General features: G+C 37.6%; 10 protein-coding genes and 1 long non-coding RNA gene across 36 annotated transcripts; 4 read left to right on the top strand and 7 right to left on the bottom strand.

Moving 5' to 3' along the window:
* Positions 1-18,850: 18,850 nt before the first annotated feature.
* sod2 (superoxide dismutase 2, mitochondrial) lies at positions 18,851-23,806 on the bottom strand. The gene is made up of 5 exons (XM_039693116.2): positions 23,660-23,806; positions 22,543-22,745; positions 21,801-21,917; positions 21,477-21,656; positions 18,851-19,231 (listed from the first exon to the last, which is right to left on the bottom strand). Exons 1-5 carry the CDS (start codon positions 23,686-23,688, stop codon positions 19,086-19,088), a joined length of 675 nt encoding a protein of 224 aa, XP_039549050.2. The 5' UTR covers positions 23,689-23,806; the 3' UTR covers positions 18,851-19,085.
* Positions 23,807-24,724: 918 nt separating this feature from the next.
* On the top strand, positions 24,725-31,731 carry wtap (WT1 associated protein). 2 transcript variants are annotated; one of them, XM_039693117.2, is made up of 8 exons: positions 24,725-24,913; positions 25,678-25,715; positions 25,814-25,869; positions 25,955-26,013; positions 26,179-26,306; positions 27,622-27,800; positions 30,267-30,421; positions 30,527-31,731. In XM_039693117.2, the coding sequence occupies exons 2-8, from the start codon at positions 25,686-25,688 to the stop codon at positions 31,180-31,182; spliced, it is 1,263 nt and encodes a 420-aa protein (XP_039549051.2). In that variant the 5' UTR covers positions 24,725-24,913; positions 25,678-25,685; the 3' UTR covers positions 31,183-31,731. The 2 variants fall into 2 exon arrangements, with proteins under 2 accessions (XP_039549051.2, XP_039549052.2); XM_039693118.2 differs by lacking the exon at positions 24,725-24,913 and adding an exon at positions 24,969-25,060.
* A 260-nt stretch (positions 31,732-31,991) lies between these two features.
* On the top strand, positions 31,992-38,271 carry acat2 (acetyl-CoA acetyltransferase 2). Its single transcript, XM_039693119.2, has 9 exons — positions 31,992-32,164; positions 32,788-32,922; positions 33,011-33,192; positions 33,303-33,420; positions 33,505-33,648; positions 34,198-34,320; positions 34,421-34,575; positions 35,109-35,219; positions 37,372-38,271. Exons 1-9 carry the CDS (start codon positions 32,116-32,118, stop codon positions 37,540-37,542), a joined length of 1,188 nt encoding a protein of 395 aa, XP_039549053.2. The 5' UTR covers positions 31,992-32,115; the 3' UTR covers positions 37,543-38,271.
* A 443-nt stretch (positions 38,272-38,714) lies between these two features.
* On the bottom strand, positions 38,715-48,747 carry LOC120494047 (uncharacterized). 2 transcript variants are annotated; one of them, XR_005625807.2, is made up of 3 exons: positions 48,623-48,747; positions 43,963-44,072; positions 38,715-38,804 (listed from the first exon to the last, which is right to left on the bottom strand). It is a non-coding gene; the product is annotated as an uncharacterized LOC120494047 (long non-coding RNA). The 2 variants fall into 2 exon arrangements; XR_016146042.1 differs by lacking the exon at positions 38,715-38,804 and adding an exon at positions 43,640-43,840.
* kif25 (kinesin family member 25) lies at positions 38,799-48,823 on the top strand. The gene is made up of 15 exons (XM_039693120.2): positions 38,799-39,155; positions 41,297-41,362; positions 42,278-42,403; positions 42,512-42,656; positions 43,638-43,741; positions 43,977-44,062; positions 44,277-44,316; positions 44,428-44,495; positions 44,589-44,663; positions 45,498-45,641; positions 45,763-45,939; positions 46,208-46,362; positions 47,443-47,691; positions 47,871-48,026; positions 48,656-48,823. Exons 1-15 carry the CDS (start codon positions 39,087-39,089, stop codon positions 48,805-48,807), a joined length of 1,812 nt encoding a protein of 603 aa, XP_039549054.2. The 5' UTR covers positions 38,799-39,086; the 3' UTR covers positions 48,808-48,823.
* Positions 48,824-50,032: 1,209 nt separating this feature from the next.
* hebp2 (heme binding protein 2) lies at positions 50,033-54,680 on the top strand. The gene is made up of 5 exons (XM_039693509.2): positions 50,033-50,176; positions 50,554-50,648; positions 50,854-50,989; positions 53,355-53,535; positions 53,951-54,680. Exons 2-5 carry the CDS (start codon positions 50,574-50,576, stop codon positions 54,138-54,140), a joined length of 582 nt encoding a protein of 193 aa, XP_039549443.1. The 5' UTR covers positions 50,033-50,176; positions 50,554-50,573; the 3' UTR covers positions 54,141-54,680.
* Positions 54,681-58,339: 3,659 nt separating this feature from the next.
* Positions 58,340-151,950, bottom strand: nhsl1b (NHS-like 1b). Of its 10 annotated transcripts, XM_039692374.2 has the most exons (10): positions 151,415-151,523; positions 99,853-100,442; positions 75,016-75,168; positions 73,350-73,477; positions 70,879-71,071; positions 69,241-69,372; positions 64,482-67,679; positions 62,834-62,960; positions 61,223-61,261; positions 58,340-60,350 (listed from the first exon to the last, which is right to left on the bottom strand). In XM_039692374.2, exons 2-10 carry the CDS (start codon positions 100,172-100,174, stop codon positions 59,726-59,728), a joined length of 4,917 nt encoding a protein of 1,638 aa, XP_039548308.2. In that variant the 5' UTR covers positions 100,175-100,442; positions 151,415-151,523; the 3' UTR covers positions 58,340-59,725. The 10 variants fall into 10 exon arrangements, with proteins under 10 accessions (XP_039548308.2, XP_039548307.2, XP_088974795.1 ...); XM_039692373.2 differs by lacking the exon at positions 99,853-100,442 and having other exon boundaries at positions 151,415-151,950; XM_089118669.1 differs by lacking the exon at positions 61,223-61,261 and having other exon boundaries at positions 151,415-151,521.
* A 1,694-nt stretch (positions 151,951-153,644) lies between these two features.
* acbd3 (acyl-Coenzyme A binding domain containing 3) lies at positions 153,645-162,239 on the bottom strand. 3 transcript variants are annotated; one of them, XM_039692753.2, is made up of 8 exons: positions 161,934-162,239; positions 160,817-160,958; positions 160,587-160,727; positions 160,159-160,317; positions 159,546-159,720; positions 157,777-157,963; positions 156,249-156,515; positions 153,645-155,636 (listed from the first exon to the last, which is right to left on the bottom strand). In XM_039692753.2, the coding sequence occupies exons 1-8, from the start codon at positions 162,187-162,189 to the stop codon at positions 155,422-155,424; spliced, it is 1,542 nt and encodes a 513-aa protein (XP_039548687.1). In that variant the 5' UTR covers positions 162,190-162,239; the 3' UTR covers positions 153,645-155,421. The 3 variants fall into 3 exon arrangements, with proteins under 3 accessions (XP_039548687.1, XP_039548686.1, XP_039548689.1); XM_039692752.2 differs by having other exon boundaries at positions 156,249-156,533; positions 161,934-162,238; XM_039692755.2 differs by having other exon boundaries at positions 156,249-156,512; positions 161,934-162,238.
* Positions 162,240-162,687: 448 nt separating this feature from the next.
* ccr6a (C-C motif chemokine receptor 6a) lies at positions 162,688-166,946 on the bottom strand. The gene is made up of 2 exons (XM_039692693.2): positions 166,616-166,946; positions 162,688-165,260 (listed from the first exon to the last, which is right to left on the bottom strand). Exon 2 carries the CDS (start codon positions 165,245-165,247, stop codon positions 164,114-164,116), a length of 1,134 nt encoding a protein of 377 aa, XP_039548627.2. The 5' UTR covers positions 165,248-165,260; positions 166,616-166,946; the 3' UTR covers positions 162,688-164,113.
* Positions 166,947-167,078: 132 nt separating this feature from the next.
* On the bottom strand, positions 167,079-179,592 carry cep43 (centrosomal protein 43). 7 transcript variants are annotated; one of them, XM_039692687.2, is made up of 21 exons: positions 179,462-179,592; positions 178,791-178,844; positions 178,621-178,675; positions 177,068-177,156; positions 176,789-176,926; positions 176,658-176,690; positions 175,983-176,039; positions 175,723-175,793; positions 174,778-174,839; positions 174,572-174,633; positions 174,413-174,493; positions 172,815-172,877; positions 171,574-171,779; positions 169,817-169,885; positions 169,554-169,628; positions 168,880-168,969; positions 168,641-168,759; positions 167,882-167,914; positions 167,755-167,788; positions 167,575-167,662; positions 167,079-167,230 (listed from the first exon to the last, which is right to left on the bottom strand). In XM_039692687.2, the coding sequence occupies exons 1-21, from the start codon at positions 179,543-179,545 to the stop codon at positions 167,156-167,158; spliced, it is 1,638 nt and encodes a 545-aa protein (XP_039548621.2). In that variant the 5' UTR covers positions 179,546-179,592; the 3' UTR covers positions 167,079-167,155. The 7 variants fall into 7 exon arrangements, with proteins under 7 accessions (XP_039548621.2, XP_039548623.2, XP_039548622.2 ...); XM_039692689.2 differs by lacking the exon at positions 169,554-169,628; XM_039692688.2 differs by lacking the exon at positions 172,815-172,877.
* A 734-nt stretch (positions 179,593-180,326) lies between these two features.
* Positions 180,327-241,795, bottom strand: myt1la (myelin transcription factor 1-like, a). Of its 7 annotated transcripts, XM_039693200.2 has the most exons (24): positions 241,145-241,398; positions 240,937-241,018; positions 221,013-221,132; positions 220,024-220,096; positions 219,733-219,763; positions 215,721-215,783; positions 205,341-205,801; positions 202,937-203,962; positions 199,611-199,742; positions 198,831-198,921; positions 196,883-196,990; positions 196,361-196,581; positions 193,510-193,787; positions 191,112-191,336; positions 189,520-189,638; positions 188,539-188,607; positions 188,372-188,434; positions 188,204-188,287; positions 187,797-188,018; positions 186,818-186,909; positions 186,609-186,712; positions 186,377-186,520; positions 183,727-183,789; positions 180,327-183,071 (listed from the first exon to the last, which is right to left on the bottom strand). In XM_039693200.2, exons 4-24 carry the CDS (start codon positions 220,094-220,096, stop codon positions 182,931-182,933), a joined length of 3,810 nt encoding a protein of 1,269 aa, XP_039549134.2. In that variant the 5' UTR covers positions 221,013-221,132; positions 240,937-241,018; positions 241,145-241,398; the 3' UTR covers positions 180,327-182,930. The 7 variants fall into 7 exon arrangements, with proteins under 7 accessions (XP_039549134.2, XP_088974793.1, XP_039549133.2 ...); XM_089118667.1 differs by lacking the exons at positions 240,937-241,018; positions 241,145-241,398 and adding an exon at positions 241,607-241,795; XM_039693199.2 differs by lacking the exon at positions 240,937-241,018 and having other exon boundaries at positions 220,024-220,147.
* Positions 241,796-259,150: the final 17,355 nt, after the last annotated feature.

Genomic DNA, 259,150 nt, shown 5'->3' with positions numbered 1-259,150 from the left:
ACACACGCAGTGTTCTCTTTTTTGTTTTAGCCAATTGATTTTGTAAACCCTAATGCCTGTAGGCAAAACCAAGGAAGTTGCCCAAGCAATTACGACTGCCTTGCAATGTGGTTCATTTCAGCTGCAGATTTACAATAGGTTTGTTAATACGTATTTTCTCCATTTCTCTTTATGGTTGTTGGATTATTGTGATAATCGCTCAGTAATTTTCATCAGATGAGACCCAGTCATTCATTAGATTTATGAGGTAAAATGACCTAAACATTTTTATAAAATTATAGTTATTCAAATTGAAGTAAAGCAGGATTTAAACTGTTTTCCACATGCTATTTGTGCATCTCTTTTCAAACTAGGTCATACGCTACTTGGGCTGGAAAATGTTACCACTCATACTAAAAGGATTAAATCATCGAAAGAAAGTCAGGACAGAGACAGAGAGAGAGAGAGAGAGAGAGAGAGAGAGATTAACCTGCTGAAGAAGTGCCAAAATGCTTATAATCCACCATGGCTACATGTTTATCATTTATTCTTTTTTTTTTTTTTGAGTCACTATAATTTTGCTGAGACACACAATTCAATTCTGGCAGTGCATTAATTAATGAATTCTCTCAAATAAATGTACTGTAATACAAAAATAAAATGTTAATGTGCAGTGAAGAGCATTTCCAAGTTATAAGACACAAAATTATGGTAGGATTCTCATACCAACATCAGATATCACTCTTGTTCATGGAAATAAATGCAATAAAAAAATACAAAGTTCTGTCATTAAACTCTAAATGGCACTGGTTGATATGTCCAAAACCCAATCTGCTTACAGTCACATAATTCTCCAAGACACAGCTGATTGGTTCCTGCTGTTTCAGTAGCCAATGAGCTCTCTGATCAACCTTCAAATATTTGGTCAGCATTTGCTGTAGCGGTGCAGTGTGCTTTCAGAAGCATCAGATATATTCCACTAAGACCAAACATACACTGTCATATCCATTAGCATGCCAAACATTCAGAGAGTTGTCATGACACTGACAGAACTGTATATTTTGCTGAGGTAAAGCTCTGTTTAATAAATTTGGCGTAATAATATATAATCCACATGTGTCCTGATAAATTTGTGCCTCTCTGCCTTGTCTTACTCACAGTAACTGTGCAAGATTACCAGCCTCAACCAGTGCCAGACTAAAGCAGACTGTGCTGAACGCCAGCTTGAATTTTATGTCCAAATTATACAATCCAGGACATGACAGAATGACTTTAGCAGTTCTTTACAGTGACAATCAATAAGGCTACTACATTATTGGGATCATGTCCTCATCATGAACTTATTGACTCGCACATAGGAAAGGGATTCTGGCGGCTTTCTGCAAGTCTCACAGTTTGACCAGGACAGATAGGCTAAGTCATTTATATCTAAACTCTGGTGTTTTTCTAGCGCCTGGAAGTTTAATATGTACCCTGTGTACTTTTAACATAGATTTACATAAACTGGGTTTCCCTGCCAAAAATGGCAGAGTTTAATGTTTTAAAACTACCACTATTCCCAGTTTGTGATTGATCATTTAAAATTAATCTCTATAACGCCATGTTTGGCACCCAATTTAGTCATGCGTAAAACCGCTGTGCTTTGTGAGCGGTACTGGCCCCTCTGTGGTGAAGGGCAAAAGGCCCACCGCTGTAAAATCGTTTAAAAGCAGTCAAAGGTTGTGCTGGTGCTTAAAGTGTATTTGTGCACTGTTGATACACAGGAGTGTGTGAGGCTGTAAATTAAAACATTGTTGACGACACAGTTGGGCATGAACAAAAGTCCATTACATCACAGGTCAGATGTGCTATAACATGTAGAAAACATATGACACCTTATGATTTATGATACAAAGCTTTAAGACTGATCCTTACAATATAGGAAAATAAAGGATGTCTATTGCGTGTCTCATGTCTATTTTTATATTTTTAGTTTTTAGTAATTTTGCTATTTTATTTGCTTTTTATCATTATTATTAATAGTATATATATATAGCTATATATATATATATATATATATATATATATATATATATAGCTTTAGTTGTTTTATTTCAGTTTTAGTAATTTTAGTATGGCAACTAAAAAGAGTATATTATATTTCTCAGTGAATTCCCAAGGCAGCATTATAATTCTCATGGTTTTTTTTTATTATTATTTTTATTTATTTTTTTGCTTAGGTTTATCATCTAATATTTATATTTTATTTCAGCATTTCAAACTTTTATGAAAATCGGGTTAACATAGGCCCTACATCAGAACACAACGTGCAATGTGCTTTTTATCATTATTATTAGTTATATATATATATATATATATATATATATATATATGCTAGCTTTAGTTATTTTATTTAAGTTTTAGTCATTTTATTATGTCAACTGAACTTGTAACTACTCGCTGGTTAACAGTCCACGCTCCCGATAGGCTACTGATGTCCATTTTAGAGACACCGTGAAAACTAGACACAAAAGAAAACCAAACCATAATTTTACACACAACATCACTACAAACACAAACCAACATAATATACAAAGTATTAGAACATTTACCGTATTCACCTGGTAGCCAACAGTAGATTAAGTCAGGACTCAGGAGCTCACAGTTGCCACTGTTGCCTTGCTTTTGGCTTGCTTAGTTGGGAACATTTAATGTTCAACAACATTATTGATCGGTGTTGTATTACTTTCATGTTATCACTGTGAAGCTGCTTTGATACAATCTGTATTGTAAAAAGCGCTATATAAATAAATGTGACTTGACTTGACATCTCATCATTTCATTGACGCTGACACGTCCAGCTGAATTAATCCGCACACGCAAGGTCACATGACACTCAACTTCAACAACAGAATAATATTAAAATACAAACGGCAACCAAATTATGAAATTCACAATACAGAAATACACATTTAAATTATGAAGTCCACAAATAAACTATAAAGTCAAAATAAACATTAACTGCTGAAATCACCAAAACCCTCAGCTGACCTTTCAGCGTCAGCTACAAAACTGAATACTTTATTTCAGTTAGGTGCCAACATAGATAGGCCTATCTATGGGTGACAAGGCAGCATTTTAAAATTTTTTTTAGTTTAGGTTTTTCATCTAATATTTTTAAATTGTATTTTATTTTACTTCAGCATTATTTAAAAATATACTTAACCAATAACCTTTTAAAATGGAATGCTATAGGCCTATATATGATAAAAAAAAAAAATTTCAGCCATAAATGGGAATGTGCTTAGAAAGGGATCCATTATGATGGACAATGTATGGTTATTGAACAGAGACAAAATACACCAAATTTGGAATGCATTAATGCAAGATACGTGGATTTATCTGTTAATCGGAGCTTGTAACAGATATCATCAGACGTTTATGTGATTTATATTCACATTGTTTCGCTCGACCTTGTTTTTCGCTACCTTTATCACAAACTCCAAAAATCAAAGGATAATTAGTCACAGGTTTTCATCTCCTGAAATACCTGAGACATGATGTAATATGTTTCTGGAGTTTTCTGGTGGTTACTCCCTCTTGCATTGCAGTTATTTCCCAAGTTTTTTTTTTTCTTTGTCTTCTTTTTTCATTCCAGCAAGGAAGAAACCTGCCAAAACACAGACTCACCTAACCTCCACATGGAAAACCTGTCATAACTCACCAGAAGAGATGTAAACATGCAGCAGAGAGAGCGAGGGCCCACAGCTCCCGCGTCCAGCCGGTGCTCCCAGCCAAGTACCCCTGCCATGGAGAGGCATTGCGTTCCTGGGACTCTGGAAATCAGATAAATGGTGTCATATTTCAATATGCATTTATATTTTGTATAATATTCATATAATGTGCTTTGGTATGAGCGCATCTTGTGCAATAACCAAACTGTCTGAAGATTTAGGTAATTACTCCATCGGTATGAGGACACTGATATTAAACAGTGTTACATAATCATCTCTCTGCATGTGCGCAATATGGCTGCTAGACATGAGACTCATGGGGACAAAAAATGCAGCACTCCACCCGTCTGACAGAGCACCATTTGTTATTGTGTTTGGGTGTAACCACGGACCACTCCACGTGACAGGACTGCTGTGTGTGCAAAAGTACTATAGATATTTTTGTTCATTTTTAATATATTCAGTATCTGGTTACACTCACATACAACATGATTCCACTTTTTCTTCTCCCAAGTTGAGGAAGTGACATCAATACAAATGACTATTGTCTGGTGTAAGTAAGATGAATGGTCTGAAAGGGCTTTTCCAGTGTGCTTGCTGAGGGATGAATGAAGATTAACACCTGCACTGTAAAAAAGCCCATGCCAGATGCTTTATTGTACCGTAAAACACTTTCATCGTGTGTACTATACCGGATGCGTGCGATGTGCCGCGACACGTCTAAACGCAAATAGAACCCATTACAATTAGTGATGCTATCAACAATATGAATTGCAGACACAGTGTGTAGATGCGTACCCCCAGTTCTATTTCTGAAGTTGCTAATTCATAATTTCATTTAATTTCAATACCATTAATTTCAATACCATTTTAGTATCATTTGAAATGTATACATTTGAAGTAGTCTGTGTTAGCTTTGCTAGCATTATTTTAATTTCTTCTTTTTTCTTCTTTTTTTGCCTCATTCATATTGTATTTCACCATATGCCACTATTGTAATTTCTCTTTATATTTTTCCCCTTTGGATTTGGCAGTGGATTGATGGATTAAATAACGAGATCTCACATCCAATTACACAACTTTTGAATATCTCTTGACTTCAATAGAGGGTTGTTCACTTACTTATGACATCAACCAAAACTTCTGCCAAAATAATCAGTTGTCTTTACCTCTGCATCTGAGTTTGCGTGTCAAGTGAACTGGTGGACATTTTCAGATCAAGTCGAGTTTATTATTTTTGGATGAAAAACAATTAGTCAGAAGGTCCCCAAAAAGCAAATCAACAGACTGAATATTGCTCTTACACTGTAACAAATAAGGCTCTAATATTTATGGGAACTTGACAAGCCTTCTTGAGTCAAGAGTGAGTCTGATCATAGTCTGTCATTTCTTCCTCCGTTTCCTTTTCAAAAGGACTGCGTTTCCATGGCAGCATCATCAAGAGGTAAACACTTGGAGAAAGATGAAGTCACACGTTTAAAGCCAAGTGAAAGCCGTGTGGTGGTAGCGCCTCCTGTTAATGTTTAAGAACCATCAGAGAACACTCAGAGTGCTTAAAAAATAAAAACATACATGCCCATGGTGCCTGTTCTTCATAAAGGAGGATACTTCTGTGGTAATGAATAACCTTTTCCCCTGAAACACATGTGTCTTTGTGCTGCAGAAATGGATAACTTGTCAATTCAGCAGAAATAATTAATTGATTTGTCTCAGAAGAAATGTGAGTAATATGGCAACGTGACTTTCTCATTCTTTTTTTGTGATTATTTTTAAGATTCTAATACTTAACGAAGTCAATGAAGTAAAATTCTTGAAGTATACCTAATGTTCCTCCCTTTTAATTGACAGGCAAAACACATACAATTCAGTTAAAAGCCTACCCTTCTGAAAGATCATTTGAATAAAAATAGGCTACAGGCCTGTATGCTATTGTGAAGTGTCTCTAAATAATTATTCATTAAAAATCGGACATCTCTATTGCATTCCTTGATTTTTATTGTATTCCTTGAAATTGGTCACACCTGACATGGATTCTAAAATCCATCTCAGGTGAGAAGTTTTACTGTTTGGAAGCCAAAACAGCTTAGCCCTATTTAACTCTAACATGTAAAAAAAAAAAAACTTAATCACTTAACTTTCTGAATCAACAGCTGATTAAAAGAAGTATGCTGCAATAACAAAACACTTTTCTTTTCTTTTTTTTTTAAATAGTCACCTCTCTGGCTTTAATCAGTTAGGTCAGATCAGTTTTTAATGCAGCTATTAAGTCTCAGTATAGTGGAACAACAGTTGTAGAATCCTCTGGTTCCTCAGATAGTGTTATGGAAAAATTCACAGGTCCCCCTGTACTCTTCTGTCTGAAAAATGAAACATATGAGGGGCTGATGGTGGGCCTGGCTGTGGCTCAAACGCACCGCAGGTGGAATATCTATGTTATTGTGGAAGAATTCATGCCACGCTCCAAAGTTGCTCTTCATTCCTGACCTGATGTTTGCAGTGGTGGAACTCTAGACTAGAGTGCAAAGAACAGTGTAACAATTAGTGCTCATATCACATTCCTTGCTGACGTGAACTCATTCAAACTGGTGTGAGGTGCTGAGTGAGAGGGCCTGTGATGTACGATGAAAGACAAAGAACTTAATTATATTTGATCTGAATTACTTATATGTATGTATATATATATATATATATATATATATATATATATATATATATATATATATATATATTGCATTGTTCAACTAATATATATATATATATATATATATATATATATTAGTTGAACAATGCAATTTTGTGTTATTGTTATGGTTCTGTATTTCAGTTGGAAACATTAAAAAAGGTCATAAAAAAGACAATCAATCTGTCAATACTTTCAACACCAACATATTTTTTATACCTGTCAGTATGACACCAAAAATATTAATTAGTTCAAAGTATCCATAATTAAATGAGTCATTCTAGGAGAACTGAGAGGGAATCGAACCGGATAACAGTGTGTTACTCCCTCACTCTTGCATCATCTGATGATAAAACCATTCTCCTCTCGAGATACAGTTCAATGATACTTCTAATACTGCTCAGATGGACAGCAGAAAAACAGATGCAGTGAAGGAGAAGGGGGAAAAAGACAGAAAAAACATCTGGACAGACAGACAATTGCGCAGCAGAGACATTCATCTTATCCACATCCTTGCATGGTCGTCAGACTTGAATTATATTTTAATGCTTTCCATTGGGATGTGTTCTTGTGCCAGAATCATAGACACAAGGAGACAAACATTGTGGCCAACTACATAGAGCAGCATTGCGAGTAAATGATCAATGATGGAAGGGGCGAGAGACGAGCAGGAAATGACATGTTAAAACTCTTAAAAGATAATTGGGCGAGACTGGGATTAGTAAACTCTGTAGGTACAATGGTATCATACGACACTGCTGACTCTGTAGGAAAGGTTTTTAAAAAAACATCTATAGCATTAATGATAATAGATCGAGAAGTGTGGCAAAGAAATCATGCACAATTTATCTGTATAATACAATAACCAAAAATATATACAGATGAATAGAAAATATTTTCCCCCCTCCCGTCTCTCTTGGCTGTGGTACAGTGTCATTAAATTTGCAAAATTCCATACAGAAATAACATCTTGAAAACTCATTAAGTGTCAGTCAAGTCAGCTACATGGAAAAATATAAAAGTTGCTCTCATTCACTTAGCCCCACGGCAACAGGATTTCCAAAGGAATATATAAAGCATAATGGCTTATTAATACCTTGCATTAAATAATATCCTGAACTGAATTAACAAAACACAGTGTGATGGAACAGGTCTCTCTCTCTGAACATGCCAACACCTCTCAAATTATGAGCTGAATAAAGAGAAAGCCAGGAGAGTTTCGGCTTTTCTTGCCTCTACCTAGACAGCAAACTGACATTGAATCAACGTGGAAACGACGTCTCTCATGACATTGAAACAACGTTGATTTTGCTCATCGAATTAACGTTGAACCAACGTCAGACGCGGCATTCTTCAAAGCTAAATGAAAATCGAAAATTGGTTTGCTTTCATAACGTTGAAACAACGCGTTGATTTCAAGTTGATTTTCCGTTAGTTTTGAAAGAATGACGCGTCTGACGTTGGTTCAACGTTAATTCGATGAGCAAAACAATGTCAGATCAACGTTGTTTCGATGTCATGTTTCCACGTTGATTCAATGTCAGTTTGCTATCCAACAGCCCTTCCCCACCTGCTCAGCTCAACAAAACCCCCTCAACAAAACATTTCATTCTCCATTTGTCATTGTGTTAATCTGTGCTAATAATTACTTTTAATTAAAGAGTAATCACAATAATTGTAAACATCCCAGTCACCACCCAAGATTTAAACAGCTGTTGAAAATTAAGTTTCACAATTTAAGCCCCATTGTGCCATAAACTAAGCATGTCCCAGAACATGTTTTTTTTTCTCTCTCTTCATTACATAATCATTGCAGCATGGATTTGAGCACTTTATCATTTTCAAGTGTTTATCACTTATCATTTTCAATATAGTAACAACATCATCAAGAAAGTTTAATTGCAAAGTCCCAGAGCAAGACTATGGGTGTGGGACCCCCAAACAGAACTGGAACAAATTACAAATATCATTTAGAATATCATTCAGCACGTTTTGTAATATCAGAAAGCAAAAATGTGGCAAACATAGTTAAATCGCACTATCATACACTCATAAAGACATTATATTAAATAACTTGTTTCGTTCAATATCGTCTCGGGTGAGAAGGGAACGAGACGCTGCGTCGAGAATTGACAAATTGCGGAATGCCTTCGCCATGAAGCGTCTGTATTCAATTATTCAGTTTCGATGTGATTAGGCATAGCCTGGCAAAAATGTGGCAAACATTGTTTAATAATCACACTATCATACACCATAAAGTTAATTAAGCAATTTGTGACACACTCATAAAGACATTATTAGACATTAGCCTATTTCATTATTAGAGGTAGAAATCATAACAAAACATGCCAATCTTCCCTTACTACTTCTGAATAGGATGCCTACTTAAGAAAATAAAAGCTAATTTTTTGAGATATCATCCTAAAATTTGAAACTCAACTTGTTCAGAGTTTTGGCTTTGATTTTCTTGCAGTTTTAGAGTCCACCAGGTTTTGAAAAAAATATATTTTATATAAAATATGAATAATTAAATTGTTACATTTTCATAGACTCAAAATTCTATAACTTTTTTTTCTGTTTCACTTTCTTAATTTATTTAAAAATCTGCCAAATGTCTTCTTTAAAAAAAAAAACACCAATCTTACATCTATATTCCAAAACATTCTTGAATTACAACCATTTAAGTTCAGATTGTGCATTTGCATGTTTATTCAAAAAAGGGGGATGGATTCTGATTGGCTATCAATGTTTTTACCCTTCATTAGCTTCAAAAAGGAGATTCCAAGGAAATCGTTCCTCTATGCTATTATCATTATAGTTGTGGTGGTGTGTGCTTTTCTTTTAAATTTAATTAAAAAATAAATAAATATTGTGTAAAAGCCCAAATGAAACTGTACTGGCTGCATGTTCTCAGCAAGATGTTCCTCATATATCAGAACGTCCGATCATGGCTGGTCCTGTGATGGATTGGCCACCTGTCCAGGGCGTCTCACTGCCTTTGGCTTGAAATATGCTGGGATAGGTTCCAACAATCCCCGGTGACCCTAAACAGAATAAGCGGGTATGTAGAAGATGGATGTTGAACGGACAGAAGTATTACTATGATCAAACCGTTTAGCCTCATCTGACGTATTTAGAGGGACTGCACAGTGCACAACATAAGTGAGTTATCAAGCCCACCCTCTGAATAACTTCAATAATTAATGGTCTGCTGTCGAGTCCATGTATGTATGACCTTTCAAAAGAAAGGAAACTCTTTCAGTTCCTGAAAGAATGAAGGAAATGGAAAATTACATCGATGCTCTAGATCCTTCATGAAGGTTTAATGACGTTTACCTCATTCTGGTGCTAAAGAATCATAACACAAGTGCTAAACATGAAAATGGGAACATCATTAAGGATCAGCAATTCCATAATAATGTTCCGCTTTTCCAGCTTGGTAAATGTTTGTGTTCCTCTAAGCAAAACTTAGCATTAGATCACAAAATCACTGAAATATATTTTTCCTCTTCATATTTTTCCATCACAAAGGTTTTGTGAGAGAACACAAAACAACTGAAATATAATTTCTCCTCTGATTTTCCCCCATTATCCTGTACACTAAGAGTCTCTGTAATTAATGGCACCACATCATTTGTATGAACACAAAAACTCTTAACAAATCAGAAACATTTTACCAAGTGGTTTGTTCAACTCTTGTTAGTTTAACATGATTTATATCAGCCCAGATTTATATAAATTCTGTTTCCAAAGTGTCTGTGCTAAATAAATTCATTATCACTATAGATCAGCACAGTTGGTAGCACTTTATTTTACTTGTTATCCATGTACATACTATTTATGTATTATTTGTATGTATGTTAACTCAGAAATAACTAACCTTAATCCATGTAGTTACCTAATATTAACTAGTACTTTCTTAGGTACACTGTAGTGCACATAATAAAATAAAGTCCAACCGCACAGTTTCACACCATCATTAACAGGTTATTGTAGGTTAAAGGCCTCGTTTGGCCTTATCCAATCGTAACTCATCTGGAAGTGTGAAATTGGGCTAAAGATGACTATCAGACCATATTACTGTTTTCCATAGCCCGTGGCTCCATTGCACACTGCTCTGTTTCCATATAGCTCAAAGCTTTTTGCTTGCCATTATGCATTTAGTACAAGTACTTTCCAGTCCTGCCATAAATTATAAATTCCAGCTTTTCAAATATCATGATGGAGTTTTTGTTCAGACTGAGAAGGTTTAGTCAATTATTTTCTGTTTTTTTAAGGTTTTCATACATGGCATTCATTCAGCATTGTTAAGAATGTTCCCTTTGATTTGTTTCATCATTTAGCTGTTTTTATAATCAGTGCCCAAACAACTCTTTGACCCATTTTGCACTAGTCGAACCGCTTTTAAAACAGATACTGCTAATTATAAAGCTGCATCTGTAACCTTTATTTAATATAGCAAACTTCTGTGTATGTATCCATTTATTGTTCAAATTTTTTTAATGAAGAGTGGACTGAATGAAAGAGAAGCAAATAAGCAAACAATAATACCAAAAGAGACATAAATATTTCTTTCTTGAAAGGTTAGTTGTACTTTCTCCTGGAGTCTATGGAGGTTTGAGCATCTGTTTCTGTCTAAAGATCTGCTAATGGAAAAACCCCTGGCAGGGAGAATCTTTTACAAACAAGCAAACACAAAAGTGAATGTGCAAACATATTCTGTCAAATGTACACACACAGCTAAAACAGAGGAGAGAAACAAAAGCTTTAATACTGAACTCTGAAATAGATTTTGATTGTCATTATGTGGCAGATATACAGCTTTTTGCACAATACTTCTGGCCCTAATTTTTGTCAGAACTTGCCTAAAGGGAGGTCAGGTGGTGTTAAGAGGTTAAAGTAATTCTAGTCTGCCCTTTGAGCCCATAAATCAAACCTGCTCTTTAACCTCTGATTCTCTGTCAGCTATTTTGAACTGAGCTTCATGCTCTTCAGACCTCAGGGCCAGGTCTGTATTTAGCAATTAACAACTATGATATGAGACACTAAGCACTGATAGACAATTGAGACTCATGTAAGAATGACTTAAAGAGCACATACATACATTTTTTAAATCACTTTAAGACACTTTTTTCATGCCAAAGGGCATAAAACCCCCATGAAACAAAATATACTGTATGTTCCCCTATTATTTTTGCCCTTTTATACAAATGCTCTAACATTAACACGCAACAGCAGACATAGATTAATATTAGATAAATTACAAAATATTGATAACTTTAATAGTGAACCACGTTGTTTATCTGGAAAAATACATTGATCATAAAACAAATGGTCAGTGAAAGCCAGTTCTGAAACTAAACTAAACTTTCAATAAACATGAGGCTTGTTTTTGCAACCATTTAACCAAAATAAATACAAATAAAACCAAATGATATTATCTTTTTGCACATTCAAAATATTTTATCTAATTTCTGAGCATCAATGATCAAGTCAAGACATATTTATTTATATAGTGTTTAATAGGGGTGTAACGAATATCGTGCTACAATATATCGCAATACAAAAATGCAACAATACGTATCGTAGATAGTGACAATATGTATCGTGGATGGTTCTCCCAAAATAAAAATTACTGTGTGAGAAACAAATTCAAGTTTTCAGAGTTTTAGTGTAAGTACTACATTAAACTACTATAATATTGATTATAATAATGCAATGGGGCATATTTGTGGGTCCTGATAATGCCAAATGTCTGATGTTACCAGTAAAAAGTGGCTGACATTATTGTAAATATAGCTAGTCGGTGAAAGAGTGCAAGCATATTCATCTACAATAAGTAATTTCAGCTTCAGAATCATGTCCATTGTCCTTAGGTTACAATCACAAAGTCGAAGCCTATTCATTTAAACCTATAATGTAATATCAAATCAACATCACATTTTTGTTAACCTTTTACCGCATGTCTTGGAGTATCGCAATAATATTGTATAGAGAGTTCAGAATCGTGATATGTATCGAATCGTGACATGAGGGTATTGTTACACCCAAAGTGTTTAAGATTGTTTCAAAGCAGCTAATTGAAAAAGCCAGCCATTGTAAAAATTCATCAATATGAATTAAATTTAAGCTGTAAAGCAGCTCTGCAGATAGTGTCAGTATTCAGCCCAATTTAGTTCAACACTGTTTCGATTCAGTTCAATAACTGTCAATATTGCAAAGCTCATCAATTTATGAAACGAGTTCAATTTAGCTAAGCAGAAGGCAATGGTGCCCTAATTAACACTATTTTACTGTATTTGTGGAAAGTAAACTCTTAAAACACATCTGACCTTAATGGAAGGGTTGTGCTGTTGTTATTAGAGGATAAAGCCATTAGTAGGCCTAACTGGGACAATAGGAAGGTGGGGGAAGAATTGTTTTCTAAGATATATCAACCTAAGCCATGACCTTTCTGTGGAAAAAAAGACAAGCGTTGATTAAGTGGCAAGCGTTCATGCTGACCTGGACGGCGAGTTCTTTCCATTTGTTGCCTTTCATTTGGTTCTTTTAAGCTCCTTGTGCAAACAGAGGGATATTTAGAACCGTCTGATGACAAGAATTAACAAGTGTGCTACGTCTGGGTATAGTACATCACGTCCTGAGTGGAGCTTTCTGTCAGACATGCAGAGTCTCCTCAGACAAATTCCAGAACCTCAGCGTCTTTCTGACAAAAGGCATTTTTAAATGCGTTGTAACCTTCAGTGATCATTTTTTTTTCCATAAAAAAGAAGAATCAGTACATCTGCCGAAAAATGGACACAGATTTCCCATGTACCTTGAAAAAAAATGGAATCATCATAGACAGCTAAATGTAGAAACAGATAATAATTCGTGAATGAATTAATACTGCATATATTATTTTTATTTTTAGTAATATAATACATTTTAAAAGTACTATTCCAGGAACAATGCCATCTGTAAACATCAAAATGTGTTTCAACAGGACCACAAGACATGTTTTAGCATGATTTAACACGCGTTAAGTTAAAAACTGTTTTTCGAAGTTCAGTTTTACAATTAGAAACTATTTCAGTCTATCTTCAAACGTTACTTACTGTTTCTATGTAATTACTTGTAAAATTTACTAGCAATTTCAGAGTGATTTTTTGTGTGAAAAGTTGCTTACCAACTGTTAAAACTGTCATTTAACACACTAAAAAATTCTGAAAAAATGTAAATAAAATTGGTACAAATTATTTAAATATATAATGCGTTTATATAATGCGTAATGCCATTCACTTGCCCCATTTGCTTCCATTGTGTGTCCCACTGTAACCTTTTTCTGTTTTTTTTTTTTATGAAGAAAACGAGGCACTTGTCAAAATGATTTTCTTTGGTAATCAAAATTATGCCACAAGTGCTGTCGATTTCAGTTTAATAGCTTCGATAACAGTTCAGCGGAATCGGGCCTATTCCGTTAACTGAAGCTGTTTGGTTAATACCTGATGTTTCTCAAACTCAAAGACCCTTTCAGATGGCAATTAAGAGTAATGATGGTCGTTTCTCTGTACCTATTTGTTTCTTTATGCATGGGCCAACTGATCTATCAGTCTGAAATGTGTTGCCTCATGATTTGGCACTGCAGATATGTGTTCATTTCAGCTGGCGCTGAGTTCTCGCAGGGGTTCCTCTACCTTTGTTCTTGAAAGTTGTATATCCAAACACTGGATTATAAAGCTGGCATTCGATAAGAATCTACCACCAGAAATGATGAAGGTCATCATATCGCAAAGTCTAGCGGGCTTCTTGGTACCTAACCCTTAAAAAACATGTAGGAAATGAAAGCCCAATTGCTCTTTAAACTCATGAGTCAATTTAAGCACGACAAGAGTTTTATGGTTGTGGTAGACTTGCTATGCTGAAAAATTTGAACCATCTGAAAAATCGGAAGATACTGGTGTTTTCCTTAATTATATAAGCATTTTTGAGAGCCAAAGCATTTTCACTGAAAACCAGATGTTACACATAAAATCACATTGACCTCTCATGAAAGCCTCTTTTGAACAATGTTGGACCGAGCCTCAAAGTAAAACAATTCAATTTTCCATCTAATTAGATGGAAAGTTTACCCACAGATCCATCTTCCTCAAAGTAGTGCTTTAACGTGAGTGGATGAAAGTTTGATCTTTTAGGCAGGTGTTTCTCTTTTAGATCACACCACGTTCACTTCTCTTTGGCAGGGTAAATCTCTTGAACATGTGTATGTTTTATGATGGAGGTCTCTGATGACGTGAGTGAGAGATAAAAGCTAAGCTGCGTCTCTTGCTTGCAAGGCTGTGCTCCTCAGGGATTGTTCAATGTTTATGAACTGAGCTTTTTTTACTGATAAGTAATTGTATATTTTTTTCAAGGGGGCAAACTGTAAAGCAGGTCTGACAAGAAATGTACATTTCTGTGGCGCGCATACACTTAAACATTGACTCACAGACTTTAACACAGCATTGTGTATTAAAGAGGAATATAGTCTTCACTAAAACCATCTTATTTGTTTTTCCTATTGAAAGTGATGCGATTGTAACATACCTCAGCTTGCCAGAAAACCTGAGCAACTAAATCGGAGTATGCAATTTTTGTTTTTGGAGGGATCTTCAACTTTGCACTTTTGACCTCTACAAACAGTATACAATATTGTATAGCCTACATCACAGTGGAATTCTGTAAATTTTCTAAAAACATCATGTACATGTACACTTGTATAGTCCTTTGGCTTTTTGATAAAGCTAAAGCTAATAAACAAAAACACAAATATATAGAATAAAATATATGCTATAGCTTGATTATACAAAAATGAATTTCTTCACTCAGAACGCATCATATTTAATCTTAAATATACGCTGACACTGCTCACAACGCTTCACACTTCCTAGTGAACAAGTACACAAACTTTAAAAGGAAAGTTTGGTGAAAATGACACTGCACCCATGTCACAATTTGTAGCCTATATACAGGAATAAGTATAAATACACGTGATATATGAGATTTTCACAAAATAACTATTAAAATGATATATTTTTATTTCACTCTATATAAATCATCATAAAAACACAATTTAAAACATTTAATTTTAATTTAATTTGAAAGTCTGTGATGAGTAAAAAAAACTATATATATATATATATATATAATAAAAGAATCAGTAAACACAATTTTATGTATTTTATTTTTTCTATAATTGTATCTGTCTTGTGTTTTTTCCATTTCCATTAGCACTTCAGAATCAAAATGCAAAATAGAAACTGTTCACATAATGGGTGTAAATACAATGTGATTAATTGCCATTTCCGGTTAGGTGCCAAGTGGAGGAAGAAGTTTTATGATAAGATATTAAAACAAAACCCCGGGGCCCGCAAAATAGGGACCTCAGATAACACCCAAATAAGCACTCATTCTCTCAGGTCAATGTTAATGAGCCAACTACAGTAACGGATGTGACAATGTGCAGAGTCAAGCAAAGATGCTTGTCAACCTAAACTACTAATCTAAACTCAGCTAAAGCACTGGTTATGATGAAAGCTTGATCAGGTGGAGAAATTAAGAATGACTCTTTATATTAGATGAAAAACTTAAACTAAAATTAGACATGTTATAGCAAATAAGCCCAAGTACTAAAATGACTAAAACCGAAATAAAAATAAAGTTGTACAGAACCAATAAAAAATAAACTAATAAAAAAGTTAGAAGCACATAACAAAATGACAAACTAAAATAAGACAAAATATATATAAAAATAAACGTGTTCACTCTTGATTGTTTTGGGTTGCCCATTGATGCCAATGTGAATTCTGGGTCCTGAAACAAAACCAGTTGGGAACCACTGTGCTAGAAGAAGAAGTGCTTTACATTTAGTATATTAATGGCTACAGAATGACAACAGTGCTGCCCTACGGACTGAGAAAATTTACAGTGAAGCATGATACTCGCATAATCTCTCACTGATGGTTCCTTTGGTCTTGGAACACATGAGGAACCATAACGTGTAGTCAAGCAACCCCATTATATATGAAAAATGTACTGAATTCCAGAATGAGAAACAACGATTTCTGGAGCTGTTTGGAAAGGCACAATTTATTCAATAGCGATCCCTGGTCTACCACGCAATTGAGCTTTCAGAAATAATAAATGATACACTATTTAACGCAAAGAAAACATGGTCCTGTTCCTAACCCAAACCTTCCATTATAAGCACCATATTGGTAACCGTGGTCGGGCAAAAGCGCCTTGTTCATCTATCAACAATAAAAATAAAGAAGAAACACGGCACATTGTGTGACATGGCTCAAAGAATCAATGGATCACGTGGAAAAACATTTCTTCTGTGCAGAACAGAGACAATAACATCAAGTTGATGGTCAAAAGATGAATTTTCTGCCTCCTCTGTTTTGAGAGCAGACTTCTTCCCATTTATACACAACAGTCCTTAATGAAAGGCTATTTTCAGACAGAGCATATTTCAGTCTGAGAGGAACACTTATCTTGCATAATCTATCAGTGTTGACGCAAACATACTCAAAAGTCTGTCAGTGATATGACAAGAGTGTGTCAATCATCAAGAGAAGAGAAGCAATATGCATCTCTGTAAGTTGGGAGTTTTAAATAAAGTTATCTTTGATCATGGACACACTTTCTTTCCTGACAAAGAGAGTGAAACTGAAGTTTTAAGAAATTAAGAGAGCAGGCGGAGGTTGTGTTACTGAGAAAAGACTGTTAGTTTTTGACTTTTTCGACAATCAATCTATTATGGAAAACACTAAAACGTTTAATTTATGTGGTGTGTAAATAAGGAGACCACAAGAAAGATAGGACCAATAGAAAAACAGAGCAGGAAAAAGAGTCACAACGATCTTGGAAAAAGAGCGGGTGGTGTTAGAAAATGAGCAGCAGACAGATAGGTTGGTAAAAGAGGGAGGAGTTGAGCTTGATGAATAGATGTTGGTATTTTCCTTCTTTCCTTCCAGAAGCTGAAGAAACTCTACTCTTGACTGCAAGCCTGTCTACTTTACGAGCCATGGTAGAAGGAAGCAAACTCTGGCACTCTGAATTTAAGAGGCAAAAAGTAGGCCACACCAAAACATGCCAGAAAGACTAGCATTAAAGGGTTTTTCCAATGAGCAGGCAGAATTTGAGAACAGAACGTTTGACATTTCTGCTCCACCTGACCTTTCATGGAAGCCACAACCTGAGCATCTTCTAAAGTGATCAAATGTGTGTCTCACGGTGAATTGATGATAAATGACATCAGGCTTTGGGCTTTAACAAAGCCTGGGGACATCTGGATCAATCTTACACTCCGTTTAATGACTCAGAACCTAATCGTCTTAAGTTACTAATAGCAAATTTCACGTTACATTAGAAGTGAATTTGATTTGCGCTGAACGCAAGAAACGTCTGTGAGAGAAATCGGACTCAAAACAAGTTGAGTTTTTGAGTGGGTGTGTGAAACTCAATTTGTGTTCATCCTCATGGGTCGTGTTTTCGGGCTCTAAGTTAATAAAAGTTTTAAACTGCACCAAAAACATGGACTCAAAGGGAGCCCTCTGGATCAAAACACTCAATCTGGCCAATAACAAAAGGAAAACTGTCTACTGCTTATGCTTAAACCTGCAGGAAAACAATAAAATCATTTTACTGGAGGAGACTCTAAAGCCATCATAATGTTTTCTCTTTATTTTCACTAACCGTTGAAATGCTTTTCAAGTCTCCTGACTTGGTCAGAACAATTTGATTAAGATATGAAACAAAAAAGAAACTGTTTTAAACTGTTTGACTTTGCCACCTTAAGAATTGCTGTCTCTTAAATTTCATCTCACAAACTAATGTATCTGTGTTCCCTAAACACCCCAAAAGCACCCCGAATTGCATGAAAACTGCAAAACAGTGTAAAAAATATATTTTAATACATACTGATCTGGTGTCCCTTAAAGTCTGTGTTAATTCTCAACTGAAAATAGTAATAAAGCACAATAATAAAGAAAAAAATTTATTACAAAAGCCACTTCTTAAAATCATGTGCCAGTGGGAAAGACAAAACAACTGACAGAAACAATCAACACTACAGTCATGTCACTTTCAGTTTGTGGAAGAATAGTTATGGGAGATTTTTTCAAAGCAAAATCCATTGAAGTCTGGTTATCAAGCCATTCTTTCAAAGCCCTACATATATTTTCAACCTGCTTGTATTTGGCACCCTCTGCTGTTGCTACAAGAAAACACTTCTTATAAACTCTTCTAAATGAAAGGTCAAACAATGTGAAAGCATCTGTTGTCAGTTTATCAAAAAGATATTTTAACAAATCCCAGTCACACTGCACTGAATGACATGGTCAACATTAAAATAATTAAGTTTGATATGATTTATATTAGTAATATAACTTGCATACATTCGTATTTTAAATGTTATTTAGGGTAAAAAATCATAAACAAAACAACACAAAACAACTTCAGTTCATCTTTTAATTTGCATGTATTGATAACAAATGTACATATTCTCGATTTCGACTCAACAAAAATGCAAGCTATCAGTTACAATGCACAATTCTGTGTGTAAAATGAGCTTGTCAAGAACCACAAAGCCTCTCTATTAAGTCTCAGTTAAGTTTGATGGTTGTAATGTGAACTGGTTATTTGTGCGCTTCGAAGGTATAAATGGACATTGTGTTGTTTTTTTCCCCAATTTATTTCTTTGCAGCTTGGAAACGCTCACTGACATTCTCCCAGCTCACAACATTCCAGAGGGCCTTAACGTAGTCCGGTCTAACGTTCTTGTACTGAAGATAGTACGCATGCTCCCAGACATCTATCCCAAGTAGTGGGACGAGACCTCAAATTAAAGAAGAAAACAGGGTATATTAAAGTTAAAAAAAACTTTTATAGTTTTAGACTTTCTCTACGGAGTCTACCAGAATATTGCTTTAACTTTATTGTACACGGTCACTTTTTTTGTTCAAAATCAATCAATTCAAGTGAAGTCAAGTATATTTATATAGTGCTTTTCACAATATATATTGCATCAAAGCAGCTTTACAGTATCATTCAAAACATAATAACAATGTTCGTTTCTTAGTAGAAAAACATCCATAAAGTATGAGTCAATAAGGGATGTGATTGTGCGAGTGAAAAAAGCAGGATTTTTTTTTAAGACCAAGTGTAAAGCACTATTTACTTTTTAAACACATGAATCAGACAATTACTTCATGAACTACCAGAACTGTGATGAGTGACACACATAGAAATATGTTTAACAGCTATAATTTATTTCTAGAAATACAAAACAGGACATCTTAACTTATCTTTGGGGAAAATGTAAGGGCGATAACTGTTTTGTAAAGAAAACAACTGTGTTTCCAATACCGATCAATCTCATTCAGTAAATAAAATTCCACTCAAACTTCTACAATAGGAATAGGCAACATAAAATGTTTTTGTGTTTAAACTGCACATCATATTCTGGCTACACAGATAAAACAAACTAAGAACCATTTATGAATTATATTAATGCTTTTTAGGCATTAGAAAATGAAGACTACACAATATTATCAGCATGATGAATAAATAAAATTAACTGGAATAAACTGTACACAGAAAGGGAGCAGAGAATAGGACAGATCGAGATTTTCGTGCTCTTTATATGCATAAATGACCTTTTACGTGCATCCAATAAGCAGTTTAGCGCCGTAGGCTACATATGATACACAGTTTTTTTGCCTACTAGATGCACGTATTATTTTGCGTATATAAGAGCAAGCCTAATAAAAGCACTCGTGCTATAGGCCTAAATATGCAGTGCCAGGACCGAACGGGAGGCTGTCCATAACTTGGTTCTAGAGCGAGTTTAAGCACACACAAAAAACTCCTGTAAAAAAAAAAAAAACCATCACAGAAACGTGCGACATGAATCTCTTACATCGAATCTGCACTTTGTTGTTTATGATTCAACGATGACTAATCTGAACGCCTCTGGTCATGACGCTCAAACTCAACGGAAACGTGCGCGATTGGTTAGAATGCTCAACGCTGTAAAACAAAATCTAGTTTGGTGGATCGAATTAACGTTAAGTATTGTAGTTTGTTTAACTAATATTATCACTTAAACATATTCTATTATATAAATATTTTTAAATAAATTACATGAACTTCCAAAGACCCCCGATTTTATTTTTATTACTGATCTGCATGATTCACTTGGGTCTTGATTTTAGGCTGAAATAACCAGAATTCCAGATTAATCTGGAAGAATCACATCCCTGGTCAATACATCAATCCTTCTTCCAAAACGTGTTTCTAAGAAAAGTTGACATGGAGAAACTAAATCTCGAGAACAGAGGGATTTGAAATGTTGTAAAAGCGACGCGGAGATGGTATTTTCATTACCCAACAGGTGAGTAAGGTATTTTCTTTAATAGATAAATTGCCATATGCAGCTCTCTAACAGAGTTCATTTTAACGCATTATCTATTGTGAAGGTTCATCTGCAGTCAAGCAGGGCCAAAGCACAATCAAAACAATGTTCTTCTGCAAAATGCAAACTTTTTTTTACCACTAGAGGGCCAATTATTACATGTACCTTTAAGTAACATATACAACTGTTATATATAGTGATTTCCAACTCATTTTTAATGTAGGAGCAGTCGCAGTCATTTGTAAATTGAATTTGTGTGGCTTCCTGTGTCACATGCTTCCAGTCATTTTTAGCTGTACAAAACAGTTTGTGCAGCTTTATACTGCAAAATGGAATTTCTTACCATTTTATTTTATTGTATTGTTGTAACAATAAAATACACTGGTTTGCAGTGCACATAGTTTTACCATTTACAGCACTTTGATATTCTTCTAGTTATTTACCAATAGCAGCTAATGAATCGGAAGTGTCACATATTCACAGAAAAAACAGCTTCGGAGTTGAAAAATAAGGCGGAGATGGTCAACAGTCGTGATAAATTTGGAGCACTTTATGTGTATATACTGAGGGTCTTGTTAGGAGTGTATGGAAAAAATAGTGTCAACTCTAGAGATTCATACATTACCAAAATAGATCTATTCTCTACCATTCCTTAAGGAATATTTACCTGTAGTGCCCTGCAAAGGGTCTTGGTTAGGACAAGCAGCAATTGCCAGTCTTCCACTGTCTTTATTTAAGCCCAGCCAGCCCCAGCCTGAACCCTGAACGGCCACTGTGGCAGCTGACATCCTCTCTTTCATCTTCTGAAATGAACCAAAGTCACGCTTAATGGCCTCCAACAGCTCACCTGTAATACGAAAGAAACAAAGGCTTTTCAAATACAACTTTACTTTAAAATAAATGACAATAGCAGTATAAATACAAGTTCATCATGTTTAACAACATGCACATTAAGACAGTTGTCCAGGGTAAGCTGATTGAAATCTCTCACCCTGTGGTTCTCCTCCACCATTCGGGGACAGATTTGTCCAGAATATGGTATGATTAATATGACCACCACCGTTAAATTTCAATGCAGGCTGAAGGGAGACTTGTGTCGTCACATCACCTGTAACAGCAAGAGCAAACATGAAGACTTGTTATATAAGATAAAGACAATTCAAAGTCATTTGAACATAATAAATGTAAACATTTTTACTGATATTGTTTTCCACTGAACCATATACATATACAATGTATCCGCCCCACTGATCGAACAAGCACTTTGGTCACTTGATTTCAAAAACAATACATTTCAGATTGCCTATATATAAATCTATACCTACAACATCCTCACATGCAATATAGCCTACCAGCCGAGACACCTTCTTTATGTGTACAGATGTGATGTAATGATGCAAAGACATGCTCAAATTTCTAATCAGTACAGCTGGAAATCCACCAGTACAGCTGGAATTAAAAACATCATACAAGCTTCAAGCCGCTTTGAATCAAGCTAAGGCAAGCAGAAGTTTTGAAGACTGGCTGGTGGTTATGTGCTTGCTCAAAAATTTTACCCAAAAAAGTTACAGACTGCAGCTTTAAAATTAATAATATCTTAGTTCAGGAATTTTATTTAGGATGGGCTTTTTTTTTTTCCTGATCATCTTTGAGTGACATTTCTTACAATGGCCAGCAACTGAAGAACCAATATCAGGCCCATTTATGATAAAAGCAATAGCATTTGTACTTACCCTTGGCCAGTGCCTCTTGATATTTCTCCTCAGTGACATTGAGGTTGTTAACATATGTTGCATGGTGCTTGCTGTGGTGCAGCTGCATGATCTCAGCACAGATGTGAGGCTCAAGTGCACCATAGTCATACGGGAGGTCAGGGAGAGTGTGCTTCTGTCTAGAGGACACAGCACCCAAAATAGGGTTCAAGGTGGCAGCGCACCTAGAATGAATCGTAATAAAGAAAAACTATTAGATATTTGTCTATGAGGAATGCAAGTATTGCAACAACTTGGCAGGGTAACAGTCAACAAGGTTGGATTACTGTGATGAGTTGAGTTCACACTGGATTGTTTCTTCATGCAAGCAGTCAAGTGACCAGAGCAGAGGTTTTTGAAATAGGGAACATAGATTTACAAAATGCGATTTTAGAGGGCTCAATTTTTTTTAGAAAATAAGTCTATATGATTCCAGGCTTAGTATTTCCCTCACAAGATACAAATGAGTCCTTACACACAAAAAAATATATATTTTATCGATCATTTATTTTATTATACCATCAAATGTGGAATAATTAAATAAATAAAAAACTCAGGTTCAGAGTACTTTTTGCCAAACCATGACTATATATTAGTTTGGCAAATTACTCTGAGGGTATTCATATAATAAAATACTGTGGTTTTATATTATCTATTTGAGTGCCTTCTGATAAAGTTCATTACTGACTGACAAAACAGTTTTGTATGGTTAGTTCAAATAAAATATAGCATTAGCTAATTATAATTAATGGAGAAATGAGAAATGTATTAGAATTAGAATGTATAACAATTATAACAATTAGAAATGTATAACAAGCTAAGCTGTTGTTTTGGCAGCCTATAATACTCATAAGTTACACAACTCTAAATCAACTAGTAGTATCAGGCTATGAAAATGTTCCACCACCATTATCACTGATTAAAACTGCACTCGTAATGTCAGTTACGCAAACTAATAACGTTAGTATGATGTTGTTAGCTTAGTCGCTCTACCAAACACATAAAAGTGCGCAGTTTATTGATACAGCTGATTTAACAACACCGAGTATTCAGTTAGCTGCACATACAATACGAGAGCTAATTCAGACTTAAACTTTACCTGCGGGCATATCCGAATCTGCACAGCATACTCTAGTCCGTCATATAACGCCACATGCAGTGAACACCAACTGTACAATCCTAAACTCGCTCCATTACAACCTGCCCTTGAAATTCAACTTGGACTAGAGCGTACCATTATATCAAAATAGGGGTCAGACGCAAAAGTGTTTATTTTTTCTTTGGTTATGGACTGAGACGTAAATATTTTTACACGTCAAATATTAGAAGAGGCTGTTTGAAAGAATAATTTCGTTCAGTTGAGATATATAGATTGTATTGTGGTAAGTTAAAGAGGATAGAAAAAACCATGCACCCCCTGTGCCAATAGGTATAATTCAGCCAGTCATTCTAGGCCTTAGCAGTGAGTTGCAGCATTCTTTGGTTGCAGTCAGTCAGTAAAATATAATGGTTTCATTTAAGAACATAATGCATGGTTTATGACGATTGTAAAAAATAATTATATCCCTCAATTAATCCAAGTAATTGAGCAATATGGATTAATATCGAAATAACAGTGCAAGAGCAAACCGACTGTGGATTAAAAATTACTCAAGCCTTTATGACGAAGGAATCTATTGTTTCCTCATTCATGTCATGAAAAAATATATTATGCACTGGCTCATACATGTATCTGGTTAGTAAACGTCAACGTAAAGTTAACATTAAAGTGGCAGTGTTGCCTGATCCTGCAAGATAAACACGTAAAATGGTCTGAAAAACAAATCTAAATGAGCGACCACTTTGGGGACGTACAAACACTGGACGAAAGGAAGGCGCAAACTACAAAAATTATTAATAATATCATGTCTTTACTTCATTTTGTTAAATAGCCTATGTGGTGGCCCGAACTTTATGTGTGTTACGGTGTCAATCACAGCTTTTTATTTTACCATGCACTAATATATATATATATATGTATATAATCAATGAAGTTTGTATTATAAACACGTTTGTGCATACTTGTCATATTTAACTAACTTAAATGATTTCTCACTGACTATAACTGCAACATGGCAACACCAACACTGTATAGTAACGTGCTCCTCCCCCTCGACGCTCGCGCGAACAACACACTGATGCTGTGCGGCTGAACAACATCGCGCACACGCTGGTCATGGCGGACGGGTTCAACTCCGTTTAAATAAAAATCGTAGCTGCCCCCTTCCGAAAAACATACAAGTCAACATAAGCGCTTAAGATCTCATATTGGAAAACAATACGTGTCATTCTGGTTGAAGTGAATTTGGGTCTGGTAAGTGTTAAGAGTTTTAATTTTGTTATTAGAGATAAAGTGCTGCTTCTCGGAGAGGGAGAGTCTCTTCCTTCTCCGCCATTTTGTGACAGCGAAAGAGCTACAAGAAGGCGCCGGCACATTTTTATTCCTCCGCGTCCTTTCACGGTAATTTAGTGACTTTATTTTAAAAGAAAAACATGCATTGGCAACTTAAGCATCAGATATCCCCCGACAGTAACGTGGATCGTGATACTGATCAGATTGGCGCGATTGTTTGGAACGTTTAGCGTATGTAACGTTATCACTCTTTAAACTGCCGAACTCCTTTTCCATGAACAAGGTTAACTTTGTTTTTTGACACAATGATAAGCTACGTTATATTCATTGTTGACCGATATTATCAATTTACTTTCCTGTTTCGCTTATAAAAAATAATAAGCGTGGAAAAGGTGCAAGAAATCCTTCAGCAGCAGTAAACCCAATTAATGGAGCAGTTTCGTTTTTCCAACCGTACAACCATTTTTTTTTTCATTTTCACTGCGTTTTTACGATCATTATTACGAATGATTGATTATAGGCATTTAATTATTGCAATTGTTGCATTCTATAAAAATGAGTAAATCGCTGGTTGTCGTGGCCTATATTTGTAGTTGAACATGTGTAGGCGTGTGAAATCCACGCAACTGCCTTTAGACCATTGCTGCATAGTGTTGCTCGAAAAAATTGTGTATCTTTGAGTTGTTTTACCGAATGCTTGATTTATGTGCTTCTTTGCTTCACAGGGATCAGAATGACCAATGAAGAACCTCTCCCGAAGAAGGTGAGCCCATTGTCGCAGTCTAATCTGATTATATGAATCTCTTACCGCCAACAAGATCCCTTTTATAAATCTTCATTATTTATTTATTGTCCTGGCAGGTTCGCCTTAGTGAATCTGACATGAAGACCCTGACCCGAGAGGAGCTCTGTACTAGGTGTGTAACCATTCTGGTGTGCAATAATCTCTGTATGTTGAAGCTTTCCTGATTGTAAAGCTGATTTGATTTGTTCCTGGTGTAGATGGAAGCAGCATGAAGCTTACGTCCAGATGCTTGAGGCGAAATATGCTGATTTAAACTGTAAGTTTGCACATCCCAGATGTTCTGAATTATTAATAGTCTTCAACGGTTTACTCGTTCTATGAGTGTTCCGTCTTTGTGTTTTCTAGATGTTATATATTTCTGTTGTGCAGAAAATAAAATGTTGATAACTAATGCACCTATTTAATGTTGAAATGTTTGCAGCCAATGATGTGACAGGCCTTAAAGAGTCTGAGGAGAAGTTGAAGCAGCAACAGCAGGAATCTGCACGCAGAGAGAACATTCTGGTCATGAGGCTTGCTACTAAAGAGCAGGAAATGCAAGATTGTACAGTAAGTGTGTTACTACATCTCCTAATTTACTTCTGCTTCATGGTCCGTTCTTATTGGAGGAAATAGGTTGATTTGCTCGAATGATAATGTGTTTCGGATGGACAGTAGTAGATGCTTCCATTTCCGAAGCATGTGGATATAGAAATGAAATGAATTTAAAGGTTCTCTAAGCGATGTGGGGCCAAAACATTTTTGTCACATACATCAAACGTCTCCTCACTATCGGCTAGCTGCCTGTCCCCTAAACACACTGTAAAAAAAACGCGGTCTCTGTAGACACCACAGGCTCCAAAAATGGCAACAAAAACAATCATGTCTCACCCGGACCACGAAACCTAACAAACAGTGTTCCAGCCAATCACTGGCAAGAAGTATTTGAGGGTGGGTCTGGGGGGTTAGTGTGCGTGCACATGAAGGGGGTGTGTGTGTGAAGGAGATAGAAGCATCAGAGGGAAGTTTGAAAAATGGCCGACACACGACCAAATAGACGTCGTTCTGAAGAACAAATTAAAAAGAAGAAGGAGTCGGATAAAGAACGTGCCAAGTTCCGAATTTACATCGGTAGCAAAGCTTTTGAACGATGGCGAGAACTCCGGCGGCAGAAGGGCTTACAGTCCGACATTCAGGTTTGCTCTGTTTTTGCTGGACAGGTGGGTAACGTTAAATTGTTTTTTTTTCTTCTAAATTGATGGTTTATGTTCGCCAAACCCACACAAGGATATAATTAGCTAGAAATGCACGTTCACAATTATTTCAGGAAGCACGGAAGGGAGGGGGAGGAGATGAGATGCGGCGGAGGGAGGGTCTAGCTATCCTCCGATTTGTTTGAAAATATTCCGAACGTCAACAACACCCAGGATCGCTCAGAGAACCTTTAAGTGTAAATAGTTCACACGCAGCATTTGCATTTGATCTTTCTACTGACTTGTTTGTGAAGCAACACTGTACATTTACCTAAGCAATAGCTGCTGTTGTGTTCTAGTCAAATGTGTTTCCAAATGTTAGTCATACAAATGCTCACTGTAATTAATCAAAGTTGTTGTATGGAAGCAGAAATGAGAATATTGTTTCCAGCATTTCAAAATGGGTAAATAGTTAGAGAAGCTGGCATAGAGCAATAAAAACTTGTGTTCCGGTAATTATTAACCAAATGTTGTGATTTGTTAAGGTTTGGTTTGGTGGTTTCAATCCTTGTATACTAGCTTCAGAGCTAAAGAGTCCCTTTTTTACAGACTGGGCATTGCATCACTTGTGTTCACTGGCGTTGATATGCTGAGATTCAAGATTCATTCTAATGGTCTCTTTTACTTTGCAGACCCAAATCCAGTACCTGAAGCAAGTCCAGCAACCCAGTGCAGCTCAGCTGAGATCGTCCATGGTGGACCCAGCCATCAACTTATTTTTCCTCAAAATGAAGGCTGAACTGGAACAGACTAAAGACAAACTGGAGCAAGCCCAAAATGAACTGAGTGCCTGGAAATTTACACCTGATAGGTAAACTAAAATAACTCCCCCCTCCAAACAAAAAGTCAAGACTTTCCTGATTCAACCCCCACCTTCTCCTCTGCAGGAGTGCAGATAATGGTGGGGGAAGACTGAAATGTTTTGCTCACAACGAGACTCAGACTTTAAAGCCAAAGCTCAGAACAAAAGACATTTTTCTTTCGTATTGCCCTGCTATTACACATACCGTAATGTAAAGTCAGAACAAAACACGACAGTTTTGGTCAGGTGACACTTTTGTTTCAGCTCTTTCTCCCCCTCACACCCCTCATGGTACAGAAGCCTGAAGGAATCGGGACTGTTCCTGAAGAGGTGGTCACGTCGGAAACGCCCCCCTTCCAGCCCCAACAGCCCATGTTAGAAAGCTTCCTGTAACAAAAAAAGGCGGCCTATGAAAGACTTGAGCAAAGCGTTGGCTCTGGAACTGATTGAACTGTAGTTTAAAGATCACTGATTGAACATTTAAAACATGACATGGCCCTACTAAATGTGTTGCAGAGGAATATGCCCCCATTTAAACTCCATCGTAGACACCTTGAGACTCTGGTTAAGAATCTAGAATGTAACAGGGAGGTGGGAATGTAGTGTGATCCAATGAAATGGGGGAGGAGTTAAGCAATCTTAAGACTTTGGGGGCAGAAGCCTTTATGATGTAAGACTTTGGGGAAGGAATCAGACTTTCTGATCTGCAGTCAAAGACTTTGATACATGTTCATCTCACAGGTGCGACATACGGTACAGTGTCTTAAACCTTCTACTTTTTTTGTGTTCTTAATATTATACTTTGTTTTGCTCTGGAAATGCACCTTGCATTTACAGCAGTGTGGTTCAAATGAATTGACCGAATTTAAATTGGCTCTCGCGCTGCTGCAGATGCAAACATAATTGTCCTTTTCAATGTGAATGCAAATGTCCAATGTGTGTTAGAGGAAACTATTCAAGCTGTTCAAATGTCTTGTGTATGATGATTTGTACTTTAACTTGTGCACCTTTCTAATCACTTTTTATTTACTTTGTTTATTTCTCTCGGGTCACGTTTAATTCCTTTGCAGGTATTTTGCTCGGTAGTTATTTTATGGCGAGATTACATTTTGACTTTATAGCTGCATTTTAAAATCTGTGATTCAAGAGTAGTTTTAGAGCTTCTACTTTGCAAATCTATGAAAACAACTTGGTCACGGTAATTTTCTTTGTTGCCAAGTCTCTTGAAATATTGTCTGCTCTAAAGGGGCATTAAATAATTCATCAGAAATTTCATTGGTGGTTAGCTGCAGTTTGTCCAGAAAAGATGTTGAACCAGTTTAAGGAAATAGTCCATTTTTACCTCACATTTTATTTGCGCTTAAATGTTAAATGCCAGCAATTGCTTTGATGAAATTATTCCAAGTCATTTATTTTGAGGACGGTAGTATTAATAACTACTGTATTTAACACGAAAACATCCTAGGTACCATTGCATTCAAGGTTGAATGGTACTGAATGCATCTCTGTACAGTATATCAATATATCAGTTCAGTCTCTGCTGAGTTTTCAGTAGAAAAGGGTTGCATTTACTTGCACCGAAATAGAAGAGTAAAAAATGCTATTGATTTAAATGACGTGCTCTTGCACATCCGGTTTTGCAGTTATTTTATCTCAATGATAATACAAGAAATTGCATTGCCTTCTGTTGGGAAAATGTCAAACATAACTTTTTGCCTGCTGTCATTTAGTAAATGACCAGTCACAATAGCATTAAGCCTCAGTTGATGCAATCAGTGTCCTGTTGCTCATAGCTGGTTTTAGATTAACAGGTAGGTACTAATTTTAACTGAATCTGTGAACATCTCTGCTTTTAGATTTTTTTTTTTTTTTTATGAATTTGGTCAATGGCCTATTGGAATGCTTCCATGCTAGATTTGTTCAGATGTTTGCACTTGGTTAAACTTGATTTGGTCTGATAACTGTTCATTCATCTCTTCCTAGAATTGTTTGAACTATTACTGGATTTTCTTGTTTGTCGTTGACCGTTTACATGCACACAAGGAAACTGCTTATCAGTCATAGCGCTTGCTTGCACTTTGTTTGCAGTGCGTTCTTAAAATGCTTATACATAGGGCATGATTGGTAATTGGCTTTCTCCAGTCTGTTGTTACTCTAGTTGTCTGATCTTTTTCATGTGCACTTTTCAAATAGATGGAAGAAACCCTACTTATGCGTTATCATGTCTAAATAAGACACATTCTCTGAGAGAAACCCAAGTGTGTTAAACCATGTTTTCTGCAGAACTAAGCCATTTTCTTAGGTGCATGTAAACTCTACTGGTCAACAATATTTACCAGTCTGGTCAATGGAGAATTTGTTGTAAACTCTTTCCCGGTTGGCTAATGTTACCACCCAGTTCATAAAAGCAGTGGCCACTTGTATTTACCCTGTGGCCATGTTCACGATGTGATGTTAGACTTGTTTCCCTTGCAGCCAGACTGGTAAGAAGCTGATGGCGAAATGTCGCATGCTGATCCAGGAGAATCAGGAGTTGGGCAGGCAGCTGTCTCAGGGGCGCATCGCCCAGCTGGAGGCCGAGCTCGCCTTGCAGAAGAAGTACAGTGAAGAGCTCAAGAGCAGCCAAGATGGTGAGCCAAAGCCTTTCTCTGGTCATCTACTCAATTCATGGTTAGTTTTAAACAGACATTGAATTCACTTACTTTATTTTTCCCTTTGCATTTTATGTGGTCCAGAGCTGAATGACTTCATTATTCAGCTGGATGAGGAGGTGGAAGGCATGCAAAGCACCATTCTGGTTCTTCAGCAGCAGTTGAGGGAGACCAGGCAGCAGATGACTCAGAATAACCAAACCCCAGGCACTTCAAGTGGAGCTGGTCCGAGCAGAACTTCCCCTTCAACGGCCTCCGAACCTTCCATTCAAAGTGAACCTATGAACACCTCAAGCTCAAATGTGGGGAAAGACTGCGGAAGGGTGTCCAATGGACCCGCCAACGGGAACTCATCTCAGAGGGCAGTGTCTGGTTCCAATCTGTATAGGGAAGCAAGCAGTGCAGATGAAGATTACCCACCATCACCCTCTGTCTCCAGCCCCACCCATGGTGGCATGTCAAAACTCTCCAACCACTCGGAAGATGCTGTGAGCCAGAGGGGCGGAGAAGGGTACATGACTCAGCTAAGTGCAGGCTATGAGAGCGTGGACTCACCTACGGGCAGTGAGACATCAGTGACCCAGCACTCGAATGACACAGACTCCAATGCTGACTCCCATGAGGCCGCTGCTGTCTCCAAAGGCAGCAGGACTGCGGGTATGCGGCACAGCACTCAGAATGGCCTGGACTCATCTGCAGCAACAGTTGCCACCAATGCCTCCACAGGGTCTGTTTTGTAACATTCTTAAAGATTTGTTCTTTTTTTTTTTCAGTAACTCATGACAAACAAGAAAGTCACACACTAGGCCAGTTAGTTCTTGTTTGAGAAATGGTCAACTGCATCACTTTTGTTTTCTACCTGACCTCCCATCATAACCTATTTCAGTGCATTTGCAAGATGCTCAAAGCTGATTACGTTTATAAAAAAAAGCAACATTGTGTTTGTATATTTGATTTTTTTTTTTTTAATGAATGACTTTTAAACCATTTTTCACTGTCAAAGTAATATGAACACTTGGTTATGTACTGTTCATTTGCTCTCTCGTTAGAACTCTGAAATCATTTAGCTACGTGTGATGTATCGTATCATAAAGCTCAATTAAGTCTTGAAGCTGCAAGTTCGGAGAGTCCTTAGTTTCCTGATGTTGAACTTTTTGTTCCTCTACATGACGAGAGAAAACATTTTTGTTTGACTTGTGTGTAGTTTTTTTTTTAGATGTATCTTGTTAAATTCTGATTTCAATCATTTTCATGTACTGACCAAATATCAATAAAGAATTTTAATATGACTCAAACCTTGCTTTGATTTTCTGTTTTGAATAAATTCTATCAAAATCATTCCATTAATTTATCAATGCATTATGTTAAGTGATGGCTTGATGTTTTTCCTGATGTAAATTAACGTTAATACTTAAATTATTGAAACATATGTTTTAAGTTCAGAGTACATATACGACGGTTTGCTGCACTTTTTGTGAACCGTCCACGCCATAAGATGGCGCTACACAAAAATAAAACCAACTTAGATTTCGATGATGCTTTCGTACTCTTACAAAATGAATGAGACAGCGTGAATAGGAGGCTCCTAGAAACAACCTGCATATAAATAGAGAACCAGCCCACCAAACATACGAGGAACCTGCGGGGTAAAACAGCGCAGCGCTACAGCAAAGATGAATACGGACGCGATTGTTATTATTTCCGCTGCCAGGACTCCTATAGGTAAACTTCATCTCATGTCTAGTATCATTATATTTTACACACGATACTAAGCAGCATCTCTTTGTATCTATTAACTGTTACGTTAGGTTATCCTGTTGCAGCTTGTTGACAGATTATACTAGAAAGTTTGCACTCCTATGTCACTACAAGTTAACCAAATGATCTGTACGATTAAGTTGATGAAAGAGTGTCGGTTAGCTGTAATTTTTAACCGTCAAAATATGCGTCTTATTAGCTTATTTTAATTAGCTAACGCTCTAGCTACACGGCAGTATTGAAGCGTCTCACTATGGTGCAGAAGAAACGTAGAGCTGCTGTGATTGGTTGCTGTGCGTTCTTCCCATTGTTCTCGAGTTCTGATTGGTCAATTTATTATATCGCCATGGCCAGGAGAAATTTTATGATTGGTGAGGGTCAGCCAAACCTCATAATCACAACATATACAGGAAATATACTTGTATATAATTAAAATTAGTTTGCACAAATCTGTCTATTTGCACATGGAGCGTTTGCTCTTTAAATATTAACCCTTCATGCATTCAATTATATTAATTAATTAAATGTATAATTAAATGTTCAGTTAAAACAACAGAACAAATATGATTAGCCTATTTTATTCACAGGGTCATTCAATGGAGCACTTAGCAGTGTACCCCTCCATGATCTGGGGGCATTAGTCATTAAAGATGTGCTGAAGAGAGCCAATGTAAAGCCAGAAGAAGTCTCAGAGGTCATTATGGGTCATGTCCTCACTGCAGGTAATAATATCATAGCACTACATGTTGTGTACTCTAGTTTGTGGATTGAGAGTCATCCCTTAGCTTTTCCTACTTTGACTCTATTAAGGTCATGGGCAGAACCCTGCCCGGCAGGCAAGTGCTGGTGCTGGTATACCTTACTCTGTGCCCGCATGGAGCTGTCAGATGATCTGTGGATCTGGCCTAAAGTCGGTGTGTCTTGGTGCCCAGTCCATCATGACGAAAGAATCCACTATAGTAGTAGCAGGAGGGATGGAGAGCATGAGTCGGGTAAGATATCTATGACACTAATCTTAAAGTAAAAAGAAGGCACATTTGAGTCTACATTAGTAAAAACATGTATCTTGATCTAATGATAACCATGCAACATCTTCTGTCAGACTCCTCATATAGTGCAGATGAGGTCAGGGGTGAAGATGGGAGATGCTACTTTGCAGGACTCTATATTGACTGATGGACTCACAGACGCCTTTTACAATTACCACATGGGATTCACGGGTAATTTCTTAAAACATATTGCCTATCTCTATTGTGCACGTTAATATTATAATTGATCTAGTTTTGTTTGTGTGCCTGTGATAGCGGAGAATGTGGCCAAGCAGTGGGGGGTGTCCCGTGAGGCTCAGGACCAGTTTGCTGTGACATCACAGAACAGAACTGAAGCAGCTCAGAAGGCTGGTTATTTTGACCAAGAGATTGTGCCAGTCACTGTTCCCTCAAGGAAAGGCAAGAGGCTCTTTTGTACCTTCAATAAAAAGGTTTTATATGCACTTCTGTTAAAAAGTTAATTAAAAAAAAAAAATGTAATATTGTGAAGTATTATTACAATGTAATGGCAAAATGTTCTGCAGCCATAACTCCAGACTTTAGTGTCACATGATCCATAAACATTGCTCAAGAAGATTTATTTATTATTGTCAATGTTGAATCTTTGCTGAATAAAACTATTAATTGCATTAAAAAACACACACTCACCTCAAACAAAACAGCAGTGAATTCATTCAAGTCAGCGTTGTACTGCAAAAAAAAAAAATATCATAGATATCATAATCATAGAAACACTTTAAGCATAAACATTCACAATTTTTTTTATATGCTTGGTACAAGAAACTTGCCTAAGAAAGCTAAAATTAATTAATTAGATTGTATTTTCTGAAAATGTCTCAATATCTTTTGTTTTCAGATACTTTTTCAAGTGGATTGTTTTGCCTACTTAAGCTTGAATTTATCTGTGACTGAATATAAATTCAAATGAAACCTTTGTTACCATATCAGGTCCAGTCGAGGTCAAAGCTGATGAGTTTCCTCGACATGGCAGTAATATTGATGCTATGTCCAAACTGAAGCCCTGTTTTGTGAAGGATGGTTCTGGTACAGTGACAGCTGGCAATGCATCTGGTAAACAGAGATGTCTTTGACACTCAATTATAACATCTTCATTGCATACTGATGAGACATTAATGTGCTTTTCTCCATTGTTATGACTTTTGTTTAACAGGCATAAATGATGGAGCTGCAGCTACTGTTCTCATGAGCCAATCAGAGGCTCGGAGGCGGGGTTTAAAACCAATGGCACGCATCATTTCCTGGGCTCAGGCAGGCCTTGATCCTTCAGTCATGGGCACAGGGCCAATTCCAGCCATTAGAAAAGCTGTGAGTTTCTGTTGAGTCATCACAGGTTTTAATTCAACCACATGAATGAAGAAAGAATGCTTGTAATCAGTGCTTGGTCCTGAAACGCACACTATGCTTACAGGCACTCAGAGGACCAGTATAAGCCATTAAAGACCCAGATTTAGAGTTTCAAATACATCTAAAACGTTGAGCAGAATTGTCCATTATTATAAGAATGAGAAATAATAGGATTTTATATACTATGATATGATATAATTATAATTGTGTGTGTGTTATGATTTATGCTGCTATATTGTTTGTTTGAGCTTACTTTAAGATACTTTTTAGAAATTATTTTGGGTGCTTTATAATGTAATATCACTAACATTTATGCATTTAGCAGACGCTTTTATCCAAAGTGACTTACAAGAGAGGAGAAAATGATAACATTAGCTAATTCAATCAAAATGTTTTGTGCTATAGCCCTCACCAATTTATTGTTAAAAGCCGATTTGTTTTGCACTTGCAGTTATAGTGTTTATTGACGTGAATTGTATCTACTTTCCAAACAGGTTGATAAAGCCGGATGGAAGCTAGACGAGGTGGACCTGTTCGAGGTAAATGAAGCGTTTGCTGCTCAGTCCATTGCAGTGGTACAGGAGCTCGGTCTAAACCCTGACAAGGTGTGTGATTTCCTCCACTATATACATGCATATATATCCACACACTAGGGTTGCCAACCGTTCCGTATAATACGGAATCGTCCTGTATTTGACACGTAAAAGTATTGTTTCGTATTGAACTGATATGGAGCACACTTTGTTCCGTATTTTTGAGAGTAAATTCAGTGCAAATCCACGACAGACGCATAGCTTCTAATAAATATGTCAGACAGACTATAGCCATGTTTCCATCCACTTGTCAATCGAATTATCTGAAATTCGGTTAAAAAACTCATGCGGATAAAGCTGGTGAAAGTGTGTTTCCATCCAACGGCTTTAAAGCAAATAAAAACCTGTACGTAATGACGTCACATGCTGTTTTGCGATCAAATTGGTATATCGAATTGATTTGAGACATTTTAAGGTGTTTCCATTTATTTTCGCACTGAATCGAACAACATTCAAGGAAACTTTTGCGAACAAAGTTTTGTTAGACAAAACGGATCGCGCCATCTACCAAAAATGATCAATATTTCACAAGTTAAAGGCTAATAATGCTTATGTGCCAGCTGATAATTTGCGACATATGAATGGGATAATGTATGCGAGGCGGTTGTTGGTTGTATTCGCTATAACAACCGCCTCGCTATATATTATCCTGCTTATTAGCCTACATATAAATCAACCAAATAAATAAATAAATCAATAATTTGACACAAAATATTGACTTAAAAACGAGTTTATTGATTTAAAAACGAGTATTGCTTCTGCTAAAGAAAATAGTCTGTTCCGTCTCTGAACTGCGTCCATGGCAACGGTGTGTTATACTAGAAGCGCCGCAGTCTGTTAACTAGAAATAACAGACCACATTCTACATTACAATTCAACCAAGCCACGTAAAAACAAGCAAAACTAACCTAAGAAAACAGCGACGCTATAAACATTGCTATGATGATGACGATGCATGTAAATGCCCGACGACAGCGGAGGTGACTGTGGTTTGGGAACGACAGCGCTCCATCAGTTCTGGGAGATCGTGGTTCACGGAAACCCTTTGGTTGAAGCATCTTTTTGCTTTGTCCACTTACATCTGTCTTTGTTGACATCCGCCATGTGTGCGCAAACAGACTGGCCGGAAATGAACTCGTCTTCTGACGTGTTGCAACCATAAAAGGGCATAAAACTTAATCGCAATTCATTATTTATTCGGCAAAGAACGTTTCCATCAGCTTTTATCGCATTAGCCGTATATCGATCAAGAGAAAATCCGATGAGACCGAACGTATTTCATTTGAGTCGATTTTCATGAAATTTCATCGAATTTTACTGTTTCCATAAGGCATTTTTCATTCGATATCACTTAATTCGGATAAAAACGTGTCGATGGAAACATGGCTTATGAATGAACAAAGACCTGCTATAATGGCAAATTATGGACTATCAGAGGCCACGCCCGCTTGGTGGGCTCTGTCGTGTAATTGGTCACGCGACAGAGGAACCCGCTCCATTGGATGTGCAGTTGCCGCAGTGCAGCCTATGAGCGAGCATACGCTCAATGTGCTAGCTGTGCAGCTGCAAATTGTCTATGCTGCAAATACGTTTTACACAGGCTTCAGTAAATAGAGGAAAAGGAGTTTCTGAAGACATTTGTAGGCTATAAGAAAAACTACTAAATTAAAAATATTATTTTTTTTTGCACTGGAAAGAACATTCTAGAAGTGTAATTCTATTGAATAAGGCTACAGAAAACGGTTGTGTTTTCCGAAAACTTGGACATTTCTTCAAATGCAGTCCAAGCCAATGAGTTTTGAATGTTATTGTATTAGTTAAAAATAAAACGTATTATAAATTAAACATATCCATGGTTCATTGTTGGCAAAATGATCATGATAGCCTTTATATATCTATGTGGTTCCGTCTTGCATTGATTCTGCCTACTTTGCTAATCTATAAACATTTATTAATATATAGGCCTAATAAGTTGTATTATGATATGCTATAATGTTTGATACAATATTCAAACATTACAATATTCACAAGGGGTTCACAAATATCATTTCAGGGGTTATTTTTTAAAAATGTTCTTTTAGACCCCCCCCCCCTCCCCACCCCACCCCCCACACACACACACCCATCCCATAATTTAACATTTCATTTGTCTCTTTCCCTTCAGGTTAATGTGTGTGGAGGTGCGATCTCTCTTGGACATCCTCTTGGGATGTCTGGCTGTAGAGTGTTGGTGACCCTGCTCCATGCGCTTCAAAGGACAGGGGGACGGAAAGGGGTCGCTTCACTGTGTATAGGTGGTGGAATGGGGATTGCTATGTGTATAGAGAGAGAATAAGGGCTGAATAATCCTGATATAAACAAATGACCACACTGTAATCGTGTGCTTTTAATCAGGCCTTGAAACCAGTTTCCATATTCAAAAGACATGTTTACAAATCTTTAACATGTCATGGTGACACTAAAGTACATAATAAGTTAGTAATGTAAACCTGTAGTATAATTTACACATGACCAGTTCTGTTTTTTGGTGTAAAATCATCTCTAATGTATCAGAGTGTATCTGATGTATTTTGCACTTAAGTCTAATGTATTCCCTTCAGTCTTTAGTGATTTGTGCAACATAAAGATGACTTATTGAAGTATACCAGCTTTAATGACATTCCTTTTTTTGTGTGTTAATCGTCTATGGTTGCTGAGTTACTCTTATAGTTGAACTTTTATTGGTGTTTAAACTGGGCCTGTCCATGTATTACACATGCATATCAATGATAACCTGATTGGATTATGAAAATCATGGTGTGGTTTCTGTGTAGTAATCGATCAGTTGAATGTAGTCAATTGGTTTGCAAATTTCGAACAGGACCTGTTTACACTGTACAATAGAAACCTGCCTTAGAGAATGTCAAATGTGCCAAAAAGGCTAAATTAGCCTCTTTCCTGTGCTTCCAATAGGCTGCTTTTAATAATCTTTCCCAATGTTAATTGTACCTCAGGGGAAAAGCTGTTTACATATTTAGCCTGCTGTACTCTAAATCTATTCACCTAATAAAGAATTCAATGGAGAGCAATGTGTCCTACAGTCAATACAGGGCCACTTTTTTGGGTTAATCGTCTAGAAATGTTCATGCACATTTTACAGATAGCTCTTTGTGATTTTATTTTAATCAGGCATTTTGCAATTTATATTCAAAATATACATCAAAACAACTGTTTAAGCCCAACATCACTATATTCAGGTAATATCAGTCAGTAAATCTATACACTGTAAACAAGAATGAGTTGTTTCCAAAATAAAATAATACAGTTAGTTAGCAAACATGATGCTATACTTTTAAATATTCAGTTGTTTTTATAGGAACATTAACCTTATGAAATGCTGCAATTAGCAACTATTCAATTTAAATATTTCAAGTATTGTGGCAAGTATTCCAATGAGTTAATCTGCCCCACATTACCTTACCTGACATCGACATCACCTCCGTGAGAGATGCCAGTGTGAACAAATAACCAGTAGGAGGCACTCAAATGGCGTTCTTCATCATTCATTGGCCTGTTGTTGAGTCTCAGATCAGTATGATGTGATTGCTGTCATGAAGTCTAAAGGGGTTTAAACAAATCAAAATTCACATATCAAGCCCACATTGCTAATACATGCACATACAGTTTCATACGTTGTTCTGTAAACATGGAAAAACGATATTCATCATGGTAAATAGATCAGAAGGCACTTAACAGGAGGACGCCAAATAGGCTAGTGTGCGCAGGCCAGGCAGGTAATCGGATTACACTTCCGACAAAACACATACGAGCTCGTTATACAGTTCACCACCACTGTACAATAAATGCTTCATTCACATTCTGTTTTTACTCTCTCTCACAATGCCGCTATTTATTAATAGAGACCAGATCTTTGCTCATCAAGTCCACCTCCTAGAGCACAAACTGCGGGTGAGTTTCCTCTTATATTACCTGAATGACAAAATTGATAGGCTTGTAAATAATGTTTGTCACTTTGACGTGCTTTTACTTTTGATTTACAGACATGTCTACTGTCGTTATGATCATTATGCTGTTATATTGAGTTCATTGCGAATAAAGTATAAATATAATATCATATAATATATTTATTTATAATATAGTATAATATTAGTCATTAGACCTCCATATTCTTATTGTTGTTGTGTGAAGCCACCCACAAAAAGCAGCTTGATATTATGCAATAATACGATAATATTTATTGACCATTAATATGGTTTCCATTTAAGGACACTAGAATACCATGGCATCGGAATATGGTAAACATTCAGTAGCCTATCATCTCGTTCTATATTCTCATACCCTCACGGTACAGCCAGCATACTTTTTGTATTTTGCATGCAGTGTTTGGGGAAAGTTACAATATTGCGTTACTCCATTAAGTAAGGAATAATTGACGACAGGACGTGGAATTATTAGAAAAATAATGCACACCCGAGGTGGTAACGTCACGACGCGAAGCGGAGTGGCTGTTACACCTCGGGTGTGCATTATTTTTCGGATAATTCAACGGCCTGAAGTCAATTATCCCGCTTATACTACAGTTACCACACCTCAAAACATTGTTCAGATGATTTATATCAAGAGATTTGTCAAGTTTTTGATATTAAAGCGCTCTTGCATGTAGGACTAATTTCTTACGCATCTCAATCCCATGGCTCCGTTGCGAGCATGGTTGCAAGTAATTTCAAAACGTCATTTTAGAGGTAATAAATAACGGAGGTTTAAGCCACTTATATCAGATTAATGTAATGATGGGGGACACACTTACAATTCGCTGAAATATTCGAAGACCGACTGTTTCCATCGACTGTTGCAGGTCTTACTAAACAACACCAACTGTGTGAACACACACAGACTGAACGCGGGCCCAGACCGGAAGTAGGGTAAACCTTTTTCCGGTAAAGTTGCAGTCGGTGGACAAATATGCGGAGACCATAGACTGTATAAAAGAGACTATGGGCGGTCCGTCCTGTTGCTTACCTTTTTATGATATTTATGTCAAAGAAGACAAAGAAGAAGAAGAAACAACCTAATTTATCACTTCACAGCTAATAATATAATATTAGTCATTATTAGACCTCCATATTCTAATATTCTCCATTTGTTGTTGTGTGAAGCCACCCACAAAGTAGCTTGATATTATGCAATTTATTAGACCTCCATATTCTTATTGTTGTTGTGTGAAGCCACCCACAGACAAAGTAGCTTGATATTATGCAACAATACTATAATATTAATTGACCATGCTAATATGGTTTCCATTTAAGGACATTAGAATACCTTGGCATAGGAATATGGTAATCATTTAGTATATCATCTCATTCTATATTCTCATACCATCAATGTACCATGGTACAGCCAGCATACTTTTTTGTATTTTGTATGCAGTGTTTGGGAAAAGTTACAATACTGCGTTACTCCATAAAAAGTAACTATATTATAGTATAATATAGTTACTTTTTATGGAGTAACGCAGTATTGTAACTTTTCCCAAATTAAAATGAATTAATTCTATATAGATCAGTTAGTATAATAATTATACTAACTGATCTATATAGAATTAATTCATTTTATAGATCAGTGTTTAGAGCGCACACAACGCCAATGCACCTTACTCACGATTTCAGTCAACATAGGGATGAGAGCTGTCGGTCAATACATGGGAAAACAAAGTAACTTGGGTTACCTGATTGAAAAAGTAACTCTGATATTTTCTTGTAAATTTAAAAGTAATGCGTTACTTTACTAGTTACTTAAACAAAAGTAATCTGATTACGTAACTCATGTTACTTGTAATGCGTTACTCCCTTCACTGTTTGTAAGTGATGGTTATATGTCTCAAAAGCTTGTAAGATGCTGAGGATACACAGCATTTTGGGCTTTATGCTAGGCAAAAAGGTGTCGTCTCGGTAGCCATGGCCACATATGTGTCGATTAAGTTTTGTTGATGACTGGTGAATATTGTCATTTATTTTATTTGACTTCTTTTTCTATTTAATCTGTATAGCTTACATGTAGTGATAAAGCTATCTACCTTTTTCTCTATTTAGAGTAAAGAGGAGCATATTTTGGAGTTGGAAACAGAGAATGCTCTCCTTCATTTGAGACTCGCTAAGGTATGGACTATGTTGCAAATTTAGTGTGAAATGCATTTAACTTCCCTAATGGTGGTCGACCCTCCGCTGCAGTTAAGAGTTTGACCTGGCAGATGGTTTCACTGCAAGATAAGTGGCTTGCAGAGAGCAGACAGATGACAGATGCACGCCAGTCTCACCTAATTTACTCACATACTTAATATGCGGGTATGCAATACAGACCAGAGACACAATACTGAAATACAAAAATATACCCAAAAGCACCAATCTTTTTTTTATTTTATTTTTTGATTTATTATGATAACATTATGGTTATATTTTAAGTAGCTTTGAGAACAATGCATATTGCATGGTATATAAATATGATTCTGTATCATGATATACACTACCATTCGAAATATGTTTTTTTCAATATCCATTTATTCAAGGATACACTAAAAGTGAGAGTAAACACATTTATTAAATAAGATTTCTATTTCAAATAAATGATGTTCTTTTGAATTTTCTATTTATCAAATCATCCTGAAAAAATGGATTACGGTTTCCACACAAATATTAAGCAACTGTTTTCAACATTAATAATAAGCAATGTTTCTTGAGGACCAAATCATCATGTTCTAATGATTTTTGAAGGACCATGTGACACTGAAAACTAAAGTAATGATGCAGAAAATCTCATTTTTGCCACCAATGGAATAAATTACATTTTAAAATTGAAAAGATTGGTTTAAAATTGTAATAATGTTTCATTATATTACTGTTTTATTGTATTTTTGATCAAATAATTGCAGCCCTGGTGAGCATCTGGACTCCAATTTAACACTTATCAAAATTCCATTGAATTAACATCTCCACAATGCTTTGTGAAAAGTTAAAAGCAATGTAAATGTACTGAACAGTTTGCATGTTTCCCATTCACTTTTCCTAAACGTCCAGTGTTTGGGTAAACTTCGCCATGAGAGGGAGGAGGACATTCATGTCCATAAAAAGAAACATCAGCAGCAGAGGAAAGTGCAGAAGTCCACAAATGCAACTCTCTCCAAACTCCTGTCTGAAGTTCAGGTGATGGCAAAAACACTGTTTTGAAACAAATCCTATGCTACAAATGCTGCCTTTGAAATGCAGTGCGTTGCAAATTCAGCATCATTGTGTGGTCTGTCTTGCTCTCAGATGCTGAAACAGGACTTGAAGGATGTTTTTACTATCTACGTGGGGTTTGCTAAAGAGCTGGAGGAGCAAAGCAAGCAGCTCTTTGAATGTGTTGGCACGGCCAGAAATACTCAAGCTCAGGATCTCCAAAGTGATGACCTTCAGAGTGAGTGTTCTTTACTGAGATGAACTCAGATACCAATATATAAGTTCAACTGCATTATCTGTGAATATTTGTACCTCCAGATACACTTAACCGGATCTCATTCACTTATTATTTACGTGCACGTACACGTATACGTGCGTACGGGCGGTCATAGGGCAAGGTTATAAAATGCCCTGGATTGGGAACCTTAACCCTCAACCTTCGTCTCCTCTTCTATTTAATCTTCTGCTCTCATTCCCTTCATTCTTTACCATCTGTCTCTTCCTTCATCCGTCTCTATCACAAAACCATCCGTGTTGTGACAGTAGGTATGTGGTGCAGTGTTCAGAGATAATCCACGGATCCCCTCCCCCAGCCTCTCCTCCAGGAAAAGCTGCTGTCAGCAGGGAGCAGGGACAACACGGTCATGTGTCCCGTGCGTCACCTGCACTCTATGGTGACAGGCCTCCCACAGGGCTTGTGGATCTCATCCCTTGTCATTTATATAGCTGTATTTGTAAAACGTCAAACCAAACCGCTCATCACTGTGTCTCAAAGTGAAAATGAAAAATATGTTCCTGACTAAAGGCTTTTAAGTGTACACTCAAAGATACAGTTTAGGGTGATGGTTGTTGGGAACTGTCCATTGTGATTATATAAGTTTGGCTTGTGATATTGTGTCAGTTGATACATATTGTTTTCAGTCGCGTGTTGTAAGTTTTGTTTAGTCCAATTTAAATTCATGTTATTTTTTGTATTAGAACTTTTCACATGCAGAGCTTTCAAAAATAAAAATACTACATTTATATTTAAAAAGCATTTAAACAATATTTATTAAACCAATCACATCAAAGTCTAATTTCATGAAAGTTGATGTGATTTTAAATATTCAAAAATAATAAGTACAATGATTTATTATTAACAAGCATATTTTGTTTGCTACTACTAAATGTCTATTAATAGATAGTTGAGAGACGTTTTTGTTGCATTTGTTTTCCGTAGAGCTCCGGGTTCAGGTGACTGCACTTGAGCACTCTTTACAGGAAGAGAAAGAGAAGTGTAGAGAGGAGCGAGTGAGGAGGAGGCTGCTCCACAACACCTTGGTTGTACGTACTCGGTTCTCTGCTTTGATTCACAGTTCTTAATGTATTCATTGGGTAACGTGTTGCCATTTATTTGTAGGGAGTACACTGTGATGCTATTACCTGCTTGACACATGAATATTTCAGAAATAAATATTTAAACTATTTCAGACCTATTTTTACCTTACTGTGTAAGCAGTTAAGATGATTTAGTTCCATTAAAAAATAGTTTAAGCAGCACACACCTTTCTCTCTGTAGGAGCTGAGGGGGAATATCAGGGTTCACTGCAGGGTGCGTCCAATTCTGCACTTTGACCACATCCCAGGATCCCCTACAACCAATGGGTATTGTAGTCTAAATATATAGTGAAAGAATAGCGGTAGATTAATACATATTAAGGATTCATTTAAAACATTCAAATTTAAATGAGTAAATTAATAGTAAAAATGGGCTGCAATTTAAATAAAAACATTGTGCAATTCATGCAAAAAACGCATGCTTAGGGAATGCTGTAGCCAGGCGTAATAAATCTCATTTAATCTCATTTTCCCTTTTAAGGTCTTCATTATGTGAAGCAGTGGTGCAGGCCATCAATGATGTGAGTCAGTTGATTATATGTAGTGTAGTTTATGGGGTCTATGAATCGAAATGGGCCAGTACTACACCCTACACCCTGGAATAATCATCTCTGACCATCCTTGTTTTGTAGGACTCTGTTTTTGTGAACTGCGCCAAAACATCAAGTCCTGTAATGAACAAAATATTTGAGTTTGAAAGGTATTTGCACACTGCATAAAATGTGAACATTTGAAACATGCGCTTTTGGTGGAGGGTGATCTAGAATGTGTCCATTATTCATTTGGTTTGTAGAGTACATGGTCCCGAAGACAGCCAAGAGACTGTGTTTGAGGAGGTGAAACCCCTTCTAACCTCTCTACTTGATGGGTGAGTATCCTATTTAATTCAAACAAGTTTAACTATTCGCTTAGGGAAGATGCTGGAATCAAATGATGCTTATAAAAATGATATATATAAATACATAAATTAACATTGAGTAAATTACATTTTACGCACATTAGTGGCAGTTACATTGACTTTTTGTTCCACTGTTGTGTTAAAATTGGTAATGTTGACTAGTCTGTGACTAGAGGTCACTGTCTATTAAATGTTTTAGCGAGAATGTGCCTGGTGCTCATGCACATTACCATAAATGTGGTTTGGAAGTATGACAGATTAATTTACTTGAATAAATAATCTTTTTAGATAAGCTGTCTGTGTGCTATTGCTTGCTTTATCATTATGACATGATTTTACTATTTTAATTGTAATTTATGCATGAAATACATTCATTAAATAGTCTAGTCTATTTGGTTGATATTATTAATTAGTAGGAGTATTATTTTGGACACTTTGAAATGGCAGTAAGTATCAAAGTAAAAATGATTCCTAATTTTACCACATGCTTCTTTTAAAAGAACTTGGTGAATATTAGAGAGTTTAAATTTATAGTGTTTTTTTTTTTTAGAAAAGTACATTCTTCCTAACGTGGCATTATACAAATCAATATAAAATAAAATAAAATAAACAAGAATAAATAAAATAATTTGTTAGCTGCAAAGAAAAACAATCTAAGACATTTGAGAATATGAGACAGAAAACTCTCGAACATGTAGAGAATGTCAAGATTTGTCACCAATTTTGCCCAAACACTGCCCAAAAAGTCAAAGGGAGTCTTTGTAAGGATTATAATAAGTATACTATAAATCTCTTTAATTTCAGGTATAATGTATGCATCATGGCATATGGTCAGACGGGCAGTGGGAAGACACACACAATGATTGGCTCCCAGTCTGAGGAGCTCACAGCTGCAGTGCAGGTCTCTCAACAGGGCATCATTCCAAAAGCAGCCAATGAGCTTTTTAAGTAAGCCTCAGTTCACATCCCTTTCACAGCAGAGTCACTGTAAAATCACTGTACATTTTACTCATATACAATATTGCATGCAGAATACCTGAGTGTCTGCCTGTATTGATATATGTCACAGGCTGATCTCTGAGAAGCCAGTGGACAGTCATACAGTTGAGATGTCTGTGGTGGAGGTCTATAATAATGAAGTTCTGGACCTGCTGGCCAGAGACGAAGATGGGGCGACAGTTGGGGTGAAGAGAGAGGTCATCACCACCAGCACAGGCACCAGTGAGGTGCCCTGCCTAACAAATGAGTGAGTCACAGTCACATACTTCTATGGGAATTACTAATTATTTGGATCCGTATTATAAAGTGAAGATAATGGGAGCTAACTAATGACTCAAGTGTTATTACATACTTCTAAAGAAATTTTCTAAAAGTATACTAAAGTTCACCAAAAATCCCAAACGCTTGAAATGACTTTAGTGTTTGGTTGCACAAGTCATGACTAGATCGTGTAGTAACACTTGGGTCATTACAGTCATGTGACTTTCACAGGTTTGCATGTGTTTGTGTGTCAGGTCGGTACGGAGCTCTGCAGAGGTGATGCAGCTGATTAATTCTGTGTTGAAACTAAGATCTCACAGTCCCACCCTGGTGCACATGGACTCCTCTAGATCTCATTTCATCGTCACTCTCACCGTCACCTCCAGAAGCCCAGATGCACTGGCTCTAGGTATGATATACAGTACAGTGTTTCTTCAAGTCCCCCAACTGTTCCACTGAAATGTTCCCTCAAGCCATACGCCGCTATCTGCAGCACACACGGTTATGGCTGTTAAGTGAGACCGAGCGTATTATCTAAAGACACACAAACAAACGCTCATTCTAACAACTCTATTTTCTCACACACCCACAGCATTGGTTATCTACACATACACACACTCAAGCACTTTCTCACTACTCTGGAAAAAGAGCTCTGTGCTCACTCCAAAGGTTTCTCACAGTAGCACTGAAAGACCTCATAAAAGTTACCATAAAGTGGATTTATGTCTGTATCATCAGAGACATATGGGCAGGAGACATATAATTACCGTATATAAAAATTAAGAGGACATGTATATTTTTTTAATTATAACTCTCAAAAAAACGGCTGTACATAGTTCCACTCTAAAGTTAAAAGAGCCAATCACTTTTTAATAGAGGCATCAGTTAGACCAGATTAGCCCGAAAAATTCTATTTATTTATTTGTAAAAGTATTTTGCTGGGTTTTTATAGTTGAAAATCTAAAATAAAACAGATTAATTATATATATACATATATAATTGCATACATACCGCAACAGCATAAATATATATATATATATATATATATATATATATATATATATATATATATATATCTGTATATGTTAATAAAGTATACAGAGACGCACACACATATAATATATAAAAATATAATAATATTATATGCACACATATATATTATGTAAACAAAAGCTTATGTTAGATGTGATTAACATTGATATATAGTAAATAATAATATATTAAAATCTATTTCTCACTGTCTGATTATATATATATATATATATATATATTAAATGTAGAATTGAAACAGTTTCTGGGATTGTGGGCTAGATGGTAGCTAAAAGCTATAGTTTTATGACTGAAAAGTAGCAGTCTGGTGTTATTACTGAGATGGCTGCTAAGTGAACTGACCTGCTCAAAAGGCACTTTGTTACTTTGTTAACACTTGGAAGAAATAGTTTTACTCCTACTTTTTGGACTCATACAGTGTGATCTCTGTGTTTTACAGCTCGTAGGCTGCAGAATGCTAGACAGGACGTCCAGCGAGTGTCTCAGAAGGAGTGGTGGAGCCCGCGCTGCCGCAGGGCCGCCTCTTCACGCTCATCTAGCCCCGCCTCCTCGCCATCCCACTCCCCCTGTCACTCACCATCCCCTTCTCCCCGTCACTCGCCATGCCCCTCTCCCCGACCCAGCATCACACAGACCCCCCTCAAGACCAAGCTGCAGTTAGTGGACCTGGCTGGGAGCGAGTGTGCGGGTAAGAGGTTGCGGTTTTGTGCTCCGTTGAGTAGTGAAAGCCATTTTACAATAAAACAAACATCATATTCATTAGATAAGGTTTATGGAGTGTTAAATCTTAGGTCAGATTTGATTCAAATGCGCCTAGTAAATGAAGATGTAAATAGTCTTTTAGCATGAATGTTTATCTGTGTTCAGGGATGTCAGGTGTGACCGGAGCTGCTCTTTGGGAAAGCTCCTGTATAAACCGCAGTCTCTCGGCTTTGTCTGATGTTTTGGGAGCTCTGGCCGAACGACGACCCCACGTCCCCTACCGCAACAGTAAACTAACACATCTGCTACAGGATGCCATCGGTGAGAGGACATTACCTGTGAAATACAAGTCACTTGAACCTGCACACTAGTCCATAAAACATTCATCCTCACTCACTCCTTCCTCCCTGACAATATGACTGAAGATGATCCTGAGCCAAACATTTGAACATACAAACACTGAGCAATCTGACCTGTTACCTTATTGAGAACTTTTCAATTTAGAATGACATTTTTACATTCATGTATTCTGGACATATAATGTAATTTGTCACAGTGCATCTTACTTAATATTATTGTTACTTGCAATGAATTTTCAAACAGATATATTTAGATATATTATTTATCAGGTAATGTCCTAATGTGCCTGCCTGTGGATGAACTGAATATGAAATTTAGCTCTGTAGTTAAATACATTAAATTAAATTAGCTATTCAATTAAAGGAAAAATCTTTGATCTTTAAGACACAGTGGAACTTGAAAGATTTTGTTGGACTTTTTCCTTGTATATTTTGCAAGTTTTCTTTGCTTTTAACTGCAGTTAAAACCAGTTCAACCAGTCAAGTTAGAACCCAACCCCAATAACTGACATAGACAAGGCCTGTCTACATTCTTCTTACTTATCTCCCAAACCTCACCTGACCATCCTTTTGACCTTCTTTCTGGCACAGGAGGGGATGCTAAGCTTCTGATAATGCTGTGTGTATCTCCTACTCAACGCTTCCTCACTGAATCTCTTCAGTCCTTGGGCTTCGGTGCCAGAGCCAGACAGGTCCAGAGAGAGCCACCACGCAGGAAGAACACAGCTCTGAAGATGAAGTGACAAACATCCATTTAATAGTAAAACAATGCTTGTGTATTTTTATTTGTATGCATTTTGATTGTAAGTTTATGGTGCTCAGGTTATGTTTAAATTTGCAATGCATTGTAAGACTCTGAGGTTGTATCATTGTTGCTTTTGCTTATACTTGTTAGTATTTTTTACGAAGTAATTCTAGCATTCTTTCAGTTTTGGATGGGTTACACTCTCTTTAGCTGATCATGCACTTTGGGGATATCCCTCTGAAAAATATGTTTACAGGTGTTTTGTGATTAGTGTGAGTGGAATACTTAAGATTGTGTCTGCAATTATCCATTAGTTTAGTTCGTGCTAAAATATTGATGTGATGATGAAAAATGTATGGCTTTGAAGTAATGGTGTTTTGTCTAGTTGACCTTATATTTTACTGCAATAAGGTAACTTGATGCCTTTCAAATGTATAACTATTTATTTATGTTTAAATAAATTGCTGTAGAATTAATAAAATTGAAAGTAGAAAGAAAAAAATTAATTTACTTCTGTCATTTGCTATGTTCGTCGTCTCCAAAGATAGAAGGAATTGACCCCTCATTCAGAGGAAGTCGATTTCTCGAAGTGCTTCACGCACACAAAAAAATGACTTTACCCACAGATGTGGGTACATTTCCTTTATAAATAAAACTCAACCAGGCACTTCAAAGAGGTTCTGATGCTGGGAGACGGTGTAATGAAGCGTGTGTAATCTCGTAACTTTTGCATCCTTGAGCCTGGACTACAAAATCAGAGTGAGAAATAAAAATGGCGGATTGCTCGAAGTGTTGGGCCCATGGTTGGGCCGGTAGTCAATGTCCTTATTTGGCAGTTCTGTTCAAAATACTGTGACGTATTGTTTAAAATATGTCATAAAGAACAATAGGAAAAATAGGAACAGGTTGCAAAATATGACCAAAACAGAATATAAAGATATAAACAAAGCACCTGAAGAGAATAATTTCAACTTTTCTGTACTTAAAGGCTATAAAAATGGATTTAGCATGATATGTCCCCTTTAATTTATTTTTGTTCTATTGTTTCAAGGGGTAGTGATGTAATGTTTCTTCCCCAGAGTAGTGTACATAGACAGTAGTGTAGCGTTGCTGGGGCGTGACTTTATTGACATATTCTTCACAACCAATCGGACCACCACATGCGAGTGATGTAACATGAAAACACGGAAGTGTGAGTGTTACTTAAGCCTAGGGTTGTGTGTTACATAGCACCATCTGTATAAAACAGCACCCGTAACTGTATCTTCTTTACACACCTGTATGAGACGGATGATAGGCCTATACTGCGCTCGATCTTTTCTGGATTTTCAGTAATTTTCTGCATTTTAACGCTCCACGGCGGACAGGTGAGTTTATAACAAAAGTAGGCGATATAATATAATATTGTAGTGACTTTAGCACAACTGACAACGTTTGGACAGTCATCTCATTGTAAAAACCTGGAATATTTTCCATTTCGGTTAAAATTGTGTATTTGGGATGACTGTTAACGGACATGCGCGAAATATGAAACTTTACAAACAATGTTTTAATTATTTCATATAATAACTCGCACATTCTTGTTGGCCCTATCATGTTATTATGGGCAGCGTTGGTACATTCCTCTTAACGTCCAAACCTTGGCCTATTGGACATGAAATATATTCAATATATGTAGTGTATATTTTATATCCAGACGTCGTAAATTGTCTGCAACTAATAATCCATTTTTAATTTTGCACAGCATTACAGTTCAAATTCAAAATGCTTAAAGCCATCGGTCAAACTTTATTTTCCTCTGGACTCCAGCACCCACCGGTCACTGCTCAACAGAGCAAGGTTAGTAGCCTTCTCAAAATGTAATTTTGCCAGTAAACCGTCCAGGCTTAACCTGTCAGACTTTAGATTTGTTAATATTTACTTAATGCTTGCAGAGATACGGCTTGCATTTTGTTTTTGATAGTCTGCTCATGCTTATATCGAAGCAGACCTTGTTTATTGTCATAATGTTACCGGTCATATCTGATGAAGTGATGTTTTTCAGGGTGAAGACTATGAGGTCCGCACTTACCACACAACAAACTGGGTGAGCACAGCTGTGACTGGCATGGAGCAGGACCCGGCCTTGAGCACAGGCTTCAGAAGACTCTTCAAATACATTCAGGGCAATAATGACAAAAGTAAGTCTTCATGGACCTGTAGACGACTAGAAACTCAGATTTTCACGTAGTAGACACTCAAGATCAGATGCATAATTATTTCCTTACGTCAGCCCCTGTGATTGTGACATTTTCTTACATCAGCCCCTGTGATTGTGACATTTTCATTACACAAGAGAAATACAATGCAAAATAGCAAGCACAAATGGATGAGAAATCTTCGGAGCCCCTAAAAAGATGTGGTCAAGAAAAAAAATTGGGGATGGGAGATTTATATTTATTTACTGTAGTGTCACCAAATTCAGTTTCCACATCAATGGTCTCCCACTTAGTTTAATAAAATGTGCTTTTTTTTATATTATGACAAATATTCCATAACTTTACTGTAGCATACCAAATTCAGTTCACACATCACTGCTCTAATGCTGGTCATACAACACTTAGTTTGGCAAGTAATTGCACATAAAAAATAAGTAGGCCTATTTCTTTACACAAATGATATTGGTACGCAGCTAGTCTCGCGTAGCCAGACCTTCAGACTGACGGCTGAAGGTCTGGAATTCATAGCAGCTTTCTTTGGCCAAGGCCCGCCCATAAGGCCGTTTGACCGACATGTCAAACAACCAATTAGAGTTCGTTTCATTCAGCGCCACGTTTCGGGGCGTGTAAATGTCCCCACAACAACAGACCGGCGTGCAACAAGTCAGTCAGCAGTCAGCAGCAGTTACCGGAGGCGCTCGTTAACAACGCTCCGCGTTGATCTTCAATAATAGATAGGAGGGGACATACAACTACGTTTAGCTGATCTTGTAACTCACATAGGTCACTCATATAAACACAACAGTTTTTTTTTTCCGCAATCACAAATCTGCGCTTTTTTCCCGGCGGACCGAAAATAAACGCGACACTGACGCCCCCGGAAATCCGATAAAATTCAACCAATCAGATGACGACTTCGACATTCCTGAAGTGTTTCCAGTTAAGTGTACCATATGCATCACGCTGCCTTCACACTGGCAGTTTAAATCAGCTCCGAATACGCAATACGTTCCCAACGGACGTCGTACTACACAGTGAAAAGCGTCGGACGCGGGTAGAACAAAAATGGCGGAGAGATTAAAGTTTGATTCTGTCAGTTCTGTATGATCTCTCTCTGATTAGGGTTATGCTGCGTGAGGAAAGTTGCTCAGGACGTTGACATGTCAGGTCGGCTAAAAAATGTGATATAGTGGTCAATAGTTCAATGTCTACCTTCTAATTGCCCTTATAAACGTTAGAAAGTCATGAAAATGAAAAATGACATGACAACTTATCGTTATAAAATCGTTATTTATTATATTAAAAATTAATAATTCAGGTTTGTTTATCAGTACCATAGCAACGCTCAACTTCCGCTGGAATTGTCGGATAGGAACCGTCCGTAGCTGTTCGCACGAGTTCAAATTTTTTAACGCGTCCGGATGACCAACGGACACGATTTTCTTCGCACCGCACTCGGTCGGACCTGTTTCGGACCCATTCGCATGCGGTCTGCGAATCTCCATAGGAAATGAATGACTTCCGGTCGTTTCGCAGCCGCATCGGAGCTGATTTCAACTGCCAGTGTGAAGGCGGCGTCAGACGTTTAGCCAACGTTCCGTGGGCGTGACGTCTGAGGCTGAGACTAGTACGCAGCTAACATAATAGTTACAACCATAGCTTTTGCATTACATTTGCTTACTGAATTTGATGGCATTCCACTGTATACCAGTGTGAAGTTGAATATTTTATTTCTAAAAACAGCAAAGTTATTAATGTTCTAAGTATTGTAGTATAACCAGCAGGAGAGCAGTGATGTGTGAACTGAATTTGGTGTCAGTGAAGCTGAATATGTTTCATAATATAATATGTTCAAAAGGGTTTTGAACTTTGCAGATGGCCCCTTATTCAGACTTGCCTCTCAACCGCCTACTTGGAGACAAAGTTATGTTATAAAATTGGGTTGTAGCTCGTTGTCTAAGTTATTGTGATTGTAAATAGGTGTCGTTTGTGTTTTAACAATGTTTAGCTCAGGAATATTGATCTGGGAAGTTCGATTCTGTGAATCGAACCCATTTTTTCCCACCATCTTGTCCCTAGGGGCTCCGTAGAAATCTCATGCATAAAGCCAAAAGTTTTACGAGGAAATGGTTTCCTGTGACTACAATAAATCACATCTCAAGAGGCTTTTATAATTATAAAAATCATGTGCCAGGTTGTTACTAAAGGTTGAAGTGTTAATGATTCACCAGGTGAAATTGTACCTGCAAAATAGCTTTGGCACATTGAGACCAGTGCATGTTTCTGCACCTTTTCAATAAAGAAAGACCTATGAATATCAGCTTTATCTGAGTGCTTGTCCTTTCAGAGTCTAAGGTGGAGATGACGGCACCAGTGAGCTGTTTGATTGACCCTGGGCCCGGACCCACTTGTGAAAGCACCTTCACTATCTCCTTCTTTATCCCTGAGGAACATCAGGCTGACCCACCCAAACCCACCGACGCAGATGTTTTCATAGAGAACCGGAAAGAGTGCACAATGTTTGTGAGGTATATGTTTGTGGTTTTTAAATTGGAGATTAAATGTAGCCTCTCTTCTGTTTAAAACTATGGGGTATCAATTTATTCTTTTATTCAGCAATAATGCGTTCAATTGATCAAAAGTTTCAGTCACATTGAAGACTGGAGTAATGATGCTGAAAATTCATCTTTGTCATCACAGGACTAAAATAAACTTTTATTTTATAAACTAAAAAGACCTTTAATTTTAAATTTAAACAGTAATATTCAGAAATATTATATAAGCAAATAAATGCAGCCTTGAAGAGCATAAGAGACTTCTTTCAGAAGCATTTAAAAATCTGACTGACCACACACTTTGTTAGAGAATGTTAGTTTAGTTGCCTGTTCAAACTGTTCTTTGGTTTTAAAAATGCTTATTTTTTTGCTTGGCTGTGTTTTGCAGGACATATGGAGGCTTTACCAACAGTGAGAGCAGCCGTGAGGAGCTTCTGAAACTGATCGAGAGCCTCAAGAGGGATGGGATGAAATTCAAAGAGGCTCCGTTCTACAGAGCCGGATATGACAGCCCCTTCAAACTGACCAACCGCAGGAACGAGGTGTGGCTGATCAAAGATGAGGAAGAAAAAGCCTAAGGATCAAACGGGCCTGCCTTGTGATCCAAATGAAGAGGAGGTCAACTGTTTGTTTGAACTTAACAATAGCTATGTAGGTGCTTCTGTTTACTATGTACATACATGCAAGTGCCTGAATGTTTTTGAGAATTTAACACTGTACTGATTTTATATCTGAAGAACAATATATTTTACAATGCAACATTAACACTTTAAATGTCTACAATTAACTATGAAATCATATGAATGTTGAAATAATTTTTGATTAATGGTTTTTGTCACTAATAATGTATCATTCAAAGAAAGTACTCATGTAATGGTTGTGTAAAGGTGCAAGTACCCGTTGAATAACCCGACTGAATCAATAATTTTTATTGTTTTGAAATATGAATAATCTTATCTGCATTTTGAGCTGTTTATATGGCACTAGATCTTGAATCTAAAAATTTAAGAGAACAATAACAGTGTATTAAATTGACACTTTTTGATCTACTGGTACACATCAAAATCTTTGGCCCTCTAGTGGTTGAAAAATAAAACTGCACATCTTGCGGAAGAACATTTTGTTTTGGTTGTGATTTGGCGCTGCACGAATGAATAGGGCAGGCCTATGGAGCGAAGTATGTGCCTAAACCTCACACACACACAAAACGTGTTTTACTCACCCAATGATTCACAAACAAACTCAGTGTGGTTTGTAAATACAAAACATCACTCACAAACTAATGCATATTGTTCTGCAAATAAACAGTACAATTCTGCAAGTACAAACTAAAATCTTTAAAAGTACAAAACAAAATTCTACAAGTACAAAACAAAATTCTACAAGTACGAAACTAAATTCTACAAGTACAAAGCAAAATTCTACTAGTACAAAACAAAATTCTACAAGTACAAAACAAAATTCTACAAGTACAAAGCAAAATTCTACAAGTACAAAACAAAATTCTACAAGTACAAAACAGAATTCTACAAGTATGAAAAACTGTCACGTGACTTTTGGCACTATTTTTCCGCGTCCAGGCAGAATCAGATTTTCTCACAAATACAGTTGAGCAACTTCCTCTTCTAGAACAGTAGATGGCGCTAAGATAAGGGATCAATTTGCTCGCCTTTGCCCATGGGAAAATGAGCGGTGAACAGGTGTGTTTCTGTCTAACATTATCTATAATTAACCTTATTGAGGTTTTGGAAAATGTTTATTATATAGACAGAAATCCACATTAGCACTTAGTAGTAACGTAGCCTACTCCACTCTAGGATAAGGGAATCTATAAGCTAAAAGCTCTGCCATCATGTTGCATTTACATTTTTGTAAAAATGTTTCATTTACTGAATGACTCTATTTCTTTCGTTCTCCGTAAATTAATGAGAACATTTCATTTAATTGAAAGGGTCCCACTTATTCATTAATTTAGTTGGAATTTAGTCAGCATAACTGTTAATGTAATAAAATAATGAATGAACAAATCAAACAATATACAGTTGTTTCTTCCCTGTGATGTATTGTCCAAATTATTATTTTGGACAGACAAATGAAACCCTCCTTTCAATTAAATTAAATGGTCTCATTAATGTATGGAGAACGAAAGTAGCTAATAGATTCGTTCAGTGAACATAATCACTAATTTCATTTCACACGCGTCTTATGTAGATTCCTATTAATATTATTTTTTTAAAGCAACAAATGATATAGATTTCAGTCTATTCCCCTATCCTAGAGAGAGTGAAGTGCTAATAGCGGTAATATGGATTTTTGTCAAGAAATAATTAACATTTTGCAAAAGAAAACCTCAAAGTAAAGTAAGACAGAAACACACCGTTCACCGCTCATTTTCCTCAGTAGGCAGTGTTGGGAAAACGTATTTCGTTACAGAATAAATGCCCAAAAAATGTCATTTGTAACGTATTCCATTACATTAGCTAATCAATCTGGGGGATTACATCCGCATTGAATTGCCTTTTATAAGTGTAAGAATTGTGGCCATCTAATTCTGTTTACTAAACTGGCCTATTCTGGTGGGTGCGGTGATGCGGTGGTGACGCGTGTAGGGTGGCACTGCCAATAAAGCACCTTAAAGCTGTCACAAAGAACCGGCAAAAGATAGGCTATGTAAAATATAGCAAGAAGATATTTTAATTGTTTATTAATAAACAAGTGTATCTTTGTCAGTGTGTCGGCTGAAAACATGAAGATGACAATGCTGACTCGCGATCTTCGCAGTGAACGCGCCAGGATTAATAATCTAGCCTATAAGACGCGTGTGAAATGACTAAAGTAGTGATTATGTATACACTGAACGAATCTATTACTTTCGTTTCGTTCTCAATAATGAAAACATTTAATTTAATTGAAAGGAGGGTTTCATTTGTCTGTCCAAAATAATAATTTGGACAATACATCACAGGGAAGAAACAACTGTATATTGTTTGATTTGTTCATTCATTATTTTATTACATTAACAGTTACGCTGACAGAATTCCAACTAAATTAATGAATAAGTGGGACCCTTTCAATTAAATGAAATGTTCTCATTAATTTATGGAGAAGGAAAGAAATAGAGTCATCCAGTAAATGAAACATTTTTACAAAAATGCAACATGATGGCAGAGCTTTTAGATTATAGATTCCCTTATCCTAGAGTGGAGTAGGCTACGTTACTACTAAGTGCTAATGTGGATTTCTGTCTATATAATAAACATTTTCCAAAACCTCAATAAGGTTAATTATAGATAATGTTAGACAGAAACACACCTGTTCACCGCTCATTTTCCCATGGGCAAAGGCGAGCAAATTGATCCCTTATCTTAGCGCCATCTACTGTTCTAGAAGAGGAAGTTGCTCAACTGTATTTGTGAGAAAATCTGATTCTGCCTGGACGCGGAAAAATAGTGCCAAAAGTCACGTGACAGTTTTTCATACTTGTAGAATTCTGTTTTGTACTTGTAGAATTTTGTTTTGTACTTGTAGAATTTTGCTTTGTACTTGTAGAATTTTGTTTTGTACTTGTAGAATTTTGTTTTGTACTTGTAGAATTTTGCTTTGTACTTGTAGAATTTTGTTTCGTACTTCGAATTTTGTTTTGTACTTGTAGAATTTTGTTTTGTACTTTTAAAGATTTTAGTTTGTACTTGCAGAATTGTACTGTTTATTTGCAGTACAATATGCATTAGTTTGTGAGTGATGTTTTGTATTTACAAACCACACTGAGTTTGTTTGTGAATCATTGGGTGTGAGTAAAACACGTTTTGTGTGTGTGTGAGGTTTAGGCACATACTTCGCTCCATACAGGCCAGGTCCACGATATAAGGACTCGTTTATTGAAACTTATTAATAAACGTATAAATTATCTTAAAAATGTCATGATGCTTATCAGCAGCGGTTGTTAAGGGTTATCGGTTGGCTAAATATATACATTTCCCCTAAATGATGAAAACAGAAAATCATTGTTGCAAATTAGCCTAATAAAACAAATATAGACTAACGCAAATAAACAACTGATAGTACATATTTAAAAATAAATACATTTACGGGGTATTCAAGGCAGGTTAGGTGACATTTTGGTTATGTATCTGTGCGTGCAAGTTACATGGTTTGAAGAAGGATTCGTTCGCACTCTCGAAAAAGTTATAGTGTGGCTGTAATTCAAATGAATTGTTTTATTTAGATTCAGTCTACACATTAATTCGGTGTATAAAGAGAAACGTCGTTAATTTACTTTTATTTTGGTCGCTTTAAATTACTAGAGCTATAGCAGAGGAAAAAATATTTTTGTACTTCATCTGACAAAGGACATAATCTGAGTCAGGTGTTAGCTAAAGAAACCATACAAGGCCAAACACACTGTCTGCATGGTCATCAGGTTTATTTTCGAGGTAACGGTTGCCTGCCCTGAATATCGTGTTCTTCAGCACAAAAACAAATGAAACAGGGTCAGGAACTTACCTCTATCTCCATGTTGCACTTGCAGCCAAATCATACACAATGATTCACGACCTCTTTCGTGATATTTTGCATAGATACATACGACGTTGGTCCAGGTCACGGTATCGAGCTTTAAATGATGGTCAGTAAGACGGAAGTAGGGGTTGATGGTCCTGCAAAGCCTTTGGAGTTGATGTACGGCTGTGGGTGTCATGGTGACGGTGCTAATGAGATTGTGGTTTGGGCTGGCGGCTGACAGGTGCAGTGAATCAAAGACAGGGACAAGACAGATGGGCCATTTTTAAATATCACCATGTTTTATTACAGAGACAAACTCCAGAGGGTTAGCAGCTTGCTTCCTCTTTGCCGTCGTTATTTATTCTGCTTTTATTTTCTGACCCGCTTTTCCATCAGTACGACGGTTGAAGGAACAGGATAAGAAGTTCTGTGACTGCTGAATCTGAACTTATTGTCTGTATGTCTCCTCTAATCACACTTCCCTCCCAAAACGCCCACCTCCAGCTACAGTATATCAAACCACATTCTGGCTATTCTAAAATAAATACTCTACAAAAGGAAGCCACTCCTAGCAAAGGTTTCTAAAATGTACAAATTCTTTGAAAATAAGTTCAGGTGTTACTTAACATTTCTTTAGGTATATACATAAAAAACATTATAAAACTGCACAAGAAAAAAAAAAGAAGAAGCTTGACGGGTAAACAGGAGGGTTAGTAATAAAGCGGTCACTTTCACTAGATGTTAACAGAACAGAACTCAGTCTGACTAATGCCCTCACATAGTTAGAGAGAATGTCCCGTTCGGCTCTTTGGTAACCAAATCAATTACAAGTAAAACCGGTCATTTGTTTCAAGTAAGATGTAAGAATTAAGTCTTTAAAATAACCAACACAGACACAATGTTTTTTTTTTTAAATGACAAATAAAAGGAGACAATGAACAGTGCAAACCTACACACCAAAAACCAAACAAACTCTTTTTGTTTCCACAAACAAGCCGTCATTACTCCAATCTCTTGGCCCACAATTCCTTTTCTATTCCAGACACTTCCGATGGTCCGAAAAGTAAAAGTCTCTTGTAGAAATTGGTCGGTGTGCTCTTTGAAGATATCTGACTGAAAGGCGCTGACAGAGCTGCCTCGTGAAGTTTGAGAAGTGACGCACCTCTTTGGACCACAGCGCTGACACAGTATCCATCAACTTGAACTACTACAGCCAAAACAAGCGAAGCAGTCACATAGTAATTCCTTCTATGCAACTTTCGTAAACAGCTTCACCAACCCCCCCCCCCCACACAAATCTGACTGTGAATGCTGAAGAGTGGAAATAAAAGGCTGAACAATATAACACAAGAAATTGTTGGGGTTTGAAAAGATGGGTCTAGTATTGCCACTGAAAGCAGAATTTCAGAGGTCAAATTTGATTAGATAGGTTAGTTTATTTGTGAAGAGCTATCGGTATAGCAGTGCACCGCCTACTGTTTGAGAGCTGACGGCTTGATCTACCTCGGGTCCGCATGTCTTAGCCCACACTACAATATCAGGCAGCGCTGCCTGGATTAGCGGGCAGCAAGACCTTCGAGAGTTCGATTCCTGGTCTTCTGCCCTCAGTCAATCTCTGGTGCCGAGAAGACGTTCTGCCTTTGCCAAGGAGCCATTTCTTCTCCTAACTGCTGCCCTGCTCACATAAAGTGCTGTTAGAGTCCTGAGAGATGGGAAGGGGCGCGTTTAAAGGTGAAACAGGGCATGGGTCTTCACAGTCGGTGAGTTCTCCATCCCTCTCGCAAATAACTGTCATGGGGCTGCTGAGGATCCGGCTGCGGGCGTTGTACTTGCTGCTGGCGGCAGAGGGCGGTGTGCGGGATCGGCCGTACTTCGGCCCGATTAATGACGGGGACGTTGAGAACATTCCCTCGTTGCGCGCCCAGTCCTCAGACGCCCTTTTGTTCCGGCCTGGAGAAGAGCAGGGGCTCTCGCCCGTCGGAGATGCTGGATCGAGCGAGGAGTCGAGAGAGCGAGTCCTCTGAAAGCGCGGGTCGGTGCTGCGCAGCATCTCGGCGGCAGACATGCGGAAGCTGGTCTCGGAGCGACTGCCTTTCTTCAGCAGGAGGGCCTTGAACGTGTCGCTGCTGGTCGGGGATTTACGGAGGCTACGCTGTATGGAGCCTGATTGCCGCGGCAGGGAGGAAGTCGAACCGGGGGCCATTCCTGTGGGGGTGACTGGTGGGGATAAAGGACCTCGTGAACGCTCCTCTTCAGATTCCTTACGCCCCAGGACCTTCCGCTTTGACCTGGAGACAAAAGTAAAATATCGTCAAATAAATTGTATTGTTCCAATTAAACCAAAGTAGAGAGGCACAATATATTAGTACCATATCTGTAAAAGAAATAAATAATAAGCTCAAGCTTAGATTAATTAGCAGTAGGCTGCAGAGAATCCGCTTATAAACAAAAATAAAACTTGTGTTTGATTTAAACTTACTTATAGAATAATATGTCAAGAGTTGCAAGCACAAATGTTTAACTAAAATGCTTTACTTCTATTAACAACTTATCTATAAACTCCTGAAGCTGAACGTCCTGAATAAGATTCAATTCAATTTTAGTGATTCATTTTTTCAGTCTTGATGAGTCTATCCCCTTCATTGATTTCTGTTCCACTTTCTCATTAAACTCCACTAGCCCCCAGCAAACCAAAACCTCACTGCAAAATTGGAAAAACAGGAATATCTTATGCAGTATATAAATAGCAGGAGTAGGGGGGTGTGGGGTGTTTGCTTAACACAAATCCAGTCCTTTAAAAGCCAAACCAAAGAGGAATACAGCAAGCAAAGCAACTTTATGGAAGTGCAGACATAATGGAAGCCTAATCAACAAAGCAAACTGGGCAAAATGCCCCACATCACTTTAACCAAGAGGGCTGTTCATTCATCCCACCAGTAGGGGGACCTTGGGTCAATGAAAGCTAGCGTTTGTGGCCAGGATCAAATCAAATTCATTAGCATGGCATAACTGCTGCAGATTAGGGAGCGTAGGATTATCTGCGGGATGGAGCAGAAATTCATCCCACGTCTGAGATGCGCTGGGAGATTATAGAGCTAATCCCACCCTAGCATCACCACGAGAGGAATACGCCAACAGCTAATTACTTGCCAGACCGCACCTCAAATGTTGGGGGGTGTTCATGTTCAACTGGTCCAGGCTGAACGAAAGAGAAGGAAAAGGAGGATGGGAGGGATCAGGAAAGGAAAAGGAGGATATGAGAAGAGAGTGGGAAAATGACAAAGGATGTGGAAGCAAGAATTGAAGTGTCAGAGATACAATAACTAAAACTAAAACAAAAAAATCCATTGAAAACCCCCACCGAAATATTTAAAAAAGCTAAAAATAAATCAAACGTTATATTTAAAATTTTAGTTTTAAGATTAAAATTAGACAATAGGATCCTAAATTATATGCTTTATTTCTGGGGTTTATGCATAAAACAGACAAAAAATCTATTTGCAGAGGTAAAATGGTAAACTTATTTTAAGATACAACAATTTGGGAGGGCCTTTTTTTTCTCCAGCATGAACAGGGTTCATGAAGAAATTATTAACCAAGTTTGGTGTGAATCTGAACCACGCTTAACATCTTTGAGATGAATTGGAACACAGACTGTGAGCCAGACCCCATCACCCAACCAGACAAGTTATTCCAGTTCGGACTGCGTAAACTACTTCATTATGGACTTTGCTTTGTGTGCCAGAGACATTGTCCTTCTGGAACAGAAAAAGACCCCCCAAAAGGATTGCAACAAAGGATTTTGGAATGTCACTGGCTTGTCTTCACTGGAATTAATGGAATATGCACATGGCTTCAACATACTGTTGATCCTTTCGTTCTATAACATGTCATTTTGTTCTTCAAGTAAATAATCTAGTTTTAAGCATGTTTATATATTTTTAACCAGAAAGCAAGAAAAATATAGATTGATGCAGTAAAGTCCTTCAAAACACAGTGGGTCAATTCCCGAGAGAAATGCTGTATGCATTGTGGTTGTAATCTAGTTTTTACTCCAGCTTTTCTATTTGATTCATTCATCTAAAGCTCAGTGTTATGAGAGTGACATCAGCCAAACCGCAAGATTTACTGAGCACATATAGCATCTGGTGCACTGTCACACTACATCTAAACTGGTCTTCCATTTCAAGGATATCCTTTACTCTAATATCTATGCGAGATTGCAGCAGACCAGAGCATAAGGAAGAGCAAAGCCGTGCGCGCACACACACAGTAGCAGAGGAAACCAAATCCTCTCGAATGAAATTGTGTGATGTGCTAAAGAACTTCAAAAACCTGCCCATTACACGTGACTATGGAAGAGGGAAGAGCTTGCATACGTAATACGTCTGTGTGAACAACATAATGAATTTTAAATAATGCCCCATACGACAAGCAACAGAGGGGCATTTTCATGTGACTGCAGTAAGGCTATGAGAGTTTTATGACTGAATTAGAAGAGAGTGCATGTTTCTTTAACACACACAAATGTACAAGAGCATCCAGTGGAGTAATACATCAGCCTGTGGCATTTCTCAATCTGACAGACAGAGACCACAGAAGCCCTACTCTTTACAGGCTGCTTTCCTTCTTTGATGAATGTATCTGCGATTGGATGGGACAGCCCACTTTGAAGTTATGAGTTGCGGTTTAAGGGAGGTGGGAAGGATGGAGTGGAAAGGTAGTAGATGAGACTGGAAAAGGGATACCAGCAAAGTATTTGGGAATTTACCTGTGAATGGCAGCAAAGAGGTCCTCTGTGGTGCGGGGCCGTGTGGGGGTCACCATGTCCCCACCGCTGTCGCCACTGATGCTGGGAGATTGAGCGACGTCTAACGTGCTGGACTCAAACACCTCACCTGGTAGGACATTCATATATTAAACTCATATAATAGAGGATGCATTCAATTTCTTGAAATAAATCAATATATAAAAATATATATAAATTGCATGTGATTATTATAAGCATTGCGCTTCCAACACCAAGGTCATGGGTTTGACTCCTTGAATGCATCTGACTTCAATTTATATAAAAGCGTCTGCCAGATGCATAAGTGCAATGATGATAATAAACTTCAAAGGCAGAGCTTAAATGACCGGAAAATAAATGAACACACTGCAAACAGGACCCAGCTGACAAACAGATACTGTCATTCTAGAACTCAATGTGTCAAAATGCATAGGCATGTTTGGACAAACTTGTCTAAAAAACATTCAAAAATATATTCAAAGGAGAGAGAGAAATCTATGTAGATAAACACTGGTAGAGCTTGAACGGTTTTATATAAAATATCAGAATTTAAAACAGTCAATTTAAAATCCTACATTTCATATAAGTATCAAGATTCTAGAGTCATCGATAAATTCAAGAACGCACGTATACTTCACACTCTTAAAAAAAAAAAAAAAAACACATGAAGACAGTAAAAAGCTTTATGTTTGATATTGTCTTACATTGTTATGGTCGTATCCACCTTCCCAGAGTTCAGTTGCTCTGCTCTGCTCTCCTCTCATCTCACATCTGCACTTGCCTGAGACACTGAGGATGATCTCACGTTACGCGCTCTCTTCCATACCCCTCCCTCACTTCTCTCTTCCTCTACCCACTGTCAGCTCCACCCCCCGCCCCATCCTGTTTAAACGGCTTTCCCTAAAGAATGCTGTCCCATTCTATCCAGAGCCTGACTAGAAGTGTGAGAGTCTGTGGACACTGTAACACTGGTGACGTTGAAAGAGATGCACATTTTCTCTTTTGCTCTAGACTGTAATAATTGTATTTTATTTATTTATTTATTACCTGCAACTTAATTTATCTGCTTATTTCCTTATTTACTTGATATTTCAGAAATTTCATAGAGTTGTTTAACATGCATTCAAAACTGGTCTGGAAATCTATAAATAAAACAATGAAAAACAAAAGGATAAGAGAGCATGGTAAAACACGAGAGAATGAGAAAAGGACGAGAGAATCAGAAGTCAAAGGGACAGATGGTGGAAGGGGAGTGGTTTCTGAACGAATACAGTGAACGAGACAGACAGAAGTAAAACTAAACAAGTACTAAATCCAAAGAACTGCTTGAGTGATGTCCAATTTTAAGCCCTGACACACTCATGGTAGAGGTGAGCAAAATCAGCCACTTTTTGCCTTAAATACCCTTTTTTTTTTCTTGACAATGCTGTTTTAATACAAGCTAAAGTGCTAATGTGCATCACCTTGTTCCAATTATTTCTCTTTATGTAATTTAAAGCTTGGAATCACATGTCACCCAATAGTGCCCCTGACTCTTTAAAAAGGTCTGCGTATTTAAAATTGTATGATTTCGTGTCATCCAGTTTTATAAATGATCTCCACTGAGTAAAATGAGAAAAATCTAACTCACCACTTTCATCATCTTTAGATCCAAAAGATTCTGTGCTGCTGGTTACATCTTCATCATCTCCCTTTTCTCCCTTCTTTCCTTCAATGGTACCCATGTCTGCATCAATAATGATGGTACCAGAAGTCTGGGAGAATTCCTGTGCTTCACAATTTGTGGAAGAAATGTCTCTTATCTCCTCAGGAGGTACTGAAATTTCAATGCTATCCTTCTCAGTTGTCTCTTCCTGTTCTGACACAGGTGTGCGGTCCAGACCTTCAGGCGTAGTTGTAGAGATGTTAACGTCATTTTGAGCACTCAGCAAATCACTGACATGATCCACTGATGAAAAGGTAAGAGAGAACACAGGCTTTTTGGAAACTGCAGGAGGCTTTTTCTTGGGTGTGGTGTTTTGTGGTGTTTCTGCAGGTGATGAGAGGGCAGGCTCCAAACCATCTACTTCAGTTGTGGCCTTAACCTCGTCAAGATCTATGGACCCATTTGTGAGGCAGGATGTTCTTCCAGGAATTGATTTTACATCACAGTCAGGTTGTGCTTCAACATGGCTATCCTGGCTATGCTGGATGGAGAGTTTTTTCTCTGGAGATGATGGCCTTAAATTAGGAGGTATTAAAGAAACCTGAGGAACTGTGGGATGCCGTAGTTTGAGAGGCTTCTCTGGTGTTTGGGGTCTGGCCAACTGATTAACTTCATTGTTTTTTGGCTGCTTTGCTGGGCGAAGTTGCACACTCTGCAGGGCAAGTGGGGTGATCAGAGGCATGCCAACCGTACTAGGCTGCTCAGAGAGAGGCGACACTGTCTTCACTGGTTTTAGGCTACCCTTAATTTCCTTCAAACAAGTAGAAGAAGGTGTAGGTGGTGTCATGCTGGATAGGAGTTGATCTTGGGGTCGAGAATAAGCAGGGATGGGGGAATAAGGAGGCAGTGGTGGTGGTGGAGGAGGTGGTGGAGGGCTGAAAGAACTATTGAGGCCCGACAAGGCAGGGTCTATCAACACTTCTGGAGGTGGAGGCGGTGGAAATTCAGGGGAAGAATTGATTGAATGAGGGCTCATGGATGCTTGTTGAGTGGGGGTGGTGGGTAAAGCAGGTGGTGGAGGAGGAAAAATCTGGTCTGCACTGCACACAGGGCTGGAAGGCGCAAGGGGAGGAGGAAAGGACGGAGCATTGAAAGGTATAAGAGCCACAGGGGCAGCTGGAAGAGGAGGTGGAGGAGGAATATTGTTCCTGTTGGAATCAGAGGTGTTAGAGGAAAGAGATGTAGAAGAAGAGGATATGGACACAGATGAGAGCAAGGATGACTTTCTTTCAGGCACTCTGGGTTTGGGCTTGCTGCCTGATGGGGACTTGCATCTCATAAAAGAGGGGATGGGAGTGCCAGCTGTTGGAGTGTTGGATTGACTTGAATATCCACTTGATGGAGAAGTCAACCGATGCACCCTGTCTGGCGATGAGGTGCCTGTTCTGGGCTTTACACTTCCTTCCTGAGCAGGAGGAAGAGTAGCTTGGTTACCATTGTGGAGGCTTCTTCCATTTACCATCTCAACCACTTGTCCAGCAGAAACTGAATTGGTGCATGGGGACTGTGTTTGATCTCCAGATGGGCGAGGATAATCCATGTAGTAGCCCCAAGAGTCTGCATATTCAGAACGAAGGCTACTATTGTCACTATGAGAAGGTGTGACATGACAAATGGAGTACACGTGGGCCATCCCTGCTGCTGATACACCACTGCTGCCTGCACTGATGCTGCTCTGGCTCCTGGGACGAAGCATCCAGGGGTCCTCATAGTCACTACAAGGACTGTGAGATGGTGAGGTGGAGGACCCTTTGCCTTTCAGCCCATTCTGAAGGGACAGTTGGAGTGTGGCAATTAGTGACTCATTGAGAAGAGAACCATTGCGAATATCTGAGCCTCCAATATTGGCAGTAGGGGAGCTGGTTTTCTTAGGTTTTCGTCGTAGGGAGTCTGTGCGTGCTGGTGGAAGAGGTGGTTTTTTAGGCTTGCGTAGAGAGATGGAGCGTGACAGTGAGTGGTCACTGTACAAGCTGGTTCTGTCTTCTTGCTGACCCAGGCACTCGTACATACTGTGTCTTGCTGCTCTTCCTCCTATACCATGACCATGGCCACTACCCTGGCTCCTTGACCTAAGACCTGAATCCAGATGCATGGAAGTGTAGTAGCCATCATTGTCCATTGAGTAGAGTGAACTAGAGTCTGTGCCTTTTGAGGAGCGTTCAAGGCTACTATAGAGATGATTTATAGGTGTTGAGCTGCTGGAAGTCAGTGTCCTTCTGGGCAATACATTCTCAGGAGTGTCGTAAACCCATTGCTCGTCTGAAGACAATGTTCCTGCAGCAATGGTGCTGTGGCTGTGCAAACTACTATCAGACTGGCCAGTCTCACTGCAGGTATCCTTCATGCCTGACTCTGGTGTGTGTGATCCTGTGCCTACACTACTAGTGCTCTCACTGTTAACAGCTGAGACCATGCTAAGAGGTCTACCTTTAGTGTATGGTGATGACCCGGCAAGTGGGCTCTGGCCAGGGCTTGATGTGGTATGAAGTGCAATAACCTCAGCAGAACATGACAGAGTAGCATTAGGTATAAGGGAGGTTGAGTAGGCTGCATGTGGAGAAACTACACAGGCTGGACCTGAGACAGATCCCCACTCCTTTTGAGTACCCCTCACCTCCTGAGATTTTGGCCGGGCTTGGTTACATACCCTGGGGGCATTCCTCATGTGCACCACAGTTTCATCTACTTGTAATTTTCCAATCTGCTGAGGTGCATTTGCAGTGGAGTCTTCTTGCCTGAAAGGGGTGCTACTGTAGAGGGGCTCTGCGTTTAGAGAGACCCGTGCACCTCGTGGCAAGCTGTGAAAACGTTGGATATCATTGCCAAACTGTGGTTCCATTACAACAATAGAACTTCCAGGGGAGCTCCCATCATACACAGAAGAGATGTTCATGGCAGAAGTGGAGATGCCGGCCATCTGAGCAGCAATTCCTTGGCCCTTCTGAGCTCGTATTCTTCTCACAGAGGGTGGGACAATTTTCACCTCCTCAGTTTGGCAGCCAGAATCTTTTGTTATAGATCGATGGAGAGTCGAATTCCTATTCATGGCTCGCCCAAGTGTTGAATACTGTCCAGGGATAAACATGGACTGTGGCCGAAGCTCTCCTCCGCGCCCTTTAGCTGCTACAGAGAAGAAAAAAAGAAAGGAGACAATTATGACGAGTACTAGCTGCTTGTTTTTCTGCTTCTCTCCCCTACATCTCTTTGTGACATTAGCTGCCAATCAGATTAACCCTCTCTATTGAGAGCTAATTAGGTTATCTTGAGCCACACGTGGCATGTTGATGACTTCTGGAAACTTTGATTAAGGTTGATAACTTAATGGTTGTTGAGTGTCACTGAGATGTTGCACTGATCAGTCAAAGTCAATGATCTTACTAAGCTGGTGCTCGAAGGAGGACGGGCAGATGGTCTAGCAGTACCACAACTCACTCTCTCACACAAACCACACATTTTTATGGGCTTATGCATGCAAACACATTTCTAGTGTTTAGTTGAAAACCACAGGCTGTTAATGTATTACGCCTCCTGTTACCATAATACACACACAGCAAAGTGCAACCTTGCATCTCCTTAATGTCACGCTCAATGTTAGAGAATAAATTACCATACAAGAGTAATCATGACATTCTAACTGCCAGACAGAAATGTGTATTAAAAGCATTTCTATCAGATCAGCTTAAGTTTTAGAGCCAGGGATAGGACACTGGTGCATGAAGTTAGCCCTCACCCCTGCATGTATAAACAACAGAATGGGACTTAATACAGATTTATTGTGCATTGCTATCAGCAAAACATCTTAAAAGAGCTTGACACTCTACAAGAACAGATGGGTGTGGGGGATAAATAAAGACCTCATTAAAAGCATATCTACAAATAGCAAACACAAAGACTGAAACAAAATGCCCTTTCCACAATCCCCATAATCTGGCATGAGCGCAAACAGATATGGAATTTTAACAGTATGCCAGTGTTATTGAAAATGATATGAAATTTGCATTTTATACTTCCACATCACAGGAAAAAAAAATTATGACGAGGAACATCCACACTATTTTTACTTATACTACATATATTTTAACTCTCCCTTCCCCCCTCCCCCTCCATTACTCTCCTGATAAAATATGAAGTGTTTTGCCAGAGGTATATGGATAGGGGATTATGCAGTGGCTTCAGTTGGCTGCAAAGCAAAATGTGGCATGCCATCTCCAACAATGGCTCCAAATATGAGCACTCACACAAACTAACAGGAAGCAAACTAAATAGAATCAGGGACCATGACCCAGGGGAGTGGTGAGAAATGGAATGCGGGATGCAGCTGTTGGATGCTGTGATTATATAACGGCGCGTTGAGAGTATGCATGCAAGAAATCCACATTTAGGGCATGAGAGATTCTGTAATGATTAGCAAATCAATAGATGATTTGAAAATAGACTTATAAGACAGTAATTGGAATTTATCTTGAATTGAGAAGTCAACAATCTCAGATTAGGATGATCCTAAGACTTCTAAAATCAATGCACAGAAAATGCATTGAGATGGGAAAGAGAGGCAGGGTCATGACAAACTATGCTATATAGTGATGGCAACTATATACTACATGAGGATGACTACACGGTCATCTAAATGGAAACCGTTGAGGCAGGAGCAGCAGCACAGAAAGCTGACAAAGCCATACCATACCTAGTTCCTCTTGGACGCTGTCAGGCACCCCTGAAATAGTCTTTCTTCGCTTAACCTTCTTGGGCCGGCGGACCAGTGTGTCAGTGTTTATTAGGGAGCGGCGAATGCTGGCCTGCCTGTCAAACGTCTCCCCTGGAGACCAGTTGACGAGGGCAGACAGGCAAAAGGGCCAGTTAGTAACATACATGCATCACACATGCAGAGCACACACACATACAGATACCATACCAGTAAACTTTCAAGCAGAGCCACACACATTCAGCATAAGCGAAACAGTGCGAAAAGTGAAAACCAGGCTAAAATTTGAAGAAAGACAAAAACAGAACTCCATTCATATCTATACTCATTCATGTTTTAAGTGTGTCTGTGTTTAAACGGTGAGTTCACCCAAAAATGAAAATTCTGTCAGTATTTACTCACCCTCATGTTGTTTCAAACCTCTATGAGTTTATTTATTCTGCTATACACAAAGGAAGACATTTGGAAGAATGTTTTAATCAAATAGATCTCATTCCCCATTGACTACCATAGTAGGAAACAATACATACTATGGTAGTCAATGGGGAATGAGATCTGTTTGATTAAAACATTCTTTCAAATATCTTCCTTTGTGTTCAGCAGAACAAATAAACACATAGAGGTTTGGAACAACATGAGGGTGAGTAAATACTGACAGAATTTTCATTTTTGGGTGAACTAACCCTTTAAGTGTGTCTGTGTCAAGAAAGCAAGTAGCTATTTGTTACAAAATACAGAAACTCCAGAAACAAACAGCCATTAAAACCACCCAACTTGTCAAATATTAAACCTTAATATTGGGTGCGACTACGACTGATTTAAGTAATTCAGTTGACAAAATATGCAAATACAGCGTTTGCTTTTGCCTGGCAGTATAGTGGTTACGACTCTGATCTGATCTCACTAAGGGGAATTCTATCAAATACAATGATCTTCCTCTATACGTAGTATATGAAGAGGAAACTCCTGGTTTGAAATATATCATTAGAAACAGTATTTTACATAAAAGCACTTTTGTGCTGCAAGATGTGCTGTAGCACTGCAAAAGCGAGGGAACCCCAGAGACTGGGCACTATTGACTAAGCCTCAGCACACTGGGATGCCTGACTAAGTCACGGAGCTGACAGACTGAATTAGTGTATTTGTGAGTCCTTTATAGTTTAATACAGCTTCTTCCTGAGTCATAGTGAAGTTCGGAATTATTTAAAGGGATTGGACATAGAGAGCTTGTTCTGTCTGAAGAAGACTAGTTGGAAAGACTGCTCTAGGTGTTCATAGTGATGCACCGATGAATTTATGCATAGGCAGGGAGACTGAATGCTCAAACAGATGACTCTCAAAGGTCAAAGAGATAGAAGGAAATGACAGAACTGTTAATATGAGAACTGTTAATACACTCAGACACATTCATGTTAGATCCATCCATGTGGTTATACATCCAAAACAGGCGGTATGTAGTGATCATGCATGTAGTGCTCAAATGTTAGGTGCAGACAAATCATTTAGGAATGATTATGTAACATAACACAGACCAACAATACGAATTCTAGACTGACAAACATAGGGAGCCATCCGAGACACAACATGTTTGACTGACAGTCGGTGGGATGTATTTCTTACCAGTCACATCGATGGGGACAATATCTGTGAGAACAGCCTTGGCCTGCTGCCTCATCTTCTCTTCTGGAGTGGGCAGGTGCGGGGCTTTGGACCGTGACATTTGTCCATCAACCTCAACCCCCTCCTCCTGTGTGGGACTTTGTGCTCTCATTTGGCAGGAGTCTTTCTCTTCCTCTCCTGAAGATGCTGTAGACTGAAAAGATGTAGCCAAATAAATACAGTGAGTTTCATGACTACAGTAGGCTTATAGAGATAAGTAAGCAGAACATTTTGTAGTAGTAAACTAGCAGGGTATTAATATTCAGACTCAGCAGCTTTAGTCAAGGGTTAAGGATTGTGTGCCCCAACTTCGGGATTATACAGAGTGGTTTCACGGGCAACTGACCAAACCACACACACATAAACACACTGAGAAACTAGAATAGAGACAATAAGAATAGAGAAAGCAGAGAAAGGGGGAAAACCAGTGAGGCGTTAAAACTCCGTTCACGCATTGTGATTCTGAAATAGGAATGCCGTTCGCAGAGTTACAAGTGGACCATCTGAAGTTTCAATCCAACACCTGGGCCTCCCTCAGCCTCCTAAACAAACCGAAAATTTCTAAACCACTACACCACATTTAATTATACATCCAGGTCACTACCAATAGTCAAAAACCTATTCACAACTGCCCGAGGTATTGTTTTTTGTTTCAACATGTTATTACCTGTCCTGCCTCTGTCAGAGTGGATTGACTTTCAGTGTAAAATAAAGAGTATGATGAATACATCACGTTTTACAAGTGACCAATTCTTATTATCAAATGTTTAAAAGACGGCTGACCTTGATTTGCACAAAAAAGGAAGACAACGAATAGTTTCTTTGTTCTGAAAATAAAACCCCAATTGTTCTTTAAAACTTTATAAATGGCCAATTAAACCATAAACAAACATATTCCAGTGTTATTCCTGCCTTAAATAAAACTAAAGAAATAATAAAACAAAAATAAAATCAATACTGAGATTCTTCTGAATATTTTCTTTAGTTTTTGTTTAGTGTCAAAACTTCGGTACAAAAGTCAGAACTGAATTTTTTTTTAAAAAAGTGACAATAACAACATTTCCCTCTAGCATTTCGAGTACTGTTGAACGGACTATTAGTAAACAACTTTAATTCGCACACGCTCAACATTATGTCTCTGATTGTATTTGACTAATTTTGATATATATTGTCAATTTAGCCTGCTCCAATAAAACAATTTAATGAATATTATTTATTTTTCAGCTACATTAAGGTAATTTGAAATGTTTATTATGGCATATTAATAATTTTAAGTGTCTTTTTTTTAGCTGTATCTAATCTGGATGAAGAGAAAAAGTTAACCAAGTTAAAAAAAAGAGTCAAAAATAAAACAAAGCAGCAAAAACTTTAAGCAGCAAACACTTTTTCTTCAGTCAGAATTATAAGGCCAGTCCAACCCTGTAACCTGAGTTAACCTCATCCCAGTGGGCTGGGAAAGCAGGTCTAGGGTGGTGAAGGAGGTTAAAAGGGCATGAGATCCTTTAGGGTGGGCTGGGGGCAGCAGGAGGACAAAAGGACCCCCGAATCTTTGCTTTTACTGTGTTTGACCTTTCCAGGGCCCCTGAACGCAGTGTGATGTCCAGAGCAAGAAAGAAAGGATGGCGAATGAGGGCAAGGGTATGGTGTGCTGTGCTATAAACAAAACCGCATGGTTTTAGAAAACCGCACGACTATTGAATCCGTTCACTAAAATCCCCTTACTTTCAAACCTGTCTTCAATGCGCAGCTTTCTAAATCGCAATATCTCAGTAAATAACTATTTTAACACATTGTGAATAATACTTTCATTAGAGTGTCATTCTCTTGAGGTTCAGCTCTCATAATGGGGCCACACATGGCTGACAACATTAATGAAGCCAGCAGAGATACCGAAGAACTGAGGCGGGAACTCCGCAGAGGAACATGTGGGAAGCTGTGATTCAGTACCCAGAAGCCCATCTGCAGGCAGACACTCTCTCCAGCAGAGGGCAGACAAATCCCACAGGGTGCAACACATTTAGATTTCTGATCTGATTTGATAACAGATCACTATTTCTATTAATTTATTATTTTTACAGCCAATAACAAATATGGTGTCAAATATTGAAAACCTCTACTAAAAAAATTATTTACACTACGTGAATTAATCTTACATTTAAAAAAAAAAAAAGATTAAAAAATAAAATTCAGGTCTCAGAAATGTTTTAGCAGCATGTTTAAAAAATGTGGCATAGGAAAAAGAGTATAGTGAAAAAAGTGCATAATGATAATAATCATTGTTTTATAATATGCAGATACATAATTATATGTTTATTATTACATATAATTCAATCTGTTTAAAATATCAAGTCAACACCAATAACCAGAACAACACACAAAAAATGCAAATATGGTCTACATATGGTCTCTGATATTTTGCTAAATAGGCCTACCTTTTTATCAGCGTCATCCCCTTCGATGTCCTCATCCTCATGTTGCGAGTTTGAGGAGCTTGAGAAGGTGGGTCCCTGTGAGTAGTACTGTGAGCTGCGGAAACCATCTTTCCTCAGTTTATCACATTCTGTGGGAACAGAGCAGAAAAAGCAGAAACATCAGGACCAGCCCAAAAGGAAGTTTTTAGAAACTTTCAAACATGATTTGAAGTATAGAAGCAGATTTAGCTCCCTCTAGTGGTTTGAGAGAGAAATAACCATTTGTAGGTCATCACGAATGATCCAACTAATAATAAGATAATTCAATTCAAGTTTATGTTACGCAGCACCTTTACGAAGATATTCCAGATGAGAGAGAACTAGAGATTAGGAAAGAGTAGAAGACTGAGATCTGTTCTGCTCTGTATGTATGTGTGTGTCTTTGTGTGACAGACTGCATCATGCTGACTTTCTAAGCTAACTGTTGCAGATGGCAGCTCTATCCCCTTGGCACACATCCCACAATCCCTTTAGTCATTCAGTCAAGTGAATCCAGCAGACAAAAAAAATAATGCTCATCTGCTTTCATTATTTCCTGATGTTTGTTTTATGACACTTCACTGCAGCTGTGCACTCCATTAAATAGCTGAAGTGTGCAATTTATGGTTTAACAAACCGAATTGCAAAAATATTGACTTGTTTTGCAAAGTTTTCACAAACTACTCCCTTATCCGCCAATGCTCAGAAAAAAAAAATCTCATAATCGCTTTGTCGGGTTGGCCGAGATGCTCAAACAGAGGCATCGTGTTTACACTTTTGGAGAAATCAGAGTGGCTTACTTATTGGCTGTCTTTGCATATTAAACTGAAATAGGAAAAATTGAATTCCTCCTCTTTAGAAAATGCCAAAGATGGGCAAAAAGAATCAAACAACATATTTACACAAGACCAATGCATATAGGAGATAAATCAAGAGTCTAAAATGTCTAAAACAGCCAGACTGTTAAAATGTCTTCCTCTAATTCTCCAAACCCACTATTCATTTTGTTTGCTAACCCTTTACGGTTTCCTTCAACACTTATCCATCAGCTAAGACTTCAAATAAAGACAAGCAGGTTTACAAACGCTTTTTAACCTGTCATTAAAAATTCAAGACACCAGTGAACTTCCTCTGATCTACATGTGCCTAGTGTTGTTTGTCTTGGCAAAATAAGCCAGTTTAAGCACTATGTCAAGAGTCCTTTTCCTAACCAAAGAGAGACTGCCAGGAAAGAAAAGACATAACAAGTGAGTGGGAAGTATAAACAGCATTGGGAAAAGTGTTTGATGGTACAGCTCTACCTGTCCTCATGTCTTCCTCTCTGCCATCTGAAGGCTTGAGGTCTCCAATAGAGTAATATGAGCTACACACCTGTGCCTGTATAATTAATCAGGCTTCACATAAGCCACCTGCACCGTTAGATCAGTCTTGAGAATCTGCTAATTGAACCTTGATCTGTACCGCTCTGAGCTGTACTGTTAAATCGACCCCCCGGACAACGCTTCAGGCCGTTTCACAGGTGTCCAGTGTGCACTTTAGAACAACGAGTGACATCATGGGCACGTTCACCTGTTTGTTCCCATAGCAATAGTGATCTCATGAGAACTGCAGCAGGTTTGAGGTTGATACTGGTGTGTACGGCTCATACCTCTGAGAGCTGTTTTCAAGTTAACTTTGGCCTGGCGGTGCAGGTCTTCCACGCAGGCCGGTCTGGAGCCAGGCAGAAAGACGTTCTCCTGCTGGTGCCATGGAGCCGTGTAGTGAACAGTCCACTTTTTCTCTTCATCCAGATTAGATACAGCTAAAAAAGAAAGACACTTAAAATCATTGATATGCCATAATAAACATTTCAAATGACCTAAAAGTAGCTGTTTATTCTAGCAAAACTCATTGAACTCAATGCAAAGGACACGCACGTTTTGCCAAATGAAAGTAATAACAGCCAAATGTGTCCATTTGTGAACTCACCGTGAGCCAAAACAGAGCCAAAAGGACTCTTTTTGTTTTAAACTCTGTTACACTAAAATGAGTCAGTGAACCCTAAAAAACTGGAACCAAAGAGTGACCCAAAGTGAACAGAAAGGCCAGTAAACTACCTAGCAGAGGTGCAAATGAGCCATGGGGAATGTTGAAGGAAAGACCCCTGGAGCTGGAACCCCCAGCTGTCCCGACAGCAAACAAACAAGAACAACAGGCTGGTCGTTATAACGTGAGAAGAAGGGAAAGTAGGAGCAGAGGAGGGGGTTCTCTCACAGGTGTGAGGAGCTCTGTCCACAGGTGGCACCGGGCCATTAGGCCGTGATGGCCCATCATGTGAGAGCCGCCAGACTGACAAGCGGAGCCCACAGGAGGCCTTTGTCTTCATTCATGAGGCATCAGGACTTTCAATATAGAAGTGATTTCTTACTCCCTCTTCAGAGAGACTAACACATGATGATGTGTGACAGCAAATTAATCTAACAAGGGCTTCTGTGCACAGCTCCAGGTATCACTCCGGCAAATGCCATTGCGAGAATTTCACAAAAAAAGAAAAAAGAAATAAAAAAAGCCCAACAATCAATAGAATAATAGAAACTATACCGTGAAAACCGTGTTTTAGGTCAGTTAAAATTCTTAATGTTTTTGAAAAGCTCCTCATGAACAAATAAAGCAGCATTTACTTGATCAAAAATATATATATTTTTTAATTAAAATCTCTTTTCTTTTTACAAATCTCTCTCTCTCTCTCTCTCTCTCTATATATATATATATTTAGACCATTTTGCAAGATGTAAACAACTCTGGTCCAGAAGCACTTCCTGTTTCAGTTTTTTAACACTACATAAAAGCTGGGATAAAATACAACCAACAGAACATATAAAACTGAATCAAAAAGTTAAACAAACATCTTTAAGATGTTTTCTTTACATGTGAAATAAAGAAAACAGTAACAAACTGAAACAGGAAGTGCTTCTGGACCAGTGTTGTTTACATCTTGCAAAATGGTCTATATATATATGAAGAGTTCAGATGCAAAAGCCTCTAAGTGCAATTTGAAATTTTCTTCTAAAATGATCATTTTTATCAAGCTTGTATATTTAAGTTCAGTAATTTCACTTAAATGGCAATGAAGATTACCTATTAATTGTCATTTAAGTGAAATTACTGAACTTAAATATACAAGCTTGATAAAAATGGTCATTTTAGAAGAAAATTTCAAATGGCATTTAGAGGCTTTTGCATCTGAACTCTTCATATATATATATATATATATATATATATATTGAAGAGACAGTGATGATGCTAACATACAGTGGTTTGGATCTAAAGTACAATTTGTAATCAAATTATGGACAGGGGGAGGGTGGTGGACTCGATCTCAGGGCAATCAAACCAAGTGTGAAAACATGTTCTTTTATTCCTTTTCCAGGTTTACCTCTGTTTATTAACCACAAGACTGGGTCTTTGAACTTATTGTTCAAATCAATGCTGGGCTTCAAAAGGACACTTTCTCCTCAAAGGCATCATCTGTGAACGTGCAGACATCAGGCGGGACAAAGCAGTCAAACACATGGGAGGATGCAGAGGGCATTAAGTACTGTAGAAAAAAGCTGTTTGTAAACTAAACGACACTGATCATCAAGTGCTGAATCTCTCCGTTTAGGACATACACGAACTGCTTAAAGTCTGTGAGAGCCACCAAACATCAAGCTTCCAAAGTGCAGAGGCATTTAGCTCTTAGCTGTGTATTATTCCGAACAAAAAAAACAAATCACAGACTTGTCCATAGAAAGTGTCCACAGTCGGAAATATTGATGTATTTATTGAGTTTTCATTAAATTTGTTCTTTTGCCTAGGGTTAGTACCAAAATATTATGTAATCATGGCTTCATAGGTATAGCAACAACAAAACAGGTCAATAATCTACCAACCAGCCAACAACTGCCACGTAATCAGACCAACACAGAGTCCGTGCAAACAGAAATTTGTACATTCTATCAAGAGGACCATTTGCAAGAGGACAAAACCAGATGCACAAACAGCATTAAACAACCTTCCTACTCTAAGTAAGAGAGATAAAAGTGAGCAAGCCCTTTGAAGTGCCTACAGTAAATATCAGATGATTCTAGAATGGGCAATACACACACACACACACACACACACACACACACACACACACATTTAGATAGCCCGGTCTACAACCCATTAAACCTGTCTGTGTGCTCTCGGGGAGTGAGGAGAGCGGCAGCAGGAACAAAAACCTGCATTGTGCCCAACATCAATCTCCACATCAGCCTGAGCTCAGCACTCAGAATCAGCCTATTGAAAACTCCCATAATCCCTCTGGTCCTGCTCGTACCCGCACAAAACACACACTTTGCAGTCGCCACCACGTGTAGCACTGAAATAAAATGAGCTCATCCACCAAATTTCAGCTCAAAAGATAAATGATCATAATTAAAAATTAATCACAATTTAATTTTATATCAACATATGTATAATATAATAATATATCATATTATAATCTGTTATAATCATAAAATAATCATATTATAATATAAAAAATCAAACAAAATATATTTATGAAAACGATTATTAACATTGGATTATGTTTTTTTTAAAGGCGTGCCTTTTAATTTAGCTTAAATTTTATGTCAATGAACTTAAGGTACATGGTAGATCAACCTGTTTCTGGTTCAAGTGCAAATTGTTTACAACCATTATTCAAAACAGCTGATAATACATTCTAATACATTCAGAAAAATAGAAAAGAATATTAAAAACTTTATGATATTAAATATATAAAGAAATACTGGTTTTAATTTAATTGATCGAGTTAAGACATAAAAATATATTAAAACCAGTATTTCTTTAAATATTTAATATCATAAAGTAATAATATTATTTTCTATTTTTCTTAATTTGTAATATTACATACTATTTCTATATTATATATTATTTATTAATAAAAAATAATATATATTTAAACATTTTAAGATCAGTTACGCCCTCTGCTATTCTCAATGTACATTCTGCCACTTGGTAATATTATAAGAAAATATGGAATTAATTTCAACTGTTGCTGATGACACTCAATTATATCTAACTCATCTAAACTGACGGAGTATCTTAAAGATATAAAATGCTGGATGACGTAATTTCCTGCTATTAAATTCAGATAAAACAGAGGTATTGCTTATTGGTCCAAAAAACTACCCACAAAACCTCTTACAATACAACTTTAATTTAGAAGGATGTCCAGTTACTTTATCCACTACAACCTGGGTGTTATACTAGACGGCAACTTGTCTTTCAAAAATCATATTTCATATGTTACAAGAACAGCCTTTTTCCACCTTAGAAACATTGCAAGGCTACGTAACATGATATCTGTTTCTGATGCAGAAAAGTTAGTTCATGCATTCATGACCTCGAGACTAGATTACTGTAATGCTTTATTAGCCAGTTGTCCTGCATCCTCAATAAACAAGCTACAGTTAGTGCAAAATGCAGCTGCTAGAGTTCTTACAAGGTCAAGAAAATATCAAATATCATATAACACCAATTTTATCATCTCTACACTGGTTACCTATTAAGTTCCATTTCAATTACAAAGTTTTACTACTGACCTATAAAGCCCTAAATGGTCTAGCACCCACCTGTGTATTTAATGGACATTCTATCGCCCTACAATCCATTGCGTTCTTTAAGATCACTAAATTCGAGGCTTCTGGTCATTCCTAGGATATCTAAGTCCACTAAAGGAAGGAGGCCGTTCTCACATTTAGCTCCTAAACTCTGGAATAGCCTTCCTGATATTGTTTGAGGCTCACACTCGCTGTCCCAGTTTAAAACTAGATTAAGGACGCATCTCTTTAGCCAAGCACTTCCAAAATGCTTACCTTTTATACTACTGTTGAATCAGATCGAAACAATATGCTTTGAAACAATATGTATTGTGAAAAGCGCTATACAAATAAACTTGAATTGAATCTGTTAACAAAATATAATTTTAATTTTAAAATGACATCAATTAACAATATCATTAAAATATTAGTGTTATTAAAGATGAACTAAGTGAAAACAAGATGTAAAAATAGGAGGGAATTGAAAATTTTGACCAATACAGAATATGTTTATTATTGCCTGATAACTGATAAAGAACTAATATGCTGCACATGTTTAATGTACATAAAAGATGCACGTACACACTATTGATAATACATGGTCATTGGTCATTCTCTGGTCATCATATGCAGCATCAAGGTGTTAACAGGTTTGTTTTAGGTTTTCTATCAAGTGTACAGGAAATGACTCATCTGTCGATGTTGAAATACAGATATACAGCTCTATATGGACTCTGAACTTACACACCTGACAACCAAAGACCTGGTACATTCAATGAAATCCCTTCAAAATGAAAGAAACCACAAGCTGATAGATTAACAAAACACATAGCTATTTAAACAAGTTGAGAAAACTAATCTCCATCTGATCTCCATCAGCACTGAACAAATATGGCCAAAGAGTTCTTACCCTTCCGTTTGAAGTACTTAATGACTGACTTAAGTGAAGTCCCGATGAACACCATTATTCCAGAGTGTGTGAGGCAGGTGGACCCCGTGTAGAATTATGACGGCCTCCCAGTTCACGGGAGTGCTGGACGACTAGCGTGTCGACAAGCCGGTGTCCTTTTGCCAACAAGTCAGTATGTGCCTCTCCCCATTTGATCAACGCTTATCGCCTCAACAATGAGCCCCTCCTACTCATACACACACACACACACACCCACCCTCAACCCAACCCTGGGAAACACCTCCTTCTCCCTTACACTTACACACACACACACACACACACTCTCCCTGGGGCTTGGAGGGAGGGGTGTAGTATATACCCCTCTGTTCATCTGTGCTTCGGTTACCAAGGAGCTCTCCTGTATGGTCAGCTCATCCAGGGCATCCGCCCTGCTTCTCCTCTAATACAAGCTCATAGGAAACAAAAATCACAAATGAGATTTCTCAACAGCGTCTCAAAATGTGCTCAGATTTGCCAAGATCCGAAAGTTTTTGTTACTACTCTAATACGCAAGCAAACAGGAAAGGAAAGAAAAATTACAAAATGAAATCCCTGTAGAATTTTAACTGTTTCTTCTAGAAGGCAATGAGATAAAACAGAGGCTTTTCCTCAGATTTTTCTCCTATTTCTCAATAAAAAGTGTCGAAGATTTCATATAAACTCTATAGGGGTCCGCTAATAGTATTTTATTTTCCAAAAATGTAAACATAACTCTTCATTGTCACTTTTGATCAATTTGATTTATCGTCACTGAATAAATCGAATAGCCGAATAAATTGAATAGCTGAAAAATATTGAATATTCGATATACAGATCAACAAATATGTTCGTTTTCATTTTTTTAAAGACATTTTTGCAGAATCATCTGATATTTTAAGAATAAATAAGAATTTAGTTAAGTCTCCTGAGTCCTGAGCTGTTAAAGAAGAACATCTGAGGAATGAAACTCTCACTTCGGACCATGATGCTTTATTTTCATCTGTTGTAACAAGGCATGTGTGTTCATTCTTTCATCATTCACAAATGTGCGCATCCGTCTCGGTCTTCGCTGGAGGACAGAAGGAACGGGCTCCCACTGATAAGCCGGCTTGCTGTGTTAGCACATATAGCCACTGAATCTAGACCACTGGAATATAGATCACAGACACACACAATCTGCCTCATTGTCTACATGCACATACACACACACAGACACACCATGACCCTGTTTCTTTTCAGTATGAGGGGGTGCAGAGGGATCTGAATGGAAGGGGGATGAAGGGTGGGTGAATTTGGACCTGAATGGAGTTGCAAATGATTACTGAACTAGAGGAGGTAATGCATTGAACACCCCTCCCCCCTGAAATATCCCAATCACACCCACAACAAGCCATACTCACACTTCAAGGCCATTCCTGATCTGTACTTGCTTATATTTTCTGGTTAAAATATTTTTGAAAGTGTAACAAGTGATTTTAAAAGAGGAAACAAGTGTGTGTTGCTCTCTTTTACTCACTGCCAAATTCACACAGTAAGGCTTTTCTCTTCCTCTTCCTCTCTTTGCACGTGCATTTGTGTGTATTCCAGACTCGCTGTTTCCATGCCGTCTGGCGCGTGTACAGTACCAGGATTATCTAGCTCACGCCGGCTGTAGTAATTAACACGGTATTGTTCTGGTCTCACTCCACACACGGCTCAACATCTCGGTCTGTCACTGCAGGATTACAGCCATTTCAGTCTGTCTATCTGTGTGTGTTTATGTATGCATATAGTGTGACATACCTCATGGCTATAGTCACTTTTAACAGAAATGACAAATGCATGACAATTGCACAAAAGTTTGTTTCTCGCATTCAGATGTGAGGCATGTTTGCTACGTGTCAGAAATCTATTCATGAGTACTCAAATGGACACATTTTTCCGTTCTTGGAACCCATTCCTAACACATTTTGAAAGGTTTAAATTACAGTAAACTGACTGTGTTCCTGTTTTAACAACTTTCCTGCTACCGTTCTGTTAAACATGATTGTAACAATTGGCAATTGCTGAATCTGAGCCCTGTTTGTTTGTCTGTCTAATTTGAAAATGTAGATAAAATATTTAAAAAAAAAGAAAAAGAAATCTATTCATGAGAAGTTGAACAGCCAATCAGAGTGCTTGAATCTATCACACTTTTCACACTTGGTCTGGGCTCTCTGCATCCGACAGACCCACATTATGTGTGTGTATGTGTAATGGAGCAGTTGTCATATCCCTCCCTCTTCACACGCACACACACACGTATGCTTTCTCAAACCATTTCCTGCAATTGTGAAAGGTGAAAATCATCATCACAGGAGAAAACTCAAAATGGACCATCATACAGAAAGGTAAAAAAGTGTGAGAGCAGACGGAAAATCCTTTATTTATTTATATATTTTAACCTCAACATAAACAAAAGTTTTAATATTTTGAAAGATGTAAAGAAAATTAATTATATAAAATAAATTAGCATTCAGGATTCAGCACTATAATAGACTACTAAATGAATACACCAATTTGTGACATATATATTAACTTTTCAATTCAACTCTGTATAATATCTTATTTAAACCTGGGCATAAAAGTTTTAAGATTTTGATCAATTTAAAACAAAAGTAATGTTACAAAACAAGAAGCAATCAGGATTCAATACTATTTTGAGTCATTAATCAAATATATGACTTGATTAATGACACTCATATTATTTCAAGATGACTTATCTCTAATAATTCTCATCTCCAGTGTTGGGGAAAGTTACTTTTAAAAGTAATGTGTTACAATACTGCGTTACTTCGTAAAAACTTAACTAAGTGTGTTATTTTTTTATTTTTATTTAAAGTAATGTTACATTACTTTTTCTCACCTGGGCTGGGCTTGCTTGTTTTTTAAATATATATACAGTATATATATATATATATATATATATATATATATACATACATACATACATATCCTTATTGGTATGGTTGAACTAGATTATAGAAGGTCAGCAGCAAAGACATTGGTTTATAAAGTGAGATTAAATACATAAAGTATATTAGTGTTATTAAACATATTCAATTATTGCAGGTTTGCATAATATCCTAATTTTGCATTTTGATTTTATTCATTTTGAGGAATACTGAATCTGTTTTCGTGCAAGTGAGATGAGTGAAGCTTTTTCACACTTATAGAACTACAAGAACCATCGTGTTCAACCCCACTGCAGCTTACTCGCATTTTCTCTAAACATGGGGATGGGAGAGTGAAAGTCAATAAACGGGAAAAAAGTAACTTGTGTTACTTGTTTGAAAAAGTAACTTTATTATTTTGATATTTTGTTGTAAACTTAAAAGCAATGCATTACTTTAGCTAGTTATTAAAAAAAAGTAATCGGATTACTTAACTTGCGTTACTTGTTAACTTGTGTTACTTGTTATGCATAACACTGTTCATCTCGCCCATTTCTCTGTCCTCTCAAAAACTTCTATCCTCCCCCATTTCTCATTCACTCTCCTGCCATTGCTTTTGGTGCTTATTAACGTAATCCCTATTGATTTTTCCTCTTCTTTCCCCTTAAATCCTGTCCCGTGGGCTTGTTGGTCTGATCTTAAAAGCATTTGTCTGATTCATTTTAGAAAAAGGGAAACAGAGAGTGCGGCAGGTACGAGGAGACCTCATGCCAGCACTGAACCTGTTCAGAGTGTTTGTTCAGTGGTTTACTGAGGTCAGCTCTCACATTCTGAACACAAACACAGCTGTCACTGATACTCTAACACAACTAATACAAATATTCTGCATTTTCAATCTGCAGTCAAGTAGTCTGGAGTAAAGAGAGAAAGTTGGGGTCTTCTGTTTTTGCAGGCTATGAAACCTTATTTGATCCACAAATAAGTGTTATGGCAAGATAACTAATCCTTTGAACTTTAAGCAGAATTAATGACACACTGCAGCATCAGGATTTCAGAGAAGTTTGAGATCAAGCAGAAGAGCACATGCACATAAATCCACATATAATTGCAGGTTAGCTAGAAAGATTGTTTTCTTCTCTTCAAAGTCAGTCTTAATGACACAGGGCCACATTCCCTCTGACACACAATCAAACAACTCTCAAAGACTAACAGTTATACACATTCATTTTTCTCATTTATAACTTTTGTCTACCTTGTTTTATTGAGTGACCTGCAACTTCAGCAAGAGAAAGAGCTAGAGAAACTACACACTGTGAGATGCACATGCTCATATCACGACACTGACGACCATATTTACTAGCAGTCTGTATATCTGCTCTCTAGAATAATTGTAATGTTCATTAAAGGGATTCTCATCCAAAAAAGATTCTGTAAAGCCTGATGTAAGCAGGTTGTGAGCATGCAAGAAGTGACGGTTGTTTGTGCAGTTGCGACAATATTCAAATGTGGATTATTTTTCCAAAATCTTTGTGTGTGTAAGTAAATACTTAGAGAATTATTTATTGTTATTTTTGTGTGGAGCATCCCTTTAATGCCATTTTGTATTTATTATTTTTATTATAATGCTATATATGTTTCATATGTGAATATATATACTATTTATTATACTAAGAAATAATATAATAAATCTAAATGAAAATGCAATTTAAAATTTAAATAATGATATATATATATATATATATATATATATATATATATATATATATATATATATATATATATTAATTATTATTACCATTCCTGGCACTTTTTCTGTATTTAATTTGTCCTGTTTTATTTTATAGCATGCTATATTATAAGGTTTACTATGCAACAATTTACTAATAGTATAATATTTTGGCAAAGAAAAATGAAAAATAATCACACTTATTAATAAGTTAAATCACACTTAGTCACACTTAATAATAAGTACTTTAAAATTGTTTTCATTTAAATATAGGGAGACCAAGACTATGAAGACTCAATAAATAAATAATAATAATGAAAATAAATAAAATTCAGTAGTCACAGTGGAAGCCTAGAGCTGATGAGGTCATCAACACGAGTAAATCTTTTGTTAATGCAAAACATCTGTGCGCACACACACACACACACACACTCTATGTAATTCTAATTTTGCTTCAGATCCCAAACACTGTGTATTTACCCATAACAAATCACTCAATCCCTCACCTTGAGACACAGTAGCAGTAAAACACTTATCAACCGTCTACTGCCACACATGAGAGACAAGAGAAATCTGCATAAACACAAACATCGCCAACTTGGTTCTGAAAGAAGGGCAATAAAAGGCTGTAGGGTTGGAAAGCGTTTGAAATCAGGTCTGGGCTTATTAGCATTTAGTTTGATTTGCAGATAAGGCTTGTTAACAGAGGACTGGTCTGCTAGGATGACAGAAACATCCAGACAGAGCACTCGAGTGTTTGACACTCCACCGATCCCATGTGAAGTTTCCTCAAGCCAGTTGTGTTCATGCAGGAGTAGAGATCTATTGTGTTGTGTCCTAAAAAGACTCAAGCCAATGTCGGGCCGTAGCGTGTCTGCAAGAGAGTGTGTGTATAAAAGGTCAAGCATTGTGATGAATAATAGGCTTGGGCCTCTCAGTGAAGGCATTCCCCGCTATTGTATCGTCAACGAGAACGAACGTCTAATGGTTAAAGCAAGGCCGAATAAAGCACACATAACGTACAAACTAACTGAGGGAGGGGAACCTTCAATAGACAGCAAACGCCATCCGAACTGATGAGATGAATAAAGTTCTGACAAAAAAGGAGGGAGAAAAACCAGAGATGCACAATGAAAAGAAAAATGATTCCCTTTGAAGTGGAGTCGTTCAGAAAGCCACACCTTGGTGAGAACACAGAAAAGCTGAGCATGAAAGAGAGATGCAATAAAACAAAATTCAAAGGGGGGGAAGGAAGATCAGAAAGGAGGGGAGAACATTAGGTGTTGCGAGTAATGAGGCGGCTTCTTTATGAATTAAAAATCACACAAAATGTATTCAGATCACTAGTCAGTGTGTGGGGAAACTCCTGAGAAACTCCTATAGGAATTAAGTAAATGTGCAATAGTCTCTCTGAGGAAAGACCTTAGATGAATGTTCAAATAAAATTATCAAAAAAGTTTTTAAAAAGTGTAAGAAGAAAAATTATACCCATTAACCAGATTAAATAAATATATGATTATATTTTACTACCTTATATTTGCCTATATTTTACTTATATCTGCATATAAAATTAAACTGGGATAGAGGAAATGATTTTTTCAGAAAAAATAAAATGATTCCAATGATTACTAAAAATAACCAAATGTAGTCCTACTATTGTGTGAGACTTATGTCCAATCTATGGAAGCTTGTTTCCGCCACTGAATAGAAAAAAAGAAAAAAACAATTGCGACTTTTTATCTCACAATTGCGTGTTATAAAATCAGAATTGCGTCATATAAAATCAGAAATGCGAGATAAAGTCAGAATTGCGAGATATAAAGTCAGAATTGTGTGATATAAAGTCAGAATTGCGAGATATAAAGTCAGAATTGCGAGATATAAAGTCAGAATTGCGAGATATAAAGTCAGAATTGCGAGATATAAAGTCAGAATTGTGAGATATAAAGTCAGAATTGCGAGATATAAAGTCAGAATTGCGAGATATAAAGTCAGAATTGCGAGATATAAAGTCAGAATTGCGAGATATAAAGTCAGAATTGCGAGATATAAAGTCAGAATTGTAAGATATAAAGTCAGAATTGCGAGATATAATGTCAGAATTGTGAGATATAAAGTCAGAATTGTGAGATATAAAGTCACAATTGTGAGATATAAAGTCACAATTGCGAGATATAAAGTCACAATTGCGAGATATAAAGTCAGAATTGCAAGATATAAAGTCCCAATTGTGAGATATAAAGTCAGAATTGCGAGATATAAAGTCAGAATTGGGTGATATAAAGTCGCAATTCTGAGAAAAAAAGACAGAAGTGCGACTTTTTATCTCGCAATTCTGACTTTATAACACATAATTCTGACTTTATATTGTGAGAAAAAAAGTCAGAATTGTGAGATAAAAAGTCGCAATTACCTTTCATATTTTTCATTCTATGGCGGAAACAAGCTTTCATACCAATCAGCTTCCTGCACCCCAGGAACAGTTATATTTGGCCTCTGTTTCTGTTTTCTTGTCTAAAAGAGAATTACCACCCTGGCTGGCTATAAATAAGGACGACAACAGTCCGTTTTCTAAACACAAACAGGCGTGCAATGGCCAGCAAGTTGCTTTTTTACAGGACAGCGGGCGGGTAGCTGTTAATGTGTCCCCCCTCACACAAAGTCTTTTCAGCGAGTTTCTCTCTGAGGAGTTAGATCCGTTAGAGACATTTGTTTGAACACTAAGGCAGTTTTGTTCAGACATGGAGAGAGCCGTAATTCTGTCTGTTTTGCAGGGAGATTTAAGGGCAGACTGAAATTTATTTGTGCCTTTCTGTTTCAATAATATTAAAAGGCAATAACCCATTTCTCTCCATTTAACATGATATACTCGTAAATAGTTTTGGGTCGGTAAGAAGTTTTAAAATGTTATTTATTGCAAAGCTGAATTTTCAGCATCATTACTCCAGTCTTCAGTGTCACATGATCCTTCAGAGATCATTCTAATATGCCGATTTGGTGCTCAAGAAAAATCGCGTATTATTACACGTTAAAAACTGTTGTGCCGCTTAATATTTTTGTGGAAACCATAATAGATTTTTTTTGATGATTATATTTGAAAATGAAATTGATTTTTCAATTTTCTTTGATTAAAGAACAGCATTGGTTTGAAATAGAGATCTTTTGTAACATTTTCAATGTATTTACTCCCACTTTTGATCAATTCATTGTTAAATAAAAGTATCAATTTCTTTAAAAACTAAAAAAAAAAAACTTACTGACTTCAAACTTTTGAGTAGTAGTTTATGTTTTGGTAGCCTGGTTAAAACCAGACCACTCTCAGTTGTAACTGAGTTATGGTCTGGCAAAGTGTCATAGACAAATCATTTCCAAAGTGGCGTCACCAACGAACGTCGCGGGTAGACTTTAAACCAATCAGAGCGATGAAGGAGATGACGTATGCAGAGCGGTGGCCGGCGGAGAAACATCTCCGGGTGTTGTTCTTTGCTGGTTTTTAACAAAAAGGAAACGTTCAAATCGCTTAAAACAGATGTGATAGCTGATTCGAACTAGTGATATTCAACGGCGGCATCCATCTTCGTAATGTAGGCTACAAAATCTGCTTCAAAATCCCAGCGCTGTCGTCATCATATAAAGCCCGCCCCAACGTTTCTGATTGGGGCTGAGATTTTGACGGATTGGAAATGGGTTCTTTGCCAGACTAAATTTCAGAGCAAATCTAAATTTGCCGGAAGTTGTCTGGGTTTTCCCAGGCTAATGTTTTGGGGTTCCTGGAGCTCAACTAGTAGAGCATAGGGTTAAATACCCAGGGACCACACATACTAATAAAAATTGGAATGCATGTTTAAAAACATTCTGTCAAATGCATAAACATGTTTAGCATTTGTGCACGTGCTTGTGGACCCCATGTACAGCAGCTGTCTGAGGGGAGCCATTACTGAAGAAAAGCTTCAGTTTGAGCACTAGTCTCATGGCACCTCATCAGCTGAAGATGTTCCATTGCGATGACCTGCCAAAGTACACAAAGCTCTCTGTTTCCCTAATGCACAGAGTACAGAGAATTAGATGAGGCAGAATGCATGGAAACAAGTGAACCTCACACACACTGGGGCGTCTCAGGACACATCAGACATGCACACACACCTCCGTCTAACTAAGTCTTCTGCGATATGGATTTGAGCGACAGGTCAAATAATTGGAAAGCAGTCTTTGTCTCAAGCCTTTTGTAAAGTAAATGCAATAGGTGGAGATGCTGGCTGTAAAAGGTCATGGGAACAGTATGTCAATTTGATGCTTCAAAGACTGTTTGCTTGTCTCATCACATGATCAACCTCTAATGCAGCTCATTGAATTCATCAGGGTGGACAAGTCGCGTGTTCTGTCTAGTCCTGATTAAATTAAAGATTGAGACAAAGACCGTCCTGCAAATGCACATGTGATATTTGCTTTGATATGTGGGACAAATTCAAAAACATATTACAGATCAAGACTATTCTTTGAAATAAAACTGTGTTTGAAAAAGATGTAATTACATTTTACAGTAGGATCATGAAATTAACCACAGTGTGCATTATAACTGATATACAATATACATAACATTTTCAAATGTTTCTGAAAGAAGTCTCTTAAGCTCACCAAGGCTATGTATGAAGAATACAGTAAAACTATTGTGAAATATTACAACTGAAAATATCTGTTTGTGACATTATCCTTCAAAACTCATTTGAATATACTGATTTAATATTTAAGAAATATTTCTTATAATTAGGGATGCACCGAAATGAAAATTCTGGGCCAAAACCGAAAATTCAGGACGCACTTGGCCGAAAACCGAAAATAATAAATTAAAAATCAATTAATCAATGAAACTTGATATAATATAATAATAATAATAATATAATAATAAGCACATATAGTTAAAACTGAGATGTAGTTTTGTTCATGCATCAACCGAATACAGCACAGACTAAAAGATTATAGATTCAAGAAAACACTTGTTTATGATGCTTAATGCTTTTTTTTGGAATATACTAAACATTTTTCAGATTTATTTTAATAATAGAAAGTTCAAAAGAACAGCATTTATTTGAAATAGAAATCTGTTGTAAGAATATAAATGTCTACTATCACCTTTGAACCATATAATGCACATAATGGTAGTGTATATTTAAAAATAAAAGGGCACCTTAAGTTTTCACTTTCAGGTTTGTCACTATTAGCTGCAGCATATTAATGGATCATCAGGAGTTGGTAAGGTGCTAGTCTGAGTTAATTTAATGGAAAAGGTGAATTTAACCTACAGTACTTCGCTCCACAATGGCCAATGCTCATCCAACCAAGCAAATGTTGCCCAGCCAATCAACACTGACCCAATAAGGGTGAGCCGAAATCGAAGAGCGTCAAAAGCAATGAGCTGCAGGATGGTGAGGCCTGATTAGGAGACAATAGTGGCGCTTTTCCACTGCATGGTACAGTACGGCACGGTTCAGTACGGCACGCTTTGGCGCTTTTCCACTGCATGGTACGGCTCGGCTCGGCTCTGTACGAGTCACGTGTGGTGCTTTTCCACTGCATGGTAAGGTACGGTATGGCTCGCTTTGGCTCGCTTTAAATGGTCCCACCTCTTTTGAGGTTCCAAGCATACACATTTTAGTATCGGTGCGGTACAACTCGGCTCGGTACGACTCACGTGTGGTGCTTTTCCACTGCATGGTAAGGTAGGGTATGGCTCGCTTCAGCTCGCTTTAAATGGTACCACCTCTTTTGAGGTTCCAAGCGTACCGTACCGATACTAAAATGTCGCGTGAACACACTGCATATCACTGATTGGTCAGAATCGTCACTACCGGCGTCATTGTATTTGCGAGACATCAAACACGCTAGATTTAAATAGCCAGTAACAGCCATCGCTGTAGCAGCTGTTTTAAAACTACTTGCTGGACTTGTTCGAAGAAAAACGAAAGAAAAAAACATCCAAAAAAGAAATGGCTGAATCATGGTCAGTGGACGACGTTCCTCTCGTTGGTTGCCGAGGAGCGGATAAACTATAACGGTCAGACTATAATCCCACCCACTTTGAAGCGGTACTAACTGCAGTGGAAAAGCAAACTGAGCTAAAGCGAACCAAGCCGTACCACGCAGTGGAAAAGCGAAGCGAGCCGAACCGTGCCGAACTGAACCGTACTGAGCCGTACCAGCAGTGGAAAAGCACCATAAGAAGCATGGAGCTAGATTTCCTTGTAAAAGAGCTCGTAATCATGATGAGGGAGGATCTCTGGGGATGGGGGTATATATGTACTGAAGCAAAATGACCCATATTTGTCACTATAGGCAGGAACCGGTAGTCGATGGAGAGAAATGGTGCATGATTAAGTCAGTCTGCATCCATTCCGGAGTTCAAACTTCATCGGATTCTGGACAAACCCCGGGATTTGATGAACAACAAAATTAATTTGCCAGGAGTAACAGAGCACTTTAAATTGATGAAACTTTGCAAAAACGAACAAGCAGGGAGAAAATGAGAAATATAACAGCCAATTAGTCAAATGCAACCATGTGAGGGATTAGCAACATTATTTTAGCTCAATTTCCACTGAGACTTCAGCCTCAGGGAGAAGATGGAGTCACTGTTGCTGTGGAAACAGGACGTGACGATGCCAGGATGCACCAACGGGACACCAACCTATCCCTTTTGTCATTAACATGAGAGATCGGCGATCCATAAATATGCTGCATTATTAACACACACTGACAGACACAAACACACACACATAGGTAGAGACAAATATAAAGAGGAAAATTGGGAGAGATAACAATTACGGATCAGTCCATAGAGACTCTTAATGGAAGCATGAGCATGGGGATGAGCAAATTAACAGGCTTTTAATAAGTAAGAGACATGTGACAGAAGCCATGATAGTGCTGCAGATTTTCACTCCACATTAAAACACATAGTGCTTAATTATCCATCGTTACCATTTATGCTCATTTACCAACAAGGCTGTCATTTAGCCATCTTGAAGCAGAGAAAATATTCAAATAGGCATTTTTTAAGGACCCCTGAATTTGAAAAGACTCATTCCGTTAAGTGGAAGTAGACCCTCAAGTGCAAGCTCAATGGTGAGGGGTTGTGTAAAGGGGGTTTGTATATCCAGTAATCCTATCCCACAAACCTGTCCTCCCTCTGAATTATGCAGGGAAAGATGAAAGAAGGGGCTCGAAATCACTCAAATCCTCCCCTCCTCCTCCTCTCCTGTGTCCTATCAATATGATGAAGCACCAGAGATGTTAAAACAGAGTTCATTTCATATAGATCCTACGACCACTTTTATAACCTGCCTCTCCCTCCGAGGACTCCCAAAGGAGTCTGGGTAATTCACTGATCAAATATTGAACTTTAAAACGCTTTCGGGATTACCTTTGAGATGGCGGGCCTCTTTAACAACAAACACAATTCTCTGTATCCAAATAGGTTTTTCATCTTTGCAACACCGAATGCAAATAGCAGTATGTTTTTTATTTTTTATGTGTTAGTTCGTAGGTTGATCTAATTTTAACAATTTCTTACTGAATTCAGTATATAGTCGAAGCATTAAAAGTACTAAACATAAATAAAATAAAAACTACAACTTTTAATTAAAGCTATATAAAAGATTTATATTTTTTTGTGCAAAAGTACATAAAATTACTAAATCTTCAATTAAAGATAATTCAAAATATTAATAAACAGTATTAGCATATAAATAAACAGTACTAAAAAACTGAATAATAAATGTTGGACAATGTCAATGACAAAGTAAATAATAAAGTTAATGTTACGTTTAAAATATTTGCAATGAGCCTTTCCAACAGCAGAGGTGTCATGAAACACTGTATAAGCAGCGCCATCTAGTGGTTACAATAGGTCTGAACAAAACTTTCAGTTGACTTTTACTCTCCTCTAAATGGCTCATTCTGTAAGTCAAGTTTCCAGCGCAGTCACTCTGTTCATTTCATGCTTGGCATATAAGAACAATACTTGAGAATTTGTCCAGACCAAGCAGCATTAAGAGAGCAACATTTAATAGGGCTCATGTATCCCATCTTTGACACTCTCACTGTAAATCCTTCTATTCTCGTTCTCTTCATTCAGCTTTTATTTCTTAAAAACTCTCTGAGGAGCCACAGAGTTCTGACTCTGGCCAGTGATAGAAAGTGGAAATCCCTCCTCCATATTCTCCATCATTATACAGGAACACAACTCTGTCAGCAGTTCAGAGCCAAACGAGGCTATTATGAACCGTATCATTTAGCCTAGACTTGCATTCAAAGATGATATTCACTATATGTAATTCCACAGTAAGATAAAAGGTCTTTTAAAAGGTATGGTTGGACTAAAGCTTGGACTAAAACACTAAGCTTATAGACCATGTCATGTTGCTCCGTGACAAATTAAAATCAGTTGACAGCAACTGATGTATCAGATATTGTCTATGTGCAGACCTGTGTGCAGTGTGAACAAAGCCTACGAGCTTTTATGTGGCCAGATGAATAAAATGGTGGTCAACAGGCAGACCTATTTATCAGAGTTAATGAGACTTAATTAAAGATTTAGCTCAAGCTAAATCAGCTGCTGTTGATTCACCTGTCGGCTTCAAAATCCTGTTACTGAGGTGTGTGTGTGTATGTGTCTTCAACACATGACATGTAAACTGGAGACTTTTACTGTAATACAACCTAACCTAGAGCTGAATGGAAAATGAAAAGTGAATAATGAAAGACTGAATCAGATACACTGACAAATCAGTGCAACAAAAAAGAACAGGTTTGTTTTCCATGGCCATGAGGACTGGCCTGGCATTCAGTTGTATAAATCATCCAAAATAATTCATTTCCATTATCTCTAATGGTGGGTGAAAGTAGCCTGTCCCAGCCTTTTAACCTCTGTTGACCTTTCGTCTAAAGTCATTTAGCACATTTAAGACATACGGCTTTGGGGAACCGATCAATTAATGTGGTGCCTGTCAGACCTCATGCTCTGAATCTGAGCCCTCTGCTTAGAGATGACCTGCAACCTAATTAAACCTGTGACACCTTGCTCACAGAAGAAACGTACTGTAGTGTGCTGTGAAACGACTAACAGACCTGAAACAAGAGACAGGTAGAGATGGATACAACAGTTTGGGTCAGTGTTTGTATCTGTGGAGAAAAAAAACCCACAACAAAACTGATCAAGGCTAAACAATAAGGAGTTTGGCTGCTGGCATGGGCACTGGCCCATATAATATACATATGCAGTGGTCTCTGATCTCTGGTCAGGTGTTCTTAACTTATCAGGCATTATAGGAGAAAACTCAGAGCTGTCATCTGGGCAAAAGGAGATTGCAAAAAGTATTTAATAAAAGGGTGCCAACAATTGTGGCCAACATGCTTTGGAGAAAAACATTTATTTCATAATGTGCTTTCAATTCTTTTTCTTCAATAAAAGATTAGATTTTTGGCAATTTTTTGAATAAAAGATCAAAAGGATAAACAATGCAGATTTATTTTTTTACAGCCAGTTTTGATCATATTTACCAGGGGTGCCATTAATTCTGTATATTTGCTGCATTTTTCCCAACCAGTACTAACAGATATTTTTAATATGAGCACAAATCAGTCTCACAAACAATGTTTTAAACAATGATTTTGAATTAACAACATTTAGGTTTGCAAGGCATAAAAAAAGTGATCAATAAACATCACTGGCCACACATTTTGATCAATGATTTTCCAATCACTTTTTGTGATTTTATTAATTCCCAAGATTTTTTCTATGCTTGGAAATCACTTTAACTTCAAATCCATCATTTGTTTCTTCTCCCTCTTTCTACTCCGCAAACACCTGATGTCCAGCACTAAATAAAACTAGTCTTAACCCTCAATCCCCTAAAGCGATTAATCAGCCAACCAAAACTTAATTACAGCTGCCATGATGGAGCAGCAGGCCCAATTAGTATCTAAACTAAACCAAACAAGGCCAAAGGACTCAGTTAGACCCAGTCTTATCATGATGGAGAGGCACTAATGTGATAGAAGTGTATGAGAGCAGGAGTGAGCCATTTTTGAATCTCTCTCTCACACACACACACAATTACATTCCAGTCTCAACATGACAGTAGTGACCTCCTGTCACCCTCAACCAACACACAATACAAAGAGCCATATGTAGATGCTCCCTAAAGTTAATTAATTTAGGACCCATTACAGATGCAGTGACTAAAGTGCCAAGCCTGTGATGAATAGACCACTCAAACATTTAGCTTTAAGATTCACATCTGATTCAAAACTGAAAGGGTTAGTTCACCCAAAAATATCCATTCCGGTGCCATTTCTTAAAAAAAAAAAAAAAAAAAACTAAAAGAAAATATGGATTTATATTGAGAACTATGAAATATAGTATTATAGTGACTTAAGGGCGGGCTTTTTTGACTTGGCCACCCTCTTCAAAAACCCTAGGAACATCCAGAAGACCCTAGCTACTGCATAGCAATGGCCCTACAACCACTCACATACACCTGTGTTTGCTTCAATGTCAGTTCACGGGATAGTTCACCCCAAAATTCTTTTATTAATTACTCACTCTCATTTTGTTGCAACCCTGTAAGTCTTTGGTTGTAGGGCCATTGTATGCAGTAGCCAGGGTCTTCTGGATGTTCCAAATGTAGGGTGGGGGGTCCCACCATTACATCGCTACAATTTATTAATTAACTATTGAAGTGATTCCCATAGATGTTTCTTAATTGTTAGTGGTGACCTGTCGTGTCATTTTGGCCTGTTTATTATCCAATGTACAAAAATCATAAGTATGATTGGTTAAAAATAATATCTCACCTTAAAAAGTCATACAATTTTAGGTATCATTCATGGCCATAGACAGTTAGACACAGTGTTTAATACTTGGGGTTAGAGTTTGTATGTAGAGTAAGTATGTAGTGCCATTAACATTAACAATTAAGAAACTCTTGTCATCTAAAAACAAAAGCAGCAGCCTTCCACAATGATTGACAGCTCTCAGTCCTCAAAAAACACAGGACACTGACCTCACACAGTGACACTTCTTTACAGTTGAGAGGGTCCACCCCTACTCTTAATGAGGGAGGGAAACATTATGTTGAAAGAGGTGGGGGTGGGAGAAAGACAGAAAGAGAGAAAGCAAGGCAATGGGACAGAAAGAGAGGGAGATGAAAAAAAGGAAAGGAGTAAGAGAATCCACCTGTCTTTAAGGAATGGTAACATAAGCAATGAGGTTTCTTTTGTCCCAGTTCTGCCATCAGCAGGGGTTATATGTGCATGCCTGAGGGGATTTGACGATTAACAAAGTGCTTTTGTCATGCTGCAGAACTGAACTGTAAGAGTTAGTTAGGCAGGGTAAAGACGAAGCCTTTTGTATTCATAATTCACAGCAAGGGGCTAAGGCTACCCACAATTCCTCACTGAGACTAAGGATACAAGGACCTCTGCAAACAATAGCAAGGGACCAAAATAACTTTGGCCTCCTTAAGCAGGGGTCTGATGGTCATCAGGGCAGTCAGTCATCCTTAATCTGCCCAGAGGTGGCCGCTGGGGCCAGGATGAGCACGCTAATGATGCCAATACATGCTCTTATATTGGAGTCCCAAATGATGCTAAACAGAGAAATGCTGGATAAATCCAGGGACTCATTCACAATCATAATCATCCTCTAGGAACTGGATGATGATTATAATAATAAATTGGTGGCCTAGATCCGTCGATATCAATAATTATCACGATAAATGTCAAATTTTTCTTCTAAGTTCAAAGGTAGATTTTTAATGCCGAGTGAAAGTTGTAGAAACTAGACGGTTAATTGTGGTTTAAACTACTCTTTATAGTCAGAACATCACAAACACAGGAGAACATCTCACAAATCTGAGGTAGAACATTCTTCGGCACAGTTTGCAGTGCAGGCTGCAATATTAATAATATTATGTCTCTTAGAAAAACACATTTGACAGTAGAATGAGTTAGCATGCAATGTTAACAAAAACATTAAAGGGATTCTTCAGGATTTAGCATTAAGCTTTGTATTAGTAGGAAACCTGTAGTATTTTCAAACCACCGTGATTTCCACCCTCATATCCCCCTGAGACGAGAGATTTATGTATTTTTTGTCTGTAAAAAAATCGTCCAATGGTGCAAAAATCGTCATTTTTTGGCCAGAGGCTAAAAAGACTTGCTTTCTACAGTCGCCATTCATTGTTTACATGCGCACCTTTTGTTTCATCAGTAATCACGCCACCGGCCTTGCGTCGTTCTCCCGCAGCCTTAGCCCCACCTGCTCGCCACAGTACACATAATGAATGGCGACTGAAGAACGCAAAAGCCGAATCCCAATGTTTCTCCTGTTTGTCAGTGCTGTTTTATCTGGTTTAAACTAGTTTTTGAATCACCGAGACAATGTTCTTCACAGAATTTAAGTGCTTCCCACTGGATCTCATTAGTGGTCTTGTGATGGAGACCGATCAGCGAGTAAACTCACACTGCGCTGGCGTCCGAGCCAAGCAGATAAATGGTCAGTGTGGCACGGTTCAAACAGTGCTGTTTCGTTCCGCTTTTATCATTTTAATCACACTTTTGTTACAACTGTATCGAAGAAAATTGTTGTTAGCGTTTAACAACCAACCCTACTCTGTAACACTTTATGGACAGTATTTTGCTTTGGCTATCTACTGTACACAAGTCTCGCAGATTCTCCATGGTATCCATCTTCTATGATTTTCTCATCGCTTCTGCCAACAATGCCTGTTGGCTCCGATTTCCAACTCCTTTGAGAAATGAATCTCTTTAAACATTATTCAGTGTCCGCTCCTGCCAGTTTCTGTCGGTCCCCTGAGAGGATATACAGAACAATTGACCAACCACTGGCCACACTGCTTGCGCTCGGCTTAGCAGAGATCAGTGAAACACCTGCTCAGCGTCTTATACTGTAACTCTACTTCATCCATGACAAGTGTCACAGAACAATACAAGACTCAGAGAAAGGAAGAAAAATAACTGCCAAAAGAGAAGCAAGAGAGGACAGAGAGACAGAGTGTGAGTTTACACGTCACGTATATACACTGCTGGGTTGTTTCAACCCAAATTTGGGTCAAATATGGACTAAAACCCAAAAGTTAATTTTGAAACAACTTCAACTTACACTTTCAACTGTAAATGTATTAATTACATTTTTAACACAACAACATTTGGGTTTGTCCATATTTTATGGACAAACCTATACGAAGACTGTTAATTCAGCAGGGCATGACAGTTGTATGCTAAACACAAAGCAGAGCTGATCTGCGGAGCATCTTGAGCTGTCACAATACATTAGCTCAGACCATCAGCTCTACAATTACACTAGAGCAACCCAGATCAACTTTAAAACTAAACTCTACAGACACTGAGCACCTTTCTTGATAAGAAACAATTAGACATCAACAGCCCATGCAGTAAATATTTAAATGTATATTTTTTAATACATTTGTTAAATCATTTATTAAAAAAACAGTCTAAAGTAAACATGAGTCGAGTACTATTGTCTGTGCAAAAGATATCAGCAGGGTGATGCTATGCAGCCTATCCAAATAAATGACTAGGGTCTTATGGGTGGGTACTAGGTGGATGCTTAATGGCCCAAGTCAAATGTCTCATCTTTACATACTAAGTGCATTAAAATAGAATTCAGCTAATTTCTATTTTCTAAATGCATGTTATAGACCTTATTGTGAGCAATTCAACCGTGCATGTTTAATTTTTAAAGAATATTTTGCCCTTAAGTTGTTATGTCTAATCAATGAAAGACTTCTCCCAGGTGATGTATGCAGGACTTCTCCAATCATTTAATCTGCTTAAACCCCCGCTTGCGTTCATCTGACTACACTTTTGAGTGCAATGCTCACATCTAAAAATCAACAACCGATACATAGAACCAAACCCTACATTTTTTTTCTTTTCAGTAATCTGTTACACTTGGATTTAAGTCACAAGAAAAGATTGCTACATCCATTTCATTGTGACTTTAATGTGAGATTTGATCATATTATCATTCACTATGCAGAAAACAGGCATAACGTAAGCTAATATTTATGGCTCAAAGCTTTTTTTCCCTAACAAATGTTCTTTTTCTGTAGTCACTGGCATGTCCATTTATCTCTATACAGCTTCAATCACACAGTATGTCTTAAACCTCCTTTAAAGTCTTTTTTGTCCTTTTTATAACCTGAATTATAAAGTATCTCCATCTTTCATATCACACTTTCAAACTGAAGCCCATTCACACTCATTCATTGTTCCCCTCTTCACCTCTCCGTCCCGTTTCCTCAGATAGTAATTGACTTGAGGTGATGGGGGACACTGTATCTGGGTCAGTTCTGTCCCCTCCATCAGAATCAGGATAGGTCAGTCAGCTGTTTCCTATTGTCACGGGTTCCCATGGGCATCTGTGTCAGATCTCTTCTGCTTCTTATCTTACTGTATCTGAGCATCTGATATGACTCATTATAGACAATCAATACATGATGCAAACACATGTTTAAAGAGCCTATCTAGACAACTAAACACTATGAATGATTAAAGGCTCTTCCAAATGGGCTTAAACAGCTACATCATAAATACATTTCTCTCACCTTTCGCACTTGACTTTTCCAGCACACTTCATACTATAACCTTTAGAATCGCTCAATTGATCGATCGGATAATCATGACTGGCCAACCTTCCATATGTGTGATGCTATGAAAGATCAATAAATGGCCTTCTGCGTGATACTGAGTGAATGAAGCTAACCTTATTAAGGACAGGAAGAGAAGGGGCCCCAAGGGGTCAAGCCAAAGATATTCAGTCACATCTCTAAAGGTCAAAGGTCACAAAGTCTTAACAGAACAATCTGTGCGTCGATTGGCTTATACGCCTCAGACAAAAGCAGTCACACCAAAGACGATGACAGCGGACGCGGTATGTTCTGACACAAGCAAGCACAGTCACTAAAGCAACGTAGAAGTTGTAAAACTTCAGAAAAAGTGCTGCCTAATCAGTTTTTGTATTCACATTTCTCAGAATATCTTCTTTATGTTCCACAAAAAAAGAAAGTCATACAAGATTGCTACATCATATGTGGGTGAGATCTCTTTAAATAACCTTTTTAACACATATTCAGTGCTGTCAAGTTGCCATTGGACTGTTATTTGGACTTTTCCATTCATATCAAACTAAACTAACCACTGAATTCTCTAGAATGACACTATCCAACCTATTTCAACATTCAAAACCATACAAATATTGCCTTTTACTCACAGGGAAAGCAAGATAAAGAGTTCCTCTTGCAACAGGACTGAGAGCGAGTGAGTGTGTCCCCTTGTGATCCTTTGCCCTCCACTCTTAGCATTGGTTTAGGGGTCCACAGTGATTCGGGTCTCTGATGGACCTTCGAGGCCAGTCTGCGTCTGATGCCGCACTCGCTCCTGCTGCTGGGGGTCTGGGTTGGATCCAGGGCCGAAGACTGGAGCGGTGAGGGTTGAGTGTTGCCCATCTTGCAGGTGAAAAGGTTGGCATCCCGCTCTTGGAAGCAGCAGTCCGCTACATGCACGACAGAGAGGTGTTGAGCATATGTCAGCATGCTGAAGGATCCTCGCGGCCCGGAGCTGTCCTGGGGGCGGTCCTAGATTTGACCCCCTCCCTCTCACCCAATTCCTTCATCCGCCAACTTCAGATCTGTCCCCTGCGCTCCTGTCTTCAGTCCCGGGAGGGGGAGGGGGGCAGTGGGCGGGGCACACGAGGGACTCTCAGTGGACAAACCCCTCTCCTCCTCTCCGCACTCTTTTCTTTTGGTCTGCTTGAATGAGGCTGCTTGAATTGAATTGATTTGCGCAAACAAAAGCCGCAATCTGCAGTGTCAGATTACACACAGAGGGTTTGCATATTTAAAACAAGCAAAAACATAAAAATAAATTCTCTGCTACTCTGTAATTTCATCAACATCAAGAACTTGCAATTTAGAAAGTTTAAAATGTTAGATGGTCATAATTGTATCAAAAACGTATCTTTTTTTGTTAAAAAAAAGACAAGGAAATTGATGTTTGTTTCATTCTAATACGTTTGGATATTGGAACTGCTAAATATTAAGGGAACACTTTCCAATGAAGTCCCATTAGTTAATGCATTTTTAGGTCATGTTTGCTCTGATCATTTCATAATATTAACTTATAAAACTTTGGTTTTACTGATGTATTAGTAAATTAACATTAAAATGAATAAATGAAGAGTTCAGATGCAAAAGCCTCTAAATGCCATTTGAAATTTTCTTCTTTAATGATGATTTTTGTCAAACTTGTATATTTAAGTTCAGTAATTTCACTTAAATAACAATTAATAGGTAATTATCGTTGCCATTTAAGTGAAATCACTGAACTTAAATATACAAGCTTGATAAAAAATGATAATTCTAAGAATGATAATTTCAAATGGCACTTAGAGGCTTTTGCATCTGAACTCTTCAAATGCTTTAGAAGTATTTTGTAATGTGGTTAACTAGTTAACAAATGGAACCTTACTGTAAAGTGTTAATTATCTTATAAATATTATATATTAAAACAAATATATAATACAATACAAAATAATAAAACAAGCAAAAACATTCTCTACTATAAAGGAACTACAAACTAGAAAACATCTTAAGCTGTTAACACGTGTTACTTGAAACTGTTTTTGGGGATCTGATATTAGGTTATGTGAGAGGCTGCAGTTCTCCACCTCTCCACCATTCTCTTTATCCCACCATCGTTTTGGTCCATGTTTGGCTCCTCTTGCTCGTCTCGGGTTAATCTCTTAACCCAGATTATCAGAAAGACACACACAGTCACACAGATGTCCTCATGTTATAGGTAATTAAGCCTGAATGCTAAAGCACAAGCACCTCGCCAGCACAGAATCAGGTCGATATCTATTGGCTTAAAGGTAAACGTCAAACAATGAGCTAGCCTTCCTCTGAATTACATATTATCTATACCAGATTTAGTCTAAATCGCACATTAACCACAAGATCCGCATTAAAACAGCTATCAAAGCAATATTCTTTCTTAAAACAGAGGCATAACTTCTAAAAAATCATTCCCTTAAAAAAAAGAAGAAAAAAGAGCAATTTCCTTAGTCAAATTACATTTCCAGCATGCGAAAACCTAGCCAAAGAAAAAACTCAGACTTCCTGTACTATCAACAGTGATTAAGTTCAGTGCTATACAGTCAGGTTGTTTAATATGAGCATTTAATCATGTGCGCTAATCTTAATACAATCTGATTAAAGTGAATTGTGTTGGGTGCTGCTGCTGAGATGGCCAATTGCGTAGCTCTGACAATCACAGCTTACTAGTGTGAACAGGATTGTTTACAAAGAGAGAAACAGCACCTTCTGTTGGTGGATGGGAAATTGAACAGCATTAAACTGCATTCAAGTATTAATATATACACCATTTTGTTATTCTAGTACAAACTGAAACTAACCCACATACCCTACCCTTATCCTCTTTCCTTTCAACAGTTACAGAAGTGTGAAGTGTCACAACAAAAGCTTAAAATCTACAGAAATTCTAAGAAAATATCAGACGTTCCTCAGAAACCATGTGATACTACAAAAGTAGTTGACTGTCATGTGGCGTCTGAAGTTGCATAGCACTTAGTATGCTGTAAAATGACCAGCAAGGAATGTGGCAGACAGTAAGCGTGAGAACTGCTTGTGGAGGTCAAAGTGTAGGCGATGTCAACCTTGGAGTCACAACCTCTCATATACCACAAGCACAGGTGTCTCTGTAGTATAACAGGATCGAGGAGGTCATGGAGGGTAACAACCAAAACAGAATCAAGATTAACAAGAAGTTGCTTAACAAAAGGGTGCAACTCAGTGCTTTATTAACGCAACCTTGTTAAATGTTCTTATATGCGAAGATCTAATTAATTCATATTATTAAAATAAATGTAAAAAAATATATTAAATAAGAACAGTAATTAATAAATAAAAAATATTAACTAAAATTTAATAGACAACTTTTTTGTTTGAAAACTATTTTAACAAAAAAAAAAGAAAAGAAAAAAAAAGACATGAATTACAAAAGCTAAATTGATCTGATACTATAAATGTCACTGTGAACAAAATTCTGAACGAAAACACAAAATTTCCAAATCCAAAGGTCAAAAGGTATATAACCACCCAATTAGACAAGAAGCCTGATGTCTGATTTACATACAACAAAGTTTTTCAACAGTTTTTCTGATCTTCTAAAGGTTCCCTGTCATCATAGGCAGATGGAACAATTTAGTCAATTAAAACCAAAATAAAAACAAAAGTTAAAACTAGTCATTTTCCAGAGATACAAAATAAACAAAACACTATTAATAAAAGAAAATTCATGAATAATTCAAACTAAATCGAACCAACTACCGGAGGTGGTGCATGTGACCGTGTCTCTAATGTTGTTTTGCTTCACATGGCTGCTATGATTGTCTTACATGTCTTAACACTAGTTTATATATAGGTTAACTCTGAACTTAGGGGTTATGTAGGTCTCCCATGCATAGCTACAGGGTCTCAGTTGTATATCTAAACAATGAACAACTTGCATACATGGCTAAAAGTTACACAAACAAACTCTACACACATATCCTCACTGACACATCATCAGTATGAACACTACCTCTGGTTTCACTGGGTTGAGTAAGTGCCAGTTAAATCTGAAATCTACATTTCCCAATCAAAAGTCTCTTGCTCCATTTCACAGTAAAAAAGAAAGCAAAACATCTATTTAGTAGATCAATCTGGCGAGACCATATTTTCAAACTTTAAACAAAGAAAAAAGAAAGAAATCCAGTACATTGGTATGGGCATCTTGGGTCAAATCAAAGGTTATGCAATAAACAAACCTCCGTCTTTCTCTAATGAGGTAGATTTACTGCTTGATCTGCTCTTCCATCTGAAAATTCATGCATCGTTAAAAGTCTACAGAACTAGGGAAACATTTAGGTAGATGAGTTCAGAAATCTATTTATCATTGAAAATTATATTGGTGTCTGCCAGGAAAAACAAACAAACATCAATAGCCAATAGTTGGTCAAATGTAAATAAGGTAAAAAATTATAAATAATGAGTTGCAGTGTATGATGTAGAAATATATTATTATCATTTTTTAATTAACAAGTACCCTGTACTAAATAATTACAAATATTTTGATATATGCTTAATCCTTGTAATCTAGTAGTCATGACTAACTGAACTCAAAGTGAACAAACAACAATAGAACTATGCAAACTAATTAAACTATGTTGAAAAATATGAATTTAATAACATACATTAATATTCCTCAATAGTTGTTTTTAGGTGACAGCAGATGCAATATACGGTACTGCAAAAGGGGAGTTTCCCATAAAAATGATCTACTCTAAAAAAAAATCTTTTACATCTGACTTAATAATGCTGAAAATATCATACAGAGGGAGAAAGAAAAACAAAGAGAGTGCGAGGGAAAAAGAATAAACCGTGAGTTATCTGGGCGAACACTTGTGATGTCCACAGCACACGGGTCAGAACTTGCCACGACACATGTCTGCCTTCAACAGCTGTACACAACATTTAAAACAACAAAACCACAAACAATATGTCACTGAATTACTACTATACTGCAATATATGTCAACATGAAAATGAAAAAAGGGCAAATTGTTATAGAAAAGGGAAAGGAAAAAGGGACAAACAAAGGAAACAGAAAGAGAGGAAATCCCAAAGCAAAAAGAGGTTTTACCAACCACAACGACTCTCCTTCCCCTTTAATATCAAGCAAAAGATTACCCTACTGTCAATCATTCTCTTAAACACACACACACACACACACACGTGGACACATACAGCAAAATACTGCAGGCATGCAGACACAGATACACATGTCCCACCTTCCAGGCATGACATGGCTCCGTGTCCATTAGAGATTCCTGGAGATATCAATCCCATACCCGCGAGCGAGCCCATATCCAGATACACACACGCAGGCCAGCTCACAGGGAACATACTGTGTGCAAACTCACTGACACTCCCTCTCTGTCATTCTCTCTCTCTCTGGCTCTCTCGTTCTCACACCACAAACACTCCCCCTTTCCCTTCATCTCTTCCTTGTTTATCTCACTCCCTTGTTTCTTGCTCAATCTTTCTGCATTTTCCACTTTCAAAAACATGCATGGACACGCAGGGCACATTGTTGTTTAAAAAAAAATAACCGTAACTCTTGCGCCACATCTGAAGACAAGCCCCGACGATAGTATGTCAAATGAATGCTATGTCTGCAAAATGCAGTATTTAGAGGAAGGTATGACAAATATCACAAATCAGTTGATTCTGATTCACAATCCAGATTTTTTGGATTTCATTTTTTCACTATTTCGTACTATTTACGATTTCTGAAGAATCATGTGACACTGAAGTCTGGAGTAATGGCAGATGAAAATTTAGCTTCAGATGAATATATTATGTTATTAAATATTATTATATTATGCTGCTACTCCCAATTTATTGTTGAAATGTTGAATGGTGGCTGTCATTAAAACTTATCATGACACATTTATTCAATCAAAAGACAACACTAACAGGTTACAAATATTATTATATTTACATATTTTTATATATTTACATAAATTATATGAATATATTTAATATATTTACATGATATATTTATTAAGCAATGCTCCTTACTATAGTTTTTAGCTAACTGACAAGCTATGCTCATTGAATGGCTTTCCTGAGGTAAATATAATGTTTGTTTCACTACACACTTGTTTACAAGCTGTTTTATTGACATTTTTTGACAAAGTTGAAACACTGACTGAGCGATTGAAACATGATACATTTCAGTAAATTGTTAAGCAAGTTTCTTTCAACATACCTTCTGAGGTTCAATCATATTTGTGTGTGTGTGTGTGTGAGAGAGTTATTATAACTAGTAAAGAGGAAGAGATGATCAGGTGTGCTTCATGCAGCCGCTTAAACTGACAGTGATCTGTCATGCTACATTAAAGACATTAAAATTATGACGTCACTTTGTAGGACAACTCAGAAGTTAGCGGCGCATGGGTTCCCATCGAAAAGCTATGCATTTCCCCATAGGCTTTTGGAAAATCGCAAAAATTAAGATCTGTGTTCAACAAAAAGTTGTGACCCTTACACATTTTGTCTATCAAGATAATCTTTACAAGTTAATCCAAATTTTATACACTTTGAAGCCTATATAAAGTAAAAAAAAAAAAACACACAAGCAGACACAATAAAGTTTAAAAAAAAAACACAAGCAGGTTATAACTGGTGTGTTTTATGTCATAGATCAAAACGTGAAAATATTTAGAGGCTTTGTTCACCACAGTCCTTATTTCAGGTGATTTAGCAAACACCCATTCAAAAATCCCACAGACTTTAGAGCGAGGGAACCGGGAGTGCTAAAATGCTAACTCACTTTCGCGTTTTGGCCTACAAAGTGACATCATAACTTCGGAATACGAAAGATAAGAAGCGTGATTATAATAGTGATTATTGTGTGGGAGATGTAATAATGTTTAGTGAAAGTTTATTCACACATCAACAGATTAATAGCAGCATAGACTAAAAGATCAATCAATTCAGAATTGATTTTAGATCATCAAAACGAGAAATACCGTCAACCCAGTCAACATTCATACAAACAGTATTAATAGTACCCTGATGACCTACTTTTAAAGCAAGTCTCCAATAGATATTTTACCATCCTCACCAAGTCATGAAAGAGAAAAAAAAATGTCTAAATATTTCTTGCATAATAATAAGGAATGTCCTGTTAAAAAGTAAATACAAACACTCAACAGCACAGTGTCAGTTACACACACACCAACAAAAGCACGTGTGTGTATTTGTTAATGTTTTCGGACAGTCAGCAGTTCCAGGACAGAGGAGGGCTCAGGCTTACCCCCTTTTTGAACTGTGCTCTGATAAACCACAATCACTTAATCCCTCGTAACACTGTGTTGCTGTTATCAAACCCAGTAACAGCTTAACAGCTGTCCTGGCTAGCCATTTCAGCATCAACCCCCTTCACAGACAGCCCTGCTTGTTTGTGATTGTGTGCCAAATACACGTGGTTTTATGGAGATCTTTCACTGCTCTAAGCTATGTGCTTACAAGCCAGCTGCATGTGCCACACTCAGCTTTACTGCACATTTATGGCTGAATGCAGCGTAGACTCCGGTCATTTACAGGAGCGGACACTATAAGGTAAAGGTTTGATCACTATCGTCATCATTAAGAAGAGTATAGGGGCCAAAAGGAAATGACATCAGGTGGACTCAAAGCAAATTATTGAGTACTTAAATGGTACCTATGGGTTCATTGATTTCCAATGGAAGAGTCAAATGACCTAGACACAGAACAGACAAAAAACAGGCAAAAAAAAAAAATGCTGACGTGGTTTGGGACAGAGACAACTGATGAGCTTAGAAAAAGGAGTCTCGTTTGGAGGACTTCAATTTATACATGAGGTTTAGCAGAAACTTCTCTCCAATGGTAAGAATTGACACTGACACAGCTAATGAGCTAAAGAGTGGCAAACAGTGATGTAAACCACTTGGAAGGTGACAACAACAGAGTTTGGCAAGAGGAAAAATCAATGCTCACTAAAAGCCCAAACACACCACAGACAGTTCGAATTAGTCCAACAGGCATGAATGAGAAAGGTTTGTATGTTTATCTGGAACTGTAGAGGCCTTGAATAAATATGTCATTTGTCACTGTGACTGTGATGATCTTGTTCATGCATGCGTGTTGTATTTTGGTTCGTTATTCAATTACATGCTCTATTAATAGTTTGTATTGATGTGTGCCAGTAGCATATATACACCCTAGTAAAAGACTGAGGCAACATTATCAATTGTAATACTATGTTATTGTAAACTAGTGTAGAAGAAATGTTCATACAAAGAAATTGTATGACAAAACCACAATTTCTGCACCCTATTAAAAGGTAATGGGTCAACCCAACTAAAATTTATGTATCAAAATCTCCAAAATACTGTGTGGTTCAATTATGTCAAAGAAACGAAAATGAGCACACTGAGCACAGTTATGATGTTTAGCTGGCTCTTAAACAAAAGACAAAAAAGCACATTAAAATGCACCACACCAATTCTGCCCTACAAAGCAAAAAGGCAGTAACTGCAGTTTTGGTAAAGCATTAATTATTACAATTTTCATGACATTCAAGGCATCCTTTGTTATGTGACAAAACATCTTATCTTAAATGCGTGTCGTTTTAGAGAAAAATAGTAGTCGTTTGTACAGTAACTGCAAAATGCCCTAGCAAAAGTAATTTTTCTCAGTTCTGCACTCTGCGTAGTTACTGCCTTTTTGCTTTGTAGGGCAGAATTGCTTTAGATAAAAGGATGAGCAAATGTTTAATACTGACATCTAGTGGCGTGCCATCACACCAACATAAACGTTTTCAGTTACCAATGCCATTGCAGAAGCTTATTTATTCTGTAGAAGAGTATTTATTCTGTGCGATTAAGAATTACTGTCATTTACTGAAGTACAGAGACTGAGGTTCACTTACCTGAGTGTCACAAAGAGCAGCCAATCACAAACGGCACATAGGAACAGAGAGAGAGGAAAAAAAAAAAGTTAGATTTAAATGCTGTAGTCCAATGCAGCCATTAAAGTCAGACAATACTTTGGAAGGAGCAAAACTAAGGAAACGAAGTAGTAAATAAGTGAACTTCTGACATTTTATGAGTGTGGTTGATACACCTGAAGAAATTCTCTCTAGTATCGTGGCGTATTCTATGGAGGTTATGTCAGTGTTTACTAATTCCTCCACTTCTAAATTTTCAGCTCTAAGGCAAAATAAATCATGTTTTAACAGAGAAGTACATGAGTTTGTTTGCACTCTAAACGAAAGTGAGAAGATATAAAGATAATATCTTCAAAATAATGTCAATAAACACGTGCGCACCAAACAGACAACGTGACCAATGAAATCCGATTCAATAAAACAGGTGTGTTCAACTTGAAGCAGCGCTGTGCAGACCGATCGGTGTTTGACGCCAAAGTACCGCGAGAGCCATTAGCGAGACGGCTTAGGATGCTTTCACATCATTCTCACGGTAATTGATGTCACACACCGATGTGTAGCGCCGCTTCAAGTCGAATACACATAATGACTCTTATGAGCTGGTTCTTTAATCGTTTAAAGCAGGGATAATCAACGTTGATCCTGAAGTGCCGCTGTCCTGCAGAGTTTAACTCCAACTTCACCTTCCTTTATCATTAGTAAGTAACCCTGAAGACATTAATTAGCTTACTCAGGTGTGTTTAAATTGGGTTGCGCTAAATTCTGCAGGACAGACAGCGGCACTCCAGGATCGACATTGCCTATCCTTGGTTTAAAGACTACTATCCCATCACATCGCTGTCGATCACAAAACAAGAACCGATCACACTGAGAGAATTATCTTAGAAATTATTATTACATAATATCTGGATTAACCATGCCTTTATATCAGTATACAGACAGATTGCATTACTGAGACATTGCCACATGAATCTACTAATAACAGCCTAATTAATATAGATCTCTTACCTAACTTACTCAATTCATCTTTTATTTTACTGTACAACAGAATTAAATAAATATATTATTTAATATTTAAATACGTTTTTATTGATAAGGTGACAGACTTTTTTAGATATTTATAATTCAAACAAAAAGCATGAGGTTTAATCAAGACAATGTGTATAAAAATCCCTTGGGAAACTGATGGGTAAATAGTTTTGCTCTGGTTTGTGAATTTATTGAAATGTACCAAACCTACACAACCTACACAATCACCCATTTCAACAAAACCAACTCATTAATTAATCCACAAGCAGCAAAAGCAAAGATTGTGTCTCAAGACTTCTTGGACTGAGACATTTATCTAGAGCAGACATAGAGCCCGTCCCAGGCAGAATCAGGACAGCCACACAAACAATCAGTCAATTCACTGCCATAGTAACCGACAAAAACATCCTGACACCGGGCAGCCCGCACTCTGAAATTATGGGTCAACTACAAGAGCCTGACAGCCCAAAATTATAGGATGCATTTAAATAAAGAGCACAGGAGCAGCAGTTAGGGCAGTTTAATTAGGCCTGCGTGTACCGGCAAAGGTGCCAAAAGAATAAATACATGTTTAAATTTAGAAGCTTGTACGCTTGTTAACATCAGGATTGTAATATAGACTTAAAATTTAGGGCCTTTTGGAGAAATTTCCTGTATTGTTTTCTGCTATGGAAAAAGAGTGTATTTCCTGCCTCAGGAATGTGTGTCTGTAGTACGCATATGTGCATGTCATGACTTTAAAGTCGCCATTACATCAGAATTGACAATTCTTATCTTTTATTGAATACTGCCGTATTTATTATAAATGATTTATGTGTGCAATTCATTGTTTTTTAAAATTCACAGGCCCTCGTAATCTTTAATCAAAATTGCTTCCCTAATTCTTGCAACAACACCTCTTTTCTGATGACGTGTTTACCGATGAGAGCGATGAGATCGCTATACTGTAAGTGGCAAACAAGACTACCAATCAATTCCTGATGGACAAAATCAAGTCCCGCTCTACATTTTTCTTGCTCAAGAAGCCATTTCACATGGATATAGGGATAGAGATCACAATAGAAATATTGTATTAGAAATTAGAAATAAACTTCTGTTTCATGCTCACTTTAAATGTAATATTGTACATGCATATAATAGAAAAAGACATGTTTTTTTTTTCCTCTTTTTGATTTGCTATTCATTTAATTAGAACAGTGTGACCAAAATATATTTAATGAATTAAAAATGGTTTAATTTTTCCAATTTAAAAATGTAGGCCTAGACTCTAGATTAATATGACTGACTTCATAAAAACTGCATGCATAATAAATATAAAATATTTAGGAAAATACTGCTTAAAAAGGCTTTGAATGGAGTAGAGAATGTCACAATCAATGCTTAATATATTATGCCAATTGCTGAAAAGGGAGTGTCATTTGATAGATAAAATCTGATTTATGACTTTACACAAAATGATTCAGAGCTCTGTAGAAATGAAGACTACTATAAATGCACCAGGTATTTGTAAACCCACATTGATAAAGCGTCACTATGCACATTCTGGAACAAAGATGAATAAGCAAATCTGTTCTACAATCATGTGATTGTCAAAAGTCATGTCAAATAGAGGAGCGTGGGAGTTAACTGAGTCAGCAGTGGCAGCGGAACGAAGACTCGTCACCCCTATACAGTAACTTTACTCTACCCTGATGGAATATCTCATTAGAACTAGTGTAGAGTTACAGCTCCGCTCCAAAACCACACACACACACTCAAACTGGTCAACCAATAAACATAAAGTCTACAGGGATATCAGGGTGGAGTTTCTGCTTTCATGAGGAGTGGCAGATTTGTCATTAGATTTACAAAGCAAAGTATGTGCCACTGGACATTTAGGCCAACACAAAGAGATTTGCATGAGATTGACGATCTTTTCATCAGCTTTTGAAAATCAGTTTCAACCTGGAAAGATTAACACCTGAAAGTTTTAATTGACTCACATTTGTTTTCATACAAACTTCATATTTTAACACATGAAGAAACCAATTATATTCACAATTCTCAGCTAAAAACACCAGTATCCAAGTAGTTTTGCTTCACTTACCTCAACTCACCTTTCATGCAGAAGTTACTTTAATTTAAAAGGTAATTACAAATAAATAAAATAATAAAAGGTAATTCAGTCCATTAATTTAAAGAGCATTATTAAGACATTCAGTATTAGGGCTGAACAGCTGTATCTAACAGAGCGACTACAACTTTCCCCTTGTTTCCGCGCACACACACAGTTGACATTGGCTCTTAAAACCAAATCGCCACCAGTCGGTGACATCACCCATTTACGCAGCCGTGTAAGTCGCTATATCCGTTTTTTTTAGCACTCTTTTCCCATTTCTGAACTCAAAGCCCTCCGTTCAACTGTCTCCAGTCCAGCCCTACAGCCCTCACTTAACCTGTCGATAAGGAAGACGTGTTAACGGCTCAAACAAAGACAAACCCGCAATAAAAAAGACAGTGACCTCAGTTCTCCCTCATTGTAAACAACTTACACTCTCACTTCCTGCAAGAACAATACATCCAAAGACAATAGATGAATCTTTTAACTATTAAGCCAGACATCCCATGGAGCAAATTGATCACTACTTTATTATATACAACAAGAAAAATATCTAAATGCACCCTTTAAGCTTCAAGTATGTTTCTATAAAGGACAGTACGTGTATACTGTGCTTATATAAATTTGAAAAATGTAATGAATATGTTTATTTTAATACATTTACTATAAATCTATTTAATTAATTGTTTTATTTAAATATACATAAACAAATAAATAAATGAACAATTTATTTCCCAACATCTCATCTCAACATTCTCAGTCACAGCCACAGAATAAACCAATTACAAAGAAACTGAAGTTCTCTAATGGATTAAAAAACATTTAAAACCTAAATATTTTATTATTATTATTCATGTAGACTTTACTGACATTAATATAGAGACTACTATTAAAACATTGAATAAAAAAGGTGATTAAAACAGCAAAAAGGGATCTAAAATAACACTGAGTATACCCCCAATTTATTTTTTACCTTATTCTACTAATTTTAGATGACATTAAAGAGGAGACCTCAGGAGCCTTTCAGATCTCAGGCCACAATATACACATAATCCCACGAATGCCATGAAACCGTGTATCCTCACCTGTGTTGTGCTGGGGTTCATACACCCAGTCATCACCATCTTCATCCACTCCATGTGGAGTTTGGGAGTGTCTGTGGAGGTTGTTCTGGCTGCGGAACAGTTTACGGGTCTGCTGTGACAGCGAGGACACGCTCAGCCAACTGAGAGCACGAGAGATCGGGGCGGCCTTCTCTGTCTTGTCCCTGTCCCTCCTAAAAGACCCAGAACGCTTGTCCCTCATCATACCCTCTTAAAAATTAGGCAAAACGGTCCAGGTCAATTAAAAACTGAAGAATTAAGCCACGACTAAGCGTTTCTCACAAGCCTTGAAAGTAGAACTACATCACACGGTTTATACGTAAGGATCATGAAGTAATTGGGGTTAAAATCCATGAGGCTCCAGTGGAATAAAAGAAAATCTGTTGTCCAAAAAAATGCTTCACAAAATGAACCAAACGTAGAAATTCACTGGTCCACATCCACAGGTGTCGTTGCAACCTGGATGACAACTTTCTGTCTTTTTTGTTCGCTAGATAGAAAAAACCTCCGATGTGAGTCCTGGAAATCCCAACACGAGTGCTGCAATCCACAAGCAGTAATTAACTCAAGCAGCAGGCTGGAAAATCGCTAGTCTTCCCCCAACTGAAGCTTGAAGTCCACCAAGAAGAATGGGTCTGGTTTAAAAGCCACACCACTGTGACAATAAGACAATGTTTTTTTAAAACAAAAATTCAAGTTGCATCAAAGTTCATGAAGAATGATAGATGAGCTCGCATGTCCTTTTCCTTTTTCATTAGCCGGTAACAGGATCAGGTGCGTCTGTAGCTGTGTACCATGTTATCTCCCAGCCGCTGAGGACAGCCACCACCGGATATTCTCCTGGATTTCCAACGTCACAGCACTCACTATGCGAGGTGTGTTTGTCACTCACCTGGGTCTTCAACACACATGGCCGATACAATCACATTCGCTGAAGTCAGCCTTGCAGAGTGCCAGACCAGGCGTTCCCCTGATCTCTGGGTGACAGTTGTCCAGAGAAAGCACCCACATACTGTAGGATTCAAAGTTTAGGATTACAAACAACTAGAGCGCTGATGAAATATGACCTTAAACCAGCCCCCAACCTCTCCCTCTGATCTTTGCCCCGCCCCTCCTGTTGCACGGCAACCACGGAAGGGCGACCGGACTCTCCACTTCTCTTCCTCCTCTGGGTTTCCCTCCCTCTCTTACTATCCTCTAAGGCAGAGGCTTTCAAACTGGTGTGTAGAGAAAATATTTATTTTACAAAATGTATCCTACCACTAAGAAAAAAGTAATACGCGTAATAATAAAACAAGTAATAATAATATTTTTGTATTAATAATTAATATATGGGAAACCATATACAATGTAAAAAAATATTGTTGGTTTAACTTTAAAAATTAAGTAACCTGGTTGCCTTAAAATTTTAAGTTGATTGAAATGGAAAAAGTGAGTTACTACAATGAAGGAGATTGATTTAATCATCAGAAACTCAAAATAATAAGTTATCTGAACTAAATAAATTATTTAAGTTGATTTGACAACAGAAAAAATGTTGTGATAACAAATCTTGAAAATATATTTTTTTACAGTTTCTTTTAACACATATATATGTATTAAACATGCAGCTTAGTAAAAATATCAAGAAAAATTTCAAAGCTGCATGTTTTTCTATATATTTTTCTATACACACACACACACACACACACACACACATATTATATATATATTAAAATAATGAAAGTTTATATGCAGCTTTCTTTATATTTTAATTAATATATAATTTATTACTAAATAATTTTACTTTATATTGTCCCCTCACAAGACGATCATTATCTTTGGGGGTCCTTCCCATTACAAATCCAAGTCTGCCAAAGAAATCTGATCCTGGGTCAAAGCTGACTTGCCTTACCGACTGAAGACTTCAGGGCCAACACATCCACTGACCCATATACACAATATAAAGGACCAGCAGATCAGTCAGCTAGACCTGCCTAGACCAGAATATCCAGCTAACCACACACAAACTATGTCAGCGACGTGTGAAGGAGGAAAACACTGGAATGAAAGCAAAAGAGGTGTTTTGATAGGCAAACACACAAACATTAACACACAGCCCACAGGCAGAGAAAAATGAGGGGCTGAGAGATCTGCAGGTAGAGATTACTTAAGTAATACCATAGAATTAGCATGGTTCATGTCTAAAAAATGAGGTAATTCCATTGGTATTTTTTGTTAACTGTTTTTGTATTTTCTGGAAGTCCAAGATCTGAATTTTTTGAGCATGTAAACCAGCATTTAGTTAGTGTAAATGTATCTAATCAAAGGAGAAAATCTCTATTTTACAACTGTCCAACTTCAAAACACGTCAACATGGTAAAATCAATCAGGTTGTTTGACTTTCACATTGGGAATAGCAAACAAATTCAGGCCGTAAATATACAGTGTGGATAATTAATGATTAAACTTTCACCCCCGCAGCAGCCAGCGACACAGAGGTCCAATTGTTCTAGTAGAAAACCTCCATACATCTAATAACAAACTCCTCTCTCATAAAACACACAGCTAGATGATCCAACCTTTATCCTCAGCACTGCAATCAACGGCCCTCCACGCCGTAAATAATTCACCAGGGCCAAGCGCCCGACTGCTGAGATAAAACATAGTGAATCTGGAATAAAGACACACCAACAGCTTCTGCATTTATCAAAGCTAGCTAATTCTGTTGATTACCAATAAAGCAGTGATCTGATCAAATAGCATCATTCAAAGAGGTCAAATGCTTCAAACTAATTTAATAATTTCACAATTCGATTTTCACTTTCAGGTAAACTACTGACTAGCAAAACTTAGCGAATTAGCAAAACATCAAAGATTTTGAAAGACGTCTCTTTTTATGTTCACCAAGGCTTCATTTATTTGATCAAAAATACAGTAAAAAGTAATACTGTGAGAGTGAAATATTATTACCATTTGAAATAACTATTTTACAATTATTCCCATGATGGCTAAACGTTCAGTCTTCAGTGTCACATGATCCTTCAGAAATCAAATATGATGATTTGGTTAAGAAACATTTCTTACTATATTATTATTGCTGAAACTGTTGTTGTTTAATATTTTGTGATATATATTTTCTTCTCAGGATTCTATAACTAACATTTAGCATTGACTAAAAATAGAAATCTTCTGTAACATTATTACAAAAAAGTCATTCCAAAATATATCAATATATTATTGATTCCAACCTTTTGAACAGTAGTGAGCACAAAAACGTCCAAGTTAATACGGAATTAGCTCTATCGCCCCCTTCAGTACAATGCTTTTTACTGCCACAATAAAGCAAGAATGCATGCCAGCATACACAAACTTGAGTATGTTTCTGGCCTTGTTGTCCATTACAACATCCAATCAGCAACAGGCTTCTGCTTTGGAGTTAAAATGAGACTGATGCTACACATGTTTTGCTTGTTGGACGAACATAGTGAACCTCTGACACGCTTGTGCCATACATACTGCTGTTGACACGACAGGTCAGAGAGGAAACCTGAGCAGAGTTCTGAAGGAAGACGTGTCATGAGTCTGTGCACATGATCAGTACCCCAAAAATAGGGGGAACTGGTATATTTTTTTCCGCCGGTTCAACACCTTCACACGCTCAGACCAGACCAGCAAGTAAAGGTTTGCCAACAGTTTTTTTTTTATTTTTTTATTTATTAAATGTATCTAAAACTGTCTCTCGGATTTATATTCATTCTGTTGCACGACAACAACACGTTTCCACCACATTTTGCTTGGAGATCTTTGTTTACTAAATGAAGGGGTTTCCAAATTGGCAGGACACTTGGGAAAGGTTTTAATTAAGCGCTTACCAAGATGCCATGGGAAGGATTTTATTTTGCTCTGTCCCTACATTTATGAGTTGGGTTTATTTGTCCTTGTGAGAATGAAGAATGTCTGTGCGATTATATAAATTCTGTGTCCGTGTGTATTTGCTATTCAGTAAGCTTATGTTGGAGAATATTGCAAATATATTTGTTTAATTCAATGTGGCCTGACCACTGAATTGCAGAATTTGTACTTAAAGCAGCACTAAAGCATGCAGAGAAGGAGAGAACAGGAAGAAGCCATTAAAGATAAGTTGAGCTATCAGTGCTCTCATCACTTCTTTCTCTGCTCCTATTCACAGGGAGATCATGAGTTGACCCATAACTAACAGAACCCTCTGGGTGACATCTGACCTTTAGCACCCATGAACCTGAAAGGCTGGCCATCACCTACAGAACAAGGTCCCGCAAATACTTGTTGACCCATGGTGACCTCCTTTAACACATTCCTCTCTCTCTGGTATGCTGCGCCGGAATGAAACATGCTCCGTCTCCACACGCATCAAAATCTCTGCTCTGGGTGAATACTCTTTACTACCGATCAATAAAATCCCCCTCAGTCAATGTATATCAGTAAACAAGATGCATGCACACCCATTCAAACATAGGGCAACCTAAAGAGTTTTAATTAATAGTATTTTTTATATTTTAGAACACCATAAAAGTAAAATAATCTAATTTATTAAACAAAACAAATGTAAGAGTTTTCTAAGAGACATTAGTTTTCACAGCATAAAGATCATAGTATCATAAATTCAGTTGAGTGTGTCCATACTTCTGACTTGTAATGTAATAATGTTTTTAGCGTGAAATATTTCTGATTATAGACCTTATGCAGCCCTGTCCTATTCATCCAAGAATCCTGAAAAAAAGTATCATGGTTTCCATAAAATTGTTAAGCATCACAACTTTTTTCTTGAACACCAAATCATTAAAACGATTACAGTTATTTTAAATTGTAAGAAAACGTCACATTATTACCGTTTACTGTATTTTTTGATAAACTAAATGCAGCCGTGGTGAGCATTGAAAAAATCTTTCAATAATACATTAAAAAAAAAAAAAAATCTTACTAACCTCAAACATTGGAATGGCAATGTGTGTGTGCCACACAAGTGTGGTCAGTCAGTTTTCAATAAACATTTATTCCAAATGTTATAATTCATAGCATAGAGCCACTATTAAGGTCTCTTCTCAGACTAACATGTCATTTTGTTCATGAGGAAAATGGGTTTATAGTGTTCACAATAACAGTGGCTGGCATGCAGGTACTCCACAGGATGTGTCTGTGAGCGTGTGTTTTTCCCCAAGCTCGTCTGTGTGCGTGTGTCATGGAACCAAAAGCCATAAAACACCCCAAAAAAGATTGTTTTTATTGTTTCTGAGTCACTCTATCCTATAAATTTGGTCAATGTGGAAACCAGTGGTATATTTAGACAAATGTTAATGTCATAGAAATAGCTCACCCAAAAAAAACGAAAATTCTGTCATCATTGACTTATCCCCATCAGTCTTTGGCGATGTGACTTTATTTCTTCAAAAGTACTTATAAATATATAAATTTAGGAATGTTGTTAAACAAAACCGTTTTGGTGATGACTACTAACTTACAATGTATGGACAAAACATAAAAAATACTTCTTTTGGGTGAACTATCAGACAGAATTCTCTCTTCTTGGACCAAAAACTCTTTTACCAAGTTCATAACAGGAAGGAAGAATCATCACTGGGATGAGAGTCGTATCTCTCCTGAGAGGGTGTCAAACAAGCACAGAGCCCAAAGGAGGAAGTTTCCTGGAAACAGAGCATAGTGTCTGCTGAGGACAAGCACCATGTTTCCAATGCTTTCTACAAATACTTATACCAGGATACAACAAAAAAGAAAGCAAGAAATAGAATAGTATCTTTAGCACCATTAGATAATTTAAGCTGAAACTCTACTTCTGCTCGTCTTAAACACACAATAAATATTTTTTTTCAATATAATAATAATAATAATTCAATAATTTGGTAAGACTTTACAATAAAATTCAATTTGTTTAGCTTTATTAGTTAAGCACTAACCCAGTCTAACGAATCATTTAAATATGTCCATTCATAGTGATGAGACTCTGGATCCTGTTTTTTTAGCTATTGACCACTAGGGTGCGGTGCAACATTTCAAACGCTGCCTTTAGTACGTAGACTCTGGGCCCAAAAAAAAAAAAAAAAAGGAAACAGCTCTTTCCTAAAACTAAATTAAGCATAAAAAGACTAATCTCCAAATGGTAGAAAATATGCATCATCTTATGCCATGACAAATAATATTTTTCATGTAAAATTAACAAAGATATCCAACTTTAACGTGAATGTTACTGATGATTGTCAATTACTTACATTAGAAATTTACTTGACCAATTCATTTAAGTCAAACTGAAAATGCCAATGAGCTCTTTCCAAAAGAAGTCCAATAAAACTTATTACAAAGAGCCCAAACATGTTAAAGCTCAAAGCAAGGCAGGTGTTGACCCCTCACCCCTGAACGGTGACCCCAGCATGCAGCTGACTCCAACCTGCACTCAGCGCTCCTCATTTGGGGTGGAGGATGTTGACGTTTCAGTGAATAGAAACAAAAGCCATCTAAAACCAGTCAGATGGCCTGATAGAGTCAGCTCTAAAACACGAGAGCCTTTATCAGGGAGCTTAAACTCCCTAATGACTAATGCACGCAGACAAACACAATACAGACCTTGTGTACACACACTCACGGTGGGTCACAATGAAACAACCTAGAACGGCATACAAGCATAAAGCACAGGAACAGAGTGAAACTGACACAAAGAAATTGATATAGTATAAAATTTAGCCATTTAAACAAGCTATATATATATATATATATATATATATATATATAGCATTATATATCGGTGAAGACACTGTGGCTCTTTTATCCAACATCATAAATGACTTGCGTTGCAGAGCATGCAGACGAAATGCAATAAATGCCATCATGTTACATCTTGCATTCGGATGCCTGGCCGGATGCTTTAGGAGAGCAATCATGTGAGATACTTCTGGGACGTAATTATACCAAATCATTATGACAGACTTTGGCAAAAAACCATTTCAAAATCATCAAACCAACATTTGATCCGCTGGTTAGTCCAGTTATCCAATCACATCCACTGCTGAGGCAGTCACAAGAGTGTTTCCATCAAAGTTTATTCGCATGTCTTATTGTATAAAAATGTATCCGCCTCAATTGAGTGCATGTTTTTTACGCTCACTTATGCACGTCTTGGTGTTTCCATCCAGCGTTTTGCGATATCCCAAAATGCATAAAAAACATAACTATTGTTGAGAACAGTTGTGTTTCTTCAAAGAACAAAAAGTTTATTTATTTGAATGTTTCAATTTTTTTTTTTTTTTGGTAATGTAAAAGTCTTAACTTTCAAATTTGAAGTATTTAATCCATTTGCTGTTTAAAAGTATTAATTTTTTATATTTGTTTAACTTTTAAAAAAGTGTCAAGAAAAGATTTATGTGGAAAAAAATTTTACAAAATGGTCAAATTAGGGACTGGCTCAGTATATAGAACTTTATTATGTTAATTTAAATAAAAAAACAATGTATGCATCTATGCCAAGTCCTGATTTAGATGAGTGATGTGACGTGGGGGGTGATGTCTACATTCCATCTGCTCTTCAGACCATCCTGTCGGCAACCCGTTCCCCTTCCTGTAAGTGTGTGTCATGTCACAACGAAGTGCTTTTGCTTACGTTTATCACTGGTGGGATTGACTGCTAAAGGGTGGGAGAGAATGACAGGAAGGAAAGGAAAAAGGGAAGTGTCGTCAGGCCAAAAGGGCTCCTCAGCTCCTTGTTCCTCCTTGCCATCCTGAAAAAAAGAGGAAGCTGTAGGCTACTGTGAGAGTAGTCTCGCATAGACTGACAGCAGAAGGTCTGGACTATCACAGCTTTCATTGACTGAGACTACTGTATGAGTGATTGTATGTGATCCTCCACATATTCTCAGTATGTTATGCCTATAAAGGTCAAAGAAACCCTAAATACCGTTCAAGATATCAGCTTCAAAGGTCTTACAACATAGGCCCTTTGAGTGCATGCCTGTGTGATTTTTTTTTTTCCGTTCAGTTCCCAACAACTGCTATTACGGCACTAATGTATTGCAACATCAATCCTGCACAGTATAGCTGGAGATACTACTCATTAGCAGAAGTCATCTGCTCTACCCTAAGCCACGATTTTATTCACAGTGACAGCTGGAGTGTAGGTGTGTTTAAATGGATGTGTGTGGTAACTATTGTTGCCATGTTCACATTCTTTGTACGAGTTTTTAAAAGCATGCTGTTAAACAAGTTTTAAAATGAGAAGCAGGTTTGTGACGGTGCATGTTTTGTTGAATCACTGTAAAAAATGTGAAAATGTAAACTTTTTGTGGTAAATCAACTAATTTAGCACTTTTTATGAATATTATTTAAAAGGTGCTCTAAGCAATGTCACATCTTTTTTGCCATAAAGCTAGCCTCTGTTTTGTTTGACAATATCTCGAACGTCAACAAGAAGTGACCACACCCAACATTGCTTAGAGAACCTTTAATATGACTGAATCAATTCGACTTCATCGGACCAATTATATTTTGCAACATGGCTGAATTTGACAGTCCTTTTGAAGGATCAAGTGGAAACCACTGCATGCCTACACATTATACAATTTCTACAGTGTTGGGGGACAAAACTACAATACATTCATTGAAACATTTAGATTGGCTTGAACATTTATACACCATATGATTGATTCAACCACAACTCCAGAAAGTGGTTAGTTTTAGCATTAAAAATATGACATATAATGATCTCTCCCTGTCTTTCTCTCACACTAAAAAATACTGTAAATGTCATTCATGACTTGTTGAATGGGAATGGAGCCAGCCATGCAAATGAACGTTTTCATAACCATGACGTATGGATATGTGTGTGTTTTTGCATAGCTGGAACCGCTTTGGGCATTTTATACTCTGAGGAGTACAGGATCGTCGCAGTGAGCTCACGGGACTGGAATGAGAACAGGACAGAAGATCTGCTCTGAAAACACCTACAGTAATAAACACTGATCTAAAGAAATACAACGTTGAATCAATTCTGTCCAACAATAAATTAACAAGAACAGGCCTGATTCTTTGATTACATGATTAATTTACCAAAGACTATGTGAATGAATATTACAACAAAATTGATGTACTGTATATAAAAATAGATTTTTTTCAAAGTTGCCCGATTTTTTTATCTTAAAAAGTAAGTTGCTTATTTAAAAGTCTTTGTTTTCAACAATAAATCTATTGAGTCTGCATTCTTTAAAATAGACTTAAAATAATGCAATTATATTAATATATATTCATAGAATAATAATTATTATTATAATATTTGAAAAATAAAAAACTTTTTTTATTCTTGGCGGTTTTATCTGAATAATTGAGATTTCCAGTTCCTTGATAAAGAATACTGTGTTGTATAAGCAGGCAAAATCTTTTTCATGAGTGAGGACTTTTCCAACTTCTTTTGGTCAGCCACAAAATCTCTAATTTGTCTTAATGTTTGTGCGACAGCTGAAAAGAGAGTGAAAGCTGGGCTTATCTAATGCTGTTGGATTAGCATACCAAGAGACCTGGCGTCCCCGGGGAGCCTCTCAGAAAACAGTCACAATCAGGAGGAGAATTAAACTGGCGAGGGTTCCACACGTCCCATTCATCTGTTGACAGCCAATCTGGCAACCCGCCACAAACCTCAACGGTTCTCCGGAGAGGAGAATCACCAGTGTGGAGCCTGAAAACACGATGATGACTTGTGGGAAGTGCCAGATTCACTCTGTTACTTCCTGTTAAATGGTCAAAAGCATTCAAGCTTGAGTAAGTTAGTAAAAGTTAAGTTGAGTAAGCACAAATAAAATATCCTCAAGATTTGTGATTTGCGAGACTTACACCGTCTCCTAACCAGACGTGATGCGATAAGATTTCAGCGACAAATAATGTGTCTATTCAAATTAGACATGACGCGACTGCGAGATGCATAAAAAAAAAAAAAAGCAATCAAAACACGCAGCCAATCAGAACAGCATGTGGGCGGACTCTCTCGGCAAGTGCACAGCACCAGAGAGTAATCTTGACGGCAATTGCAAGAAAATGGATAACAAATTCAAATTCACAAATATTACACCATTTAAACATTATTCAAATACATAGGCTACTGAGTTACTAAAACAATCTGTCAAATAATAGACTTTTTTCTTCACAATTTGAACATTCTTTATTTTCAAGATTTGAGGTGAATTATCCATTGTTGCTTTTACGGCTACAAAACAGGGAGCACTAAATGATATTCAAAGTCACATTACACGCTTTTAACATTAATTAAATGACATAAACAGTGCCTGAGATTATCATTTCCACACTTTGCGTTAGTTGTTCCAGCGTGACGTCGCAGAAAAATAGAAACCGTTTCTAATAGAATAGAATCGTCACGTATCGCCATAGAACAAAAACTCCGATTAACATGGAAAAGATACCTTTTGTCCCAATTGTGGTGCAAATAGTGTCTCACGAACACACATAATGAGTAGCCATGCACAGGCCAATGGCCTAAGTCAGGATTTTCTCGAAATATATAAACACGTTAAATTTCATATCGTATACCCTCAGAACATTTGGAGTAAACGGCTCGTGTTGCATGGGATCATTCAAGGTTTGAGGCTGGTCGCTATTCACTTCCATTATTTGGAAGGGCATATGGGTGTGACTTAATTTGAATTTTAGGGTGAACTATCCCTTTAAGAAATGTGAAGGTATTATTATTTAGAACTGTACAAATTTAAGCAGAATGAAATACAAAGAGAAGAGCAAAAAGGCCTGGTGACCTGAAAGGCTCATTTCTTCAGCTGTGAAACTGAGGTGATTAATCTAACTGAAGGACTAGGAGAGAGGAAAAGAGAAACAGAGTGTGAGTAAGAGCTTCTGAAGTGTGAGGGACCGTGGCCTCTAGCTAATCTACAGCCGTCTCTTTTCTGTTTAAATAAACCAAGTAGAAGTGCAGGAGAGATCTTTACAACTCTCTCCCACCTTCCTTTGTAAGCAAACCATATGCTCTCGCTCTCCGCGCGCCCATTACTGTCTGATTTAAGAGGAGGCGAGAGAAAGAGGGGTCAAGAGAGAGGCAGAGAGAAAGTCAGCCTGTGTTATGCTGATCAGGCAGACGCATGGCGGACAGCCGTCTGTTACCGAGACAATAGGGCTGGCGCTCAGCCCTCTGCAGCGGGAAGCATGCAAAACTCACACAAGCACAGACACATCCAGCTGTCAGACACAACCGACGCATGCCCATGAAGACGACAGCGGAACGTGAGTGACAGAGGGCCACTGAGATTTTAATGAGGGATGCGGCCTCCTCGACCCTTATGTCAGAAGGACCCATTAAAGGCCTCATGACATACCAATTTACACTTTATCATTGCTTCAAAAATGGGCTATAAACTTCTGGTGATGCCCATTTTAAAAACCTAAAAACTCTTCAAGCTGTTCATTCATGTCTGTTTGCATCAAACCACGCAAGGATAAATTATCAGTTCTAAATCGTCTTTTTCATAGTACAATAGGCTAAGTGTGAATTATTTTCCATGCTTTTTTCTCCATGTCCTTCCTTCACTGACACTGAAGAAGAGAAGAATATAAATTGCAGCTTCCACAAAGAAGAAATAAAAAGGGGTATGAAACCCTATCGAAATATTATTTTCAAATGGCCAGTGAATGGAGGTGGTTAACCTTTTAACCTCACAAGATCCAACTAAATATGCAGTTTTATTTTTGCATTAATTTTTAATGAAATTTGCCAGCCTGTTGCCAAAATGTATGATGTTTACAATAGTTTAAAAATCAGCCTTTTCTGATTTCTTGACTTTATAGCATTAAACTTTAAATAAACATTTAATAATGTCAATTAAACAATCAAAATGTATATAATGAAGGAAAAAAAACCCCAGCTACAATGAATGGGTTGCAGAAGGCTGTAAGTGTACATAGTTTCTAGTTTGAGTTAGTTTGAGATCAATTTTAGTTAATAAACATTAATATTTGCCAACATTGTATAATTACCAAAATTTTTGATATTTCTTTCTATACCATAATTTCCGCAAAAAAAAATTGACAAAATGAAATAAGAGTATTACTTGTCTTTCTGCCAAATGATATATTACTTCTGATGGTCACAATTTTAAGAAATAGTTAACATATCTGTGGAAAGTGCCATGTAGCTGAAAACAGGCCACATGATCACAGTTGTCAGAACCGATTTATGTCACAATACACAAAACACTCAGTAGATTTTGAACAACTTAATTATTAGGCTAAAAACAAACAGGGATAATCACTGTGGAACAAGATGCAGCGCAAAGCAAGATGATGAGAATCAAAAGACAGACAGCTCTATAGAGTATGTGTGGTGGAATGTTTTCTAGTCATTCGGCATATCTCCTCTCACAGACTGATAAGATACAGAGAGAGTCAACCAAATAGAGCTAAAGAGAAAAACAAGGAGACAGAAAGAGGAGAATCCATACCAGTAGGCCATACCTACTGGAAGACCACATACAAATGTTAACCAAACAAAAACAACAATTTAGCTTTTAACCATTTACCATCATCTTTTGTAACTCTTGGATTAATCAGGCTATTTGGGTTTCCTATACTGTATATGCATCCTAGGCTATATGTAAACTATAGATTAGCGAAACTCGTATGGGACAAGATTTGTATGGGCCTCCTCTCTCGCCTGGGCCCAGAACAACATTCCTTGTAGTAGTGCCTCCCTTGCATGGAATCCTGTTTTCCATGATATATCCCTTTTAGACATCCAAACACCGATAGCTTCAGGCAGACAGGTCCTAATCTGTCTACAGGTGTTAAGAGACCGTTGGGCAAGTTGCATGCCTCATAAAATTTCTCTCACAAAGCTGTCCACTGTAGCGTTGTTTTCATTTTTCTAATTCTTAATTTGACGCTACTTTGTTAAACCTATCTCATGATAAAAATAAATAAATAAATGGCTTGAATATAACTCTCTACACCCTTGCTTCATTTATGCAGATGATTATGTAAATGAGCCCCGCCTCAACACAATCACACAGGCTCAGAATACCTGATCCTCTCGGTCAACTTCACTGTAGTAAACGCTACACAATGGCAAGTGGAAATACTAGTTCAATTCAGCCATATATGTTTGAACCAGAAACTAATTCAGAAACGCTTTCAGCAACTTAGAACGCCAGTGGATAAAGGCATATAGTTCATCATAACATTGTAAAATAGATCATACACATAATTCACCTGCTATATCGCTAAATGGATCTGATTTTTAATTTAAACAGAAAAATATAGCGGGATAAGACTTCTTTTGAGACTCCAGCAGTTCATGATGTGCTAAAGCCTGCCTGCACGTTGACGGGAATGACGTCAGAACTCAGAAACGCTTGCGATTTTAAACAGTGTTTTTGAGACGGTCTTTGGTTCACCACAGTTTTAAGATACTCGGCAATGTTGTTGATTGATGAATTTGCCGATGATATGTTTTAAAGCATATTAAAAACACCAAAAAAGAGTTTATTTTCACCACAGGGGGACTTTAAGTGATATGATATACTGTATACACAATTCAAAAGTCAGTAAGAATCAGTACTTTTACTCAGCAAGGATGCATTCAATTGATCAAAAGTGAGTAAATACATTTCTAATGTCAAAAAAGATTTATATTTAACATAAATGCTGTTCTTTTGTACCTTCTATTTATCAGAAAAAAAATACATTCCACTTTCTCAAAAATATTATAAAGCAGCAAGACTCTTTCCAACATTGAACCATATCAGCTTATTAGAAAGATTTCTGAACTGGATCATGTGAAACTGAAGGAATGGCTGTCATTCTACATGAATAAATTACATTTAATATATATATATATATATATATATATATATATATATATATATATATATATATATATACACTGTATATATATATATATATATATATGTATTTTATGTATATGTATTTTTAATTAAATTAATACAGTTTTGGTGAGCATAATAACATTAAAAGCAATCTTTCCAACCCCAAACTTTTGAATGGTAGTATACATATATCATGCTATATATATATATATATATATATATATATATATGAATTCATTATGAATACACATAGTGGTTTGGTGGTCTTACTGATAGGACAGGGAGTATATAAATGACAAAAGTTGCAGTCTCCCTTTCCAATACTTCAATTCCCTTTGGACAGTAAAGAAGATTAAGCGACCATTTGAAAATAAGGAATGAGAAAGGTGGAAGAAAGGAGAGTGAGAGCGAAACTATGGACAGAGATGAATAGTATTCTAGTATCCTCAGGCAAGAACGAGTAATAATATGAACAGTAATATATGAGAGTTGATAACCCATGAGACAAAACACGGATAGAATGAAACGAGCCTGAAGGTTTTCACGTAGACACACACACACACACACATAGGGGAGCAAGATTCACTTTCTCATAATGACCTCATAGCTGGATCATTTCACACTCAACCTCACGTTTCCTCACAGGTTGGCTGCTCTAATAATTAGATTGCCTGATTAAACTCCAATAAAGACTCATCTCACACACAAATTAACTTCAATGCAGTGCCATGTCGAATCACCAACAGTGGTTTTCCCCCATGAATGGCCCAACCCCGAGGACATTGTTCAATTCTAAAGCCAGTTTCTAGAACATTCCCATCCTTCTCTGCCTCGCTCCCAGGTATATCAACAGGGTGTAAATCATCTGCCCCAGTTTTATGGACAGCCACTCACAAAGTGCAGGCCTCATCATGCACTGTGTGACCTGTGAGGTCCAGGAATAAGAGCCCATTTCCTGTTTTACACTCACACAGGTCTGTGGATCATGGATCATGTCATGTGATGCATGTTAGTAGAGCCACACTTTCATTAAATCATTGGCATCAGTCTCCATCTTTCTCTCTGTGGTTGCTCTGACACAAAAACATCAGCATCAGTGTACACTACCTGCCCATTAAAAGTATTATGTCTTAATTAATTATAAAGTTTAAAAAAAGACAAATTAATGCCACTGTTTTGTATCCTAATTTATATACTGTACCAGCTTAAAATGCATGTTGCAACAATAAGTTGACCTTGGACCTCCATCTTTAAGACACCATGTAATGGATTGATGGGAGCAGTGTTCATTTTTTTACTTCCATTGACTATATGGAAGTATTTGACTTGACAAAATGAGCGAGTGGAAAATTAGTTATCAATTTGTTGTTCTTGTTCCAGGAGGACAAAGACTGTCAATTTTAAATATGTAGCCTACATATATCTGCTAAAAGCCAACATTTTTAGAATGACACTAATAGATGCCCTCAAAGCTAACACACATGGACTTATTGTCAAAAATGTATTTGGGGTCTTAAGAATGGAAGGTTTTGTATTCGGGTCAGGTGTATTGAATATTGAATCAACATAATGAATAAAGACTGTAAGACTCACCTGCAGCAAGGACAATTCACACAGAGTCAGGAACAGCAGCATTGAGGGAGAAGAGAGACAAAAGAGACTCATTAGCCAAGTGAAAGACATTAAGAACAAAACCTGATTCATCAATTTACAACAATTTGTTCACTGTTATTTTATAAAAGGCCATATGTCTAAATAGTAAGTACATTTTATATGTAATAATTTAGTCCCATTAACATGCATCTCAAGTGATCCAATCATAAGTGGTCACCAGAGACAGATCGCCATATTACCAGACATCTCCTGTTACCACTTACTGTATGATCTTGTCAGAGGTAGGGTCTCTTAATTTGTGACTATACATTTCAATGTTGAAAAATTGATATCCTATTGATTTTGTCCTCCAAAATATTTTCTTAAGTTTATTTAACTTAATTATCTTCTACTTAGTAAATATTTTGATATATTATTCAGTATCATGTAATCTGACATTTTTATTTGTGTAGCACCCTTATGAATAACAGCAGACAGAAGCCAGAATCATTTTCTTTATGCTAACATAATTTAATTTAAAATAATTATTTAAAATAATACATCTAAATGAACAAATCAAAAAAACAAAAAAAATAAATAAAAGTTTTATGTCAGTTAGTTCTCAAATTCATCTTTTGGCAATTCTGCACCAATTAAAAAGAAATTAAATTTAAGCAAATCTAACACTTTTTTAGAGACACAGCTTGACATGCAAACCTGATAATGAACACTGCCAAAACGCTCACGTGTGTGTGAAGGAAACATAGGGAATGCAGTTGGAGGAGGGGTATCTATCCTGTGTGTGTATGGCCTGGTAAACCCTACAAAAGGAAACAAAATGTCCCCACAAAGATGGCAATACCCGAAATCCTTGTACTTGTGCGGACATTTTTTGGTCCCCATGAGAGAAAAAAAGAATAATAATTAAATGATGAACATCACACAAAAAAAAAAGATGGTTTTTTTTGAAAATCTCGAAATGCAGAACATTTTCTGCAATGGGAAGGTTTAGGGGTAGGGTTAGTGCAAGAGGATATAAGATACAGTTTGTACAGTATAAAAATTATTAAGTCTATGGAAGGTCCCTAAACAACATAAAAAACACAACTGTGTGTGTCTGAATGCATGCATTAAAAGATGAGTAAAACCTCTAGAAACACTTGATTGACCACACAAAAGACACTTCATACCCCTCCACAGCTGCCCAGCAATTCTGCTTAACTGTTGTTAAAGGCCTACAGTACAGTACATCGGGCAGGAATACAAACTTCACTAACATATCTCCATCCACCCCTCTAACACACAAAAGAAATAAGACACCTGATTATTGATTGTTAGTGATAGTCAAACCATTCTTATGTGATATTTTTTGTATTAGACAATATTTACTCCAGAGCGAACAGTAGCTCCACTCTGTATTTCACAGAACTGCACAATGAGGTGTCAGCTGTCAATCAAGAGTCAGGGGAGGAGTCATGGACAAAGAAGAGAGTCAGTGAGATGCATAAATCCACTTCTACAGGACAGCATGAACAACTGTATAATATTATATAAATAACAGATTGCAATATATTATAATGGCTTCAAAGAGTTAATAATAATGGGGGAAAAAAAACATGTACCTAAGTAAGTCACACACAAAATCACACACGCACACTAAGTACTCTTAGTTATGACCATAAACAAAACAAAATCCCTCACTGGCAGTACCTGAGTAGGGGCTTCTCCTCTTCCTGTAACCCCAGAGACTGATCCCTTTGACAGGCATGACCGTGTCCGATTATTCTCCCTGAGCTCCACAAACACTCCCGCTACCCCACTCCACTGCTCCAAACACACATAAATAAACACACCTCCACAATACAGCACACGTGCTCTAAACGCGCACACACACCCCAATGCTAAGGGCCCGCCTTGCACTAAGAGAGGATTTGGGGGGGTGGGGGTTCACAGAAGCCTGATCGCAATGACCCCTACCAGGCAGGTTGCCAGGGAGATAACGCACCATCTGAAGAGGCTTGCGGTTGCTAGGCGAGCAACACTTAAACATCGGCTGAAGAGGGTGATGGAGCTCATAATGTAATTTGCCTCAAACCAACAAAAGAAAATCTAGTGGTTTGGAGAGGCTCCTTCGGAAAGATGCATGAGGACACTTGGCTCTCAAAAAAAAAAAAAAACACACAAAAAAACCCCCACAAGATCCTGCCATTTAGCAAAGATTTTTCAGCTAATTGCATGGATATTAGGGATATAACAATGGTTCTGTACTATCAAAGGGTAGTTCACCCTAACATGAAAATGTTGTTCCAACCCTGTAAGACTTTCGTTCATCTTCGAAACACGAATTAAGATATTTTTGATGAAATCTGAGAGCTGGATCACTCCTCCATAGGCTTCTAAGGGATTGAAACTTACCGGCCCTGATAGTCCAAGTGACTACAGCGGGTCAATCTTAAGTTTATCAACGACGAGAATACTTTTTGTGTGCAAAATACAAACAAAAATAACAACTTTATTCACCTATTAATTTTCTTCTCTGTGGGCCTCGAGATAGTTCACGTAGTTTAATTGCGCAGGGCTTCCAGAATAGGGATAGAACAGGATTGAAGAGGAATAGAATAGAATAGGAGAATATGATTGGGACATGATTCAGGCCAGACTCGAAACCACCCAAGGATCATTATACCTATTTCTACACAGCTTTAATGTTAATATATTTTTATTTTCTACATGCAAATCCCCTATTTTTTTCCCAAACTAGTCCATGTGAGTCAATATTTTAATTACTTGCTCCAAAACATTTGCATTTGCCATGAGAACAGTGCATGAAAGAATAATATTGAGTGCAGAACAATGTTTAAAGCAGAGACACGATTTGGGGAATATAAAAAGTGTTGCCACATGCTGGATGGCACCAACTCTCACAAAGTCCTGAGTGCCTGTGGTCTCATTATGGCCAACGGCAGCATGGGAAGACTCCATATCTCATTCCATCACTGCCCGCAAAGCAACAAGGGATTCCACTGTGAGATAATTTGTTTATGGGTTTACTACTGATGACTGATGGGAAACTGATGCATGATGAGAAAAGGTTACAAATAGTCAACAAATAAAGTCTCTCTAAGAAGTTGATACCAAATCAAATTCGTAAATAGGACTGTGCCGCTGTGGCATCCGTGGGCCAAACATCCACACAACAAAAACTTTTTAGAGCATTTCACTGCAAAGCAGAATCTAACTTTTATTAAACATTGAAAATAACATGTGAATAGAACAATACAATAGCCCAAAAACCCTGACAGATTGTTTACTCAAGATGAATGTCAAGCAGAACAGACACCTGCTATAATTTCAGAAATATTAAACCGATGCCTTGACACGATAATAAGCAGGAGATTGGAACAATGATAGAATTAACTAAAGTTTATAGGTCAAGGGTCAATTACATGTCATAGATGGGACAGGAGCCAAACAACTGTTCCTCGAAATACTGAGAACACAAACTACATATTTAGCCTTGGCATCAGTGGTGACATGAGACTCTCAGACGCTGATGTGTGTGCGATCTCAAGAGGATCAGTAACATGTCTGACCCTACGACTGGTGCTCCTTATTTTTGCACAAAGGAATTCAGTGTTAGAAAAAAAAGGGTTGGGGAGGACGAATGAAAGAGGCACAGAGATGTGCAGACAGTGGATGAACCTCACCCCATTTAAACCAACAAGCACCAAATTCAAACTTCCTTCTTCACATTTCAAAGCCGAGTATAATTTCAAGCGTTTGGAGAGTTTAGGGTGTGGGCTTGACTGATGTAAATATAGACCCACTCCAACTCCAGCGCTGTGCTGCTTTGGCATGGCCAGCCCACATCAGTCCTGGGTCAACCCTGAGCAGAGAGAATTTAGCATGGAAGTGTCTCAAATTAGCTTATTGCTCCCTGTATACCCATCATCCTTAATGCCACGGAATGAGAAGCTTTTTATAGAAAGAATACAGAAAGGAAGTGCATGTACAAAATGAGTCCAAAACCAGTTCTGGGACAGAGGTGAGAGATCAATAGCATCCATTAAATATGATGGGAGAACAGAGAGTGAGTGACGTGGGCTTGGTCCCTGTCCTTCAGGACCATGTGACCGTTTTAATGACAGCTAATTGGCTGATTTTCTTTACTGCTCTTTGAATATTTGAATGTCACCGAGTACGATGACGTGTACAATTAGTTATCCTCAAGAATCTAACAACAATCTTACAAGTGGTATTTCCCTTTATTTTTGCTCACTGTTGAGCAAAATTATTGTATTAAATTGTATAAATCATTTACACAATAAATATTAAAACTGCTAATGATAATTTAAACATGGTTTAGGTTTTCATAGTTTTAAACATAATTCATATTTTATGGTTTTAATTTCTTTAGATTAAAAGTCTAGGTCTGGGATAAAGCGTATAACTGGATATACTGTATACCATGATGGTTCACGCATTTTCATATGAATGGGAGAAAATGTATAAGAATAAGTCCCGCCTTCTAAATAAATTAGCCAATCATCAATTGTGAAATCATTCTGTCACTGCAGCTGCCAGTTTTGATGGGTTCCAGGTGGATCTGTGAGACCGCATCCTCCTCCTTGTTACAGAGCCCTGTGCGGCACATGTGGAATCACTCTGGGTCAGAATCACTCAGACCTGTCCCCACCACCACCAGCACGCCTGCATCGCTTGTCTCTATACAGAGGCGTCTTCAGTGGGGGGGGTCGGAACTCAGGACCCACTTCGGCACCACATGAAAGACAGACTGGGTGTGCCACCATATGCTTCTCAGAAAAAGGGGGGATGGAGGGAGGGTGTGAAAGAAAAAGGGAAGAGAGGAAGGTGCTGATGTACAATTACAGGGATTTGGGAAGTTCTTTTGGGCTCATCTACAGGCAATTACACTTAACTACACTACTCTCAATTTTGACATTTCAAAACAAAAATTGTATACACAGATTACATCCATTAAAAAAAAGATTGATAAATAATGTATAATAAACAAACACTGAAATCTTCCATCAAAATAAAAAACTAAAAACAAGAATTTTGATTTCATGATGACTTTAGAGGGGGAAATGAGCCTTGGTGGGCCCTATGTCTGAGGTACAGAGAAAAGCAGCTGTTTTAGTTAACACCACACACTCGCACAAACACACACACACACACACACCTCCTCACGCTCTCCCAGGCTAATCAAGACACGTTGTTATGTTGTTAGTGAGTGCTTACAATAAACTCCCCAACTCCTCCTCTTTCTCACAAACACACACACACCCCAGCAAACCACACACACACTCCCACAAAAATGTTACAGTTGAGTTGGATATTTGCAACATAAGTAAGTATATCAACATTCTTAAAAATCGTCTTTTGTGTTCCACAGAAGAAAGAGAGTAATACAGGTTAGGAATGATATGATGACAATTTTCTTTTTGGGTGAACTTTCCCTTTAAATTTTAAAAGACTTTATTTAAAAATGCAAATTTAAAGAAATTAAGACAAACGAATCTGCCAAATGTAAATTGACATGACTGAAAACAAGGATATGAGGGATAGAAATACAGCCATTTAAATGGGCTTAGGCAAGAATAATCTTTCTAAAATATCCAGTGAACGAAAATGATAAACATTCTATGTTTGAAAATTAAACGTCAAGAGAAGACTGCACGGCCTATTAAACAGAATATCCATCTCTAAAATTCTTGTTTTCATAAACGTCAAACTGTGACTAACATCAGAAGTTTTAGCATCTTCCTTCATTGATCTCCATTTAAAAGCATTTCAGCAGTTCTGATGACGGTGTTCAACTAGAACCATCACACCCCTAGTTCCACGGCGGCATCCATCTTTGTTAATGTACAAAATCTGCTTCACCCTTTCTTTTACTATCTATGGCTTCATTTTTTGTCTATGACTTAGTTTAATGCCATATCTCTGCATAAGATATTTAAGACCACTTTCATAATAGGAAAAAGAATAAGATTTAATATTTTATGAAGAATATATTTTAAGAATGTGTAGAGAAGAACAGGAAAAGGGATAAAGAAAATACAAATAAGCAATTGAAATTATAAGGAGAACAAAAAAAGAGTGAGAGAAAGATATACAGCTTTTTCCTCTCTAGACTGACATTTAAATCAGACACTATAAAGGCTATTAAATTACCTCCCTGTCAGAGGAGGACAAAGACTTCAGAAGCTCCAGACCAGGAGTCCCAGCAGACCAATGATCCCCCAGAAACCACAGCCCTTCATGGGCTGATTAACCCCACTCATCCCCCTACTCTCCAGCTGCAGACACTGCAGAGAGGCTGAAGCAAGCAAACTGGGGGTCAGGCTACAGGCAAGTCTCAGATTGGCTACGGTGAGGTTTATTTGATGTTCATCCACTCAATAGAAGAGTGTGAATAAAAGATGAAGAGACAAGAGAGACAGTAAGAGAAAGAGGAGGGATGGGGATTGTGGTTGGGTTTTCAGAAGAGATGAATAAGATTTTAGATTTATTTAAATATATTTTTTTGACTAATAGAGATTTGTATTTTTTTAATCCATGCTGGGAGTAATTAATTGTTGCAGTGTTGAAAAAAAAAAGATTCTTTGATTATTTATTTACCCTCATGTTATTGACAGAGGTATGACTTTCTTTCGTCAATGGAACACAAAGATATTTTGGAAAATGTCTCTGTGGTTTTTGTTCTTACAATGGAAATCAATGGGCTTTAATGTTGTTTAGACTCCAGCATTCATTAAAATACCTTTGTGTTTCACAGAAGAAAGTCATCATGAGTTGTGTGTTAAAGGGTTGGTTCACCCAAAACTGAAAATTTGTCATCATCTACTCACTCATGTTGTTGCCAACCCCGTAAAACTTTCCTTCATCTTCATAGCTTTCATCGTCCCTACTGTCCCTCTATTGGCAGTCTACACAACTAAAACTTTGATGCTACAAAAACTTCATAAAGCGATCGTAAAACTAATCCATAAGAATTGAGCGGTTTGGTTTAACATTTTCTGAAGAGACACTATCACTTTATATGATGACCAGATTTAATTTATGCTTTTACTCACATACTGTATAAACATTGATCAGCAAACATAAACAGAAGCTCAACCGAACATGGATGATTCGTTCAGTTGTATAGCCTATCAATCTCAGCTCTCAGATTTCATAAAGATCTTCATTTGTGTTCAGAAGATGAACTAAAGTGTTATGGGCTTGGAACGACATGAGGGTGAGTAATTAATGACAGAATTAATTTTTTTGGGTGACTAATCTTTTAACTTGGTAAGGAATTCCCCAACAACGAAACTTATTTCCACAAACACGTTTTCTAAAATTCCAAGGGCAGAAATCCACACAGGAGGAATCCTAAAGCGATTAAGCAGGTGAAAGACGAGACAAGTCCCAATTCAAAGCAAAACAAGAGCCCCGCCCAGAGAACCTCAACTCCGGCTCAGGGCAGCAACAGCAAACAGAGATCAAATCCTTTTCCCAACGTTTGCAACACTCCCTAGTGGTGTTTGCATGCGGATTAAATTTGTCATGATTCATTGGAAGGTGCATGATACACCCTCAACTGCTGTTCCCAGGTCTGCTGGATTATTGGAGAATACAGGAAAAGCATATCTAAGGTTACCTGTGAAGTGCAGATTTGCTCAGTCTATGGTTTCGAACTAATACTCTAGACATGATAGACATTACACTGTGTGTGGTAAGATTATGAACTACTCTCTAAACCATGATTCATATACTTGAGTGAATGTACAGTGATCCTGCTGTTTAAACTAGGTTTGAGCTTTCATAAATAAAGCTAACGCTTTCGGAAGTGGAATAACAATGACTGTCAGTGTCAACACACCCCCAATTCAAGGCATGCATACAATGCGATCAAATAGGGATGGATGATATAGCTAAAAAAATCTTGATATTTTTTTGTTCATGTTTGAAATATAGATCTCTATAAAATATATATAATTTTTTTTAAATTAAATTATTTCAACCAAACAGCAATTATTGATAACTTTATTCATATTGTATAATGTAAGAAGTAACAAATTAAAAGTCTGGTTTCTAATAAATAATCAAGAAAAAAAACCAAAAACAATGCACATATTCCGGAAAACGAAACAACAGCGCGGGACACACGAATTGGATCTGAACAGTTGGAATAATTTCAAGACACGGTCAAGACCTAGAGCCCGGAGGGCCATTAAAAACACCACAGAATGACTGTGAAACTTCTGCTCCTACCAATCATAAAGTCATATTTGGTTTCGAAGGTACCAAATAAAAAGTCGGACAACCTCTGTCAACTCATAAAACATGCTGCTAACAGTTTTCTTTATAAAATACAGTCTGTACTATATGTAAGGAATAATCCACACAGCTAAGTGTGCATTACCACCCAACGTGAAGTGTAAGTGCATTAAAATCATGAAATACCAGTCACTTTCCACAAGTTAACAAGTTAAAGCTGTTATTAACTGAATTTAGCAGGAAGGGTTAAATTGACAGAATGACACGTTAGATCTAGCATTATGCATACTTAAAGGGATACTCCACTTTTTTTTGGAAATAGGTTCATTTTACAACTCCCCCAGAGTTAAACAGTCGAGTTTATACCGTTTTTGAATCCATTCAGCCAATTTTCTGATATTTAGAAGAATATCAGTAACCAGACGGTTTCTGGTCTCATTGACTTCCATAGTATATATTTTTCCTACTATGGAAGTCAACGAGACCAGAAACTGTCTGGTTACTGATAGGGTTGGGTATCGAGAATCGAGTATCGATTGGAACCGGGACTAACTTTTCGTTTTTCCCGGAATCGTTCAAAAGTAAAAATTTCGATTCCTGGTTTCAATATTCACAAAAAAAAAAAAAAAAAAGTTTGTAAAAAAAAGTTTGTAAAAAAAAAGTAAAGAAAAAACCACTGAACAACACCAATGAAGAAGCATCTACCGGAAGTGTTGGCATAACCACGCGAGTCGAACATGAGTACCTTACGTCGGCGATCCAAAGTGTGTCACTTTTCTAAAAAAAAAAACAAAATCTCGGCAAAATGCTAAATTTGTGACAAAAGGACTATTTTTACAGAAGGAGTATTTCCTTCAGAAAGGATTATTTCCTTCAGAAAGGCCGTAGGTTAGCAAGGTTAGTTAAACTTTTTTGACCCTGCCTCTTAAAAGAATCGGAATCGAGAATCGTTAGGAACCGGAATCGAAACAAGGAATCGGAATCGGAATCAGAATCGTTCAAATTCAAACGATACCCAACCCTAGTTACTGATATTCTTCTAAATATCAGAAAATCGTCTGAATGCATTTGAAAACGGTGAAATTCAACTGTTTAACTCTGGGGGAGTTGTAAAATGAGCCTATTTCCAAAAAATTATCTGTCGGGAATTCATTCAAAAAAATCTATGCGTCTGATTTTAAAAGGATACTCCACTTTTTTTGGAAATAGGCTCATTTTACAACTACCCCAGAGTTAAACAGTTGAGTTTCACCGTTTTCAAATGCATTCAGCCGATTTTCGGATATTTAGAAGAATATCATTAAACAGACAGTTTCTGGTCTCATTGACTTCCATAGTAGGAAAAAAAAAATATACTATGGAAGTCAATGAGACCAGAAACTGTCTGGTTACTGATATTCTTCTAAATATCAAAAAATCGGCTGAATGGATTAATAAACGGTGAAACTCAACTGTTTAACTCTGGGGGAGTTGTAAAATGAGCCTATTTCCAAAAAAGTGGAGTACCCTTTTAAAATCAGACACATCGATTTTTTTGAATGAATTCCCGACAGATAATGTCTGGGCATTATCTCTCTACGAATAATGAATCTGTGCAGTTTAATTACTTAACACGTAATTTGCGGGCTATACGGTGATCAAACCTTGATATGATCAGCCAACTGTCACCAACACATCACATTTCTCCGACCTGAGACCACCACAAAGGAAAGCAACATAATGCTTTGTGTCCCGGTCATGTTTCAGAGCTCATCCGCAGAGGAAGTGAGTTTGCGGGGGACTTTCCATGATTGTGAGAGTGTCAGAGGTCCGTCCCTCTGCAGGATGAGTTGTTGTGCTACAGAGAAAGCAGTATTTTATGAGAACGGATAAGTCCGGTCTACTGAAGTACTGAAAAGTGTATCAATGCATTCCTCTGCTGTCTGGTAATCCATCTCAAATAGCAGCAAGCATCTTTTCAGTCAGTGTGGGAAATGAACAAACCACTCTATGTTTGAGGAGTCAGTTGAAGATGGATAAGTTTGAGATTTGCCCTGCAGCTGAAAACATTTATGAATGCTTTTCACATCAAAAGGAGAGCTGAGCTATTGGTCAAATCACATCAGAAGACCAGTGTAGTCCTTTACACTGCTATGGTAGTGACAAAAATACCATCAATAAGGCCTCATGTCGAGAGATAAGGCAATTCAAATTACATTGTTACTTGCTAACTGTGTTTTGAACACGATTAGATTATGTACGTTCATAGTCATCTTTCATGACTATTTTGTGTTTAAGATTTTTTTCTTTTATAAAGTACTACTACTGCCAGAATGGAAATGACAATGTTACAAAAACAATAAATTAAAAAAAAAAAGGTATTTAATATTATCCTTAAACATTTTAAGAATATTGCAATAAACATTTTTGCTCATATAAGCCACCTCTAGAGCTTAAGTAATTTTTGTTTGCTGTTGATAAATTACATATTTTTCTCTCATCCTCATCTCAAATTCCTGTCTTCCCCTTCTTGACAATGCACACACAGCTGCTGCGCTGCAGTCACACTGACCTAAAGACAAAACAGACCCAACACACATACATGCACACAACACACACACGGTCTCACACAAAGACTAACAGGAGAGCGAGTATAACAGAGAAAAAAATACTTCAGTATTTTTAGCTCTTTCTCATCCCACAGGACTAAACCATGTCTGGAAGAAAAGTTTAAGCTCTCCAGCAATGGTCAGTACAAATATGCTGAACAGGCATAAATCTAAAACACATTCGACCACACACACACACTTTTCAACACAAAGCGTGTTTGTTCAGGGGGACCGAGGTGTGTCTCAGGGGTCCTGTAGCTGAAAGTGTGTGAAAAAGTGTTTTGATATAATTTTATTGCCTGTGTGCTAAAGCTTTTCCACACTGCCAGTTCTTCCTGAATAACATCCTCCTGTTAGAAAGCGACTGTTATGGTGAGTATATATGTCAGCAGGTTGAGGGAGAGCAAGTGTGTGTGTGTATTCAGTGTATATACATGTTTTTAAAAAAAAAAAAGAGTGCGGAAAGGTAAACATAGAACGGAAATTACCCAGCTTTTCCCTATTGTTTGTTTCATCTTGTGTTGCGTTTTAAATTGGAAAGTGGGTCTGACCTTCTCTTAAAGTGAGCATATGTAGGCCAGTGTTTCAGAGCGGGAATAAAAGAGAGAAGAGAAATTAGTACAGTAACAGTAACAGTAAAATCAGTAATTAGTAACAGTAAATTGTCACTTTTTAAAGTGATAGTTCACCTCAAAATTGGGCCCGAACCCATAGTACTCTCCCCATATTGCTGGTTAAGAAGTAACCAGGCGAGTGAGAGGAGACAGGGTGGTGGAGGGATGCTGAAAAACTTCAGAGGAACATTGGTGATTGGAAGTCATTGGAATTTTGGTACCGTGACATCCCTAGAACACAATATGTGAATTTTGGCCACTCCTTTCAATAAATAAAAGGTGAATGAACATCGAAGCGGAAGCATTTAAGCTTCAAAATAAAGAGAAAAAAAGACAATGACATAAAAGTGATCCATATGACTTTCACTATTGCAAGTCTTACAAAGTCTTACAAAGGTTGAAAAACAGTCCGACATTTAAGTTACCTCCTTGGTGTGTCCATGAGAGTTCCTGAGCAAAGTAGCTGTGAATCATTCTAAAGAATCATTCTTTATAAATTAATTGTTTTTTTGACTCACATCCTTTCAATAACAATCTTTTCAATTTACTTTACAAAAACTGTCTGAAAGATTTGTTCATGAATAAAAAACATCCGGTTCTTGATTTTAATTAACTGACTGGATCATCCAGTTTGGAAAAAAAAAATTAAATAAAAAAATAGAAAAATAATTATATATTTTTTTTAAATATATTCTGCAGAACATATATGTTCATATACGACATATACATATTTATGTTCTGCAGAATAAAGAAAACGGAATGATTGTGAGCAAATGACAGATTTTTATGGTGAACAGAGAATGAACTTCTCACATGGGAAAAATCATTTTAGATATGAATTTGAACTATTGAACTGCTCCCAGGTAAACTTCCTTTGCATAGTTGCAAAGTATTACTGTTGTAAGAGCATTTCACGGTGAATAAAACGTTGTGTGGCATTTCCTTTGTAGAGCTTGGTCACAGTGGGACGTGAGGCCCTGGCTCGGCTACACGCCACACACACACACAAGTATATGAACACACACACACACCCTCAAACTATGTAATCCAAGTCATGTGAAGAGTGAAGGAGAAAATGAAGTCTAATAAGAGAGTTCAGAGGGGACACAAGAGAAGGAGCGAGAGGGGGAGAAGAGCTTTAGAAGTGACAAGGAATTGGAGGAGTGAGTGAGGAAAGGAGAGAGGGGTTGGAGAGAGAGACTGAGCGACAGATGGGGCTGGAAAATCTATGTTTATTTTTACTGAGCGACGACAGCAGCCCACGAGCTATAGCTCCAGCACACAGACGCTCAGACACAACGAGCTTTATGTTTTCGGTGACACGAGCCCAGCTCACCTGCTGAAGAGCATCACTTACCCACGAAGACAGAAAGAGATCGACTGTTTCAAACGCTAGTGAGCTTCATATCTAGACTTCATCCATATTTTAGATGACATTGCTGCTTCCAATGAAAATCAGTAGCAGAATTATGCCAACATATACAGTAATACCTCAATCTGCTCTATAAATAAAATAATTGATTATTCTTATTATTTGTTTTTAAGCTATGTAAGGTTGTCATAGTGAATTTGGCACTCAACTAATAGCAATTAATTAGTTGTGATTATTGATAATCAATTTGGATTTTGGCACTGACTATTATGAAAACATGATAATTGAGGTAAAACGATTTTTTATTTTTTATTAAACGATTATTATGCCACTTCCGCATTCCATCCCTTTATTCACATCGGTGTGCTTTTATTCTTCCCTAAAAGCCCAAACTTAAAATTCAAATTAGCCAAATAAGTGTGTTGTAAAATGAAAAAAAAAAAAAAACTGTTGCTAAAGTGTGGGGATGTGTTTGATTTAAAAAAGTGTTAAAAAGCTAAATATTATGAAAGTAAAGACATTATAATGTTACAACTATTACATTTTTTGTATTAAATAAATGCTGTTAATAGAGAAACGTTTTCTTGAGCACCAAATCAGCATATTAGAATGATTTCTGAATGATCAGTGACACTGAAGACTGGAGTAATGGATGATGGAAAATTTAGCTGTCATCACAGGACTACACTTCTATATTTAATTTCTTATTTCTAAGTTAAAACACTTTTTTTAAATTGTAATAAAATATCACAATTTATAATCGTCTTTACTGTATTTTTGATTAAATAACTGCAGCTTTGGTAAGCATAAAAGAAAATCAGTCAAAACCATCTGTTTACTGAGTTTGACCAGTAATGTATAACCAATTCATTTGACACTATGATTTGCAAATTGCAAGAAAATAAATAAACAAAACAAACAAATAGCACCTTATGTCAAAAATATTGCCGACTCCTGCTTTTCAGGAAATAACTGTACTGCGTTATTGAAGTCTCCAGTGCAATGTCTGTGCATATTCTGAGAAATGTTTGTGCGTATGTGGTGCCTGGGTGTACCATGCCATGCCCATAATTTCTCATGTGGCCACTTTGAGGTTCATGTCCAAACAACATGCACAGAGGTGAAAACACTGTGTAGAACAAACACAAACACCACCCATAACATACCAAACCAAACCAAAACACTTCCACTCCTGAACTTATGCTTCCAGCTAACAGCCCATGGGAGAGGCTCTCCAGACTGGGAGGAACGCTAATGATCTGTCCTTTCAAACGGGCTGTACCTCTGAGAAAAGCACCTTTGACCTCAAACAAAAGGGAGGGTGTTTTTTACCCTAATCCAAAAACAGTCCAACAGGCCTCATTCTGACATGATTAAGACTGATGTGGAAAGCTTCTGTCACTGCAGTAGCAGAACTGACTAATAAATGAGTCTCCATGAGAAGAGGATCAAGATGTGGAGTCTATTCATGAAACCATGGACAAGATAAATGCCACATGGACCACAATACCTTCGACACTTGCAATAAAACAAATGCTTCATAAAATAAAACAATTTTCTTTCTTTATCTTATTTCTGAGAGCTGGTTGCCATGTTTCTGGTTGAACTACTGAATTCTTTGTTATACACTTGGCCTCTATGTAATGAGTAATTTCAAGCAGATTAACATCCACATGTCTGAAAGCCTGATCATGGCGGAAAACGTGATACCAACATTTATGAACAATGGTCCATGTTCCTGGATCAACATTTTTGCTAATTCTGGAATAACATTCCAATCGATTAATCAGATTTGAGGGTCACGTTTACAGTTTATTTCAAGTTAGCTTACAACCAGGATTAGGTGCTTCTACATCATTGTTATTCACATAGTCTTTTCAGCTGATTTTAGGGATAAGGTATTGGTAGCTTTAGGGCTAGGGGTAAGGTTAGGACTGGGGATCCACCGAAATTTCTGTTACAAAAATGTTTTGTCTGGAACTGCTTTTTCAGGCCAAAATGATTTTGGAGGGCTGAAATTAGGGCAAAAATTTCGATTCATTCATAAATGTGATCTTTCTCAATGTTGGCGATTCACTTGCATTCATTCACACTGCATTCACATGTTCACTTATTTATTAACTGATGCCGTCATAAAAGCTAAGTTTTAGTGCAATGTCTACTAGGACTTCTCCGTAAATCCCCACTATTAAGATTGTTTAAAGTCATTACATAAGATGACTTATGGGAAAAAGATACCCAATATGGTTGAAAATGATGAGAGAGGTTCATTGATCGATTTCTCACAGTTCAAAAAACCCACCCCACATTTATTAGAGGTATGGTTACCTCAATGCAACGCTGCCTTAATATTTCCCCCCAGGTTGTTTTGAAAATCTGATGTTGTTCACACAATAGTCCAAATTCATCTCCAGGTTGTCCACCTGCTTCTTCTAAAGTAAGTCACGGGATGACTAAGCATAACACCTAAAGCCAGCAACTCAAAAAGCCATGTTAACACTCACCAAAAGCCTCATCATTTGAGTTTCATAGTGAAATAACGCTGTCCAACTGTCCATTCATTCTTTATCATACCTATACCTAATTGAGCTAAAATGAGAAATACTTGTCACACATCCAAAAAATGTGAGAAATTTCCATTTGTTTATTTTCCATGGACCCCAATTTTAATGAATGTGTGGGCAGTGGGCACACGCCAACATATGTCTGCACAAGCACATGTGTTGTTTGATCCGTTGTATTATGCAGTGAGATAGCTCTGAAAACACAATGGCTATTGGATTAGGCCTGAGCACAAGGACAACACGGCTTTCATCGCTAACATGAGCATTTTACGGGACACAGAAGCGCGTCTGCCCTGCCCCAGGGCTACTTTGATGGAAAAACAAACCTGAGCCTACAGACAGAGCTTGGGCACGTGGGCCGTTGAAAGCACAAAGTAAACACATGTAGTTCTAGATCCAATCTGGAGTGGCCACTGAGAAAAACAGGAATTTCAAAGCTGTATGAACCATGAATCTATAGTCCTATTCACAAAGTTAATCATAATTTTGAGATGAAAAGCACAAGCTTCTTCATGCATCTGGAATCTCATTGTGTCCGTAAATCCCAGTAACCAAGGACTTAAACTACAAAACGGCATATTTTTCAAAGTCTACAAGAGCAGAAGTTCCTCATAGCACTGTAATGCCACCAGTAATCCACCTGGCTTTTGGATGGGAAATAAACTCTATAAACTGCTCTAAACTCCAAAAACATGGCATACAATACATCGCCGGCTAGTAAAGGCTTCATTAGAGGACATGAGGTCAGTCAGGGCCAGATGAGATGGATCGGGAATTAAGTGTGGCATTAAATTAACACACACATCTGGACCAGCCAATATACGAAAGGCAAGGACATCAAGAAAGCTTTCATCTGCAGAATGATTGTATAAAGGGCATTGAAAAGCAGAGAGAAAGCAAACCGTGCAACGGATTCTGTGATTCAATTTCACACAAAAATGCAGACCAAAAACATTTCTGAGATGTTGGAGGACAGTACTTAAATGTACATAAGAAGTCATTTGTTGCATTGTTGGGACCAACTTAGAGTTTAAACAGGCACACCATTGACTAGCCTCTCTACCAGGGCCTGGCAGAATATCGAAGATTAAAGTCCATCAGTCCATCGAAACCGGTTACATAACCGTATCATTCATCCGCCTTACTCATCTTACAGTATTCTGCTCTTTGTGTAACTCTGCTCCTCCATGTGCGTGTGTTCAAATCTTCCTTCTGTCTTTAATCCATCTTACTTAAACTCCAGATGTCCAGAGTGGTGAACCTGACAGCATCTAACTAAGGGAAAACATAGTTTTTCCACAGATACCAAAACGCCATTTAATTTTTTTATTAATAACCTTGTATGAAAAGTTAATGCAGGATTTAAAAATGTTTTATGGTTGTACATGCCGATTTTAAGATGCAAATAACACATTTCTGAGCGTGACTTAACAAAAATCAGCATACTTATCAAAAACCAACCCGGAAGTCAGGGCAGAGCACCCGGCTAACGATAAGCCTAGCTAACGTTACAGGGATGTTCCACCATTTGGGAATTAAGCTCATTTTCCACCTCCCCTTGAGTAAAACAATTGTTTTTTTACCATTTAGGAAACCATTCCCTCGATCTCCAGGTCTGGCCGTACCACTTTTACCATAGCTTAACGTAATTCATATTACGACGGCAATACTACAGAAGTCATGGTTTGGTTCATTCATCACGGTTCTGTACTATTTTGGTAAAATGGAGTGAAAAGCGAAACAGAAATATAGTAGGCATTTTTATAAATGTCTTAAGCCTTGTGTTTTTTAAATAAGTTGTATTAATAAAGGCATAGATCCAGTTTATTTATAGTGCACTGATAATAGATTTAGATTTATAAAAATAGTTTATTAATTAAACTAATTAAAAGATAAAAAAAGACCTTGAAATATGTTAGGTAATTGTACCTGTATGAATTTAAAATGAATTTACTATATATCAGATCAATATAATTGTTGCAGTGATTGCAAAATTGGATCATGATCACAAACTACCTCAGCATCTTATTGTCAGGCTTTCATAAATTTGCACAATGAGTGTAAAAGGACATGGAAAGTCATCTCAAATCCAAAACAACCATTTGAAATTCTTGAATATGGCTGCACCTTACCTTGCCCCTTGGACATGCTTTACAAGCTGTGCCTGAACAGAGATACATTTTTTTTGGAGAGTTGGGTGGAGAGAAACTAATCCCGGGAAATTGCGAAGAAATTGTCTTACGCAAACACGACCCAGGATTGATGCCGGGTTAGGGACCTAGTAACATTGCCGTGTTCAGTCCCAGAACGCGTGCTGTGTGAACAAAAGCTGTAATTGATGCCGTGTCGTAATGATGATGCTGAAGTAGGGATCGTTCGCCAGCTAGTAAAAGGTACGTAATGCACTAGTTTATGATCAAATCAGAAGAAAAAAAATGCACAAGCTTGGTTAATCGATAGAGAAATTGCAGCTCATAAACAAACTTAAGATGCTACTGAGATATTATCCACATCAATGTCGCGTGTCTTTACAGGATTTTTACAGGTTGTGTGAACGCACTCTCTGATTCCAGAAAATCATAGGCAGTGTGAATGAACCAAAATGAAACGAACCAGGGTCAAATCCCGGGTCACTTTATCCATGTATTTTCCGGAATCTCTATGTGAAAGGGACTAGAAAGGCATCAAACATAAAAACATGTAGCCTAGATGTTTCAACATTGCTGTAAAAACTATCATAAAAATAATGCACTTTCCTAAGACCACTCTAACACATGTGAGAGGGTTTCACACTTGGAAAAAATGTCCCATTTACAAGCAGAAAGAGAAATCATACTTTCACATGTCCAGGCCTGATGTTATCTGGCTTTAATCCGCATGGCTTTTGCAAGCTTAAAATCCCAGCACTTATACGGGTAGATTCCCTGTTTCAAAGGGATGAGCCAGGGAAGAATTGCAACTAACACATTTTAAATGGGCATAAGGCTTTGCAGGTTAAAGCTCACTGACTGTCTATTTTACTTTGCTTTCTGGACTGTTTCCTAAATCACAAGCAAAAAAACTATATAGATGCACTGATATTACATTTTTTAATGATTGATCCAACAGTGGACCTTTTTTCACTAAGCTGCTTGGCAATTTCTCTGTAGCCCTTTCCAGCCTTGTGGAGGTGTATAATTTTGTCTCTAGTGTCTTTGGACAGCTCTTTGGTCTTGGCCATGTTAGTAGTTGGATTCTTACTGATTGTATGGGGTGGACAGGTGTCTTTATACAGCTAACGAACTCAAACAGGTGCATCTAATTTAGGATAATAAATGGAGTGGAGGTGGACATTTTAAAGGCAGACTAAGGCCCCGTTTACACGAAGGGAAAACGCAGATATTTCCCTGCGGATTGGCCTCTCATTTACACGAAAACCCCGTTTTTATCACAGAAAACGAATATTTCTAAAAACTCCGGCCAAAGTGGAGATTTCTGAAAACGGCGGTTGTGTTGTCGTGTGAACTGGGAAAAATGGCGTTTTAGGTTCTTTCTTGTCGATTCTGAGGATTATGATTGGCTTGCATGGCTTTATCCTTAACCCCTGCACTGCCGCCAATAGGTTTGGCATAGTAATAGCGCTCGGCGGCGTATTTATGCGGGTGTGTGAACTATGTTATTTTTGAAAACGGAGAGGGGGAAAATATTCATTTTGCTAAATACCCGGCTTTGTGTAAACGTGGTCTAACAGGTAACTGATAGACAGGTGTTCAAATAATTATTTGCATCTGTATCATACAAAAAAAAAATCATATATTGTAATTTCTGGATTTTTTTTTTTTAGATTATGTCTCTCACAGTGGACATGAAAATTTCAGACCCCTCCATGATTTCTAAGTGGGAGAGCTTGCAAAATAGCAGGGTGTTCAAATACTTATTTTCCTCATTGTAGGTCTAACAGTAGTTTTCAGGTACACAAATTTAATAACTAAATGAAAAAAAAAAACATTGCATATTCTTCAAAGTGTAAATGATTTATATTTGAATCCTTTATATATAGCCTATATGCAAATGGTTTTGAATTGATCAAAAACCAGCTGATAAATATTGGCGACCAGACCGTTACAGCGATGACCGTTACAGCAATGATCTCTAACCAATACCCGATATGATACTGACATATCACGCATCCCTAAAAAAGATGGATGGACTTAAACAGTCATGACAAAGTCAAAACTTCAAAATATTTCACTCAAAACCAAACAAATATAGAATTATAGAGCCAGTAAAACTTCTAGTTATTCCCTCCGTTAGTTTGAGTAAAAGTCTAAAAGATCACGCATATCAGAGAGGCTAAAGTATGTAAACTATGTATAATGCAGTATATAGTGGGAATCAGTCGATTTGGTGGTCGGCTGAACAGGCTTTTGGGAATAGTTTGGCCAACAGCTGATGTGCAATTGAGGCTGGATATTTAAGTAAGTTTCTTGAATGTAGGCTCTAAATACAGTGATTTTGTGGATAAAACCAGCCGTTGTTACATTAATCAGGGGCTGAGGTCTTGTGGTGGTCAGTGAATGATAGAATGATTCTGCTCTTTTCCCATGCCGAGTGCTCCAGAGGTTAAAGGTGAGGATTTTCCCTGGGTCTGGCTTTGGGTTGGACTTGGACCCAGAAATCCCTTCTGAGTCCATGCATACAAAACACACCAAACAAAGAGTAAATTAAAGAAAGAGAAGCAGAAACAAATAAAGTCCATCCTGACCATGAGAATTATGAACCCTTAACTGTGAAAATCTCACAAAAAGACACTGACAACAATCAGACAACAACGATAAAAACTACGGCTAAGTGAGTCCTAATTAGACCTATGAGGTTTGTAGAGTAAACACACAATCAGAGAAAAAGCAATCACTTGATCTGCACACTGGTGTAATCATTTACTCACTGATAAACTGTAGATAGAGAGTGAATTGGAACACTATTGTTTGTGTGATCAACTCCACCCTTTTAGACCATCATATGCAAAACAAAGTCAAGCAGCAGACTTTGAAAAAGCCTGAGGCAGAAGGAACAGACACACACACTAAAAATAACCAGGGGACAGACAGAAATTCCACAGCTCAGTAGGAAATGTGTGTTTGTGTGTGTTTGAAAACCACCAGTGTTACAGTATTAAAACAATGTGTTTGTAATCTAACAGAATTGTATCGCCCGAAGGAGGTTGTAAACCATATTGTGAGCCGGATTATAATGGAGTTGTCATGGAGTGGTTAAGTGGTTCAGACAATTTGGGATGGTAACCAAAAGGTTAGAAAAGTGTGCAAGGGGTGATCCAAGAGCTTTCATCATTGAACCTTTGAGCTCAATGATCCTGTGACTGTCCCTTTAAAGACTGCATTGTAATTTGCCTTATTTAAAAGTGCATAATCAGCGATTTTCAACTAAAAACAGTAAACTTTCAATGCGTTCTGGCTGTTAATTTACTGTCCTAAATTAAAAATGTAAAAAAGAAATAAATAATAAAATCATTTAAGTTTTGCAAAGTAACTTAAAAATGCAGTCTGGAAAAACAAAGGAACTAATGGATGACAAGCCTGACTAATCATCAGGTGTGTCTGCTTTAAGGCCAACAGAGGCTGATCTTGGCCCAACACCTTCAAGCTATACACAAACACATAGTGACCTTTAACTAACACACACAAACTCTTTCATTTAAAAGGCAAATGCTCAAATATAAGGATTACAAAGCAATCCATTTCCATTCAGATCACTGCTAGATCACAGAATCATCCTCTCCTGTCTGTCCTATGATCTTTCCTGCAACGCAAGGGTCATCAAGTCTTCGCAGTGGCTGGCCCTAAGCTGTGGAACAACCGCTACCTGTTAGAACAGCTCCTACGTTAGCTGAATTCAAATCCATGTTAAAAACGAATCTTTTCTCCTGTGCTTTTAATCTTTTTTAAACGTGTAAGTGTTTCTTGTTTTTATTTTCCTTCCCTCTTTTTTATGTACAGCACTTTGGCCAACCAAGGCTGATTTTGAATGTGCTTTGCAAATAAATATATTGAATTGAATAACAGTGTCCGGGTATGATTAAGCACTGACAAACATTAGTAATGAGCCAAAGTCTAACTTCCTCCTTAAACTATTATCAAGAGCAAAGACATTAAGGCACAAGAAACAAAAAACGAATCAATTCTGGTTAACCAAATCTGATATTATAAACAAATTGAGATGCAGAGAATGTAAACTAGCTTTTCTAATACTATCTTTCCAGTGGTTTATATGAAAACCACTGTATGATCATATTCATATTATTCCATATTTTAAAAATAAAAGACTGTCTGTTTACACAGAAAACATGCAACCTAACATGGGTGTGATAACAGTCTGAAATTTTCAATTCTCACACACAACTGCAACTAATCTGGAAACGTCTGTGTCAAACTCGCAAAAAGTATGACACTGAATTTCTATTACACTACAATTATTCTCAATAAAATACAAATTCTTATTTTGACCCAAAATGAGGATCTGATTATCGATTTGTAGGTAAAACATCACCATGAAGGTCCACCCCTAAGTCTAACCCTAAGGGGAGGTGTGCATGTCAAACAAAAATAAAATCTAAGAATTAGATTTTATGCATTCATAAGAATTTACAAACAATTCTTTAAATACTAAGGAATTGTTGTGAAACCACCTTGTCAATTCCAGGACTGAGCACTACCGTGAGTCATGCATCCTGTCTGTCTGACTGGTGTGATATGCTATGGTTGAATTGTTCATTAGTAGTAATCCTCAGAAGGCCAGGACATCCGAAGAAGAGCTCTCCCTGTGGGAACCTTATTCACCTTCACAGATGACTCATGTGATTAGCAGCAGTATCAGTTAACAACCCTCTTTTAGAAGTCAGTCAATGGTAGCATGCCAGTTTATAGTAAACATTACAATCCAATCCAATGACTCCTTAGTATAAGAAGAATATGTTTTACTGTCTGTATCATTTGTATCAGTGAGCTAGTAAGCAGTGCAAAGTGGAAGTGGAGTGGGAGGTATCAGCGTTTACTCTCGCTCCATGGAGCGCTCTGACTGGTGTTTCTCTTACCAGTGAGAATGCATTTTAGAAAGTCTAAGCATCAGCAGAGGAGGGAAAATAGTGTTCACTCAGAGTCAGCTAACATGCTTTGTTCCAGTATGGGCTTTGTTTAATGCCATTTTCATTGGCGGAGAAGAAATACAATTTAATTAACATGGTCAACTTATATTTCCATAATAAGTTTTTAAAAAACAGTTGTATAAAAAGTTATTCTATAACTTGAATTTTGTACAAAAATGGTCAGTTTGTACTTTTTGCACATTCAAAAGTTTGGGGTTGGTAAGGTTTATGATTTTGAAGGAAATGACTTGTGCTCACCAAGGCTAAAATTCAGAAATAGAGTAAACTAAAAACAGTAATATTTTAAAATATTATTTTGATTTAAAATGACTGCACTTTAATAACTTTTAAAATGTAATTTCCTGTGATGGCAAAGCTGAATTTTCAGCAGCCATTATTCCAGTCTTTAGTGTCACATGATCCTTCAGAAATCCTTCTAATATGCTGATTTGGAGATGTACTTGAAATAGAAATCTTGATCACTATAATGAATTCTTACTATAACCCTTAAGGAGGTGGGGTGCCTTTTGGGGTTTGCTACTGTTGGGGCGCAGATGGTACGTTAAAGCAGATCTATCACGTTTGACAGGACTTCGGCCATTCTCTTCATCTCAAATCCTTACACCAAAAAAACAAAACAAAAAAACGCTATGTGCTTGTCTCATAACATCCACACTCGGCTTTTGTCTTGCAGACCCAATCCATAGTGCAGCCTTTCAAAGTGGTATTCAATCGGCACATGACACTTTTAGATACGTGTTCTTCATAATCAAGAATCACCTAACAACTCTCACAAATAAGTCAGCAAGCATAACTTATTGTGCGCCAATGTTTGAGAAATCCTTATAACATATTTACTGTCTATGAAATGGGTCAAGTTTTATGTTTATTTACTGACTATCTGCTAAATGTGAGTTATTGACTTGTTCACAAAAGTCTTACCAACCATTAAAAACGCAACAAATACATGACTGAGTCTCTAAACTTACGTATTTTAACGGTTTTGGGATCAAACTTGCGCGCGGTGAGCTGTAATCTCTCCAGACGCACTTGAATCCTCGATGTCCTGTGCGAGATCAACCCAGCCTGAGTCTGAATTCCCAGGAAAATGTCACTGGCATGACGCGAAAGATCGGACAGTTGATACAGGATGCTGGTGAGCGAATGACAGCAAACTTCTTCCAAAGAAGAAAACAAAACAGGTTTGCGAACTCTACGACCGTCCGAAGTTATGAAGCTCTTCTCGGAGACATCACTCCCTCTCAACCTGTTCACCAGCTGAGGCTCAACGGTTCTCTCGGGGAACGGCATTTTAAACCCTGTTTAAATGTGAGATGAACATCGGGTTGAGGCGGTCTAAAATCCAAACGTTGTGTCCCAGAAGTTGCCGCGAGAAGACAGTCTGTTCACAAAAGGTCCCGCCATAATTTTTGAAAGATGCAGAAGCAGTCCGGGACGTTGCCGCTGGTGTTCGGGAGCAACGGGGAACATGCTTTTGAAAGCAGTGAGTCGAGACGAAAAGTGAATAGAAAGTATATGGAAAACAAGGAAAAGGCTCCCTGACCACCTGTATCAACTGGAACTGGATCGGCGAATCCGCAGCGATGTGAGGGAGTGGTTACCTGCCTTTAGCGCCTGCTGCCTGGAAAACCTGGACTGGATCCTCCACGGACGTCTAGGCTCTTTATTGCATTTTCAGTCATTTTTCTTGAATGTTCCTTAACCGGTTAAATTTATAAAACTAAGTAAATATACAGGACATTTAATACTGATGCTTATTTGTATTATTTGTATTTTATTAACCTCTCAAAGTGTGTAAAAACAGATTGTTGGGTGTCTTACAAAATAGCTTAATTATTAATATTACATAAGAAACATTTCTGTAGCATTTCCAAATAAATCTGTAAAAACACTTTTAAAAGTCAAGATGAACAGATTTCCAAATAAATTCTCCTCGTGTGATTAAATAATTCATACATTGTATATAGAAAATAATAAGTTTGGTGACTGAAAAGATGAAAAACAAAAATAAAACCTATCTATTTTTCTTGTGAAAAGAGAAAATGTTGATGTTTTGAAATGCCCATGTTTCATGTCTACACAATAGCCCCATCTTGTGGCTGCAAGTATGCTCTTCAAGTAAAAAAAAAAAAACAGTGGTAGAAGATCAGTTTTTTTGTTCGGCTGGAAGTGGACTATTGTTTGTTGTGTCAATGGAATCAGCTGAGGCAGCAGTTTTGGATGGGGTTATAGTGATACTCATTTTCCTGTTATTATTGAACCTGCTGAAGCTTCCTTTTGCATAGGGAAACCGCGACCTATGGCTGACAGAACTACGATGGATCACGTCACTACCTGCTCCAAACTGCATTGTTCTCCAAACTACATTTCTCAAAAAGAAACGCTACATTTTTCGTAAAGAATCAATAATTTATTAAAAATTACTCGTTACTTGTCCTTAAAAAGAATCAATACTTTCCTTAAAAAAGAATCGATAATTTCTTTAAAAAGAATCGTTACTTTTCCTTAAAAAGGAACGCTACTTTTCCAAAACAGAATTACTTTTCCTTAAAAATAATCTATACTTTTCCTCAAGAAGAATTGCTACTTTTTTAAAGAATCAATTTATTTATTCAAAACGAACAGCTACATCCATCCGAAATGAATCGATAAGTTTATTCAAATCGATACATTTCTTAACAAGGATTGTTACATTTTCAAAAGGTGCTAGTCACTCTTATTTATAAGTAATATCATCTCCCCAACCTGTTAAGGTAACAGTGTTTTCTGTGATATTAATTTATTATTGTACGCTGAATAAATAATAAATATGCTCAGCATTTCACAACAAAGATTTTTTTTTGTTGAATTTTCTAGACTATTTTAAGTCATAAAGTCATGCTGGTGTTGCCCATCTTCAAGTTTCGATGTGTTGCGCGTTCTTGGTTGTAACGAGTGGCTATTTGAGTTACTACTGCCTTCCTATCGGTGCAAACCACCAAATGCAACACCACCACATTAACTAAAGTTTAAAAATGAAATCATAATCAAGGAATAAAACATTCTAGCAATAATCTCTTTTGCTCTGACAATTTGAAAAAAAAGATTTTTATAATACGTTTTACTCAATCTGTCAAGAATCAGTGAATGGGTATTTTGCAACACACCATGTGAATGTAAACAATGCGCATAGGCCTCAGAAAAGAATCAGGCGGTGCGTACAGAGGAACACAAGTTTAATCAAAGATATGCTTCAGGACACTCATCCTCAAATGCATACAGATCAGATCACACTAGCAGAACCGATGCAAAAACACTTCTTCATGCCTTTATGGTCAGAAAATCCCTGGAGGTTCCACTTAAAATGTGAAGACATTTTTTTTTTTTAGATCAATACCCCTATTGCTCAGGGTCTTTTTACCAAAAGCCATACTTTGAATACCATGCCCAAATGTTACATTTCACTATACAAAGGCCTGAATCAGCATTAAAAAAGTGAAAAAGAAAAATACATGGAAAGAATAAACACAGGAACTATTGTTACCAATCGACTGTACATGTGACATTAATGTAGTCTTTGGACAGCTTTAGCATGACGTTCTGAATCATCACAGCTCTTAACACTCGAACACACTGCACCTCTTTTATTCATCATGTGAAAACAGTGTAACAGCATCTGTCTCTGTATATATGGATGATGTTTGATCACATTTGGACAGCAGGGACCTGCATTACACAGGGAACTTTGACATACAATCATGAACGCAAAAAGTTTCACTCACCAACACAGTCAGTATGAATTCAGAGTGGCAAGAGCAGATATCTTCAAAGCAAAAAAAAAAAAAGTCTGCAAATTCTCAGCAACTTCACTGTAATAATCTTCAATGCACTGAACAGTCCAATAAATAACAGTAAATGTTAATCAGCAATGCTGCTTTTGCTAGTTAGTCTCATCAGCTATACAAACACTTCATTATTATTAGAAAGGACAATGAGAGATGCTTATTATTTTCTGTTATAGAGAACAAAGTATAAGTGTGACAAGTAAAAATTGAAATCAACATACATTAAGTTTTAAGTTGTCTGTAACTACATGCATAAAATAACAAAGAAATGACCAAACTGAAAGACAAGAATATTTTGAACTACTAGCTGTGCCACATTAAAAGTCAACACTGATAAATCTCGCATTGATGATAAAGAGGGAGAAATACAAAATAATAACACAATAAATCTGGGGCTCTGTGGAAGCAAAGAAGCAAATGATGGGGAGATGAGATAAATGTTATAGAACTTACAGACACATACATGACCCTACTCTACCACAGAGATTAATAAATATTACATGTTTTAGACAGAATCCATCCGGTTTAGAAAATGCTGTAAAATCTTCTTTCATAAAGGCCTTCAGATCCATCTTTGCATTGTTGGAAAAGTCCACCCCGTTCTTTTTATCTCACACTCGCCGATGCACTCCGGTCCTTGTGTGCTGATGGGGGAGAGACACGAGCATAGATACACGCTACTGGCTGATTTACTCAGTGTAGACCTAAATAAGGATGTTCTCAACGAGAAAAGCGTGTTTGCTCCATTGTTTATTACCTAAACATGACGTTTTTAGGCCGTTTTAATTAGGATACACACATTTATCCTGCACCTCTTTGGATGAAATTTGAAGACAGAGGCTGAAATTAGTCACATTGGGTATAGAGAGGACAGTGACATCAAGCACAAAATCCAGAGAATATCTTTAAGAGTGCAAAACAGAGGGGCCATGTACACGGCCCATTCTTCCTGGACTCAAACAGCATGACAGACACACTTATAAAGTTTGCATACACATCGAAACACGCACACTCAATATTAAATCTCTTTGTCCCTCTCCCAGTAGTAGACCTCCCGTAAATTTCCTTGTTTTGATCTTTCTTTCTTTCCAACCATCTCTTTACATACACACACACATATATATTCCTGTCCCACAGTCTTGACTCCAGGCTTATCTGGTGTAGTATACTCTGTAGTAGACGGTTTTAGACCTCCAGAGCGAGTAGGAGTTGTCGAACTTGAGCAAGTATATACCACGGCCGGGATACTGGTGACTTCCAGCGTACACCTCCTCATGACAGTCCCGCCGGTACACCGGCACTATCTCATCCACCTGTGGTTTCCCAGCCTCCTTCTTGGCTTTCTCTTCCTCAGACTGCCCTTCACCTGAGAGACAGAGAGCAGGATTTAAATCTACAATTCATATTTACAGAAAATGGGTAGCACTTTATTTTACAGTCCTGTTCCGCATGTATATACTATGTACTTATTATATCAATTACAATATCTGGGTAATAACTAGTTACTAACCTTGAACCTACACCTAAAAATAACCTTAACCCATGTAGTTACCTTATATTAACCAGTATTTTCATAGGTTAGTACATCAAGTACACGCACTGTAAAATAAAGTGCAACCAGAAAATATAACAGAATCACAAAACAAACAATCTAGGCCTTTATATAAAAAAGAGCCTTTCGATTTCCAGTTTAAAAATCCACCAATATTACAATTCTGGCTGATACCAATGAGCCGATATTAAAATTCGATACAATTTGCCAAAATAAATAAAGAAATAAGATTCGACAAACTAAAATACCTAAATAACAATATAAACAAAATAATGTGAACTAAAGTTTAGTATTGGTATTTAAATAAATACTTTAGAGCATTAGATGAGTAATTTGCATAATCTAAATGTAAAAATAAAAGAAATGAGCACAACTAAATATCGGCCGATAACCATTATGCTACAAACACACGCATACGTTCCGCACCTTCTTCATCCTCATCTTCGTCACTAGACTCGCTGACGTGCACGCTGACCGAAGCGTTAGTAGAGTCAGTCCATTCAAAGAAGACTCCAAATCCAATGTCGTAATAGTCGGTGGCAAACTCCCAGAAGAGATAGGAGCCCTCCTCATGGGTGGGGACCCGGACGGTCACCACTTCCCCCCGGCCCACCGTGATCACAGAGTCCACATCCTGACGGATCTTCTCTTTAAAGTCTTTTATCTGTGGCCGGGTCCACATTGAGGGGGCTGCTATTACAGGGGGAGAGTCTGAGAACCAGGAATATGGGTAAATAATGGATGGTATTATTTGTATTTTAAATTAGGGCTGGGTATTGACACTGATGATGTTTTCAATACACAAGCTTGGGATTCAATTCAATTTCGATCTTGATTAAATTTAATATTGATTTTTGGATATATCAGGTACAGAAAAGATAAACAAAATTAATTTTATAATAAAACTTTCAAGCCAGCCCTATTTTAAATGGAAATGCATCAAATGATGAAACACTACAGCATGAAAAGTGAATTTCAGACACAAGTTCACAAATTCCTCAAAACTAACCACAATTCTTAACAGCATTTGAAACTCATTTGCTTCCATAACTGGACATTCACATGGATATTCAGCATGACAAAAATGTTAGGCAAGACGTGATTTTATCCATTGGTAATTGGTACATAGATTATTTTCTAAAATAATGCACATTGATGAATGATTTACAATACACACATTAAAAAGGTGAATCTGATTTGATTTCAAGTTACCGATACCGCTACTTCTTTATATTCGAAAGCCGATAACCGATATATTGGCTGATAAATCTAAATCCAAGTCTTGATTTAATTTTTGAGAGCCTGATTACAAAAACAAAAGTCCATGTCCTAAGCACACAATTATAATGATGTTCGCATTATAATTAAATTTTATGAAGCCTGGTTATACCAAACTCTGCTACTTCGCTTTGCTTTGTAGACAGAGTCTGGAAAGGCATAATAGAAAAGTGTTTTCTTTCTTGTCTGAAGTATAAAATCATTGGTAACCCATAAACCATTCGTTTACCCGTAAACATTCAGTTTGCAAATGCCGGGAATATTCTCCACAACAAGAGCAAATTGCATCCCGTGTCTCTATATCCACAGTTGTTTTTGATTTCCCTAACCTAAAATACAATCTTAAACTGCGCTTAGAATCTATGTCACAGCTCTCAGCCTGCCCTCTGTTCATTTGTTGATTGGCCAGCTGTTTTCAGGCCAGAGGAAAACAGAGATAGGTCGCTGTCTCAGATTGAGTACAGAAGCGAATTGAAATTGAGCGGAAGTACGAAGTCTGACGTAGTCAATTCAAGCAATTCAAAACCATCTTGGTAAACAAGCTGAAGGAAATAATCCATTATTTATCTGCTTTAATATATTGGCCAATATATCAGCCAATACCAATATGGTGGCCAATATATCGTGGATCTCAAACAAAGTTGTAGAAATAAACAAAACTGATCAAACAACTCACCGGTGGGTCCATTCTCAGTGACCTCGTCTGCAGGCTCCAGGTCTGGCTCTCGCTCTAAGCTGTCAGCAGTGGACTCTGCCTGTCCGTTCAGTGTGGGAACCTCCTCTCCAGCAAAAGGCACTGACACCTCACTGGCCTCTAATGTAGACAGCACTATAGCATCCTCCTGTTGTTTCTGCAATGCAGCCTGAAGAAAACAGTGCAATATGACATTAGTAAAAAAACAACAGAAAGTTCAGTGAGTCAAAGTCTATCACATGACAATAAAAACCATTAAGCTTGCAGTGACAGGTGTGCAAAACACATTAAACAGTATACCTTGATAACTACACCTGCAAAACAAATGCTACCACTGCAATTTTGTTCTTTATACCAGTCGTTCTAAACTAGTGGATTGCAGGTCTGTTCTGAATGTGAATAAATTGCATCTAATTACATAGTAGTGCAGAGCTACAGTGATGTGAATAAGTTTGGACACCCATGCTAAAGTTACCTAAAAAGAGGAATAAAAAAAATCATCTTTTGGATATTGATCTTAATGCCTTAATTAGAAAAATGAGGAAAACTCCAACCTTTAAGGACACAAATTTCCTTTTTGAATGAATAATGTATCATAAATAAATAAATGTTTTTCCTTAAAATACAGGGTGCATGACACCCCTATGTTAAATTCCCATAGAGTCAGGCAGATTTTTATTTTTTAAAGCCAGTTATTTCATGGATCCAGGATATTATGCATCCTGATAAAGTTCCCTTGGCCTTTGGAATTAAAATATCCCCACATCATCACACACCATTCACCATGCCTAGAGATTGGCATGGTTTTACTTCAGTTAGCCTAATAGCTGGTTTGATTTGCATTGAAAGATGATCTTATGGAAAGTACCCCATCCCAATCTCTAGGTGTGGTGGAAGGTGTGTGATGATGTGGGGATATTTTAATTCCAAAGGCCAAGGGAACTTTATCAGGATGCATATTATCCTGGATCCATGAAATAACTGGATTTTAAAAATAAAAATCTGCCTGACTCTATGGGAATTTAACATAGGGGTGTCCTGACTTATGCACCCTGTATTTTAAGGAAAAACATTTATTTATTTATGATACATTTTTCATTCACAAAGAAAATTTGTGTCCTTAAAGGTTGGAGTTTTCCTCATTTTTTCTAATTAAGGCATTAAGATCAATATCCAAAAGATGATTTTTTTTTATTCCTCTTTTTAGGTAACTTTAGCATGGGTGTTCAAACTTATTCACATCACTGTGTAAATAAACAGGCTTATCGACTTGAAATAGTATTACAATTTAAAACAACTATTTTCTATTTGAATGTATATTTTAAAATGTACTTTATTCCTGTGGCAAAACTGATTTTCAGCAGCCATTACTTTAGCCTACAGAAATCATTCTAATATGCTTATTTGGTGTTTAAGAAACATTTCTTATCACATGTTGAAAACACTTATGCTAATTAATGTTTTTGTGGAAAACATGACACATTTATTTCACGATTTGTTGATGAATAGAAAGCTCAAAAGAACACCATTCATTTTAAACAGAAATCTTTTGTTACATTATTTACCGGTACAATTACTTAACATTATTTACTGTTATTTAAATTTTATATAAAAGTGACAAACTGAAGAAAAAAAAGTTTTACTGACCCCAAACTTAAGAACGGTAGTGTAGATTTAGAAAATGCAATCAAGGATCACAAAAGCAATGTAGATGTATGTGAATGAGAGAATGACTGCTGGGTCCTCCTCACCTGCTGCTGAGCGAGCTGTACCTGATACAGCTGCTGCATGTACTGCTGATAGTGCTGCTCCTGCAGCTGCCGGATGAGGATGAGCTGCTGTTCGGGACTGTCGGGGTACTGCTGCGCTGCATACTGCTGGAACTGCACCGCTGTCTGCGCATTGAGCGCAGCCATGATCTGCTGCCTAACACACCAGAGAAAGTGAGAGAAAAAAATGCGCACAATAAAGTATGTGGAACCTCTCTAGGGTCGCATAGCATATCGGTACTAAAAAAGTACTAACTTTGTAAATGTTTACTGAGAAAAACTGGGCATCATAGACTAAACAACTGAGGATCACACACTACCAGACCTTCAAAATCATTCCAAACACAACAAACTCATGCAGAAATACACGCCACGCAAGACAAATGAAAACAATATTCTCAGACTGAATGGAATCATAGTTGAAGTGGGCTTGCTGTGATAGTCGGTGTTAGTTCAGCTGTACACAGATTACATGACAGGTCACCGCAACTCCTCCAGACTGAGAATTGGGAGGAAAATCTTGGCAAAAGTGGTGTAGTGTACTGTACATGTAGTTTTAGTTCAGTTCTGTAATAATTAAACTGCTGTGACTCACTTCTGCTGCTCTACACGGAGTCGTTCTTCCTCGACTTGTCTTCTTTCCTCTTCTTCTCTCCTCAGCCTCTCCTCTTCCTCACGCCTGCGCCTCTCCTCCTCTTGACGCAGTCGCTCACGCTCTTCGTCCTCTCTGCGCCGCTGCTCCTCTTCCTCCTGCCTTCTCAGCAAAAACAAGACAACATTCACACTGTGAGAGACATCCGTGAGGTAACAGAGTGTTCAGGTTTTAAACATGTTGTTTAGAGTGATCAATTCTTTATTGGAGACCAATTACTTTTCGTGGACACGGTGGATCTCTGAGAGAAGAGTATATCTCAAGAGACCCACCTGGTTAAAGTGTAAAACTGTAAACAAGTCCAAAATAAAAGTGTGTGACAGCAAAAAGATAAAGAAAGAAAATCAATTATCTTTATCTGCAAGTCTGACCTCTTTCTCTCTTGCTCCTCCTTTTCAATCTTGTGTGATGCGACGAAAGGTGCAAATAAATTGCAACATTTATTCAACAGCTTTACAAACTCAAGCATGGCCTCGTCCTTCTCCATGTTGCCAAGAGATGCCCATTCTCTTCTAAAAATAAATATTTAAAATAACGCATATTCATTAAAAATGCTAATGTGACTAACAGCCGGGAGGCACATTAAGGTCAAGGCTCTTACCTGCGGTCGTTTCCCAGCACGTCGAAGAAGCCCACCTCAGGGGAAGCATCTGGGTTGTAAGGCCCCTGCAACACCTGCTTGTGGAGGGCTACCAGACGAAGTTTATCCTCATAGGTCGGGTGGAAGGCTTTCCCATCCTTCTCTGAGGAAAAAAACATCACATATATGTGGCTTTAAAAATGCAAATGGTTCTCATTACATTAGAACTGGGGCTTCCAAACATTTTTGATAGTTGAATGCCTTTGACAAAAAAAAAATTACTTGAAGTACTCATTTGCATGTTCAATGTTCTCTGATGTCGGTTGATGGTCACATGACTTACTAAAATACATATATTATGTTTAACTGCAAGTTTTTCATTTCTATTACTTATACTCTACTTTATTTTAGAATGTCAGCTAATGCACATGAATACAATACAGATACAGTCAATAGAGATCATGTCAAAATCATGAAAATATTATTATGATTTTTCTGTAAATTGTGTAAAAGACTTTTTTGTGCATGCTTTGAAAGCCAAGAGCAAGATGCATTCATGGCATTAGACATCAGCTTTATTGAGACATCAGTAGTGCATAATTAGAGAGTTGCAGCACTTAGACTATACAGCTGATGGACACACAAAACCATACTTCATTCATCATTAGCCCACAGAAAAGAAATGGGTGTAGCCTGAGAAAATGATTTAACATTTTATTGGACAAAACCTAAAAGTGCTGAACTAACATACCTCACTGACAAAGAGACCAAGCCAATTCAGCACTGGTAGTTCACTTGTCTATTTTGAATATTTATGCAATCTTTCATAGTCTTTATGAGTTTAAGCCATCAGTCAGGCACATGACACAGACACACAGTGGTGCTGTCACCGGTTAGGGCAGTTCCTCTAGAGGACCTGAACCCTTGAACACTGCGATAGAAGTGAACTGAACTACAAGACCTGTATAAGCAGAACTTCTTTTTTAGACCAAATACCAAGAATGAAAAGGACATTAATAAGAAAACCACGACCACACTAGCTCTAAACAAATGTGCAAATTCAAACTGTAGCACAGAGATGACCGTGCTAACGAATGTTTGTGTTCAATATAAGTCAACATTAGTGTACATAAAATACCTTTAAAGAACCTGAGCGCCAGCCCGTAGAGCTCGATTAAATCAAAGCCCCATTTCTTCTCGATGGCAGGTTCGCCCTCTTCTCCATCGACACTCACATGGTTGTCAGCGTTCTGGTCCACCGAGCGGGCGGCGGGCGTCTCGGCCTGTTCCTGCTCGCCCTCGGAATCCGGGCTTAGAGTCAAACCGTCGATAGAAACTTCGAGCCGGCTTGAATTTGCACTGTTGAGGTCGCCGCTCTGAACCTCTGTCGCCATCGTGCAGAATGTCAGCTGAAGCAGCCACGTACCTACTTCCGCCCTGCTCCGCCGGAACTTCCGGCAGCATGACGTAGAATTGTTCGACTACAAGAGCTTCAAAACCTTACATGATTCTGCATTTATTAATATTAAGAATTTCATAAAATAAAAATGTATTACCCCCCCCCCCCCCCCCCCAAAAAAAAGAAAAATAAATAAATAATGTGTTGTAGTGTTTTGCATAAAAGTGGAAGTAAAAGAGCTATTCGAGAACATGATAAGGCCTACCACATGTATTTAATCAGTCAAAGTATATGGAAGTGTATATTATGAATAAACATCGTCAGTCTTATCCCATACTGAGAATAAAGATTTTAATTAATGATCATTTTAATGTAGCAACAGCTATCTATCTGTATCTGTCACGATAAGATTTTTTATTTTATTTGAATGAAATAGCTTCCTTAAAATGTTGGTTATGTTTGTCTCTGTTATAAAATAACTAGCTCTCTGTGCTCTTAAGTTCTATACCAATAGGGGGCAACAAAGGATGCTTTTACTCAGCACTCAAATGAAGTTAAGATTCTCTGGTAGACTAGAAAACACACCACAGTCTCTTGCGGTTTAACAAGGAAAGTGTTTGGGATAGTTCACTTCACCTAAAAAGTGTAATGAAATAATTCAGTCATCATTTCCGTACCCTCATGCAGCTCCAAAGCTTCTTTTTCTGTAAAGGACAGTAAGAGCTGTGTGAGTTCTGTCTATAAATCACACAGACACAAATTAAGACTAAATGGTGTTAAGGAGTTATTCATTCTAGAAAGATTGTAGAAGTGAGCTTTGGGAGACAACAAAACAAACAGAAGTAGTTTTGTGTTCTTTCCGTAATGGAGAAGTTCATTCTGAAGCAAAGCAGTAACCTGCAAGCTTGATTTTTTGAGGAAAAGAATATCTTAACCTGTAACCGTAAGCTTGGGTAAAAGAGGCAAAAACGTGAAGATATGCAAAGAAAACATACAATTTTGAGCTTGAGCGAAAGAGAAAATCAACACAACCTGTAACTTTAAAATTGGAGAAAAGAAAGGAAAACAATGTGGAAATACATGACGAAAACATGAACTTGTAACCGGCAAGGGACTCATTTTTGTAGAGGACAGTAATGCAAATGGGAATGTAAAGGTGTATCCAGGTAAAAAAAACATGGTACCATCTCAAAAGTCATGGCATAATGTGGCTGTGCAAGTCTTTTGTGTTTCTTGCCTTCTAACAACACCCAAACCTATATGAGTTTCAAATAATGTTAAATGTCACAGATCAGAAATAGTATGCATATACTATAAAAAGAAGAATGTTTGACTCCAGTTGTTTGATCTATTTGATGGGCTAGGTGAATTATATGGTAAATAAGCACTTGTTCTCATTTCAGAATGTCACCCTTCATTATATTTATATTGTAATACTTTGCCTAATTTATTTAGATAAAACGGTGTGTATATCTCAGGTACATTGGGCATTGTTAAAGATAATGTGTACAACAGTTGAATAGTACAGTACAAATAGAAAAATAAAAATATTCTGCATTAGTACAACATATAGTGCACTTCAAATGATTAAAAAATGAATTCATATACAGGACTTTTTACACTTTGCTATTTTTACACATTGCAAAGAAGGAATGACCACATTGAGATCAATGTGGGAAATGGTTTGTATGTGGTTGTCACTTTTCCCTCTTTTGCTTGTAATTGGTAGAATTTCTCAAAATAAGTAAACATACATTCCTTATAAAAATGCTGTCATCATTTACTCACCATCATGTTGTTCCAGTCAAAACGTGAACACAAAAGACAAAGTCATACAGGTTTGGAACAACATGATGATCATTTTTGACTGATGCTAATCAGTCTATCAGTTACATTGCAGGGAATGTTCCAGCACCCAATCACATGGTAAACGACGTGCCATTGTCATTGGTCGAGCCGTCCATAGAGCGCCGCGTGGAAAGGTACATTTCAGTGGTGACGCGTGAGGACCGTCTCGCTGACATGTAGTTCTTCCCCAAGCACCAGATGTCCCGTAGGATCTTTCGGAAGTGGTTCCTGAAATTCACTCCAATGAAGGCGTACAGCAGGGGGTTGAGACAAGAGTGCAGGTACGCCAGGCTTCTCGTGATGGACATGGTCAATGAGACGGCCTCGTCATGGCTGCATTCCTGCTGTTCAAATATGTTGATGGTGTAATACAACAGTGCTATATTGTAAGGCATATGGCAGAGCACAAACACAAAGACCACGGTGAGGACCACACGCACTGCCTTGTGTCTCTGAAAGTTCTTGGCCCGAAGGAGAGTGGCGATGACGCTGGAGTAACAGAATCCCATGATCAGCAGCGGCAAGAAGAAACCCATCACCACCTGAGAGCTGGGCACCACGGTTTTTATCGCACGTGCCGTCTCTTCCTTCTGAAACCAGAAGAAGCACACATACTGCATGTCGTCGCTGTCAGTACTGTTTCCAGTGCTGGTTGTATTTAGGTGAGGTTGGTAACGCTCATAAAACACAAAGGTTGGAAGAGAGAGAAGCAAGGCCATAATCCAGACCAACGCACAGATCAGGTGGCTGTAAAGCAGAGTGCTTGAACGCAGCCGGTACGAGCGGCGGGCTTGCACAATGGCAAGGTATCGGTCTCCACTGATGCAAGCCAGGAGCAGTATGCCGCTGTACAGGTTCACACTGTAGATGCCACGCAGCAGCTTGCAGGACAAGTTCCCCATAGTCCACCCGTACTGCTCGCTGTAGATAATCAAAGGCAGGGCCACCACAAACAGGATGTCAGCGATGGCCACGTTCAGCAGGTACACGTCAGTCATGGACTTGGTCCGCTTGTAGAGGGCATACGTTACGATCACGAGGGTGTTGCCGATGAAACCAGCAAAACAAATGATGGGGTGAATAAACAACTGGAGAAAGTTCTCAATGTTGACACTGCGCTCGTTTGAACACGGCTCCTCAATACCAACATAGATGTCTGGATAATCAGTGTAGTTGGAGTCTTCATAGTTTGAATAATCGCTCATTTTCCTCTTGAGACTGTTAGGAAAGAAAAGAATGACGACATTGAGCTCATGTGTCAAGAGAAAACTACTTGACTGAAATCTAAAGTGGAACTAAGTTTAAAGATGGTATATTCAACCAAATTTTTGATTATAATTCAATAAGATGCTTGTTTACTAGCTTAATAACAATATTGGATGTCCAAGCTGATAGCAGCGATCAGACACAGTTTGTGTGAGTTTGAGTCCCCGCACGGGGATATTTAGCGCTCCTGCCCTCCTCGCTCTCTCCCACTTCACTTACTGCCAGTTCTCTATACTATCTCGACTCAATAAAGTAAAAAAAAGGGAAGAAAAGGCTAATATTAGACTAGAATATGAGCGATAAGATATTAACATATCAACAAATTAGCTAATAGTGTTCTTTTTTCCTCTAAGAATGCAGAGTTTGTCATCTTTTTGTCACTGTCATATACATTTTTAATATGCAAGTGTGAATTATATGACAGATTAGGTTAAATCCCTCTACACCGGGAAAAATCTTATGTGCAAACATGGCTTTGTAGTTTGACATTTTATCTTTGTAGAAAGAGGATATCTGCAGAAATTCAGGTCGCACACAGCAAGAGATTCAAAGCATACAACCTATTTAGTGGGCTATTACTGGAGAGGATGTTCATATAAAAAAGGCGTAGCATTTCTCAAACAAATTACTACCTTCCATGCATTCATAAGGAATGCAAGCATCAAAACTCGGAAAGCCGGACATTTGATAGTCATGTCACGCAGGTTCCAGGAAACAAAAAGCTAAAAAAAAAAAAAACCACATCTGCGCTTACTGTATCATAGGATCCAAACAATGAAAGCTTATTTTTATGTTTGCATGTCATAGTTGTTTATGTTGTCATGTTGATTCAAGAACACATACACAGAAAGTGCTTTGTGCACATGAAAAAAAAAAAAAACGTATAGAGGAACTAACGCATAAAAACATTTTGTCTTTACAGAAAAAAAGTCTTTACAGGGTTGCTGGATTTTTTTAGAATGTTGTCCATAACTTAAGTAATTACTGGCATACAGAATTATGCAGATCCATTAATTTCTTAAAAAAAAAAAAAAAAGTATTTTCAGACAAGAGCACTTAAGTCTTCCCCTAATGGGCCAAATAAAGTTAAGTGTCTCACTTGAATACATATCCTGCTCACTAAAACCTTTCAATTTAAATATAAATTGATTCTCATGTGTTGCCCACAACTCAAGACTAACATACATCTCCAGTCTGCATAATTAAATAGGTAGGCAATAAAACAAAAAAAGTGCACTGACTTGCATTTCCAAAATAAAAATTTAGCATGTGACTGAAACAGACAAAAAAAAAAAGAAGCGACTTACCCGTATCTACACAAACAGGTCTATTAGAATGCAGGGTGAGGTTTCTGACTTCTGTTCCTTTTGGTAACTGATGAGGAAAGACAACTTGGGCAGGGCCGCGCTACATAAGAATGACAATTATCTGACCTATAAGCAAGCAGGAGGAGAGGCTTCACTGCTGTGTTACAGGAACATGTCGGTGTAGGTGTGAATGTCAGACCATCAAAGCTGCCCGACACATGTGTAGTACTAAAGATTATGGTTTCAAAAACATCCGTCAAACATTTGCTTTCAATGCTTTATGCACAGGTCAAAGTCTTATTTCAGTGCCAATTCTACAGCACTCTCACTGACTTTAAAGGTTACACAACTTAATGATTTGTTTTTGATTTTTTTTAAATGAGAAGTCAATTTTATATCCTTTCATTTCTGTCCTTCCATTGTTTTATTGTAATGGCAATAAAAAAAACAGCAAGATGCCACAGTCATGTAATTACTTATTTATTATGTCAGCTAAATACATAAAAACAAAGTACAAAATAAGGATCTGACAATTAGATGTCAAGCAACATCTTCCATGTAGTCTGCACCCAAACTTATCTGCGAGACGCTCACATCCTGAGTGTTTTCATCAAGCTACAAGAAAAAAAAAATGAGAGAAACCAAATCAATAAGATGCTAAATCACAGTCAAGGTCAAACTGTTCAAAAGACACTTCCTCTTACTGCCTCATTGGGCCTCTTTAACCACCCATCTTTTCCATTTACAAAACATCGCACTCTCACTTCTTAACTTTGACACAATGCACGCTTATCAATAAGGCCACTGTTAACATTTGTCCCTTTTCACATAGAATTGTGAAGTGGGACCATAATAAACTTTATGAGCTTTGTTCGCCTCAAAAACAATCAAGACCCATAGCTTAAAATCCTTTTGAAACAAGGTTTAAGATGCAATGTCAACACAAATATTAACAATACCTTATCACTGATGTCAGGCCCCTCTATCGAGACCTCCTCTATTTCCTCATCAATGCTCACTTCACTCTTAGAGTTTTCAGAACGATGACTGAAGAGAAACGAGAGAGATCAGTACACTTCATTAGATTCAGATGGAGCAATAACAAGTGACCAGTAACACACCTAATGGGCAGTCTTTACCTGTTGAAGTCATCGTCATAATCAAGATCTTCATCTGTAAAGCATGTTTTTCAAAAAGAAATGAGATGTGACAATTAGAAAGGGTTGTTTGATGCTTAAAATTATATAATGACTAAGGAGTTCCTACCTTTGACACCCTTATCTTTAGATATAGATGTACCTAAGACAACAATCAAACCGAGAAGATATTAGTGTCAAAATAATTTCAGTCAGGGGAATCTTTATGCACTTCATCATGAGCTGATTCAAATTCAATTCATAGAGTCATGATCTTCCTCAGATGATTCATGAATTTTGGATGGGGTAAATTCTTTCAGATTAAAGATTAAATGGCATGCTAAAATACATCAGCTCTAACCACAAATAGAAATAGTGGGTTTAACAATATCAGGAAGCAGCTCTGCAGTTTTCATTTTGTGTAATGGAAATGATTCAGACTGACCTAATTTCTGGGCAAATACGTTTATTCCCTTTAAAAATGTAGTTTTTATTTTCATCCTTTCCCTTTATGTTGTTAATATAAAGCATTTTCAAAACTTTTTTCCATCTCTGAAGCCACAGTTTTTATATGCACGGTGGATGTTGCTGCAGAGCACTTTTTTTTTTTTAAACTTTTATTTTTTATTGGTTTATATCGATTTTTGTGAAACACACACACAAAAAACAAAAAAAAAGCAGAACAGAACAAACCGGTCACTAGGGGTGTAACATACAATTATGTTATACACAAACTTTCATTAACATTATGTTAATATCAAATCAGGGGTTCCCTTTTCTTCCCCATACCCCCTCCCCTTTGCTGCAGAGCACTTTTAAATCATATTTAGATCCAGATCCAGAATCATCTGAGAAGGAATCGTGATCGATTTCACAACTGGCTTGCTACCATTCTTGTCAGATGAATGATCTTTTTGGCTGCTCTCGGCAGAGATGGATCCTCCTGCGCTCTTTAGCAGCGCGTCTGTGGTGAATGCTTTTCCGAAACCGCTGCCCGAGCCTTCTCTCCTGAAAAAACAGACAGGATGAGACTGCATGCACTTTATAAAGCCAGCTGACATCCATATGTGAAGTGGTCGAAGAGGGAAGTTAAAAGGCAGGAGACAGACAGGAATTATCCCAGCTCACCTGAGTTTAAAGTCAGGTCTGGACCTGTTTTCACAGTCAGAGAGCATGTCCTCTCCATCTCCCTCTTTATCACTGCCTATAGCAGACAGGCTGAGGCCAGACAGAGCAACATTGTATGTTCATCCACACATACACATGACACCCAGAAGAACAAGGTCAGGGATATTAAGAGAGAGAGATACATAGGAAACATGCAGAACAAATGCAGACAAGGAAAGAAACGAAAAGGGTAAAAGGTTTTTAAAAAAAACAATTATGACTGTAGTCACTCCAGTACGCAAAAAGTTTCTTTTTGATAGTATCGGGTAATGGCGTTTGGGCATGAACTACATCACAAAATTGTGATAGCCGCAAACAACACTTGAAAAAGTAATGAAAGTAAATATCAAAGGTGGCAATTTTATAATATTGGAAAGTCTGATCACAGTTAACATAATGGTTTAATTAGTCAAGCTCTAAAACATATTTGTGAGTCTTGAAAATTAGAAGGAGGTGGTTCAGTTGTTACTCTGTGTGTAAGCTTATTCAGCTCTCTAAAACAGAACTGACCACTGTATTCTACTGCTTTATGAACAAACAACCCTAGTGGGGGTAAACAGCCTGATTTTGCACCCATGGGTTAAGATGGATGCAGTGGGTTTGAATGGCAGTGTGATCACTCCATGCACACTCACTCATTGAGGCTAGTGCCCCTCCGCATTTGGGATAAGGATCGCCCTGACAGGCTTCCTTCCCTCTGCCAGGACTGACTTCTCACGAGGGGGGAAAACACAGACACGGTTACAGAAAGAGGGCGAGAGAAAGAGCGACAGGAACAAAAAGCAAAAGAGGGACAAGGTGCAACATACAACAAAGCTCCAATATCTACCCAAAAGTGTATCAAAGTCAAAATCATAGTCAAAATGCGAATACATTCAGAAAAACAGGAAGTACTTACTCTTTTTGACTATAGCTTTTTTCAGAATGTCTCTGTCCTGAATAAGGATTATCTGCCGAAGATAAACCACTGTTTTCCCGTGTAGGATTAAGAGGCAAGAGTGAAAAGGAGAAGATACAAGTCAGACAAACAAAAAATACTTCTCTGTATCTAATCTTCCAGCAGTTATTTGAGGTCTTTGTTTATAATTGTAACTTATGGGTGGGGGCCCCATTATATTTAAACAGTTAAAAATTGAACTACAGTTATGTGCTTCAAAAACAAAAAGAACCCAGATGAACTCAGAACGTTTCTGAAGTTACAATCAAAGGTGTTAGTGATTTCGATCATTTCAATTTTATTTGCTTTTTCAGTCTAAGTAGAACATGTGGGCACTGAAACGGTCCTTGTTCAAAGCTCTGAATGGAAATCTGCTCCCACAATGACACTAAAACCAGGACTGTGATAATGCGATCACACTGACAGCAATTAAATGGCTTGGGGATGCTGTACTGTTAGTTGCTAGTAGGCATTTCTACCTACACGCAGTATTCAAATGCATTGTGTCTACACTGAACGTGAGCATCTATAGCAGACAAAAGCAAATAGAATCCATTACAATAATTGATGCGGTCTACACTAGAAAAGTGCGACAACAAATTCCGCTCTATTTCTGACGTACTTCAAGTGCTAGTGCTACTTCTGACACAAAGAACAAATGGATTTGCAAATGTCGCTTAGTCGCGTCGAATGTAGATGACCTCAATCTGTTAAGTTTCAAACAGGGAGAGGATTAGTAGGGTAATTATCAATATATTTGTTTAAATTTGAAAAATAAATCACTTTTCAAAAAAATAATTAAATATGTATTTGAAACGGATCATTTAATTCATGGTTTTATTAAATGCAGTTATATGTAACAATAAAAATAAATTGATAAACATTTTAATGTATTTTTTATATATTGTATTTACAAATTGCTCGTCTTTATGCTTTTGCCAAATGCTTTTCTATGTGCCATCTGAGCAAAACAACAGGCTGTTGGACAGTCTACACGTAGGAACTTGGAAATTTTATTTATTTATTTTTTACATTTATTTTATTGTAACATTTAAGCAACATTTTAACTATGACTTAAATAAACAGTTTGTTTATTTGTCATTTTGAAGTATATACAGTATATATATATATATATATATATATATATATATGTATCTTCATTTTGCAGTCAATACCAACAGTTTGTCACCTATAATTTCCAACTTTCATTTAACTTTCAAATGGTCTTCGTTTCCTGTTTACACTTCTGGGCTTCAGGATCTATACGAGCCCAACAATTGATTGAGTAATTGTACAAAAAATATACATTTTTAATCATACAAATAATATATCATTTTTTTTGTTTACTTCATATCTATTTTAGTTTTTTCACATTTCCCATTCATTTCAATGTGGGGTCATATTGACCCCGAAGACCAGAAGTGTAAACATTTTTTTTTTTTTACATACCTTCAGAACAACCAAATCAAGTCCAGTTTTTTTTTGTGTGTGTGTGTGTGTGTGCGCGCGTGTGTAAAGATAGATAACGTATGAAAAGTCACAAAATCTTATTCCACTGAGATGAAGGGAACCTTTTTTATTAAGTAAAAGTCGATTGGGGTCGTATAGACCCCATGACCCGATTGAGGGCTACAATGAATTACTTCTTGATACTTGGTCAGTGTGAATGATCTACATGCTAAGCCATGATTGTTGATTTCCCCTGAAGGTTTCCTTACCCGCCATAGGTCTTCTGAGGTTTAGGAAGAGGATCATCGAAGAATGAGTCTCCTTCCTCATCCTCATCCTCCAGTCCAAATTCCAGTGCTTTCCTCAGTGGGGTAGGAAGGTTTTTCTCATCCCCTAATCCCTCCTCTGACTCTTCAAACACTTGAACTCTGTTCTTCTGAAACCCCAGTGTTTCACCAGGTCTTCTTTCTCCAGCCTATGGCAAAGACGCAATATAATCAACATACTGTAGTAATAATAATAACATCAAAACGCCACAAGCTACAGATTTCATCTGATCAACATGAATAATGAGCATCATCTACTATGAAACTACAGTACGATTCAGTTTGGAACCAACGGTATCCCATAATTAATTTGAGTGTTATGTTTACAAGAAGTGGTGTATTATGAGCAAGAAAAAAAAAGAAATGGAAAGAAGAAGTAGTCCCCATTCAGTAGTCCCCCATTCACCCGGAACTTCCTGTTAATAGAGGATTAAAAGATTAAAAGAAAAGAACATTTTACTTGAGTTACAAGAACAGTGGGTTGCACAAAATGTCAATTCTGAAACTGGCCCACATCAATGTTAACCTTCAAATTATGCTGAAAAAAATGTAGCGTCATTTAACCCACTCAAAAATCGATCCATTAGTTAATATAGGACAACTTTCAAAAGAGGGTTTTTACTTGAATGAAATGTTTCAGAATTAGTGTACATTATTCAAAAGTAAGTGATTAGACGAGTCGACGACATGCAGATAATCTGGTTAACTGTTGAAAGAAGCCAAAGGTGTTAGTAAGTGTTAAAATAATCACACTAGTACTGGGTGACTAGCAGAAGCCTGGTCAGTGCCTTTGCCCTAAAAGTTTTTTTTTTGGTTTTTTTCTGATCTCGTTTTTATTGTGCATTAGCTTAAATCTGATCTGCAATAGCCAGTTTACTATATCAAGTGCTAAGATGGTTTCAATTCAACCATGGGCTACATTTATGAGCGCTTTCTGCATCTCCATCTTGACTACTAAGCAGTAATTGTGTCTTTGGACATGAATTTCACTTCCACATGTGATAACAATAATGGAAAGAGGCATAAATCTGAATTTTGGCATGATGGTTACTTTTACCTAGTAACAGCCAAATGTGTGCAGACACCATCCATTTATGAATCATTTATGTGACCCAAAGAGAGCCACATGGTTGAGCTGATCAAAAGCTCCAGTATCAGAGTTGATATCAGAGCGTGTGCTTTACCTTTGGACCAGCATTTTCTTCCTGCGCTGAACTGTGTTTAACAAATCCTTTATACCTGGGTATCTGAGCACCAGAATACAACCATCAGCTTCCCTTTTACAACAAAGACAAGCTAGCCTCACTAAATCATACACAGATTTGGAAGGAGAAGAGTTGACTGAAAATAAGGATGCTACAGATTTACAAATGCACAGAAAACTGAAAACTGCAAGCAAGTTGATGACACAGATCTATTGACAGAACGTCACTGACATGAAATTTGGGGAGAAGTAATTTATTTCTAACACAATGAATAGTTTTTTTCTTTGTATTTATTTTTGTTTTATTATATTTAGGGCCATCATAACCAATTAGAAATGTATATAAAAAAAGGTTGAAAGAATGAAGTTGAAGTCTCTTATGCACATTTATGGAGCAAGGATTGTGTTACAAATTGCAAGTTTTCAAATTTGCAGAAATAATGGTAAACTTTAATGAAATAGCAAGGTAAACTACAACATATATGTCATGAAATGAACACAAAAGACTGTTCCAGGATAACAAAAAGTAGGTACTTTAGGATGTAACATTTATTTTATGAACTAGATCTACTGTCTAACGTCCCTCATCCCACTACTATCATATTGTTAATAATACACATTTCCAGATACGTTCAGTACAGTAATGTTACTTCCCACGATTTTTTCGTTATTATAGTATAGATTCACCTATGTTGACATAACTGATTGTGAAAGATACACAAATAGTTAGTGAAATGCCTTATGTTAGATAACACCACAAATGTAACCTTATCATGGTACAATCATGGAGCATTAGTTCAACGTCAAGCTGATAGTAGCCTATTATTGTAACGTTGCAGTGGGAGTTTACATGAGTTTCCAGCATGTAGTGTGATGCTTTCTCCGGTGTGTTGAAAGTCTCAGTGTGGCCGTGTACCATGAGTGCTCACTCGTGTTCGAGCGCGCGCAAAAGCAAGAGCGCTCTTGTAAAAATTGCTTGCAATCTGAAACATCACCGATAGAGGCCGCTAAAAAATACATATAGCACCTTTAAATTGGAATAATATTTAAAACCATTACTATTTTTTTTATCAAATAAATGCAGGGTAGATGAGCATTTGAGAATTCTTTCAAAAACATAAAAAATAGTAATGCTTCCAAACCTTTGACCGGCACTGTATCTGCAGATATATTTTTTAGGTCATGTCCCAAAATTAATAAAAATAAATACATGTGGCAAAAGTAAATCTGGTAAAACCCCTTTCCCCTTTGTGAGTCAAAATACAATGACTGCATGAAATTACTATTGTACACCACCCACCATCTAGATAAACGATGTAAGATATGCTGATGAATCACACACAGGAAACACTGTTACCTATCACTACATGCATCTTCTATTCACAAAACGAATTATGTTTTAGTGTTAAACTTAATGAGCTGGATGAAATAAGCAGACAGAATATTAGACACGACAAACAGCAACTCATATTTGACATTCAACAAAGATCAGAGATTATAATCTAGTCAGAAGGTGAGAGGAAAGTGTGTGAGAGAAAGATAAGCAAACAAAGGACAGGATTCAGGAAGTCAGTTTACCTTGCTGGCGGAAGATGAAATGATTCTATCTTCAGCTGTTTTACTTGAGGAGTTAAGTGCATCGCTACTGTCACTGGTCACCTATAAAGGATATTACTGACCTCATTATATTGGTACACAACAGACATCCCAAAAACAAATGCGTTTAAGGTTGCTTACCACATTTCGACACTGTATAAAGAAGCATTTGTACATTCCCAGGAAGTCCTGAAAGTCTATAGCTATGTAGAGTTATAGAAAACAGAAAGAAGTGGAATAGACAAAACTCCATTAGAAACTATTACAATGAATGACAAGATTGACAAGAGGGGAAAAAAGTGCAACCCTAAAATGGTGGACAATTAAACACGATCACAAAAACTTACTATTGTTTGTGTCCTTGCTTTTGGCTCGGAGTTCCTCAGTGACGTAACTTTCCAGCAAGTTTCTTTTTATATACAAATATGAAAAGAATCAAATTAGTGAAATAGAAAATGCACAAGACTGAAACTACAGAACAATAAATACTATCAATTGATCTTTTATAATGGCCTTCACATTAAATGAATAGTTTCCTTAAAAATAAATTCTGTCATCATTTAAAGTGGTTCATTCAAACCTGTATGAGTTTCTTTCTTCTGCTGAACACAAAAGATTATATTTTCAAGAATGTCGGTAACCAGACCAGTAATTTTTTTTCCTACTGTGAAAGTCATTGGGGTCTATCTATTGTCTGGTTATCGACATTCTTCAAAATATCTTCCTTTGTGTTCAACAGAAGATAGAAATTCATACAGATTTAAAACCGCTTGAGGGTAAGTAAATGATGAAAGAATTTTCATTTTTGAGTGAACTATTCATTTAAGAGACCTTTATTGTGGTTTGTATACCGAAAAAATCAAGTCACCTTAATTTATATAACACTTTTAACAGTAATAGATTGTTTCAAAGCAGCTTTATGGTGATAATAGGAAATTAAAGTAACAGAGATTGTTTTTGCTTTAAAGCAGCTCTAGAATAAAGTTATTATCCGGCTAAAGTTAGCTTTGATTGATTCACTTCTGTTGCAAAGATCACTAGTTATTAATTTAGGGGCCGCTTACACAACACCATTTCAACAGAGAACCCCTAAGTTAGTATTTAGTTCTGAAATACACTCTGTTCCTAAGTCATGAGAAAGGCCATGACCACAACCAGACATGGGCAAACCAACAATGAAGAAAGATGTTGTCAACACTTTCAGTCGTTTCATAAATGATAGTTTCAGAACCAGTAAGTTCAGATATTTCCTAGAGATCATGGCATTCAGAGTCTACAATGCTGAAACAAACCTGCTGAACTGGGGGAAAAGATCAGCGAAAATGGCAATAACTGCATCTCTGTTGATCTCCCCACTTCTGTTCTGTAAAATCAAATAAAAAGATTAAAATATATATATATATATAAATTATCATATGTTCTTATAACCTATAAAAGTATAGGTATATAAAATAAAAGTAAAGTAATGAATACTTATTTTAGAAATAAATAATAATTATATACTATAAAGGTACATTGTATTAATTATAAAGTAATTACAAAAAAAAGTTACCTTGTCATGACTGTCAAATTTCTTGCGGGCATCAGCGATTTGACGTGGCAATAATTCCTAAACACCACCCACAAACATTAATGCAATCATTGCAGAATGTCTAGATTATCTATTAAAATCTATTTAAATATATAAAATTGTGTATTTGTTATACATTTTTCATATAAATCACATGTTTGGGGTAACCACATTGAGCACCTAAAATAAAGACACAATATCACAATGTATAATCATGAGACAATAGTACTTGTCTAAGTCTCGTCTGACACGACAGAAGTCATGATTAAACAAATGCACGTAAAGCGCCCGCAAAACAAGAGAAAAATTCTAGAAGTAGGACAAGCTTGTTTTGCACAAGTATCTTAACAGGAAAACCTTTTTTTGCAGCACCACTCAAAGATGTACATTTACATCACGCTTCCCTTGTGTGACCTGAATAAATCGCCTGGGGTTTGTGATGTGGGGTTAAACCGGTGATATGAATCAACCCAAGATGTGCTCTCCAACCACAAGTGAAATAACTGGGTTAGCACTATTACTAGTCTGAGACAGGATCTGCTCCTGAGAGTGCATCAACCCTACCTGTGCTTACTGTACGTGTGGGTGCAAAAACAGGTTACAGAGAGATCTAGAGAGATAACGTATGGACTGGACCAGATAGTGGTGGTAAAGTACCTTGGGAAAAGTTCTCTCAGTCACCCGATCTCCCTGAGTAAAGAAGACAGGCGAGAAAGTGAGAGGGAGTCACTCAATCTGAAAGGCATGGATTGATCAGACTGGCTGAAATGAAGAGCATCAAAAATCACCTCAGAGAAAATGGAGGTCTTGTCCTTATGCCGGCCCCTCTTCACCAACTCTAGCAGGAGAGGGGTGTTTTTATTCACCTCTGATTCAGAGATGCCAAGCTCTTTAGACAGGGTTTCACGACTGTCGAGCCCATTCAGCTGGACAACACATAACAGGGTACGTTAGTTTTAAATGAAAGACATCAATCAATCAACCAAAAAAGATATCATAGCACGTGCATGAATTTCTGAAAGACAACACAAACCTTACTGCGACACTTTTATGTGACACTGACGTACCGTGCTAATTTCAGGTTGAAACACAGCGAGAGTGAAGTCTAAATTGAAGACTTGCAGGAAGTCAGTGATAAGACCTGCTACCAAGCGCCCTGCAAGAAGAGAAGGACAAGCTGAAAATGCATAATTTGAATATTTATTAAGATATTAAAAAAGTCTAAATCGTGTAATGCCTTGCCAACAGTTTAGATGAGCACTAGATTATTTATTTATTCTTCTGCTTATTTGTCTGAATTTATTCTGTTTTCTCATCATTTTATAAACAGAGTTCATCCCGGGCCTTTAAGTAGATACATTTAAGTACCGGTAGAAAAAAAATAAGAAGACATGAGTATATACTGTAAAGTCTCTTCTGCTCACCATGGCTGCTTTTATTTGATAAAGCTTTTGTAACATTATAAATGTCTTTACTGTCACTTTTGATCAATTGAATGGATCCTTGCTGAATAAAAGTATTAATTTATTTACTGATCCCAAACTTTTGACCGTTAGTGTATAATGTTACAAAAGACTTCTATTTCTGATAAATGCTGCTCTTTTGAACATTGATAATAATAATAAATGTATCTTGAGCATCAAATCAACATATTATAAGGATTTCTGAAGGGTCATGTGACACTGAAGACTGGAGTAACGATGCTGAAAATTCAGCTTTGCCAATATAGGAATAAAGTATTTTTAAATTGTAAGAATATTTCACAATTTTTTTTCTTTTTTTATCAAATAAATGCAGTGTTGGGGAGCAGAAACATTTAAAAATATTAAAAAGTCTTACCAATCTAAAACTTTTGAAAGGTAGAGGGACATTGAGATAGAGGGACATTTTAAGTTTAAAAATCAAATACTGGAACACACTATGTTTTGCCCTGATTTGCAGTCTAGATGAGTCGAAGCAAGTTCACACCAGACTTCTTTTCTATTAGTTTCATACTATGATTCCATCCAGTTGGAGGATATCAAACATGTTTGACGTCGTTTTTATTTGTCATGCGTCTCCTAACAATGAGGTGCATGTGCATGTTTCTGCGTGAGTTGAGAAAAACATGAAAGTCTGGTAGTGGGTGATCCTCAGTCGTTTAGTTTGATTGATGCCCAAATTTTCTCTCTAACAATTTCCAGATTCAGCCTCAGGTTACTTTTATTTAATGCCATGTCAGCAATCAAAGCTATTTTCAAGGCAAAAAATCAATTACAAAAAAATACAAATATCAAATAAATACAATAAAAAACAAAAAAATAAAAACATTGAGTCATATTATACAATATTTTTTTTTAATTAACGTATGATAAAAAAAATCCTAAACCTTTTCGGGCATAATCTCATTAAATATGTCCTTCAATGAAGTAACTTCCTAAACAAGCATTTTGCTTGCCAGGACAATCTAATAAAATATGTTTGACAGATAAGGGAATCTTACAAAACTAAAAATTTACAAATTCAGCAACTGTATGACGCAGAGTGTTTCCTGTTCAGATCCTAAAAGTGTAATATATGTATTGCACCCGTAACTGTAAGTCATCTCTTCAAAGCAAAACTTTGTGGAATCTAAACTTACCATCCTTCGTGTTGAGGGACTTTTTCAGGTTTTCATTCACAAGAGGGGTTTTATTCTATTTAAAAGAGTTGACATCTAAATGACACATTGAATCTTGCAGAGCACTCATGCAAAAAATACAATGAATGTAACAGCATTTAATCTAGATAAGATAATCTACTTATAATTACCTCAACTTTGTCCTGCTCCTCCAAGGCAAGAAAAACAGCTGCACGCAGCTCTGCCTGTAAACCAGAGAGAATTATCATCAGTTCATATGTCCTTTAATCAGACATATTAATAAAAGTACAGCACCAAACAGACCAGGGATCAGTACAGCTCAAACTGCAGAGATGTTACTGTGTAGCTGCAGAGTCAATAAAGAAACACCATTATGTACAAATACGGTATAATTTCAAGGTCTAAAAAAGTGGATTTATCCATAGCGGGGTAAAGGAATTATATTAGAGGTTAGACCAGATTATTTGTGGCCTGGTCATTTTAGATGACATCATCACCTTGCCTTAATAAGATAACACTAAATCAAGAGACTTTTGCAGACTTGCCGGTTAACTAACAAGCATGATTAGTTTAATATTAAAACAGCCGAGAAAAATAATGATACTGTTGGTCTCATCTTTAGTGGTATGAAGGGAAAATAAGACAAGGGCGCACTGCCATAACTCAATGTTATCACAACAGTCGTTGTTGTCCATTTGTTCCCATAACAACTTTAGCATCACTATGCTATGCTAACTAACAAACATTGTGCTTAGAAAACGAAACATGTCCCGTGTGAGACAGGGATTATTCCGGCCTCATAAAGACTTTAAGCGTGTTTCAAAATAGACAGAAAAAATACCTTGATTTTATTCAAAACACCACTGTTTTCCAAGTTTTGGATCAGTAGATCTCTGAGTTCCGTGTCTTCTTCAGTCGCAGACATCTTTAGTTTGCATCATGTGACAGACACAGACTGGCTCACGCTGGAAACCTGCGCAGCTTGGCGGCTGTCAACGGTATTGCATGTGCTGGTGCAGTCACAGTGCAGCTGTGTAACCAGTTGTTCAAGGACTGTTTTAGAGTCAGCAGTTCTATACATCAGAAATGGAAGTAAAATTGCTGAGTTTTTTTTTTTTGTCATGCCAAAAAATGAAAGTTACTGAACTAGTTTGACCATAGACAGCGTTTGACACACGCGCGCGCACGCACAAATAGCCATTTTACAACAAATTAGGCAAACTTACACGTAGGGATAGGTCCTTCTGTGTAACTGAAAACGAATAACCTAGATTACAATGTTATCATTTAATTATAAATGAAAATTTATAAATAAAAAAGGTGTAAATGGCATGCTAGAAATACATTTCGCATAAGCTGTGGCACAGGACTATTAGCCTAATTATATTGACAATTAACAATATAACTGACTGGTTAATATTGTGATGGCAATGCAAAAAAAAAAAAGTACTGGAGTATGACAAAATAAACACAGGTATTTATTTATATTATTGTATATACGTTTTGTAACAGAAAGAGGTCTATTTCTTAATGTTTCCATCTGATCAAATGGAAGTAGTATACTAGCCTACTTTTGGATCTGATTCTGCAACAGTCGAGCAACTTCCACTGAGATGAATATTAACGGATTTTTTACCCTCTATAATAGACTTTGATGCAAACAGTAATGATTTCAATAACAATTCAAAATAAAAAGGGACATGTAATGTGGCAACACAATTTTTATTGAGTAAGAGATGTCAACACCAGCATGATAAAAATTGTACAAAGTTCACAATTTCAAAATGAAATATCACTGCAACTTGTGATCTTAAACACTTAGAGCAAAAAAAGTATCATACCAACAGAAATCATGCCATGTGGTTGAAAATGAAAATAAGAGAGAAAAAGATAGCTAAAGAGCTGGATAGAGGAAGAGAGCAAGAGACATTAAGAAAGCTATGCTTCTTTATTTTTTAATAGAAAAATCCTGGTTTAAAATGGTTAATTAAAATCCATTTGAAATGGAAACTTGTAACCTGATGATTTCACAATTATTAATAAGAAAAGTATTCTGCATTCAAGCATGTGACACCATAGATAGTTTCTATTTAAATAGTCACAGATAACCTTTTGAAGTACAATGTGCCAACTGAAAATGAGCAGCGGAATTGTGCTTAAAATCCCCATTCCTGTCAAATCAGTTATGATAGTGGATGAGAGGATATTGTATTTTGCTATCAGTGTGTTAAAAGCATTACTATCTTGGAAATTAGCTGCATACACAAAGCTTTCGGAGAGAGAAATGTGCTGTGGTTGGGGAGATGTCTGGATATTACAGAATGATAAATAAGAGTTACTAGCACCTTTTGCATGAGCTCTCGGAAAACACAATGCTAGTCTTCTCGCTGATAGAAAAATTATAGATTTTCCGAAACAATGTCCCACGTAGACGTTCAGCATCAACCAGAGTCATTTCACACTAAAAATCACTGTGACAGCTTTGACTCATGCTCGATAAATACAAATAACTTTAAAACCCACCACTGAAAATCATCCCAATTTCTGGCTTTGCTTGATGCTTTCAATGGGCTTTGCCTAAATGAAGACGGACGTGGGGTTCCCATACTATAACTGTACATATGTCCTTAAGATATGATAGAGTAATATTCAGTAAACAACCCTCACACGCTACTGTCGCTTCATCGTTTATTTATCAAAAATTAAAAGCATCCTGCTTCAATTTCCTTTATTTGTAGAGCTTAAAGTGCCGCTGATTTCTCATGAATGTAAAAAAAAAAAAAAAAAAAAGAATCAATGAAAGTGAATCGCAGGTAACCACAGAAGGCAAGCTGACCTCTCATAATACTGTGTATAACTGATTGGAGTTGCATTGCTGATATAGTTGTATTTGTTGTGCACTCGTGACCAGATGATTCTCTACATGATTGCTTGGACAAAATCTACAAGACAAGTGCTCCATTACTATGACACAATGACGTATGGATGGTGACATTAACCCTGTATATCCAGCACACTGGTAAACTAACATTCATACACAGATTTACTTTCTTCAAAGAAAAGAAAATAAATAAACTTCCCACAATTCAAACATCTGGGCACCTCCTTGGTCTCCTGAAACAAATAAAAACACCAAAACATGGAAACAAAGGTGTCCCTGTGCAAAATCGAACATGAGAAATGTTAAATCATAATGCATTCATCCTTTTGGACTTGATCACCCATGTTTAAACCCTAAAACATGACTGTATTAAAAGATTTATATAAAACTTAATACTTTACATTTAGTAAAAAGATTCATCAGCTTTCTACTATGGTAAGAATAAGAAATTGCATATACCCAAACTTTTGCATCCCATATCTAAATAAATGATTGATTCGTTGTCATATATTGCTGATATCCTATCATACTACCACTAACATTTTACGATCATTAAATTAATAATTCATGTTGGATTGTCTCCTTGAAATTTTCTGTAGTTATTGGCCTCAAGCCGCCGGGCGTTACATTTCGAGAACAGACTTTGAAAATATTTGAGAAGTTATGAAATATTTCTTGGGATTTACACCAGTGAGTTTCCGTGTCATGATGTTTGCTTTCACAAGATTTTTTTTTTTTTTCTATTTTTCCATCTATTTTGGGAATTAAAACGAAGAAATAAAAAAACTAAAACAAGCGAAACAATAAACGTACTGCATTAGAGTGCCCACACTGACCACTATAAATATGATTCCGAAACCAAAAGACGTTTCTCAATATTGTTACAAAATGTACCCAAAATCGAAACCACAAAAATGTACCACTGTACACCCATTGAACAGCCTGCACAGCACATTAGTTCCCATTAGTCCCATAAAGAGAAGCTCAGATCAAAGCTGATTGCCCTTACATTCCCTCAGTGTATCCCCTCTGCACCTCTTTAGATTTAAAATAATGGATGGTTTTTGTTTACAATTAATAAATACATATACACTATAAAATGTGCATACATTAGCAGCTATAAACAGTACATCACATTATGTCAGGTCATATGAAAAATGTACAAAACATGAATGTTCCTCAAAACATTTGCCATTGGTAGTTGTCGTCTTAAAGCAAGGCAACAAATAAGTTATGTATTTTTTTTTTTTTGTGTGTCAAAAGCATAACGGAATCATAAATAATGCCAAATAATACAATAAATTACAGCAGCAAAAAAATCATACTAGTTATCCATACTTTTTACATAATGGGTTTCTTTTGTTTCTTATCGATTCTTAACGCTCTCATCACACGACCCCGTGACTCGGCCAATAGCCAATCGCAAAAGCTACACTTGGATGCCTTGAACCGCTTGCTTTATGTTCTCCAAAAGGGCCTTGTTTTCCGGACTCTGGTACTGGTCCTGGTGAGTATACATATCTGTCAAAGTGCTCACATAAGTGTCAAAGTTTTGCTCGTTCATCGGCTCCTGCGGAACAGATCGGGATCATTGGAGGTTGGAAACAGAAATCGATCATACAATGTTCAATCAAACACACAATTGAGACAGAAAGGGAAGGAAAAAGAGGATATTTTAGGGAGGAATGAACCCACAATGCTGCCTTTAAAACTAAATATCAGCTAGGGTTTTATAGAAAATACATCTCTGGAAATGCAGGGCTTGACCAGTCACATTAAAATGGCCACTGTTTGTTGGTACAACTACTGCGATGCTTCTAAAAAAAGATATATCTGATGGATAACAAAAGAATTAATGCACATACATAATGTATGCATGCACTGGTGTGAGATTCATGCTCATGATGAGTATGTACGTAATACTGGCATTCACGAGTGATATTAAACAGATCGCCATGAGTAGCAGACAGATATCGATGAGCATCATCACTGTGCCTGATAAAATAATGTGTTTTACATACCAAAAAAATAAATATGGCTCATATTGCAACCCCAGCTTTCTTATCGCTATACCCTGAAGTGGTCAATATGTGTGGCACTCGGGTAATATGTATGGACCTTCATGATCGTAGTGTGTGCTACAAAAGGGGGGGGGGGGGACTAGGGGGAGGAAAATGATAGTAAGGAGAAGGATAAAGTTAGACTATGGAAAATGAATCTCTTACTCTGTGGGGCATCTGTAAACAGCAGTAATTTTTAACAGGGGCCTCTTTCAGTGGCACCGGTTTCTACAGAAGGGAGAGGTGTAGAGAAAAGACTATTAGCCAGGCTAAAAGCCAGAGGTCTCAATAAAACTGACATACTCGACTTTACACGTGGAAGTACAGAACACCACAACGCAAAACATTTGCTATTCCTCAGCTTTTTTGTCTTGTTTTCCCAGTACAAATATCTAAAAATACATTTACTTAAGCTAAATGTTTTCTAAACCAAAAAAGAAAGATCAAAATGAAGTGAATTTAAGCATAATATAAGACAAAATATCTGCCAATGGGGTGAGAAAAACAAACTTATAGAGAAATAGTCTGTTAACTCACACATATGTTGTTCCAAACCCAACCCAAACACAAATGAAGATATTTTAATCCTGAAATCTGAGAGATTTTTGTCCCTCCACTGAAAGTCCATGCAACTACCCCTTATAAGATTTTAATATTTTTATGAAGAGATCGTAAAATTAACCATATGAATTGAGCAGTCCAAATTTTCTTACATATCAATGCGCACACATCAGTTATGATAAAAAAAGAAGTTCGCTTGACTTGCAAGAACCAATGAGATTTCATTCTGTGTTATGCAGCACATTTGAGCTTCTATAAGAGGTTTGTTCTCGTGCGTTGAGCACGTACGGTTGAGCTTCTGTTTATATTCGCTGATTAATGATTATATGAGAATAAAAGCCTAAAAGCCTAGCGTGTCTCTTCAGAAAATATTAACTAAATTCGTATGAATTTGTTTTACGATCTTTTTATGAACTTTTTGAAGCGACAAAGTGGTATTGCGTAGCTGTAAATGGAGGGACAGAAATCTCACAGGTTTCATTTAAAAGATCTTCATTTGTGTTTCAAAGACGAACGAACATTTTACGGGTTTGGAACGGCATGAGGATGAGTGAAAAATTTTGGGTGAACTAATCGGGTCATGGGGACCCCAATCGACTTTTACTTAATAAAAAAAGGTTCCCTTAATTTCAGTGGAATAAGATTTTGTGACTTTTCATACATTATCTATCTATAAACACAACAACAACAACAAAAAAAAAAAAACGGGGCTTGATTCGGTTTACACTTATGGTCTTCGGGTCAATATGACCCCACATTGAAATGAATGGGAAATGTGAAAAAACTAAATATATTTTATTCAAAATCCGGCATAAATCTGAAAATTTTTACACAGGAATGAAGGCCTAGTATTAGAGCATAAATGCAATGTATCATAAAAAAATTATATTTCATATGCAAGCTAATGGTGTAGTTGAGGAATTGTGTGGTATATGGATACAAAAGTACTTTATATCTCCAAAAACACAGCATTAATAAATAGATGAGAAGTAAAAAAAAAAAAAAAAAAGTAATGATATATTATTTGTATGATTAAAAATGTCTATTTTTTGTACAATTACTCAATCAATTGTTGGGGTCATATAGACCCCGAAGCCCAGAAGTGTAAACAGGAAAGGAAGACCATTTGAAGGTTAATTCAAAGTGGAAACAAGACTAATTTTCTGACCCCATTGGCAGATTGTTTTGCCGTTAAAAAACTGCTGTCAGGATTTACTAAAGACACGCAGAAAAAAAGTAGCGCTGAAAAGGGCATGGACAGTTATTTTTGCGGCTGACCTTATTGCATTTACATTTGTAGGAGTCCAAATGCAAAAAAAGCAGACCAAAAAAGCATGTCTCAAACCAGATACTAATGGGCTGCTCTTTGTAGATTGCATTGGCCATGCTGCATCTGTGTTCTTTAGTTTGCGTGTCATCAGTAGATCACGTGCAGAACTTCGGCACTCTTTTGAAATTACGCTCTCACACTAATTTGCCCTGTTTAGTAAATCTGTCCCTTAATACTGTAGCTTAGGTCATTTTGCTTCTCAAGTAAATGTAGCTTGATTTATGAAAGTTTAGATATTTGTCCTAGAAAGACAAAAATGCTTAGGAAGAACGCTATTTTTTGCAGTGCAAGTTTTGGTTGAGCGGCATGACACATGAATAGGCAACATTCGTCTGATGTTAGTGCAGCTTGAGGACCCCTCGTGCGCACTCTAAATAGCATCCATCAACAGTGGGGGTGGAGATTTCAGGAGCCATATTCAAGAAGACATGTTTCAGTTGTTTACTAACATGGCTGCCACATTTGAACAAGGCTTTTCCAATCACGCCCCGTCTTAATGTGTATATGAAGGCTCTGTGATTTCATCATGTCTGATCCACAGCGGCCATGTTGTTACTCAACTGAAAAGCAGTCGTTGGAGTGGAGGTTGTTTTTTCTACAATGGTCAGTAAAGGGGAGTGACCTCAGCACAGAAGCATATGGAACTGCGAGGAACTCAACAACAGACATAAAGAAGCAGATGGGAGAAAAAATAGAAACCGGAATTTCATCACTACTGGTAGCGTCTGATATGCAGACTCAGGCCCTGGCTTTCAACAAGAGGCAGTCTATATGATTCTAAAAGACTATTCTATGCAGAGAAACATTTATTTGTAGGTCATACATGAATAAAATGAATTAATTCAGATTCACGGGGCTTTGTAGTCCCTTGATCACTGATATTTTCTTACTCCTAGTTGAGGACTCATGTCCGTTGGCTCTTACCATATGAGGGAGCTGGATGTTAGCGAGACTGTTGATGAGGGACTGGCTGAGGTTGGCGAGCTCATGCAGTAGCGAGTCATTCTGCTGCTCTATAACCTTGTTTTCCTCCTCGATGGATTTCAGGTTAGTCTCCATGGTGGTGATCTGGCAGGAGAAAGAAAGAGAGACAAAGGCATCTCTGTGACTGAACACACGGCCAATGCCCGATTTGAGAGATGGCAAATGTTCTTACTTGAGTTCTTAATTTGATCATGTCTGACTCTACTTGATTGTTTGATTCGTTCAGGTCTTTGATTTCCTCATCCAGTTGTTTTATCTCTTCATCATTTTCTATGCCTAGAAGGGAACATGGAGATATTCACTGTTAAAAATGTCATTGATGGCATGTGAAATTAATTTTATTTCATTATTAATGATATAATAAAAGAAAAAATGATGTACCTTTACTTGCTCTCTGCTTGATTGTGAGCATTTCAACCCCTGTCATCCTCGCTTTCTTCATAGCAGATGTGGCACGGGGACAGCCAGACAGACTACAGACATACAAATAAAACATGAGAAAGATTAAAAACTGATGAAAAAATGTCACAATTATTTAAATATTTACATTAGTTAATGTTTAAGAAAAACATGAACTGATTCACATACATTTACTGCCACATATTTGTCTTGTCTTTATCTAAATATTATTGTATGATCATTTTAAATTGATATGTTTTTAGTGAATATATCTTAAATGAACTGTATTTTTCTTAAACCACTGGCAATTTTTAAAACGAGATAAACAAGATGAATTTACTTATACAAATTATGTGATAATTATGAAATTAATATGTTTTTAGTGAATATATCTTTAACAGCATTTTCCTTAAACCTCTGGCAATTTTTTTTCTTGTTTTAACCATAAACCAACACAATTCCTTAAACTTTAAAAAAAAAAAAGAATGTCAATGTGGTATTAAGAAAAATAAACATAATTGTCTTAATATACTTTGTTGTTTTAGTACTATTTATATACTATTATAGTAATATTTTTAATTAGCTTTTATTGTTCATATTTACATTTTTAATTTTCAAAATTTTTAGTTTTCAAATTAAAATGTTTTTTTTTGTGTGTAATTTTTATTAGTAAAAAAATCTATTTGGATTTTGTTTATTTAAGTTTTTAATTTACTCATTTTAGCACTTTAACGGTATCTTATTTATTTTAGTTGCAAAATCAACATTTCTAATGTTTTTTTAAGTAAATCTAATATTTATATTTTATTTTATTTCAGCTTTATTTCAATTATCGAAAGCAATTTGAATAGTTAAGAAAGTTTAGATATTTTTATTGAAAAACAAAACAAAAATACTGATTAAGGAAATGATTTCTTGCTATATGATGGCCTTGCTGAGAAACAATCCCACACTGGTGTACCTCCGGTGGGTGAGGAAGCTGCCACTGACGTGGCCAGAGCCATCGCAGCCTGGGGTGGGGCAGGTCATGCCGTCTGTCTTGCCAGACTTCCAGGAGAAAGGCGCTCCGTTCACATAACCGTCTTTCTGACGCTTGGCGGCCAGCGGGCAGCCGGATGCACTGCGGTGGGATGCATACTTCCCAGTCACATGACCCTGGCCATCACAGCCTGGCACAGGACACCTACAGACATCGGGCACAGCAGGGATGAGTTCTCACACACAAGCAAGAGCGAGTAGCCATGCACACACAGATAGTGAAGTTCCTACTGCAGTACAATTGGTCGAACTTTACAACTCTAAACTGCTGCAAGTAACATTCAACTTTGAGTTACTTTGGACAGATGAGGGAATTTAAAGAAAATGCACCTGATTGGCTCCTGGTCATCCTTGTCCTCCTTACTGTGCATTATTTTAATACCACTCTTCTTTGCCCGGGGACAACCTGACAGACTTCAGGGCAAGAAAAACATTTTTTTTTTTATAATCCACTGGCAGTCAAATCAATTTTTAATGTGCATATCTGTGAGTCTTCACCTTCTATGTGAGGCATAGTTGCCTGTGATATGCCCAGAGCCATCACAGCCAGGAGTAGGACACCTGCAAGCAATGAAAACATGAAAAAGATTAGTGTAACCTCAGATAGACCTCATTTTTGAAGGTCAATTGAGGTAGTGTGTAAACACGAGAGCATGAGGGCTTACTTCAGATCCTGGGAGTTAGATGTCATCATACCACGCATGCCCTTGTCAGCCAGTTGGCAGCTTGATAGCCTTGAGAGAGGATTTGGTATGAGACATGGTATACTTGCACAGCTGCTGCTAACGTGCACTCAGGGTCATATATATCATCAAAAGGTTTTACATTCAAATAAATGAATTGTACTTTGGAAAAAAACTGACTCACTGACTGTGAAATATATATATATATATATATATATATGAAGAGTTGTATATATATATTGAGTTCATGTATATATATATATATATATATATATATATATGAAGTGCCATTTGAAATTTTCTTCTAAAATGATCATTTTTATCAAGCTTGTATATTTAAGTTCAGTAATTTCACTTATATGGCAATGAAGATTACGTATTAATTGCAATTTAAGTGAAATTACTGAACTTAAATATACAAGCTTGATAAAAATGACCATTCTAGAAGAAAATATCAAATGGCATTTAGAGGCTTTTGTATCTAAACTCTTCATATATATATATATATATATATATATATATATATATATATAACGTTTATAATTTATTTAGTAATTAATTCAAACTGTTAAAATAGAGAAGGCAGATGAGAGATGTAATAAAACTGAGATTTTTTTTTTTTTTTAAATGTAATGTATTCCTGTGATGGCAAAGCTGAATTTTTCACCACAATTATTCCCATATTTGGTGTCACATGATCCTTCAGAAATCCTTCTAATATGCTTATTTGGTGCTTTAAGAAACATTGTGTATTATCAATGTTGAAAAGAGTTGTGCTGCTGGATATTTTTGTGGGGGTTTTTTTCAGCATTTATTTTAAATAGAAACCTTTAGTTTTCATGCATTTAATCCATCCTAGTTGATTAAAAGTATAAAATTCTTTAAAAAACATCAGTAATGTACAATGGACACACTAAATATTATTTTTAAATAGTCTTTATACAGTGCAAATGTTATGCTTACGTGAGGAGCTCCTTCTTGCTCTCCTTGCAGGGAGCAAATTTGTGTTTGGGGCTGGGGAGGGACACGTCTCCTGAATACTGCTGCTCTTCTAATAGATCCTGAAAGGGGTCCAGGTCATCCTGAAAATGAGGAAAGAGAAAGAAAAAGAGAGATTTCAATGCATGTTATGATGCAGAATAAGAAGGAAGAATGGTACAGTGGCCTGATAGTAATAAAAAAAGACACAAAAAATCTAATTCAGCCAATTTTACATGAATTCAAATTTCCCAACAATTTAGGAAAAAACATGATATTCCTTTTGAAATAATAATAATTCCAATTCCCATTTCAAGGCATGCAGTACCAGTACTATACACTAGATGTCCTTACAGTCCTACCATCCTTCAAATCACTACAATAGAAGGAAATACAGCTTTCTTAAAGGAATAGTTCACCCCAAAAATTACAATTATCCCATAATTTACTCACCCTCAAGCCATCCTAGGTGTAGATGACTTTCTTCTTTCAGCAGAACACAATCGGAATTAAATAATATCCAGGCTCTTCCCAGATTTGTAATATCATTGAATTGTGCCAGAATTTTCAAAGCTCAAAAAAGTGCATCCATCCATCATAACAATAATCCATACGACTTCAGAAGGTAAATAAATGCCTTCCGGAGTAACGCGAAGGGTTTTTGTAAAACAATCTTTTTAAAATATTATTACTTGAAACATTTAAAACTTTATAATCACTGGCTTCCGGCAACGTGTGTACACGCTTTCACGAGAGAAGAGATCTGGTGTGACCAGGATAGAGCAAAACAAAACACAGGTCACAAATTGGAAGTCTAAAATGAGAAGTTTAAAATAAAAAAATGAGGAGCTACGTCCTACGTCATACTTCGGGTCAGAGGTCAACTCTTCCGCCGGAAATTGACTTTGTCGTGATCGTGAGCACGGACCTTCACGGAAGCCAGTGATTATAAAGTTGTAGATTTGGATATTTTTCTAACACAAACCCATTGTGTCGCTCCAGAAGGCATTTATTAACCCCCTGGAGTCGTATGGATTACCGTTATGATGGATGGATGCGTCAAAAACTTGGGCACAATTCAATGGCATTACAAAGCTGGGAAAAGCCTGGATATTACTGTATTTAATATAACTCCGATTGTGTTCGGCTGAAAGAAGAAAGTCATATAAAAAAATGTTGACTTAAAAAATAAACTTTCAAACAGGTTTCCTGAACACTCTTCCTCATCAGCTATTTAATTGGTTAGAGAAACAGACACTGTAGCTCCACCCTAAGCTTACGCCATTGGTCAAGTCAACGTTGCTGTCTCGGGATACGCAAACACACAATAATGTTTAGTTAGTTCCATAGTACTTACACTATATTACACAATCAAGCATAAAAATGTATTCACATTTGTATTATCTTCTGTTTAATAATACAAATTGGTAATTGCTACTGCCAAACTCTAAGTCTATTTAGTAAATCTCAGTAAATTAAATCTATTCAAATACTGATCACATTCGACAGTGGGCAAAAAGTGAGTGTTGCCGTGCCGTCTCCAGCCAGACTCAAGGGCTGGGGGTGGGGCACAGTACCTCCTTGTGGTCCTCGTCCAGGCGTTTAATCTTGGTGTAGTCCACAGGCAGGTCCCAGCACTCTGCTGTGCTCATCTGGTAGCAGTGGCTGTTGAGCAAGGCCTGCCGCTGGGGCGACATGGGCTGCAGGGGGGTCAGCACTGTACCCCCACTGCCCTCCCCCATCCCTCCAGCCCGGCTTAGATCCAGGGTTCCGTTTTCATCCCCATCTCTGTCATCAGGGCTCTGCCATGAAAAAGAGAAGAGGAGGAGGATTGATACGAGAATAGAGAGTAAAGGGAATTATTAAGAGGTAAAATGATAAGAAAGAAGCAGAGTAAGATATGGAAGGGAAGAATGACAGATGAGGCTGGGAACATGGTTTATACGCACTGTTAAATCGATTCTTTCATCAAGTAAATTTTTTTATTTATTATTAATATTTTAATGATTATTTTGTAAAAATAAACATTGTTAGAAATTTTTATTTTTTTGTTTATTGTTTTTAGTTTACTTATGAAATCATAAAAATTATATAAATGATTTATTAGTAAACGTTTTTTTTAAGTCATCCACTTTATTTTTCCCGTTCGAGAAGCCATTTTACTCAGGTATACATCGCAAAAGGGAAGAAAAGACTAATGTTTTAAGTAAGCAATAAGGTACGAGAGGCTGTGTAGTACAGCACTTATACAGCACTTGCCTCGAGTACCTTATTGCTTTTATAAAACGGTTACCACACAATAAAAATATTAAAGTAAAAAAAAAAAAAAATGTATTAGTGCAACTTTCATTAAGTAAAATCACTGAAAGCCTTGCTTCCGCTAGAAAAAAATAGTACCCGACCGTGAACAGCAACAACGTTCCAATGTGTAATCTGCATGAAAGCTCAAATAAAAACAACATAGGAACTGCAGTGTTGCACAGTGATAAATAGAAGAGTTGGGTGAAGCAGTCATAGCCATGTTTTATCATGAATAAAGCACAGCTATTGACCAACCAGAATCAAGGATTGGAACTAACCATTTTATAAATACAACAACATACACACAAGCAAAAGATCATGAAGGAGATTTTCTGTTATAATATACTTAGTTGAACTAACAAACGTAGCTTTTATTGTGTGTTTAAATATGCACAAGTTTCTCGCTTCTTTCCCCTTCCCTGCACTGGGGATGAATAATTAATATGGTTGCATTGTTTGACCATTTGCTAGTTTTATTTACACTGTTGTAGCTGATTTTGGGTTGATATCAAGCTGTGTTTGTACCTCTCCTTAAAATGATTAGTTAGTTGTTAGCTAGCCTTGTCATGTTTCATTGTCAAGTCTTAAGCTCTTTATTATGAGCCAACACACACTTTGTTCTGTATGTACACTACCGTTCAAAACTTTAGGTTCAGTATGATATATATATATATATATATATATATATATATGAAGAGTTCAGATGCAAAAGCCTCTAAGTGCCATTTGAAATTTTATTCTAGAATGATAATTTTTATCAAGCTTGTATATTTAAGTTCAGTAATTTCACTTAAATGGCAATGAAGATTACCTATTAATTGTCATTTAAGTGAAATTACTGAACTTAAATATACAAGCTTGATAAAAATGGTCATTTTAGAAGAAAATTTCAATTTTTTTACAGTGTGTGAAAGTATTGGAGGAAAAATGATATGAAAAAAGAGAGTGCAAGCATCTTCTTTGCGCTGCCCTACATCTCCATGTACAGCTGCTTGTTAGTGAATATATAGAGCCCTGCAGCTCACTACCTCTGTCCCTCTCTCTCTCTCTTTCATTTTCATCCCCTCTCCCTCCAGCCTGCTGCCTCACTGTCCTTAAAGAGAGGTCATTGTCTTTCCTATGTACCCAGAGGGATGCTGGGAGAGCTGGCTTGGCCTGGACCACAGCTGAAATCGACTTTAATTCTACTTGCCTCTGCGAGAAAGGGTATGGGCACCACTACTCCAGCGTTCCTGCAGCTGCCAGCTTCCTCTGGTCCACTCCATCCCCTCGCTCTCTTTATCACCATACAGATTATGTCTGAAATCGATGCGTCACTAAAGCAATCATGGCCGGCTCAGACCATTAGGCTCATATGATGACCCTGACTGTACCAGAGAGGACCCGCAGGAGCTTACAAAGGTGCTGCTGTCATTCAATGTATTAAATCACACCCTGTGCAAATGAGCTCAGTAGCTCGGAAGAGAGGACCAGGGGTTTGCCCAGAATGACTCTAAATGGGCATGCCCTCATTTCGCCGCACTACCTTGCTTTACCAGCACAAAGCACAGTCATACAGGAAGGCAGTGCAGAGAAACTAAGAAATACCCAGTGAGAGAAAGAAAAATATATTAGCAGTACAAGTGGGTGAGCATGAGAGAGAGGAACTGGCAGGAAAAAGTTGTCGACCCTCACCTGTGCCAGGAGCTCCGGGCCTTTCCCGGTGAGGCTCTGGGGCATCTCTCTGCAGCGCGTGGACAGGTTGAGGATGGCGGTGGCAGCCATGTGGGCGGCTTCCATGTCGTGTGTGTAGTCGAAGCTGCTCTTGCTGCAGGTGCTGCTGGCGCTGCTTCCTCCTCCTCCCCCTCCTCCTCCTCCTCCCCCTCCTCCACAGCTCAGACTGCTGCTGCTGCTGGGAGCGTAGCTGCTCGTGGTGCTGCTGGCTGGGCTGGAGGTCTTACAGTAGCGCTTGGCTGCACACACACACACACACACACACACACATATACCAGGTCAGATGGGCTGCTTGCACTTGGATGGATTGATGGATGGATGGATATGGAGCAATAGACAGATAGACAGAATGAGAGAGAGAGAGAGAGAAGGAATACTAGATAGATAGATAGATAGATAGATAGATAGATAGATAGATAGATAGATAGATAGATAGATAGATAGATAGATAGATAGATAGATAGATAGATAGATAGATAGATAGATAGATAGATAGATAGATAGATAGATAGATAGATAGATAGATAGATGTACACACATAGGCTTATTATATGAGCTGATGTTTCATGATGAATGCTGTGAGAAATTATGAGAGTGTGTGTGAGAGAGAGAGAGAGAGAGAGAGAGAGAGAGAGAGAGAGAGAGAGAGAGAGAGAGAGAGAGAGGAGGAGAAATGGTTTGACAGTGTATCTAGGTTTCATGCAAAGGGCTACACATTGTTAACATGAAATCTAAGACCTGCACGGAGAGCATTTAAACAGCATTTCTTTTTTATATAAATCCACATTCATAGACAAACTCTGGTCTGCATCCAGACAAAATATCTGAGAAAAAAACCAGTTACTGATTAAGGAACTGAGTATCCTCAAATACTGGAAGCTGACAAATTAGCTGCTAAAATACAGTTATAATCAATTATTCAAGATGTATACTTCTCTCCCATTTGATCCAATTCTTCATCTCATTTTGCATTGAGACAAATAGCAATGCTGCCATTACAACTAAACTGGGTGTAACTAATTGATGTTGCCAACTGAGTCTAAATGAAGTGTCGTTAATTCCTTACATTAATTGAATGTTATTCTCATTTTTCTTCTCCCAAGGTTTAATTTTCTTCAATTGTCTCATTTATCAAAAACAGAATTTCTAAGATAAAGCATGCAAGTAACTTCACTTGCAAGAATGCTCTTTAATTTCAGAGATGTGGTGTTCAGATTTCAATAACATTGTCTATATTATCACTGCAGGGCATGCTGTAATGCTCCGTATGGGCAATCAAGACTGTTCTGATGTAATAACCATGAGTTATAATGAAAATGAGTTATTTTAAGCACAGCTAATGAAACCGTACCAAAATATCCAGCCGAATTCTGTTGACAGGAAATCTCTACAATTTCTGGCTTGGGCGTGAAATCAACCTCTACCATTTTGAACAAAATCGTTCCAGTTAATTTGATTCTTTCACAAATGTAAGTGCACTCATTTATCAAGACCGGGGCTGTAGTTGAGAGCTACGGCGCTGAACAAAATTTTTTAAAAATGAAGCTTGAACCAAAGACAGAGAAACAAAATGTTTGAGGAAACTAAGAACCTACACCCAGACATTAGGCATCATGCAAAAAGGTCACATAACGGCCTTCAATATCAATATGCATTAATACAGTATGCATACAAAGAATTTCATGAAAAATGATAAATCATATTAAAATATATTTTAACATTCTTCACAGACATGCATTTGGTGGTCAAAAATATCAATCAAGCCATAATTCTATTAAATGATCTACATGCAAATTGGAAATCTCTTCACTGGGTTTGTGTACCTAGGTTATTAATCATTTCAGAAGCCAATAAGTGAAGTAGGATTTCCAATAAAGGAGCACTGAACTCGACGAATCCAAACGAATGAGTTTATTAAGGGAAGGACTTTACTTCAAAATAGAATACAGAAAGTAATCTTTTTTTAATGGTATATATATCACAAGTATGTCAGGCAGTATAGCCTGGCAAACGCCAGACCACGTATCATTGAGAATGAGACATGGTTTGGAAACCACGTTCATTTTCTCGTATTTGAGGCGTGGCTTACGAATGCCCAGAGCCGTATTATTGGGTGCTACGAATGTCTATCAAATGTCTCATAGCCAATCGGTTTAATAATACCAGATGACGTGTGTAGAGCGACAGAAAATAAGACAAGGAACAAGATTTATGTACAAAGGCTGTATCAAAAGGTAACTTAACGTCCGCTTCCAAGATGGATCCATAGATAGAACAAAGTAACTGCTTTGGTGTGTCGCATGTACGTTGTCATCGTTTTGCTGCTCCCTTCCCGTTCTGTGATTGGTCCCCTATCTCAGGCGAAAATTTGGTTCATGGTGTCCAGGCTGCCTAGCAGCGTGAATCCAAACGCTGATTTTATTTTTATTTTATTTTTTACAAATCTTTTCTTTGGGGTTGTGATGGCGCAGTGGATAAGACACATGCCTTGGGTGTGAGAGACCCGAATTCGAATCCACTGTGAGACACCAATGTGTCCCTGAGCAATAAACTTAACCCTGAGGTGTGCGACCTCTGACATATAATGCAATTGCAAGTCGCTTTGGATAAAAGTGTCAGCTAAATGAATAAATGTAAATGAATAAAATCGCGCTGCGGCAAAGCAGCATGGGGAAACCCAGGCTACAGGCAGTACACAACTAACTCTAATCTTATTTAAATCTGATCCCCAAGAGAAAGGCCAGTTTATCAATTCTGACACTTGCTACCATGCCAACTTCATTGACAGAGGAAAGAATAAAGACAAGCTTACCATCATATCCTTTGGGGGAGGTGTCCCGCCCATGGCTCTTTGGGGTGAGGGACCTCTTGCCGTATGCATGAGGTTGGTTGTCATAACTGGTGCTGTAGTCGAAGCTGGCCTTGGAGTACTTCTCCAGCTCCTTGGCCAGGTTGGATCGTGGAGTGCTAGTTGGGACGTTATTTTTGTACCCATACTGTGGGATCTCCAGCTGTTTCACGAAGCACATGGGCCTGAAACAAGTAAAAAATAAGGTTGGGTGTCAGGGGCCTGGACATATTGTACTTAAAGTCAACATGAATTAATGCTTGCAACCTTTTGTATTAATTGTATTAAAAGATTCATCTTAAATGGACGGTTCCCCTCATTTGGTTTTTCAAAAATATTTATTCAAATTATTTCTGGAATCTGGAACAGAAAGCTCTACTACAAATACAGTTAAATGTGAATTGATTTAATGAACCATTCCAACAACAAGTCAAAGCCAGACTTATTGCATTTATTAAAGATATGTCACGGAGGGTCACGCAGTACCTCAAGACTCGGTCTGATGCCTGGTTGGACTTGGAGCTCTCGCAGGGGAGATGTTTCTCCTGAACCTTCGCCATCTTCTCAGCGGCGGCTATGGGGCATCCCGAGAGACTGCAACAGCAGCAGAGCAAATTATGTAGTGTTAACATTACGTTACGAGCAGCATGTAAGGGCGCACACATACACACACTTTCAAACGCACACACACGCCCTGGCCTAGCAGATAGCAGAAGTTGAAGAACAAAGTGAGATATGAGGGAATGTATAATACCAGCGTATGGGGATGAGTCTGTCAGAGAGAATAGTCCGCTTTTTATGACATTCTCTGAATACGGACTTCCAACATGTTTGTAAAATCCTGGTATGCGTGTGTGTGGGACATGGGGATATTTATGTATGAATTATGCATTTCATGTGGCCTAGTTCTATAGTATGAAGGCAAAGCTTTGCAGATATCTGCTGGGCATTTCTGGCTGGCTGGCTTCAGAAAGCTCCTCACAGCGAGATACCGCAGTCATTTCAGAGAGACACACTACAGCAAACTGAGCTTCAGAACATCCAGCTACGCTCCCTTGCTCTGCTTTTTTCTCCTTTCTCACTCGCACTCTTTCTCCCTTGTTGTTTCTTCCTCTCATTACTCTCACTATCTCTCTCTCTGTTTGTTATTTCTCCCACTTTTCAGTCATCTCTCCCTCTCTCTCTATCTGTAATCCTTTGTATGGTTGGAAACTGTCTTCTTATCGTCGGCAATTTTCTTATTGTCTTCGGGTAATACGGAAACCATTCAGTCACTCTCAAAATATAAAAAATAAACAAATGAGACAAACAGAAAAAAAAAAACACACGCTCTGCAATTTTAGAAACACATAAAGCTTATAAGCACAGGGTACTTGTGCATTTACATGAATGGTATTTTAAGGGGGAAAAAAGTGAGTTAGTGGTGACTGACAGATAGAAGGACGGCTGTCACTATGCCGAGTTGCCATGGCAACCATGCAACGAGGAATGTGTAGACAAACCATATATACAGTATTAATGTACAAGGTTGTTATATTCCTCTATTATACATTGTTTTCTTCAGCTCAACCCTTCTAATAATGTGTGTGTGTGTGTGTGTGTGTGTGTCCCATAGGAGCTGTTCCATATAACATGGCCTGCAGCGACTTCGGGTGGAGACTGCATCTGTCTGAATGTACACCATGTGCAGATGGAGGCACATCTTAACTGCATAATGTTGTACTGTATGTGTGGAGCTCTCATTCTTAAGAAAATTTAGATTTGGATAGGCCATATTCTCTGTTTCAATTGTACAAATATTAGAACATTACAGTTTTATGACAAAAACAATATTATATATTCAATTATATATATATATACCATATAGATTACATAAAATTAAAATGAATATTAAACTAAAATATTATCAAATAAATAATTAATTAAAAATTGATTATTAAATAAATTAAAAATAAATAAATTAAAAAATAAATTATTTATTTTATACATTTTTAGAGGCATTCAAATTTACATTTAGTCATTTAGCAGACGCTTTTATCCAAAGCGACTTACAAAAGAAGAGAGCAGTAGAAGCAGTCAAAATGTGATGCTAAATTCTGTTTCATCTTGTAACAAACAGCGTCTTATTTTATTAATGGTAGAGGCTTATTTGTAGGTTTCAAAAGTTCACCATGCCCCTCCTCCTTCCGGGTGGGTATTTAAAAAAGTCAAAATTGCCAATGTACAAATTAAATATTTGAGCCTGGAGCTATGAGTTACTATCAAGCTCAGTATAACACAAACAAGTCAGTCCCTCTTCCCCTTCCTGAAAGCAAGGCTCCATCTAAATCCATGTATTCTTCAAATGCCCTGTATAAAATGTGTAAAAAGACGGGAACATCAGTCCCCACAGTGCCGCCAGTTTCTTCTCTCCATGTCCCTTCCAGCCACTCACCTGCGGTGGGAGTTCCTGTTGCTATTTACATGGCCGCGTCCCGAGCAGCCAGGCGTGGGGCACTTTAGAACATTCTCATACATAGCAAGAACTTGGACAAACAGAGAGGAGAGGGCGAGAGAAGGTTAGGAGGAACCAGAGTGAGTATGAAAGCCTTGTGTTCCATTAAGCTGAACGGGCTCAGTGACAACAGCATGCACATGCTCCTAAGAAACGTTCCAGCTGAAATCAGTTAATCATAAAGTAAATCACCATATGGTGAATAAAGATTCTAGGCAAGCAATGTGTTAATGGCATGCACGTTGTGTGAAAGCATTGGCATTAGAGGAAAACAAATCTCTCTTCAAAAATAATGGATTTATTTTTGGTGAACTGAATGAGTCTAGCCATTAGGTTGTCTATGACACATCCTGCAGCTCTACGTCTCTGGGCCTGCAGTAAACTGACTCATCAGAACCCTCCTGTCACATGATCCTCATCCAATTAGAGGTGTGACTAAAGGTAGGGGTGAAAAATCTGCTTTGTGCCCAAGAGATCAGTGCAGCCATATTGAGAAAACAGGCTAAAATTACACAAATCACCAATCAGCACATCCAGAAAAGCAAAGCTTGTTTGTATGAGAAAGAGCGCCACCGCTTTGGGTGGAGGAGGAAATGCACTCAAAGTCATATGCATTACAGAAATGCTAGAAAAGAGGGGTAAAACATGCCCACACCACAAACAGCACGAAGCAAAAATGAACATTTATCAAGCGCAAACAGCCATCTAAATTCGGCTTACTTTCTGGTGGCACGCGGTCTTTGTGGGGGCAGCCGGACAAGCTTCGATGGTGCGGGTACAGCCCCGTGACGTGGCCCGTGCCATCACAACCCGGAGTCGGACACTTGCTTTCTTTTTTCTCTCCCCTTGAGTCTGCAAGCAAAGACAGTTATTGGCATACCCTGTTACAGGCACAGTAAGCAAATCCCATTAACCTGCTGGATTCCTTGTGATAACAGTTATGCTCCTGTTACTGCAATGTTCAAACATCACTGTCTATTTCCTGTTTGCTTTGAAATTGGACACAAGGATATAGCCTGAAAATGCGACTGAGCCTGAGAGGAGGGACAGTGATGCACGAGACCAGTGTTCTCGGAAAAATTCTACATTTCTGAATTGACTGCCCTGATTTGAATCATGATGACTGCATTAACTGGATTGTATTAAAAGAAATCCACCTGTCACAGCACAGAGGAATTTCTTCAGTCAAATAAAACAAAGTTACATCATTCATTTCAATTAATTTCAATACTTCGCTAAACTAAGTGTATATAAAAAAAGAATTAACATTTTAAATTTAGCTGTACAGCAGGATAAAATTTCAACATGAATACACATAACTTGTATATATATATATATATATATATATATGATATAAAATATATATTCTCTTTAAAATTGTTATGCATTAACAATTAGATGTATTTACAACTAATTATGTAATATAATAAATATAATATAATAATATAATATAATATTCGGCCTTACAACATGCATACATACAGTATGTGTGGGTGATTATCATAATCTCTACCATCAAACGGTTATATAGAGATGGAATATACAATTGTGCACACTGAGAAAACAAAGCTGATTTTATACTCACCTTACAGTGTGTATGAAAACATAAACTAGGTACTAGAATATAATATATCAGAATATAAGGAAATATACATTATACACATAAATGTATCAATGTTTTCATCTCACAGCATTTTAACTCCATCCAAGATGTTAATGTGTGCTATCGATGTTACATCCAAGTGACCAATTCACAATCATGCTGTTAAATAAGTTAATATTTCCACAAATAACAGTTCCCTATTATTAGCATGCAAATTTCGAGTGAAAACTGGCAAGATAATATGTTTGCGGCGTGCGATGTCTCTACCATGAGACCAAAAAGGGAAAACCAGCAAATGATAGCAGAGAACTATCATAGCACCCATTGGCTGATAAATAACGTTGTGAATACAATACATGCATTCTCTGCAATTCAAAATCGGTTTAGCTAAGACAACACATTTGTATATACTTCCCTCTTTTATTAGCCAAAAATAACTGCAGTGAAACTCCACAAGCATGCAATAATAATGTACCCTGTCAGTCAGAACAGTGAGATCACTCGACATGTTTAATAACGACGCTCCAATAATTAGAGCCAAGAATAGTTTCTGGAGATGAGGTGTGAAATCGTGGTGTAATTCTATAATTACATGACCCTCTGACTTGCCATGGACGGAAAACAACAGGAAACTGCGATATGAAACACAGAGACACTATCTTTAATGGAAAACACAGTGCAAATTGAGCAAATGGAAGGTAATGAAACATATGAAGCAGAGACAAATGACGAACCTTTTGAAATACTAGATAGGAAGAGCAGTTAGGTTGGGAAACTACGGGTAATCTGAGGATCCTCATGCTCCTGTAGTTTCTGATCGCTAATATCCGCATATATCAGAAAATATGGCTCACTCCCAAAGTAGTGGGTGTGGATTGGGAAGGATTTAAGGTAATAAACCATCTATGGAATCCAAGGGATGAGATTTGCTTTCCTAAAAGGCCATGCAGATTGCCATTACTCATGCCTGACAAGGTTAGTCTCTGATGTTACCATGTCAACCTATTTTAGCAACATAAGCTGTTGTCATTATGGAAGTTGCTCAGGGAGACCTGGATGTTTAAAACAAGCCCCAAAAATGTTTCTGTCTCACCAAAGTGACCCCATAGTCGTCAATATTATCGACACAGTGTGTGACGGAATGTTAAGTGACTCAAGACACTGGAGAACAAATGCCGCAACAGCTTTCAGGATGAGAAAATTATTTTCATATTTAAAAGATCACTGTTTGTGCAAATACGCTCATTTATGGAAACAAATATACTCGTTTGATTTCAGTTAGAATAAAAAATGAATCTGTAAAGTGTGCAAAAATGTTTAAATTCACAATAGAATGTATCTCACATTTATGACAAATAAACTTTCATTGTGGGATATCATCACAAATAGGAAAAAATAAATCCGCAATTGTGAGATATGAACCTGGTTCCACAGACAGGGCTTAGATTAAGCCAGGATTAGGCTTTAGTTAAATAGGACATATAACGTCGCCATGAAATAAAAATGTTGCAATTCGTATTAGTAATATTGTAGTGTTTATTATAAGTGATTTATCTGTGCACTTCATTATTTTTTTTAAATTAATTTACCCATATAATCTTTAATCAAATTGGTCATCCTTCCCTCCCTCCTCGAAACGACTTCTCTTCCTGTCATGTCCTATGGCGCGAGGGCGTGGCAACTTCCCTCAAACCGTTAGCCTGCTATAAGCGAGAGATGGAGAGGAGGAGCGCTAAAGTAAAACGCTGCCCTCTATTCAATATCCATTTCAAAAATGTGTCACAATACTGGAGAAAAGTCGTTTGTAACTTCCGGTTCACAGGGACTTTAAGTTGCCTTAGAAAAAAACAGATGTGCATCTTGTGACAGAACAATGGTCCAGGCATGGTCCAAGTCAGTGTAAATTGCCTTCAGTTTAAACAGTTCAAATATGTATTTTAGTCTGGGACTAGGTTTAAGTCTTGTCTGTGAACATGGGGGATGCAATCGCATTCAAGCATTGTGAGATATATCACAGTTAGGAGATATAAAGTTGCCAATATCAGAGATTTAAAGTCACAATTACCAGTAATAAAGAAATAAAACAGGAAATACTGGCTTTTTATCTAAAAATTGTGAGATAAAAACTGTTAATTGTGAGAAAATGATTCAAATAAAAAATACGTCACAATAATAGTATAATATCACAATTAGAACACAAAGCCACAATTAGTATAAAGAAAGGGGCAATCGTGAGATATGAAGCCACATTGTGAGATATATAGTTGCAATTTTATAATGTCAATTGTCATATTGTGAGATTTGAAAGGTACAATTACCAGAAAAAAATGACCAGAATTTCCTCAGTAGCCGAATATGGCTTCCATATACTTGATAATGAAAGGGAACCAGCTACTGAAATCTCTGCTGAAATGCAAAATCTCATTAGAAATTTAATTTTTACCTTTAGGGTAATATGCTCTTTTTGCACCATCGTGATGGAGTCGGGCTTTGCGTTCTTCTGCACTGCTGCTCTGCCTTGGGCTGTGCTCTCCATGAAGACGCTGATTGTCCCTCCGAGCCACCATCTGTTCTGATGCCATTCTGTCTCGCATAACCTTGGCACGCTCGGATTCCAGAGCAATGGCCTTTTCCAGCAGGGACAGGTTGCCTTTAGTCATGTCGAAAGCTTCGTCTGAGCGTTCGGAAGCCACTGATGTGGTGTCCTCATCCCCTTCCTGAGCGCAGCTAGATGGGTAGCCTCTCGAAGCGGGGCTAAGCTGCTCCTCCAGTTTCATCAGATTGACCATGTCTGAGTAGTTCCTCTCAAGGGGTCTGTGCTGGTCCATCTGGCAACTGTCATACCTGGGCATGTGATGCATTGGAGGCTGATGTGGATGCAGATGCTGCTGCTCAACATGGTGCAGCATGGCCTGGTGACCTTGGTGCTCTGTCACGGGCCGCTCGGACGTTTGGGTCTCGCTAAGTTTGCGAGCCAAGTCGAAGCACTGGTTTCGTAGACACTCCAGGCTGCTGAGGCACACTTCCTCCTCGCTCTCTTCCGGGTGGCCCCGTCCGTTAGCGTGGCCGGCTGGGCAAGTATCCCCAGACCCGCCGTCCGCGTATCCCTCGTCGGGAAGCACGGCCCCATGCCCCTGGGCCAGAAGCTTCAGGGAGTCCACGGTCTCGCGTACCACATCGCTATCCAAGTCGACGCTCAACTCTCCCTTTTGGCCTCCTTGTTCGCTCCCATCATCCTCGTCCTCGTCGTCATCCTCGCCTGCGCTGTTGGAGGAATTGCTGTTCATCTCGGACTCGGTCATGGCCTGGTAGGCGGCATCCTCTGCGATTTTACCCAGGTTGAGGAGGGACTTGGCCACCAGCTCGTCGTAATTCTCATACTCCTCATTGTTCATGCTGTTGTTATTGTTATTGTCTTTTTCAACTGTTTGATTGGATTTTGATTGTCCACCACAGGAATAGTTGTCATCTGTAGAGAAAGGAGAACAATACATGGAATTTGCTTGAAGATTTGCTCCTAAAACACACCCTGGAATACGTCGCGCACTAGGGCCTTTCGATTTATTTTCGAAGCAAGCGGCTCGTGCGGCAAGATAAATTCACAAACGAAATGTCAGTCCTCTCTATAATCTGAAGCTGCCTGAACACTATCATTATGAAAATGTAACGTCTCATGAGCGATAGCATTGATGCAGCAAACCTAAGACAAATGTCATGCCAGGGTTTCACGCACAGCTCGATGACACAGGTGCAAATTGATTTCAATAATCAAATGCTGTTTAGTAAGATGGTAACTGCCACCATGCAGCAAAATCTTTTGAGTTTTCCGGAAAAGAAATTTAGAGGAACTGCAATATGGTAAGCTGTACTGTAATGAATCATCAGGGAGCCTTTTAAATGCTTCACAAGACATGTGTATGTTTCGTAAAATGTAAGCAGCACAGCCTGCCATGAAAGCCTCTCAATCGTGCTGAAAAGATTTTAGTGTTGCTAGTATTTGGGACAGAGGCGGATGAGACTGCAGGGATAAGCAGAGGATGAGGTGCTCTGTTTCTAGAGCCAGAAATATCCTCAGGAGGAGCCCATTTTCACCGGGGAGGGGCGGGGGGGTTGAGTGTATTTGACACCTCCGGGATGGCAGCGTGCATGTGTGGAGGGGGGCCAAAGTTAATAACTCAGAGAGCCTCTTCTCTCTATTACTCTGGAAGCACTGTCACAAGCGATTGAGGACACCAGAGAATGAGGGTGAGGCGCATACTAAGGAAGCAGTCACATCTGCTTTCCCTCAATTTCGTAAGGGGAGTTGGATTGTTCCTTGCTGTAAAATCCACATTAATTAGGATGGCGAGGGCCGGCCATTCTCTGCAGGGTGTATGTAGATTTCATTGTGATTCCACAAATACTGCATGACTTGAAACGAAAACAGGCAATTTAGGAAATAAAACATTGAATTTAATGACTGCATACCATGTCAATTATACTTTGAAATGTTGGTTGACCTACAATAAGCTGCCCTTGATTCATATTTCGTGCAGCATTCTGTGCGTCAGAGCAACTACATGTCTTCCTGTAGATTCTAAACATTCAATTTCCAAACGTTTTCCAGAATGTTCATGAAACCAAGAAAGAAAGAAAAACCTGGACATTTCCAATGTTTATGGAGATTTCAACACATGTTCATAACATAATGTGGACACTAGAAAACATTCTTAGAACATAAATGTGTTCAGGGAACATTCTTAGAACTTTGGCTAACATTGTGTAATATCTTTAAGTTCTTCAAAGTTCAAATCATGTGTTGTTAAGAAAGTTTTTAAGGATATGCAATATCAGACAACATTACTTACCTTGCGGATGACTCTGATTTTCATAGTATTCCTCTTCCTCGTGCTCATCTTCATCGTCCTCATCTTCGTCGTCTTCCTGCTCTTCATCATCCCCATCCTCCTCCACCACTTCCTCATCCTCTTCTACCTCTTCCTCCATTTGCTCGATCTCCTCTCCCTCCCCTCTCTCCACCTCTCCATCTTCCTCGTCTTCTTCTTCCTCTCCTGCTTCGTCATTGTCATCCGAGCACTCTTCTTCTTCTTCATCATCCCCGTCCTCATCCCCTTCCTCATCCTCTTCGTCCACTTCCTCTACTTCCTGTTCCCTCTCTTCTCCCTCCTCCATGGCCTCTGGCTCATAGCTTTCATACATGGCGGGCTCTCCATCAGCCATAGTTAGAAACGGACGGCGTTTGGAAGCTGGCTCCTGCAGAGGTTTCTCTTGGGTTTTCCTTTTCTTAGCCAAGGGGCATCCATACACACTGCGCAACAAAAAGAAAACAAAAACCCAGAGAATTATGCGCAACGGTTCTGCAAAAATTACCTTGAATGTGTGAAGAGTGTCTGTGCCAAAGCTCAGCCCTCAGAGATAAGAAATATTAGAATTGTTTAAGACATAACAAAGCATTAATAACCACTGGCACATTTATTCATTTAAATGCGTGTGCTGCTTGAACTCTGGTCCCACAAGACAGTGCTATTCCTAAACCGCCAAGACTCGTTTATGAGACTCATCCTCCAAAATATAAACAAGGCAAAGCTCATTCTAGCCTTAGCCCCTGATTATACAAATCCCATAATAATCATTAAGCATTTGAGAAATTCCATTTTAATTGCACTAAAACCATATGTGGTTCGAATGTGGCATCCAATGAATCACTTATTTAGTCTTCCTACAAAAAATATGCATGTTCATAAACATATGTGGTTTTATTTATTTTTTTATTGAGTAAGTCAAAAGCTGGTTTTACTGTGAGCTTTTGACTTATTCAGTGATGTGATGATAATTATCTCTGATAATGTGTAAGTGCTGTAAACACTGTGTTGCTAAAGATATTCTGGCCTATGCAAAAACAAAAAAATAAAAAAACAAAGGTTCTGTAAAAACATGCCATATATGGGATTTTTGAACAGACTATAGAGAGTCTATTTTCAAAGAATATTCCTGGCTAATACTTTTATTCATTTAACCTTATCCTCGAGCTTCCTTTAAGTCATAACCTCAAACCTTCAGCTCAGTTAACAACTGGGAGTTGAGATCCACATCAGAGTGAGGCTTTGTAGGTATAAACTGGGTTGCCTAGAATCAGAGAAGCACGTCATCACACACACTCACACACATTCTGAATGACGAGAAGACAATAAAAAAAACGTGAGCTGTGTTTTTATAACCTGTTTTTTCGGCTCTTGCGCTTGGTCAGGGCTCAATGGACTGTGAAACGTTCTAGATTTAAATCTTTTGCAGGCAGTCATCCTCAGATACTGCCTTAAATGCGCAAATCAGCACCAGCAGACCCAGGACTTCTGGCAATATGGATTTGTGCGTGACTTAAAATATGATTGACAAGGGCTGTGCTTTAAAAGATGACATGAAAACCAACCAATGTTACAATAATACCCTGCTTGTTACGCTTATTCACACTATAACAAAACTTGTGGTTGGTATCAGTAATCATTAGCCTAATGTGTTTTTTTAACCTTAATTTGTATAGCGCTTTTTACAACACAGATCGTTTCAAAGCAGCTTTACAGTGATAATAGGAAATTAATGTAAATATTATGTTGGCTGTACAGCATCTAGAATAAAGTAATTGTCTAGCTTAAGTATATGATTGATTCATTGCAGTTATAAAAAATCATTAGTTATTAACTTAGGGGCCGCTTACACAACAGTGTTTTCAACTGAAAACAACTGAAACAAAACTTTTAATGTGTTCTGGCTGTTTATTTACAAGACAACAGTGTTTTGGTGGCCTGAGAGGGCAAATTTTTGAAAACGAGTTTTGAAAACGATACCGTTATCATCTCCGTGTAAACTTCAAAAACGTGAATCTGTAAAAACGGTAACAGCATTTTTAGTCGTTTGTGCGGATCCGTGTGAACAGGAATCATTTTGATAACATTTTCATCTCTACAGAGGAAAAAAATTGTAAAAAAAAAAAAAAAACCCTAAAAAAAACATAAGTATAATTTCCAAGTCAAACACTAAATGTCAATAACTTTATAGCAATACTACGGAAGCCCTGAACCACAACATAAAAAAAAATTCGAGATTAAAGTCGAAACATTTTGAGATTAAAGTCGAAACATTTCGAGATTTAAGTCGAAACATTTCGAGAAAACAGTCTTCCATAGAAGTTACACGTGTGCTTGCCATTGTTTCACATTGCCACATACACAGGCTTTCATAATGGTGCATAGCGGGTGTTTCACACTGTATGTGTGTGTGTGTGTGTGACTTCATGGCAGTTTGACTTCACAAGTGCTTTTCTGTTTCGACTTTCATCTCGAAATGTTTCGACTTTAATCTCGAAATGCTGTTTTGGTTTTTTTTTTTTTTGGTTTTTTAACATTGCGGTTCAGGCATTCCGTACGATACAATTACAATTTAAAGGTAATATATATATATATATATATATATATATAAAACATTTAAAATTTTACATTAAAAGCTATTTTTACGAAGTCAATTCCTATGTAGAGATTATGTCTATAATGGCCACAGCTCAAGCACAACAAAACAAAATAACCAAACAAAATGACAGAAATATTTTCTTAAATCTTTAAAATCTGTTCTTTTAAAATCACAATCATTATTATGATTTCACAATACTACCAATAACTGTGGTAGGCATATTGTGTCCTAAAAATATGTGCACCATACAATTTTAACCTCATTACCCTACAATGCATCAGTCGGCCTGTTGGTGTGAGGTGCCCATTTTCTCTTTATTGTTTTATTGTTAAAGCAGGAGCTAGTTATAGAGCCTGCGCTTCTATGTGATGCGTGTTGCGCGGGCAGGCAGCCAGCGTCGTCTGTGTGGGTGAGAGCGTTTCGCGAACGACTTGGAATGACCTTGGACACCTTCGCGTTTCCCACTGGCAGGCCACGCCAATTAAAATTCCACAGGTAATTAAACCATATTTGAATACGGGAGCGTTGGAGGCAAGCTTTGAGTGGGACTAAGGTAATTATGGCCGAGAGAGAGAGAGAGAGAGAGAGAGAGATGTGCAAGCCTTTAAGAACTGCCGGGAGAAATAATGACTTCAGTCAGACAGCTCCTGGTGGACAAATCCTCTGATGAACTTGACTAATACCAGCAATGACCAGAATATTAGCCCGGACCAGCTCCGTTTGATCATTTCCACAGCAACCGTCATAATGATGGGGGAAATATTAGTCTCAAAGTGGCGGAAAGATGAACGCAAATAATTTCTCAGTCTGTTTCTAAAAACAAGAGATTATTTTTTAATTAAAAGACTTCAAATAGTCGTTCTGTTACAATTAGCGATCGCAGATTAGTCAATAGAAATGCTCTTTGATTTAAATTGGCCTGGATACCAATAATACACACGTGCCGTTCAGGCTGTGGTCTATTGTCGATTCTAGCCGCCTTGGCACCAGGTTTAGAAACTTTTGGGCCGTGGAGGCGAATTCAGCAGCTACAGCTGGCTGTTCGTGTTGGAGTTGCCATAGGAGCATGCGGCTGCTCTGCGCTCCTACACTGCAGCATCCACAGGCATGCGTGGCAAGGCGCTGTCACCATGGTGATCTCCCCCTCAGGAGTGGGATTTGCCATTTGAGCAGACAGACAGAGTGAGAGAGAGATCAGTGATTCTGTGCCTGACAGACATCTCCCAGCTAACCTCCCTTCATTCTGCGCCCTCCCAAAAAGCAGAACAAAGGAGGTGCTGGTGTTGTGCATTCTGCAGGGCTCCTTCTGTCTCTGCAGCTCAGTTGCCTTCTCTGTCACTGCGGAGCCCGGTTTCCCCCTCTGCCTAAAAACACAGCGCGCAATCACACTACCACACATGCTGAGAGGTTGTTTGCGGTGATTATGTCCTTGGTGGTTCAATTTACCGGAGAGACTAGTGGAGTCTGACCCTGGAGTGAGGCTTTACATCTCGCCATGTTGTTCGGAGGCATAATACTGCCATTCACACAAGTTCAGATCTACATGAGATATCATACGGATGATAAAGAAATACAGTAAGGCGGGATTGGAAATTTAATGGGTGTTGACTGCAGGATTCAGCCAGCGGGAAAAGCAGCTCGCTTAGTAATTATCAAGAGATCCTTTTTGTCATAAGGCGTTTTACATGGGTTAAGGTTTCATAGACGCACATCAGAAACTTGTATAGCAATGAGGTCCGTCACAAATAAGGGTCTGCGGAGGAAAATGTCTGAATATGCGAGCAAAAATCGCACTCCAAGCAATATGAGGGAGTATTTCGTAAGAATATTTCTAATGAATATCTTAAATTAACATTATAGAATTTTATATCCAAAACACAAAATAATTATAAATCTGACAAAAAAGAAGACGCAACACTTACATTTATAACAGAAGTACACAGCAAGTAAACAGTTATTCACTATGAATCACTCATAAAGGTCCAGGTTTTTTTCCTGAATGAATAATTAAAAAAACATAATATTTGAGAAACATATTCTTACTTTTTCAAACAATTAAAGGCAAAATAGTAAAGCAGTACGCTACAGTAATATGTGTATCCGAATTCAGTCAATCGTTTTGTTCCAGTGAATCAGTGTTTGAATGAATGATTCAATGACAGACTCAATGACAACAGATTCACTCGCTGTAAAATGCAAAAGACGTCGTTCGGAGTGGCTATACAGAAAAAAAAAGAGACTGCAACCGGACCCATGCGAAAACAAGGATAATATCAGAAGGCCATTACATGTAGTCACGCAATGCTTACGTTGTTAACATTAAGAATTTGAGAACAAAGTGTAATTTGCACGGTTTTGCGTGATATGATAACTTATAAGCGATTGTCAGATTTAATCAGCGCGATTTACTGCAATGTCGAAGTACAACTAGAGATGGTGACAAAGAGGAAAAACGCTGGACTGCAGCTTTAATAATATAGTCCACTATATTATGGAGTGAATGAAAATGAGTGAGCAAGTTCAGAAACTGAAAGGGCTGCCGCCTTTGCATGATGTGCTTGCCGTTTAATAATTTGAAACTTGGCAAAATGGCAGCTCCGGTAATAATGAAAAGATTTATCTTGAACTCTGTCATGGAAACAAGCATGTATAAAAGTTAATAAAACAATTTAATAATACATTAAAAAGAAAAGTATACCTGTATTATATTACACTGTACCCACTTTGGACAAGATGTTTGGAAAATTAATGGAGGGATGATTCAGCTGCGGGCACCATCTTCAGGTGAGATGAAGGAATTCATTCAGCACAATGCATTTGTGCATTATGGGTATTCTCTAGCCATTTTTGTGGTGCATTATGGGATTGAATGAGTGCACTCGATAACATCCATTATGGTTTTGGACACCACAACAAATAGCTGTCCTTTCAAATAATGCCCTATTTAAGGGTACAGGGAGCCGATTTCAGACACAGCCGCTGAAAAAATAAATGCACAGATTGACAGTCTGTCTTAAACGTGCAGAAATACAAAAATAAGCAAGCGGATTAAAAAAAAAAAAACAATGAAAAGTCCCAGAGTGGACTATCACAATTCTTGAAACGCTCAGCTCAGCCAATCAAATTCAGAGAACTACTAGAACTGACTATTATATAAAATAAATTGTATCCGAGATTGCAAAAAATTCTTAAAATCAGCATTTGAGAATAAAATATTGCAAAGTAGATCAAAAATCTGGAGACACATTGTATATCACAAAGATTCAATTATACCATTTTGCTTCCAAGTGAACACTTTGGGGTTATGAAATTGGTCCTAGGTTCAAAAAAGTTTACGCTTTCTGACTACAGTACATAAAAAAGACATCTGGCTCAGACTCACAGTTGAATTAACAGTTTGGGCGAATTAAAAATACCTCACAGATAACAAACAAGCCCTCGGCATGTACAGAACAGATCATTTAGAATGACTTGACGAGCATGAAGTCAACAGACCGCATAGGCTGCATTCCGAAGACCCATCAAAAAAAAGCGAGTGAGTGAGAAGAGAAGACAGAGGACAAAACTGCATGTGCCGCCCACACAGTCCAGAGCCCATCTGTTTGCATGCTGCTCAGGAGTTACCGGCACACAAATATGATTTCTCCCTGCTACATAGAATGAAGGTGTAAATGATGGCCTAAGGCTATAAATTAATGCCGTCTGTAAGTGTCCATCATGCCAAATCTCAATACATTCTCGAGAAAGGAAAAGACAAAGGGATCCATCAGCCGCTCTGGCTCAACAATCTCAACGTCTGTGGTCATAGTTCCATTGACTTCCATTCAAATAAAAATACATTAATTAATTGATAAAACACTCCATTAGTACAAATAGCATTTCATTACATGAGTGATTCTTAAGTAACCGATGCACAGACTCATTTTTTTAATACCTCAGAATACAGCATTTTTTTTTTTACAAAAAATTGCATTATTCCCTATTCTAAAAAAAAAAAAGACTAAAAACTGAGATTTTTTCACCATTAAGGTGATCTCTCTTCGATTCAAACATACATTGAACAAAATTGTAAATGCAACACGATCACGATCGCAACGATCTTTGAGTTCAGCTCATGAAAAATGGGGGCAAAAACAAAAGTGCTGCGTTTATAATTTTGTTCAGTGTATTTTTTACATTTAAACATCTGTTTTATTTCAACCAATGTGAATAAATGGCATATTTTTATAAATGGCGATTTGTGATGCAACCAAACTGCTGTTTGAGAGCAAAGTTGAATAGTGTAACTCAAATGTAATTTTCTCAATACTCATTCAGATAATTCTCAATGAAAACGAAATCTCGCAAAAGAATCAAACCTTATACTTTAAGAGCTGATTTTTCTCCATTTCATCTCATTCCTAACAAAGAATGAACAGACTTGTCATATCAAGGTCAGTAAAGTCAATTGTGTTTATTATCAGAAATTATGATTATCCATCCTTTTAATGTCTAAATTGTGCTAGATTTTCATGGTCTCTCCCACAAGCTTTAGTACAACTTGCTTTTTCTTTCTTTAGCCATGTATTGGCCTTTCACACTTGACATATTCCCTTACAAAACAATGCATCTACATGGTTTCTTTGTTTTTTGGTTGGGAGAAAATACAATGCTGGATAAGAGAGGCTGGCATTAAAATCTATGCACTGTGGCTACCACAAAGGAGAAGAGGCCAGACTTGTGTAGAGCAAGCCAGGTGTTATATTGATGAAAAAAACTAGACAGAGAGAGAGAGAGAGAGAGAGAGAGAGAGAGAGAGAGAGAGAGAGAGAGAGAGAGAGAGAGAGAGAGAGAGAGAGAGAGAGAGAGAGAGAGAGAGAGAGAGAGAGAGAGAGAGAGAGAGAGAGAGAGAGAGAGAGAGAGAGAGAGAGAGAGAGCATACAGCTATACCATTCTTTGGCCACTGCCACCAGCTCTTGGCTCAGTTCCTATTCTTTTAGTGAGTGCTACCTGTCAAGCCCTGAATTATACAGCCCTGGGCTTTAGCCTATGTGAGTCATCCATCAGAAAGAGAGAGAAGGAAGGAGGAGGAGAAATAAGACTGGAAAGAGGGATGGAAAAAGAACCGCAGAAGAAGTGAGGGAAAGGTAGAGGAACAAACGTGGAGAACATAAAAAAGATGAAGAGAAAATAGGAAAATAGGAAAAAATAGAAAATAGGAAAGTGGAACGAGAGAGAGAGTCACAGATGGAGAGGAGGAGGAGAGAATGAAAGAAAGAAAAAAGAGAAGGGGTACTAAACATGATTTGCAGAAAGCAATTACTAAACCCTGTTAAAATCATAGTAGTCACACCTGTACTGACACATCCTCTTATTATAAGGCTCTGCATTTGCTAAAAGGGCTGTATTAAAATGGAGAATGTGCAGATAACGCGTTTTCAGGTAGGGTATGCATCACGGAGGGTGTAAAGGTGGGTATTTTTAGATGATGAGAAAATGACACATTAAAGGGTCCCTCACATATGTTATTTCTAACATTTTAACATGAATGCAGGGGCATAGTATCCATTGCAGGGGCATAGAAATGACATTTCTAAATTTGTCTCACTACTTTTTGGACGCAATAATTATACAAAACTTAATTTGCCAACTTTTTAAAATCAGGTACAACTATTGGGTGAACGTTATGTCATCTAAATAATATTTATTGATCATTCCAATTAAATAATGATGTCTTTATTAATTGCAATAAACAAGTGCAGAAACATTTTCCGTTGTTCATTTCAATAGAAATTTATGTGAATTTCATGTGAGGGTGACAACCTTCAGCAAATTTGCAGCATTGATCAACAGAAAGCTGCTTTTTAATAGGCTTTTTTTGCAGACAAAATTTAGATAACGTGACTTTCACCATAGCATGTGGACCTCTTGTGTACATCGTTCATGCATGCAGTGGTCAGATTGTAATATCCATTTCCTTACAATTGACTGCGAGCTCACATTCTGATCTGCCTCCATCCAATCAACAACCGATAGATAGATACTTCCATTTTATTACAACTTTAATATTATGAAAAAGTATTTCTTTTTTTTATATTGTAGTATACTTTAACACTGTAAAAAAATATTTTCAAGATTTGTTATCACAACATATTTTCTTTTGTCAAATCACCTTAAATAATTTATTTACAGTAGAGATAACTTATTATTTTGAGTTTCTGATGATTAAATTAATCTCATTCATTGTATTAACTCACTTTTTCCAGTTCAATCAACTTACATTTTTTTTAAGTTAAACCAGCAATATTTTTTTTACAGTGTAGTAGAAGTATTACAATAACATACAGGAAGAATTATAACTATAACTTGCACAGTCAGTTATTTCACAAAATAAATCCATTACATACAGTACACTGCCAGAAAAAATATGCAAAATTGTAACTTTAAGGGTGTAACAGCTTGACACAAAACACTTAAAGGGGCAACTTATCTACCACTAAAAGGTGCAAATGAGTGCCTTATAGTAGTAATATGCACCCTGCCATGAATCTTATCAGGATAAATAAAGTACAAAGTTGTCCCTCTAAGGGTACTGCCCCAGTGACAAGCTGTTGTACCTATGGAGGTACAATATTTCCACATTTTATGTATCTGTGTGTACATTATGAACTGGAAAAGTCTGATGTACGCATCATTTTTTTAATGATATTTTGCCCCGAGAGGCCATTACGATACATAAACCTACAATGTATACATTAGATCAGTTCATACCCCCTTCAGAGCAGCTATACATTAGGGGTGCGAACCTCTGCTGTGATATAACCCAATATATGCCACAGGAGACAAACGCTATTGTTGTTTTGTCATTATTACTTTTTAATGGACTGGTAAAGGGCGGCAGACACTGCATCGCCTGCACAGGTAACACAGTGTCCTCATTACAACCCTGCCATTCCCACAATGTTCCCACAAATGCCCCCCAAATGTTAGCGTGCTCTGACAGCACAGTCGGAGCGCTTTTTTCTCTCCCCACCCTCTCATTTGGGGGTAATTCATCACTCTCTCGCCCTCTCCCTGCCTTTTCAGTGAGGTCTGCTGGAGGTACCATTTGTCTGAAGCAGAAATGCAATTCTGGTTGGTGGTTCACAGGGCTTGGCTGATGGGGTGACACAGTAGACATATCCATAAATCTTTTCTGTTCTGCCTTTCTTGTTTTGTATCTTTCTTCTGAGGTAAAGTAAATAGTATCAAGAGGATTGAGACTGTTAAACATGGAAGTGGAACAGACTGAGAGTGACTTTGACAACAGTTGTCAAATCAGATGCTATTAGCTTTTAGATTTTGCAAGATTTCCTGAGTTCACAGTCGAGACTCTCTGAAAATCTGTTCATGTATGGAGTGCTGTCTTTGCCACGTCATGGCACACCACACTCTATAAGAGCAAAACGGTTAAATCTAGGAGTTTTTGTCTATCATATTTTGAAAATCTTATAAGATGTAAAAAATCTTTTGGTGTGTACCCAGCATAAGTAAATGCCAGCTCAAGTTCATTGTAGTCTATTCATTTCAATCTTTTGACTGCACTTTCACGACTTTTTGCTGGTAAAAAGGATGTATGTAAAGGGAAGAAAAAAGCCCTAATCAAATTCAATTGACATAATTTTGCTATTGGTCTTGAGCTTTTCTGTAAGAGGTCGAGAGCCTTCATTCTTGCACCTACATTATAAAGAGACTTTCAGATGGATGGGCAGGGCACACATTCATATGAATGAGAGGTCAGTTCTTACCTCCTGTGTCTGGCATATTTGCCGCTGACATGTCCACTACCATCACACCCAGGCGTGGGACAGCTGCGGACAAGAGAAATAATTAATACAAGGCTGACGTCACACACACGCACACGGACACACACATACGCTGGTCCTTGCTGACTACATTTGAACCGTGGCACATCAGCCTTCATTACAGATTTAGAGAGCTTCCAGTGTCCTCCAGGCCGATGACTCACCAGACTCCATATTTCATATTTCATATTGTATATCGCTCTCTGGCTGCTCCATTTAGGTCCACAGCCAGTTAAAAGCCATGAGGGAAAACATCCAAGTTTAGAACTTCTGCTCCGCTTGAGCGAAGGATCAGACCAGCAAACCAGTATACAAGTCATTGACATAAAACTAGCCAGATTAGTTACAGTGTCACTGATTACCTAGAGTATTCATTACACACTTACTGTACTTGACTGGCAGTGGTAATTGTTTGTCTATCAGTGGAGAGTGAGGCCTGCTTTCACGCCACACACATAACTGCAACAGCATGCTTGTATTGTGCATTCACAATAACTAAATGAACTAGAAAACCCACATTTTTTTTAATTATTTATATTGATGAACGACCCCATACGTACATTCCTGTTCAAATTTTTGGGGTCATTAACATTGTTTAAAATGTTTTTATTTAGCAAGGACGCATAAATTTGATCAAAAAAATTACTTTTATATCGTTTTATAAAATAAAATACTATAAAAGTATTTTTATAAAATATAAAAGTTTTTTTATAAGATATAAAAGTATTTTTATAAAATACTTTTATATCGTTACAAAAGAGGTCTATTTCAATTAAATGCTTTTATTTAAACTTAATATTGGATATTCATTAAAGAATCTTAAGATAAAAAAAATATTTCCACAAAAAAATTAAGCAGCATAAACGTTTTTTTTAACATTGATTATATAATAAGAAAAGTTTGAGCACCAGATCAGCATACTAGATTGATTTCTGAAGGATCATGTGACACCGCCAGGAATAATTTACCTGTGATGGTAAAATGTGTAAAAATATCAAATATTTATTTAAAATAGTTTTTAAACAATTATTTTAAATAATATTGTTTTACAATATAGCTCGAACACATGCAGCCCACAAAAGACTTTCCAAACGCAAAATTAATATGTAAGAAATAAGGTTTGATGAGGGGCTGTGCTGCATTGTAAATACAGTCACGGCTGAAGGGCTTGTTGTCAGGCATGATGCAAAGCCAAGTCAAAATCATCAAATGCCATCCTTCCGTTAGAAAAGAATAGTCCTTAACAGTAAAAAGCAACCGAATGTTCCTACATGTTCATCTGAGGGAGTTCAAATAAATCAGAATATGAACGGCTCTCATGCACTGTGTCATTTATTCATTTTAACACATATATGATGTATGTGTCTCACACATAGATCAGCTTCTCTCTCAGCATGTGAGAGCCCATCATGTTAGTTTAAACCAGACCTAAGAAGCATCATTAAACAGTATAACTTAATGAACATACACTACCATACCTGAAACAGAATAATTTTAAATATTATTCCCTCGGCACATTGGCAACCGTGGCCTTTTACACGCATTTACACGCAGTGTTAAAAATGCATTTTAACATTTTCCAAAAACTTTGTATGATTTATAAGCTGTTTTCCCATTTTGTCCCCATAAAGTAGGGACAATTATAAAGTAAATATATTATACATTATAATTTAATATTCAATATAAATTAGGCTGTATTTTAGTTTTTGTAAATATGACTCTGATGATGTAATAAATAGTATAATCGGAAGTTATGTTGAAAAATATGTTGCCCTTTACAGTAGCTAACTACTTTCTGCAAAAGGTTGCATGAGAGAAGTTTAACTACTTCAAATTTGGAGTAGGTTGTAAATTGGAAAGCTAAATTTTCAAAGTAGATTCCCCAACACCACGTTTAGTCTTGAAATTGGACTGCGTGTTTAACAATACATGTTTAAACCTGAAGCTATTTTAAACTTAAAGCAAAAGAGTAGGAAATTGAGTGGGAACGTTGAGTCTAGCATAGCACATGAGCTGTATCTACAGTATCCTTGGTAATGTTGGCTAGGGATCTGTGTCTGATCAAGCTGGTGACCCATCAGTGAGTGTAACTAGTGTTAAAGATGCCTGCAGCTACAGGCCTGGACCTGCTGATCAAGCAGACTGCACTGATGATTGGGAAGGAGAGAGAGAGGGAATTTCACTTCTCTGCTTGGTCTGATCCCATAATAAACATGACATGGTAAAGGTGCCTCTGGAAAACTGGTCATAACACACTCACAGTCTCGCACACCCTTGTGTCCTTGCCGCTGTCATTGTAATTGGACACGTAACCACACACAAAAAAAGAGTCTTTTTTAACAACAGCGTGGGTGTTAAACCATTCTTAATGAGGAAAATGCTGCCATTTATAAGGCCTGTAAATTATGCTTAAGGGAAAGATATGCAGGGGGAAAAGTGACAGGCAGATGCGAGTAAAACGACTCACTGCCCTGGAGGAAAAACAGACCATTCACTCTCATCATGATGCATGATTTCATTAGGAGTGCAGGGATATTTACTAATACTAATTGGGAGATCATATGTTCTCACTTATGGCAATTTCACTGAAAGGTCTATTTTTGGGTTCTGCCTGTAGTACTTGGCAAACTGTACAAATTACATCAAAACCTATCAATTTAGCAAAATTACACTTTAATGCCACCTTGAACGGAAATGCATATCGCGTCATACAACTGTTTTAGCGACAGATTTACAAACAGCTTGTAAATCCGAAGACACGCAGCGAAAGATTTGCACTGAAAAGGCGTGGACAGGATTATTTTTGCGGCTGACCTTATTGTATATGCATTTGTAGGAGTTTCCCTTTCAGAAGCTAAATTTATGGGTGGAACGTATTTAAATGTGATTTACTAGCTTACTTAGTGATTTACTAAGATTACAAACCTTAGCAAGGTGATTTACTAAAATTTGTGCTGGTCCATTTACTTGTATTTGGAGATGGTCCTCACTGCAGAACATGAAATCCACGGGGAGGAGTCGGATCCAGATCCAACTCCGCCCATATATATATATATATATATATATAGATTGGTAAGATTTTTTTTTTATGTTTTTAAAAGAAGTCTCTGATGCTCACCAAGGCTGCAATTATTTGATAAAAAAAAAAACTCAAAAAAACTGTAATATTGTGAAATAATATTTTTGGAATTATAAATTATAAATTCCCACGCTAATTTACCCTGTTTAGTAAATCTGTCCCTTGGTCTTTAAGGACAGAAATTGCAAGCCGAGATACAACAAATAAACCATATTTACTTTTGTATATACGATTTTTCTGGTCTTAAAATGATCTAATTATAAGGTATCTAATCAAAGGTTTGGAGTAGGTAAGATTAGAAAAAAATAGATAAAAATGTATACTTTTATTCAACAAGGATGCATTACATTGATCAAAAGTGACAGTAAAGACATTTATAAAAGTACCACAGATATTTATGTCAAATAAATGCTGTTCTATTCATCAAAGAATTTTGGAAGAAAAATAAAAAAATATTAGGCAGCACAATCTTTGATTGATCATATTGATCATATTCAATTTAATTGGAATCAGCACTAAATCAATCAGGATTTTAGAATGATTTCTGAATGATCATGTGACACGAGAGACTAGAATGATGCTGAAAATCCAGCTTTGCCATGACATGAATAAATGACATTTTTAAAATATATTCTTCAAATAGAAAACAGTTAATATAAATGCAGCCTTGGTGACCATAGAATACTTTTTTTCAAAAGATAAAACGTTTTTACGGTCCCCACACTTTTGAACAGCAATGTATACCAAAATGCAATACCTTGCTTCACCTTGAATATCCTATTTTGCTCAGAAATCCCATTATGAAAGTAAATAGGTTGTGAACTGATTTACATAGTGAGTTTAATTGAATGATTCCCATACTGTATGCAGACTGACCTGAACAGCTCTTGTGCAGCCTCCACGGCAACTGTTAAAAAAGAAAGAAAAAAAAGAGAAGAAAGCGAGAACAATTAGTGAGGAAATATCTCAACATGAGATTCATCACACAATACAATCATATTATTATGAGCAGACTAATTTTCCAGCCTCACAGATCCTGCTTCACCTGTGCAATCACTAGTCCATGTTAATCACTACTGTGATAATTTGTGAAAGGCAATAAAGACACAGATATAGATTGAGAGTTGGGAAATGCGTTTGACCGTAGGTTGAGACTGCAGCTAATACCATGTGAGTGCGCTGTACCTCGCACACCTTTAGATCGTGTTCGATGACGCTTCTCGGCCGCATCCACCTCCATCTGGAGAAAAGAAGCAGCAATTAGCCTGACCTCCGTCAACTATCTGAGCAACTGTAAAACGAAGAATAAAAGGGCAATGATGTCTGTAGCAGGGATGGTTATGAACTGCATGAGAGACAGATCATAGATGATGAAATAATATGTTTATTATGAAAAATACAGACTTGTGGCCATAATGCATCATGGTTTATATTGTATGAAAATATATGGTGTGCATAATTTTGCACCCTTGTTGCCAACAATGTGATTCAGTTTATAATGAGCACAAATTTGGGCACTTGCAAGGGCCTTGCACACTAAACACAAGGAAACATCACTGTATGCCATGACCAATATCCTTGTGTTAAGATTTGTTTATCGTGCCTCTTTGTTGTACTGTAGTTGTTAAAACATAATGGTATCAATCCATTAAAAATATAAACAATATATATACATAATATATATATTAACAACTTCTTGTGTAATAGTGTGCAAGATTACTTAAAAAAAGCAGGACAAAGGCAACAAAAGATGATTCAACATACACTACCATTCAAATGGTCGATAAGATTTTTCAATGTTACAATAAAAATAATATTGTGAAACATTATTACAATTTAGTATAATTGTTTTTTATTATTTTTTCATTTTGTAATTCTATTTTAAAATGTAATTTATTCCTGTGGTGGCAAAAGCTGACTTTCAGCAGGAATTACTCTATTTTTCAGAAATCATTCAACATCAATGAATTCAGAAATCAATCAACATCAAAAGCAGATGTGCTGCTTAATTCAGTGGAAACGGATAATTTGTTTCTCAATCAATTTAATGCATCCTTGCTGAATAAAAAGAAATCATACCGATATCTGACTTTTGAACATTAGTGTAAAAATGTAACTTTTCTGCCAAGAACAAAACGAAATGCAAAGCACATTACCTGAGATTTACTGGTTGATGGTGGGACAGGTGTGTTTTCTGAGGAGCGCCTCCTGTGTGGTGCGATTAGGCAGAATTGTCCGCTGTTTGTCCCTCAAAGCTGTTCCTCAAAACTCATTTTCTGTTAAAGGAAAAAAGTCATTTATTATGAACTGCAGTTATATGAAATCTGCAGACTGAAATGAGGTACACTTATAAGGAAAGACATACAGATGTCTGATGCTATTCAAAGCCTCCATTATCACAGTCTCAGAACAAGAAAACAACAACAACAACAACAAAAATCTGTCATTCTTTTTGTTCAAAAATATAATAAGTGACAGGAGGGGCTTTTAAAGTTGTAAAACATGCTCTGTTCATAAGGAATAAATGCAACAATATTTATTTATATCTCTTTTTTGAGAAATATGAATGTTTTTACGGTTTTAGATCGAACACAGTACAAAAGGTAAATCACTGGAGGTTTTATTTGAACTATGAAAGAAAAAAAAAGTTACTTTTTGCACAGGTGCAATAATATAATATAATATAATATAATATAATATAATATAATATAATATAATATAATATAATATAATATAATATAATATAATATAATATAATATAATATAATATAATATAATATAATATAATATAAACAACTTTTCTTTCAGAAAACCATATGCTTTCAGACAAACACACACACTAACATATTGAGTCCTCTAGTCCTCTATCTATCAACAAGCTAACACTTCTATCTCATGCTCCTTGCAAATTCTGTTAATGTGTGGTGTTGGTGCATTTGGAGTGGAGTGTGTGTGCACGCGCGTGTGTGAGAGAGAGAGACAGATAGAGAGACAGAGAGCAGAACAGACACAGATTTGCATGTGCATGCAAGTATTTGTCAGCGCCGCCAAGGCCAGTGACACAAAGGGTGCACTCCAAATGCTGGAGATGTCTATCGAAAACCTTTCAATGACAGAAATACAGACTTGAACGAATTTCCTTAGAAAGACGGATCTTTGTACGCAACACCTTCTCAGGTCTCCTTCACACAACAAAATATGCACACGCTCTCACACCGCCCCTCTTGCGCACAATCACTCATACTGGGGCAATATGGGAAGCTCTCATCTGAACTTCACTTGGTCAAATCAAAGCATATGAGCTCCAGCTGTCCCCCAGTGGCAGCGAACTGGCCCAGCTTGCTTGTAATTGGTGGAAAACACTGTTTAGTATTCATGCCCAACACCCTTCTGTCTGACATAAAGTGAGACATACAGCTTTAAAATCGAATTCTCTCTCTCTTTTGACTAGTGGGCTCTTTTAGAAGAGTCTGCAGTCTCAGAGTTCTGCACGTCCTATCCGAAAGCAACGTTTCCCCATGTGAATCCTGCATACCTGCGGGCTGCGTTGCACACATTATAGCCTCAGGTTTATCTAAGATTGCCAAGGTTTTGATTTTTAATACTTCATCCAAAGATTCTGACATAATTTACTAACCCTCAAGTTGTGACATTTTTATTTCTTTTGAGGAACATTAACGAAGCTGCTATTAACATACAGTGTGCACTAGCTTATCTAAAATAAGATTGAGACTAAAATATCAACTTCACATCGTTTCTTTTAGTAGGATGAAAATAATCTTATTTAAACTGTGAACAAATTATACAGAAAGCGATCGAATGAACACTCTCAGAAAAAAAGGTACGAAAGCTGTCACTGGGGCGGTACCTTTTCAAAAGGTACACTTTTGTACCTAAAGGGTGCATATTGGCACCTTCATGGTACATATTTGTACAATTATGGTACCAATATGCAACCTTTAGGTTTTGTACCTTTTTTTCTGACAGTGAACAATCATTCCACACAGCGCGAGTTTATCTGGACAACTCGTCATGAAATCAATGACGCACGTTACACTGCACAACGAAGCACTTACTATATGTACATCATCGTGTTTGCATTGGTGAAAGCATTGAAGAGATGCAGAAACTGAGTTTCAATGATAAGATCTTCATTCTCGCGATCAACAAACTGTCATCCGCTCGCTCAATGTGATGGGAATAGATCTAAATATTTTAAAAACTTCTCATGATTCTTTAATCTCGATAGCTGTAATAGTAAAAACGTATAATACTTGTAGTAAAAGTATTCGAGAGAGTTTCACCTGTAATATGTAGCTATTTCATATGCAAGCATGTTAGCCAATCACAGCAGTGGCCGGTTACACTGAATCCCACAGCAGACAAACAGAGCTTTCAAATCAGAGGCTAATATCAGGCTAGGAAAAATGCCTTTTATTTCTAAATTATGGCTATTTTGGTCTAAAACATGTACTAACATTGTAAGGGCAAACCAGGAAACATTATAAAACAATAAAATAACTTCATGTCAGGGGACCTTTAAGAACGCATATTGAGATGCGGCTTCTTTTTTGAGTCAGATCTTTTTCAATTAATTATTTAATGTGTTTCACAAAACCAGTCTAAATGCTCTAAAAACCAGTCAGATTGATTCGGTTTGTGAGTTCAGCTCATTGACTGGTCACAGCATTAAAAGCTCACTGGAGGGGAAAATTGATAATAAATTAAAACTTAAATTGGTAGGGGTGGGGCGGGATCTACACAAACTATTATATAGCTTGGAACATAACAAGCCAAGACGTATGGACAACTTTTTGATACTTAAATGGTTCTTTTGCATCTTTCTGAAGCATCTTGTATCATGGAAAAGAGTGACTATCATTCTTTAAAATTTTGTCTTTCATTTTCCACAGAATAAAGATAGGTATGCTGGTTTGTAACACATTGGAGGAGGTAAGATCTAAGGATTTTCAATAGAAACATATGTATTTGTTGCTTCAAAAGAGTGACCATATATCGGCGTTGTGTTTTTTTTTTAAATTTAATTTATAATCATCATAATCATAATTCCATTCTTAATTTTTATTATATTATTTATTACGTACTTATTGCTCTTGCAATGTTGTTGTTTAATCTTAATTTGCAATGATTGTGTGATTATGAGTTATTATGTTTTTAATGTCACAGGACGATGCTGTGAAGCAATAATTAATACAGTAATGGGCACCAGACAAAAATAGTTTCATTAACTGATTTTGGGTAACAGACAATATTCCGCTGACAGATATCCGGCATTTTAATTGGGGGAGAACTACTTCTTTAATAAATTATCAAGATATCAAACTAAGTTTTACAGACTACAGTCACTGTGTATCTAGATGGTGTTCAAATGATCTACTGTAGCTATAGAGAATTTTCACTATTTTAGCATCAGTCCAAAATCTTCAAAAGAAAAAACAAACAAACCCCTTTTGCCCAGGCATTCGCCTGGCAGTGCTGTTGTCAGATCCCATTCATCTAAAAACTGCTCCAGATGCACAGCACCACTGTGAGCCTCTCCGCCCCCACGAGAGTGTGTGCATGTGTGTTTGTGTGAGTGTGCATCACGCTCAGTCATCAGGAACAGAGTGACCCAGTCAGAGAGACATGACCTTACAACCCTCAAGGCTCAGCCTGCAATCTCTCCAGCTAATTTCCCCACAACCCTGCCTCACATCACCCCACCGGACAGTCAAAAAAAAAAAATGGCTTGTATAAATCCAAAATCATATTTACTGTTGATGCAAGACACGTTTGTCCATGTTACGTTAGTGTGCTGGTGTCAGTGACCCTGAGATTGGTCTGGATTTATGTGGTGTGACCGGTCAGATTTGCTTGGCTGGTGGTTGCTTGGCCCCAAATCAGATGGCATCATGTCTACAAGAGCCCTGAAACAATCACGTCACGAGACATTATTCATTTCATATCATCTCTTGTTAAAAAGATGTCGGCTATGTTCGGTATGGAATGCTTGCTTACATGGAACAAAGCACAGTATATAGTCTAAACTTTCTATTATTATTATTATAAATAGTACGCAAAACTGTAAACATTATTCAACTTTAAACATTTTAAACAGTAATATGCTCCATTGCAGTCACATGACCTGGTGTCCAGTTGTCAGCTCTTAAAGGGGCTATGTGTAGGTTTTTACTTAAAAAAATCTTTAAGATAGAGTCTTCCTTTGTACATTTATGAGCCAACCATAATGTAATAGAAAGAATGACACCTTGACTGTCCACCATGGTTGCCTCTATTAGCCTGTGGAGGAGTCGGGTCTGAATTGGCGTGAAAATTCACAAAATGTGACGTCATGCACCTTCTCGTCTACTTGGGCTTACATCTGTATGGCAGCCATTAGTAAGCAGCAGTAGTGTTTCAAATCTGCGGACGGAAAGAAGCGACCAGCCTCCCGCACAATCCAGATACCCATGGAAACTCCTCATAACTTGAAAAAAAAAGCCTTATCTAGTGCGACCAACAAGTAACGAGTGTGCACCGAGAACGAGCATGAGACTGGCTGCAGTTTCTCTAACGGCCACTGGTGTCAGTAACGGTAAGAAATGTCAGAACTTCTGCAATGCTCCTTTAAACAAAAACATTTTGAATTGTTAAATGAAATTTGTATGTAAAACTTATTTACATTTATCAACCCGATCAATATGTGAAATATTATTACAATTTAAAATAATTATCATCTATTTTAATCATATAAAATGCAATGTATTCCTGTGATGGCATTGCTGAATTTTAAGAAGCATTTTCAATGTCACATGATCCTTCAGTAATCACTCTATTATGCTGATTTGGTGCTCAAGAAGCATTTCTTATTAATGTTGAAAACAGTTGTACTGCTTAATATTTTTGTGGAAACTTTTTTTCTGTATTCGTTGATGAATAGATTGTGAAAAACAACATTTGTTTGAAATCTTTTGGAACAATCAAAAAATCTTTACTATCACTTTTGATCAATTTACAGCATACTTGCTGAATAAAACTATTAATTTATTTAAAGAAAACTCTAACTTTTAGATGGTAGTGTATATCTACCAAGTTCCTCTATCACAATGGCATTGCATGATACTGTATTTCAAACAGTATGTATTGTATACAATACATTTTGGCAAATCTAGTAGTTCTGCAGCAATAGTGAAAGTCCACTGGTTAATAAAGTCCGATGGTCAGTGTTTTAACATTTTTGGCCACCCAATACTTCAAATTGATTCAAAGAGTCTAGATTTCTACTCTACCTCATCAGTCAGTGTGACTCACTTCGTGTGAATGCGACGGTAATGCAAATTTGAGCGTGTATGTGTGTGCACATGTAATGCAGATGCCTGCAAAGAGTCTAGCCATAATTCCAATCCTCACACAGTAGAGAGTGTGGGCTGCTCACATTTTCCAGCCCTCATTTAGAATCAGAGCACATGCACAGTAGAGCTCTTCATTATTAGCTACATGACTAGCCATGAAGCCATAGGTTATAAGCAGAATGCGAGCGAAAAAACTAGATCAGCCTGAAATTACAATTACATCAGAGGCCTGCACTTGCAGGTATTTTGAAAAGAAAGCTCCCTTTCCTTAAAAAACATATGCTGGAACATCTTCCGTTTTGAGATGGCACCAGAGCTCTGAGGATATTTCTCGTAAGTTTCCCAATTTAAGTACTAATGGGAATGGTCTTGATTTGCCAGATGCAGTTAATCTACAAATGGCCCTTGCATGGAGGGCTCTCAGAGCTTGGAGTCTGACTCAAGCAATACAGTTCATGGCATGGATGCAATCCACGAAGACACTCTGCGCTAAACAATGAAACAAACCCATCTTCCACCCTGATGCACTCTAACGCATCCTCATCAAAGGTAGGGCTGGAGAACAATGCCTCCCTCTCTATCTCATTTCTCTTTCTCTCTCCCTCTCTCTCTCTCTCCTGAGACCTCATTCTATTCCATCAGGCAGAGAAGAGCTTTAATTGCCCCTGCCATTCTCGAGACTTGCTTATGGAGAAAGAAACCCGTGCCATCAGGTCTTAATGATGCCTGGCAACCGCGTGGGATCCAACCAACACGTCGTCAATAGCAACGGAGGCACCAAAAGTCCTCTCTCCCAGCGACGGGAAAGGCGAAGGCTTCCTGAGACTTCATGTCCTCAGAGAGAGAGAGGAGCATTTCAGCGGAAAATAGCTTTTGGCCCCACATTCGACAACCTAAGTTGGTGCCAGGCCCGGAGGAGACGTGGGCAACCAGACTGCCAGAATCGTCTGACAGGAAAAAATCGCATGTTACCCATCAAATTATACCAGCAATGACTAGCTGAGAGCTAATGGCTGCATTCAAATCAGATCATTTTTTCCCCCAGTTACTCTTATTCCTGGATTTGTGGAATCCTAATTTCACTTTCACAATTTTCCTATTCAGTAATACACAATAAATAAATAAATAAATAAATAAATAAATAAATAAATAAATAAAAGCAAACTGTGAAAGTGAGCGATTAACTTGAAGTCCCCCTGTAATCAATAATTTTACCAATTATATAAAATAATCACCAAAATTCCGTGAAAAAAAATCTTCATGCCTTAAAATAGCTTGAATGTAACTCTACACCCATTCCTCCTCATTTAGTAAACAAGGTTCTATGAATATGCAAATTTCCCCGCCTCCACACACTCACGCCAGCTCAGAGATCCACTCACTGACAATCAACCCGTTGACGTGATTGGTAACAAGGTAGACTGTGATGTCAGAAACAATAGCGATATCAAACCGTCTTTGGTTCACAGCAGTTTTAAGGAGAAAATACTCAACAATGGTATTGACTTGCACATAGTTTGTCTTAAAGCATATAAAAAACACCACATAGATATATAAACTACTGTACATTAAAAACTTGATTTTCACCACAGGGGGACTTTAAAATTTGTGCGCTATAAGATCTATTGTACATAAATTTCGCAAAAATTGTTCATTAGCATTCACAACCAACTTATTTAAAGCCACGAACTGTTGTCACAATGCAGCAACTGCATTCCACCACTTCCCTTAGTAAAGTATTTCCGACTCCACTTAAATGCCAAGTTGAAAGCAGTTGAAGCAACAGTGAGAATTATTTTGAAAAATAATTTATTCAAATACTAAAAAGGTCGTTCGCATCAAGAACAAGATCTACAAAGATAACTACAATATAAAGATCAATTTTACTGTCTACACCAACGCAGAAAAAATGTTCTGTTTATTATATGCATGCGCAGCAGTTTTGTCGTCTGTTGCTTTAAATGCTCAAACATTTTAAAGTAGGTTGGAATCTGATTGGCCGTCAATGTTTTTACAGTTCATCAGATGGAAAATCAATTTGAAAGCGATTCCAATGATTTTGTTCCTCTGACGTGTTATCGTTGTGGTGTGGACTATTTTTTTAAGTATAGAATGATTTTTTTAACCATGTCTCTATCGTTATCGTTTTTGGTGTGAACAGATTTTAATTCCAGAAGTTGTGGAAGAATTTCTGTTGCTTTTATTTATCTTCTATTTAATGATTATATCACAACAACAAAAAGGCAACTCAGAACAAAACAACTGAAAAAAGTACATTAAGCAATTTTCCAAATTAAAGCAAACACAGAACAACACACATAACATTTAATAGAGCACAAATGCCGTCCCATGACACATAATGGAGGTGAAAATGTCATGATGAACTTGACACCTTGCAGCATGATCTGGCCACTTTCACACCATACCTGTTAATCACATCTCCTCCTCTACACAACAGTATCCTGCTGGGCTCACCACGCCTTACCCTTGCAGCTGCTGAGCCGATGTGCTCATGTGCATTCGGGATAGCACAAAGCTCGGCCAGTTCTTGCACACAGACGTGTATTTCACACACAAACACGTGTAGTCGTGAACTTATATCTGTTACCAATTCCAATTTCCAAAGAGGGTCAAAAGGGTTGTTTATATTTGTGAAAGTAAAAGTGCCATTCGATTGTTCAAGCAATTCAAGGCAAACCCTTCTAGAACCTATTGAGCTACGAAGGCTGCATTTTAAGATGTCCTAGGATATGTTCCAAAAAGTAGACATTTTACAGAAGCAATCCAATAATGCATTGCGACAAGCTTATGCAGAGCTCAAGTCAAGTAGGAAATTAGTTACTTTCTAAAAGCAAAGACTTCTGAATCACATGACATATTTGAAAGTCGTGACATACTGAGCATATATAAGCACCATTTGTTGTTTGCTTAATGGGATCTAAAGTGTTTGTACCCGAAAACTGTGATGTTTGATGTCAGACTTAAACTAATTGGGTTTGGGATAACAATGTTATCACAATAAGATGAAATTGTGGACTTTGTAGGCATTTTTCATATGGTTTATGAGGAGACTTGACCAACCAAACAAAATTTCCCATCATTTTCTTGGGATAATCATTTTCAAGAATAAATCCATTTACTTCAACGAAAATCACCATGTCATAAGTGCGATTTCTGCAGTGGATTTCCCATGAGGACCTTCAAAGGAAGTGAAACTCTCTCTGAGATATTACAGCATGCTTGGGCTATAAGCTCTGTCGTACATAAACTTTGCAAAATCGTTCATTACCATTCACAACTGATTTGTTTGAAACCATGAAGCCAATTCCATATTGACACGCAACTGTGAGGTTCCCAATACGACTTCCCTTGATAATTCAAATGTTGGTAACTCATAAATACTGTTTTTCCAACTCTAAAAATTTAATGATAACATGATAATGTGACAAGGTGACAATGAAAGAGTCACTTTAGCCTCAAATTCATGTGTGCTGTACATGAATTGAAATCAATTGTGAGTCTCTTGTAGAGCGTCATCTACAGTAGGTGATGCATACCGTTTCTTCCAACATAGCATTTCAAATCATTCACTTCGAGTTAGGACGCCTATCCAGGCAGTAGGCAGTGAGTCAGCTTTCTAGATTTTGGAATAGAGCTTGAGCTTTTATCTGCTTAAAACCAACCGAACCACACGAGAGCCAGACATCTATAACCAAACCCATACGGCTGTCCAAAGCGCTCTTTGTCAACTAATGAGTCTTTCCAGGCTCGGTTCAGCGCACATCTGTCCAAAAGCGTATGAGTGCTAATTCTCCCCATCTTTATGGGCTCGGTGCAGCGCTGGAATGTGATTAGTTATATGTTGCATTGGGCTCTGTCTCCAGCTTTGTCACCAGCGAATTCTAATCAGTGAGGCAAATCAGCACGGATTGAGCAGAGATGGAGAGGAAATATGATTTTAATCACCATGCAGCGCTCGTGCTCCTGTCTGTCTCATTCACAACGCATTCAGAGACGGAGAAACCATGGAGCAATCAGCCAGACCTCCGCTGTGTCCTATCGAGAAGGACGTGCTTTAATTACCACCAGCCAAGACTCCCTCTCTCTCTCTTTCCTTCTCAGTCTCTGTTTCTCCCTCTCTCTCTCACACTTCCCTAAAAGGAATAATTGCAATAATGAGCCATTTTCATCTAGCTCTCCTTCACCAAAGAATGACAAAAATTACTCATCTTGTTAAAAACTCATATCTACAGTACCACAACGTGCATGTGGGATAAGGGAATCTGATGTTGTTCAGCGTGCTTAGAGCTGTACGCAGGCTGTGTACTGTGGGCACATTTTGTCTTAATGAATAATTAGCAGTGTGCTGAGTCACTGTGCTGGAAGGCCTGCACTGGACTCTAATGGAGGTGTTGCCTCACGTCTTCCATCACAGGACTGTCCCCAGTGAACCAATTGCAAAGCAGCCTGTGTGAGGCACGGCGGAGTGTGTGCGTGAGGACGCGTGTTAAAAATAACAGCTCTCCCACTTCATGACTCATTCTATGAGCTCTCTGTCCGACACTCCCAAACAGTGTCTGGAAAGAAACCCTAGAGCCAACTCCTTAATTTACTGACTGGTCATTCCTTACCATCTATGTGTGTGTGTGTGTGTGTGTGTGTGTGTGCTGCTATACGTTTTATATAAATATCCCCATAGCTAGTTGGTACTGGCAGGATGTGATGCTCTACTGAAGCATCATGCCAGCTCTGTTATACAGTTTGATGTTGTTATGTAACTTTTCACAGGGCTGGTCGAGAATGACAACCGAAGGTGAGAACGACAGATGGAACACAGATGCCACCAGTGCGCACATGATTTAGTCAGACTAGAGACCAGACTAGAAAAACTGCTAAAATCCATAATTGTAGGTTGGGGAAATTTTTTTTTTAGGGTGGGGACATGTGAATGCGAATCCAGATGTGAATGCAAGCTTGAAGTCAATTGTAAGAAAGGGGCAGAGAATAGACTATGTTTGGAGAAGTCTGTCAAGTTATGACATTTTGGTTAAAAAAAGGTGCATGTAAGATCGATAGCATGCATTTAAAAAATATAGAAGTTAATTTTCATTTTATGTCAAATTGAATTACCACATTGGCAAATAGTTTTAAGCATAAATTTGACAAAACAAGTGAGGTTTATTGTAAGACATTCAAATAAACGAAACATCTTAATATCCTATGCAATTTTGTTTCTTAAGTAATTTGATCTTGTTTAAAGGACGTTTAGATGTTTTTTCTTGGAAAACAAGACAAAAATACTGATTGATTGATTAATCACAATGATTTTTTTTGCGGTGCACAATAGGAAGCGTGACAGATTATATAAACATTAAAAAGCAATTAAGACAGCACTTCCACACACACACACACACAAACCACCTTCTGTCATCTAAGATTTCGAGAGCCATATCTTCTTTCTATGCCAAGGCAGCAGAACCTGTTCACCTCTTTACCTCTTTATGCTTTGTATTCTGTTAACACACTCCTGCAACAACAACCCTAGCAACCCGTGTCTATGTCTGCAAACACAAAATACTCATGCCCATTTAAGCTCTCTAATGTACTCCATTCTCCTTTCTTTTTAGAACACAAAGTAAAGAGTGAGCAGAAACCAGATGATCTCTTAAGAGCTGAACTTGTGTAATCACCCCAGATTAGTTATTAAGGAAAATGCCCCCGCTACACAAACACACAACCACACACACACACACAAAAGGAATCCTTTTCACATTCAAAAAGAAAGATGACGCCTCTCCATTTACGACCCCCTCCCTTCCACAGGTCTGCAAATGCAACAGGAAATAGGCCTCCATATGTGGCCCTAGCAGCTCATGTTGTGTGAGATGCTCTCACCGATTGGAGTGAATCATTGCCATTATCGGATAGCCGTGTGTATGTGTTGCGCTTTCAACACAGACTCGATAGCTTTCCAGAGTCACTGTGCATATATGGGAAAATCAGGTCAGTACTGATTTGGAGAGTGTGTGTGGTCTATGGGGAACGGGGGTGGGGGGGGGTCCTTTGGGAGTCTATGGGAGTTTATATACCAATGCTCGTTTTCAAAGGCTACCATCAACTTTGCAATGTCCCGATGATCAGAATCCTGATGTTCGGATTCGTGGATATGGCTAGAGAACTGATGCCACTTTGTCTACTTGTGCTCTATTTCAGGGGTTTTCAAAGTATGGGGCAGGTCAGGGGAGGTACAGAACGAAGGAGTAGGCCTCTACATCCTGGCAACAAACGTCAATTGATTGCTGTATGTAAATGTGCCCACGTAGCGCAGAACTGCTTAAGGTTCCTGACACACTAGATTATAAAGAAAGAAAATAAAAAGAAGAACGTGCTTGACAAGTTATTAAAAACACAATAAATCTTCATTAAAAGTAAAGAAACTAAATGATCTTATCAGTTCTGTGAACTCTCTACTTTTGCTGTCTTTGATTTTGAATAGCTGATTATCAATAAAATGCAGCAATATCTGTTGCTTTCGGTGACGTGCACTCCATTAACCGAAGTGGAATAGAAGACGCATTTATATCCGTTTTGCAAAAACACATTTATGTGACCAGGTGTAAATGGAATCGTTTTGATGAATCAGATCTGAGAAAAAGCATGAAGTGGCCAGGTAAGACTTCTAGTTGAAATGCATTTGCAAAGTTACTTTAAGGTAAGTAGTGGATTAAACTTTCAAAATTGGACTATCAAAATGTAGCGGGTAGGATGATGGAGATGAGAAGTGTATCTTTAAGGCCTGCCCACTGGCACTGATTATTTAGATCAGGTGGCATACAGTAAGTGACGTGCCCCTTTAAATGTGCCGTGAGACATTGATGGAAAAACATTGATGCGGTGTAGGCGGAAGAGTGAGCTTCTCGGTGTATTGGCTGTGCAAACCGGAGAATCTCGGTCTGGTGTCTACCTGTACGGTGACCAGTAAATGGTGCCCGCAGTTACAAGTCTATAGAAATCTGCACACATACCGAGTAGTGATTCTACATGGGTTTGCAGTAACAAGCAATACTGGAAAGAGCGTGTACAGCTAAGAGTCACCTACACCGTTTAACTTTGTTACGGGGTGTATAGCTCTAATTCATTTAGGCTGAGGACTGCGGTCATCGGTCTAATTAGCCACTGTTTTTCCTGGGTTCAATTGTTCTGTTTTACTCTTTATTTCTTGTGTATGTGTGTCTTGGAGCCCGACTGCAACCAATCCGTGACTGAACCCTGGGTGGAGTCCTGCTGGTGGCAGCTTGTTACTTTAATTGTTTTGTTTTTTTTGTCTGTTAATAATTATCTATCCCAATATTCGGCCTATGGGCATTGTGCAATATTTCCTTTGGGTACGGCGTTTATCTTTGCAATGTTCATTAGTGTGACGTGTGAATTGCTGTGTAAGTGAGCATAGGCTATACACGGTCGAATCGGTCTGAAGTGTTTCTTCAAATGGGTTGTATGTGAACAGTATGTATTTATTTGATTTTATTCACTGTAGCGTATGTATTATGAGACGTTATATCCTGTAACTCCCTTTACTATGAGACTTTTATTCACTGTGATTTGTACACTATGTTGTAGGATTGTTCACTGCTACCTCCGGGAAAAATTTGCCTGCTCTGATTGCAAATCTGTACCTTATTGTCTAGTGTAAAATATATTTACATTTTTGACTGTTTGCCCTGTTAGTACTGTTTGGGTAAATTTGATATTTAAATTCGAAATTTTTTGGTAAGAGTGGCCCGATGGGTCACATCAAAATAAATTGTTACCCTTCCCATGTCATTCAACTTGTACATGTTGCCATTTAAGTACTGTGATTTGGCTGCTTCCAGTATGTGGCTGAAGAATTTAGGCAAAATACCATTTGATTAGACAGAGAAAAGTTATAGGAAGTATTTTTCACCTAAAAAAGGTTTATAAGCCTATAAGCCTTTAGAATCCTTGATACTGATTCAATATTCCCCATTGTCTGTGTTTCCCTTCAACAGAACAATTATTCATTTAAAAAAGTAAATTTGAAGCTATTATTTAAAACTGGCATGGTCCTAATTTAGCCTGAAACATTATGGGCTACAGTAAGGAAATTAGTTAACTAGTTAGTTAGTTAGTTGGTTTCTTTCTCCCTCCCTCCCTCTACTCAACTAGGTCACAATAGCATTTAATATAGATCAGGGCTTCCCATGAAAAAGGCAATAGAATAATCTAAAAGAGAGCCTTCATATTCAATGACATGTTTGTATGTGATAAAATCTTAGATTCATAGTTTTCCGGAGAACCAAATAACCTCTAAAACCATGACCCATATATAAATAAAAATCCACCTTTATTCATAATCCAACTGTTGATTCAAGCTTTGTTACCGAATTCTACTTTGCATTGTTCACAGAGATAATGTACTAGTGGTAAAGTAAAAAAAAAAAAGTAAGATTTAAAAAAGTAAAAAAAAACAAAATGTGGATTTGTCTTCTCAGAATAAAAGATGTTTTTCAATTCATGCATGCTTTTAGTAATGCTTATTTTTAAGCATTCAATATAGTGATACTTTGCCATTCACTATGCAGTCTGTCAAGGATATTTGGTGATGCTAAATCATTCAGAATGAAAGCAAATTAAGTAGAATCTAATATTTACTTTGGATAAATATGTAAAAAAAATTCTAAAATATTGTATTTTTATATTTGATTTCATTTATTAAAAATGTTCTTGTACAAATTCGTCACATTTTTTGTTGTAAAATATCCTTAAGAATTATGTATGATGTACGAACAAGACAACATTTTTTTTATTATATCATCACAAACTAGTGAAGAGCGAAAACCTTAGTAACTCGCTAGCACCAAATTCATTGATTCAGCCAAAAATTCCCATATAAATATTCATAAAAAAAAAAAAAAAAAAAAGATAAGAAAAGCAACTGGGATATTGTGGTTCTTCAGGCTTAATGAGCATGATGTGAAAACTGAATGGCCTGCTGGGTGTGTATGTGTATCCATGCTCATCAGCCAATAAAAGCCTGTCTGTCAGACTGACAACATTCCTGTAACACCACATGATTCAGCAAAACTCCACCATTAATACCAGCAGAACTACTTAAACTTCCTTTAAACTTTTTGGTACCGCAGGCGCACACACCGTAGATTGGGAGACAGCTTTCAATTTCAACACTAAATCATCAATGTATTATTAAATGGCTTGCTTAGCGCCATGCTAGAACCAAGAAGCCCAAAGTCCCACTCCAGCTTGAATTAACATCTGCTGGAAACAGCGGGAATTGGATGGGAGTTTGGCAGAGTTTGATAGATAGGCTGGAATAAGAAAATCTCACTCACTTTGACAGCATAAGCGCTGACCAGCACTGTCTTAATGCTAGCATTATGTTATCGGCCTATAAGACTGCAGTGTAACAATGAGCCAATATAGCCAATTATGCCAACAAATATAACAACTTAGACATATTTTTGCATTTTACCTCAGTTTCTATCTGAACTTCAGCTTAATGTTTTCATGTCTGTTTACATTTTACGCTACTGCTTCACTATAAACAAAATAATAATAATAAATAAAAAAAACATAATAATCTGAAAACTATAGCAAGGAAGCAAATTTTCTTTGTATACAACATGACATCATGACTTTTATGTAAACAAACATACACGCCACTTTCAAGTCAATCTATACGCATTTTGAGCAATCCGCGTGAATGCGTTTATGTCTACGCCGTTAAATGTCTGAGTAATTCCGCGTGTATGTAGAGTACACGCCGTTAAATGTCCGAGCGAAACGAAGCAAAATGTAGATCTAAATCTGGGGAGCGATATTTTTTTTTCCTTTGGTAGAGGGGAAGACCATAATACCATAAATGGTATAAACTCCAGTGACGGGTAGGTTTGGGACAGGGTTAGGGTAGGTCATATATTTATATATAGCCTACAGTAATGTAACCTTAAGTCAACGGCGTTCATAAACACGCAGAAAAGCAATTATGTGTGTTGATAGCACGCCAAAAAAGGAAATACGAATTGGCGTGTCATACATACGCCATTTCATGAGATCCGTCTGTTATATAGCACTTTTCCAAAAAAATGAATACAAAAGCAAATAAAAATACAGGTAAAATCCAAGAAAAAATAAAAAAGGTATGAAGGATTTATTAAAATGATAAAATAACATTAAATTACAAACATTGTAAAATATTATAGGAAGGCCAGACTAATGAGATATGTTTTTAATTAAAAACTATTTATATTTTCAGCATGTCTTACTTCTAGAAGATTATTCCAGATACGAGGAGCATAGCGGCTAAAAGCAGCATCACCAAATCTTTTACTTCTACTGTGTGGTACTGTTAAAAGTAAAGAATCCGATTCTTTATCCAAATAGTCCTTACGGGTTCATAAACTTAAGCATTTTTAAAAGATGAGTCCATGCAGTGCCTTATAAACTAATAAAAGGTTTTTAAAATCAACATGAAAACTACCAGGTACCAATGTAATGATTTTAGTATAGCTGTGATCTCTCTTCTTGGTCTTTGTCAATACACGCGCAGCAGAGTTTTGTATTAATTGTAGTTGATTAATTGTAGTATTTGGTAGACCAGAGAGGAGGGCATTAGCATCGCTCAAGTCCAGCAGCACCAGAACTGAAGGCCAATTTCTATCTAAGTTTATTCTTATGTCATTGATTACTTTAATAAGAGCTGTCTCTGTGCTATGATGTTTTCTGAAACCCGACTGAAACATCTCTAATTTTGAATGTGTATTTAAGAAACTTAACTGATTAAAAACAATTTTATCTAATTTTTACTCAAAAATGCAAGGTTTGAGATGGATCTATAATTACTAGGAGTAAAAATGATCTGAATCCCCCCCCCCCCTTTTTTTACAGGTTTCACTTGGGTCAATTTAAGATCACACGGAAAAATGCCAAACTCTAGAGAAGGATTCACTATCTCAAGGATATCATTAGATGCTACATTAAAGATATATTTCAAAGAGGTAGAAATTGGATCAGGAGAACAAGGATGGTTTTAGTTCTGTTACTACCTTTCTTAGGGTCTCAGGATCAACCAAAGTAAACCTTTCCATTTTGATAGTATTATATGCGCTAGGTAGAGGAGGGAGCATGTTGTTTTTATATTTGTTTGCGGAGCAGACTCCTGGTCTAATATTTATAACTTTATCTCTGAAGTAGCCAGCAAACTCTTGACTTGGTAACGCAGAACTGCAATCAATTTTGTGAAAACATATTCTTTTCGTAAGTTAAAATATTATTTTCGTAAGTCATATAATGCATTGTGAAATTTTCTGCTACTTCAGACGTAATAATTTTTTTTAATACGTTCAGTTGTATAAGGCACAGAAGCATCAATACTAACAAAGAAATCACAAAATGATCGGATAATGCAAGATCAACAACAGAAGTTATATTGATGTTTAATCCATATGCTATGACTAAATCCAATGTGTGACCATGTTTGTGGGTCGGTATGTTTACATGCTGTTTACAACGACATATATTCTAGCAGTTCCAAGAATTAATTTGCTCCGATATCTGACAAATTATCAACATGTATATTAAAACTAGTCAACCATTTCTCTAAACACAAGAGAAACTCAGAAAAAAGGCTACAGACAAATGACCAAAACATACAGGCATAAATAAATGAGGTCAGTAGACTCACCTAAAGGATTATTAGGAACACCATACTAATATTGTGTTTTCGCCTTCAGAACTGCCTTATTCTATGTGGCATTGAATCAACAAGGTGCTGAAAGCATTCTTTAGAAATTTTAGCCCATATAGATAGGATAGCATCTTGCAGTTGATGGAGATTTGTGGGATGTACATCCAGCACGAAGCTCCCATTCCACCACATCCCAAAGATGCTCTATTGGGTTGAGATCTGGTGACTGTGGGGGCCATTTTAGTACAGTGAACTCATTGTTATGTTCAAGAAACCAATTTGAAATGATTTAAGCTTTGTGACATGGTGCATTATCCTGCTGGAAGTAGCCATCAGAGTATGGACATGGTCAGAAACAATGCTCAGGTAGGCCGTAGCATTTAAACGATGCCCAATTGGCACTAAGGGGCCTAAAGTGTGCCAAAAAAACATCCCCCACACCATTACACCACCACCACCAGCCTCCACAGTGGTAACAAGGCATGATGGATCCATGTTCTCATTCTGTTTACTCCAAATTCTGACTCTACCATCTGAATGTCTCAACAGAAATCGCGACTCGTGAGATCAGGCAACATTTTTCTAGTCTTCAACTGTCCAATTTTGGTGAGCTCTTGCCAATTGTAGCCTCTTTTTCCTATTTGTAGTGGAGATGAGTGGTACCCAGTGGGATCTTCTGCTGTTGTAGCCCATCCGCCTCAAGGTTGTGCGTGTTGTGGCTTCACAAATGCTTTGCTGCATACCTCGTTGTAACGAGTGGTTATTGCAGTCAAAGTTGCTCTTCTATCAGCTGTTTGAATGTTTGGATGTTTTCCCCTTTTCACACCATTCTTTGTAAACCCTAGAAATGGTTGTGTGTGAAAATCCCAGTAACTGAGCAGATTGTTAAATACTCAGACCGGCTTGTCTGTCACCAACAACCATGCCACACTCAAAATTGCTTAAATCACCTTTTTTTCCCATTCTGACATTCAGGTTGGAGTTCAGGAGATTGTCTTGACCAGGACCACACCCCTAAATTCATTGAAGCAACTGCCATGTGATTGGTTGATTAGATAATTGCATTCATGAGAAATTGAACAGGTGTTCCTAATAATTCTTTAGGTGCATGTATAATTTACACATAAATGAAATTCATCCAATTTTGTTCTTTCCCAAGCTGCCTTCACCAACAATGCTATTTTTGTCTAAGCCAATGCCACACATCAGACAGAGTGGTGTGTGTGTGTGTGTGGGGTGGTTAAGGGGTGGCGGGGGTTGGTTGGCGACTCATTAAACCTGTAAGATTGTGAAATGGGCCAGGTTTCCTTCTGTTTCCCTCTTCCTCTCTTTTTCTCACTGCCTTTCTCTTCCTCTGTGTATAAATGGCTCACTGAGGAAAGGAAACCCTCTGGGGTCATGGAGATTCTAGCCAGACAAATCACATCTTTTCCTGAGGACTCTTTCTCCACCTCAAACCAAAGCTTACCCTCAGCCTGCTCAAGTTCTGATCCTAAATGTGGCACTTTTCTGACAGGAAAACATACAAGTAAGGCCATTTTAAATGATAATTTCTCTACTGAAGCGTTGCAATAATCTAATGTAGTTAGACAGTTAGCTACCAAAACCAAACCAGGAACTAAAGTAAAAAGTGCAAAAAAGTGCAAAAAAAAGAAGCAGAAATGCAGTATATTAATCATTTTGCAAGTGTAACGACACTGTCACCGTCACATCTGCTTTTCTAAGAATGTTGCTATGGTAAGATTAACTTAAGTAACAAGCATCGCTAGGTACCTATAAGAGTAATGAGATCATATGCTGGAATCATGTGAGATCACATACAGTATTCATAAGTGTGACAGCTCTCTATTGAACTCCTACTGAGACGTCTCACTGCCGATCCAGGTCCAGAACCTCCCACCTGAACTTCTCCTTAGCTATTATTTGACTAGATTTGACTGTTTTCAGATCAGCTGAAAAGAGCAACCGTCAAAACACCCCCAGTCAACAATATCACCCCTCATTGCATAAACATTTGCTCAGATGGTTGTATGAATAATGCACAAAATCTTTCTCTACTCTCCATCACTGATGTAGATAGGCACGGGCTTCTATCCTTGTGTGTGTGACTTGTACACACCACAATCTGTGCAAACATTTCATTAATATCATTAAGAAATCTTATAACCAACTAACAAGAATAATTATTATTTATATAAATTATGCTTTAATTATTATTATTTTTTATAATAAATGATTTTAAAATTTAATTACATAACATATTAACTAAATAAAATATTAACTTTATTTTATAAACATTAATGTAATTATAATATTTAAATAATAATAATAGTAAAAGTTAATCATTATAAATTACCATAATACCATAATACTTAAAAAATAATTATAATATTTATAATTAATAATTGTAATAAAGTTAATTAAAAAATATTATAATTTGTTTAAACAAATAACAGCCGTGATAGTATGTAATAATAATAATTATTAGATAATAAAGGAAAAAAAAATATTAATTCTCCATGATGGAGGTCCAGTGCATACTAAATCACATCGGCCTGTGTCGTGCCACTGGTTGGCATTATATAACACCTCTGTGCAATATATTCACACCTATGGCTGCATTATAAGTGGCTGTTTAATGAGCCCCAGTTGTACAAGCAACTCTTCTCTGCTCTTTGTTCCACAGGTAAATCAACAACAGCCCCATCCAGCAAAGCCCTGCCGCAACTCACGTTCAACTTCAAATCTCTCAACTTTCAGAGTCACAGTGATTCTCCTGAGGTGAAGATGTTTAAGACAGAGGTTTCATTTTGCCCCGAAACATGCACAATTAGCCAGTGTTCAAAATCACGATTTGCTTAAAAGTATTACATAAGGTCAAAAAATCTATTTTATGGTCACTCATTATTGAGTGTCATGCGTATATGTAGTTGGGAACAACCATTAGTCGGTCAGATAGCCATAGCATTGCAGTTCGAAAGGCAAAGAGGTAGCGGAGCTTACTTTGTCAGACAGCTACTCTGCAGCTCTGTGTGTTGGAATGCAAAAGTGATGTCTTCATGAACGCATTAGAACATCTTTCTCTCTTAAAAACACACGCACACAGACAAACATGCACACTCCTTGTTCATTAACAAACATAGATTATGAGGCCACGACATGCCAGTATGACTGAACAAGTAGAACAAGAAGTAAACAAAGTGAAACCTACTGAAATGGCGACACTGTCTTTCTCTCTCCCTCCCTCTGTCTCCTCACACACCGCAGGTCTGAAAGTCTGCACCCGTCTTTCTCTGTTTCTCTTTAAAATGCTTTTTCTGTCCCTCAAAGCACACTCTTTCACTTCTCCCGTCTGTTCTCCTGAGCTTTCTTTGTCTGAGCTCGGTATTCCGCCAGCACTTAGAGAGATGGAGGGAGAGAGAGTGGAGGAGCAGGGAACTGCAGCCGCTCTGGAGAGGCAGTAGAAAGAGCGGGAGAGAGAGAGGAAGGGAGGGAGGGAGGGAGAGACACAGACAGACAGGGAGGAGGGGAGTGAGAGAGTTGGAGCGTAGGGAGGGAGCTGTGAGCAGAATGTGTGAGGTGGTAGAGAGAGAAGCGTGTGAGCCAGTCTCCAGAAGCGACGCGACACTGCAGCAGCAGCGAGTGTGGAGCATGCAGAGCCAGACTTACCCACCTCATCTGACCGACAGGCAGACAGCGCCACGGACCCTCGGCTTTGGAGACGCAAAGGCTGCCAGGCTAAAAAAACAAAAAAGAAACAGGAATTGTATCGCAAAATAAACAAACCCAGTCTGCCCGAAGCCAGAGAACAAAGGGCAGGCTGGAAATGTATAACCTTAATCAGTCTCTCCCATATTAATTCAGCTGTAGACAGTCTGTTTCTAGTCACTCTCTGCTCTGCTCTCCCCACAGACTACAGAGTCTACAGAGCCGTATGAAAGCGCTAGCGTGTGCAGTTGTGTGGGAGTCTGTATTTGATATAGAATATGAATTATGTGCCAGTGCCTCATTGAAAATTAAGCAAACACCATGGTATACAACGGCCACGTCTGCGTTAAATCCCTGCTGACAATGGCTTCATTTACAAAATCTTTCAATAAAATCTCAACTGATTTAGTTAGGTTCTATTTTTAATCAAAAACCACAATGAGCATAAAAAATTCCGGTGCTTTTTGAAATGTTGAACCCATTTGACACGATTTGAAAAGCATTTTAAGACAACCACCATTGTCAAGTTTTTTGCATAATCGGGAGATCCCCAAGTGCTGAAACACAAACAGACAGCTCTTGGTGCTGAAACAAGGGGGAACATTGGACAGCTCCCGGTGCTGAAATAAAGCACATATTGGACAGCTCCTGGTGCTGAAATTCAGAACATATTGGACAGCTCTTGGTCCTGAAAAAAAAAATCAGTCCAGTCTTTTCTCTACCCATGCAAGTAAACCCCAGAAAAACAAGGCAGCCTAGTTGCCTCTCAACGGCGTGGCACATATAATGGCAGCTGTCTTGGAAATGCCTCCCTAATCACGTTAATAGGTTTAATCAGTGAATTAGCAGCAGGAAAATGTCAGAGTGGCCAACAGAAAATGGAGAAGCTAATTAATGGAAAGGGAGAGTGTCTAAAATGCCGGTGCTGGGGACAGGCGTGAAGGGTGCTGTTCCTCATGGGCATTGCTCTTGTGGGGCCGCCGTGAAACGCAACCCTGTGGCAATTACGCACACGAGAGCAGACTCCCATTAGACGAAATGCATATGTACTTGGCTGATATCCCAGAACCCATGTCTCTCGCATTCAGTATTCACAAGCAAGGCTAACCATTGTGACTATGAATGCATGACGCCGGCTTTCACTAAAGAGAGGGACATGTGACACGCGTCGTTCAATGTGCACGTGCCATAGTGGCTTTCTTAGAATGGCCTACGTCTTGTCAGCCTGGAAAAACAGAACGATCAATAGGCTCCGAACGCAGTCGTGAGCGTACACACAAACTCGCGCGCACACGCGCACGTTCAAATCACACCAATAGCCGCAGTGCTCGGAGGAGCCTGTCTGGACCCACCGATCCAGCAGATCTCGACGTTCTGCGAGAGATGGTGTGGGATCAGGAATCAAATTCTTAATCCTAAACCCGAGAAAATGAAAAACACTGCTCTAGGACCAGCAGAAACAGGCTTTGTGGTGGGAAGTGAGGAGACAGGCGGAAAGAGGCAGGGGGAACGAGAGCAGCCACTGCCATGGAGAGCAAGGGATTTGGGGGTGTGTGTATGTGGGGGGGGAGGAAAGAGCGGTAATTAAAGGAGAAAGGCAGGGGAGGCTGGGAGGAGAGGAGACTGGAAGAGACATGTACACACACACACACGCTAAGGGAAAGAGCTGAGGCAGCGAGGGAGAGGAGCGGAGGGGTGCAGACATGTCTTCCCTAGTGAAAGAGACAAATGCATTGTGATAGGATGGGAAGCCTCATAGGAGCTGATTTATTTCCACAGACGCTGTGTAGGGCTGTGACACACACACACACAGATACACATGGGCCTACTCGCAGTGACACATGCATAAAAATACATATATGAAGTATGGAGAGCAACACTCGTATAATGAACATAAATTAGCATAGGCATGTTAAAAAATGAGGTATTTCAAAGCTGTAGATCTTCTACGGACTCGTTTTCAGTCACGATTCTATCTCTTTCCTCTCGTCGTCTCCATCATTAATCTCTCTGTAGGTCTTTGCCTCGCTTTCTCTCTCCCTCTCTTTTTTCGCTGCCAAAATTTGCTGTTGCAGAAGCGACAGAACCCGACCTTCCGTTCAGGCTGCGCCAAACGAGGAGCGCTCATCAGCCATGCAAATGAGTGTGCATTCATTAGCGCTGACAGATGGCCTGCTGGAGAGATGATGATGGAGGAGAGAGGAGGGAGCGTTTCTCACACTCATTTGCTGCAGAGAGGTGGAGAGAAAGGGTAGAGTGTGTCAGAGGTGTGAGGGGTTGGCTGAGGCAGGGTGGTTCGGATCCATTCACCCAACTGCCATCATCAGCTTTGGGTTTGGATGCCATGTGACAGTGACAGGTGCTGGTCTTAGCATTCCATTGTATGTGTGCGTGTTTGGATATGTGTGTGAGTGTCTTCCTATGTCTGTTTCATCCACCATATTGCGTTTTTCTTATGATTATGGCTTGCGTTGGCTCGGTTCTACCGTGAATGCTATTGGAGAAAGCATATGAAGCTTTGTAAACAGGAAGTGAATGTTAGACGGAACAAACTGCTGTCTTCTTTGTGGAAGTATGTAAAGTTTTCTTTGAGTCTGTGTAGTTCTTTATTTGTGTGCACAGAATACATAAGAGCTGCACACCCACACACATATAGATTATTTATAAATATACTGTATATATTTATATACACACACACATACAGTTATGTGCATATGTATAAATTTGTATGCACAGTGACTGAATGTAAATCTATCTATCTATCTATCTATCTATCTATCTATCTATCTATCTATCTATCTATCTATCTATCTATCTATCTATCTATCTATCTATCTATCTATCTATCTATCTATCTATCTCTCTATCTATCTATCTATCTATCTATCTATCTATCTATCTATCTATCCATCCATCCATCCATCCATCCATCCATCCATCCATCCATCCATCCATCCATCCATCCATCCATCCATCCATCCATCCATCCATCCATCCATCCATCCATCCATCCATCCATCCATCCATCCATCCATCAGTGTTTCTGCAACCTATCTGTAGTCAAATGAACTTCCTCTATATGCAGCGAACGGTGATTCCACATGCACAAACACACACACCCCCACTCATTCCTGCACTATTGCCCTGTTTTTGAGCGATTGAACTCCACACATCAATCAGTGGTTTGGTGAAGATTCAGAACAAGGGAGTTTGAAAAGACACCACCTCTGTGTGTGAGAGAGAACGTGTTGTGTGTGTATATTTTGGTGTGCACATGCCTCTGCTACCTCCCTGATATTTTTGAAGGCTATGGCGGTGTGACCTACTTTAACTGCCTGGCTTGAATAATGTATCTCGCAGAGATGGGGAAACAGAGAGAGAGAGAGATAGAGAGAGATAGATATATAGATACATAGAGAGAGTGAAATGAGTGCGAGAAAGAGGGTGAAAAGGAGTGTGAAAAAGAGAGCAAAAAAGAGGAGGAGGAAAGCAGAGAAACCCACAGCACGGTTTGTCATTCACACATCTCTGTCGATATGCCTCAGTGTCAACAAACAGTCTCCACCAGCGTGGAGTAAAAAGCAAAGCTGGATAGAGCGAGAAAGAGAGAATGAGGCAGGGAGAGAAAGAAAGGGCGTTAGAGCAGGGTTCAGATATGAGAAGAAAGCCTGGGTCTTTAACAGTCTGCAGTGCAGCCGCTTAACAGGAGAGGAGGGGAGAGGGTGCAGACGGCTCGAAAGCATCCACACAAATGCTGCTTTAAACAGCACCTCCTTGTCACCTCTGCTAACGCGAGTCCCTCTTTAAGTTCCCTGCTGAAAAGACCAGCATAGAAAAGTATGAATTTCAAGGCTGGTTTAGCAGTAGGACAAGGCTTGCTGTTCACTTTGTTGGTGAAACATGTCCGTTCTTTCTGATGAAGATGATTGACTGAGGCACATTTTAATCCTAGCCATCTTGGAATCTTATAAGTGATTTTTTTTTTTTTTTTCTACAAAAAGGCAGCAACTTCGGCCTCCTTACAAATAGCAAGGGAGGCTATTGATCTTAATAGAATCTGGTGTTAGGATGTTTTTTTGATTTTTGATTTTGGACATCGGGCCTCATTTCCAAGTTAGCCTTAGTGTAGTTGCATAGTTCAACGGTGCTAGGCTAGCGCGAGTCAACGGTAACTGCTAGCCTCCCATTAAAAACAGTTTTACCGGAACTATTTTGTCAGCAGCGGCGGAATTTTTCTTTGCTCCGGTTAGTAGTACTGCGACGTAAAGTAAACACCTGCACTACCTCTCTCTCGGTTGCCTAGGTAACTACATATCACTCCGACACTGCTGTAGATTGTGCTAATAAATACAGGGAACAAGTATAAATACTGCAATGCAATTAAAGTGTAGTTTGATTTCTTACATTATTCTGTCAACAGACATTTACATTGATAGTCTGGCATTATAATTTATTTGCTTCTGGTGTACTGTGGAGTGGGTAAAACTGTTTTTAATGGCAGGCTAGCAGTTACCGTTGACTCGCACTAGCCTACTACCGGCGAATTATGCCACTGGAACGACTGGATGAAATTTTTTGAGAACTGTCTCCTCCACTGATAAATAACACTTTGAAAATGAGGCCCGATGTCCAAAATTCTGAACCACCCCTTTAAATCTACATTGTGTAACTCTCTCTAAAAAAACACTTAACTTCTTTAAAAAATATATGTGCTCATTAATGTATATTTACTTCATTCAAGTAATAAAATATTCTTATGCGCGTATGCCATTGAAAATACATACAGGTAAGGGGTTCTAATGTCGGTCGCCATGTTGCGCCCCAAATATATCATGTTTGATACAGATAATACTAAAGCCCCTACTTGATCAAAACCTTCCTGAAATGTTGTACACAATCTTATGCCTTCTGTCTCTGATTGATAGTTTACTTTACTTTTTAGCACATAAATAACCTCATCAGTTCATGGTACTCTGAAATCTTTAATAATTTTTAAGTAACTTTGAGATTGTTAGTGATATTTCAAGATAAATACTTACTGGATTGAAGCAAGTTAGGTTTACTTAAATATCCATATATCGTTTTTTTTAAAAAAAAAAACATTTGTTAAAATTCAAGTATCAAATATATTTTTCCTCCTCGGGTGTGAGTTCCATATTCTCCTAGACTATATATGAGCCATAAAAGCCTGATATAAAAACTCTTTTACCACTAGTGATAGTTGTACATTCAAGCTGTTTAGCAAGATCTTAAAAAAGAAAATCATTTTGCATAAAGCTTGGAGAATATATTTAATTTAACCCTAGGCTCTCGAGCCTCACCCTGTGTTTGTCTGCAATGTGTGAAGAAGGTTTAAGCAGCACCATGCAGTCTCATTCAGCAGCCATATGCGCATGAGGTGTAGGTGCACACCGACTAATACATATGGTGGCTAATTGGATAATTGCAGTAATGCTACTGACTCAGTCTCTTCTCTGTGTGGGATTCTTGCCCACGGTGTTTAGAGGTGCCTGGCTGTAAGGCTAATGTGCTCAAAATGACCCACATCATTAGTCTGAAACCAGGGGTGCTAAAGGGTTCTGTCGTGTAGATGATGAAGTGTATGATCCTAAGATCATGTAAGCAGACTGAAAGCAGTGTTTCAAAATTCAAATTTGATGATGATGTTTATCAAATATTATTTCTTCTTATATTACACACTTTAACATGCAACAAGAAGTAAGCCATTGTGATTACCTGTTTTTTTCTGCGCACTGGAAGACAGGGGCAGGGCCAAAGGCATTTGGAGTGTTAGTTATAAAGTCGTCACCTTTATGACTAAAAGTTTGCTAAGAAATATACCTAATGCTAAGAAAAACACCAAATACCTAAAGAGAGGCGGTTTTTGACTCTGGTAAGCGCATCCATAGCAGACTGGTGAGGATGTTTTATTGAAGTTATTTTATTGATTATTTATTGAAAAGTTTTATTGAAAGCCCATTTACTCAACGAAGTACCCCTTTAAGCTAAGACAGACATGAATCTTCTGAACCAAAACACATTATGGTCACTCTTTCGGTGGTAATGCAGCTTTTCAGCTGAAAACTCTTGTATGTAAACATTGGTGCAAGGTAATGTCAGTGGATTTATATTTGTATATTTCTCATCAAGGCAGTGACATGGATCACATGGTTCAGCAAAGCATGCATCCAGTTCTTCCGTGCTGTGTGTGTGTCACTCAGTCTTAAGAGTATCCACAATGCTCTGGGGCAAGGCATCTCTCAAAGCCTCAGATGAGGTCACCATGCCCAGCAAAGGTAGACAAGAGGACACGCTTCATCAGACGACCGTAAACTTCACTCCCTCCCTAGTCGGTAGTACCGGAGGAGGCTGAAGGGGAAGGTTGTTTTAAAGTGAAGAGGATTTTGGTGCATATACATTTTACTGTGTGGGAGATAAGAGTATGTCCTTTCCCAGCGGGCTTTAGATGCAGACAGAGCCCTCTGTCTCACACCCCCTCTGTACTCGTCTGAAATGAGAAGGCAAGAGGAGAGAGTACAGGCTTGTCCTGACCCACCTGCCTGTGCCAGTTGTGTGTTTATATACAATTTTGTTATGTAGGCTATATAAATAGCCTTGGCTATTCCCATTGGCTTCCATTGTATTTTGTCTATACGATGCAAATAGATGGGAACCAAAACTGTTACAAACATTCTTCAAAATAATTTTTTGTGTGTGTGTTCAGCAGAAGAAAGAAATGCATACAGTTTTTGGAACGGCACAAGGGTGAGTAGTAAATTATGCCACTATCATTTAAAGGGATACTCCACCGTTTTTTCATCAACTCGATCAACTATGCATCAACTCGACTTAGTTAAGGGAATAACATAGTTTAATATGAAAAAACCATGGAGTATCCCTTTAACAATAACAATGGTGTTTTCATGCTCATCGCACAGCCTTCTGGGGTGGCCTTCTGTGTAAAGAATAGTAGCATAGCGATTCTGCTTTAAAATTTGACCTAAACAAGGTATCTTAGGCGGAAGCATAATTACGATGACCTTATGAAAAGACTTTGCGTCAGGAGGCCGCCGATGAAGTTTTAATATGCCGGCTCCGTAGGCGGCTTGCTAGGTTTTGGAGTAAATATTTTTTTAAAGAATCATATGGACACAAATACACAAAACCAACAACACACAAAATACAACAAACACACGTTGTTGTGCCACCACGGCTCCGGTCCTTCATAATACCGGAGATCACAGGGCTGAAGGTCTTGTCAGTCAACCTTCGATCAAAGCAAAGCAGGCTCTCTACACGGCGCACTCTCCCCTGCATCGATTTCCCTCTTTTTCATCTCGGCTGTGTGATGTTCGCTCAAGATAGGGCTGGGGTTTGGGACGGAGCCGCCTGCAGCAAAACAGAGCTCGCGTTGGATAACACTGCGCTCTGCTGAGGAAGAATGGAAGAATGTTTAATATAAGAAACATATCGAGTAATTGCTTTGTCTGTCCTCAAGGGGGCAGTAATGTTAGAACTCCTTTTTGTAAAATAGGAATCAACCGAGTGAAAGAAGCTTGAATATTTATACAGGCATGAACACACACAGGAACACACCACGATAGATGTGGAGGTTCAGAACAATGGGAACAGAAAGAGAGGATATTTGGGAGCGAGAGAGAGAGAGAGAGAGAGAGATTGCTGGTTGAGTGAGCTGATAAATGAGAAGCCAGGCTGAATGAGGGATGTGCATGGCTGGCTGGCTGCTACTGCTGCTGTGAGAGACTCAGCCTACACCGGCAGAATGTAAAGCAGCAGCAGGCACACTGGGGTGCAGCGGCTGTCCCAGCCCCCTACAGGCATGAACACAAACACACAGCGCACACACTATTTTCTCTCATATTCTCTCATTCCTCCTCTCTTTTACTCATTGAAACAGGATAGGAAGAGTAAAATGATCAAAAACAGTGCAAGCTAAATCATTGTGCAGAATGTTGTAGAACTACAAAATCAAAAGATGGCAAGCCATTAAGTCACTTTCCCTTTGCAGACTTTTCACATCTCGGACAGTCGGTTGGGCTGAGAACTGGTATGAGCGCGGTGGCATATAAACACTGGACAACTGTTAGAGGGGTTCCTAATGTGTGGGTGGAAATAAAACACCAACAACAACCACAAAGCTCACAAAGCAACAAAAAATATATATTTTTCAAAGTTGTAAATGAAACGAAGAAGAGAATACTATTTTAATCTAGCTGTTCAAGGATGCATTTGTTTGCTCAAAAAGAGGCGATTTGTGAAATATTATTGCAATTTAAAAATTTAGAACTGTTGTCTATTTTAATATATTAACTAATTCCTATGATGGCAAAGCTGAGAGTTACATGATCCCATTAGAAATCATTAAATGCCACATGGTGTTCAAGAAATTATCATTATTATCAACAGTGTGAAAATCGGTTAAGCTGCTTAGTATTTTTTTTCATTGTTCAAACAATTCTCTGCTAAAAAAACCCCAAAAACTTAGGTCAGCATAAATGTCATTGTTAGTTCAAGCAGGTTTATGCTAGATAACTATCTAGACCAGTCAGCAACTGTATGAGCTATAATAATGATTGCAATCCTTGTATGAGAATGATGCAGCTAGCAAGCTAATATCTTAACTGAAATTAAAATGATCAGAATCAGCAACTAGCTAGTTTAAAAGGATAGTTCACCCAATTTTTTCAAAAACTATGTTTGGTTACACTATTTCGATAGTCCACTTCAGGCATTCTGCTTAGAGCCCGACCGATAAAGGATTTTGAAGGCCGATACCCAGCCCATTCTCACTCCCAAGGCGTCACCTAACTGACGCCTTGGGAAGCATTTGGACATGCTTCAATATCTGACGCTTTAGGCGCCCTTTAGCGTCAGTTAGATGACGCCCTAGGATCGCGTGTACCCTACCCCCACCCCACACCTAAACCTAACCGCGTCCTTTAACTGACGCTTTCCTTTAGCGTCAGTTAGATGACGCCGTAGGATCGCGTCATGTAAGTGACGCTAAAGGGCGCCTAAAACGTCAAATATTGAAGCATGGTCAAAGGTGACGCCTTGGGGTGAGAATGCGTTGCGATACCGCCTTCAAATATTATACAAATATTACACAAATATTTACATATTTGTAAATATACAATACAAATATTATTGATACAGATTTTTGTTGGTTTTAAATTCCGATATATCATATAAATACATTCATATAAATACCAATTTTTTTTTCAGAAACACGCAACAAAACATTAACAGATTTCCCTAACATAGTTATTTGTAGTAAAATTATATGATAGTGCATTTTAAAAAAGAAACTTGTTTCTTTTATTGTCACAACAGAACAGAGGAACATCAAAATATATTAAAGTTCTGATAAATAAAATAATAATTAGTCCGTACAATACCTTATAAGCTATACCTTATAATTACAATGTCAGCTTGCTTATCCCTTTACCTGCACTTTTTAAATTCTTTCCATCAAGCTACATCAAACCATTGTCAATCATCGGTTGCTATAGCGATTCTAATCTAAATCCATTACAGAAAGCACACTTAGCGTTGTTGGATTTCACACACGTGTAAAAGAAAAGCTAACTTTTATGCACAAGATAGGTTTGATACTTTTTCTCTGTATCTAAATGTTCACTCCTCGCAAGTCTAACTTACATTTTACAATGCAGGGACTGTAGAGATATGCTACAGTAGTTATAAATACAGTAATCATTACTTTATTTAGGCAGAAAAAGTTCATTGTGGTTTCCAAGCTCATTAATGTTAACATTAGCGGTCTTCCACTGATGATAGTGGCATTAGCTTTGTGGTTAGCTAGTCTATGATGAGCCATAATTTACGTCATATCGCAAATTGTAAAACATACATTTTCAATATAACGGGCCAAGGAGAGATGATTGAAGCGTGTTTCGTCCGTTTTTATTTTATTTTTGAAATATTAATTTATCGGCAATTATATATGCCGATACCGATAGTTTGGGAAATGCCTGATATCGGCCGATAATATCAGTCTGGCTCTAATTCTGCTAACTATAAATAACTTTGTAACTACATGTTAACTAACTCTCATTAGAGTATAAGTAGACTGTTATATATAGTTTAGTGGGATAAGTTGATATCCACTGGCAAAGTGACTTATGTGAACACAGTTGTCTGGTATATTTACATGAAAATGTTCTCTCTGATCCTGCAGTATTCCAGAGAGTGTACAAAAACCACTATCAGTTGACCATGAGGAAAGAAAGCACAAGAAATGGGCAGTTCGCTGGAGGGTCTCATTTGCCTTCACAGCTCATCCAGTGCTGGGGGCTTCATTAAAAGCACTGAGCAGGCTCTGAGGACAAGCACATTAAAGCCTGTGGAGTAACATTCCAACACTGTGAAACAGACAAAGTAGAACAAGGCAGACCAGATTTATAGTAATGTAGATTTTTAACTAGTTATGCGACACTGAGACTCTTTTTTACTGCCGAATAAAACCAAGGGGTGATAACTGGAATGAAACAAAAGGTAAGCACATAGAGAGGAAGTCAGGGAAAGAGAGAACAATATGAAGGTATGGCAGTATACTTGAAAACGCCTTTGGCCACACGCACAAATTCTAGTGTACAAGCGTCATTAAAAAAGTTAATTAATCTTAATTAACTTCTCCTTTGTCTCAGAGTTCTTTATTGCAGGCGGAATGATTTGCTTCACAAGGGGAAGAATTGGGCTCAGCCTAATGCCATAATCAGCGGTCTGCAGGAGGCGAGCCACTCACGCTGCTGATTGCTTTTTGACAGACTCACGCTCTGACATGCTGCTTTTCTTTTCTCCGCTTCCCTCACTCTCTCTCTCTCTCACTCCCTGTTTTCTGTTGTAGGAGCAATCTACATCAGGCACAGTATGAAATGGAAGAAGGCTAATCCAAAGCAGTGAAGAACTTATGGTTTTGCAGAAGAGGGAATTTTTGTTAAGCCCCCCCCCCCCCCCCCCCCCCGCCACTTTGTTCACTGTGCCAACGGGCAGCTCTCGGTGTCCGTTTAACAGGGATAAGTGTGTGGACTTGAACGGGTTTGCATCCATGTGTGTATGTGAGACAAACCGAGAGAGAGAGAGACAGAGAATATAACTCTTCTCATCCTCTCTCCTCATAATTGTTTGAGAGCTGGCTATGATGAGACGTGCAGTGAATCGCAACTCACGTCTATCACCCACAAACAAACAAGACAGCAAAGAAGAACAAAGACCTTCTCCTCGGTCACACAATGCAGCAAATGGTTTCCATAAGCCCATAATTCCTAAAGCTACTGAAGTCGCAATTATCCTCAGGATACCCTGGATATCAAGACATTGAATAATTCAGCTATAAGAATGATTGCAATCATTGTATGAGAATGATGCATCTAGCAACTAGCTAATAGCTTAACTTAAATTAGAATTATCAAAACCTTTTGGGAATTATAGCAACTATTTTAAAACGATTGTTCTTTTTTTTAAAAAAAACTATTTTGGGTTACACACTATTTCGATAGTCCACCTAACTATAAGTAATTGTACTACAATGTAAGTATTAGCAGACTGTTAGGGATTTCACTTTTGGGTGAATCAGCACTTTAATAACTACATCAGAAAGATCTGAATCATTGATGTGGCTAGCTATAGCTTTACTAACTTTGTAAATGATCAGAATACTGTGAATTCGGAACCACATACTAGCATATTACTAATACTGTCATAGAAAGATATTGTAAAAGTGGTAAGATTAGTATACTAGTACGGTATGTGGTTCCGAATTCAGCAATTGTCTGGCAATAACGTAGCAACTAGGTACAAGTTTATTTAATAAACATTTGGGTGAGTGTGTGTTTTCCACAGAGGGAAAAGTTATTCAGCTTTCGAACATGAACATGAGTAAATTATGAAGACAGGATATACATTTTTTTTTCCGGCAAAACCATCCCTTTAACTAACTACATCAGAATGATCAGATTCATTTTATGAGAGTGATGTGCAATTATTTACAAGTTAAAAGGGACAGTTCACTCCAAAATAAAAATTCTTGTCTTTTTTTCCTTCTGTTTCCAAAAACATATTTTGTGTTCCACAGAAGAAAGAGAGCTATTGATGTTTGGAATGACATGATAATGAGTAAATGTACAATTATTTATTGAATGAACTATTCATTTAACTAACTACATTGTATGGGCTATCAGTTAGCTTAACTGGCTACATTACAATGATCATGATCAATTTATGTTTATGCTAGTGACTAGCTGCTAGCTTCGCTACATCAGAAAGGCTATGAAAAGGTTGATGATTTTTAGTTCAACAGCAGATTCATGTTAGTAACACTAACATTCAAAAAAATACAATTTAAGGTCCCACTTTCATTTAGTTACATTAATGGTGCAGCGTGAGATTCACATCTTTTTATACATTTAGCATATTACACAATGGACCTTTAAACCAAATCAATAAATAAAAAGTGTCTTTTCTCCAAAAATTTTTTTTCTTTTCCACAGTCTCCAGATGGTCTTTGTTTGGTGCTGCGGTGTGAGGTAAATATGGAGGAGGGCAGAGCGGCACGAGATACTTGGGCAACGGGGGCTGCTGGGAGTGTGTGGCGGCCATCTTGACTGCGTTATCTCTCTCCCATATGTTCACCCCGGGCTGGCTCATCCTGCCGTAATTGACTTTCTCCCATGGAGCCCAGCCATAGCTGCAGGCTGGTGTGAACTTGTGTGCCTGTGCTCACCCTGATAAAACTATTACACACTCCCCCAGCGATTCAGTGTGTGCGCGGCGCATGACACGAGTGTGTGTGCGCGTTTGTTTTTCCGAATCAGAAACTGCGCTCCAACCACTGCAGTATAATTGGAATCCAGCGAGGCAGTGGGCTGTGGTGACACTGGCACAGATCCTTGACTTCAGTTGAACTCCAACCAGAAAGCGCAGTTAAAATTTATATCCCTTACCGAGGAACCTGATAATGTTCCTCAAGGCCGGAGTCATACGAATGCACAAACACGAGCAGAAACAAACAAGGCTCGCTAAAGCAGACTGTAATTCTCCAGTAGCTGCGCTATAAAGTGTTTACTTCTCTCTAGCTAGCGTTGTGTTGAATAGTAAAAACCTTTCTGATGTTTGTGTGCTGCACAGCCCCATTGAGCTTCCTGTGAGCTGCTCCCAATAAAGTCTCACCTGTGGCACTGTTATTTTCTCTCTCTCTCTCTCTCTCTCTCTCTCTCTCTCTCTCAATGATGTGCCTCGGGCTCTTGGATCCAAGCCTCTATCCGGGTCCTTTGAGTGGCAGTGCACTGATTGTCACCAGGGCTTGTTAAATTCGTTAATTGTATTGAAGGCTGTCACGTTTTCACAGGAGGGAGAGGAGCTGTAAATTATTCATTATCCCTTGAAATGCAAAAGACAGCCGAGGCGAGGGAACAGTGCTATATAGGTCACTTCCTTCTCTCCCACCCCCCAAACCGACAGTCACAGAGAGAGAGAAAGAGAAAGCGACAGACACTGTGAGAGAGTGCTTAACTGCAGCATAACCATGGAACTGCGGCTAGGAAGCCCCACAGGAGGAATACTGATGACAGGAAGCGCTCGCCAAGACTGCTGCACTTTCAGTTTGTATATACTTCAGTTTGGAGCCGGCTGCAACTTTTAATGCTCAATCAAGCTCCATTCCACCGGAGTGGAAATACCTCTCCGTTTCCCTGATATAGCCAAGCTCAGGTCTGGTTTCTGATGCAGCAGTGCATGCGATGGAACAGGAGCCCTGTGTGTACCAAAATAGATTTACACTAGAGCTGCACGAAATCAAATGGAAATCGCGATATAGGCTAGTATGATAAGCAAGTCGCAAAGGCAGCAATTTAATTAAATGTATGCGCTGCGTGTTTCTCAGTGAAGCGCGGTACTGGGTGGTTTTATATATATATATATATATATATATATATATTTGCCAGCAGTTCTTGATCTGTTTTCATCATCTCAGAGCGACTCTGTTTACAACAATGCGGCTCCATATGAACTCATCTCTACATCTACTGTGAGTTTGGGTCACTTAAAAAGCACTTAGTAATGCAACATGTTTCAATCATCTAACCAAACTTGTAATGAGTAGTGCTTATGATTCAGCAACAAAAGAGGAGCTTTAAAGCTTAATGTTTAAAATTTGAAATTTTATAAATTTAGACAACAAATTAATATTAGTATTGTTATTGTAATATTGGCTTTAAGTACTATGTACTTACATTGAACAATAAGTACAATGTATTATTGTGTTCCTGTTGTATTGTAAAACACTTTTGCTGCTATTGAGATGTGATACGGGTAAGGTTAGGGACAGGTGTGGTGGTATGGGTCGGTTTAAGGGTAGGTTAAGGTGTGAGGGGAGGGTCAACTGTGTAATTACTAATGTAATTACATAAAGTAATTATGGCTGTAATTACATGCTGGAATTTTAAAATATAAGTACAATGTAAAAACATGTAAGTACACAATAAGTCCATTGTAACAAACTATTAATTTCAATGTAAGTACATAGTACTAAAAGCCACTTAATATAAAGTGGGACCCAAAATTAAATTGTAGGGCTGCACAAAATTTAGGATAGCGATATGACGATAATAACAGTAATAATATTAGCAATATTAGTAGAGCTGGTTATCGTAACAAAATGTTCGAAGTATCGAATGAACGATACTTTTTCCGATACCAATTTTATGTAACCAGTTTTAACAATATACCATTACCAACATTTTTTTTCAGTTTGTTGACTTTTTTACATTCCTATTTTGAGTATGTAAAAAAGCACCAATGCTAAAGTTTTCATTGTTTCCTAATCATTTAACAACATTATTTCTGCCTTAACTTAATGCATTGTTTAACAATGAAACTGTCACCCCTGATAACAATAAATTGTAATTTAGACACATGCATTTTCTGTAAAGCTGCTTTGAAACGATGTGCATTGTGAAAATTGCTAAATGTGAATTAAATTAAATAAGTCTAGTGGGGGCCGGGATATATACCTCGCGCTCAGCACACATGAAGCTTGTAAAAGTAGCCTAATGATTATGGATGTGTCGGGAAACAATAGCAAGGAGATATTGTAATTGTTTATTAATGAACAAGTGTGTTTAAAATAAACATATTTTGACCATCTATAAGCCTATTTCTCATGTCTGTGAGGCAAGTATCCTATATTCTGAGTTTCGGTTCATTTGTGACGCGCTCCAGTTCTTGCTGTCGAAGACGGATAAACTTTCTACTCTCAAGTGTATTCTGTGCGCTTCTAAGTGCCTTATCAGATTTACCATGTTACAGGTCTTGGCAGCAATTATCTTGTCAAAAATATTGCATCACGTGCCTCTGGCATCGAGTCGGGCACATAGGTACACTTTGGATCATTTCCACATATTTTCTATCTATCTGGGATGGGACGCTTACACACACACACACCAGACTCAAGTGCGACGAGCCACGTCTCTGAGCAGCTGTATAAACTAATAAACTAGTGTTTTTACGCCACAGCCAATCATGCTGCATGCTTATTGTTTCACTGATGTTGACGAGAACCACTAAGGTACCAAAAATAAGTACCGAAAAACAAGACATGTTTCGATACTCTGCAGTCTCGAGGCAATTCAGTCGGTACCTAAAAACTACCGAACTCGGTACCCAGCCCTAAATATTAGTAATAATAACCTTAAAAAGCTTTCTTTATGCCAACAGTACATTTCCTGATGGCACCTACAAACCTGCGTGAAATTATGACTTCTCAGGGTTTAAAATGTGAGTTTTGCTCATATTTCTCTTTCATTATGGTTTTAAGTCAGTGTGCTTTTTAGCTTGCTGCGGCAGCGGGGGGCGCCTGTACTCACGGTGGGAACAGGCAGCCATTTTGGCTCCACACAGGGAACCTGATGGCATAAATACGGCTGCCATCAATCAATCCCAGGAGCCCTGCAGCGACACCATCCTTGATCTTTCTCTCGCCCTTTATTTCTCTCTGTATCATTTAAAGACACACACACACTTAAGATAACACAACTGCCATATAATGCATTTCAAAGCGGGGTAAAAAACAATCTTCCAAAGAAAAACAACTCTTAACAGTGTATTTTATCCACTATCCAACAACTTTATCCACTGCAGTGGAAGTAAATGACAACTGTGTGTCAAAATTAGGATAATCACTTGTGAAGTAATCAAGATCTTCAATAGGAATTAGTCGGTGTAATCAAGACCATTACTGGTACATGAACGAAATCATTAGTGGAGGTGTTAAAGTAGAACAGTGCTGATGGGTGAGTGGGTGTACGGCACGCACGCACTGAAATAACTCAGGCGGTCATCTGAACAAGAATGAAACAATCGCGCCTGTAGGTGGTTCAGAATACACCAGGAAATGAAGTTACTGTGAGTGGATCCGTAGAGCAGAGAGTTGCTGCAACAAAAGCTGTGAATGAAAGTGATGTAAATGGTATTTATGCCAACTGGCTGGTAAGAGAGCTCAAGAAAGACCTAAAACCTTTCATACTTCACTGACGAAAAGACCAAAGTAATGATCGACAGCATATGTCGTGTTTGGATGCTGGTGTGCTGGCGTCTGTGCCAGGCTGCTTCAGAAGCTCAGCCAGCAGGAACTAAAATTAATATAAAATCAAGAATAAAGTACACTGCATTAAATGGCAGTTAATGAAGATGTTAGCAAATTTATCCATCTGCAACCAATACAAAAAACTACACAAAACTCCAAGTTTCGTAGCTTTTTTTCAGCTTAACAATCACCACCTGGTGACAACAAGGTAGCATTGTATTTAGCTGTATATAGTATAATGGTTTAGTCAAATTTTTGGGGCAATTTTCTTTTTTTGTGACTTTTTGGCCAGTAAAGTTTCAGGAGTGAGTACTATAAATTATAGTTTCATGTGTGTACAGTACACAACTCTCGAAACTGTGATAATTGACACTCTGGTAACCATAGCAACACCCTGGCATCTAGTGGGTTTGGTATCCACTATACTGATCAAAGAAATATTATAGCGACAAAAGACTTATGTTTAGAAATATCAACTAAATCACAGTCATGAAGTTATTATGTTTTGCTTTTGATTCTTAAAAAGATAACTTAACAGAGCACACTCCAGCAGAGTTTCCATGTGTACTTATAATAACGTTTATGAAGTTATTGGATCAGTGTCTATATAGATCAGCGGTTATTAAAGTGAGCAGGTGCAGGTCGCAATATTTTGGTCTTATTTTCAGCATAAATCATTAGAATTTATTTCAGTTTATTGCTTGTTTTTCTAGGAATATATGGCAATTCTTTATTATTTGTCATGGTTAATAGTTCTTAAAGAGGCTAATACAATCTCATTCAATAATTATTGATAACAGAATTCCTGAATTTAAAGGGATACTCCACTTTTTTTGGAAATAGGCTCATTTTACCACTCTCCCAGAGTTAAACAGTTGAGTTTTACCG

The sequence above is a fragment of the Pimephales promelas genome, chromosome 13 (assembly GCF_988280905.1).
Source record: "Pimephales promelas chromosome 13, fPimPro1.hap1.1, whole genome shotgun sequence".
NCBI lineage: Eukaryota > Metazoa > Chordata > Actinopteri > Cypriniformes > Leuciscidae > Pimephales > Pimephales promelas.
This window is presented reverse-complemented; position numbering and strand designations above follow the sequence as displayed.

Coding starts and splice junctions, on each gene's coding strand:
- sod2 (XM_039693116.2), bottom strand. CDS start 23,688: ATGCTGTGCAGATTCGGATATGCCCGCAG. Junction 22,746..23,659: donor AGATTCGGATATGCCCGCAG/GTAAAGTTTAAG, acceptor GATTCATTCTAG/GTGCGCTGCCACCTTGAACC. Junction 19,232..21,476: donor CCCTTTGCAGGGCACTACAG/GTAAATATTCCT, acceptor CTTTAATTTGAG/GTCTCGTCCCACTACTTGGG.
- wtap (XM_039693117.2), top strand. CDS start 25,686: ATGACCAATGAAGAACCTCTCCCGAAGAAG. Junction 25,716..25,813: donor AAGAACCTCTCCCGAAGAAG/GTGAGCCCATTG, acceptor TTGTCCTGGCAG/GTTCGCCTTAGTGAATCTGA. Junction 30,422..30,526: donor GCTCAAGAGCAGCCAAGATG/GTGAGCCAAAGC, acceptor TATGTGGTCCAG/AGCTGAATGACTTCATTATT.
- acat2 (XM_039693119.2), top strand. CDS start 32,116: ATGAATACGGACGCGATTGTTATTATTTCCGCTGCCAGGACTCCTATA. Junction 33,193..33,302: donor GGATGGAGAGCATGAGTCGG/GTAAGATATCTA, acceptor ATCTTCTGTCAG/ACTCCTCATATAGTGCAGAT. Junction 33,421..33,504: donor TTACCACATGGGATTCACGG/GTAATTTCTTAA, acceptor TGCCTGTGATAG/CGGAGAATGTGGCCAAGCAG.
- kif25 (XM_039693120.2), top strand. CDS start 39,087: ATGCCGCTATTTATTAATAGAGACCAGATCTTTGCTCATCAAGTCCAC. Junction 44,063..44,276: donor GGATCCCCTACAACCAATGG/GTATTGTAGTCT, acceptor TTCCCTTTTAAG/GTCTTCATTATGTGAAGCAG. Junction 44,317..44,427: donor TGGTGCAGGCCATCAATGAT/GTGAGTCAGTTG, acceptor CTTGTTTTGTAG/GACTCTGTTTTTGTGAACTG.
- hebp2 (XM_039693509.2), top strand. CDS start 50,574: ATGCTTAAAGCCATCGGTCAAACTTTATTTTCCTCTGGACTCCAGCAC. Junction 50,990..53,354: donor TCAGGGCAATAATGACAAAA/GTAAGTCTTCAT, acceptor TTGTCCTTTCAG/AGTCTAAGGTGGAGATGACG. Junction 53,536..53,950: donor GAGTGCACAATGTTTGTGAG/GTATATGTTTGT, acceptor TGTGTTTTGCAG/GACATATGGAGGCTTTACCA.
- nhsl1b (XM_039692373.2), bottom strand. CDS start 151,736: ATGCCGTTCCCCGAGAGAACCGTTGAGCCTCAGCTGGTGAACAGGTTG. Junction 62,961..64,481: donor ATCTAAAGATGATGAAAGTG/GTGAGTTAGATT, acceptor ATGTCCTACCAG/GTGAGGTGTTTGAGTCCAGC. Junction 60,351..61,222: donor AACACCCCCCAACATTTGAG/GTGCGGTCTGGC, acceptor TTTTGTCTCCAG/GTCAAAGCGGAAGGTCCTGG.
- acbd3 (XM_039692752.2), bottom strand. CDS start 162,189: ATGGCGACAGAGGTTCAGAGCGGCGACCTCAACAGTGCAAATTCAAGC. Junction 160,959..161,933: donor GGCGCTCAGGTTCTTTAAAG/GTATTTTATGTA, acceptor TTTTTTCCTCAG/AGAAGGATGGGAAAGCCTTC. Junction 157,964..159,545: donor TACAGCTCGCTCAGCAGCAG/GTGAGGAGGACC, acceptor TGTTTTCTTCAG/GCTGCATTGCAGAAACAACA.
- ccr6a (XM_039692693.2), bottom strand. CDS start 165,247: ATGAGCGATTATTCAAACTATGAAGACTCCAACTACACTGATTATCCA.
- cep43 (XM_039692687.2), bottom strand. CDS start 179,545: ATGTCTGCGACTGAAGAAGACACGGAACTCAGAGATCTACTGATCCAA. Junction 175,794..175,982: donor AATTTGACAGTCATGACAAG/GTAACTTTTTTT, acceptor TTGATTTTACAG/AACAGAAGTGGGGAGATCAA. Junction 167,663..167,754: donor TATGACGATGACTTCAACAG/GTAAAGACTGCC, acceptor GTTTCTCTTCAG/TCATCGTTCTGAAAACTCTA.
- myt1la (XM_089118667.1), bottom strand. CDS start 220,096: ATGGAGGTGGATGCGGCCGAGAAGCGTCATCGAACACGATCTAAAGGT. Junction 193,788..196,360: donor CTCCCCCAAAGGATATGATG/GTAAGCTTGTCT, acceptor GTGTGTGTGCAG/CCAAGCGCTACTGTAAGACC. Junction 191,337..193,509: donor GCCCGGAGCTCCTGGCACAG/GTGAGGGTCGAC, acceptor TTTTCATGGCAG/AGCCCTGATGACAGAGATGG.